At 38.6% G+C, this 288,358-nt stretch overlaps 11 protein-coding genes and 1 long non-coding RNA gene across 20 annotated transcripts; 7 read left to right on the forward strand and 5 right to left on the reverse strand.

Moving 5' to 3' along the window:
- Nucleotides 1-1,826: 1,826 nt before the first annotated feature.
- Nucleotides 1,827-12,557, reverse strand: fgfr4 (fibroblast growth factor receptor 4). 2 transcript variants are annotated; one of them, XM_057360815.1, is made up of 20 exons: nt 11,934-12,557; nt 10,815-10,978; nt 9,078-9,259; nt 8,857-8,995; nt 8,502-8,762; nt 8,323-8,412; nt 8,073-8,239; nt 7,835-7,958; nt 6,890-7,080; nt 6,564-6,702; nt 6,280-6,473; nt 6,029-6,174; nt 5,818-5,939; nt 5,614-5,724; nt 5,330-5,520; nt 4,600-4,722; nt 4,306-4,376; nt 3,932-4,069; nt 3,717-3,822; nt 1,827-3,587 (listed from the first exon to the last, which is right to left on the reverse strand). In XM_057360815.1, the coding sequence occupies exons 2-20, from the start codon at nt 10,885-10,887 to the stop codon at nt 3,411-3,413; spliced, it is 2,745 nt and encodes a 914-aa protein (XP_057216798.1). In that variant the 5' UTR covers nt 10,888-10,978; nt 11,934-12,557; the 3' UTR covers nt 1,827-3,410. The 2 variants fall into 2 exon arrangements, with proteins under 2 accessions (XP_057216798.1, XP_057216797.1); XM_057360814.1 differs by having other exon boundaries at nt 8,502-8,765.
- A 49,800-nt stretch (nt 12,558-62,357) lies between these two features.
- nsd1b (nuclear receptor binding SET domain protein 1b) lies at nt 62,358-82,813 on the forward strand. 5 transcript variants are annotated; one of them, XM_057360122.1, is made up of 24 exons: nt 62,358-62,709; nt 62,788-62,918; nt 63,436-63,969; nt 65,257-65,398; nt 65,493-65,683; nt 65,760-67,617; nt 67,701-67,813; nt 67,954-68,236; nt 68,494-68,594; nt 72,415-72,454; nt 72,987-73,159; nt 75,384-75,512; nt 75,587-75,710; nt 75,797-75,997; nt 77,024-77,203; nt 77,711-77,867; nt 78,387-78,592; nt 78,673-78,785; nt 78,863-79,132; nt 79,222-79,338; nt 80,632-80,773; nt 80,869-80,975; nt 81,433-81,631; nt 81,721-82,813. In XM_057360122.1, the coding sequence occupies exons 3-24, from the start codon at nt 63,631-63,633 to the stop codon at nt 82,206-82,208; spliced, it is 5,673 nt and encodes a 1,890-aa protein (XP_057216105.1). In that variant the 5' UTR covers nt 62,358-62,709; nt 62,788-62,918; nt 63,436-63,630; the 3' UTR covers nt 82,209-82,813. The 5 variants fall into 5 exon arrangements, with proteins under 5 accessions (XP_057216105.1, XP_057216104.1, XP_057216106.1 ...); XM_057360121.1 differs by having other exon boundaries at nt 62,358-62,663; XM_057360125.1 differs by having other exon boundaries at nt 62,359-62,663; nt 65,493-65,665.
- A 1,761-nt stretch (nt 82,814-84,574) lies between these two features.
- rab24 (RAB24, member RAS oncogene family) lies at nt 84,575-89,664 on the reverse strand. Its single transcript, XM_057360126.1, has 9 exons — nt 89,173-89,664; nt 88,766-88,909; nt 87,100-87,168; nt 86,944-87,022; nt 86,763-86,830; nt 86,583-86,682; nt 86,461-86,511; nt 86,294-86,353; nt 84,575-85,990 (listed from the first exon to the last, which is right to left on the reverse strand). Exons 2-9 carry the CDS (start codon nt 88,880-88,882, stop codon nt 85,926-85,928), a joined length of 609 nt encoding a protein of 202 aa, XP_057216109.1. The 5' UTR covers nt 88,883-88,909; nt 89,173-89,664; the 3' UTR covers nt 84,575-85,925.
- A 206-nt stretch (nt 89,665-89,870) lies between these two features.
- Nucleotides 89,871-96,623, forward strand: taf9 (TAF9 RNA polymerase II, TATA box binding protein (TBP)-associated factor). Its single transcript, XM_057360311.1, has 7 exons — nt 89,871-89,962; nt 90,362-90,443; nt 93,080-93,216; nt 93,334-93,468; nt 95,466-95,547; nt 95,921-96,025; nt 96,292-96,623. The coding sequence occupies exons 1-7, from the start codon at nt 89,927-89,929 to the stop codon at nt 96,453-96,455; spliced, it is 741 nt and encodes a 246-aa protein (XP_057216294.1). The 5' UTR covers nt 89,871-89,926; the 3' UTR covers nt 96,456-96,623.
- A 1,354-nt stretch (nt 96,624-97,977) lies between these two features.
- Nucleotides 97,978-130,179, forward strand: siah2l (seven in absentia homolog 2 (Drosophila)-like). Its single transcript, XM_057360018.1, has 2 exons — nt 97,978-98,531; nt 126,162-130,179. The coding sequence occupies exons 1-2, from the start codon at nt 98,103-98,105 to the stop codon at nt 126,711-126,713; spliced, it is 981 nt and encodes a 326-aa protein (XP_057216001.1). The 5' UTR covers nt 97,978-98,102; the 3' UTR covers nt 126,714-130,179.
- Nucleotides 130,180-130,390: 211 nt separating this feature from the next.
- Nucleotides 130,391-133,535, reverse strand: rbmx2 (RNA binding motif protein X-linked 2). The gene is made up of 6 exons (XM_057360017.1): nt 133,482-133,535; nt 132,765-132,880; nt 131,917-131,968; nt 131,663-131,792; nt 131,379-131,565; nt 130,391-131,058 (listed from the first exon to the last, which is right to left on the reverse strand). The coding sequence occupies exons 1-6, from the start codon at nt 133,484-133,486 to the stop codon at nt 130,544-130,546; spliced, it is 1,005 nt and encodes a 334-aa protein (XP_057216000.1). The 5' UTR covers nt 133,487-133,535; the 3' UTR covers nt 130,391-130,543.
- A 127-nt stretch (nt 133,536-133,662) lies between these two features.
- On the reverse strand, nt 133,663-139,152 carry LOC130569986 (glucose-dependent insulinotropic receptor). Its single transcript, XM_057360016.1, has one exon. It carries the CDS (start codon nt 138,455-138,457, stop codon nt 137,348-137,350), a length of 1,110 nt encoding a protein of 369 aa, XP_057215999.1. The 5' UTR covers nt 138,458-139,152; the 3' UTR covers nt 133,663-137,347.
- A 4,039-nt stretch (nt 139,153-143,191) lies between these two features.
- Nucleotides 143,192-155,156, forward strand: slc25a14 (solute carrier family 25 member 14). 3 transcript variants are annotated; one of them, XM_057360775.1, is made up of 9 exons: nt 143,192-143,541; nt 144,121-144,216; nt 144,945-145,083; nt 146,298-146,392; nt 148,076-148,161; nt 148,256-148,351; nt 152,098-152,222; nt 152,315-152,528; nt 152,896-155,156. In XM_057360775.1, exons 2-9 carry the CDS (start codon nt 144,153-144,155, stop codon nt 152,935-152,937), a joined length of 861 nt encoding a protein of 286 aa, XP_057216758.1. In that variant the 5' UTR covers nt 143,192-143,541; nt 144,121-144,152; the 3' UTR covers nt 152,938-155,156. The 3 variants fall into 3 exon arrangements, with proteins under 3 accessions (XP_057216758.1, XP_057216757.1, XP_057216756.1); XM_057360774.1 differs by having other exon boundaries at nt 143,193-143,541; nt 144,118-144,216; XM_057360773.1 differs by lacking the exon at nt 143,192-143,541 and having other exon boundaries at nt 143,977-144,216.
- A 3,415-nt stretch (nt 155,157-158,571) lies between these two features.
- pof1b (POF1B actin binding protein) lies at nt 158,572-177,282 on the forward strand. Its single transcript, XM_057360690.1, has 13 exons — nt 158,572-159,056; nt 159,854-159,925; nt 165,579-165,790; nt 169,650-169,683; nt 169,844-169,924; nt 171,140-171,232; nt 172,573-172,686; nt 172,794-172,946; nt 173,184-173,303; nt 173,429-173,560; nt 174,883-174,953; nt 175,278-175,392; nt 175,872-177,282. The coding sequence occupies exons 1-13, from the start codon at nt 158,688-158,690 to the stop codon at nt 175,875-175,877; spliced, it is 1,572 nt and encodes a 523-aa protein (XP_057216673.1). The 5' UTR covers nt 158,572-158,687; the 3' UTR covers nt 175,878-177,282.
- An 8,991-nt stretch (nt 177,283-186,273) lies between these two features.
- Nucleotides 186,274-195,557, forward strand: LOC130570702 (protein sprouty homolog 2). Of its 2 annotated transcripts, none has more exons than XM_057361097.1 (2): nt 186,274-186,350; nt 192,288-195,557. In XM_057361097.1, exon 2 carries the CDS (start codon nt 192,359-192,361, stop codon nt 193,208-193,210), a length of 852 nt encoding a protein of 283 aa, XP_057217080.1. In that variant the 5' UTR covers nt 186,274-186,350; nt 192,288-192,358; the 3' UTR covers nt 193,211-195,557. The 2 variants fall into 2 exon arrangements, with proteins under 2 accessions (XP_057217080.1, XP_057217079.1); XM_057361096.1 differs by lacking the exon at nt 186,274-186,350 and adding an exon at nt 187,182-187,719.
- Nucleotides 195,558-205,745: 10,188 nt separating this feature from the next.
- LOC130570605 (uncharacterized) lies at nt 205,746-207,497 on the forward strand. The gene is made up of 3 exons (XR_008964983.1): nt 205,746-205,839; nt 206,128-206,163; nt 206,610-207,497. It is a non-coding gene; the product is annotated as an uncharacterized LOC130570605 (long non-coding RNA).
- A 59,194-nt stretch (nt 207,498-266,691) lies between these two features.
- pou4f4 (POU class 4 homeobox 4) lies at nt 266,692-269,434 on the reverse strand. Its single transcript, XM_057360665.1, has 2 exons — nt 269,143-269,434; nt 266,692-268,680 (listed from the first exon to the last, which is right to left on the reverse strand). Exons 1-2 carry the CDS (start codon nt 269,260-269,262, stop codon nt 267,769-267,771), a joined length of 1,032 nt encoding a protein of 343 aa, XP_057216648.1. The 5' UTR covers nt 269,263-269,434; the 3' UTR covers nt 266,692-267,768.
- Between the last annotated feature and the right edge of the window lie 18,924 nt (nt 269,435-288,358).

Raw genomic sequence — 288,358 nt, forward strand, 5'->3', positions numbered from 1 at the left:
TGAGTATTGTATGATTTTGTTGTAGTTGTTTTACATTTCTTAGTTTTTTATTCTTTAAATGTTGGAATTTAATGACAGGTTCCATAATTTGGCAAACACTCGTATCTTAAGCAATTTACAGCGCATTTGAGGCACATATTATCAACTCATGTTCCCTGAGAATTGAAGCCATGACTTTTAAACTAAGCTACACAAACACATTGACAACAAAATATGAACATTTGTGAATCTGGACCACAAAACCAGTCTTAAGTAGCACGGCAACAATTTTACTAATAGCCAAAAATACATCGTATGGATCAAAAATATCGATTTTTCTTTTATGCCAAAAATCATTAGGATAGATCAAGTTCCATGAATATATTTTGGAAATTTCCTACCGTAAATATGTCAAAATTTTATTTATGTGAGTAATATGCTATGCTAAGGACTTGATTTAGACAACTTTAAAGGTGATTTTCACAATATTTAGATTTTTTTGCACCCTCAGATTTCAGATTTTCAAATAGTAGTATCTCGGCCAAATATAGTCCTAACAAACCATACATCAATTATAATTTATTCAGCTTTCAGATGATGTAAAAATAAAAAAATTGCCCCCTTGTTGTCCAGGGTCACGTGTTCTTTTTTCTCTCCAGGGCAAGCAAAACATTTTATACGAAAACTGCGGTGCGCACGCGGCACTCCGAAAAGTTGAACTATTTCCATCTCGATGCGGCGCCGACACGCTTAGAAAAATGTGCACGTCGCGACCGCGTCGCCCCCTATTTGCGTGTGCCTGCCGCGGTCATTTGAAGAGAAAGCAGCTCGCGTTTTCCGCGCGGTTTTAGACGCGAAATGTGAATCGGGCCTTAAGTGCTATATAGCACCATTTTTTTAAGAGTGTATGGAGACTGAATAACAATTATATTAAAGTCATCATCAGGAGAAACTAACTCCTTTTCTGTCTGTGGTAAACCATGCAAAACTAGCTCAAAATCACCACTGTTTACTTGATTTGTAACAAAAAAAGAATCCTTTCAATTTGCAAAGGCAAGTTTTTGCTCAGTAAAAGCAGAAGAGTGGTGGCAGAAAATAGCAGAACATATCATAAACATCAAGTTTGAAATGTCTGCTTGCTTAGATGATTTGACACTCTATACATTAAGCTTCAAAAACAAAATGACTGCCTCTGACTGCTTTTAAGACACAACATTGTATAATAAAGTTGTAAATAGTTCAGCCTGGGGCATGCAAAGTGTCATTTGGAAGCCTAGTATGGACCTTTGCCCTTTGACCAAACATGCAGGGCATGCAGAGATGAGAGACAGTCAGTCGTGATGGACAAACTCTTATCTATGCAACACCAGCTGGGCGAGACTGTCTCCACAGAGACACAGACACATTTTAGACTCAAATCATAGTTCTGCTCATCTCCTGATAATGATTTGTTACACATGGCAGATAAATCCGAGATGCAGATATGTCTAGACAGTCTGTTTCAAATGAAATACAAACAAATCCAATCATTTGGTGTGAACATTGCTGATTAGAGAGCTGATTTCAACTGTGCATATTATGTGAAAAGAAAAGAGCTTATACTGTATCTTCATGAAATATTTAATGGTCAATTAAGTAAATGTGTGATCGAAAATGTTAAATGAAAACATTCTTTACGCTAAACAAATGTTGTTTTAACTCATAACGTTGGTTATAAAATGTACACATTCAACCGATGGTTTTAAAATTAACTAGTGCTGGGTTGTTTCAACCAATGGTTGAATCAAATATGGGTGATGACATTCACATATTAATAGAAACAAGGCAGAAACCGTCAGTATTTTAAATTATACTTTATTTAATATAAAACAAACAATAAACAAATAAATTAGATATTTCTAAAATAATTCTCTTGAGGGGAAATTTATAATAACATCGTTCGATTGTTACATTGGAAATTACACAAATGGAATGTCGTGTGGTTTATAATTCTTTTGTCGTTGGTACACACACAATGTGCTTTTAGAGATGTAGAGGGGCCGTGTGAGGTCACGCACTGCCTACAAGAGTTTGCTTCTCATCTGGAGGTCAAACATTGGTGTAGCTGCCTAAAAAGGAGATTTTGAGCTCTAGTCTCTTACTAATCTCTAACAATTTCAGCCGTGTTCCAATCAGGGAAATCAGCTCGCATACTCCATTTGAATGCGCACCATTTGTCTCCAGAATGCGCCCGGGGGGATTTCTAGGAGCGTCCCTGGCTAAGAATGCAAAGTATCGGGTAAATTAACTTGAAAAAGCTATTGGCTTCTTATCAGCTTGTGGGATGAGGCTTTGCATTCCCCGAAGGACATGGCTGAATCTGTTTAGAAAGGCCAGCATTAGCATTTGTATATTAAAAGATAGTGCCGGATAAAGATGAGCAGCTGGAGCCATTAACATAATAAGGGGCTTTCTCATTTGCACACAGACTCAGAAAGCCCCCCAATCACCCCAGCCAGCAGTCACACACATCACAGATGCTTGAGACCATTGTCCACCTTGGCCTGCACCAGGACCTCGCAAACACACCGGGATGGTTAAAAGGTTACTGTGTTGAACAATGGAGGATTCAGCGTTTGAAATCAATCAATATCAAGGCATTTCACATTCAGTTAAGTCCTTTTCTTGGGTACAGTGCTGACAATGGAAGCACTGCTGGTCCCTGATGTCTCGGTTTGAATGGGGTTGCAATGAACGGCAAGGCATGAAATGAAGCGAACAACAGAAAGTTGAATGCTGGGAGGTTTGGCATACGATGAGCAGCGAAAAACAGCTATTGAGAACGTGTTGATACATTGTTCAGGGCCAGGGGTGGATTGAAAAGAGATTTACATAATTTCTTCACTTATGTAACACCTTCACTTTATATCATTTAGAATAATTTATAAAACATAATTGTCTTCTGTAAGGATATGTACATAAAATACTTTAAGATATTCACAGGAAATGCGAAAAGTCAGGCACTTTGCTGCCACTACAGCAATTTTTAACATGCGAGATCCTGAGATTTAAGACAGTTTTTTAAATAAAGAAATTGTAGAATAATCTTATATAGAGACAGATTTATATCCATCAATGCTATCCACTTTTTATATCAAAATAAATGTTCTCTTTAAAAAAATCTGGTGCTCCTATATGCCACTCGAATGTAACTTTGTACATGCAGCAGCGCCCACTGACTAGAAACGTTAAACGCGACAGCTCAATGACCGGACTCAGTCCTGTTTCTGCAGTGGAAATCTGATGAAGTTATCAATCGCCAAGTTTAATAGTGCCAAGCATTCTTGTAATGTTCTTAGGCAGAGCAACACAGGCAAAAATCCTTGTACCGCTTTTTATGCAAGTGTTTGTTGTAGTGTTATCCTATGCCCGCAAGTTAGTGTCGAAAAAGACTATCGGATCACAGGCTTCATGTCCATCCGAGAGCGCACGTCATGGTACCCGAGGAGGCACGGGTCGGTTGACAAAGCATCGTGGGTAAATACTGAATCGTTGTCTGAGGAGCAAGAGCTGGAAGTGTCTTCACAAGACGGTGAATATTGTTCGAACGGGGTGGATAGGTCCAGGTACTGCAAATACAAAAATACAAATGGATTAAAATTGTGTTTGAGGAAATACACAAACTGATAAAACGCGTAACTTGAATGCACTGGATAAAAGCCAAATGCGTAAATGTAATGTAATGGAAAGGACCTTACCTCATCTGAAATGGACACCAGCACTCTATCGAGCTCCTCCACCAGCTGTTTGAATGTCGGCCTTTGTGTCGGTACCGCATGCCAGCATTCTCTCATCTTCATGTAGCTGTCAAAGCAATTCAAACAAATTGTAAGTAATATTTAACATGAAATATTTTTAAAGCTTTTGTTTCGTAGGTTCCAGAAGTTGTCTTGGTAAACAAACTGATGCTTACAGCTCATGTGTGCAGTTGGAAGGTTTGTCCATTCGATGGCCTTCCTTCAGCAGCTTAAAAAGTTCCTCTACTGGTATTCCAGGGTACGGCGATCCCCCCAATGTGAAAATCTCCCACATGAGAACTCCAAAAGACCAACTGCGGAGACAAGGGATCAGCAATGTCAGCACACCATTTAGGATAACATGCTTGAACTATGCTAATTCAATCCTTTAGCTAAGACTGTTTTTAGTGATTGGAACTTATTTTAGTCATTACAAACATCCACCAGCATTAGGATTAAACTATACTAAACCAAGCATTTTGGGTAATCTGGCATTCCATCCCTGCTCGGCTGAATGTTTGGCATAGCTGCAATGATTAGCCAGACTTACACGTCGCTCTGGTGTGTGTAGACTCTGTCAAACAAGGCTTCTGGTGCCATCCATTTCACTGGCAAACGGCCCTGAAATTGAAAACAACAGGACGGTTAGCAGGACAGTTAGCTGCCACACAGGCTGAGCCAAAGAATTAACTTTTGAGCTTCAAAAATACGACCGCCCACTCTGTTGCCAATCAGCATGGGCGCATAAAATATCTGTCTTTAACATTAATGCATCGAACAGCGACAACACGTGAAGCATGTAGCCATGTTTGCTTTTATAAATGTTTAAAGCTTTGATACTCACATTGGTGGTCTTTTTGTAATAGTCAATTTGGTGGACTCCTCTCGCCAAACCAAAATCTGCAATTTTCATGACATTGTCTTCCGTCACGAGAACGTTTCTTGCTGCTAGATCTCTGTGAATGCACTGTGGGAAAAACGATCGTTGTTTAGTTGAAATAGCATTTACAATGTTTCTGTGTTAACACAAATGTAAAACATGTTCATATTTTGTAACCACAATGGATTACAATCACCAGATGTGACCTCAAACTGTTTCGGTCTTCGGGACTTCGGTCAACATGTAGAGAGCAATTTTTGCAGATGTTTTAAACAAGCCTAACTTGAAATAGACTCGGATTTCATAGGAAAAACAACACAGGGCTACTTTCTAAATGCATGTCATTAAGTTTATTTTGGTTTTTATTTTAAATAGAAGTGGTATTTGAGGATTGAAAAATAGGACGAAAAGGCCCCTAGTTTGTGGCCCTTAATGGAGGGGTTTCAGACGACTACATTCTTAGCAGGCCACAAAAAGCTAGTAATACGATCCTGTACACAGGCGGGTCTGAGCGCCTGCTTGCTAACAGATTTATGGCAGCGCTAAAAAGGACAAAGACCATAGAGGCCGGATGACCACAGCGGTAAACACAACACACTGCCACTCCACTGAGGAATGCTCGGCATCACGTATCAGACAAAGGGATGTGTTGATAAGATGAGGGGGTAGGCTCCTATCCCTGCAAGCAACTTACTCTTTTGGATGCAAGGTATTCCATGCCTCTTGCCACTTGGTAGGCGCAGGAAACCAAGTCTTTGAAGGTGAGCTGCTCTTCAGGAACCTTGGTCACATCAAAGGTGTAGTCCATGCCAGGAGGCCGACGGGCCCGAAGATATTCTCGTAGGCTACCCTTAGATGCGTATTCAACCAGCACGTAGAGTGGACCTGAATCAAAAATATTTTACGTTGAAATTAACTTTAAGAGGCGGATGAACTAAATCTCAGCACAGCTGTGAGATGGCACTGTGGATGACTTACCATCTTGTGTGCAGACGCCAAGAAGGTTTATAATGTTCTTATGTTTGTCCATCACCTTCATTAGCTCCATTTCAGAGATAAGGTCAGCGAGGTCTTTGTCAGTTGCATCATCTGTTTTGAAAATGACCAAGTCATACTTTTTAGTTTACGGTTAAGATTATGATTTTGTATAGAATATGATTTTGAACATATGCTCAAACTTACCTTTAAGCATTTTAACAGCTACTGTAGTCGCATGATCTGAATTCTCTTTGTTTATCCCATAAGCGTCTGCTCTCACCACCTGACCAAAGCAGCCCTCACCAAGTGGTTTGCCCAACGTCAAACTGTCAGGAGAAAATTAAAATAGTTTAGCACAATATAAATATTGTGCTAAAAAACATATTTTCAGACTTTGGTTGCTGCTATTACGTACTTCTCTCTCGGAAACTCCCAGTCAGGATCATAAGGCAGTTCAAACTCCATAACTCCAGCCAGCATTGGAGAACAACTGGAGGAAAGACGAGCTACCCTCATCAGCGAGGCACTTGACTTTCCAGAAGAATTGGACTCCAATGAATACTGTAACACGGTCCAAGACATACAGAATTAAGATCTGGAATGCACTGCTGAACGTTGTGCATTCAGGAAATTGGCATGAGGTTCGTTCAAGGGATGTTGTCTTACCTGTCTGCGTAAAGGAAATTTGGAGAGCTTCTGCACAGGAAGCGTATCGAAAGCCTCCTGACTAGGATGAACCTGCATGCGGCAGAGGACGACGATGACAATGGCCATCACCAGTGCCAGGAACCCAGAGGCATAGATGATTATGTCAGTGTACTTGGCTTCCATAAGGTCCATCTCCTTGGTCACCTCTTTCTCTGTGGATTAGACAAAATTATAAGTAACCAGAACATTGATTTAGGTGGTTCAAGCAATAATTTATGATTTGTGTGTCTATGCAAACTTACCCGAGAGGACAGTAAGCCAAGCAGACTGATGGGAGTAGCCAATAGAGTTTCCAGCCAAGCATGTGTATTCTCCAGCATCCTCCATTGTGATGTTGGTAAGATATAAGACTTCAACTTCAGACATGTTCAAGCTTCCTGTCTGAGAAGTTAGAAGAAAATGTCTTTAATGTTAATTTGCTCAGTTGGTTGATTCTAAGGGAACACACATCCTGATGAAATATAAACCCTAAGTGCACTAAAACCTTAAGTGCACCAAAAAGTATCCTCATTCTAAATACATGAACAGAGCATCCTGCAGTAAGACTTATGAAAGACAATAATAATACCTTCACTATCTTGACATACGGAATGCCATCTGGTCCATACCGGCTGCCATTCATCTCAATGTGCTTCAACCACTGGATGTGAGGTTGGGCATCACTGTAGACTTTACAAAGGAATTGGACATCTCCACCCACTACTGCGGTAATGTTCTTTGGTAGACCAGCTTGCAGAATTGGCCTGTGTGGAGAACGCTCTGAAAAAAGACAAGAAAGACTGTTTAATACATTAGCCATATTGACAAAGTCATATTCGTACATGTAATTCAAAAACTATAACTATAACTACATATGTCTTGTTGCAAGTCTTTGGCTTTTTGGCAATGAATGTTTACACTGGTGGAAATGTGATAACTACAGGGGTAAATGTGATATCTTGTTCATTAGCCTGGGGATACCTAAGCGGCACTTTCAAAGCTGACCAATCCTCACTAATTGGTTCTATTAAGAGATGTTTTAAGCCAGGCCCGTGTGTTGGGATGCTTTGAACTCAATGGGCTCTCTTCCCCCCATCTGCTAGGACTCAGCAATTGACCCTACGCCGGACTTCTAACAAGCAAGTCTGTCACAGGTCAGGTAGAAAATCGGTCTGGACGCCTCAGCCTACAGAGCTCCCAGGCACGTACCATGCAGGCCTATGCCAGCCCCCACCCTGCCCACTCCCGCTGGGATGATATTTATTGGCCTATTCCAGTGTGGATCTTAAATATTTGTTTAGACAACTTGAGCCTCGGGTGAACCCCGGCACCTGTGGTGCAGCCGTGAGCCCAGTGGCCGTCCCTGAGGTGCGTTTGGTGCCTGTCTCGCTATGTGCCGCCACTGAGCAGCTTGAACAGGAATTTACTGATTTGATGCTTATTGGCCCTGACACATGCTGAGCATGGCAGGCCTGTGATGGCTCCTTGTGGAGCTAGTCAGCTGTCTAGAGCATGCGAGCAGAAGCCCACTTACCCAATACGTCCAGGAGGTAGGTGTGAGCGATGGACCCGTATTTGTTCTCCACCACGCAGCTGTAGTTCCCACGGTCTGAGGGAACCACGCTCTCCATGACCAGGCTCCAGTGCTGATGTCGCAGCTATGATAAATGATAAGATGATACGATTATTTTCTGATATTTTTAAGTCACTGCAAAGTAATTGGTCTTTACACTACAAATGCATAAGAATGAATGACAAAACAAATCTCTCACCTTGATGCCTCCAATCCTGTGCTCTCCTCTGAACTCTCTGCCGTTCTTTAGCCAGCGAATGGTCGGGAGAGGGTTTCCTGTGGCGGGGCACCGGAATTTGACAGTGTTACCAGCCGGGACAGCATACAGCTTCTTCTCCATCCGTTGAGTGTGAGTCCAGTATGGTGCTAAAAGAGAAGAAAGAAATTAAGCCTATGGTTTTCTGGACTGCAACAGAAGTTGCCAACCTTGATGCATTATGAACACTAACCTCTGGAGATGTAAACCTGATCGTTTTCTGTTTCAGGATCAGCATCATCCAGACCATTGTCCTCATCATCATCTCCCGACCCAACAGCATCTGCAAAAGAGGACCTAGGTAATCAAGCTATCACATATTACCTCAAAAGCAGTGCTATTTTTAAAGAACTTTTATGTGGCAGAAAGTACCCGTCACTGTGATGGTGAAATTGCGCAGGGCTTCTTTGGTACCACGGAAAACACACACATACACTCCTGAATCTTCATAGGTTACGTCTGCGATCTCCATGACTGCTGCTCTTATTTGGATACGAGCACTGTGTTGGACCCTTGCACCACCCTTGAACCACTGTACGGCTCCGGGGCGACTTGTGTCACAGCGGAGTTTTAGTGCATCTCCAATCTCTAGAAGCAGATGTTCTGATGTTTCCTCAGTTGGCTCTTCGGTAACTTCTGGTAAAAACAAAAAGATTATTAATGGTAACCCCATTACACTAAAGTGAAGCTGTCATAGCACTTTGACATACAATAGTTGGATATCTACCTGATAAGACTTCCACCCAGGCAGAGCGAGAAGCTTGTCCGACCGAGTTTTCCGCCTTGCATACGTACTCTCCGGCATTTTCCGAGGAAACGTTCACTAAAGGAAGAATGTTGACTTTGGAGGTGTTTTCCAGAAGAGGCTGTAGGGGAAACAAAGCATTACTCCTTGTCTTCTGAAGACACAAATATCCATAACAACAAATCTTTAAATCACTTTCTCACCGTGAGCGCCGTGAGACGTGGTGATCCGTCAGGCCCTAGGCGATTGCTGTCCTTCTTGAACCACTGGAGACGTGTTGAGGCCGGCTGGTGGAGTTTACACACCAGCTTCACATGTCCTCCAACCATTACAGTGACATTCTCAGGAAATCCAGGCAGGATAATTGGCCGGGAAACTCTGATATCTGGCCAAACAGAAACAAGCAGACATTGCAGTATATCACGTCAGTTTTTGACAATAGGATTACTCTTGGGTTACTCTGCACATTTAATAAACACAACTATTTACCCGGAACATCGCTAATTGCTAACTACAGCCTTTCTCGGAACGATCAGCACTGTTTTGCAGCAAATGAGCCAAACGGAGCAACAAACAAAAGAGTGCAAATGAACACAATTCTCAGCGGAGAATGACCTTGCTTTGACTTCGCTGCAGTGTTGCTTGTGGCCCAGAGGTGAATGCGATAAGCATTCGAGTGAGGCACCCACCTCCCCACACCCCCCTCCAACCGAGCAATGTCACCTCCAGCACTGGAGCATAACATTCTTCCACCAATACACTAATGAACTTCACTGAATAAAACTAGGGCCTGGCCGCTATCTGAACCCGGAGAGGGTGTGAACGGTCAGCATGAAAATAATGGACAAGCTAAACAAAACACACAAACACATGTGTTTGCTAAAAATTGGATGAATGGTTGAACTTGCAAACTCTTGGTGAAAAGAAATGCTGATACTAGATCTTCAGGCCTGTGCATATTCAGTAGGGACAAAACTTATTTTTAGAACTTTCAAGGCCTTGTAGTACAGCATGTTACAAATGATTTCAGCACTTAAATTATTTCTGTCTTCTTTCTTTTCCTCTCTCCATTTCCACTAGGATCACACTTGCCTGGGTGGCTCTGACTATTAAAGTATTACAGTTCTCAATGATTTTAATTTCTTCTGGCAGGAATTTAGGTTGTAGCTCACACATGTTCAGAATAAGGTGCTTTTAATGAACACTTGCCCGGTCCTCACCAAGGTCTACTTTCCCCAATGTGCACCATGTGCTTCAGTTAAGCATATTTACTGGGATTAACATAAACAGAGTCGTGTAAATGCAGTGCCACATTAAGCTTATCACTGATACTTCCAAGACAGTGAATCCTTGTATGGGGCCTTTCACACACACAAAACAAGGAAACATTGGAAGGCAGGTCTGTGTCGAAATAGCTCCTGAAGATAATCAGTTGCCTACTTGGCAGGTACACAATCTAGACAATCCAGTGTTTGTGTAATATCAGAAGGAGCAATAGGAGACCCATCTTTCCCACCCCCCAGCAACCCACAATCCCTTGTTACTGGCATTGGGCCAGACAGATTTACACTTCCGAGCCTAAGGGCTTTGGCAGGATCAGGTAGCACTGTTTATGGCTCAAGAAAATACAGGCATTCTTTTTCACTCTAAACGATTACATCCTCTTCAACTTCCCCAGGACTCACAATCGACTTCAGCCCACTTATGCATGATGCCATGTCTTACAAAATCCTCATATTGAAAACAATCAATACAGTGGACTAATAATATGTATATTGTACTGGGAAAATTAAGTTGGCTTTAAGTTGACATTCTTTCTTTTTAAGATATTATTTAAAAACTATACATATAAAATTGCCAATGCAACATTAACATTGACATCAATGTTAAGACTGTAAACTCTTGGAAAGTTTGATTTATGTGAGAAAGTTGATCCATACCTTTCGTTATACTTCTTGCAAACACCAATTCCGTGAAGCAGATGGTAATGAAAATCTTAAAGATGCTCAACATCTTGCTGAAGTAATGTGTGCGTGTGTGCAGAAGACAGCTGGTCAGCTTCAAATGCTGACTCCAGGCATTGGCAACCCCAGGGTAGTCAAACCTGAGAAGAAAACAGCTGATTTACAATTCATTGTGAAAGATGTACGTTTACATAAATGCATAATGCATTGTACACCCCAGCCTTCCCACATTTGAAAATGAATGGCTTATTGTACACCTAAGTCATTGTTGGACATTGTCCACCTCCCCGAACGACATGAATATCTCTGAATGCGCAGTCATTAAGGACAGTTGTTTATCAATGGAACCTGTACAACGTGCTTCCAATGGCTCGTTTCTATACAAACACACGAATTGGGTCCGGAACACCTGACTAAAGAATGATCGTCCAAAAAAGCGAAGATATAAGTTGGACATTATTATTTTTAAATGCGTAACCGTAGACGCAATTCCTTTTTGTTTGTTTGTCTTTATTTTTTACGTTTTTATTTATCTACTTACTCCAGCTGCACTTTAAAAACGCTTATTTTGCTCAGCATGAAAAGTAAATAAGAGCAAACGTCAGGCTCTCTAGGTACGAGGAGCCACATGTGCTCTAAAAAAATACGAGAATTTCGCACCAGAGTGAGAGTTTGGTTAAGATAAATAAATCCATTTACAAGTGTGAAACCACTTGGTTTCCTTAATGAAACTAATTTAGTAACTCTAAACGGAGTCGGAAACACCTAGAGTCGCCTAATAGGCTATGGTATAAGAAATAGGCGGAAAACTGGATTTTAATTCAGTCACACAGTATTGCGCGAATGATTTATAACGTGGTGTTTTGTACTTAACTTAAGAAATGTTCAGAAAACAAGTGACATGTTCAGTTTAAATCATGCATATTAGGCAGATGTTTAATCGTATTAAGGGTGCCTGTTTTATTCTATCCTCAGAAATGCCCTTTTTTTATTAGTATTTAATCTATAAAAACAGACTAAAATTACCAGCATATGTTGAATGATTTGCATGCATCAATTATTACTCTTTTGTACTATATGCAAATAAATATTTACCTCTTTTCTTGTGGCCTTTGCCCTGTAATCGGTCAGTGGTTCGATAAGGCACCACCAAGCTTATTTCCCTTGAGTCCGGGTGACCCTTGAGACAGTCATGTGTGCAGTTTTCCTTACACAGAATGATTTATCCTTGAAAAACCAGTGAGCAACTTTAGGAAAAGTCTGAGTTACTCTTGTAAATCCAATATCATCTGTATCACAAGCGCAGGTCTCGGTCTTATTCTTTCCGATTCAAAGTCCAGCGCTAATTTCCTTTGATAGCCTCTCGCGCTGTGCTCGCGAGCGCTCTCGAGTCCAGAACCGCTATATATCCACTGACGATTCAAACACCGGAAAATCACACCTTGCCTCCGTTTCTCCTCAAAGTGTAAAATATCCTCAGCCTTAGAAACCATCGGATATGAGCGGCAGCAGACGCGCTGTGAAAACCGTCCCTCTGTCTACAGTTCACATCAGAAATGTGACAGTGGAGCGGATGGGATTTCTCAATGGGTTGTGCTCTGTCCCGTGCGCTGCTCCAGAATGACTCGCTCCACGCAGCTTAGGTGCGTTTAAAACTTAAGAGGCAAAAAAGTCTGCGTTTGGCAACTCTCTTGCTTACACTCTGGGGTTGAGCAAGCGTCTCACTGGCAGTGGGAGACAACAGCACTCTGAGGGGTAGGTTCACACAACAATGGGCTAAAACCAGAGGAGGAGGGGGGTGGAGGGGTTGCTAAACCCCCACCCACAAAAACAGCTCCCCAAGGGCAGACCCTAGATAGATAGATAGATAGATAGATAGATAGATAGATAGATAGATAGATAGATAGATAGATAGATAGATAGATTTTATTTAATAAATTATTTAGGCATAATAAATGCCAAACTATATGTATGATTAGGAATAAATCATAGGAAAAACATGATTAGGAAAAACAAATTAGGCCTAGAATGCCTTTGAAAAGTTCACGTGCTCTGTATTCAACGACTGTAAAGGACACCTTCCCCTAATTACATCATTACATCTTTTCCGCTAATCCGTTAGTGGTGACGTCACAATGCGGGGTAATTGATTTATTAGTCCTTAATGTCAAAAAGCACTTTTTAGAGACCCTTCTTGTCTGCTTTATAAGGCAAGACTAAACTGAAGAGACGTTTATTCAGAATAACAAGACCGACTTTTGTTTCTCGTGCGTTGACAGACATTTACTAATAGCGCATATTTAATATAATGGCCACAAAATCTGACGCTACCGCGACCGCGCAGGTGTTGTAATGAATTGGAGCCCGAGGGGTAGAGAGTGAAGCTTAAAGCACTTAGGAGAGGATCTGAGGAGAAGAGTTTGTTTGAAATGACCCCTGATTCTCTCATTCATCACCGGTCTCTGGCATAACGAGCCCCGCGGTCAGCTCTCTCTCTCTCTCTCTCTCTCTCTCTCTCTCTCTCTCTCTCTCTCTCACACACACACACACACACACACACACACACACGCACGCACGCACGCACTGGAGCGGTCTGACACATTTAATTTGACACACATCCACATGAGGACAATACTTGTGACTGACAGAAATCAAACGCTTGTTAAGTAGACAAAACATATTTTTAAGTCTATAAAAACTATATAACAGTTCTTTCAACATAAACAAAATATATGCTATAGAAATCATTCAAAGACCTTAAGTGACAGAGTAAATGATGGTCAAGAACAAGCATGCTGCTTAACACCACTGCCGTCCTCCAACTCTTTATTTACAAAAAAAGACAATGGCAAGTGTCTGCTCTTCTGCAACATGCTAGTGACCTAGACAAAGAAAAGAGAGAAATTGCATCATCTCATTTGCACTGTCCATTCCACTCCCTTTAATATAATAATACTCATCCATATAAACAGTAAAATTACAATGGTACTAAAAATCTATCTTGTCTCTTTGTGTGTCGTACAGTGTTTTGTTTCTCTCTGTCTCTCTCTCTCACTCTCACTCTCATTCTGCCTATTTATCTCTTATTCTTTCTAACCTGGCCTCCTCAAAAACTGCTGACATTCCCCTCAACAATGCCAGTTTTTCCCATCGTCCTCAGCTTCCGTCTCCATGGCCAGGAATTAATGCACACTGGAGCAACAATCGGCCCCTCTCCCAAATCCCACTGCCTGGTCTTTGTTGTAGCCTGCTGAATGTGAATGCCCCATTAAAGCCTATTATCTGGAGCTTCTCTGTTGCCCCGTCAAAAAAAAAAATCACTACCCAAAGCTTTGCCTGACCAGGCTAATAAGGTACACGTATGATTTGAATGTTTTGCACTCAAAATATATACCGTATAGAAAGCAAATAATTTTGATTATTGTCTTCTCTTCTTTCTGCTCACAAAGCAAACGGTTCGGATTTGACTCATAAGCGAATGATAAATGGAAGCTGTACAAGATTTCTGACTGCAAACTCACAGCCAAGAGGGCAGCATGTTGGGAATAACACCAAAAGACCTCAGCCATTAATAATTTGACATCACTCTCAACTATGTAAGGAATTCAAAATCTTCACCACATCTTCTCTAAGTTTCCCTCTAGTGAAAAGAGCCTCGCGTTTGCTTGAGGTGCAGCTCATGTGTATGTTGCTAGGATGTTATTGTGGCTGGTATTGATGTTTACGCTACACTATTCTGCTTGGTTGTTGGGGCTAATGGGATGCAGATGGGTCCAAAGTTCACTGCTGTTAGTGTGGTTAAGAAACAAGGTGCTTGAATCACAAGCAATTGTTTGTGCAAGAAACTAAAGCTATAAAGTTGTTGTTCTCTATTCAGTACTGGGTACTGTATAGTTATTTTATATTTGGTTTAAGCTTTAACAATCCTGGAAGCAATGAGAATGCAGTAACATATGACATGTGGCTATAAAAGCATATACATTCATCGGCCTGATTTGCCTTCCAAACCTTGCACACTGGTAGAGAAGTGCAATTACGACTTTTACGTACATTTTTATTATATATTTTACCATTTTGCACATTTCCCCCTTTAATCCCTCTAGTTACATTCTACACACAGTACAATACAATACAATAGTATATCACATATTTACAACTCTGTAAAAACGGTAATATGGGGCTCCAGAAAAATACCTTAAAATAACTTTTTTGTAAAGTAATATGAAAAGTTTTCATGTTATTTTACTTGTGAATTGCAGTCTATTTCTGTAATTTGACATTTTGTTACCGTATTTCAAAAATATGTGAAAATGCTGTACAATAAAACAGTAAAATTGATATTCACTTCATATTTCTGCATGTGTGTTTATATGAATGTGTATAATAAAGTTGTGGGTATGATATGATGTGTACATCATGCACAGTTTGTGTGGTTGTGCATGCAAATATGCATAGGCATATATCTATTCTGAACCAACGAATACTTTGCTTAGTCTACATGACCATCTCATTGATCTGTGCACTTTACTGATACTCTTATTCCCTTACCATAATTTATTTAACACAGAAAATGTGGGATTAATAAATCTTGTCAATATATAGTTTTACATTACTCATCAAACAACTTCAACTTGTTTTAACAAGCAACTTATAACTAGAAGTTTTACACACAATTTGGTTATACTTATTAAAAACACATTTTTAATAAGATTAATATAATAAAATGAAGGCAACCAATACATTCTGTGCAGTGCATATAAATAATGCCATAATTAATGTAATTTATTTATATAAAAGCATTTATACTTTGCGTAAGCCTAAAATGTATTTGTGTATTACAATACTATCCGTGCTTAAAGCACTATTTCATTGGCTCTAAACGTGTACTCTGCACAAAGACAATAAAATCCAACTTAATCTAATCTCATTTATGCATTTATACACCACCCGCCTATACAACAACATCTATATTCTTGTGCTTAGTTCTCTAGTGTAATGCAAACTATCCGCTGCACCTCTGATCCACATTCCCTTTACAAACGTGAGCTCGCATTTGCACGCTGGCAACAAGTCAACAGCAACATTCTTGTTGTCCTCCCCACTTTTCTCTTATCTGATTACATTAGTGATACGTCAGATGGCCTCATCCAACAGCGAGGCCCTTGGGTTCGAAAGTATTGATACGTGCATAACTATGCTAATGAGCACATCTCCAGATTCGCGTGATAGGAGACAGTGTTGGGAATAATTAGCCAGTGTCGTGGCTTAGCAACGGAGCATGTGAATGCAAGGTGGGGCTGGTCGCTCATTAACCGCAACACTTGTTGGTCCTGGCCTATTGTCTTGTGTTTGTGTTAATTATTAGCCGGAGTGGGCTAGACAATGGTGTGACAGAGGGGTCTACTTTGTAATGCTAGTTGACTTCTGCTGCCAAAACATTTTCGGTGAGGGTCCCACACCCAGCTGTTTTTATAGAGATGGATATCCCCGCAGCCACTGTTTTCCCCGGGTTCTTCTGTGGTTGGCTTTTTTCTTCCGGGCATTAGAGATGAGCACACTCCAGATGAACCTTCCTCGAACTCATTACTTTGATGAATCTGATTGAACGTGTGAATGATTTCTTAAAGCAGAGACACATGTGTTAATGAGGAGGGTGAAGGTGTCGTTGGTGAAGGTCACCTATAGTGTTTGCAAGCTGAGAAATTGGTTTCGAATTGCATCTTCTTATATTTCCTCTCCATCATAAAAAAATTCAGCTTTACACATACTATATATCTCATTCAAACTTTGTGGATAACTCTAGCCAGAGGTGTGCTGTTCTATGTGTTTCTATTTTTTTGTTTTCAATTTTATTCACTGATCATTTGCACCTTTTTGTTGGTTTTTTGATAAAGACTTCCTTCCTTGCTCATTTCATAAAGCATCATTCTAAGAATGCCGAGGTCATTGGTTTGTTGAGAATACAGATATTCATTGTAAATGAGAACTGGTTCTCAATTGACTTACCTGGTTAAATAAAGGTGTGTATATACAGTATATATATATATATATATATATATAAAGTGTTCCTGTAGCTCAAATGGTAAAGCATTGTGTCAGCAACACCAAAGTCATGGGTTTGATCCAAATTTTAACCTTAAGATGAAGACATCAACTTTTTACCAAAGGTTTTCACCATACTGATAGGTCAGATGTCAATATTTGGCGGTTTATATACCCATGTGAGGTCTCTCCTAAAGTTTTTAAAACATTTTTGTGTTTTTAAAGTGTAGTTTTCTATAGTCAGGTGAATGAACTTTCACACCCATAACGGTCCCTACTCTACTACTCTACTATTTAAATATAGTGGGCTAACTATTTTGTGTTCTATAAAGAGTCCTCCCTTCTCCATTTTTTGTGGATTTTTGCTTCTGGTTTGCACATTTCAATTCACAGAAATACTACAAAGTATGTTGTATCTCAAAAACGTGTGTCTTTTTTTGTCACATCTACAATGCATGGGTTTTTTTTCTTTTATAGAAAACTTGTGCGTAGACTGACATTTTTCTGATGTCTGGACTCTATCTAGTTTAGTAAAATATAAACAGACTGTTCAATATATAAGTAATAAATACTTTAGATTTCATGCTTTGACTGAAAATGTCACATCCATAATGCTGAAATTGCCCATATACTGTCCAAAAAACAAACAAATATAAAGTAAATGCAATGTTATTTGCTTTGAATAAGTGTGTCTACAAAATGCATAAATACAAATAAAATGTATAATGCACCTACCAAATGCATATAAAGCAAATGAATCAAAGCAAGATTCATCAATAGAAATAGAAATGTGTTCATTGATTTTTTCCTCTGCCACCGATCACAAAGAAAGAATCAGATTTGCTTATGTGGGTCTGAAGTACTGGATAGGTGAGTTAATGATTAGTTAAAACTCCAAATCTGCCAGAGTGAATTAGGTGAATGCGTCATTGTCTCATTAAAACAACAATCCATTGTCTGATTGTAACAGCCCTCGTCATGAGACAGTTCACATTCTCACTTCAGACACCAGACAAGAGTTTTTCACACTAGTGGAGGTGTCTATAGACACATAACCCTGACAAAACACACATATGTGTATATTTAAAAAAGATAATACACCTAAAAAAATGCTGGGTTATTGCAACCCATTGTTGGGTCAAAAATGGACAAACCCAGAAATGTTTATCACCCAACAATTGGTTAAACCAACCCAAGATACGTTCATTTATAACCCAACACTGTAGAAAATATTCCTATTTTCTGTAAGATGGAGAAACAGAAATATACCGTAAAAATAGTTTTCCTCTGTAAAATTACAGGATATAAGGATATATATTAAATTTTAATCCCTGTTTTTTTTTATAAATTTGTTGTCTTTTTCTGTATTTTTACAGTTTTTGACTGTATTTCAAAATAAACTGTAAAATAAAAGAAATATTGTTAAAAAAACGAAAACTTTCCGGTAGCTGGGGTGCCAGAAATAAACTGTAAAATAATGTGTTTTCCCTGTAACCCCCCCCCCCCCCGTATTTTTCTGTAATTTTATTCTGACAGTTCTGACAGTTTTCCAAAAATACATAAAGAAATTTGTAAAATACATTTCACATGGAAAATCTGTAAAAAAATAACTGGAAAATTCTGTAAATTATAGTTTTTTTTACAGTGAACGCTTGGGTTTGTCCATTCTTCACCCAACGTTGATATAACCCAACATTGTTTAGAGTGTAGGTACACATTCTTGTACATGTTTAATTTATGTTCCAGTAGCTCAGTTAGAGCCTTGTGTTCGCAGCACAAAGGTCATGGGTTCGGTTCCCATGGAACACACTTACCAAAAATGTGTAGCTTAAATGCTCTGGAAAAAAGCACATCGATGTAAATAAATAAATGTGAATGCATTCTGTTGAATACACAATTCCCAGCATTACCTAAGCAGAACAGTCCTTTGATAAACTTTGCACGTATGAAAAAATCAAGAGATTACGTTCCATATACAAACTGATCTGCGATGGACTCCAGTGTGGGTTTTGATTCACCCTGACAAGCTTTTCATCTCAAAGTCTTTCTTGTGAGGATTATGTCCCAATGCAAGTGATGTTATCTCCATGGAAACAAAACCATATTTGGAGGCGTATTGATTACAGTTGAAAACAGAATCAGAGCACCCGGGTGGTAACCCCAAAGTCCATGTTTCTGTTCATAAAGTTTGCGCTCGAGGGATCAAGACGTGCGCGAGGAGAAATAACACAGATGGAATTATAGGTAACCAGATCTTCTTAGATCTTATAAATCTCAAAGAAACTGGTGAAGGCATGTTTGCGGCTTCTTAGAAAAAAGTTTGTTGTTAACTTATATCAACACTAGCTAATGAATATTACCTCTGTGATGTGCTTTGAAAGAGAGCACGAATCTCCTCCTTCCAACAGCTCCTGACAAATTCCTGAGATTTCTTTTAATTAGGAATGTGTCTTATAAAGACATTAAGCCTCTGTTTGACATTGTCACATCATCCTTTGTTGTGGCCACCACCCCCTTGAGGGTCTGGCATTGTGGGGTTCAAAGGGTCGACATCCCCGGTTTAATTTAAGGAGTATGCAGAGTTCTTCTCCATGGGCTCCCTACTGTGGACTATCTCCAGAGGTAATCCAGTGGGATCAGCTCAAAGTTCTCTGCAGCTTATTATATCAGACCGCTGAAAAAAGTAGGAGCTGATTAAGAGCTTCTCATAGTTTCTGAGGCTTGCCGGTCATCGCTGAGCTTACCTCTCATTCTTTTCTCTCATGTGACACATTGTTGCGGGATAAAGTGAAGGGTTTCTTTCGAGGGCGGCTCATGTGTAAACAATAGGATGTGCTGAGATTAGACTTTAGTTCTTTAGTTTTTCTCTTTCAATTAAGATTTCGCTACTTCGAGCAGAATGACACAAGAAGTTTCAGTTTATGGTAGTTTTTACGTTTCAGAACATTGTTAGGCTTGACACGAAGCACATTCTTAAACCCTCTTAGCTATTAAAAAAGCACTGTAAAGCCAGACTTCACTGGGTTTATTGCTTTTATAAAACTGTAATTCCATATAAAGTCTCATAGAATAAGACAGCAACATACAGTGATGCAGTGTTTGGTGAAATTTTACAACGACTTCAAAACACAGCACAACCAATCAGAATCAAGGACCAGAACGAACCGCTTACATGGAACAAAAAAAGGACAGAACTCTGAAAGCACAGATGTGTACTAAAGAGTACGTTGATGACGTAAAATATAAATATATAAATCTCATTGGTTCTCACATGTGTCATGATGGAACACGCATGCGACAACTAGTTACGAAACACGCAAGAACCATTGAAATTTGAAGTCATCATATTTGAATTTAGGGCTCGGATCTGCTTGTTTACATAATTTCGCAAAATATGAGCAAAATATTAAACGTTTTGTTTCACCTTAGAAGACATTTATTAACTTAGTGGAGTTAAGATTACTTTAACAATCAGTGCTTTTCCACGATTAATCGCGATGAATCGCATCCAGAAGAAAAGTATATGGTCACATAACATATGTCTGTGTACTGTGCATATTAATTTTGTATTTATGCAAACATACACCTACATATAAATGTACATATTTAGGAAATATCTGTATATATTTATACATAATTTATATAATTATAATATATATAATTTAAATGATATAAAAAGCAGCTATTCATTTTTATATTCTTCTTAAATATTTACATGTATGTGTATGTGTTTATAAATACAAAATTAATATGCACAGTACACAGACGTATATTATGTACACTTCAACTTTTATTCTGGATGCGATTAATCGCGATTAATCATTGAACAGCCCTATTAATGATGGAACTTTTTATACATGTCAACACATTATTACTACACTAATTTAATGATTTAAAACAAATTATAAATAAAATGTTTGTTTGCTTGAAAAGTGTTGCTTATAAGTGAATGTTTTGCGAGATAGATCCTTATAATTCTAAGCAGAAAGTAGTTTTTTAGGATCAGTAGGTTTTGTCTGCATTTGACCTGTAACAAAAATCTCCATATACAAATTTGAGAGGAATTTGATATTATACATTTAAAATACATTTAGGGTTTCTGTCTTTTTCATGTTTGAAAGAGACTTGTTCCTAGCATTTTTGCTATAAGAAATGCAAAATCCTTTGAAGCTCAATATCTCAGAACTGCTCCGAAGAGTACAGATAGAACCTTATAATTCCAAGATGACAACGCATAGACATTTACCAAAAATAATCACACATAAATCATGAACTATTGTGCTGGTTTGTAAGAGGCAGTTATGGTTTGATTGTTGTCCCATGAGCACAGTTTATATCAATGAACAGCCCTCAGTGTTTGGGGAGCAGGCAACAGGTGTGCCTGCCGTGTGTATGTACGGATCACAGCCACACAATATTCTTCCTTACAAAAGCCCTCCCACCCGTGATCTACACCTGGCCTCAGGAAGCCACGGGTGGGTGCAGACAAGAAGACCCTCTTCACCAGGAGCCGTTAAAACCCTCTGGAGATTCCATATCTTGCTCTCATGACCCGAACGCTCAGCAGTGTGTCGCTCTTGAACTCATCTCCAGAAGAGAGAGAAGAAACGCTTCACAAAAGACAGATAGAATGGGATTGGGGGAGGGGGTTGAAGGTGTTGGTATGTTTGGATTTTGACATTTCAGTCACGGTTTGAGAAACAAAAGGATCTGCGCTCTAAATAGAGACAGGAGAGACCAGGTGGCACCTGGAGTGCAGCATCAGGGTTCTGCTCGACAGCACCAGAGAGACTGGACATCCAAAGCTGTAACGCTTCTCCTGAATGGATGCTTTTAATATTTCAACCGTTTGGAACGATGACTGTTTAGAGATTTCCTGTGCTTTTTTGGACTTAGGACTTTTATTTTATAAAACGAAAATCTTTTGGAGTTACCTTTATTCACTTTAGAAAGGAATACTGCAATTTAAATATAATAATTCCCACCCCTTTTAAAATGTTTTTACTGTATGTTATTTTTATTCACATCGAAAATTAATACATGAATTTACATACAATTTTTTTATTTCTTAATTTTTCCATGTATTTATCATTGGTTCTTGTGTTTTAACCGTTTTTTATGAAATGATAAACACGCCAAGCAAAAGATACAGTGTGAAAATCACGATATAATTTATTAATCTCAAGATATTTTCCATATTATTTTTTTCATCTTTTTTACCATGATTTTGAATTTTGCACAGTATGGAGTTGTGGTTTATTGTGCAAATGTCAATCAAATTTAAGAAAAATAATATTAAAATTAAGAAAATTACCAAAAGAGTATTTTTTGAGTTTACTTCTATAGCGAATATGCACATTACACACTTGTATTCCCAATAAATAACTGACAAAAAATATTTTACAGAATTTTACAGTTTTATTTGATAGAATTTTAACATATTTTTGAAATGCGGTAAAAAATCTCAAATTACAGAAACCTCAAATTTACAAGTTGTCTAGAGGGTATAAAATAACATGAAAAACTTTTTTTACTTTACAAAAATTTGGCATTTTTACGGTATATGTTTACCAAAAGGGAAAAAAAATCTTATTTGATACTGTTGTTTTTACTCTTGAATCATGCTTAGTTGATCTAAAAAACAGTCTAAAACAAGCTTTTATGCATTATTTAATGCGTAATCAAGTATTAATTGAAAATAAACAAACATTCTGTATAAACGTGTTAGGCCTCGACCGTCGATTCCCTCTCCCTGGAGATTTCCCGCAGTTTTGGGTGTCCACATCTGTGCCTGATTAGCACAACAAAGGAAGCCCAGCGCCTCTTGCATTAATGAGAGCTCCTTCAAGCCAGAGCTGAGGACTTCACTACAATACACTCCACAAATTACCACAGGCTCCTGGAGGAGACGCATTCATTTCAATGCCAGCTCCTGTTCTACAGTTTACCAAACCGAAATTACGCTTCAAAAACGCTTCGATAAACCTCAACCCTAAGAAATTCCTCTCGAAATCATAATATTGCTTTCTCCAATAGGCCCCTTTTCTTTTCTTGAGAAAAGATGTAGAATATAGGAATGTGTAAGTCCATGGTTGATGTTGGCAGCATTGTGTTTAGTATGTTCTCAGCTGCTCAGGGAAGAGCAAACATGGTTGACATTTGAGATGAGCAAACAGCGCTCGGACTCCTTCAGCTGTTTGTGTTTGAATGAAAGGTGAGGAATTGCGAGTGAAATTTCTGAAATAGTTATTTTAAGCATCTCGAGTGATTATACCTATGGCGGTCTTCAGTCACTTTTGGCAGATTTTTTTTCTTCGTTTTTCATCAGTTTGGTATGAAAAGTATGTGATTCAAAAGGCTAAATGTTCCTAAAAGAAAGAAAAAAACTTTTTTTAACTTCTGGCCGCCATATAAAATGAATGGAAAAATATTAATAGTATTATATTAAGTGGAAAAAAGATCATATTTTTGCATAAATATTACATAAAAACATAAAGTTCCATAAAACTTGAAATATCGAAGGAAAAATATTAATATTTCTTTACATTGATTGCACTGAAAAATAATCTATAAAAGTTTGATTTTAGGTGTCGGGTCACCTTTAACCAGTAGTGAGACCCCTAAACTAGATGCACTAGTGTTTTCTTTGGTTCTTGGTTCAATTAATCGATTGGGATTTTCCATGAGCTTTTCCCAAATGTTTACATCATTGAGAAGCTGTTAAACCATATACAATGACTATTTCCTTACAAGAAACAGCGAAACATCTTAATAAAATAACATTTGGTTACAATTATGCATTCGGCTTTTATCCCGAGAGACCTAGAGTGCATTGAATTGATACATTCTGTTTTTATCAGACCTGGATTGAACCCGTGAACATTTATTAAATGAACACACAATTAGTGTTTCTGCACAAAAAAACGGCAATATTAATACATATTTAAATATAATAGCTAAGTATTATAAGTCTTGATATTCATACTGATTATTAAGGTCATGTTCTTATTTTTGTATCATGGCTTAATTTAGGAACACCAACGATTCAGTTTCCAGACAGATAGATTATGGCATTGTAAATTGTCTTGAAACACCTTTGTGTTCCAATAACTTTTCTGCAATGCAGTGTTGAGCAGGGCAGTGTTGGCTTGCTCGCCGGGAGACTGCATTTATTCATTCATTTATTTATTAGATATTATTTATTATAATGATCTTGCTTGGTGTATAAACACCATGCACTGTGCTGTGTTTTACCTTTCTGTGTTTTCTAATTTGCTCCTGTAAAGCTGCTTTGGAACAATGCACATTGTGAAAAGTGCTATATAAATAAATTGAATAGAATATGTGTAAATATTACAGATGTGTCACTTCTATAACTCCACAGACGCACAATGGATGCAGTATCTTTTCTACTCCATATAAGCAGCAGAACACATGACACAAGTCAGTGTGAATATCTAGTGCAGGTGCCGAGTGCCGGACGGCGATTGCAAACCCAGCCTATCGTCAGAACAAGGTGCTAATGTTCTCCAACAACAAAACGATGATTCACGGCCTATCCACATAAATGGTCAATTAATGCTCCTGGCTGCTGGTGTTTATTGCCCTTCCTAAATGCACTGGGGCACCTGGAGGCTCCTTCTCCTCCCCCCGCTCACGAAATGAGAAACAGCGAAGGCTCTTTTGCTGATCTACCCAACGCGCACTGTGTGGTCCCAGATAGAGGGGAAAACGCCCGACTTTACGGGCCTCAGTAATCGCCAGGCGTTAAACTGAACAATTAGGTGCTGGCTATATATTGTCGCGTGGTTTACGGCTCTTCTCTGGCTGCCTTTAGCTCGCACAATATGGTTCCTGCCCCCTCTGGTATCGAGACACAGAGACACCCCTGAGCAAAGAGGAGAGGAAATTAAAGGTATATGTGCTAAGCCGCTTAGTGTACTGTGACAAGCTAAGCACGGTTAATGAGACATATCGGTGGCTTGTGGCTGGAAGGACAGGACATACAGTATCATTAGAAGAAGAGCTGTTCTTTTTGGGCATCATGGAGGTTAGGTAAAAAGTGGCGGACCTAGAGCAGAGTGACACCAGTCACAGAACTAAGATGTTGTCACGTTTTTAACATCTTTGCTGAAGGAGATAACGTATTTACAAACGCGCTCTGTCGAGCAGTTTGTCCGTTTAGGGCTACTGTAGAAACAACATGGCGAACTCCATGTAAGGGGACCCGTGGTGTATGTAGATAGAAACAGCTCATTCTAAGGTAATAAAAACATAACGCTTCATTATGGAAGGTCTTTTATACTCCTCTGAAGACATAGTTATGTATATTACATTGCATTTCTGTCAACTGATCCTCCAGAAAATTACACACTGGACCTTTAACTTGCGGTAAATCTCTGCAAAGAATCAATAACTATTGAGTAGTTTTAATATAATTTAATACAAATAAAATAAAATATGCAATAAAATATATTCATGTAAATTAAAGAGCAAACTGTTATATTACTAGCAACTAGCCAGACCGATAACCAAACCTAGACCGGAACATCTACACACCGAGAAGAACATTGATACTGTTCCCGTATTGTTTTAGTCATAATTGGCCTAGATTTCGGAAGTCACTCTGTAACATTTCATTTAAGAATAGTCCAAAAACCACAAGTATATTAAACACACACTTATATTCCTCCAACATATTTGCTCTGTTTCGTACGTTATTTTGTTTTAGGCCAATAGTGCACGCAGCTCGTGCCCCAGACTGCCAGAAGGTGAGAGTGTGTGTAATGTGTTGTCGACAGATCCGACAGGGCCACAGCTGTGGGCCGACCCCAGGGTCTCCTGAAAGGTGTCTGCAGCCGGATGCAGACCCTCTTCATCATACTGAAAAGGATGACCCCCCTGGCAGTACCACAGACCCGATGGAAAAATGTGTGCTTTGTGGAAGACACATTTACCATAGAGGATAATATTCATCCGTGCGATGGAGAACACTTGTCAATGAATGTCATTAGTAAGACTAGATATTTTTTAATGTACGGCAACTCTACAGCAAGGAAAGCTCATACAAGGCATACCTTGCAGAAATTCATGTCCCGTAGAGTCTTCAGACCAATAGCCTAAAAATATCTATCTGTGCAGTTGCGGCCAGTGAAAGCCGGCCTGAATGAACTGTAGCGGTCTGTGATCTCAGCTGAGCAGAAAACCATGTCATTTCCTTGAGCCGTGGGTTCGATCTTGTGTTGTTTTACATGTGCGCGGCTGTAAGTGATTCCAGGCGTTTGCGATGCACTGTGATGCTGTTTTAGAAATGCAAGTCAGGGTACAATGCACAAGAAGCCTTCAATTCAGCCACTAATTACACTGATTATCTGGAATTATGTCTATTAATTATTTGTGAAATAGCTTCGAACGGACGAATGGCACCACAGGCCGGTTTTGTTTGGAATGTACTAGAATGGCATGTCTCCCTGGTCCAATGCACTTTGGGGAAAGTGCCGTTTAAGTTATGGCAGCTGCTGTGTTTTGCATGGCAAATCTCAGCTTCCTGCTCATTGGCTGGATGGTGTGCTAACGCTCCCGTGTGATGACAGCAAATAAACGAAAAAGGTGCCTGGAAGGAGAAACCGGAGAGCGCTTGAGCTGTCAAATGCATTTGTACAAATGTTCATTTAAACACTTACAGACGTACCATAAATCTTATGCTCTGGTTGGTTTCGGACAACTCGTGTTGAATTTGAATAACTAATTGAGATGTTTCAAAGCGAAAGTGGCTCTGAAAATAACCGGTTTGAACACTTAAATCACACTTAAAGATTCATTCATGTCAAAAGATTGAACTATTGGCATCTGCAAACAAATGACAGCACAGTTTCACCAAAAACTAATTCCAAGTTCTCATCCATCTTTGCAGTAACCTCTAATTGTATTTAAAGTCATTTACTTTCAAGTTGACATGTGTGCATACTACCAAGTGTGCAAGCAGAGAAACCACAGATGAAGTTTATGACATTGACTATGCATGTATATCCAAATCATTTCTATCCTCATTTTCAATCCCGTGTATACTGTACGTATCTAAAACTTATAATATGTACTTCAGTCAAATATTTGGCTTGACGTGTCATTGTGCTATTCTCAAGAAAATGCCATTCAATTTAATATTTTATTATCTGGTGAAATGACATTTCAAAGTGTGACTTTAAGGGATAGTAAAAATAATTGTCACCATTAAGCCACAGACTTTGTTAGCAATATTTCGAGAAATGTCTTTATTTTGTGTCCATACAACGCCAATGGGGTCCAACGTTGTTTGGTTACCAACATCTTCAAAATATCTTCTTTTGTGTTCTGAACTATTCCTTTTACTGTCCAGAAACATGTTGGAGTTATATTTCTCTTAAACATGTCTGAGGCATTTGAAATGATAAAAAAAGAAAATATATTTACCTATATGTTACCGGTCAATGAACTAAATCATTTAACATGTTTAAGAAAATCTATGGAAATATGTGTTAATACTATATTACAATGTATTTTGAATAATACATAAGGAATTGAACTTTTCATTGAAAATATATCATTTGGTTCCAATATATGAAAATGTATTGTTAAATATATTGCGTTATATTTTCCAGTATATTCCCATATATTTTTATTTTGCTTCCCCCACAAAAGTCGCAATGCACTTTGGCTTTTCCAAGTACTTTTTGTTGACATTTTACACACCTGCAGAGCATATGCTAGCAATGCAACTATTTCATGTACTATTCCAAGCGTCGGTCAAAAGAATGCCTTTATGGTCGGAAGTCAAACAAATCAAGTGGGAATATCCAATAACCGACTTGGAATGGAAGTACTGAATGGAATGTAGCGTTACCACCAAATAGATCCAGAGGGATTGTACGTGTACCAAGTGCACTGTATGTGTCTGTTAAATAGCTACTTACATTTGAAAACCCTCAGTACATGTGTGACCTCATCTTAGTCCTGAGCATCACAAAAAGAAAGAGAGAGACACCGAACGAGCATTACCAATCCAAAGAGCGAGTCAGTGTCAGAATCCTGCAGTTGTGTTTGAGGGGCAGGTGGGGGTCCTTTCAGCTCAAACGGCCCTTGAAGGCGGTTGTTTGAATTCCCACTTCCTGTCTGTGTTTCTGTGACGGCAGGAGTGTATCCTGCACAGCACCTCGTTCTGCTCGGCTACACTCATCGCATTGAATGTGCTGTCGGTTTCCTTGTACACATTTACAGGACAAGACGTGGAACAGAGGTGGTTGTTTATATTTTAAAGTTACGTTAGTCAGGTTATAGCTTTTTTACCTGTAATATTTCAATAAATGAAATAAATAACGTGTCAAAAGGAGTAATAATTGATATCGTGTTCATTTACCGTGGTTCAAATTTCTAACAGGACTCTTAACACAGGTAATCTTATAGTCCACATTTTCTTTTTCGGATTAAAATAGGAGTTCAGCATTAAAGTATTGACATCATTTACTTGCCTTCATGTTGTTCCAAAACTGCGTGCATTTATTTCCTCTGGCGAACACAACATGACACGTTAGGCCTCGGTCACCACATACTTTTATTGTTTTTAAGTTTGCCATTCAAAATTTCTCTTTTTGTGTTCCACGGAAGAAGAAAGCCGCATGAACTTGGGACAAACCTGGCAAAATATTTGCTTTTCACTCTGTGGCCGATCTCCCCCTTTAATTTCCTTCGTACGCTTCATTTACATTTTCGTCAAAATGGAGCGGAACCTTATTTATGACTCAAGTCTTTAGCTGGCCGACCCAAAAACGTCACCCTGCATCCTGTTGTACAGACTCCGTGTATCTATTAAGGTTTAAGTCTAGACCCTGCTGTCCCTGCTCCATAGACTGAGAGGCACCACCAGTATCCACTTAAATTTATTGGACTCCCTTAAAACCACAAACTCAGTGTCGAGCTGCCGGTTGTCTGAGGCCCCTCTCTCAACACCCGTCCAGTGAAAGTCCTGTCTAATAACAAGATAAACGCGGGCCGTGGCAACGTCAGCAGGCAAACGACGTCGGATCCGGTCGATCCATTACAATGGACTGCTGTCCACTTCGGGAATCGGAGGGGTGTGTCTGGATATGAAGGCTGGGGTTGGTGCTGTTCATGCAGCCAGAGAACGGCCCCCAGGGAATATTTGGGGGCCGGGGGACAGACGGGCCGACTGCAGTCGCCTTCCACTTTTGAGGAAATGACCCCATGCTAAGTGCTGCCCGACGTAGTGGAGAGGTTGATGATAAAGTAATTGGTGAACTTAGAGACTAATACGACTGTTGAACGTTTACAAGCCGATCTAGAGTTGTGATAAGCGCAACCCAGACTGCTTACCTGCTTATCTTTATGTTGCGCAACCGGCGAAAAGAATCGAGTTTAACATCTGGAGAGTAGTGGTTGGGAACTGTTGGATGTTTTGTAAACATGGGCCAGCAAGTGTTTGGATGCAGAAGTTAAATAGTCATTAAACTTTTGGTTAAAGGGAAAGTTTACCTAAAAATGCCAAATCTGTTTTTATTTTTTAATCCTCGGGATGTATAAAACTCTGTTGACTCTGAAAATTTGAGCAGAACATCAGAGCTTCTGCCCTACATACAATGAAAGTAGATGCTGACCAGGGGCTCTCCGAAAAAAGACTAAACGCATTTTCAAACACCAGAAAAGTTTCTAAAGCCCTTTATTTAAGGAATTATTATTTCTTGAAAATGTTTTACATTTTTATGGGGAAGTATTCCTTTAAATGGTCACAAACGCCGTACACATTTAAAACATTAGGATGCACTTGGACCTTGAGCTCGTACACAACATATATTGAACAAGACAGAAGTTTCAACATCATCGCAGACGGTGAGTGATCATCCAGGAGTCATTCCGAGTGGATGACTCACACCGTAAAGCTTTTTTATCCAGGGTATTTCACAACGGAACTAGACTGTGGATTTGAGGTGTGAGCGCTTCCGAGAAAGCAAACCTCGCGTTCGTGTGCTGGCTAACAAAACAAACACGGAATCGGAAGGGAAAGCGAGAATTGCAAACATGCCTCTCTGCTCTTGTTCCGGAATTTTCTTGATTGCACAAAGAGGGATACATTTTTTCCATACATGTGCTTGCCAGAGGTGATAGCTCACATGCGTGTATTATCTTGATGCTGGTGTTAAAGAGGCGTAATAAAAACAGACTTGCATTTTAGCAGACGACACATAATGAAAACCTCACTGGCTGCACTTTGAACAACTTTTTATTCTCGCTTGTTGACTGAACAAAGCAGCCCGGACTCTTAGCAGAAACCAGGGTCATTCAGTCATTTATGAATCTGGAAGAAAATGAGTGTCACAAAAGTAGATATTTAAAACATGACACCACATCTGACAAATGTGGAGCCGCTCTATTTGCCTGACAGTTTTTACAGTTATTTTTCCTAAATGGCTTGTATAATATTTATGAATTTGGTAGATGCTCCAAAGTGTATACAGTGTGTCAGCGTGTGTGTTCCCTGGATATCAAACCCACGACCTTTGCACTTACACAACACTCCAACAACTGAGTTACAGGAAAACTACGTACTATAGCTGCAGCAAGACCAAAATGTAACGTAATAGTATATAGGCTAATATACGTATTTTATTATAGGTCACATCTGGACTTAATTTATAATAACTTATATAATCCCTAGTGAAAAATAAATGTACTAAAATGTATTTGAAATACATTTATTTCATGCTAAATATACTGCAAATCCAGTTATATCTAATGTACTTCATGAACATACACTGCGATTGTATTTGTGGTATACTAAATTGGTATACTTCAGTCTGCTAAATTGGAACAACTAATTTTGTACTTAATATACTTTAATTGTGCATAAATAGTGCTGAAGTCCAACTAAAGATACATTTAAGTGTATTTGATTGTGCTAAAGTGGAACTATTGCAAGTATGCTTCAGGTACACTTTAAATATCTTGCATTGAAAATCATAAAATCCTTATCAAAAGTGACATTAGAACACATGTTTATTTCAACACAGGCTTAATATGAAGAAATGTGCATTGTGTATAAATAGTTCTCCAAATAACGCTTAATTATAATTTTATATCAGTAAGTCATGTCAGTAAATATGCTAATGCATTTAACTATACATAGCATGAAATAAATGCATTTTAAATCAATTGTTTTTTACTAGGGATATTAAATATGTATATAATATGTTTTATGGGTGTATCATAACTTGCACTGTGTATATTAAGGTCTGAAGAAAAAGAACTTGTGCATCTGATCAATCATGTTTACATGTTATGCTTTTATTCAAAGTGACTTACAAATGAGAGCGTCTTTAAAGCAACACTTCACCCAAAAATAAAAATTCTGTCATCATTTACTCACCCTCGAGTTGTTCCAAATCTGTATAAATGTCTTTGTTCTGATGAATACAGAGAAATATATTTGGAAGAATAGTCAGTTCTTGGCCACCATTGACTACCATAGTAGAAAAAATGGCTTTATGAATTTCTTTGTTCTGTGGAACACAAAAGAAGATATTTTGAAGAATGTAGGAAAGCAAACAGTTCTGGGTCACTATTGACTACCGTTTTAATGTTTTGTACTGTGGTAGTTACCGAGAACTGTCTGATTACAAGCATTCTTCCAAATATCTTTCTCTGCGTTCATCAGAACAAAGAAATTTACACAGATTTTGAAGTAAAGGGTGAGTAGAGATGATGATTTTTATTTTGGGGTGTACTGTTCCTTTAACAACATAACATGATGGGATTTTAATGCATAATTTCAAATATATAATTTGAAAAAAAGGAAGTCACATATCTTGGATGGCATGAGGGTGAGTCAATTCTGAGTAAAATTTCATTTTTACCTGAACTATTCTTTTACGTTTTGCAGTTTTGCACCATTCACAATTTGTTTTAAAAAGTCTAAATATGGAATATAAAACGAATGTCTTCACAGGCAAAGCATTTTAACCCCAGACCACATCTAACATAAAAAGGTTTAATCTTTTTTTCCTGTCTGTAGCCTACATCAGAGACAGAACACAGAGCGTTTGGACCCCAGAATAAATCCCAGTCTACATGATGTGGTTGCTGCATGATTTTGAGTTCAACCAAACGTTCACTTATTTTTCTCATCTAACCGACTTGGAGGACAGCGACAGTGAGTTCAGGGAAGTGAAGCAGACCACAGAGAACTGCTCCTGTTTGACACTAATAAGCAGATACATTCTCCAATAAACGCTGCTGACATTTAAGAGCAGTGCCAGCTGTTTGTGGAATCCGTGTGGAGAATTAACCGGCCCGAAGATCCTTCCACACACGCACAAACTCACCAGGATCCGGCCGTGAATAGCCTGAACTAGCTCAGGTTCCACAACTTCCTGTCCTGTTCATCCGTCTAACCGAGGGCGAAGTAAGCCTTCAGACCCTCTCTTCCAGTAAAATTAGAGAATGATACAGGAATACCTTCTGATTTCACTTCATTCAAATGTCAACAGACTTGCAGGCCAACGGAAGGTCAAAAAGCACAACGTAATCCTTCCTGCAAGAGAACAAAGCATCAGAACGGGTTCTGGATAAGTTTCAGTGTGCGTCTGTGGTGAGCGCGTCTCCTGGTCGTCGTGCTCCGGGGGCTTGTGGTTACCGCGTTCTGCGAGAGAGACAGTCTGACGGTGACCCTGTACATGTGGCTCTGCAGAGCAAATACCTCCTGACCAGAAAATCAGTTCAACAGCAGCAGCCGCCAAGCGCTGGCTGTCTTAAAATTACTCTTGGATTCATTTTATCCTTCTTATTTATATAATCCATTTCCTTTCTGTTTATACTGTTTGGAACAACAACTGTACATCCCAATACACACTTAAAAATAAAGGTTGCTTAGGGTTTTATGAAGAACTTTTAACATCCACTTTCAGCTGCACTTAAGTTTCTTTATCACGGATAAAAGGTTCTACGTGATATAAAAAAGGTGAAAATGGTTCTTTAAGACGCTTTGACTAAATAGTATTTTTGGGGGAACCAAAATTGATTCTCCCGTAGCATCGCTGAGAAGAACCTTTTTGAGCACCTTCATTTATAAGAGTGTAGCTATAGTGTATCATACATGTAAATTAATGCAAACAATTCAACAAATTCAAGTTTTTAAATAGATTTTTACATTATTATTATGCAAAACTCCCTGTCACACTTTTGGGGCATTGTGAGTGGTTGCCAGGGTGTTGTGGTTGCTAGGGTGTCCGAAGTGATTTTTTCTTGTTGCAGTGTAGTTGTTAAAGCGTTTTATGGGCGATAAGATTTGTTTAAAACAGTTAAACCACACAATTCCTTTAAGAAGCCACTTGAGTTCAGGTCTCATTTATTTCTCCAGCAGAAATCTTGTGGTATGAGTTACACGGCTAATTTGAATACTTAAAAGGACAATTAACCTATAAAAATATTCTGTCAGCAATTATTCATCCCCGAGTGGTTCAAAACCCGTACATGCCTCTTTTTCTGTGGAACACAAAAGAAGATATTTTGAGAAGTGTCTCTGTGGTTTTGTGTCCACACAATGAAAGTCAATGAATGTTGTTTGGTTACCAACATTCTTCAACATATCTTTGTTTGCATTCTGCAAAAGAAAGAAGGTTATACAAGTTTAAAATGTCACGAGGGAGAGAAAATGATGAAAATGTTCATTTTTGGTTGAATTATCCCTTTAGGTTTGCTCATAGCAGGTCATTATAGTGCTCTAAAGCTTGCATCTGCTTCTCAAATATACATGCTGACTGTCTGGTCTGGCATTGGGTCATGTTGGTAAAACTGCTGGCGCTTGGAGACAACTACTTCAAATAAACAGATGATATGTCAGAGCTGGCAGATGTAAACAGTGGGGGACTAAAACGTCCAACCTGATCTCATGGGAAAAAGTAACTAGCCTACAATGTGAATCGTACAAAAATGTATGATTACTAGAAAAACAAAAAACAAAATGAAGCTCCACCCCTTAACATAATTGACAACTTAGACTGAACGAATTCACAGCCAATTTCAAAATTATTTTCATTTTTTCTGAATTAACTATTCATAAGTATGTTTGCGTAAAACGATCATTTTTGTTTTATTCTTTGAACTAATATTTTTACCGAATTTTAAACAAAAATATTGTTTCTACTTGCATTTATTTGCAGAAAATAAAAACTGTAGAAACAGGTAAAAAAACAGAAAATATGCTGTGTATTTTTTCAGACCTAAAATACTGCAAAAAGTTCATATTCACCTTTAAGCAATACAACAGTAATACTTCTACATGTATTTAGGAAAAGTTAAAAATATTTGTTTTGTGTGATAACCTGGATTTTTATCACAGTTTCCATGTATCTTGTCATGCTGTCAGTCTTTAACATTGCTGTTAGATGACTTTGTGTCACTCCTGAGTTTTGATTTTGGTCAAATTTAACAGACACTGGACTAGAATGACCACAATACATCTAGAAATGCTGATTAAGTTAAAATTTGGAATGATCTCTTAACGTGGCGCTAGCAATGCCAAGGACATGGGTTCGAACCCAGGGATTGCACATACTCAGATACAAATGTAAAATAAAATGCAATGTAAGTCGATAAAATGTAAATGTAAATGTGATACTGTGGTGTTGATTGATGTTAGTGACGCTGGCCGTCAGAAACTCTCAAACTCCAGTGTTGAGACGGTATATCAGATAACACGTACGGTAACATCTGAACCCTGAATTTCACCCAATTAAAACGACCTTGGTCTGTGTATAAAATGCCCTTGAGACCCTCATTAAAGAAAAATGAAGGAAAATTCTGGGGTTGGATTTCTGAATATGAGCGCCATTGACGTAGCCGAAGCGAAATTGCATGCAATTGAATCCCTTCTCCGCGATCTGTTGTCAAACAATTACAGACCTCAGATCCCGCAGAGAATGTTAATGAACATGTTAGCTGAAATTCTGATGTCACGAAATAAGTCATCAGCCCTTCCGCCGCACTCTAACTGCGACATTGGCGCGTTTTATAAACTGTGGTTTGTCTTAGATGGTTGGCAGGGCTGTGAAACGCAGTGTGAACGCGACACTTAAAGTGATTTATGGTCCACTTCTCCTTTGTTCCGGCAGCTGAGTTTCCACACAGTTAAGTGTCTCCCAGTGACCACAAAGTAAACCATTTTGTGTTTGACTATTCTTTATTGTGTTTTTCGTCTAAAGCTTGCCCACAAACTTTTGGTTTTGTCTTGTCTTTTCTGCTCATGTACGGACACAATAATGATCGTTCTCTGCTTGGTGAATCATTTATGAAGCTTTTCATTGTGAGTCTAAACGCAGTAAAAGAGATTCAGAATAAAGAAGTGCAGCAGATAAACCCCTCCCGTAACCACAGGGTGCTCTGAGGGCATGTCAATGACCTTCTAATGACAACAACCACACAAAATAATTGCATTTCCGTAATCGTCTCTGCAATCAGGATGAGGGGTAAATGTTATTTGCGGTGTTTTGATATCCTCTGGCCTGGCGACAGGAGGTTTGAGGCTGGAGTGACTCTTGTTGCTGGATCTTCATCGCTTCCCAACGGAACTTCTAGACCCCGCCAGACGCTAATGAAAACCTTCCCTCTCTCTGTTTAACAGCTTAGAGATAAAGAGCAGAACTTGAGAAGGACAGAAACAGCGCCAAACTTCCCATCTCGCCCTCTCGTAGAACCAGTGAAATGTGGTGCCATTGGCATTAACACCAATGCAATAATTACGTATGATCGCACCTTTTGACATAGATGAGCGAGCAGTCACATCTAGTTAAATCATTCAAGGGTGGGCTGTGAATGTTTTGGGTCGGTGTGGTAGTACAGACAGGTGATAATGAGGAAGCTGTTTGCTTTTACAGTAAGGCTTATATGGGGCGTCAGTGCGCCGTAGGGCCCCGGCGAGGACTCGGCGATGGGGCGGCAAGGGAGTGATTATGTTTTTAGAGAGCCAACGGGCAGATATGGGGGTTAGAGGCTAAAGAGAGGGGATTTATTTGGTCTGTAAATTACAGTAAAATGGCTTCCTTTCTCTACTCCTGAGCTCTCCCTGCTTCCTCTCACCCTCCCTAGATCCTCCACAAAGTCTTCATAGTTCCTGAACCTCAACCCCAGACTTTAGAAGGCAACAGAGACCAATGCACCAGGCTCAAAGGCGCCTTTGTGGCCAGGAATAGAGGGAGGGGAACGATGGATAGAAAGAGGAAGGTCATTTGCATTGTCAGATTATTGCGACATTACATTATTCAAACAGCTCGGTTTTGTCTGGGGTCGACACAATTCATAATCGACAAGTTGTGTCAGCTTCATGGATGTACTGCATGCACTCTTGCTACGGAAAAAAAGATCACTTTTAAAAACACATCCTGTGAGCGTCACCTTTACATTCATTAGCTGGACAATATTCCATTAGCTCGAGTAAATGGTGAATGTAAAACTGCACGAGGTGACATTAACTGCATCCGGACATTTATTTGCCCCAATAAATCTGAATATTCCAAAGTCTCCTGCCCGATTCCTGAATGTGCACATTATTTCAGCAACAACAGTAAAGTACTGTTTTACACTAATGCTCTGCTCTTCACTGGTGTAAATGGAGGTAACTAAAGGTAAAACTAGTCTGCATCTTAATCTTTCTTTAATAAATGAAGAGTTTCCTCAACGTTTTCCACTGGATATTCTGATGTTCAATGGTTTTACTGTACTGCAGAACTTGTGTGTCTGTGACATGTCCAACCTGGTCTCATAGGAAATACGTACCTTGCAGATCCACAAAACACGTACCATCAGGTAGATATTGCAACTCGGTATCACAATTTCCAACAACAGTAACGTTAGCAATACCATATTATATTATATTATATTGGGATGTAGTGATTTTGAATTTAATCAGACATCGTATTTTGTGTACGTTTATTATTTCGTTCAAACAATTAAGACGTATTTGAGCACGTAACCTGCCCCCGCCCCTAAACCAAACAGTTTGTATATTATACAATATAAAACACAACACGTAACAGGAAGATACGGCTACATAGGCTTTTTATTCCAAACGTTCCGAGGCCAAAGAACAGACCCGAAAGCGATCACCTTCTCCGTCCACGATAAAACTCTGATCCAGACCGGCTGTGCACCGTAACAGACGCTGCGTCCCAATTCGCATACTATGTACTAAAAGTATGTACTGTTTTTGTTATGGTAACGTATATACATTTTAGTGTGTAGCAAAACAATATGCACGCACTGGGACATACTAACAGGAAACGGTAGTGGCCGTTGTTGCCTAGACAACATTGTGGCCATTAACTGTCACAGACATCAAAATACAGCTCTTCTTTCCATTTAAGTATTTATTCATTTATTGTTGTGAAATGGCATTGGCTCGCGTGTGTCTTGTGACTGGTTGAGTCATTACGCTAGCTTTCGCTATGAAACGGCATTGGCTGTCCCGCTCCGATTGCGTCACGCGCTAAACTTTAGCATACACGTTAATACACGACTGGGTGTATTCCTGGAGCGCGATCGTCAGCGATTAAAACCTGCTGTGCTCACACAATGATATCGTACGTCTTTAGGAGACTCGAATCGCAATGCAACCTGTTTGTAATGCTTTTATAATGTTTTTGGTCAGTGTTTGCAATAAATATACCCGTGTCTGACTTATATTTCCTTGATGCTTGTTTATGTGGTTGGGAAGTGGGTAGGTTTAGGTTTAGGGTAGGAGTGGGGTTTGGTGCTCTAAAATATCTATTAAAGTACTAATTATTTGTACGTATTTTGTAGCGCTGCAAAAAGGTACAGAGGTACGTATTTCCTCTGAGACCAGGTTGGACATGTGCGTGCTGTGGGTCAGACAAGGTGTTCGAGGTTTAAATCACACCGCTACAAGACAGCAAATCACTCAAGCCATTTCTTGCAGCCGAGCGACTGGATACAAAGCTCAACTCAGGCCATCTCAGTTCAGAGCCAACGTCTGTGGGCAGTTTCTGTGTATTTAACGTGGACCCACCACTGAACGGGCCGGTAAGACTGATGGTCTGAGATGATATGTTGAAAGATCCAGAATGTGGCTTTAGTCTAGTGTAGACGTTGCCTTCTCAGAGCCCCAGCTGTGTGGTTTGCTGTAGGTAAGTGTTGCCAGCAAACATTTCAGCTATTTTTTTCTTGGCTCACCTAAAGACTCATAGTTTAACTACTTGAATACTTAAAGGCCCCCTTAAAATTGATTTGTACAAAAATAAAGTTACACTTCAAATGTCGGTCTGTATAGCATTAAGACGTTCGAGCAGTTAATTGGGAGCGTTTTAAGAAACAATTCATGTTCTGTTATTGTTGGCTTTGGGATGAAATACAGCACTCTCTCAATCCTCATAAAACATGGGTGGGACTCCAACAGTTCTCTATTCACAGTAAATAGGCTATTTTTGTCACTGTGTAAACTATAATCTGTAGCTCAGTGTGTTTTCGATGTCATTTGGAGCAACGTCTGGTTTCGCCCACAAAAACAAATTGAAGATCTGTCGAGTAGTTGTATAGTGTGGTGTTTTCACAATCCTAAAACAAATCCTACGTAATTTGCATCACTTTGGAGACATTTTTTACTTAAACATCAACTTATATATTTACTTATCATCAACTCTAGTGGCTGTCAAACAAACAATAAAAAAATTAAAAAACATTACTTAATTTATACATTACATTATGTAATTTGTTAATTTACAGTAAGACTCAAATTTTTCATCAGGATGATAATAGCTCAGACAAGCCATTATGTCACTAGGACAGTAGGATATGTGAATGTGGTAAGTGATCTTCTCCAGTACTACGTCGTGTTTTATCAAAGAGGGCATGTGTTCCTGTGATCTTCTACCCCTGGGGCATTATCATTGGTGTCCTGCTGCCCTCCCTCTGTTAGTGGCGTTTTATCAGGGCCGCTGGGGTTGGATGGGAGTCTGTGTGGGACGATTTGGCTCCAAGTCTTCGGCAGAGCTTTATCAAGATAGATAGTCCTTCAAAGGAGTGGATGAGATTTGAGAGAGCATGTAAGAGACAACAGAGACATCTCACCCTTATGGGAAACAAGTGAAATTGGTTTGATTATCAGTTGACATTTGGTGTCATTTCCTCTGCTATAAAGACCCTAATAAAATGAGTAACAGAGTCTCCCAAAATTTGTATATTAAGGTTGATGCTCATGTAGATTGAATTTAAATTGTTGGCTGGCAATGTTTGTGTGTGTGTGTGTGTGCGTGTGTGCGTGTGTGTGTGTGTGTGTGTGTGTGTGTGTGTGCGTGCGTGCGTGCGTGTGTGTGTGTGTGTGTGTATAATAAATAGTAAAGATTATAAAAAATTGTATTCTGTTTACATGAGAGATGAATTATTGGTTATGATGGCAAACACAGCCCAACTGATAAATCACATTTTATGCATTAAGTATAGAAATGGATTATTACTCACTATTTGTATACAATACCATAGTTTTTTTTATTATTTTCGCATGGTCTAAAAAAGGATAACATAATCAAATCTATACTCACAAAAATATGCAGGGTCACCTTTATTTTACGTTAACATATAATTAGATAAATTCAATATTTTTAATTATTAAAATATTTTATGTTATTTTATTTTAACATTTTATTTAACATTTTTATTTAAAATGTTATTTTAACATTTTATTTTAACGATTAAATTCATTTTATTTTGACATTTAATATTTTTTTATTTAAATGTTAAATTATAATGTAAATTTTGTTTGTTTTGTTTTATTTTTTAAGGAAATCTGCTAACATACTTTCAGTACTGGTGCAATCTATCTCTTCATTTTAATGGGTGACACAGGCCGGGCAGCGGGAGATTTAAGGGTCAGCGTGAAGCTGGCCAGATGGGCGGGAAAACTTATCACTGCGGCCGACCCGACAAGATAAAGTGCAGTATGTCCACTCACCTTCTTCCCTGTGGTAGACCCTCAGGGGGGCAGATAAGAGGGTCTTTGATGCATGGAATGGGGGAGGACACAAAGACAGAGGATAAGAAAGAGAGCACCTCTAATCTTTTAATTAAGTTTGCAGAAGCAAAATAGTCGGCCTATATCTGAGATGCTGTTATAGACGTTTCCTCACACTTACGCTTATACAACCATCAAATGTTTTAGCATAATTCTGTTAACTATGATCTTACGAATTAAGCTTTTTTCTTAATCACATTTTTAATGATAGCATCACCACACATTTGTCACTTATCTATAGCATCTGGATGCAGTGGCACCATTCAAGGTGTTCAGAATCTTGTATTAGGATCAAGTAAGATTCATTTAACCATTGTGAGACACACAAAACCACTGAGACATTTCTCAAAATATCTTCTTTTGTGAATAATAGATGTCAGACATTTTATTTTTGTGTGAACTATCCCTTTAAGTAAAGTGTTTTTCTCTCATTACATCATAACTTTGCATATGAGATGTGTTACATAAATAAACTTTCCCTGAAGAAACAATTATGTAAAATCGAACACCGTAAACACATTAGAGCCGAATTCCATGAAATATCAGGGTCACAGACTGTGTGTAGGCGAGGAGGTGTCAGGAGTAGATTTTTTACTGCAGCGCCACACCAGAGTGTCGCAGGCGACCGGCAGTCGGTCTGTCTCCGTCTCCCCGGCTCTTAATTAGAAACACAACTGCGAAATGGGCCGCTGTCGAACAAAGAATCAGTCAGAGCGCTGGAACCGCACTGATACAGTACAAAAAGTGCTATCTCAAGGCCTGGAAACAACCTTCACACTGCCCCAAAATGAGCTGTGACCTGGCCTTACAAGGTACCCGGAGTAGATAGGCCTTTGTTTTTATCTGCCAATGTCATTTCTATGGCAAAGGAGAACAGGATTAGGTTTTTTCGGACAGCGTTATCCATAGCAGTGGGATAGGATGTTAGATAAACAGGAGATGAGGTGGATAAAACAACATCAGGCAGGCGGTTTGGTTTAATGGGAGTTATACAAAGGAAGCTCTTATTTCCTTCGGTGGGTTTTGCTGTGGTCACTCAGAGACCTTATGATGAAAGACTTCCTAGCATCAGTCTCAGCTCTTGGGTTCACTGTATGACTGACGTTGTTTTAAAAGCAAAGCCAAAGTAAAGCAATATTGTTAAGGGAATTTTAAAATAGATAGAAATCATTCTTTCCAGAATTAGGTGTAATTGCTCAGAGGTTGCTCTGTTATTGCTCAGGAAATTGAATGGGGTTCTTAGCTATGTTTATCAGTTTTGTTTCTTTATCAGACATTACTTCTAAACGTTCTCTAGGATAAATATAAATGGAGCCAATAAATGAGGCTATTGTGTGTCATACGGTAGGAGAAATTGAATAATAGAATGATTGAAAATGATACGCATACAACTCTATTGACCGCTGGCAGAGGTGGGTAGAGTAGCCAAAATCTTTACTCAAGTAAAAGTACAAGTAACTAGAGAAATTGTTACTCAAGTAAAAGTAAAAGTCACTATTTTAAAATTTACTTGAGTAAAAGTAAAAAAGTATGCAATGAAAAAACTAAGTAGCTAGTTACTTAGTTACTTTGTATCTGATTATATAGGCCTACTACATCAAATTAATATTAACGCCAATATTTTAATATTACATTTTAATCAATATTTTTAATTATCATAAGCAGATATCTTTGCAATATACTAGAGAGACTAAAGAATAGACAAACACAGAAGAGACAAGCATTTCTGTAAATTCCATCTAGTCCTGATGTCAATGTAGTTTACACAACTTATTTAGAATAATAGACCACATCAAACTAAAGCATGAACTAAACTCAGAGCATTTCCTAAGATGATCTAGAGAACATCTGCAGTGCTCTCTTAAATGAAATACACATTTTTGAACAAAGCTCATGTTTTCTCGTGTTGTGTCACGTGTGTGTTGTGAAACGCTCTTACTTGTAAACAAACAGTAAACAGTGAACCACACTCCCATCAACACGTTTTCTTCCTTCTGTTCTTCAAATGTATATTTCTGCAAGCCCACGTCTGTGTCTGACAGGTAACGCGCATGTTGCTGTTGCTGTGTCTGACGAACAGGTCGCGCGGGTGCGCGCATATGGCGGGCATTTATCATTGCTGGCAAACAATATGACACATTTGCAGTTTTGATTGTATAGATATAGATTAATATCCACTTCATCCAACGCTCTTTGTGTTCTGCGTGTTCTTAAGTTTCGCGCTACGAGGATTGAGTAATCCTGCTTCAGATGATTCAGATCGTGCTGTGAACTGAACAAATCATTTGAACTGATTCATTAGCCTATTCAAATGGTTTTGCCCATTTTTCAATTAATGCTTTCAAAAGAATCGACTCAAAAGAATCGATCACTCGGGAATGCCCGTAAAAAGAGACGACAACCTTGAAATAAACAACGCGTTTTAAAAAGCATATTTTAAAATGAAGGAACGTCACGCAATGTAAGTTATGTAACGAAGTAAAAGTACAGATTTTCTATTAGAAATTTACTCAAGTAAGAGTAAAAGTACACACTTTTAATTTTACTTAAAAAGTACATATTTTCCAAAATGTTACTCAAGTAAATGCAACAAAGTAAATGTAGCGCATTACTACCCACCTCTGACCCCTGGAGAGTTGTTGGTTGGACGTTTTTCCTTCATTGTCAAGATTTGCATCACCTCAGTCAGTATACACTACTGTTCAAACGTTTAGAATCACTCATTCATACCTTATTAATATTTTTCCAGATTGGGGAATATAAAAAAAACTCATGGAAACAATAATGTGACAATGAAAATGATTTTGTGACTAAAACTGAAACAAATCAATGCTGTTATATTTTAGTGTCTTCAAAGTAGTATCAGCCAGATTCTTCTGGTCTCAGCCTGAGATGTTAGAAGTAGTTCACATCTATCCTGTTCTCTAATTGGCTGTATTTTCCTCATTATTTAGTCCAAATCATCCATTTCAAAACTTTTTTATTAAACAAATTGAGTTTTCTAATGAAAGAAAACTCACCATTATATTTTTGTCTACAAAAATAATGTCAAATATATAAGCAAATGCCTTCAGATCTAATCACACAACACATTTCAGTCAAGTGATCCCAAGTGTAGATGTGCTTAAAAACAGCTTTAGTTTGCCTGTGCTTTATAGTTTAATGTGTTTATTGTTTTATTGGAATTGCTTTCGTACATTGTCAGGCGAGTCTTGTAAATGTGTCATGATTTCCAAAGGTTGAACCTTTATAAACAACACGATTCACACACAAAACATTGACGCTACCACATTTTACGACCAGTGATGTTAAAGCAATAGTTCGCATTCAAAATTAAAATTCTTTGTCATTATTTACACGCCCTGCTGTCATTTCTATCCTGTGTGATTTTCTTTTTATTACATATTTTGAAAAATGTTGGTAACCAAAACCGTTGGTCCCCATTGACTTCTATTGTATGGACACAAAACCAATGCAAGTCAATGGGGACCAACGGTTTTCTTTTACCAACATATTTCAAAATATCTTCTTTTGTGTTCTGCAGAAGAAAGAAAATCATGCAGGTTTGAAATGACAAAAGGGCATGTAAAGAATGACAGAATTTCTATTTTGAAGGTGAGCTATCACTTTAACATGTCTTGCTTCAGTCCTGAATCACAATGCACGTAAATTTAACACAAATAGTTTTTGAAATACCTATTGTATCTCACATGCAATAACTTTTCCAGAGTACTTAAGTAAGCTTCTGCGCTGACCTGTTTTAGGTCACTGTCCTTGAAAGACATTACATGAATGTTAAACTGGCTGAAGAAGAGCTTCACGTCAGTCACAGAGATAAGTTCAAGAGGCAGGACATGTGTTAAGTACGAAGCACTTGTTGTATTTCCTGTTTGGCTACATCCTGTCTCGGACCAGATGATCTCACGTCGTTCCCCTTTAATGTCTGATCTCCTATCCTCGCCAGAACGTATTCAAATCCCCTCTTTCAACCCTTGACCAAGCTTTTGCCCACCCTGCCCCTCCTGAATCTGCACCACCCCCTCACCCATCTAAACAGGAAAAATAAACTTGACTCTTCAGATAGCTCAGTGTTCCTGTGGAGAATTGCCCCCCCCCCCGAATACGCTATCTCCACGTCTCTTGGTTGCTGAATTCTTCAGCCCCCTGATCAGTCTGAATGTTTACCCAGGTGTAGAAGTCAGATCTCCGCTGGGCTTCAGGGAGTTGATGCCCGGTTAATCTCTCACTTTCTCATTCATCCATCTTTCTATCCGTCCATCTCCCTCCTGGGCTGATGAGTCCAGAGAGATGCTCTCCTGTGACCTCTCTCTTATCTAGCGAAAGGGTCACATGAGAAAGGCCATTTGTGTGGAGATATCAAAGCTCCAGAATGTATCCTGATAAATACTAGCCTCATCTTTTACTTGAAGCTATGTTGAAAATGTATATAATGCTCTGCATCGGTGGTGGGGGATTGCATATCGACTGTATTATTTAGGCGTAAAAGAGATCATGTATGCATCCTATAGATACCATCTCAGAGAACCTTTCAATAATATGCCCAGGTCATGTTTCACCCCAAAATCCTAGAAAACAAATGTTGAATTAAAAACTAATATAAATTAAGCCTGACTTTCCGGATTCGTATTAGTGTAATGCAAAACCACTCAGTAACACAAAAGAAGAATGTGTTGTACTGCAATTTATGAAGAGGATTAAAAAAACATTTTCTTACTTAAGTTGTCTCTTTCTGAAGAACAATGACAATTACAGAAAAACTCAGAAAGTAAATGTCTGGACGCATGGAGGTAATGACAGAGTGGGAAGAAAATGTGCTTTAAATGTAACAATTAAAAATCTTAATGGTCCTTTAATGGAAAGTTCACTCAAAAATGAAAATTCTTTCATCATCTATTCACCCTCGTGTCAATCCAAACCTGTATGACTTTCTTTCTTCTGCAGAACACAAAAGAAGATATTTTGAAGAATGTTGATACCAAACAACACTGACCCCCATTCACTTTCATTGTATGGACACAAAATCACACTGTAAAAACTAGGATTTACTTAATTACATTTTTTGTGTTGTTTTTGCACACAATTTTTTAAAGTAATTTTTACCTTTAAAAAAACTGTGTGCAAAAACTTGTGCAAATCAACACAAAAATTAAGTAATTCCTACTAGTTGTTTTCTGCAGTGTGGTTTTGTGTGACATTTCTTAAAATATCTTCTTTTGCGAAGAGTCATATACAGGTTTTGAATGACATAAGGATGAAGAAATAATGACCGTTTTTTCTTTTTTCTTTTAAAATGCTTCATTTTTTCTTTTGATTTTGGTTAAATTTCACTAACTAACTTCATTTAACAAGGATTTTAACACATTAACCCATGTGTTACATGAACTTTTAGTCCATTCGTCTATCCGAATAACAACTTATAACATTATAGCCGAGTGTAATTCAGCAAACACAAGCTTTATGAAAGCTTTATTAACTCTCCAAGTGCCATTTTGTCTACCCCACTATTTTCCTGGAAAATGTTCCTGGAAAAACTTCTGGGATGGAGCCTGCTGATAGGGGACACTCTGTTCTGTCGTTGATTTCTGGGTACAGATGTATATATTGCGTAGGATTTTTTTTCTTTTATAAAGAAGACTTTTACCGAAATGCCCATAATGGGAAACTCCAGTGGGAGTGCGTGACCATAACTACATTTCTTAGTTCAATTTTCCTGGAAAAAATCAGATCCAACTTAAATCTGTTTCTGGGTAAAAAAAAGACGAATTTCATGTTGAAAAAGGAAACTACGATTAAACTGTAGCTAAAGCGGCATGTACCATGGGAAGAGAGGAAAAAAGATGTTTTGAGAATGTGACCGGATAGAGGTGAGAGGTTGAGGGTAACGGTGCACTTACGAAGCTCATCAATCCAGCATGTGTGGGTACATGCGTGTGTGTGCATCACTGCCCGGCAGGCTGGGAAACCTCAGCCTTCCCACACTCCCCCAAGACAACCAATGCTGGACACGACCAGTCGTGTAATCAAAGTCTATAGTGTGTGACCGTGGACAAATACACCCAGCGCTCCCATTCCAGATTATTAACTCATCAATCTGAGCTCTCAGCACGACACCTGATGTATCCACAGCTGGTTAAGGCAGTAATATCGCCAGCATTCCTGTGACCAGAGGAGGGAAATGTCAGTCGGTGATTCAAAGTCTGATCGTACTTTAGGCTTCCAAAAATGCGCCCACACCCCCATCGAGCACCTTTAATACATAACATTAGGAAATTTCTACCCCATAACACCCTTTTGAAGTTGATGCTATCGGTCCTTAAATGCGATTTCATCACAAATCTCTAGCATTTAACTGCCAAAGTATTGCAGAGCCCATGATGCATGTGATGTTCCAAACGCTTCCAAGCTATCCGCACAACTGATATATTTACCACGAGTGTAAAGTTCATCGCACAACTGCAGTTTTACATTAGTGAGGATGTCACGAGACGATGACGAACGTTCTCCATAACATCTAAACGCAATAACATCCATGCATAAATAAATGCACTCCTTGACGCAAATTAAAGAAAAATACGTCCAGCGCTGTACGGTGACACTGTGTATTGTGTTGGAAACGGGAGGTGTGCGTGTGTGTGTGTTTTTGGGGGGGTTTATTTAGCGGAAGTTTTTCCCGGGCCCGCAGTTCCGGCAGAAGGAAAAAGAAAGAAAACAGCCCTGTGTCTTGTTGCTGGACTGCAGCGGCGCATGAAACACATGGTCCCAATTTCACGGCTGTGGATGGAGGAGTGCGGGCGGATGCGGGGGCAGAAACAAGCATGCAATCTGCAGGCATTAATACCTCGGTAATAGTCACATTCGCTTAAAACCAGGAAGCTTTTTTTCTCCGACGCACACACATAATCTCTCTCGCTGTCTCTTTAGGTGACTGAGAGGCAGCAGACTACGCTAAACAAACAGAATGTTGAGAGACGGCCCGATGTCCTGTTTCCTGTTCTTGCTTCAGTCTTAATGAGCGCCGTTACAGTAAACCGGACGCGTGTTTAGGACTCGCATGTGTCTGGCCTGGCAGGCCAGGACAGGAAACAGCGAAGGGGCTCGTCAGTTTTCCAGTTTTCCCCGCACGGGCTGTTCCCGGGAACAACTTGAATTTCAAAACGTGCGGTTTCCAAGACCAGCATGTAATTACCGGACACGAAGCTGCTGTTACCCGTTCCTGCTTCGTCTTTTTTCGCCTTCAAGCAACCGCAGTGGCCGGCCTGCGCCTTGTGCGTAAAACTGGATTTAAAGAAGGTCAAATGACAGGATATGATAAGGGGTTTAGTGCCTGTGAGGCTTTTATTAAAATCCACGCCAGGTCTTTGAACCGTGTCTCAATTAGAATCCATCAATGATTCGCAAATGGACTCCAGGTCCTAATGGCTTCTGTGTAGGGTGATGAGAAGCATGTGGATGTTGGGACTTCTGGGTAGCTAAAAATTCAAACGCAACTGTGTGGAAGTAAACAACATGGAACTTTGTAGGATCAATGAAGACTGTTTACGCAGTGATAAGGTTAGATGTTTGTGTTTGTGTTCTAAGCATCCCTGCTGGATAAGAAGTCTTGAATCAGGTTTGCTGGTCATAGCAGGTCTAAGATGGTCTGAAGAGGGTCTATGTAGCCAACTGGTGACCTGTTGTTCTTTTTTCGGCAGAAACTTAAAACCAAGCAAAATTCTGTAGGAACTTATGGATATGAAAGTCACAAATACTGGTATTGTTAATGGAGTGGCTCAGATATGACGTATTTTTGTATGCAAACTCCAGAAGCAAGTTCGCATTTTAAGACTTCCGCCCCAAAGTCTACGGGTTTTTTTTTTATGGGTTTTTGGTAAATCGCCTGAAATAAGGTCTGTGGCTAACAAAACCTCGAAATATTACACAGAGCTATAACCCGCTTTTTAAACCTTTATTGTGTCTTTAAAACGGCGGTTGCAACAAGTTGCTAAAGTGACAACTTACTTTTGGCGGGGACGTTAAATCTCACAAATAATGCAACATGGGCACGAATGTCTAAAATCACCGTTGGGGATTCATTCACAGAGTAATTACTTACCAGGGAACACGTTTGAATAAAGTTTGAGAAAGTTGTCGGAGGTTTGATGGTGGTGACGTTGATATCGAGCGACCATAGTGTAGTCTGTTTATAGCCTCGTGTTAGCTTTTTACTTCTGGTGATTGTATTTAGCCATAAAAAGAGCAAATATTGTGTTCATCTGTAAAGATTATCTTGATAAACAAAACGTGTAAACATCATGAACATTTGTGAATCACAGATCTTATTTCTTGCGATCTTTCAAAAGTTTACTTGCGCTTACTTCCGGGTTAGCCTACAAAAATACGTCATCTCTGAGCCTCTCCAAACGTGATATTAAAAACCATGATGATCAATATTGTGTTGATGTGTCAAATATCATAATATCGTAAATAATTTAGCAAAGGTTTGAAATTTTGTCTTAAGAGCAACTACTTTCTCTCTCTCTCTCTCTCTCTCTCTCTGCCTCCTTATACTTTTTGAGTTTGTTTTATTGCTATTTAACTGATAGCATTATTTAATTAGTTTTGATAGATATTCAGATCATATTATTCGATTAAATTCTTTTGGCCACAATCATCGTGTAAAGAAAATCTGATATGTCTTTAGTATGTGAAGCAGGGCCAGGTCTGTGGGGACTGGAGGGCGGCAAAAATATCCCTCCATAAATAGTTGACAATTAAAATATTATTTGTATTATTTATTAAATAATGATCTGCTAATTTAATCACAGAACATTTTTAAAACATCAACTTTGATTGATTGCATGTCGAGCCAGAGTACTGGGCCTGGTGTAAAGCATAGACTTTGTGTCATTGATACATAATGGCAAACGTTATTAAAAATATTTCTTATAGACAGCAGTGAGATTTAATTGATAGAAAATATATTTTTCCTATTTCTCAGTATCCACCATATATATTTCTACTGAGAAAAAAGATCCTCAGACATCTCACAGTTTCAGAAGAGATCTCAACAATGTCACAAACTGAGCTCAGATTTGCCAAGTCTTCCATAAAAAGTCAATATTATTTATTTATATTATTTCAGTATGAAACGCATCAAATGTAAGCAAACTCAATTTTAAGAATTTTTAAGACAAACACCTGAGGCAAAAACGAATACTTGCTGAAATGAAAACCATTAAAAGCTATAAAAGAAGACTAAAATGCTGGACAGCAACCTCTGCTAGTATAGTGTAGCATATAAGTGAAGGCTCTGGTTTCAAAGTGGTCAAATAAGCTTGTCAAATGAGCCGCATGTGAGGTTTTGTTTGATCCCAGAGCATCACCACAAATATCAAAGCTAGTGCCAGCCCACCCATGCAATTTAGATTTACACAGCAAGACCACATGAAGTCTCATCTATAGTCCCATGAGGACTGGATATTATTGCCCAGGTCAAATGATTTCATCTGCAAAATATTTCATGATTAAATGTTATTTTCCTTAGAGGTGTGAAATCACGTGGCGCTTCCCCGCTTCGGGCAGGGTGATGGGCGAGGGCCAGCTTTCACATACGGAGCCCAGCAAGGAGACCCAGCATGGGGGTAATTAAAACAAACTGGCAGCGCTTTCACAGCCTCAGCCAAACAAACACCATTGACTCCGTCACTCCAGCGGACTCGGCATCAAGACAAGAAGTGGCAGTTGGGCCAGCGATGTTGAGAATTTGACTGTCAGAGAGACACCACACAGAATGTTTGCTTAAAGTTATCTCTTCACCTTGAGATGCGTTTGCACAACCTTCTGTTTCAGCATGAATCAGTTTTTGACACCCTAGCTGTTCCAGTGCTGGAGAAGGGAGACCCCCCTTGACCTATTCGCTGGTTAGGTTCAGCTGGCCGGTTGGCGTGTGGGGAGAGACAGGTTGGCAGAGAGACAGCGTGGCTGGCAGCAGAACTATCAGGGACAGTTTTGTCTAGGCTACATTTTCAGTAAGAAGAGAAAAGAACTAGTTTGAACAATTGCGTGGTGCAAAGGTGCGCACATTAGGACTATATATTAAAAAATGACATATATATATATATATATATATAATTATATAGTATATGTATTTCTCTTCATGTCATTCGAAACCAGCATATGTCTTTTTTTGTGGAACACAAAAGAAGACATTTTGAGAAATGTCTGTGGTTTTGTGGACATACAATGGAAGTCAATGGGGGCCAGTGTTGTTTGGTTACCAATATTCTTCAAATATCTTCTTTTGCGTTCTGCAGAAGGAATTTATTAACAATTCTAAACTAACAGATTAAAAATATCATATGAGATAAAAAATGTAATAAGCTAAACAACAATTATGAAAAATAACAATGGAGAATGCATCTTACTTTACTTTACTTTTGCTACAAATATTATCTTTATTTTTATTACAAGTAAGGTTATTAGAGTCAAACAATTCTAAACTAACAGAATAACAATAATGTATGAAATCAAAAATGTAATAAGCAACACTTATGAAAAATAACAACAATGTAAACCTATTTAAAATTTAGAATAAATCGGCTTAATTTGAGCTTTTTAAAAATATTTTATTTTTATATTTTATAACTTAATTTAGTTTTTTTGCCATTGTTTAACTACTAGTAAAAAATAAGGTTACTACAGTCAAACAATGATACATAATTCTTGTGGTTTCATAGTTTATGAATACTTGAAAAAAAGTAACTAACAACAAAACAGCAATTCACACACAGCTTCATTATCTTAGACCCTCCTTAGCCTAAAGCAAGACATAAACAGATAGAAGTCTACCAGTCTCCATCCATCCACACTAGCCTTCATTGTTTAGGCTCTGAGGGGCCATTAGGCTCCATGGAGGCCGTAAGAGAGGCTATTTCTCTGTGGATGGAGACGTGAATTGGTGGATGAGAGCTCTGAGAGGGCAGCAGTGTCCTGGGCAGCAGGCCTCGACTTTGATGGGGCCAAGTCAGGCCTTGGCCGCATACCTCGCATGTCTCCCTGGTTTCCCTCTACCACATTACTACCTCCAGTCAAAACAAACAAGCTGCTCCCGAAGGCCCAAACCCTACTCGAAAATAAAAGTCTTCCATTTTTAAAAGCAGGAACACATATTCTTTGTATTCATGCCCAAAACTAAAGTTGTTCCACATGTTCCTGTTCGAAACTCTTGTCACTTGTCCCATTTTGTAGTGGAGATGTCACAGATTCTCCTGAGAGGACACAAAGAGAAAGTTGGTGTCACAATAAAAGTGAAGGCCATAGAAATTTAACGTCCATTAAAAAGTTTACTAGATGTTTCCACAAAAAAACAACATTTCCTCCTACTCGAGTTATTATGCCAAGCTGAAACTGTGAGGCAAATTTCATTTAAAAGGAGGAGCTGAAATGGTTTTATTGGCCATCTGGAAAAAATGAATGTATTCACAACTTTGAAAAACAAACGAATTTCTCAGAGATTACTTAAACAGAAATGGTTTGCTTCACCATCGTGCAAACAAAAGTAACCGCATTGACACCAGTTTAAACCACAAACAAAAGAGTCAGAACAAGACAAACAATCATTAGCATAATGTTAAAAATGTGTAAAAGAATCGGTATCTTGTATTTTATATATACTGTATGTATATGGGGTTTTTTGCCTTTAAAAAAATGGCAAATTAAAAAAAGGCCTTTAATTTGAAAGGACAGCGGAGAACAGACAGGAAAGCATTGGATAGAGACAGGGGAGTGGGACCAGCAAAGGACGCTCGAGACGGGAATCGAAGTGCATTGGCATTATATGTCAGGACACTTAACACATGGCTATTTTTTTTGTTAACTAAATACAAAAGGCCAGGGCATAGGAAGTACAGTATTATCAATATTTTTGGTTAATGACTAATATTTGATTAATTTTAATTTTTTAAATATTAATATTTGGTTAATAATTTTGTGTAAATAAATATGATGTTGCATAATTTTATATTTCATTATTTAAATTATATATAGCCTAATTAATTAATTATATAATAATTAATATAAATTTATTTTGATTTAATTTGCACCCAGACTAAATTTCTCCACCGATATATTAATATTGAACAACATACTGGTGATGTTTCTTAACATTTTCTATATACAGAGCACAAAAGCATTGCATTTTCCTGTCCTCTTTTGATTGACAGGACATATCGGCCCTGAACATCGGCTGGTTTTTAAACTATTGGTTGATATAGCTGTTAGTGTGAAAATTTGATTTATCGACCAATACTGTATATTGGCCGTTATATTACTGCATCTCTAGTTTAATATTAGGAAAATGTCATGTTAGACACGTTTTCTTTTGAAGACTCAAATAGCAAATACTGTACATTCATCCCTAAAGTAATCCGAACGACTACAATAGATTAAAAAATGCCTTCTAAAGCAACCAACACTGGTTATGAGAGAAAAATATTTTAATTTTGACTTGTATGCAAACGCATATGAGTGCTAAATTTAAATATGACCAAATTTAATAGCTTCAAATGTGTGTCTTGTGTTGTTCTATAATGTTTTGCCAGTAGACACAGAGGAACCAATGAGAATTTACGATTTTAAGCCACCATATTTGAATCTGTTTTGGTTTCAAATTCAATAACTAAACTCAAAATATTAGGTGAATTGTATCTTTTAGATCCCACTGGAGTTACTTGTATTCATTTGATGATAAATGTACAAATTGGCACATTTTGAGTCCCTTAGGAAGATAAAATGAAAGCATATTAAAATTTAATTATTCATTTGTGTTTAAGGTGAGATGACATGAGGATGAGTGAATTATGAGTGAATTTTAATTTTTTTGTCTAAACTGCCGGCCTTTAAGCTCTGGGGCTGTTGTTCACTAAGAGGCAATGACTGTGGTTAAATACCCTCTGATTACTGCCTACAGCCCCTGAACGAGAATACAAGGGGTGGGGGGGGCAATGAACCATCCCTGTTTTTAATGGAGACAATGACCTGAAACAAACCTTATGAGTGACATGATGAACAGCCGTCACGACCAACAATCATAGTCCAAGGCTGTGAGTGCTGAGATTGACATTGCACTTTTGTGCAGGCCTAGAACCTGATCTTACCACCATAGGCCAAACCTTGACCAAAATAAGAGAAGTTGCAAAACTGTTCTCAGATCAGCAGAAAAAAAGGAAACTATATTATGGAGAGATGTTGAAAGACAGTAGTATTGGTGCTTTGGGCTAAACAGGACAGGACAAGAAAGTTTTTCCGTAAGCCATAGGCAAGGTTAAAGGGTGATGTGCCGTGTTCATTTTTGCCTACTCGGATGTCTAGAAAAAGGTTTAAATTTTCACCTTGAGGCTTGCGCACTTTTTGTTAAGCCATGTCTTTGTGAATCTAGCAAAATGAAAACTATCATTACTGCTAAGAATTATATAAAAAATAAAAACACCTGTGGCTAAAAAAATCCTGTAAAAAAAACAGCGGGGCGCCAGACATATTCCATAAAATTGATTGTAAAATTACATGTTTTTCCTGTAAATTTGAGGTCTTTTCTGTAATTTGACGGTTTGCTTACACATTAAGGCATGGTAATATTTGACATTTTACCGGCTTTTTATCTCCCTGTCTTATTCTACACGTCTCATTTTATCTCTTTCTTCCTGCATGGAAGCCCATCCGCCCTCCCCATTAAACAAATAAAGACATTTACATAAAACTAACATAATGAATTCTTGTTTCACTTCTGAGGTTTTTCAAGGCCCCTTTTTCTATTGTTTTTGTCCAACATTCTTTCCTCCTCCTGTCGGCCAGCTTCCTCTCCTATAGCCCTGTAAGGAACATCTATATTGTCTTTCTGTCGAAATCACGCACACACGGTCTCTTTGTCTCTCGGTCCATCAGGTTCAATTTTGAAGCAAGTGGTAGTGACATCACTGTCTCTCTCAGAAACACACACGCAAGCAAAGGCCCTGTCACACTCTAGTGATTCCACTCAACTCACTCCAATAAAACTGTCTAACACAGCTCACATATTAATCACTCATTCTGTGTGGGATTCAGGACTCAATCAGTGTCGTGGAAAGTCAACAAGTAGAAATTAATTACATTCATTAAGAGCCCATATAATATGACACTTAAACATTAGCTAGAGATTTCTATTCCTCCCCAGGTGCACAAAGTACACTTTATTTAAGTACACTTCCATAATTTTTTGCTTGAAGGAACAGTTCACCCAAAAATAAAAATTCTGTGATGATTTACCAAAATTTCTTAGTTCTGATGAACACAGAGAAAGATATTTGAAAGAATGCTTGTAACTAAACAGATCTTGGCCACCATTGACTATTATAGTAGGAAATCTGCTTTATAAATTTCTTTGTTCTGTTGAACACAAAGGAAGATATTTTGAAGAATGTAGGAAAGCAAATAGTTCTGGGGCACTTTTTTAAAAAGCAGTTTTTACTACCATTGTCATTTTTTCTACTATGGGAGTCAATAGTGCCCCAAGAACTGTTTGGTACAAGCATTCTTCCCAATATCTTCCTTTGTGTTCATCAGAACAAAGACATTCATACAGATATGAAACAACTCGAGGGTGAGTAAAGAATGACAACATTTTTTGGGGGGTGAGCTGTCCCTTTAATATACAAAAAATAAAGGGTTTTTTGTACTTCTATGGTGTCTCAAGATAGCAGTTGAGTACACTTAGATCTTCTTAGGTTCACCTTAAGAAGTACTAAAAACTATTTTTTGTGTGTTAAATACAAATTCAGTGTGTGAAAATAGAGCACTTTATGTACATAAAGTGTTTTAGTGCAATTTTTTACCTGGGTCATCATAAGTTTCTGTCCTTGTGCTGTAAGATTATCATTCACATCATTGTTTTGGAGAACAATAGGTGCAAAAAGTAATGACCTGGAAAATTAATGTGATACGTAGGTACATAAATATACAATACTTTGGACATTAACAATAAGTCTTAGTATTTTGAAAGTTGTCAAAAAAAATTCAGCACACGATGTACTTTTTGGAACATGGATGATCAGGTCAAGTTCTGTGCTTAAAGGGACAGTTCACCCCAAAAATGAAAATTCTTTTATCATTTATTCACCCTCACGTCATTTCAAACTTGAATGACTTCCTTTCTTCTGCAGAACACAAAAGAAGATATTTTGAATAATGTTGGTAGCTAAACAACATTGAACCTCGTTGACTTCCATTGTATGAACGCAAAATCACTGAGACATTTCTTAAAATATCTTATCTTGTGTTCAACAGAAGAAACAGTCACATACAGGTTTCGTATGAATAATTGATCACATAATTTGCATTTTGGGATGTATTTTTCTCTTTAGTGCAAAATGGGAAACACAATTTGAGAATACTAAGAAAACTTAAGATTCTTAAATTGTTCCTTAACCTTTTTCTACTTCTGACTTACAATTGTTATCTCTATATTATAATTTGCATTGGAAATATTGCATTAAATTTGAAAATAAAATGACACAGATGCATTTTTACTGGAGGTCTCAGAATATTAGACTTCACTGTATTTAGGTTTCGATTAAATCTATGCTTTTATTTCACTTCACTTTACAGTGCATCCTTTTCATAAACACCAATAATTGACATTTCTGATACATTATGTTACATCAAATGTAAAAGTATAAATCTTTTCGAAACGAAGAGTGGCAGGGAGGAGACTCTAAGCAACATCCCATTTTGTCCGGCCCCGGTCCACGCACAGCAGTGAGGAGGCCTATAAACCCTCTACTGTCTCATCAACAGCTATATGACAGGCCTCATCCAACAGAACTGAGATTCAGATTGACATCTCAATGAGGGGCCGGTGCCAGTCTTTTACAAGCGCCATTTCATGGCTGTGCTCTTTGTCCTCCCCCCACCCGCTCCACCCCACCGGGGTGAGACCGTCCCTTTCTTTATTTTGGATGAGCGAGAGCTCCAACGGGCAGAAACGGGGAGGGCCCCTCGTCATGCCCCACTGCCCTTCAATCGCCGTCTGAGTCATTGCCCACAAAAACTGCCTTGCTCCATATAGCCCACTTTTGCATATGAATGAGCGACGCATTGTCCAGCTTTAAATGCACATTAAACCTGTCTGGAAACAACCGAGAGGAGGCGCACGCTTTTTCCCCCACTTTAATAAACTAATTAATTGGACGTACGAGATTTAAGAGAGGAAGATGTCTTGGCGCTGTTTATTTCAGAGCTTCAGCGCCAAGGGTTTGAAGGAAGAGTATGTTTATAGTTCTGCCAGAAGAACGCCGCCGCGGTAGCTCAGTTCCTTTGTACGGAGGCCAAACGCAGACCTCTGGCTTTTGTCTTTAGAAGAGGGGTTGGACAGGCTCGTCCAGCCTGGCAGACTGTTGCCGAGACACCTTGGTTATCCTGCCCTGCGGGTCTGCCCTTTGCTCTGGCCTGGAGAACAGACACTAGGGATGGGCCGAGCTCTGACGAAGCAGGTCATCTGAGATCTGAGCGAGAGAGCAAAGTGCACGTCCAAATAAGAGTGATTAGAGATATCAATAGGCATTTCCATTGACATGCACCATTGACTTGCTCTGGTTGGCTTGTTTGTGAGGTATGTTCGTCCTTTTCAACCATGAGTTTGCGTGAATATAGTCTTGTTGAGTATTGTTGGTTAACTACATGGGCATTCTATTTGTTCTGTGTCTGAACATATCTGATATGGATAAAAGTATGGGACGCTCCCTTCTAACATGAATGAGCATATAATGACATTTAAGAGATTTGTGTGCTTTTGATTTTATAGGAACAGTTTTGGGCAGGTCCCTTTTCTATTTCAACATGACAATGACCCTGTGCACAAAGCCAGATTTAAAAAGAAATGATTGATTTAGTCTAGTGAGGAAGAACTTGACTGAGACCTGAACCCAGCAGAACACCTTTGAGTCAAACACTCAACACCCAAACCCATCAAATGACTTGTACACAGCGGTGCAGTCATTTCAGAACACAAGAAGGACCTTCCAAAACTGTTGCAACAAAGATGGAAACAATTTCTTTTTTATGGTATTGCATTAATATTTGGTTTAATTGGAATTATTTTTAATTGGAATAGAGATATTTATTTAGAAGGGGGCGTCACAATACTTTGTCCATAGAGTGTACAGCATATTGCGATGTAACTAATGCAGATGTGAAATCTTCTCACGACCAAAAAAGCACAACACATCCAAGCTTTGTAAATGAGAGGTTGTGAATTACACGCTTCTCCTTGACACGCACAATGACTCAGAAAGGGATACTCAGAAAGGCTTTAAGAGCAGGAAGGGAACGCTTGGCGATATAATCTTCATTTGCATACAAAGCTAAAAGAAGACCTTACTCTGGTCTCTTGGTTTTCAAGGACCTTTTCTCAAAGTTTGTGGTTTGGGTAAACTATAACGGCTAAGCAGTAACTGTCTAAATAACAGCCCGGGATGGAAATAAACAATAAAGATGGATTTTATGAGTCTCAGTGGTGTTGCATCCTACAAATTAGTCCTGCATTTTCACCACCTACAGTGCCACTCTAAAATCCAAAATGCACTGTCATGAGCCTTCAAGCAAACCGTGGCATGCCCCACTCCAGGCTTTGTGTTCTGGCTCACAAACCACCTGGCTCCATCCCACATGCAGGTTAGTGTCCCAAAGGGGGACTCCATCCCCAGGCACGAACAGCCGTCAGTTCCCCAGTGGGGTTTGTTTGTGCCGGGTCCGAGCAGAAGCTCTGTATTTCTGCTCACACAATGTCAACCCGCCGATTCGAGGCTGGGCCAAGATGCCCTTGGTGCTATGATAAGTAAGAAAGGAGCCCCGGGGCCTCCACGGTCGAGCTCCAGCTGCACATGAGGTTTTTCATCTTTCGTGCTTATTCTTTTAATTAGACACTCTGAGAATTAGCTCTCCTAGGGACACCTTCCCAAAAGCCGCCTTTTACATTTTTACACCCCGGCTCTGAGAGGTGGTGATCTGCATGCGAGCCCCAAGCTCATATACATAATCTTGCCACATACCTCCACCCCCCCAGCCTCATCTCAATAGTCCTCCCCTTCTTCACCCCACAGAGACTCAAAAGGAGCCCACACCTCCCATTTCCAGGAGCCTGTGGGCGCAGTGAGAAAATGAAGACCTCTGCGCCCCTCCAAATCCCCAGGAATTTCTCATTAAGAGCAGGTCCTGGGCTCCTGAGGCCCCCGGGGTCCCCCCTGAGACCCCCCACCTCCCCCGCACCCCTCGCTCCCTCAAGAAGTCGACCCTCTCGCCCGACAGAATGGACTACTCCAGTACACTTTGTGTCGGGCGGCTGTTTCCCTGTGCTTGTTATTCATCTAGCTCCCATTCTTCGGACACAAGAGGCTTTCCCCGCCAATGGCGCTTTGAAAGTCCTCAAGACTTCCTCTTCTTTTGACCGCATCTTTTATGTGCGTGCATGTGTGCGAGTCAGTGTCCATAATGAAAGACTCGGGCTCTGGATGGCGCGGAATGGGGGTAATTGAAATGGCATTTTTTTTATGGTCTCCCATGGCATGAACCAGGAGTCGAACCAGGGACGGTTGGGTGGTTTTGTGCCTTGTTTGGCATTCAGCTGCAGAGTTGTTTTACTGACGGATGAGTGCTTGGGTGATGAGAACAGAAGTGTGCTTTAACAGTCAGTGATGTTTTCATTTCACGGCGACGTACCATCACATGGGCCCTGCTCTTTAAACAGTGTGGACTATGCCATAAATTGATAAGGAGATTTTGCAACCCTGCATTCCAACTCTCTACCCAAAGCTCTGTTTTGGACACAAAAAAGTGAACAAATCTACAAATAAATATGAATATATGTAAATGGTTTGAATTCTTCAACAGTTGTACCCCATAAAATGATCATTCTGTGGTGGTCTCATTGGCCGTTGAACTTTATCTATAAAAGAACGATTGACTCCATCTAGTGGACAGAATTACTCTCGGTTTGTATCGGCCTGTGATAAAAGAGTGAAGACACACATGGTAGCAGTTTAGAAACAGCTCTAAATCATATCTCAACTCTGAGACGTAACCCATTCATGATTAGCTTAAGATGTCATTCGTCACAGTCGGTTGGGCCAAGTTAAGCATACAGAATACAATTTACTCATGCACATTAAGTAAAATTATAGGTCTAAAACATACCCTCGCCTGGGATGGCGAGGGTATGTTTTGGTCAGAAGTCAGAGTTTGGGTTTGCTGTTTACATTTCTCATTCAAGAAGTGAATAGCTTCATGGGTGACATTTAGTAAATCTACAATATCTGTGTAAACAAGACACAATAACATTTAAAACGGGACATTTATTGATTCCGGCAGCATTTCTAAAGTACTCAAAAAGCAATTCACATCATTTATACACTGAATTGTTTAAATATTCAAGAAATTTGTTCTTGAAGCATAATAAGGGGGATGTGAATTGTAGAGAAGGAGACAGATAGCAAGGAGAGAGCTGTCACAAATGAAGACAGCTGTCAGCTGGGATGGCGAGGGTCAAAGGTTAAGGAGGAAAACAACAGGGGTGGAGAGTGGAATCTCAAACAACAGGAAAAGACTTCCACACACAGACACACACATGCGGGCCCCCGGAACTCTTTTTGAGAGATGGTGACAAGCAGTCACCTTCAACACGTGAGCTGTTTTACGTTAGCATCTGAAGCACAGGATACCTCCTACATCAACTGTGTTATGGGGACACTCCATGGAGCCGGTCTCAGATGCAGCCCTAAACCCTTGTCATTCTCCATCACAGTCCACGCGCATCATATGACGTACGCTGCATAGACACCAATAAAGACTTTGCAAAAGGCAGCATCAGAAGCCCATTAATCCAGAAAGGACTACTGGGAAAATTACAATTTAAATGCATCTCAAATTTGTAAGGAAAAGTGGTGACACAATAACAAGTTGCATTATTTTTGGACACCATGTTAATTTATTTATGAATAAAGAAAATCAAACTGAGGATCACAAAATTGAACATGAATAATAAATATCGTGAAATGTTAATTGGATGGAAACGAAAATTTTGCACAATGATAAAAACATTCTGGACTTCATGACATGTACGAGTGAAGGACACAAGTCATTAAGTTCCCATCCACAGCATTATTTGGAGCATGAAGCAGGGCCCACACTGTGTAATTTGTATTTGTTGGGTTGTGCTGCCCCCTGTCGGGTGTATTTGATTCTTTTAATAAAAAGTAGGCTATAATTTCAGTACATAACACATTATGATTATTTTTATAATTTTATACACTGTAAAATATGTTATATTATATTTTACTTTCTCAAAATCAATAATAATACATGGCATACATGGCAAGATTTCTCATTAGGTATTGCTAAGCTATTTCCTAGGAACATTTTAACTAGCCAATTTACATTCCTCAAAGTATATTTTTTTCTGAAAAGAAAAAGGCTTTTTGAAACGTATATGTCAAAGTAAATTAGTCTACAAAATGATCAACATATAGGTGTACTCTAATCACCCAAGGCAAAAGCTCCACTGAGAGGTTGTTGAAGGGTAATAGGTCAACACAAAAACGAGTCACCACTAGAGGGCGTAAGTTTACTTAATATACTGAGTTATTATAGCAAAGATCAACATTAATAATAAGACGATTATTTAAAAAGAAAAATGCATTATTACTTATTGCAAACAATCAGTGAGTATAAGTGTGTTTTTAGCCAAGTACTTTAATTAATTCATTCATTTCAGCTTCAAAGTATCAATGCATTATAATCTGTAGAGTTGTAAAAATATGAATCTTTATTAATGAAAAGTTATTGTGGAACTTACTCCCAAATTACTTCTTATTTCCCAGCTATATAAAAAAAGTGTGGTTTGTCATCTAACATGCTTCATTGTTCGACATAAATTATTATGCAATGGTATGAAAATGTCAAGTAGCCTACAATTCTCAAGTGCAAGCACTCTGTATATCTATTCAACACAGCAGATCTAAAAAGCTATTACAGAGAAAGTTGAATAGAATTTCCAAGTAATTAAAATATTTGAATATTTATTTAACTTCATTATATGTTTATTGCTTTTAATATTTGAATATTTATTTAACTTCATTATATGTTTATTGCTTTTAATGCCTATTCGGGATTCTATAAGCTATATGCAACTCTATTTTATTCCTATCGGCGTAACGTTTTTTTAACGTTCTACAACTAAATAATATTCTGTTATAATATAACATTCTGTTATTGAAATGGTCAATCACTCTCTTTTTAACAAAGTACTGTGGATGAATAATTTAAAGAACACACATAAACTAGATTAGTAATTGGTAATGTTGTGAAACGTACATACAGTGTTTATTTGGTGTGTTTTCAGTCAGACAGGTGTGGCGCTGTTCAGACGCAGACAGCAGCAGGCCCACAGACAGCGCGCGCTGATACGCTCTCTCCTGTCTCGCGCTCTCTCTCTCCCTCACGACAATTTTTTTACACCTTTCGCATATTTCCTCTTATTGTGACAAAAAATAAAACACGTAAACAACGTCCCAAACGACAAGATGACAGTTCCCTATCTCCAAACACGCCCTCCCCCGAAAATATGCCTCACGGGAGTATTACTGTAAAAGCTTTTGAGTTGATACAGAATTTGAACAGGCATGTTGCTAAGCACCAGAGGCTATACATATATCGCTGTCACGTATGTAAACATGATCAAAAGCTGTCAAATATGCCCGCTCGTCGCATTAAAGCGCCTCGGTGTCACATTCACACCAGATTAAACTCTGCCGGTAAACACGGAGAGATGATGTCGATCTCCACCATTTTCTCTTTCATCAGAAATAACAAACGGCAGAGGAAGAAAACAAAAGCGCCATTTACACGCTGACACTTCAAAACGTCTTCACGACCAACGCACCTCGTATCTTTTTATATCTTACGTGTGATTTAATGAAGCGGAGAAGTGCGTCGTGTTGTGCCTTTGCTATGTGCGCACTGTAACCCAAAATCCTCTTAAAACATTTGCCAATGTGCCAGTATTTGTGCGCAGTATTGATGTTGGCCGAAAGCACGTCTACGGGTCTATACGAACTTCCTGTATAATAACTATAATGTAAAAATACGTCGTTGGGAAAATAATGCACAACTTATTGAGTGTATAAAGCCTTCAAATTGAAATTTAACACTTTGTGGCCTGTGCCAACAGCCGACTCCATCTTGAATGATATCAAGAGCTCTGAACCTGAAAAGAAAACGCGTATTTTCAATACGAAAACGAATGTTTCCTGGTTTGTGGTAATTGTTTGGGTATGTTTCATAACATTTAGAGGGTTTAAAACATGATAATGGACGAATTAGGGGTTATGATGTCAGCTCGCTGTGCACGTTGCAGCAAGTGAGAGGGGAATAAATACGAACGTGCTAACCCCGTCGGAGCGTTTTACGTAAACATTTAAGCGCTTTCTTATTACGCATAATTGTTTTTGGGATAAAGTATAAGCACAGGAGTTGAGGAGAGCTCCTCTCACACACACAGGGGGTTGGGTTGCCGTGCCGATTGGCTGCTGTTCATAGACACATACAGTCACGGGCTTGAAACAGAACCAGGGGCAGGTCGACAGCAAGGAAAGCACTGAAAAATCATTGAAAATGAAAAGTACAGCGTGCGTATCGTAGAGGTACGTTGTCATTGAGACGTCGCGCGCCGGATAGGTGCCTCTCTGTGTGAGTGTTACAATGCATGTGTTTGATCTATTTTTACATTAGAGGGGTAGAGTGATGATAGCATGAATATGTTCTCAGGTTCTCTGGCCTACTACTGCAGCTGCGGCTGGGATTTTCTTCATCCACTTTCACAATTTGAGAAAAGGGGTCATTTGGCGCGGACGAACGGTGAGTTTTTAATATGAATGACACTGCCCAACGTGTAAATGGTAAGATTTCATCGGCGTTGCCTTGAACTTGATCTTAAATGTGTTTTAAAACAACGAAGTGTTAAACAGTGGGCCAGTTTGAACTCGTGCTGATGTTTGTTTGAAATAATAACAATGCATTATAAATGAATAGCGCGCGTGCTTTTTGTTATCACAGGGGGCACGTCGCTGTCAGTTTCACATGCATGTCATTTGTGCATCGCATCATGTTGTACTTCATGTGAAATGAGTTGGGCAGAGTTCACTGCGCTCTATGTCATATGTGTGCGCATGTTATTACTGCCGCGCCATGTATGTTCGCATTGCCACCCTACCATACTGCCACTGCTTGAAGTGTTTTGTAGTATGCAGTGCGCTAGAATGTCATGAAAACAAAGCCGGCCGCCGCTTACCAATTGGTGGTTTTTGTTTGTGATACACGAGGCTAATTAGAGGCGCAGCGTCACTTATTTAACTTCCGTTATAGAAGCTATGCAATAATCCACAGGTTTTTATTACAAATGTGTATGTTTTTCAGAGAACGGAACACTATAATTTAGCCATGTGAGCTCACGCTTGGGGATGCTGCAGATTGTGGCACCTGCCCACAGGTGCCTGATGCATTTCTGGTCAGGGTTCGCCTGGTCGTGAACCACTTGTAGTCCTTTAAAAGCCACAAGGTTTACGAGACATGTGCAGATCGAGTTAGTCTGGCTCAGTGTGCCATTAGAAGATGGAAACCAGTTTGGCTGAGATTGACAGCTGCACGTCTCCGCCCAGTCCTGATTTCAGTCTGGATTCCTCCAGTCCCTTCGCAAACGGACTGCATTTTGATTCAATTTTGTTTGAAGATGAGGAAGAAGAGGATGCTATGGACACCGAGTTGGAGTCTCTGGTGGGAAGGGCCTCATGCGGCTCCAGAAAGGACCATACAACAAATACAAGTTCAAAGACAAAATTGGATGTCAAGCTTTGTCCAACTAGAAGCAAAAAATCAAAGGTTGCTGCAACCCTGGACCAAGAAGCCAACTTTGAAGACGTGTCTAAAAGTGATGGTGGGCTTTCCTCTCTTGTGAGTAGCCCTGCTGGGATTATAATGGCAAATTCTGGTTCCGTTAATTCACTCCCCCCACAACTCCCCCTCCAAATTACTACCACCACTATATCTCTAGCCATCTTTAAATATAGACTGCATAATTTATAAAAAATAATTTGGTATAAATTTGGTAATTTGGCTAAACAGTCAGTGACAAACGAAACAGGGTTATATGTTGAGTTTAGAATCAAGAGGCCAGTGATTTAACGCAGTGAAATTTAATTCATTAACAGTTTAATATGTTATTGAATGTGTTCTGTCTTGTAAAACAGGTCAAATTTGAGTGGAATTAGCTTTAAAATATCATAATATTTATTTATAATAAATTTATAATAGTATATTTTTTAAAAGCTTTATGCATTTCCAAAAAATCCAGACCAGCACAAAAACCTCTGCAGTAGGGCTGTCAAAAGATTAATCGCGATTAATAGCATCTAGAATAAATGTTTGTGTTTACATAATATACGTATGTGATATTATGTAACATGTAAACATTATTAAACATTTATATATCATTTAAATGATTGGTAAATATAAATAAATACATGTAAATATTTTCTAAATATGTATGTGTATGTATTTATAAATACAAAATTACTATGCACAGTACACAGACATATATTATGTAAACACAAACTCCAGATGCGATTAATCGCGGTAAATCGTTTGACAGCCCTACTCTGCAGCAAGTGAAATCCAATATGATACATTCGTAAATATAGAGACCAACCTTTAAACTCTTATCTCTTTTTGTTTTAGAGCCTAGAAGGGGAGTTAAGCTTTCTTGACTGACAAATTATGTTTTAAAAATAAAACATTTTAACATGAAACGGCATTAAACTTAATAAGTAAATAGTAAAATGGAAAAAAGTTTACATATTGAATTTCAGTGGCTCCAAAAAGTTTCAATGTCGCACAACACAAAAATACAAAATATTTATATATTTTATATTTGGATATAAAATATCACAAACCAATAATGGTGGAGATTTTCTCAAAATTAACTTTTTGAAATTTCCTTTATCCAAATGGTCCCAAAGTCAAGATTATATTAGTATTTTAATATCCCATTCTTCTATTTATGCCAATAATATAGTCATCCCATATTAATAATAATATACGTCATAGGTATTCTTAGAATGTGTTCTTCATTTAAATTATGTTCTTATGAATTGGATTGTTTTTTATCAAAAAATACTTTATTAACCATTATTAACCATTTTGTTTGCATTTTGAATTAATCTTAATTTCCTTTATGAACAGACAAAAAAGCAGAAAACCAAAACTCTGCCACCAGTGAAATATTTAGAGGGTGAAGTTATATGGTCAAAATTTAACCGTAGACCGTGGTGGCCATGTCAGGTGACTGTTGACCCAACCGAGGGAGTTTACCACAGAATTAAAGGTAAATACATGACACCACAAACATAAATCCTCATGTATTTACTATTTGTCAAAAAGTTCAATTCAGTTCAATGTTTTGTTTGATTGTATTTCAGAGCCACCAGTTAAGGCCAGTCGTCAGTATTTCCTCAAGACATTTGGGGAACCTGAAGAACGAGCATGGGTTGCCGAGCGATCTACTCATATATTTGTGGGTGGATATCAGTTTAACAATCTTCCTTTTGTCAAAGGAAGTGGACGACAGAAAGACGAGAACCGCAGATACTCTGTAATTTCTGAAGCACATGTTAAGTATCAGTTAAGAGGATATTTTGCTACCTTTAAACCTCCTGTGAAATTGTTACTCTATTGTTACTTTGCAGATACCCAAACGTTTTCTGAACTCTTGGAGTGCTAGCGTGGCTGAGGCTGAATCTCTGCTTCTAGAGAAGCCAAGGGTGACAACTCCCTGCTCAGAGCTCACCAAAAACATCTCTGATTTAACCACAATGGGCAAAGAAGAAATGGCGTCTTCGGTGGGATTAATTAACGTTAGCCCTGTCACCAACGGGGCAGTTCCCCAAATGACCAAAAACAACAAAAAGCAAAAAAAGTCATTATCAAAACCCGTCGTAAAAGATGAGGAATCGAATTATGAGAAGGACAAGGTTGTGGAAGCTTCTGACAATCCCTACTCTGACATTGATTCGGTTCCTCAGATCCGCAGGTGTCCCAAAAGCAGCGAACGAATATCAAAGCAAAGTGTTGCTAATTCACAGGCAAACTCAAATTCAAGTCAACATTCTGTTACAAATTATCTTGAAGTAAAGAAGAACGTTAAGAACCAGGGCGGCCTTTGGTTCAGCAAAGCAGGGAAGAGTCAAGTCAATGGGGCACTTGGTCGTGCGGGAATTAAATCCGTTAACTGCTCTTTTGGAAAGGTGTCTTGTAAAATTAAGATGCCAGATTCAGCAAGTGTGAAATCCAAGGACATCACAGGACTGGAGCATTTGTCTGTAGAAGCCAAGAAGGCCCTCGATAGGAGAGTGAAGTGCCTTCCTGCAAGCAGTCGTCTGATGACTAGAGCGCTGAAGGCGATGGAGGAGGCGGAGCACAAGAAGACACAGCTCTCCAACCATAGTCAAGGGTTGACCTCAAATGTCGAGGCACAGAATTCGTCTGATTTTACAGAAACTGAAATAACAGGTGCACAGGAGAAGACTGCAACTACACCAAGCCACGATCTCAAAATGGATTCAAAAATTGACACGCATGCTTTGTCATCTTCTGATCTAAGTCTGAAGGATGATGAACATTTAATGAAATCTGAAGATGAATCCTCTTGGATATCTCCATCAGTTTCAATGAAATTTAAACAAGAGAACCATGTTTCTGGTCTATCTGCAAGTTCCTCTGCATCATCTTTGCACTTAAAAATGGAAGATCTTGAAAACATGAAGGAAATAACCTTCAAGTCACTTGATAAAGATCATAGTGGCAAGTCTTTTAGGCCTGATGTAAACTATAAGTTTAGTACATTCTTAATGGTGCTCAAGGATATGCACGATAGCAGAGAACAAGAAGGAAAACCATTGATAATGGAACCCTTACCCAAAAACCATATTATTAAAGAGGAACCATCGTTGATTCCCACGAATGACATAAAATATGAGTCGGACACAATCAACACTATAGTTTCACAATGTAAACAAACCAAAAACTTCACAGCCAAACAGAAGAAGAGCAGGGGGAAATCTAGAAAAAAGAAGGCAATGGAGATCCTACAAGGTGGTATGGCTAACAGCGGTGTTATTTCTGAAAATCATCTCACTTCCACCGTTTCTAAAAATGCTCAGAGCAAAAGCAAAAAAGTTCAATTTCTGGAAAATATAAAGACACAAGCCAGAGCACCCAGTGTGGTCACAGTGATGACTCAAAATCCATTTGATAAAGTAATACCTGAGCACCGGCTTTCATCATCAGAACCAGACACCAAGTTTTCAGCCAATGTGCCCAAAAAACGCTGGCAGAAGTTCGACCAAGTCAGTGACAGAGAATTACATCTAGATGAAGGGAATCGTACGCAAGAGGCAGGACAATTAAGAGATGTGTCCTCAGAAAATTGTGACATCTTGATAGATGGCACAAACAAGTCAATTTCGGTAGAGCCTGGGAAGGAGAGTAACACAAATGCATCAGAAACTTCTCAAAGCAATAATCAAATAAACAAAATCCCCACAGGTAAGGGAATTCGTGGATAATGTCATCTATAGATAACATGTTGGTTTTCTTTACCTTCTTTAAACATATCGTGTTTTTCACAGAATGCAAACGTATTCGAAAACCTAGCAAAAGACTCATCGAATGGACAGAGGAGTATGATCAGTTCTTTTCCACTAAGAAAAGATCAAAAAAGAAACCTGAGTCATCTACTAAGGTAGTTAAATTTCTGCTACGCTAATGCTAAGTTGATGCTAAGCTAATGGACTTTCCACAGTTCAGTCTGGATGTTGGAAGGTTTTTTTATATTCTCTAACTCAGTATACCCTTCTGATGCGTTTTGTAAACTGCACATAGGTTGAAAAACACAACTGTAGTGATCCATTAGAGAAAGCACCAGGTGGAACCACACAGGAACCTCAAGCAAGAGAACAAGGTGTGTCACAATCCATGCCAGAAGTACAGACTCCTCCTCCAGAAGAGATGTCCAAAACCACATCCGCAATTGAAGACGCTCCACATGATGAGGCTCAGGTTTTGTCTATAGATACATTGACTCCACCTCCTGAAACAGCACCATCTCCATGTGCTGAAACTCATCATAAGGAACAGCTTCATTGTCAAAATGATTTGGCCATTGGTGAGTAGATGTGACTTTTGCCATCGGACCATTCAGTGTGCTTTATGAAAATGCCTTTTTCTTTACATTTCATAGGCATTATTACTGTATGTGATACTGTAATGGTATGATAAAGTTGTTGTATTTGGCCTACTGCTGACTGGCAACAGTGCTTATTTTATTTATTCATTGAATATCAATTATTTATGGCTAAAGAACATTTTTTAGAAATAGTCATGATAGTCAAATTATTCACTATTTTTCATCATTTTTAATAGGTGGGGGTGTGTGTCTAAGCACAAAAAGGAAAAGGAAGCCCACCAAAAAAATTCTGGAAAGTTCAATTGAGGCTGAACCAATTCTCATGCTTAAACGAAAGGTATTCACTCGATTAAAGGAACAGTTCACCCAAAAATGAAAATTCTGTCATCATTTTCTCACCCTCAGGTTGTTCCAAACCTGTATAAATGTCATTGTTCTGCTGAACACAAAGGAAGATATTTGGAATAATATCAGTAACCAAACAGATCTCACCCCCCATCGACTCCCATAGTATAAATGGGGGGTGAGATCTGTTTGGTTACTCACATTCTTCCTAATATCTTCCTTTGTGTTCAGCAGAACAATGACATTTATACAGGTTTGGAACAATCTGAGGTTGAGAAAATGATGACAGAGTTTTCATTTTTGGGTCACTCGATTTTAAACACTTCGTTCAGAGTCCTGTTCTTTTATTATAGAATCATAAATTTTTATTTCTTGTTCCTAAAAGACCAAAACAATTCAATATGACTATATCAATAAATGTCTTTCTTTTGCAACATCGATACGATCAATAGGAAATATGTTATTATATAAGTCTAGTTCAGGGGTTCCCAAACTTTTCAGCCCACGACCCCCAAAATAACAGTCCCAGTGACTTGAGACCCCACTAGCCTCGGAGGTGGTTAAACTATACAAGCGTTGCGTGCAACTGCGCACATGCACTTATTAGGTCTATCCAAACACGCGCATAGTGACAACACAAATGAACACATTCTAACATAATATTATTTTATAGTAATTTACTCATTAGGCCTACTTTATTTGTTGTTATACATAAACCATAGATTATTAGTACAGATGGTCAAATTTCAGTCAGTTAAATCAAGTCTCCTTGCACATTTGTTTTTAATGTTATTTACATTTACTTCGATTTTTGATCTTTGTAATTTGATTAGTAAACCTTCTCGGTTATTTCACAAAATTCTATATACAAAGGTTGCGCGCAATAGCGCACATATTTCCAAACACGATCATAATAACAACACAAAAGAACACAACATTCTAACATCCATAATATTATTTTATAGTAATTTACTCATTACTCATCAACATTAACGTCCTAATGAGATGGCTGGGCACAATGCTTGGAGTACAGCAAGTCCATTCTTGGTTTAATTTTGGAGACCGCAACTCGGAGATTACTCCACGTTCATTCGCGATCTGTATTTATTTTTAATGTACTTGAGTGCCGAGAAAGTCTTTCCGCACAAGTAGGTAGTGGGAAACGGAATCAGCACATCCATAGCGGCCTTGGATTACCGTGGGTATTCCCTCTCGACTGAAATCCAAAAATCAGCCACCGTCTTGGAATTAAATGCCGTCTTTAAGGTTCGGTCACTTGACAGTTCAACCAATGCGTCCTCCAGGTCAGATGTCAAACGATCTGCACTCGTTACAGTGAATGGTGATCTTATCCAGTCATATTGTTCTGGAGCTGTTTCCTCTGGGAAATACCTGTTAAAGTGTTCCAGGAGGGCTTGAAGGTGGGTATGATAGACTTCTTTACTATGTTAACACTCCATGAATTCGTCAAGCTCAGAAAACCTGTCAATCATGCCCAATTCAACTCGCTCGCTCCAGCGTTCAAGTTTTCTCTTGAATGTATGGATTTTATCATTAAGCGACATGACGCTGGTGTTTTCACCTTGCAATGACATATTAAGTCCATTTAGTTTTTCAAATATACAAGATAAATATGCAAGCCTTGTTAACCAGTTAGAATCAGCGAGCTGGGACCCATGCTCCGTCAGAAATAAGCAGTAATAATTTATGTAGTTGACCATTTTTATTGAGGTCTCAAGAACACTTTTAAGTTCTGGGTCAAGTGTTTTGCTCGCAAGTGCCTCTCTGTGTATAATACAATGCGTACATTTTACGTGAGGTGCCATTTGCAAGATTCTTGCTTTAAAGTCCCAGTGAAATAAAAAATGACAATTCTTATTTTTTCATTGAATATTGCAGCGTTTATAATAAATAGCTTATCAATGTGGGTCATTTTCTTTTTTAAATTCATGTACCCTCATTATCTTCAGTTAAAATCCGAAAATGCACTTCCGCCCTGAAATGACTATCCATCTCAAATGACATAAATTAGACGACTTGGGCGGAGCATCCGTTAACTCCTCCCCTTTTCACTCGGAAAAGTGTAAGAATACGGATGTAGTCGGAGCCGATAGCCTAGTGGGCGGTCCTTTCCCGAACCCACCCCCTCCTCGCTCCCTCTTCGCGTCCTGTCCTCTCTACCACTAAAAGCTGTACAATTCAAGCCAAAATGGCAAAAAACAAATCTTTAAAAAAAAAGAATACGGATGTAAAAACGATCGCTACTTCCGGTTCACTGGGACTTTAAGACCTTTTTTCCCCAGCATCGCTCTAGCACCATCTGTACACACACTGATGCACTCGCCCCAAGTCAGTCCCTCTTCTTTTAGTTTATTGTCAAGTTTTGTGAAAATGTCCTCGCCCGTGCATGTACCCTCCAGCGGGGTGCAAAACAGCATGTCCTCGTTACATTTTCCGTCAAAACTGTATCTTACAAATACAAGCAGCTGGGCAGAGTTTGATACAAACTGTTAAGCGTATTTCCCTTTCTTCACTCTGTCCACCAGCTGACACTTTATGTCATGGGCCATTTCGGAGATGCGCCAGACAATAGTCCCATTAGACAGCGGAACTGATTCTAGCTCACGGGCCAGTTTATCCCCATGCATAACCCGACTTATAGCTATAGCAGAGGGTTTGATAAGGATTTCCCCGATTGTGTGCATTTTTTTGCTTGTGCATTTAAATAAGCCACCTCATATGACGCTTGTTGAGCTTTGGGAGGGATTGTTGTTTGTTTAGTTAGGACTTTCTTTTGGCCTTGCAACTCTGAAAAAATCTACTGGTTTAGCAGCAAGAGAGGGATGCTTGGTTTTCAAGTGTAGTAGCATTTTTACAAGCTTTCATGTGCAAGCACTTCAGTGCAGACAACACATTGGGGATGTAGTACTTTGTTGATGATAACGCATGTGAATCCATACTGGATAAATTCCTCTCGGTACTTTCGACACTTGGAATAAGGCCTATTCGAGTGCTGATGGATGTCCTCTTTATGCAAACGGCTTCTTTTCGTACCTGAGGTCGATGGCCTTTTCCGCCCTCCTCCTCTAGCCTTTCTGCGTCATCTTTGGTCGATATTAACATTTCATTAAAAATAATAAAATAAATTTAAAGCCTAAAAATGAATCTGCGTGGATATAGCCTATGCAAATAACCACATAACCATGCGTTTGCTCGTTAATGTGACGTAGTCACCTCTGGGGTCACGATCGAGGGGAAGGAAATTCGAAAGGCTGATGGCTCTTTATTTGTGTTTTTATTTTGAACTTGACTAATATTTGTACATTTTATTACACTTATTGATAAAAATACTATTTCTAATCATTTTTAAAAATGATTTCTGGAAATCATCTCGCGACCCCGCCCTCGCGGCCTGACCCCTACTTTGGGAACCCCTGGTCTAGTTCACCTAAAATAAAAATTCTGTCATCATTTATTCACCCTCAAGTCATTCAGAACCTGCATATGACTTTCTTCTGTGGAACACAAAAGAAGATATTTTGAGAAACGTCTCGGTGATTTTGTGTCTATACAGTTGAAGTCAATAGGGACCGAGCTGTTTTTGGTTACCAACATTGTTTAAAATATCTTCTGTGTTCTACAGAAGAAAGAAAGTCATACAGTGTAAATGATGAAAGAATTGTCATTTTTCGGTAAACTATTCCTTTAAATATAAATAAAGTTTGGGCATATACAATATTTAATGATATATTAATGAATAAATGCCATATAAGAATATGAGAGAATCGAGCTAACGTCATTGTCATTCACAGGTGAAGTCACAGAAAACACCTGGACATGCTGCTAACTCAGGTTTGTCAAGCCTTTAAAACTGTTTATCATTTTATTGAAAATATTAGGGAGGGCATGTTATTTTAAAAACATAGCCGATAGTCAGAATGAGTTCCTAGCAGATTTAACAAGCATATAAGAATACATCTGCCCATCACGTACATGACACTCATCTGAAATGGAGTGCTTTAAGATTGAGACAGAGATGGTGCCACAAAGAAGTACACAACAGTAGACCTGCTATGTTCACATCTGTGCTTATCCTAAAACTTGAGAATGCAAAAAGGCTTTGGGTATCTTAACTAGTTGAACATTGTGCAGGCAACCCCAAGGTCATGGGATGTATTCCTAGGGAGGAAAGAAAAATAATAGATTTTGTGTGCTGTGCTTGATCATTTGACCAGTTTAATTCAGTCCCACAATTGTTATCTCATAAACCGATAAAAATCTCTATCATTCGGTAGCAAAAGTAAATTGTTGTTAAAGAAGGTTTTATTATAAAGATTTATTTAATATTTTTGTGTGCGTTGTTTGAATGTTTGTGTAAATAAAGGCGTGGGACAACAATCATCAAAAAGTAAGAACAAGCCGTCCGTCGAGTCCATCGACACACTGGCTGCCTCTATCCTTGAAAGTCCTGTGATGGAGACAGTCATTTCCCCGGCTGTGCCTCAGGCAGCTGACCCAGAATCAGTTGAAAATGACTCAGATGCTGTGAACTCACAGGTCAGTAAAATAATTCTTCCTAAACTTAGAGCTCTATTCACTTCTATTCACACCAAACTTAAAGTTTGACACTCAGACCTATGCATTCGCGTTCGCAATTCAATTCAGATTTGTTTATAGCGCTGTTTTACAATGTTTTTAAAGAGAAATTACAAGAAATTACAGAAAACAAACAAAAAATAATATATAGCATAACATATGAAATAGAATACATGGCATTATTGCAAATTTTATTGTCATCATAGACAATGTTGTCCTCAGAGCAAAACAAAGAGATATTTGACACATAGATTCAACTAATTCAGAAGTATAATTTGTGATTTATTATGTAATAAAAATAGACGCAGTGGTGTGTAACATCATATCCTGTTGCCAAAATTGGATGGTTCAAATAATTGTGTGTATGCTGAGAGCCTAGTGTACTGATACATGCAGTATTTAATTCACTCACTGGTCTCTTTATTTGATAATGCAAATATCTTAATGATTTTCGCACACAGCAGTCTCTAGAGTTTATACCGAGTGTCAGTTCTGTGGTCAGAGGAACCACCATCATCATCATCACCACCAGATGTGAACATGACAGAAATGCACCATTAACTGAAACAATACAGCCGCGGAAACAATAAGAGAGCATTCCAAAATGTTGTTGATGTATTGTGGCTATTCCAGTCCAGTGTCGGTTGAATTTTAACTAAATCAACCAACAGCAATGTGAAAGACTGACAGCATGACAATGACAAGACGCATGAAAACTGTGATAAAAATCCAGGTTATCACATGAAGTTTCCATGTAGAAATATTACTTTTGTATTGCTTAAAAATGTCTAAAAATATACAGAGCATCTTTCTGTTATTTTGACCTGTTTCTCCAGTTTTAGAATAGAAACAATATTTTTATTTGAAACTTGGTAGAAATATTGTTAGTAGTTCACAGAATGAAACAAAAATGATAATTTTACCCAAACACATACCTATAAATAGTGAATTCAGAAAAACTGAAATGTTTAAAATGCAATAGGGGCTGGCTGCAGCCGATGGGGCGAGTGGAAATACGTCACCTCCACTCGAAGCCCGAGCGGATTTACGTCACCTAATTTTGACCTCAACCCGGAAGTAATTATGAAACGGCGCTGTTTTAATGTCAATAAATACTTGTAATGTTTTAATGCTACAAAATTATTGTTTAGATGTTATTAAATATATTTAATGTTACTAAATCCAGACATTGCTTCCAGGTTTGTATTTAGAAAGTAAACATTCTAATAGTTAGCCGTGAACAACAAATGCATTATCAAATAAATAATTTTTTATAAAAATGAAAAAATGTGAACACAAATAATTTAGGAATTTTATATTTAAAGCAAAATAACATACCAAACAACCACAGTAAAATGTTGAATAATTTACACAAATTAAGTTTTAATTGTTTTGAGTAAAAAACACAAACTATATTTACAAAACACATCAACTGCAAGTAACAGTAAATAACGATCAGCGAACGTTCTTCTCCTTCTTCTTTCCTTTTCCTTTCCTTTTAATGGCAACCAACATGTTTAGGTGTATATCGCCACCTACGGTACCGGGGTGTGTAACATCAGGGTTTTCAGTACTTCGGTGGATTATATTAAAAAATCGGATTTTGTAAACCTGTATTTTAAAGACAGTCATGCAACATCAGCTAACATTGGCGAGACATCAATATTGATCTTCAAAAATATATAAATCCATTGCGTTTATTCATCCTTTTTGCGTAATTTCACAAAAAAGCCATATGCGTTGTGCTTGCATTCCACGTTAAGACAGCGTCAGTCTGCAAGTAGTGTAGGGATGCTGAGATAAAATTACCCGAGTTAAAGTTCGAACTTCGGAGAGCTCAGCGACGCCATTTTCCCCCTTCTTTATTATTGAGTGGAGGTGACGAATTTCCTGTTCGAGAGTGGTCGAACAATGGTCTCTTCATTTTTTCTGTGGCTAAACTTTGTAGTGGACAGACACAGAAGACGGCAGGTTAGCCCCTGCTGGCAGATTATTGAACTACACCGTATTGGACCACAAGGCATCTTACATTTTATAGTGTAATTGTTTTTTAATGACATAAAATATTTTATGTGACTTATCAGAACACCTCAAATGCAGTATTCATTACTTAAATACACAAAACGTAATGCAATAAAGTATACTTTAGACCTAAACTAATCTTATTATATGACATTTCATTCAGATGTTTGTACCCAATCATGGCTTGCCTTCTGAAACGGAAGGTCAATCGCAATCTGATGATCTCTCAGCCAATAAGAGCCCCTCTGGTGAAAAAGATGACGGCATCCTCTTCAAGGAACATGTGTGTCAGGTAGGTTTGTTTTCTGGGGTCACGTGTATTATTACTAATAAACAAAGTAAGTCGAATGGTCCTTTTTGTTGAAGGTGTGTGAGAAAAAGGGAGATTTGCTTTTGTGCGAGGGTCAATGCTGTGGGGCTTTTCACCTACAATGCACTGGGCTGAGCGAGACTCCAGGAGAGACATTTTTATGTCAGGAGTGCACAACTGGTGGGTCCCTACTTCATCATTTACTTGACAACACTTTGGGACGTTTTTGGTGTGTCTTGACGTTTATTTCATACATGTTTTGATAGGCATACATTCCTGCTTTTCCTGTAAGAGCTTAAGTGAGGATGTGAGGCGTTGCATGCTTCCTGAATGTGGGAAGTTTTATCACGGGGAGTGTGTGGCAAACCACGGCCCCACGGTGGCTCTGAACCGGGCCTTCCGCTGCCCTTTTCACGCGTGTCTGTCGTGTTATATTACCAACCCTACCAACCCATCCGCATCTAAAGGTTGGTATCTGAAGGTTTGTGCTGACATATTTGTCTCCATTAAATCTCGCACAGATTTAAAGGGACAGTTCAGCAATTCAGCAAAAATAAAAATTCTGCGTTCAAAACTTGTAAATGACTCTTTTTTTTCCCCCTGCGGTACACAAGGGAAGATATTTTGAGAAGTGTCTCAGTGGTTTTGTGTCTATACAGTGGAAGTCAATGGGTTCCATGTACTAGGGATGCACGATAAATTATCGGCCATATCGGTATCGGCATCGGCCTATAAATGGTCATTTTAATGTTATCGGTTTCGGCTGATAATAAAAATTTACGCCGCTATATTATAGCCGATAATTATTAATAATTTCCTTTGGTTGAACCACTTCAGCTGCACGCTGCTCACAGTTCAAATCCAGTACAGTTCTGTCTTTCTGTCATGATCATTCACTTACTGCTATTAGCAAAACATTGTTGATGTAGTATGTAGATATTTCTTAATATGTAAATTATAGGAACAAAAGCATATTGTTTAAAGCCGACTGCTGTCTGAATGCTTTCTGTCTTGAGACTTGTTAGACTTGGGGCTATTGAGAACCAATTGCTTGGTTGCTATGGGAGAACATCTAAAATGTATAAAATAAACAATATACCAGAAAGGTTTAAAAGTTAAAGAATCTTGAATTGGTGTAAAGTAGGCTTGGTACATGTTTTCAGGCGAAAAAATTTTTTTCAGTCTCAGAATATGTTATTTTAATATTTAGGTACTGTATATCGGCCAATATATCGGTTATCGGCTTTCAATGTTCAAGAATTATCGGTTATCGGCCAAAATGTACATATCGGTGCATCCCTAGTTCCATGTTGTTTGGTTACCAACATTCTTCAAAGATCTTCTTCTGTGTTCTCTAGAAGAAAGAAAGTCATACAGGTTTAAACTGACATGAGGGTAAATAAATGATGACAGAATTTTCATTTTTGGGTGAACTATCCCTTTAAGAGCATTCGGCATATTTATTCTGAATTTTGACATATTTTGTGTCGCAGGTCAGCTCACCTGCTGCATCAGGTGTCCCGCGGCGTATCACGCAGATGATCAGTGCATACCTGCTGGAAGTGTCACGCTGACCGACAGCAGTATTGTGTGTCCCAATCACTTCACACCACGCAAGGGCTGCCGCAACCACGAGCACGTCAACGTCAGCTGGTGCTTCGTCTGCTCTGAAGGTTTGAATCCAGCTGTGACAGGCAACCATTTCTCATCTAGAATTTTGTAGGTCTATAATAAATACAAAGGAATCGTTCAGACATGACGGTTGTTTCAAACATGTTTGACTTTATTTTTCATGGAAAACAAAAAGAAAAGAATTTGTATTATGAAGAAACTTCAACATTGATTGTAAAGCACAACTTCTTATTCAAAACGTTATCATTTGTTCATCCTCATGTTGTTCAAAACCTTTCATCTGTGGAACACAAAAGACTATATTTTGAAAAACGTTTTAGTGGTTTTGTGTTCATACCATGGAAGTCAATGGAGTACAGTGTTGTTTGGTTACCAACATTCTTCAAAATATCTTCTTTTGTGTTCTGCAAATGAAAGAATGTCATACAGGCCAAAAATGACATGAGCGTGAGTAAATGATGAAAGAATTTTTATTTTTGTCTGAACTATCCCTTTACAAGTCCATTTACAGAAACATTGTACATTTTTGGTCTCGCTTCTCTTCGCAGGTGGAAGTCTGCTGTGCTGTGAATCGTGTCCTGCTGCGTTCCACAAAGAATGCTTGAACATCGACATGCCAGAAGGCAGCTGGTACTGCAACGACTGTCGAGCCGGAAGAAAACCGCACTACAAGGAGGTCGTTTGGGTGAAAGTGGGCCGCTACAGGTCAGCACACGAAAAAACATTCTTGCAAACGTTTTTAATAATGACAAGAATTAGGGATGAAGCGATTCACGATACGATTTTTTCATGATTTTTTTTTACAAAATGAGTTGAGACAAATTAGAAATGAACAACTGCCTTTTTATTATTTCTCAAATGCTGCATGTGTCTTTGTAAAATAAAAATATATTTGATGTCATATAACAAAACTAAACAAAACTGCAATTTTGAAACAAATTCCAAATCAAATAAAAAACGAATAATACAAAAGTCTCTTTAATATAATCAAACTAAGCCTTTTTGCTTTTCTTTACTTGGATTTTTTTCCTTTTTAAAGAAACATCAGCATATCCATGTTTACAAAGTTTGCAGGAAACACAGCTGCCCCTGCTGTTCAAAACAAGTATTGCGATTCATTTAACCGACTTGAATGCTCACATATTATAATCGATTTTCAACCGGCTCACAGTGAATCATTACATCCCTAATAAGAATGCCATTATCCTTTCTTTGCTCTGTTAGGTGGTGGCCGGCAGAGGTCAGCCATCCAGAAAGAATTCCTGAGAATATCCAGCGCATGAGACATGATGTCGGAGAGTTCCCGGTCCTTTTCTTCGGCTCGAATGATTACCTATGGACCTACCAAGCTCGTGTTTTCCCTTATATGGAGGGCGATGCCAACAGTAAAGAGAAAATGGGAAAGGGAGTTGATTCTACATATAAGAAAGGTAAAACTGATTATATGTTTATGTATATCAGTGCTCATATGATGTTCAAAGCAAGTGAAATTTCTCAAACTGTGACTCAGCTTTGGACGAAGCCGCAAACAGGTTTAAAGAACTGCAGGCTGAGAAAGAACTACGACAGCTGCAGGAAGACAGACGAAAAGACAAGAAACCTCCACCATACAGACATATTAAGGTACCGGCCACAAGTGACAGTTAATGCCACCCGTACATGATTCAATAGCGAGAATCTAAACTAGGCCCATCCCACAGGTGAACAAACCAATCGGCAAGGTGCAGATCATCTCGGCAGACCTTTCGGAAATCCCACGATGCAACTGTAAAGCGACGGATGAGAACCCTTGCGGTATAGATTCAGAGTGCATCAACCGCATGCTGCTGTACGAGTGCCACCCGCTGGTGTGTCCCGCAGGTGAGCGCTGCCTGAACCAATGTTTCTCCAAACGCCAGTGCTGTCAGGTGGAGATCTTCAGGACGCTGTCTCGAGGCTGGGGGCTGCGATGCATGCACGATATTAAAAAGGTGCGTGCTGATATGTAAAAGTTTTGTTTTTAATGTCTGTTGGTTAGATAATCACTTGGTTTGTGACATTCTGTGTGATGATACTCAAGGGGGACTTTGTCAACGAGTATGTCGGAGAGGTGATAGATGAGGAGGAATGCCGTGCCCGGATTAAGCACGCTCAAGAGAACAATATTGGCAACTTTTATATGCTCACACTGGACAAGGTGAGTTTCTTAGACTTCTTTCTGTTACATGAGGACAGCTTAAAGGGGTCATATACGAAATACGTGTTTTTCTGTGTCTTTGGTGTGTTATAAGTTGCCCATGCATGTATTAATTAGACATGTACAATGCAAAAATTAAAGTGTCGGAACAAAAGATGCATTCTATCTAAAAGCGAATGCTCACCCAGACCTGCCTGAAACGCCTCGTGTAACCACACCCCCACAAATCTACATCAGTTCGTGGTATGAGTTGACTAAGACCGCCCAAATGTATACGCAAGTAAGGTGGGCGTACCTGTCAGTACAATTGCTTTGGAACCTGATGTTCCAAATATGGTGAGAGGCGTTACATTTCCATCACACGCTTGCAGTATTCGACCAATCACTACACACTGGTCAACTGGCCAATCATAGCACACCTTGCTTTTCAGAGAGATGAGCTTTTTAAAAAAAAGTTTCAGAGAGGCGGGGCAAAGAGGAGATACAAACATGCACGGTATTTGGAAATGAAGCATTTTTGAACCTTAAATCGTGTATAAACATTGCATTACATCTAAAACAAACGATAATATTCGTTTTAGCCGTGTCATATGACCCCTTTAAAGGAATAGTTCATGAAAAAATGAATATTCTCTCATAATTTATTCATCCACATACCTTTCCAGATGTATACTACTTCCTTTTTTCAGTTTAGCACAATTTATATATATAAAGCGGATCTGAGCTCTAATTTCAAATATGGCTACACGTCAATAACTTTTTAAATCTCAAAATCTCATTGGTTCTTGCGCGTCTCCTGATGAAATATCTTGACTTGAACAATGAGATATGAAGTTATCGCCAAATTTTCATTTGCATGAGGGTGAATTATGAATGAATTTTTTGTAAAACATTTGATAAAGGACGCACCAATATAGCTCCCAATTATCGGTATCGACCGATAGCCGACAGTGTGAAAAACTGCTTTTAGCGACCGATACCGATAATTGGGAAATATATTAGTGCATCTCTAATAAAAAAAATGTAATAGTTTAAAAACAGCCAATGATCAGGGTCGATGTATACTGTCAATCAAATGAGGACAAGAAAATACAATGAATTTGTGGTCTGTGTATAGAAAATGTTAAGAAACATCACCAGTTTGATGTTTAATATTAATAGTCATTATATGAATTAATAACATTCAGAAAGTTATTAAATATTAAGATATCGTCAGATATCGCTCTGAACAATCAGGTATCGGTGGTGAAATTAAGGATCAGTTCATCTCTACTTTTATGTTTATTCTGCTAGGATCGAATAATTGACGCCGGGCCAAAGGGAAATGAAGCCCGTTTCATGAATCACAGTTGCCAGCCGAACTGCGAGACCCAAAAATGGACGGTCAACGGAGACACCCGTGTTGGGCTTTTTGCTCTTACAGATATTCCTGCTGGTAAGTCGAATCACTTTTATTGAAAACACGTTTGGCTACAAGCTTGCATTTAATCTGGTCTGCCAAAAATGATGTTTTGATTTTTGTCTTTAAAGGCACAGAGTTAACTTTTAACTATAACCTTGAGTGTCTGGGCAATGGGAAGACGGTGTGTAAATGCGGTGCATCTAACTGCAGTGGATTCCTGGGAGTGAGACCAAAAGTAAGAGTCAAACCTCAGAGCTCTATGGGACAGGGTTGCCAGATCTGCATGACAAAATTAGCCGAATGGCCAATGAAAACTAGAAGAAAAACTGGCAACCCTAATATTTGTGACAAAAAGCGGAAATTAAAAATTCAGTCACTTAAAAATAGTTGACACTATATTGGTTGTAAAAAAATATATATTTTATTTGATTGTTTTACAAAAACATAATAGTTATTCTATCCCATGCATAATCTTTTAATAATAATTCAGTCATTCTTTCTGCATTGATAACTGGAGTTTAAAGGAGTAGTTCACTATAAAATTAAAATTTCATGATAATCATGATTTTCATGATTTATTTCTTCTGTCGAAAACAAATTGGGGCCTTTGAGGAAAGCTTTCTAGGGTTCTTATTCATATAATGCACCTAAACTACTCCTTTAACGGTTAATACATGATCTCTGTCTCTCAGAACAACCCCCCGTCAGACGATAAGGGCCGCAAACTAAAGAAGAAATCCCAAATGAAACGCAAATCCCAGGAAGTGATCAAGGAGCGAGAGGACGAGTGTTTCAGCTGTGGAGATGGAGGACAGATTGTGTCCTGCAAGAGGCCGGGCTGTCCAAAAGTTTACCACGCAGACTGCCTTAATCTCACCAAGAGACCTGCTGGTCAGTCTTCATTCACTGACATTTATTTATTAAACATCTGCAAATTTACCGAAAAAATCACTTTGATGTCACATGTTATTATGTTTCAGGGCGTTGGGAGTGTCCATGGCATCAGTGTGACTTGTGCGGTCAGGAGGCGGCCTCCTTCTGCGAGATGTGTCCCAGCTCATACTGCGTGGAACATCGGGACGGCATGTTATTCATATCCAAGCTGGACGGCCGCTTGTCATGCAGCGAACACGACCCCTGTGGCCCCCAGCCTCTGGAGCCCGGTGAGATCCGAGAATTCACCGCAGAAACCGTCACCACGTACCCCATAAACGCCATGAGAACGGCCAACAACAAATCCACACTCCCGAAAACTGCTCCTGATGTAGCCCCTCAGGTCCTCTGTGACCCCTCCAGCTGTCCGGTGAACATCTCTTTGAACTGTGCATATTCACCCATTTCTTCTTATGGAGAAGATAAAGAAGATCTGATGGAGGTAGAAGGAGATAGTGAGGGTGAGAAGAACATCAGTCAAGATATCGTGGAACAATTAGAAATGAAAGAGAAAACTGAGATTTTAAATATTTAATGAAACTTTGAAGGAGGAGTGCACTTAGGAGTTGATCTCTCGTCGCAGATTTTGAATAAAATGAGGTTGGATTTAACAATTGCACTTTGGAAGAAAAGATGAAAAACATTGCATGGATTTGAGCACTATATGAGTAAACAGAACCCACTTCATTGACTGTTACATCATCGCTGGGCATCAATGTGCACACTTCAAAAGTGAAGAGAATGAAAATACAGTATTGAAGTTCTTGAGGGAAAGGAATATATTAGTTCTGTAACATTTTATTTTACATAGAAAGTCATTTTTGTCTTTTTTTAAAGATGATGTCAAATAGAAAGAAGTATCTTTTATCAAAACACGCTTTTTTTTGTACATTTGCACTGTGAGTAAATGGAGACTTTTGAAAAGGTTAGGGTAATTTTTGCTTTGAAGAGTTTGAAGAGTAAATTGTTTAAAGATAATAGTTGATAAAGATTAAAACGGTAGTGTCTCAATCCAATTATTACATTTGATGTAATATTACATATAATAGTGCCATCTGTTAAATGACGGAAAGACTATTTGTTGAAGCACTTATGTAAAATCATTTCCTTGTTCTGCTAAACACGAAGGAAGGTATTTGGAAGAATGTCAGTAACCAAACAGATTTAATCTCCCATTCACTGCCATAGTAGAAAATAAATACTATGGGAGTTAATGGGGATGAGATCCGTTTGGTTACTGACATTCTTCCAAATATCTTCCTTTGCGTTTAGCCGAACAAATAAATGTATACAGGTTTGGAACAATCGGAGGATGAGTAAATGATGACAGAATTTTAATTTTTGGGTGAACTATCCCTTTAAGTGTACTTCTAATATATTTTAAAGAATTTCTAATGTTTCTTTAAATTAATTTTTAGCCAAATTGGCTTGTTATGACAGTTGTAATGGCCAAGATCGATATTCTTCTGTTTTGATTTTCTCAAGGAAATCTGTATGATACTAAAGTTGTTTCTGGCTGTATTCAATTCTGCTGTAAATATAAAGGTGAAGTGTCAAATTTAGCACCAAACAGTCCCCAAACACACCATCCCATCATTGTTTGAACAAAGTTGTTGTCCTGCCCCAAAATCACATTGTTGGATAAGCCAAAATGTAATACGTAGGCTGCTCAAACAAACAAGGAGTCAGAGCTTCAACTTTCTGCAAAAATACTTGTTTTTGCACTACACACTTCATATTTAAACCATTTAAGTTCATGTATCTTTAGATTTTGTGAATCGATTGGTCAGATAAGCAAAAAAAAACGTCACTGACTCACTTGGCTGTTCTATACTATTGTATATATTTTTATACCTTAGATATATAGGAGAAAGTGACATTGTATGAGGCAAGAGGTCAAATCTGACATGATGTTCAAGAATGTGAACTGACACTGGCCACATTATTATTGACAACAAGGCGAAGTCTTTTATAGTGATTTGTGAAGCTAATTTATATGAGGGATGATTTAGGATTGTTATGAAACAGGTCTGCTGGTGTTTCCTGAACTCTTCTATTGAACTGACCGAGTCTTCTCAATATTGAGCAGAACTGCAATCCTTTTTCTCTACTCGTGTACTAAATATATGGTTTTAACGCTGCTTTGAGTCACACCACGTTCCACTTCAGTTTATTTCAGACAGAATGTCATGCAAAATAGGGAAAATATCTGCTGCCTTGTTATTAAAGACTGTCATTGTGCTGTAGTGCTTTGTATAGAATAAACAGCATTACAAAATGTGTTCGCTACATTTACTGCTGTCTGTACCTGTCTGTACTTCACTGTTTCTTTGTTTTGCAGTCAAATGTAAGCAGAACTTGACGCCACATTTAAATTACAGAAAGGTGCGTTTCTGTCAGAACTGTCTGGGTCATGTTTTTTATATCATGACATGATTGTTAAAGGTACAGTTCACCCCAAAATGAAAATTCTTAAAATTCAGGTCATTCCAAAACTGCATGACTTTCTTCTTCTGCAGAACACAAAATTAAATATTTTGAAGAATGTTGGTAACTGAACAACAGTGGTACCCATGCATTTCTATTGTATGGACACAAAACTAATGCAAGTCAATGAGCACTGCCGTTGTTCTGTTACCAACATTCTTCAAAATATCTTCTTTTGCGTTCTGCAGAAGAATCAATAAAAAATCTAAATGCAGTTCATTCCCCTGATGGTGTCGACAGCTTTGGTAAGCTTATGTTGATGAGCCTAGCAAAAATGGATACAAGATTCCTAAATTTGATAATATGCATGTTATATATTGATAATTTACTGTATAAGTTTTTGATTCTTCCTCAGTTTGATGATATACAATACAAGCATGTGGTGCACAAGGATTTTCACATCGAATAAACTTGCCACAAAGCATTTATTGTGTAACTTGGTTTGGATATTTTAGGTGTGCTTCTTTTGTTGTACATTTATAATATACTTTAATTTGAGTCCTTTGAATAAATGGTAAATTAAATCATTTTTACAGTCCCCATTGATGTCACCTAAATGTCAACATAAAAACACAGGGGAAAAATCATTAAACCTCCGATATATTGCAAATTGTGTAAAAATGAAACGAATAAAAAAAATTGTCCAATAAGGAGGCCAGCTGAAATGGCGCAATATAAGAATCTCAGTTCACATTAGATGTACAGATTTTCACCAGAACAATATATTTAGCTACAGGCCTCTTAGAAGTAATACAGGCACAATATAAACCGATCAAACTAAGGCTGTATGTACAAACATGTTCACGTTTGACAATTTAGTGTCCCGTTGTACAATATCAAGTCAAATTAAATAATGAAAATAAAATAAAGGTGTAAACAATAACATCACATTCATCAAATGCTGCAGATCAGTTTGCTTTCAGCACGCAGCAAGACAAAGATCTTTGATGTCAAGAACTTCAAACACTTGATAACAGTAACAGTATGAAAACAGGATCTGGTGAAAGGTGCTTCTGACAGGCAGCGTTTATGCACAGACAATACACAAAACGCATTAGTATTTGAATGTTCCACATTAAGATACCTTTAAAATGTTGTAACATGGCTACATGTGACAAAGGGTCATTCCAGTCACCAATACAAGCATCTTTAATTTGGTTTTCCTCTTGGTTGTGTGCGCATTTCAGCTCTAGACCATATATATATTTATGAGAAAACTGTTCAATTGATGTCAGATCTGTAAAAACCTGAATGACTCTAGCTTAGCGTGGACAAATAAAACAAAACTGTTCATACATGGGTAGTGACAAACTTCTGTAAACATTATGATCCCCAGAAGACATGTAAAATGCAAACACTATAATTTATAAAAGGTGACAAATCACTCAAGGCATTGTTTGTAAAGCAGACTCCTTTAGATTGGCAATGACAAAGGCATATTTCCCTAAAGCTTGCAATGTGCCGCCATCTTCTGTTTTTGGTAAAATGGATTGCCATGCATTGTGGATACTTGCTTCAGTCAACATTCTCAGGTTCAAAAACAAGTGTTCTCGACAAGAAAGCGCATTCATCGCTTGAACACAAATATAGAAAAAGCATGTTATATATGAATAGTCTTCATATAGCCTGATTCGAACATAACGCACAGGAAAAAAATGAGAAACACAATCAGGCAGGATGATCCGGTTAATAGTTCAGTTGATATAAAAGTCTCCAGTCATTCCAAAATAGACATTATGATACAGCAGTTTTTTCCTGCTGTAGGTCAGTTACGGCAGCAGTTGGCAAAATAAGAGTCCTTCTTTTGTCCAAGGTCCACTCCTTTCTCCTCTGTGAGGACAAAAAAAATCAAGTTAAATTAAATTATTTTAAAAATTCTATTTTAATTTGAGTCTTTTTATAATACAGGAACACAGCACAGGCAAAAAGAGCAGCTAATCTGTATCCCTTTATCTTCACTACAGTAGACATCTGTTTGGATCTGTATTTTTGTACATATTGTCTGTTGTATATTAGATACACATCATGAAGTGGGAAGTACATTTAATGAGTGTTGGGAAACTATCAGCACGGAGTTATGAAAATGTCACAATGCACATATTGCACAATGGCTGTAATCTTCAAAATGCCCACCTTGCATGAACTCCAATGCGCAACTACTGAAGTCCTCAGCAACCTTCTGAAACACCTCATCTGTTTAAAAAAACGCAAGCGATTCCAGAAGTGAAACTTGTTATCCGATTTTGAGTCACACATTAGTAGCTCTCAGTAGAGCAGTCATGCTGAGGTGTATCACTTACCAACATTTTTTCCTGTTTTGCTGGAGGTCTCAAAATGTTGTGCACCTATGTCTGCAAAGAAAGGTTTTTATAGTTACTTTATTGCAACTGTTTTTGGAAGAGAAAAAATATCTTGTACTTGCCATCTGCAAAATCTTGTACATCATGGTAGTCCACTTGTCGTGAACTTCGGTCGGCCTCAATGAGATCAGCCTTAGTGCCACACAAATATATCTTGCAGTTCTGAGAATGAAATGTGGATGGGTGAATAAAAATAGAACTGATTCATCCATGTGTCATTTTCTGTAAGAAGCGTATTCTACCTCTTCACAGCTCTGTATCTCCTTCACCCAAAACCTGGCCCTTTCAAAACTGCTGCTGTCAGTCAAATCTAAAAACAAATATTAAAATACAGCCGATAAAGACATCCATTTTTTAAGTACATAAAATGTGCACAGACTGTGAACTATGTGCAATTTTCTGCATGAGAGAGAGAAGATATACCATAGCAGACAATAGCAGCACGGGCTCCTCTGTAGTAGATTCTGCTCATGGCCTCGTAACGCTCAGATCCAGCAGTGTCCTAAAATAAAAGCATGAGTTATCAATCTTCAATGATCATATGGAAGGGTGAGGCTTGCCTTTTCAGTAACAACTTACCCATATTCCCAGCGTAACCACCTTATCACCGACATTAAGGGCTTTGGCAACAAACGCAGCTCCTATAGTCTTGGGACAAAAACAAATCTGATCAACACATTTGGTTGAGCTGAACTGCGTCAGGTTATCAAAAGTGAATAAAATAACAAAATAACTTTTTAGTGAATCATGATTTGTTCGTGAAAATGTTTGTACACCGGTTTCACTCACAAATTTGTGCGTACGCATGCTAAGTGGATGAGACTCATTGTCCAGTCTGCCCCAAACTTAACATGTTTGATAAGAGTTATGCCCTGGAAGATGTGTTAAACATGTCAATATTAACCTACAGTATTGCGCCACAGACTGGCAGCAGGAAATCTGGTCGTGTAAATAAATGACTTTAAATAAATGTCTTTCTATAATATAACTCCCTATATGCACATTGTCCACCATTCGCTGTTCCTGAGGCCAACAGGTGGTGGTGGCACCGGGTTGCAGTGGCCCGATCATCGCTGCTTGCAGCTATAATTATTGTTATTATTATTCTTAAAACCTCTTAACTTTTAATTTGCTGGACCATAGCCGTAAGTATATTATATGTAATTATATCTTTTTTTAGCATGAAAACAGCTCATCTTCGAAATCTGACTCTGTATGTTACACAGTTAAGTAGGGCTGCAGCTATCGATTATTTTAGTAATCGAGTATTCTACTGATTTTTCCATCGATTAATCGGGTATTCGGATAATAAGTACTTTTTCTTTATTAAAGAGCAATAAAAATAAGACAGGTCTCTTAAAATGAACAACTAATTTGTTTCCTTTTTAGAAAATTAACATATTTATTGCTGAAATTGCATAAATTAATATCTGTGAAAACTAAACCCATTTAGTACATTCCATTGCCATATTACATTCAAAATGCATTATAGGCCTAATACAAATGTATAAATAAGAAACATGAATAAAAATAGAAAGAATAATTTCAAAGGTAAACAACTAACTTCAGCTTATGCATGATGCATGTAGTTTATCTAAATTAGTTTTAGTTTATTTTTTACTATTAAATAGTAATATATTTGTCCACATAAAAATAATGGGGTTAACCGGACTTTTATTTTGGCAGGTCGTCGGAAGATGCTTATTTTTTTAGTGCGTTAGCTTAACTCAGCAAAATGTTCTGAAATAAACTCTCAGAGCAACTCTGCAGATGAAGTTCATGTCCTCATAAAGTGCAGTTTATTCACTCAGACACGCAGAACAGACAGATGACATGTGTAAATAACATGATTCGGCATCCACTAATGTTAGTCCGAATCTAGTTTTATAGACTCAACGCAGCCGGAAAACAAGTTTCTCTCGCAAAATAGACTAAAACTAAGTAAAATAGCAGTTCACCATTTCAATAAGCTATCACTTATTTATCAGCATGAGAAATAGGTGTGAGCGTTTGAACAGACTAAAATGCGTGTGTCTCGCGGTGAATGCGGGAGACTTGAGAGCCCTGTAACATGAATCGAGTTTAGCGGGATGTGCGTCGCTAATAATGGTCCGTGGGGAAACGCAGTGCTCCGTGTGTACTGTAGTTAAATGGATTAAACGAGGCTTCGAGGCAACAAAATTTGCCTCGATGATTTCTTGTACTCGAGGAATCGTTTCAGCCCTACAGTTAAGAGTTTACTTACATTTTGATAAGGGCCCACAAGAAAGCGCCGGTGAACACATCTCTCCACCAGACTGGTTTTGCCCACGCTCTCCTTGCCAAGCATGACCACTTTCGCATCCACTCTCATGGCAGTCATGATTGTATGTGTGTGTAGAAAAATACACTATAGAAATGACAAAAACATTGGTTCATTAGGTTGACATTATTTGAACTTAAAAGTCAAATCTTAGTGAACATCTTTAATAAATTATGTATTAATGACAATGGTACTTTTAACAGTTTAAATATTTAATTGGTTACATGTAACAATCTCTACATTGCTAGCTTTTGCTAACACTCCAATCTATGTACAGCAAATAAAATATTATGTAAAACACTACATTTTACATTGTAGTGTTTTACAAAGTATTTACATTTTTCACTTACCTGAGGTCTTGGTGTATGTTGACTTTAGAGCTTAATAGTAACGTTAACTTTACAGACAGATTAGTACTGTAACTGGGTGGCTAAGGGTTCAGTTAGCAATCCACATGAAATCCATTGAGACACAAAATCTCTCAGTGGTCAAATTTAAGACGACGAATAAATACATACGCAGCTATACGCAATACACGTTATACTGTACAAAACTAAAATACGTGGCGGTTTGTTCAACCTTTTCCCACCCTGAACCGACAGAAGAGAGAAGGTTAGCGTTCAACATTACTACACGCAGCACAGCTAGTCATTACAAGCTCTGTGTTCCACATAAAATACGTGATAAAACGAGCGGGTAGATGTTAGATATTCGGTGAAATCGGAACCGTTGTGTGAAGACTCAACTGGAAAAACTAATGTGTGTTTTTATGTTTATATAGTGGAGGATATGACTTCAGGGAGACATTTTCTGTGTCTCAAAACCTAGCGAGCTAACTACTCTACGCGAGTACGTTTAAAAAACGCTGCTGATTGGCTACTTGAATCACATGGCGCTTTTGTGTTCCTCGTCATTATTGGTTGAATATGTGCACGTCGCACTATGATTGGTCATTTTGGTCCGTCAATCACGTTTTGCTCACGCAGAGTGGCTATGACGTTTCTGCCCCGCCTATCTGGAAAAAAATGCTGCCTAGGTAGGAAGCTCACTAGTTTTTGAGACATCCAGATTGTTTAGGGGAGGAGAATCGGTGCTCATGTGAAAATGGCGTCTCCGAAAACACTGCCTAAAGATGCACAGGTAAAAAAAGCCACATAAACGATTTTATAAGTCTAATGTGCGCTATTTTTTTATGTTAATTAATTGCAAATAAGGTATTACGCTTAACACGCAGTCATGTGGTTTATTTTATCCTGTTTATTACCTTTAGTATGCACACGCGCGCTAGCACGCTAACTCACTGCATTTTAATGGTTTCGTATTTGAATTGGCTTTTCTTTATCCGAGATTTTGCTTGTTGAATATTTACATGTCTTTATAGTTAAATTTTAATATCTCAAACTTTAAGACCAAAAATGTTAATTCTGCCGGTGTATTGTTACAAAATTGCCGTTTTACACTCATGGCATCATTTATTGGTTCATATTATTTGTATTGAACTGCTATTTTTACTTTCTTGTTTTCTTTTTTAAATTAAAGGTTATGGTCCAGATTCTTAAAGACATGGGAATCACTGAATATGAGCCCAGAGTCATCAATCAAATGCTGGAGTTTACATACAGTACGTAGTACTTCGGTTTATTGTGTGGATGCAATATTAATATATATACCAATATACACTGCTAGAAAAAATTAAGGGAACACCTAAATCACACTCTCAATGCACGAAATATTCAAGCTAAAACTCTTCAATTATATACTTTGCATATTGTTGTGAGAACAAAATAATGTGACAATGGTCAATGAAAGCCAAAATCATAAACGCATTCAGGGCAGGAATTACAGTAAAATCACTGTAAAAATAAATGAAAACACTGGCTGATTCAACTTGTTTGAATTTCATGATAGTAACTCATAATGTTCTCATAATGATGTCCTCCCAGACCTGGATCATAGCACAAGTGAGCTCCTGGATGGTCTATGGTGCTCAGTCTATGGTGCTACTTGACGGCTTCGGATACATGAGATCTAGGGCTGTCACTAACGACTGTTTTTATATCGACTAATTTATCAAATAATTGATTATTCTAAATGAATAATTTTTCATTTTGAAGGTTGATATTTAAATTACAAAGATAGCCGTTTTAAAGAAAAATATATACATTTGTAATTTATTGATAAATGCAGAATGACAAGCAGCAATGAGTTTTTTTATTTTTAAAAAAGGACAACAGCCATTTTAAGTTAAATATAAATTGTCAAAAGAAAATAATTAAAAGCTAACTGTTTGGGCTATTTAGTGCAAATGAACGAAACCTCATACAAATTACAACGGAACACAGCGGCGTCTAAATTAAATATAATTAACCAGTATATTTATGCATGCTGGAACTGCAAAAAAATCATTATATATTAGGCTAAAATATTGCATTTTCAGAAATTAACTACTCGTCGACATAGTCCTATTACTTATAATAGGTATTCACAACAATCCTTCATTATATCCTGAGTTTCTTAATCGAAAATATGTGTTTGAGTAAAAGGGTACAGAACAAAAAGCATTAAAAGCTCAAGCAAAGCGAGCGAAAACCCGTTAATAAAGCAGACTGGCCACAATACCTAATGTAGAGAACATACATGAACACTCGAGTTGCCGTATGATCATCATATGTATTGTTTTTCACATGCTTTGTAGAGTCAAATTCAATCATATATAAATGCGCTGAAGAAAGTCAAGGTGATGCGATCATGGGAAAACCTGTCAGATGTCGCACAGGGAGGTTTTCAGGAATATCCCAAAATAAAAATTAGGTCAAAATTTGGTTTTTGATAAAATGTTATTCTGTAACATCTTGTCTGTCATGTCTGAAAACATCTTGGCAAAATTTGCTTGTTTTTTGCTGAAAAATAGTGATTTATAGTGCCAAGTTGATGTTTAGGGCATGCCGGCAAAGGTGAAATAAATCGGCCACCTCTTTCCCTCCACAAGAAAACACTACAAAGACAGTTCACATATCAAAGTAACGTGTAGAATGAAGGTGTATGAATGCACATCTCCCGCTTGTCCTGTGTAAACTACAGCAAGTTTATTTATAAGTGAGAAGGCGGAGCTTGCCGTCTGAAGATGCGGGAGTTTACCCTGTTGGGCTGCTGCTTATGTGAGCCGCCTCCGTAACGCAAACGCGACACATACACGGGAAGATCAAAAGTTCAGAGATATGCTCATCATAAACAACGGAAAACTTGCTTCAGTACTTACTAAGTTGCCGTTTTCTTCAGGGTACAGCTAACTAGTCTCCTTTATAGTGATGCAGTGCTTTTAGCGCTCCCAACACAGCTCGCATTCTTTAAGTGTGCATTAATATAAAGATAATAAATAGTTTCTTACTTAATTTACAAATAATAATCACTCATTTAACTCTTAACCAAAATATTTAACCTTTATTGCATGCATGAACAAAAAGCGCATAACCTTGAAAAAACAAGGAAATGTGAACATCTTGGTTGCCTTGCGTTTGACAAAATGGGAATATAACTCCAAGCTTGCCCATCTATATCAGTAAATAGATCGACAGACTTGATGGTTCAGCAGAATATCCTGTCACGACTTAAAGAGTTTGTAAATGTGTGGTCTAGTGGTCTGGTGCAGTCATTAGGTGTGTGTGCTCTTTTCTGACGGACAAAGACGGGAATCGGCTCCGAAATTTATAAGGTAAAATAATATAAAACGACCAGTCGATCAAAAATATTGATGTCGACTAATTATCAGCGTCGACGCAGTCGATTATATCGACCAATCGCGACAGCCCTAATGAGATCCCAGAGGTTCTCAACTGGATTTAGGTCTGGGGAACGTGAGGGCAAGTCATTGGCATCAATTTCTTCATCCAGAAACAGCCTACAGACTCTGGTCACATGAGGTCGGTGAGGGCTCTGCCCTGCACCAGCATAAGATCTGATAATAGATCTGAGGATTTCTTCGCGATACTTTATAGCACCTGGAGGTCTGTGAGACCCTCTAAGGATGGTCCTCCCCACACCCACCGTTATGGTTGCCTCTTCAGTGTACCTGTTGTCACTTTAATTTGCACCAAAACAAGTAAAAATGCTTCAATCACTTATGCTTACTTACCGGCTTGACTGATATTCCTGAAGGTTAACTGACTTGGTGTTATGCTAGGATGATCAAGTGTTCCCTTAATTTTTTTGAGCAGTGTATATTCAACTTAACTACTGTCACCTATTTGTGTACTGTAGGATATGTAACAACTATTATTGAGGATGCAAAGATATACTCCACCCATGCCAAGAAGTCCACTGTGGATGCAGATGATATAAGGTTAGCTATTCAGTGTCGAGTGGATCAATCCTTCACGTCTCCACCACCACGAGATGTAAGTTTGTTTTGACGACTTGATACAAAGCTTCATTTCTTTCATTGACCTCTTGATGAAATGTAACACATTTGGGATGTCAGTTGCTCAACAGTGGGGTTTGGTCTGTCATTTCAGTTTCTGTTAGAGGTAGCAAGACAGAAGAATATAACTCCATTGCCTTTGATCAAGCCGTACACTGGTCCCAGGCTTCCTCCGGATCGCTACTGTCTGACCGCACCAAACTACAGGCTTAAGTCCTTACAGAAGAAGGTATTGCTGCTTTAAATGTCTTGGCGGTTCTAAACACACTGTTTAGTCAGTTTTATGGAGTATTCTGTGTCTAGAAAGTGATTCTTATCCCAGATTGAGGATACCTGACAATAAACTCTGAAGATGTGTGAATGGATAGCTATACACGCCTGAACAAAATCTTAATACCAGGGGAAACATTACAAGTATTCGCATTTCTCGCTGGTGGATCGTAACCAGGTTGTAAGTTCTGCTTTCAGAAAACAGAGAGTAGGCAATTTATTGAAAACTTAATTTATACTCAAACAGGCTGTTCATCAGCTGATCAAAATTTAAGACCATAGCCTTAAAGTTAAAATATGCACAAAAATATGTGGCTTTCATGTCATTGTTATTCAGGCAGTCACACTGTAATGATCTCCTGATTGTAAAGGCAAAAAGGCTTTCTGTCTTTGAACGTGGCAGGATTGTTGAGCTGCTCAAGCAAGGGATCTCGCAACGTGCCAGCGCTGCTGAGGTTGGACGCAGTTAGACAGTCATTGCAAATTTCTTAAAAGATCCTGAGAGTTATGGGACAAAAAAGTCAAGTGGTAGACCCCAAAAAAATTTCTCCTGCACTGAGTCGGAGGATCTGACGGGCTGTCCGTGAAGGCAAAGGGCGATCCTCAACCCAAATTAAGGCCCTTACTGATGCTGATGCTCGCGTCTGCGAGAGAAGGGCTTCAAGAACCAAAAACGTCTTCAAAAGCCACTTCTCTTTCCATGCCACAAACTTCCCCATTTGGAATTTGCAAGGGAGCACCAAACATGAGACATTGATAGGTGGAAAAAGTTTGGAAAATGAAATCTGCATCTCCATAAAGTTGGTCAGCAGCAGGAAGCATGAAGTGCTCTAAAACTTCCTGGTATACAGCTGCGTTGACCTTGGACCTCAGAACACACAGTGGACCAACACCAGCAGATGACATGGCACCCCAAACCATCACTGACTGTGGAAACTTTACACTGGACCTCAAGCAACGTGGATTCTGTGCCTCTCCTCTCTTCCTCCAGACTCTGGGACCCTGATTTCCAAAGGAAATGCAAAATTTACTTTCATCAGAGAACATAACTTTGGACCACTCAGCAGCAGTCCAGTCCTTTTTGTCTTTAGCCCAGGCGAGATGCTTCTGATGCTTCCTGCTGCTGACCAACTTTATGGAGATGCAGATTTCATTTTCCAACAGGACTTGGCACCTGCACACAGTGCCAAAGCTACCAGTACCTGGTTTAAGGACCATGGTATCCCTGTTCTTAATTGGCCAGCAAACTCGCCTGACCTTAACCCCATAGAAAATCTATGGGGTATTGTGAAGAGGAAGATGCGATATGCCAGACCCAACAATGCAGAACAGCTGAAGGTCACTATCAGAGCAACCTGGCCTCTCATAACACCTGAGCAGTGCCACAGACTGATCTACTCCATGCCACGCCGCATTGCTGCAGTAATTCAGGCAAAAGGAGCCCCAACTAAGTATTGAGTGCTGTATATGCTCATATTTTTCATTTTCATACTTTTCAGTTTGCCAAGATTTTTAAAAATCCTTTCTTTGTATTGGTCTTAAGTAATATTCTAATTTTCTGAGATACTGAATTTGGGATTTTCATTAGTTGTCAGTTATAATCATCAAATTAAAAGAAATAAACATTTGAAATATATCAGTCTGTGTGTAATGAATGAATATAATATACAAGTTTCACTTTTTGAATGGAATTAGTGAAATAAATCAACTTTTTGATGATATTCTTATTATATGACCAGCACCTGTATGTACGGTATATATAATAATGTACTGCATCTAAGCTCATTATCAGCGAATATCAATGATATTTGGAAGAGAGAATTTGGTACAGGGCAGACTACAAAAACATTAGGTGATGCCTTAGGCTTACTTCTGCTAATAAAATAAAATACCTGTTTATTATAAGGTAATCTGCATCATGTGTTAATGCTCCTATTTGCTCTTTCATTTGTCTAGGTGTCTTCATCTGCTGGCAGGATAACAGTACCACGGTTGAGTGTGGGGCCAGTGTCCAGTAGGCCAAGCACTCCAACACTTGGTCAGTTCAAGTGTTGTACATATAGGGGCGGTTTCCCGGACAGGGATTAGAATAAATCAGGACTAGGCCTTAGTTAAATTAGTACATTTAAGTAGTTTTTTCAAAGATGCCTTACAAATTAACATTACTTGTGTGCATTTTGAGACAAAACAGTGCCGCTAATATAGTTTAAGACATGTCAGTGCAAGCAGTTTTCAATTTAGACAGCTCTATTTTAGTCTAGGCCTGGACTTAAAACATGTATGGGAAATCACCTTATATTGTAAAAAAAATGTAGTGACATCAAGTATCCAAATACTTGTTCATAGAGTTTTAGTAATTTTTCATCTACATATGCAGAATCTATAAAGTGGATTTAAATGTCTTCTGACAGGTACACCCTCAGTGCAGACAGTGGGGACAAAGGTGGGCACGCCTGTGTCACTGACAGGCCAGCGCTTTACCGTTCAGATTCCACAGGCGGCTTCTGTTAAGTCTGGTAAGTGTCAATCTCAAAAGCATATGGGCAGAATAGTACATGTTACATGTCAGTCTGATTCAATTTTACAGTGTCAGATAGGGCTGCATGATATAGCAAAATGATCATACCGTAATATGCATATTGCAGTGGTTTGCAGTAACTGAATATTAATTAATTAATACCTTTTATATTTTAATTATGTATAGCCATCGTTTTAGCTTTAGGTTGATGCAGAAAGAATGTAAAACATATAATTAGCATGATTTTGTTTGTTTAATTCACAGCCACTCCAACCACTCCCACAGTTCAGAATGTCTTAATAAACCCCTCCCTCATCGGCTCCAAGAATATCCTCATCACTACCAATATGGTGTCCCAGAATTCATCTAGTGACTCTACCTCTCTGAAGAGGAAGCATGGAGATGAGGATGACTACGATGCTTTATGACCTGCTGTGTTTTCTTACTAGTAGAGGGTGTGATTTTGTAAATAAGCAGTCATCATTTCTGAGTAATTACTTCAGCAGCTGTGTCTTGTTTAGGTTATCACACAATAACAGTAATGCCATTGCCATTTATTATCCATTTTTGTATGTAAAAAATAATAAAAACGAATGACAAAAGTGTTTTGGTAAGTTTTTAAATCTAGAGCCATTCAAGAACCTTTTACACAATACACTGAAGTTAAGAACAGTAAAAAAGACTAATTACTTCCACATGTAAACAAAATGACATTAATGAAATGCCAGTAGAGGGAGCCGGTTAGACAAGAAAGCCCATGCACATTCATCCTAGGAATATTTATGCTCTTTCAGACAATAAAAGTGTTTGTTGTTGCTCTGGTGTACACTTATTCTTTACATACATGCTTTTACCTGACATTTAGAGAGGGTTTGGTGAACAGGACTAGCTGATATTCGATGTTTAGTACACTGCCCAACAACATGTTTAGAGAAAAGTATTTACCAGGAATTGAGCAGGTAACGGTGGTATAGATATTTTGTTCTCACTTTTATACCCATTTACTTTTGCGTTACAAAATAAATAAAAGAAAGGGCTTATACGGGTGGATGGACAGCGACTTAGATGCATACCAAATAATATTAGGTGGAAATCGTATTAATCATTGTTGACACCTTTCTGGATATTTTGTTCTGCAACTCTAAGTTTAACCTCTGAAGCAAGGTTTTACGTAACCATGAAGCTTACAATGTTATCCATATGCATTTTAAAGATTGGGCCTTAATTGACGATTATAATCATTTGAACATTAGTAACGTTTAAATAGGTTAACAATCATATTATATTAATAGAATGTTTAAGCACTTTCCATTTGGTGTGCATGCAGACACGAGCTGTTTGCTTATAAAATGTACTAAACATATACTTATCATTGGAGAAGACGAGACACTCTTGCCCGGATTCACAGACAAGGGGGCTAGTCCCCGATTAAAATGAAAGTTTGAGCTGTTTTAACTAAAAATAACTTGCCCTGACATAACTTAAAAAAGTGCCATTGTTTTGTCTCAAGATGCACACCAGTAATGTTTTTTTTTCTGAAGGCATCTTTATAAAAGCAACTCAAATATCCTAATTTAACTAAGGCGTAGTCCTGGTTTAGGCTAAACCTTGTCTGTGAAACCATGCTTTTGTGTTCCGTTTACTTTGTAATGCGTACATTTTTGTCTTCACTTTGTACCTCAGTTGCATTCTTTCATTATTTCTAGTTTGTAATTGTTTAAGGTGAAGAAAGCAACATAAATCATTCTTGGTGTATTACGTTTAAGGGGCAAAAGTCCAACTGTTCACTGTTGGCTCCTCACGGTTGTACTACATATCCCTAATGCTCTTGCGTGTATAACCGCGTCTCTTACGTAAACGTCTAGAGCGGCCCTTTCATTGGCTGATCAGAATGTCAATCAAAGCTACATCGCCCAATAGACTCCTCGCTTCCTCTCAAACTGTGGCGGCCATGTTGTATCCGCGGGGGATTGGAGAGCGTACGGAACAGAGTCTGGCTCCAGTCCGGAGTACACGGCGGGGTTCGCGGGCTTGAACTCGTGTGGGTTTCACAACACAGATTCACACTCCTCGTCATGAGCCGTCCGTCCTCTGCGGGTGGTGCGGCCGGAGGACTCGGAGCCGGTAAAGCAGGAGGAAGTAAGCATGGAGGCTCTGGAGGAACAACCGCCTCCTCCGCGGCTGCCGCCGCCGCTGCAGCAGCAGCAGCAGCCGCGGGGGTGTCCGGCTCTGTCGCGGGCTCCGGCTCGGTCACCGCGGCCGCTGTAGCCCTTCCAACGGCTACCCTACCGGGACAGTCAGCCGAGCTGACAGCGCTGTTTGAGTGTCCGGTGTGTTTCGACTATGTTCTGCCTCCGATACTGCAATGCCAGGCAGGGCACCTGGTTTGTAACCAGTGTCGCCAGAAGCTCAGCTGTTGCCCGACCTGTCGAGGCCCGCTCACACCGAGCATACGGAACCTGGCCATGGAAAAGGTAGCATCTACTCTGCCGTTTCCGTGTAAGGTAAGAACTCCCCCATAGCAACTATTTCACACCGGGATGAGGTACTCCTTCATGACAAACCGAAAGTTGCTGTCATGTTGTTTAATAGAGACGCAAGTGCAACATTGTACAGCAACTTTGTTGCGTGTTTCTCAGTCAGTGAATGATGAAAGCAACAGTGTTACAGGAATGATGACTGTCACAGTTAACGTTTCGTGTCATTCAACGCTGTATGATGATCGTAAGCAGTGAGTTGAGGAAGTGTCGCGTGTAACTAAAGCTCAGGTGCCACAGGTGTATATTACATCAAGCCAATGAGATTATTAGATCCTCCAATTTCATATCTTCAGCCTTCTTTCCCTTCATCGGTTGTCTTTTGGATTATATATAGACCGCATTATTAACTTACTGATAATTTTGATGCAAGTTAGTGTCCCACATAAAAGAATACTGGAGGATAGCATTTTCTATAGTAAACTGTAGTAAATTCATAGATATCAACCCTTGGCGTAAAAAATGCTTACTTTGAATTAGTATAAATGTCTAAAGATGAAAAATATCATTGCGTTGTCTTTAGTAAACTTTGAAAATGGGTCCCACAGACACGAACACCACAAGGGTTAATATTAAAGTTTACTACAATTATCATTTTACTATGGTTAATGCTAGATAATACCTAGTATACTGTATTAAATATACTATACTATAGTCTAAGTACTTATATGCTTTGTATACTATAGTAAATACTAAGTATTTTTTAATGTGGGTGGAGTTTATTTACTTGCTTTTAAAGGGGTCATATGACACGGCTAAAATGAATATTATGGTTTGTTTTAGATGTAATGCAATGTGTATACACGATTTAAGGTTCAAAAACGCTGTATTGTCCACATACTGTGCATGTTTGTATCTCCTCTTTGCCCCGCCTCTCTGAAACGCACAGATTTTTAACAAAGCTCATGGCTCTGAAAAGCGAGGTGTGCTATGATTGGCCAGTTAACCAGTGCGTAGTGATTGGTCGAATACAGCAAGCGTATGACGGAAATGTAACGCCTCTCACCATATTTGGAATATCAGGTTCCAACGCGATTGTACTGACAGGTACGCCAAACTTACTTGCGTATACATTTGGGCGGTCTTAGTCAATTCATACCACAAACTGACGTAGATTTGTGGGGGTGTGGTTACACGAGGCGTTTCAGGCAGGTCTGGGTGAGCATTCGCTTTTAGATAGAATGCATCTTTTGTTCCGACACTTCAATATTTGCATTTCACGTGTCTAATACATGCATGGGCAACTTATAACACACCAAAGACACAGAAAAACACGTATTCGCGGCATATGACCCCTTTAAATCAGTGATTCATTGATCATCATTTGTATTTGAAACCACTGTATTTACAAATTTTTAGCCTTCTTCTTATTAAAAACATTGGAAAACTGATTCAGTTCTTTTATTATTCTTTGAAACATAGTTTACAAGCACTGTTCTATATTTCTTACACTTTCTGGTAGTTTAGGGTTGAATCTTTTGCTCTAACTGGTCTGAAACATCACCACGATTACATCATCTGTACATTAAACTTGTATCCCCAATGTTATCACTGGTCTGTGAAAGTTGATCTGTACTCTTGTTTCTCGGGGTAATGTTTCCTCCTTACAGTGGCTGTAATCGGGACATGTCGACTGGAACGTGATGTAGTGCTGTCTTTAGAGGGTGAGTTCTGAAACGAGACCAGGCGTCAGTTGAAGAAAGTAGCCCTTAATGTTTGTAGTGAAAGCAAAGATGACTGTTGATACTGTTGTTTCAGGAAGTGAGAGGTTACTTTATGCGCTGTTCCAGTAGTTCACTTAAAACTGAACATTCTGACATCATTGACATCTGAAATCATGTTAAGAATGTTGAGTTGAGTTCTTCTGTAAAACACAAAACGGGACTTGCTGGCAACAACAAAAGCAAATGAAGACAAGCACATTGAGCTCCAAAATAACAAGTATCATTACAATTGTTCATACAGGTTGTGTACTGTATTTCAAATCTTCTGAAGCTACGTCATACTTTTATGATACTTTTTGGTGCCGTTTTGTCAAGGTTGGCATGAAAAGGATATTCTTACGAAATGTTTGCGTTTATTGTTGCTTTACATATCTATCTATCTATCTATCTATCTATCTATCTATCTATCTATCTATCTATCTATCTATCTATCTATCTATCTATCTATCTATCTATCTATCTATCTATCTATCTATCTATCTATCTATCTATCTATCTATCTATCTATCTATCTATCTATCTATCTATCTATCTATCTATCTATCTATCTATCTATCTATCTATCTATCTATCTATCTATATATATATATCAGGCCTCAGTTGTCATATGTTGGGAAAATTATTCGCAGCGTTTCGTATGCCATATTGAACCAGGGCTGCATTGGTACTAAGAATTATGATTCTGGGTGTCTGACTGATGCAAATCTTTGAAAAGTACATAACTAGGGATTTTTAAGGTCCTACTTTGGTTTATGGAGTGTCCAACAACAAGTTTATGTACATAGAAGGTGTATAAACACTATTATTTCGTAAATAAAAGCTAGTTACTTTTACCTTACTTCTTGACTGACTATCTAATGATTCGTTCTGCGATTAATCTGTCTAATCCCCTCCTTTCCACTAGCCTAGTCTGATGTGATTGGTCAGGTGGTATAGTCTGATGTGATTGGTCTACCGCGAATGAGGCTCACAAGCTACAGTGTTTGGGGGAGAAGAGTGAAGTTTTCGCGGGCAGTCCTAGGAAAACGTAAGCGGGGACTATATGTTGTGACGTAAATCCGTGGCGGTTCGCGAATCGGACTAGGGATGACTCGTTTGCGTGATTCAGAGTCGACTCCCTTTTTTCCAAGCCAATACATAAAATACTAATTACATACAAATGTTCGTGTCCAGTCAGTAACAATGACAGGTGCTTGTACACGCTATTTTGTAATCATTCATTTATTCACTTACAAGTAACTTTAAGCTGCTGTTAGGTCATGAAAGGATTAAGACGAAGAGAGACTTTTTTACCCACTTACTTAAAGTTAAGGTTTATCCAAAATGACGCTAGTCGCCATCGCTCTCTGAAGGAAAAAAGTCTGTAAACACCACACCACTGGTTTGTGTGCGCCTGTGTGTGTATGAGAGCCCGCGACGAGAGGCAGATGAATGACAGATGTACGCTTTGCAGAATCAGATCCAGAAACAACACCACAAACAACGTTAGAGATCACTGTGTTATTATAAAAAGTGCAAAAAGATTTTCAGTTCGTTTTGAAACTATGGCGAAACAAATTAGACTGTGGTGGGCCGTCATAGTCGTCTTGATTGTACACGCCCCTGGCTCATATGGCTCGGCTCCGCACCGCGAGTCTCCGCTGATCCCGCGGGTTTCCAGAATGGACGAGGCGTTTATGAGTAATGAATGGGAAACGTACGCGTCCTGATGAAAAGAAATGATTGGATGCTACCAACTCGACAAAAAGGGGAATTACAAACTGCCCTCATAGTAATCTTCATATTTTTCTGTCACTGGTATTAAAAATCCGTCAATGATGGAGAATTTTCGGTTAACGTGACCTCTGATCTCATGTTATGTACTCTTTAAAGTAGCAATGTGGAGATTTTAGCGGCATCTAGTGGTGAGGTTGTGAGGATTTCCAACCAACCCTCCTTTTCGAAGCACTATGGCGGATCTCACAGGACAAAGATGCCGTGCATTTTCTCTTCTTTGCTGAAGGAGATAATGTATTTACGAAATGCGCTCTGTAGAGCAGTTTGTCCGTTTAGGGCTACTGTAGAAACAACATGGCGAATTCCATGTAAGTGTATGTAGATAGAAATAGCTCATACTAAGGTAATAAAACATAACGCTTCATTATGTAAGGTCTTTATACACCTCTGAAGACATCGTTATGTACAGTATATTATACTGCTTTTTTGTCAATAGAGCCTCCTTAGTACTACACACAGCACCTTGAAGTTCAGGTGGCTTGTTGACAAATTCTATGCAAATGTTTATATAGCTTCTTTTTATATTAATGAACACATTTATTTCCTTCTAAAATGACATAAAATCATTATGTCCTACAGAATTATATTTTTAAGCAGGGTCTTGTCAATAAAACACCAAACCAACAATACTGTTTTGGTAACATTTTGTGATGTCTTGTAAAGCAGAAGTTGGTTAAGATTTTGCTATTTGTAAAAAAAATATTTATGTATCAGATAGGGTTGGGAATCGAAAATCAATTCCAATTTGGAATCGGAATCGATAAAATTGAAATGATTCCCAACCCTAGTATCAGACAGACTGATTCAAAGCAGTATAACCCATCTTGATTTTGTGTCTTGGCATTATTTTCGAGGCAGATTGTTATTGTACTTCACCACATGCAATTTAGACTATAAACTCGCAACCTAAATAAAGCTGTGACCTCCAGTATGTTACTGTGCGCACACCAGATTCATTAATAATGAATGTAATTTAACTTGTGGATTGATTCCAGAATTGTTGGAGACCGAATCGCAATGCAATCTGTGAATTGTTTTTTCCTCCCACCCCTGTTGCAGATGCTCTTGGCTTTGAATGTTTTGGTATTAACATAAACCATTGTTGGAAATAAAGCATTGTAATGGCCACATGGTTGGGTATAAAAATATGAATTGTTTGTTAGTAACGGTAAGTTTAGTTAAACAGGGATGCCAACTTGTCACCTTTCAGCGAAATTCGCCGTTTTGGATCCAAAATGGGTCATTATTGTGATTCGTGTAGAGCCGAAGAGTTTTTGAAAATGGGGGGTGAGGAGGGTCTGTGAGTCTTTGGACGATGTCGTGGTGAATGAAATTATGAGAATCATGTCCAGATGTTGTGGTAACGACAATGTCAAATCACTAGCCAGTTTGCGGCTTATGTTTTGAATGCTGCGCAGATTAGTGTTGCGCGGTAAACCGGTTCTGGAAATGTACCGGTACATGTTAGATTTCAATCAGTTCAATACCAGAATTTTGCTTGTTTCGGTACTTGAAACACTGCTGTTGCAAAGTTCACTGCTATGCGGCAGTATGCCACAGAACTGACGCAGAACCGGCAACATAGAAGAACAAGATGAATCGCTCTACAAGCACTTTTGCGACCATTTAAACTGAGAGTGATTTATTACAAATTCGGCTCTTTCTACTTTTGCTGAGAGATCTTTAGATTGTTTTACAGTAACGTATATTCTACATGCTGCGATGCATCTGTACACCCCATTCATACATCGCATATATAACGTGTTGTATATGTTCTTATACTGTCAAATACACACACTGTTATGTCAAAAACACAAAAGGTTCACATAAGCACAGTCCGTTGTGTTTTAAATGTATATCCGCATCAAAAAAGAGTTTGCCTTACTGTAAAGTGACAGTAACCTAATACATCTGTGTCACATATTAAAGAGAAAATGAAACTTTTGTAGCTTTATTTAGAGTCATTGCATATTTATTTTATACAGGGAAGACTGTGCAGTGTTTTATTTTTATTGATCATTCAGTTTTCATCTGGAATGCTACAGTTAAATAGACCTACTTGAAACATTTCATTGTTGTTCAAAATTAAATGGTTCATATTTGTGGGATTATGATGATAAGTCTATATAACCAAAGCATTTTTCAGTAATACAGTGTAAGTGTAAAAATAAAATGTTGCTATATAAAATATAAAAATAATATATAAAATATGCATTAAAGCAGTTACAGCAGTTTCATGCAGTCTTAATATTTTTTCAAATCATTTATTTTGGGGCTGGTTATTGATCACCTATGGTACTGATGTGGTACCGATATTACTGGTATTAGGTTCTGGTACCGTACCAAAGCCAAAATTTTGGTATCGAGCCAACACTAGTGCAGATTTGAGCGCACATACTCAACTCATGAATCAATATTAGATGTAGTCGAATTGCGCAGCATTTCTGACTTATTTCAACACCACCGTCACTAAGCAACAGGTAAAGGCACGCTGGTCTGTTTGCCTTGAAAGGAACGGAGCAGACCCAAGAAACATAATATGGGGAAAGTGAGTTAACACACTGACAACTGCTATCACCGTATTTACTGAGTAGCCCTGATGTGTAAAAGGAATCGTACTGGACAACTAACGTTAGTTGTCTGTCACGTCACCTGTCACTCCCCGTAACATTAAATGTGCTAATGAGTGCACGGAGCTGATGGCAAACTGCTTCGTAATGTTTTGCACAGCTATCTACACGAAAGCTGCGCTACAGTATAATGTGATAGTCTACATTCGTTCATAGATGCCACAATGCAATGCCAGATTTCGTGTACAACATACTGTTCATACCGAGTGTTGCATTTGGTTTTTAGTACAACATTGCAGATTGTATCACACCTAATTTTGTTGTTACAACGCAACCTGTTGTGTACATTTTTTTTATGTCACTATGGTTACAGACATGCTGTGCAAATAGTATACGAGTTTGACAGATCATTCATGTTTAGACTAGAGCTGTGACTGTAAGCCGTTGTGTGAACAGAGCATCTTGAAGTAAATGTGAAGAGTTAATTTGCAGAAACGGATAACTCAGATTTTTCATTTTCATTGTTCATTCCAAGTAATATCATTTAAACAGTTGTATTGTTTTGATTAAGTAATAATAACTCAAAAAATACAGATAAGAAACACCGTAAAACACTATAACACAATAAAAACATGATTTATGAAGATGAATAAAAACAGAGTTATCTGGTTTTGCAAATGATCTCTTCAAGTGGTTGTCTTTCCTAGACACTTTTAGCAGACCATGGACTATTCTGATTATGTGCACTGAATAATACGAAATACAAATTGTAATAATTATTGTAATAGTTATACTATGTATAACTATATATAAACTATGACTATATATACTGTATATTGTGTTGGGGGGCTCGCATCACTGACCACGTTTACATAGACATCAGTAATCAAATTATTTGCCTTACATTATTCTGAGTAAGCTAATATTATGATTAAGGTGTTTACATGAGTTGCTTTAAGAATATACCTTTCATGTTCCCGTTTTACATGTTACACTACATAGTTGGATTAATGGCATACGTCATTATGTCCCTAAGCGACGCCGTTCGACGTTCCCTCCATAATTTCATGCATCAACAAACAGTTCGTCTTCGCCATGGTACCACATACAGTTTTTGGTGTTTCATTTATTTTCTAGAATTGTTGGCATCTTTCTTGTTTCCCGTTCGGACCAAAAATGTGCTTTCTTGCTTAAAGCCATGTTGTTTGCCGTAAAACGAAACGGCTGTCCACTGCCGTGCGTGTGTGTAACCTGTCGCAAAGTGCCACGAAAGTTCTTACGCGCCGGTAATAGTGCGATTAAGCTGTGTACATGTCTATACCGCTCTTCGATAATGCGACTAAAATAGGAGTACTCCACCCGTCTTAATTCGATTTGTGTTTACTACGATTATGAGTTTAGACGGATTAAGCTAATCAAAAAGCTCTGTTTACATGGTCCATTCTTAATCAGAGTATTGTCTTAATCGTGTTAATATCGGATTATTATTGTCCATGTAAACGTGGTCACTGTCACCTTTTTTCACCCCGATGAGTTTGCATCCCTGGTTAAATTAGTTAAACCTAAGGTAGTTAATAAAAAGTCAAGAAGTCACAGACTAATGAATCAGTCAACATTACTGATTAGTTTTGTAATGCCTTCTTTAAAGGGGTCATATGGCGCTAATACGTGTTTTTCTGTGTCTTTGGTGTGTTATAAGTTGTCCATGCATGTATTAGACACGTAAAATTGCAAAAATTCAAGTGTCGGAACAAAAGATGCATTCTATCTAAAAGCGAATGTTCACCCAGACCTGCCTGAAACGCCTCGTGTAACCACACCCCCACAAATCTACATCAGTTCGTGGTATGAGTTGACTAAGACCTCCCAAATGTATACGCAAGTAAGGTGGGTGTACCTGTCAGTACAATTGCTTTGGAACCTGATGTTCCAAATATGGTAAGAGGCGTTACATTTCTATTACACGCTTGCAGTATTCGACCAATCACTACGCAGTTGTTAACTGGCCAATCATAGCACACCTCGCTTTTCAGAGCGATGAGCTTTGTAAAATATCCACACGTTTCAGAGAGGCGGGGCAAAGAGGAGATACAAACATGCACGGTATGTGGAAAATACAGCGTTTTTGGCGTAAATGGTGTATACACATTGTCATATGATCCCTTTAAGGTCTATTTTGTCTGTAGCACAAAATGTGTGCTTGTGAATTGTTAACTATAGTAATACTTCACTTTGCAAACAAAACATATTATAAAAATAATAATATTCAGTTGGTATTGGAATTTTGAACAGCCAGCACTGGATGTTCTTTCAGAGCTTCTCAGTTTTTACAGAACGTCTCCCTCTCAGGCCTGTTTCGGATCACTGTTAGCACACAACAGGTGTTATTCAAGAATTAATATTCTTGAGTTACACTTCTGAAACACAAACCACACTTCCACATTCCTTTACTACTCACAGAACCCTTCTAAAATGATTGATTTGGTTTATAAGAAGCGGTACGCTACAGGACAAGTGGAAAAGGAAATGGATGACTTGGATCTCAGCCGCCATATCTCCTCGGATGCCTTTAGTTGCGCACCTCATGTATGATGTCTGTTTGGAGCACAGCCTGCAGAGTCTGGCAGGAAAGGAGCAGTTCCTTTGAGTTGTCAAAAAACAGCTTTCCTCACACGCCAGGTTCTGGCAGCGGGCGGCTGTGTCCGGCTGGTGTTCGTAAACAGATTAGACATGGATACACTTAGTCCCCTTGGGCTGGGACCGTGTTTTGCTTGTTAGTTTATTTTGAGCCTGTTCTGTGGGTTTTTTAAAGACACAAGCTGCTGTCACTATGAATAGAGACGGATACAAAGCGAATTAGAGGCATGTAATGATCCCGCTACCAGTTTCACTCATCATAGCCTATTGAAAGAGGAGAGCACCCCGGTGTGGCGAATACCGGTGACAACTAGATGCTGCGCATGTACTGCAATGATTGCAACCTTGAGTGTAATACTTCCAAGCATCTGTTTAGTACACAACACAACAAACAAAGATTTGCTTGAAAAAACTGTTTATATAAAACAATAAATATATATATTTTGCGTAAATTATTATTATTATTACTACTACTACTACTACTTTTATTATTTTTATATATAATCGGCTGATGTATGGCCGGTATTTCCGTTTTTTTGTTTGTTTATCAACATCAATAAATCTTGCCGTTCAGCCTGCCATATAATGCATTAGTGCTTTGTTCTTTAAGATAAAAACAGACAGACAGTAAAATTATCAATTATCATTCATTTTCAACATGAAGTTGCATGACTGGACCTATAATATTGCTTTTAAATTTCTTTATATTTTTATTAAATATTTGCCGTGTTTAACTGTCCATTAACATAATATCATGTTTTGGGTTTGTAAGGCTACATTCTGCTTTCTCAGTATCACCCATTAAAAATACATAAGTTGACCTCTAAATACAGTGTTTTCTGAATATAATTTTTTTTGGAGTACTATGTCACCCCAACCTGATCTCACGGGAATTTGTAACTATTTTACGATATGGCTTATTCGTATGAAGGAGAATGATGGGAATCGTCCAAAAATATATGATAATTAGAAAAGTTGTACTGAAGATCTAGGGGTGTCACAATATTCCGGTATTGACAATAATCAGGATATTAAAAGAAACGATTGTCAAATCGTGTTAATTCTACACATCGTAATATCGTAAACTATTCAGCACCCATTAAAAATTTCACCATAACAGTTACCATACAAACTCTCTCTCTCTGCCTTCATACACTTTTATTTTAAATGTGGTCCATTGACCAACTAACAGACAAAACACAAAATAAAAAATGAATTTCACTGACGGCATCATTTTTTTAATAAACATTAATAAATATCTAGATAATATTGTTGTCGTGCAATAATTGTGTAGTGAAAATAGGATATCATGACAGCCCTATCCCACCCCTAAATATAATGTCACTGGTGCGAAAGCAAATTGTACTTCGTACAAATAAGGTTGTATGTATTCATACGAATTACATTAGTCACCTCATAAAATAGTTAAAAATTCCCATGAAATTGTGTTGCTGCAATACCCTGATGTATTAGGATTCAGTACTATGGTATTGCCAACTGATGACGTCAGTAAACCGTGGTACCACCACAGTTCTTTCTCTATACAGTGTTTATACAAAAAGCTTAAAATAATAAATGTTCTGTAAATGTTCTAATGAAGAGTTTGGTTCCAAAATGACAACTCCATTTTTAATGTTTTTCAAAAATCATGTTTTTTATTATGTTAGTTAGCTGTATTTCTTGAGTTATTATGGCTTGAATCAAAACAAACCAACTGCAGTTTGATTGATATTAATTGGAATGCACAATAAATAAAACATGATTTTCAAAAATATTTTAAAAACTGAGTTATCTCATTTTGGAACCAAACTCTTCATATATAAACAGACACAAGCATACAGTTTGTCATTAGACACGCACACAAATATGTCATACACATCACATAAATGCACACACACGCAGAAAACTCTCCAGGCTCTCGATGGCGATTAAAAAGAAACTATAAGATTAATGGGAAATCTGCAGCGTTTTCACACATGAGTTGCAGAGAGGTGGATCAAAAGACCATTTTACCGCCCATTGTTTCCTCCCCCTCCTGCGTAACATCCTTCATCGCGTCTCTGGAGGAATGAATGCGAGGGGCCCGTAATTAATTTCACAGATGAGTTGCTCACAGAGTGACTCGCTCGCCCCTTCGTGTGGCAGTGCCGATAAAGGACATGGTCAGCATATTGACATGTGAACTTCAGAGGACAATGTCTTTTATTGGAACGCAAAGAATGACAGAAATGAAAGAGTGACAGTATCTCTGGAGGGCTGAGGCATAAAGGATGACCCAAGTGACATGCTGAGGTTAATGCAGAATGCTTTTAATGCCTCGTGTACAGTCACCGAAGGTATATTGTAGGACCTGGTCATCTTCTCACTTCAAGGTTCCATTTGGTCGATAGAATGAAATTATTGTCTCCATTTTACCCAGCATGATTTCTCCTGCGTTTGTAGAGGACATTGCATATACTCATACAGAGGTTATAATCTAGAACATGGCTAAGATTATAATGTTAGTGGCTTGTGAACACCAGATTTTATGAGCAGCATATTGGAAGACAACAACAAAAATCATCAAAATTTAACCATCCATCATTTTTTAAAGGTGTCATGAATTAAGAAATCAATTTTAACCTGAGCTTTTGTTATATAAAAGCTCATCGTATTCAAACGAGCATCCTGTAAGTGTCAGAACTGAAGACGTCCTTGTAACTGAAATGACAACTTTTATTGACACCAGGCCCAGCGAACGCCAGGTCCTGGAATGCACCTATCGCTGATGTCATTGATAGGTTGAACACTGCCTCCACAGAAGAATATCAACGACTACTTCTCTGGCCCCGCCCACTAGTTCGCGAATGACTTAAGCCATGTACACAGTACACACTACTGCATTTGTGATGATTGACAAACTGGTAACCATAAAGATTTGTTTTGTCCGTCAGTTTAAACTAAACCGCTGATACCCGCTGTGTTGTGTTTATGCTCGAAAGGCTGCATCACACAGCGCTCTTTTGCAGTGTTGCCATGTTTGTTATTAATAAGCGCTTTATGCTTGTTGTTTGGTCTTGGATCAAAAAGCCTCGGCACTTAGGTCTTAATAATAATAATAGTCAGCTTCACATTTAGAGTTTTTTTGGTCTCATAAAATATTTAAACAATTTGCATTATAAGGTTTATTTTCGTCTTGTGTTTGTTTGCTTATTTTTTCTGTGAAGATCTGGCAACCCTGTCACTTTAGCGAAGGGCTCTCGAGAGCGGCTAGCCCCGTGTCATATGTGCAAAAGTGAGGACTTCTTTCACTGTTATTTTTATTTAGAGCGACCAAGCAACAAACATGCAACATATTGTGCAACGCCTGGTTGTGAAAGAACACAGTCCCTTCCTTCGGATTCCGATATTAGCAATGCGTAATTGAAGTTTATTTTTAAAGACTTTCCAGTTCACGTAGGTAAAACATTGAGCGTTTGTTCGCTTCATTTCACCGTGGATTCCTTTGTTAACAAGGCACATGTCGATGCCGGATTTGCAGAGAGACTGAGATTAAAAAGCTATGCTGTGCCATCAATATTGAATCCGACCAGAATCTTATGTGAGTAAAAATATATGTATGATGAGTCACTATTGCTTTGTTAGAGATCGCTTTATATGTCTTGATTATGTGTAACCTATGTGTCTAACCAAGTTTACAGAAGGCTCCAACTAAGCACATAGCTTGTCAAACAGACACACAGAAATGTACATCACAGGGCACACTGATGTCTTTTGTAACTGTTATCCAATCATAGCAGTGGGCGTTTACTTCCAAGCTGAATTCAATGCGGCCCCCGCCCATAAAAACCGAGTGTTTCTTGAGCTGGCCTCAAAATCATGGTAGAAAATATCCTATTACTTATTGGTTTTGATGTTTTTGAATGTAAAAACCACGTGAACGTCATAAGTAGACCTCAGACAACAGTATAAAATAATAAAAAAGCCCGTTCATGACACCTTTAAACGTTGAATTAGGAAAAATAACTACATATAAATGTATGTGTAAACAGGATTATTACGGTTTTGAAGTTTCAATAATATAATGTTTTAGGACTGTCGCGATATCAGATTTTTGCTTTGCAGTTATCAGGGCCAGATAAATCCTTGCTAATGAAATCGTTATATCTATTGGGATGTTTAATAATAATAATAATGGCATCAGTCAAATTTCTTTTTTTGTTTGTTTATTTAGTGTTTTGTCTTTTGTTTGGTCAATGAATCACCCTCTAAATACAAATGTAGAGAGTTGGAGAGGAATTGTTCCTTTAAGGCAAAACTATAAATGGGTGCTGAATAGTTTACGATATTACGATACGTGTGGAATGTTGATAATCGTGGTTTGTAATAATATGGTTATTGTCAATACCAGTATGTTGTGACACCCCTGTTTCGCTATGTAAATAAATGTTTGTTCAAGGGTACATTATTGATTTTAAGTAGCAACATTTATTGTCAAATGTCATTTTTGGATGTATTGCACATCAACTGTCGCAATGTTTGGCAGATAGGCAAAATTACATGCCAGTGCGCAAAAAATACCCACATTTGACTGGTTATACCCTGGTGTTTTTGTCTGACTGTTTCGTGCGTGTACCTCCCCCACTTCATTAGGCAACCCCAAAGTAATAGCACATTCTGTTAAAGACTCAAATTAAATTTCCTGTATAGACGCTTTAAATAAACGGAATTGTTTTTTACCACGCTGTGAGCAATATCGTTCTTGGTTCAATCGTAAAATGAGATTATCTCACGCACTGGAATGCAATGCTCTGCATGCACCCTTTTCTTGCAGCTTTGTTGCACTGTGAGTGAGTCTGTGGAAAACACTTTTGACCTCCAGTGTCAGCAACATTAAGGATTTGCCTCACGGACACATCGACGCGTCACCCTACAGTTCACTTGCACAGCGATGACGGACACAGTGATGCTCAACCACATGAACCTCGGGGCTGCCTCCCTGCTCGCTCAGGTTAATGATGTGACATCTGCCATGCATATGTCACATGTGGTTTTTACACAACTCTCCAATGGTTTAGTGGCTTGCTGGACACATGGAAAATGGTGCACTGTGGACGCTAAATGAGGTACAACGATTCACAGAAATAGCAATTAATCGTTGACAAGTTAATGGGTTAATTGAGCTCTTGATGGACATTGGGCCTTCATGCCTTTAGCAAAGTCAAAGATCTGAGTTTTGGCATTAGGATACGCTTTCAATAGAGCATTGGTTTACTGAGATAGATTCTTTGGTGGAAGCTGCTTAATTTTGTAGTGACAGCAAATGGATGGACAAAAATGATGACTTACGAAGCAGGTTTTGTGAATGTTGCTCCATTGGTTGAGCAATTGTTGCTGTGTCTAGTTGGTTGGGATGTTAAAAACCATGATGATTTGATAGCACCACAATGTTCAATAAAAGTGTAGTTGGCATAATTTTTAAAGATGCAATTCATAACTTGTGTTTCTATATCGCCATCTCTGTTTGAAACATAAAATTGCAGGTTACTTCACACAGGTTCAAGTGAAATGACAACATACTGACATTTGCTCCAAAATTTTACCCGCAAACGTATTGTATTAATATAGTACTTACCCATAACTGATTTTTGCATATTTTTACTAAAAAGTACAGAAAAAAATCTCAAGTGTATGTGGTAGTTTGAGTGCAAATACTCATTGGACGTTTTACTGAAATTTATTTAGTTTAACCTTCAGCCCTCATCGGTTAAGCCTTGTTTAATGTCCATTATAGTCGAGTCAATGAGCTCTTTAGCCAGCCGCAATTAATCCTTTACTGTGTGACCTTTCCTCAACCCAATAAACTAGTGAGCGCTTACATTAAGTCCATGGATAGGTTAAATAAGCTAAGTGAGGACCCAGCAGTCCTTTCTATAGATACATATATAGCTCAATCTCTTCTCTTCCAAGATCAGTACCTTTGCATGAATGAGGTGAAATAAAGTCGAGCGGGATTAATGGAACGGCTTAATTGTCTCAATTTCAATCACCCAGTGTTTGTATCTCAGCTTAACAGCTTTGTTCTGTCTCCAACCAGCTGCTTCCTCGGTCGCTCCTCGTTCACTTAAAGGAGCGTTTTAATCTGGGGCCATTTGGAGAAGTGAACGTTCTGTGAGGGACGGGCAGCTTGGACTATTGTGCCTGGACCGAATCACTCCCAGGAGGCTGAGCTGAAGGAGACAGTGCAGTTTGTCATACAATGGGACTTAAATTGAATGAAAGTATGATTGAACCTTGTTCCACCCAATTAAGATTTGAGGAATAGAGAGATATTGACAGTAGGATGTGCCACTAAAGATTTTGTTGGGAAATTAGATGTTGTATTTTGTGTGTCATACACCGGTTGGTTCTTTTTGTACCATTCTGTGTATGATAGAAATACAGAAAAACTACATTTTTACACAAAATGTGTGGCTTTTTTTACTAAAATTTGAAGGTGTGTCCCAAATTGCGCAATTATGAACTATTCTGACTGTGCCATTTTGTGGAAATACCGTATGTAGTAGTGTTCACATTGAAAATTCTTTAAAAAAAAGGAAGTGCACTTTATGTACCTCAATGATGCACTCATTTAACCAAAAAATATGAAGTGTGGAACGTTGGACACTCAGTGTCGCATTTTCGCTTATGGCGGAATTAAGATGGGGCAGGCAAAGTTCTCCTGCGGAGTGATTATGCTTCAGTCTGACTGTGGCTGCGGTCATGTTAGGCAAAACAGATTCAAATTACATCAGAAGAACAACGTCCAAATTGATTTTTATTGACGCACATTGTGTTATCGATTGATGACCTCGTCTGGAAAACCACTTAAACTTCTGGTTAGTGTAGACTATTTGCAAAATTTAAACACTGGTCCAGAAGCATTTCCTGTTTCAATTTTTGAAATCTCATAAACAAAATTCAATCTTAAAGGGTAACTCAGACCAAAAATGATAATTCTGCCATTAACTACTCACCCTCAAGTAGTTTAACATCTGTAGGACCTCCATTTTTCCCAAAAACGCAAATTAAGGAAGTTTTGGAAGCGTTCTTATACAGAGGTCTTTATAAACATCATGTATTCCAACTGATCAACCAGTTGGTAGAGTGTATGTATAGCGTAGTATGTCACTTGGGACACTACTTGAGGCTTTGAACATGACGCAGACCAAATTCAAACCCACTTTAGCACTACAGCTCAATGTGTCTAAAGCAAGATTATAGTTTTAAAAACAAAATAATGTTTTTGATATTTTAATGATGACCATGGTAGTCAGTAATTTAGTTGCGTTTGTCACATCATGTGTACAGGTAGTAGGCAGTCTTACAATATTGTGCATTTTCATTATGGTGATACATTGTATTATTGTGTATTGACACAAGTCTAGTTTGAAAATGGGTTCCGGAGACACGAACACTGCAACCCATTTTGTCCAATGTTTACTAAAAGAATTTTTTTGTTTTTTACCTCAGAAATTTATATTTGTTCATATTTGTTGTTTTTTCCACTCATATTATGATTTATCCTTTTTTTTGTACATTTTACCCCAAATAACAAATAGCATTTTTTTCCACAAATATTATTTAACAGTGGTAAATAAATGGCAAATATGAATCATATCTGATGTTTATGTTGCTTGCCATTGGGATAAAACATTGCACAAATACTCTACAGATGTTTATTTTATGTCTGTATTAAATTACAAAATTTACTAATATTTTTTATTAGTATTAAAAATATTTTTTATATTTTATTTAATATTTTTATTAATATTTTAAAAAACAAATAGTGCTGTGGGTTTAGAAGACTCGCGAACATTGGCTGAGTAACAACACAAACACACTACAAGGGTTAAAGGTATATAATGCAAAACATTACCACACAGAAGTATCCATTCTAATGGCTATTTATCGCCCTATAACTTATTCTATCTATTTGGCACGTTCTTCCTTCCCTTCATGGCGTTTCCATCATTTACATTTTACATTCCACCAACCCTAAAATTTCCGCGTTCCTCAGCCTTTACATTCTGCTCATGTCTGTGTAAGAGCTGGTGTATTCCCTCTAGTATGTGTGTCTCTGTGTGTGCGTGTATGCAGAAATAGGGGAGAGAGGAATGATTTTTGAGTGTGCACATACTGGCAGTCTGCCAATCTCATCCTATCATCGTCTCGCTTCGTTCTTTGAGTGCTCTGGGTTGGGGGGGGGGTGTAAATGATTGATTGACAGGTGGTCTGCTCTGTCGAGCTCTTCGGGGTATGGCTTTGACAGAAGTCGGCGCCTGTTGGAAGGCAAGTGATAAGGTTTGCTTTTTAGACAGCCCCTCAAGTCTGGATAGACTCTGTAACATCACAGCAACCCTGTGTATAAATACATACTGTATACAACAGGAATCCAAGTCCACTTATTTGATTGAACAAGCAAAAAACCAAGAATGATGCACTGGAACATTGCACTGTATTCATTTCACTTGCTTCTGTTTCAGTCAGTTTGATGTTGAAGTGGTTTGAGTTTGGTTCTTTTATAGGCGACTTGTATATGAACACTTTAAAGGAACAGTTCATCTAAAAATTCAGTCTGCGCAGTGCCGCATGGTCAAACAATAATGACAGATGTTGTAGAACACATATATAGCATAAATAGTGCATGCGTTTTAAGGTCTTGCTAGTTTTGATGTCGTCAATCGGTGAGTACTTAAACTTCTATTTCGCATCTTAATGTGCTTAAACTGTCAAATATACACTCATTTATGAAATCGTGACCCTAAGAATCGATTTCAATTAAATCGAATTATATCAGACTATTTTGCAACAAATGTACAATATATTATTGCTATACTCATACTTGAAAAAAATCGAGCTTTCCTGTAGCTCAGTGGTTAGAGCATGGCTCTAGCAACACCAAGGTCATGGGTTCAATCCCAGGGATTTCACATACTTGGAAAGAAAATGTATAGTATAATGCAATGCAAGTCGCTTTGGATAAAAGCGTCTGCCAAATGCATAAATGTAAATGTATCAGACTATTTTGCAACAAATGCACAATATATTTTTGCTATACTCATACTTGAAAGAACTTGAAATAAGTATTTTATTTTTTTCTATTTGTAGTTTGACTACATGCTTTGCAATGCTTTATGGGGCTGTTCCATTTTTATTCATTTTTTGCTTCACAGTTTGTATTGTTGTAATGTAAATTGTTGAAACATCCGGCAAATGGCAAATCACATGTGTATAAATGGCTTTTTTTGGTATGTATTTTATATCATTAAATGTTTCTTCTAGTGCATTTATAATGAAGGATTGCTGCAATTCCCTACGGAAAAATTTATAGTAAAAATATCTGGAATGTGGGTGGGCTCTGTCTCGCTCTATTGGCAACAGTGCTTGGGCAGAACACGTCTTCATTTGGAGACACAAGGCGTTGTTTGCTAATATGTTGTTGCACACCCTATTAAACATGAGAGCATGTTTGAATGTTTTTTTCTTGTGTCTATGCGACACCATAAGATTGAACATTTAACATATTTCCATTGAAATTGCAGTCACAACATTTGTGGAAATAATCGCTATGATTTATAATATGAAATGTCAGTTACTCTGTATTAATTTTGTTTACACAGCTATAGAAAAGCAATATCAAACTCCGCACTGGATCGAGCACTTTTGCTCGTGTGATATTGTTTAATCTTGCTGTTTGTATTTGACAGTGACACTGCACCAGCTGTAGCCCACGTAAAAAGAGAAGGTTGTCTTTGTTCAAGAAGAAGTTGTTTATTCAAGCCAGTTATGATGGATTCCTGTACCTGCATAATTCCTGGAATTACACAAGACTTTATCACGACCACACTTCCCTGCCAAATAAAACGCTTTATGCTGCGGTGCCAGATCAGTTCGATCTGTTTCTGTCTTCTCGCAGGGAACATTAAATTTAAACTGCAATCATGGGTCAATCTTGCATGCCCCATAAATCCACGAGAACCATCGCTTAATTGAATTGCCTAGTTTTGAGAACCCACCGTACGTCTCTTTCTTTTTCTCGCTCACTCCCTGTCTCAAGCTATACTTCATCTTTCATCATGGGCTCCAAATGGAAACACATCGGGCTCTTTAGCTGGAGGGGTGCACCCTGCCCCGGCTCTTTCCCCCATGTGTGCACGTGTTTATATGCATATGCACATGCATGTCACAGCAGCGCTGTAATGAAACGAGAGCGTGTGTGTCGGCCTCTCTCGTGCAGCCCTCTAATTGTAAGTGCCTGATTGTGCTGCCACTCATTGTCAGTCTAAAAATAGGCAGCCTTTTCCGCTGCGGGGAAGCTGAGAGATGTGTGTGTGTGTGTGTGTGTGTGTGAGGCCACTCACCTAGAAAGTGAAAGATGTTTAGAAAGGAGTGAGACAGATTCTCTCTGCCTGTGTATATGGGTGTAAATAAAACCTGGGGCGCTCACTGCTGAATCTGGACTTGAATGTGTCCAGGTTCATCTGAAAGCCTATTGAGAGAGGTCAAAAGGGGTGTGGAGAGAGGGAATGATGAAAGGGAAATGAAGGATGAAAAGCCATAGGATGCTGGAGCAGTGAGGAGAGCTCATAGGCATATGCATCAAAGCAGCCATGCTTCTGTAAAGATAATTTTACGCTTGGTGTGGCTGTTTAAACTCGAACAGTAATGATCACCTTTGGGTGATAGTGTTAGCAATATATTTAGTATATATGTACTTTGAGGTGACACATTGATGATAACCGTAATCTGTATTGACAATAACCACAATATTAAAACCTGTGGTCATCGATAATGTGTTAATAATACACATATTGTAATAGGGCTGCTCGATTATGACAAAATCATAATCCCGATTATTTTGGCCAATATTGAGATCCCGATTATTTAACACGATTACTCTTTACCTTTTAAAACAACATGGAAAAATGTAAAATCTTGCCTTTTAAATTGTGGATTCAACTGAAAAATAAATGTAAAGAAATAGCACAGCTGAACCACTGTAAAGGGGGTGTGCTTTATTGACGGTTATATAAATATTAATATATATAATACAGTGGATTTATACCACAAGAAAAGAGAGGATCCATGCAAAATAGAATGCGGCACAATAATTGTTTTACCTCGATTATTTTGTTTTGGTAGTTGTTGAAGGCCAAAATTGACAGTTACGATTAATTTTCGATTAATTGCACAGCCCTATATTGTAATATCGTAAATGCCCATGAGCCACAATGGTTGCAAACTCTCTCTCTCTGCCTCCTTACACTTGATTTTTTGACCAATTAATCACTCTCAAAATACAAGTAGCCTAATTTAAAAAACTCCATTTCTACCCAATTAAATGTTTTCTGGAAAAAATCTATTAATTATAAAAATGGCTAAATAAAAATAAATATCTTGGTTATTAGGTTTTTTTATGTATTTAATTGCAAATTTTGTCAAATTTGAAATTATTAGTCATCTTGAGGCCCCCTTGGAAGTCAGCTGGGCCCCCCCGTTATAAACTGGTATAAATGATGGTTTTACTAAAATTACAATAGTTTAACTAAGATTACTGTACCAAACCAATTTTTGTATAAAATAAACTATTTATTTACTTATTTTGATAGAAAATGTAGGGTATTCTCATCATAATTTTGAGTCATTTTCCCTCACGGCATGTTCATTCACCAGTGTACATTCACTCGTATACTGTATATTCATAAATCTGCCCTTCAAAGTACCGCAAGGGAATTAACATGCCCGAATCTAACATAAAACCTGTAGATTATGTCCTGCTTTTAGCCCCCAAATGAATGCGCTACAGGCACGAGAGAGAGAGAGAGAGAGAGAGAGAGAGAATGAGAGAGAGAGAGAATGAGAGAGAGAGAGAATGAGAGAGAGAGAGAATGAGAGAGAGAGAGAATGAGAGCAGAGGAATGGGGAGGTGAGAATCCCCTCACATATACACACACTCCTCCTCCTCCCCCTCCTCCCTCCCGTCGTGTGCAAGCGCGCTGCCACTGCTGCAGTCCAGAATGTTTTTCCGCGTCCGCAGCTCTGCTGAGTTGTCACCCACCGGAGCGCAGCAACAACAGAGAGAGAGAGAGAGAGAGAGAGAGAGAGAGGGAAAAAAGCCTGTTTGTTTTGCAGCGATCGCAGTGACTTGGACAGCCGTGTATCTGGGGCACATTGTGACAAGAGACTACGACAGCTCTCCTGATGACTGGGTTTTAAAGCTCTTTTATTGGAAGCTGGTCAATTTTAACCGGTTGCTGTGAATTGTAGATTCTGTGGCTATTTGTGTATCTGAGAGCTGTCCTACCCCGTTGGTTTCATCGGAGTTGACTGAGAACCTTGAAATGTGAACTGCGAGAAGCGTGTTTTTTGGACATCTGCATGGAATTTCAATGAACTGTGACAGTTTGTGTATGACTTGCGCATCGCAGTAGGATCCAGAGAAAGTCAACGAAGGGACTATGCTGTCCACCGTGCTTGTTTTGAATTGATATAGATTGTTTGGTTTTCAGTGTTGTTGTGTGTCTGTGTCTGTCAGGCGAGGGAGCTGCGACGTTCTGACGGGTCCTGGCGGTAGTCGCGTAGCTTGTTCACTATCGCTTGTGTCCTTCGGACAAACGGCATCTGTGTCAGAACTTGATGTAATTGAAGAGACATTGAACGTAATTACTCATCGCTGCCGTACTCCCTCGCACTTGTTCAAGAGCACTCTTGGGACTGATGTTTTGCTTGAGTGAGCTAGTACAGTGTGTTCAGTTTGCCTCCTCGGCTCTTAGTAGGTTACAATTCAGAAATAAACAATTTAGAATTATTAAATTACTTCGGCTTAAGACTTTAGCTAATAAGAATGCAAGGACTCTCAACATATCGTAATCACCAGGAAGTGAAATCTCTTTGTTTATATTGACTATTACTGTGGTATATTTTGGACACTGAAGCTAGAACCAGACTAGCCAGATTTTGTCAGCGATAGGGAACTATTATTGTAGGGTTGCATTCGAGGTGATGTTGTGCCCCGCTTCTTGTTTCCCGCTCCTGAGGGATTTATCCCAGTTACGGTGTCTGCTCAGTTGGCCGCGGCAACGAGGGGTTTGTGTCGCAGGCTCATCTCGACCGGTTTGTCACACCAAACCGCTTCCAGGGAGCAAGGTGAGTAGTACACCTGATTTTTTTAAGGTCTCCGAACGTTTAACAGTTCTTGTTTATTAAATAATTTACATTAATGGATTTTTTTATCCAAAGAGACTTACAGTGCATTCAACGTATAGATTTTATTAGTATGCGTTTTTCCATGGAAATTGAACTCGCAACCTTTCCCACAACTACCAATTGAGGAACACATACTTGTTTATAAGGCTGCACGATTAATCACATTTGAATCACGATGATTATTTCTGCCTCCTAACGATTATTTAAGCATAATCGTTGCTATATTAATGTGTTAATAGCAATCACAAAAAACATTATACATGTAATGATACGGTCAAACAAGAAAGGTGTAACTAATAAAGTAAAAACAGAATAATTGTGATTATTAATTGCGATTAAAACTGAGGAAAATCGTTGCGATTATCATTTGACTCATTATCGTGCAGCCCTGCTTGTGTACATGTTTAAATAGCTTTCCTGTAGCTCAGTGGTAAGAGCATTGCGTTAACAACGCAAGGTGGTGGCTTCGATCCCAGGGGATTGCACATACTTAGAAACAAAAATGTATAGGATAATGCAATGTAAGTCGCTTTGGATAAAAGCGTCTGCCAAATGCGTAAATGTAAATATGTTTCAGCTGACATACTATAGTGCAATACAACACTCTCAATTGCCGTGTCTGTCCAGCTCAATAGTAATTCTACTGTGTTCATACAGACACATTAGGCTAATTACGCCATAAAATGTCAATTGAATAGCTGAGCGAGAGACAGAGCCAGTTTCCCTCCCCTTAACCGAATTACTCCAGCCTTCACTGGACCAATTTCAGCTTTGAAACTTTTAACTAAATTGCTATTGATTTCTGAGTGGAAGAACGAGTGCCTGGGCTTCCATTTCAGTGGTATAGTGGGGTGCAACAGCTCGCCACTGATCAAGAGAAATCAGATTCCCCAGCACTGATGCACAGACTTTTCTCGCGACGTGCGAGAGGCCCCCGCAGACGCGGTTCTAATTATGACCCGGCCTCTTCCCGGCAGAGGTGAGGTCACACGCAGACATCGTACCTCATAAGTAGAGGCCAAGATGATGGCGATGATGGTTCTCCTGCCAAATTCATATGCGCTCTGTCCTTGAGGGATGCGAGAAAAGAGGGGCTGTAATGATGCCTTCTCACCCTTCCCGAGCTCCGTCTCGGGGGATCTGAGCTTGGAGACACCATCCTTTTCAACTGACACTTTAGTGATGGCAACTCAAGGTCCTCCTGCTTGTTAAGGAAGGAGAGATACAGTACGTAAGTCTGCATCTCTCATTCATTTGCTGTGAATTAGGTGTTCGGGAAACATCAATAGTTTCTTGAAATGGGGCTACCAGCTGTCTTGATTTGTAGGCGGACGCATCAGTCATTCGGTCAAAGGAAAGGTACCCGTGAACAGAATGGCACTTAAAGCACAATTTGTTAAATTTGTATCTGCCAAGTTAAGCATATTGCTTCGGGGGAATCCTTTGTTAATCTTGTCGGTCTACCTTGGACCTGGACTTGACGTACAAAGACAAAAAAGTCAAGATGAGGACAGGGGAAAAGGCCTTTAAACAAATTATTTAGTGTGGGTGAACTACATTTTAGTATGCAGTTTCTTGAAAGTAATAAAATTCCCACTATCAGATCTCCTGTTTACAGAAATTCAGCTCTCTGCCGTTTTGAAAATCGCAAATTTTTAGCCTGAGGCAAGACTTGAACCACGAATAATGCCTGAATAAAATGAATAATGGCCTGAATATCATTTCTTTACTGTCCCTTTCTGTGCTCAGGTTTATTTGATGTACATTTGTTTATTTAAACCCTATTTTAATTTCAACTGGCAACAAATTTAATTATTAGAATATCAAGATGTATCATCATTAATCTAAATGAGCACATCAAATGAGTTCCCCTCTCGGCTAAAATGCCAGGATATAATTTGCAACTTAAATGCGTAAAAAGAGTAAATAATTTAGCAGCTAAGCTCCCAGCCCGGGGATCTTGCGTCTCCACAGGGCTTGTTTGGCACAGCGTCAAGCGTGCACTAGAAAGGGTGCACTTCACTTCTTTCAGCGGGTCTCCTGAGCCATGTACGCTGGTACTAGATTGGAAGTTGTAATTAACATGAATGAGAGTGGTAGGCTGGTCGATTTAATTTTTAAGCCGGTGGCAGATTTGTTTGTTGGCTCTGTGCTCTTTTAATCTAAAATGGTTATTTTTAATTGCGAGCATATTTGCACTTGAGGTCTGCCGTCATTATCTCAATGTTCTGATGAGGTGTAAACATTTACAGCTCATATGTTTGTTTCAGGGACTCATGTGTAAAAGATATGTGATGGGGCTTATTTTCTAGAGTACGCCATAAAACGTTCACAAAATTTCAAGAATTAGCAAAGTCTGTTTACATACATGCAGAGTACATTAATTCAGATGCATTTAATTAGCAGTCGCTTTTATCCAGAGCAACAAGTGCATCTCGCCCCCCTAACAAATACTTCTTTAAACTCCACCTCTGTCCCAAAATGCCCATGTCTTCAGCTCCAACAGGCACTAGACAGCAGCTTTATCACCAGCGCACGGCCTTCAGGATTAGCCCTCAAAATCCTGTCATTCTCATTAAAAAGCTGGATAAGAGGATAACTGTCCGATTGGGAGGGTAGAGATGAGGTGCCGAAAAACCCTTAACACCTGCAGAAATCAGATTGTTTGACTTTGAAAGAAGCGCTGAAAAGTGAGGAAGGATTAGAGAAATTAATTTGATGGTATTTGGACACGGTCCACGTCCTAATGAAAAGACAGTTTTGAAAACCCGGTGTCACGCGGTTTAGGTGCGGTATAATGATTCTTTCTCCCAAGCTGCTGCTTAACGGCTTTTTACAATAAATGTCAGTGTCTTAATGCGGTTACAGCCTCTGGGGCCCTCTGGACCCCTGGATAACGACTGTCCCTCATTGATTTTTGCTAGGCAGCCGGTGACTTACCACTCCGATTAATAATTAATTTGGCAGATACTGCCAAGCACACCCATGGGGGGGGGCAAAACACCCATACCACCATAAGCTAACCTCAAAAATAGATGGTCTAGTAGCGCAAGGGTTTCATTGATGTAAATTTATAGGATTTACCTGGATTTTCTGGAAACTTCATGAACGGATCACTTCATAAAAGATTTTGAAGACCCATAATGTCATGGTCTTTGTTAGAATGTGTTTGATCAACTGTGTTGGGAAATATACACCCTACCATGTGACATGTGGTGGTATTATTACTCTTTGAGGGAAAAAAAATCATGCTAGAATAAACAACAGACTACTCATCTCATTCAAAACCTGTATATGACTCTTTCCTCTGTGGAACACAAAAGAAGATATTTTGAGAAAGTTTTGTATCTTTACAATGGAAGTCAATGGGGTCAATGTTTGGTTACCAACATCCTTCAAAATATCTTCTTTTGTGTTCTTTAGAAGAAAACCATACAGGTATGAAACGACATGAGGGTGAGTTAATGAAAGAATTTAGGACTGTGCGATTTGGGGAAAATATCTAATTGCGATATTTTTGACAGACATTGCGATTGCGATTTGATTTGCGATTTTAACTTTTCTAATTCAAGCTTCAATTCAATATTGTTGTGTGGAGCACAGTATGGGTATAGTTACCCTTAAAGAAAAAAAAAAAAAAACATTTAATTGTTTCCATTAAAACCATTACAAAATTAATTTTTGTAGTGTGCTTTGGGCATTATTCAAATAGGGCTTACTGTTGTTCAATTGGTTCCCAAGTTCCAGATTACATCACACCAATAGAATCCAAATACCAGTGTACACTATTATAGTTTCCATTAAAACAAATACAACTCCCATTGTAACCCTTAAATCCATAACATTTTCTATTGTGTTAGTGAATTATTAAAATAGTTCATAGTTTACATAGGCTGATTTATTATAGTTTAAGTATGTGGGATTTTTTAAGTAAAAAATGTGCTGAATGTTTAATTTCATCCAAGTGAAATTAGCAAAACAGTTAGATAGAATTTACATTTGTTTGAAACGCGGAGCTAGGTGTGAGTTTACACAGGGTGCGCGCGTGCGTAAAGCCTCGTCCATATTGCTAGATGCCCGAGCCGGACTCAAGTACTATAAACGTCATTACGAAACAGGCTGTGTATGCGCGTCAAGTTTAAACGGCTCGTCCGCGAGACGCGCAACGCGGGGCAGAGACGCGCGAGTATGACAGGCTGTGTGTGCGCGTCAAGTTTAAACGGCTCGTCCGCAAGACGCACAACGCGGGGAAGAGTCGCACGAGTATGACACAGGCTGTGTGTGCGGTCTTCTGAATTGGACGGTTCTTTAGTATTTATTTGCCTAATATGATCGATCTGACTCTGCAGATGCCATAATAACACACACTGTCTCTCTCCTGCCTTCTGTATGTTTGTTTTTTTAATGACGGACGTTTATGCAGTTGGCTGGGGCAGTGCTGATTAGGCATAACGGAGGTGCGCTCACTCAGTTGGTTAGCAAGAATGCCACTCAAAGCGGGCTTGGAACAGACGCGTTTCCTATTTTTCACATCGCTTCCACATCGCAGCCTCTTGCGATTAGCAAATCGCAACTTCTCACATCGCGATTGCGATTCGATTTCGATTAATCGTTCAGCCCTAAAAGAACTTCATTTTTGAGATGATCCCTATCGACTGTCCAGACATAGTTACCTTTCACTGTTTCCTTTGTTAGAGAAACAGAATATCTAATGCCTTTTTGAGCCTATTTGGGGTTTTCTTTCTTTATCATTTAAATCTTTAATTGTAAACCTTTATCCACAATTTGAGTTGAATACATCCTCTTTAATGCTGCTCAACGAAGCTGATGGTATTCTCTGGGGCATTTATAAGGTTATTGTGGGATTTCACCTTTTGTCGATGTAGGTATAACCCTGTAGGTCAGTCAGGGTGATAAATGTTGGTTTTCAGGTGCGAAATGAAAGTCATGCAGTGTGCACATTTCAGCAAAGTGAGCGGATTGGGGACATACATATTTGACCTTCCTTGATATTCCTTTCCTGGGATAATCAAAGAGAGAGCTTTGCTGTGTTATTCATCTTCTTGTGGCCTGATCCATACCACTCATTTTTCTTAGCTACATGGACACACACGTTGGGGGTGTGGGGCTTGCGTTACACACTGACACATGATTAGCAGAAATGTTGCTTGTATGGCAGGGACACATATGAATAGACTGATCAGTGTGTGTAATTTATGGATTTGCTTCGAATGACATTGATACATTGTGACACATGGCCTAGTTCCTGCTTTTCTTTTATCTGTACATTCTTCCCTGTCACCCGTACCCTTCACCTGCCCTCCTTAAATCCCCTTATCCTTTTTCCCTCCCCTTTCCCTTTTTCTCTCATCCCTCGCTATTTCTCTGCACACACTCATCTGTCTTGCCACAATGTCTCCCCCTTTCATTATTATTTTTGTTTTGTGTTTATTTGTTATGTGGTTTTATGTATTGACCAGGACTAGAAGAGATATTGTGTCTCAGTTGGACCTTCCTGGTTTATAAAAAAGCAACAGTAAATCTTCCTGTTTTTTCATTACTTACCCCCTGCACTCTTGATTTGACCAGTTTCGCTACTTAGTACAGATTATAAAACCAGCTCATTTGCACCCACGTCTTATCTTTTTCTTTTGTTTCCGCAGTATGCCTCGGCCGGATGTCTGCTGTCTCTCCACCACACCGAAAAGCCGGAGCACGAGGAGGTGTGCGAGTTCCGCCCGTACACCTGCCCCTGCCCGGGGGCCTCCTGCAAATGGCAGGGCTCCCTGGAGGCCGTCATGCCACATCTCATGCACGCCCACAAATCCATTACCACCTTACAGGGGGAGGACATTGTCTTTCTGGCCACAGACATCAACTTGCCGGGGGCTGTGGACTGGGTCATGATGCAGTCGTGCTTCGGCCACCACTTCATGCTGGTTTTAGAAAAGCAGGAAAAGTACGAAGGACATCAGCAGTTCTTCGCCATCGTGCTGCTCATTGGCACGAGAAAGCAGGCGGAGAACTTTGCTTACCGCCTCGAGTTGAACGGCAACCGCAGGCGGCTCACGTGGGAGGCCACGCCACGGTCCATTCACGATGGTGTGGCTGCGGCCATCATGAACAGTGACTGTCTCGTATTCGATACCTCTATCGCCCACTTGTTTGCCGACAACGGCAACCTGGGTATCAATGTCACAATCTCCATGTGCTGAGGTTGGTGTGTCATCTCAGAATATAGCTTTTCCAGCTATCGAAACCCTGGACAACTGCTGCTCCCGATCAGACAAGAAGGTTTGAAGTCAGCGGGTGGGAGATGTATACATTTTGTGTATATTTCTGTTCAAGACTCATCCGCTCGAACAACGCACACTGAAGTTTCACTTGTAGGTTAGCATGCTAGATGGATGACAGGAGTTTTTGAGTTTAAGAGAGGTGTGGCAAAGTGTGCAGGTGCTGGTGCAGTTCAGGTTTTCTGTTGGACGCTCCATGGACACCATGACCTGAACACTCATCACTGTCTGATCACACCCACAGCCGGTTTTGGCTGTGTACAACAGACTTGAAAGTTCTCCGTCATGCCCAAAACCACAAGATCTTGTGACAAGAAATCAGGATCATCTGATCCATCAGGCCTCAGAGATGGAGATGTGCAACTTGGGGCACAGTCTAAGCACGAGGGTGTAACATTTGTCTCGGAAGGTTCCCCCCAGATTGCCTGATGGCACCATGATAATTGTACATGGCAATGTAAATGGCAATCTTCTGGATTTCATGTTTGTCGAATATCGTTATGAAACAGTGCCCAGTGTGCGCGGTGGAAATAAAATTTACTTGCAAAAGGCCTGTATAGCCACCATGTTTAGAATCTGATCTCTTGATTTCTTATTTGAGCTTAGATCTTTTTATAAACGTCTTTGCTATCATTTGTGAAACTTGCAATATAGAGCTGGTTCAAATCTCAGTGAGCAAATCATTAGCTACATGACAGAACTACAGCCAACTTTTTCAAATCTTCTAATACCCATCATCTGGTCATTAATGCCACATCACAAATATGGTTATATTGTGTTTGATACTTGATTTGTTTGTTCCGTACCACTTTGGCTTTTAAGTGTATGTTGTCCCGTCACCAGTGACTGCATGTAAACAATGTTGTCTTGTTTAGTGTGTTTACTTTCTCTCTTTTTATCAGAGGTTGTAAATATACCAGCAAATCCGGTTTTGTTGATATTTGCTATTATTATGTCTCTTCCAATCTGATCGTTTAGTCTAGACTGAACTTTTGTTTATTCGAGTTCTTTTCAAAATCCACCAAGAAGCGAGCAATTGTTTACTCGCTCCTTTGGTCAGCAAACCCACAATGCCTTGTTTGTAAACTCCGTCTTTCAAGGTCTGCCTTCTTTCAGGACTTTGTCTCAAATTCAGGTCACAGTCCAAACCTCCAGTGTCTTGAAAGGACTCGAAAGAGACTTAAAGTGGTTTTAATGGGTTGGAAGGACATTACACACTCACCGGTCAACTTATTTGGCCCTGCTGGGGTTGTTGTAGGTACACTGTTTAACAGAAGTACATAACCAACAGAGTCTTCAATGAAATACCTCTGATGTCTGTGTGAGAACAGCAATGATATCCCTGAATACGGGTGGTTGCATGAAGAGATCCCAAGTTTGATGCACAACTTAACACCCTCAGCTCTTTCTCTGTCTGCGACTGAAATGTTTTATACACGTTATAGAGGAAATGTATTCTGCTTTGTTGACAAATTTGTACATGAAATGGACCCATTGAAAAATATATAAATGTTGAGCTCATGCGCTCTGGTCAGTGTCTATAGTCCACACTCTCTCGTCCCTCATGCTGGTGCTCTCCACATACAGCTGTCATGGCAACAAAATATGCTAATGAGAAATCTAGCTCATTCATTCCAAGCAGAAAATTCTTGTACTTTTATTGAATTCTCAAATTCAAATCATGTTTTGAAGCTTTTTACATTACCGTAATGAAATGGTAAATGGTTTTAGTCCACATGGATCATTCCACTTGAAATTTGTAGAAATAGTGTAAAATGAGTGGTGTAAAATGCACTTTCAGTGTGCTGTATGACAAAAGCAGACGTGTGCTAAACAGGATCGAGTAACGATTATAAAGTAACGACTATAAAGAGTAACGATTTTGTTTTGAAAGCAATCTGCAAAAAAAGGAACGAAATAACCAATGGAATTCAAAGGAAATACAGTAAAATACAATACATTCAGTTTTGATCTATTTATGACTACCCACTATGGCTGTGTGACAGACAAGATATTGTTTGTTAAAACAAAGCACCAACCATCTGTCCCTTAAACAGAAGTGAACTCAAAACTGAATAAATGCATGTTAATGAAGTGAGCAGGTGGTCTCCAGAGCCGTGTGCCGTGCCTCACAATCAAGCCATCAGGATCAATATTGTGTAGCACATCCTAATGAACTCATGAATACGAGTTATGAGAAACAACTTCCTGTAAGGACTAGAATACTTGTAGAATACGTGTGTGATGGTTAAGTGGTGAGCCTCATCCAGTATTTCCTGTGGCCACCCAATGTTGGTCCATTAACATGCATAACTCCCTAATAGAGTTCTTTCAAATTATGTTACGAAAGGACTGTGGTAATAAGATACTTTTTTGTAAAATATGGGTTTTAGAAAACATGGAACAATACAGTTTTTTACTAAAACCACAGCTATTGCAATAACATTTACTGTAATGTAGAAGACTTGGATATCTTAGCAAAATCTACCATTATTTTCTGTTTTAGATGGGGATTTTTAAACGATGATTTTACAGAGGACATTTAAAAAGTCATTTTATTTGTATAACTTCACTTTTTGGTTTATTTCGGTAAATACTGTGATAGTCAAGACACTAAAACCCAAAGATTGCTTTTAAAAAAAAGAACATTACACTGGCTAAATATCAATAAGACTGCTTACATTTACAGAAGACCGCTACATCCAAAGACCAGATGACGTAAGGGAGCTGTTTATATTTTAGACGCAGGTAATGTCCCATTAAGAACCGATGTGAACATCTGTATTTTTAATAGTGGAATCACAACATGGTTAATGACATCAGTCAAGGTTAAATTCAGTGCAAACAAAAATTTGACCTTTAACCTTAAGTATGGATGTGTAATGTCTGAAAAAGATTCCTGATTGGCCAATTATGGATCATTTAATTGGCAATGAAGTTAACAACTAAAGGCTATAACAGGTTTCCTAGGTGATCCCTTTTGTTCTAACTGTAAATAATGTTTTGCTAAAATCAATTATTTTAAAAATAACAAGAATAGCTCTGGTTTATGACTAATGAATTCTGTGTCTATTTATTCAGAGTATACCTGTGTAGTTCCGTTTCATCTTTTGCTTGTTTATTCAATATGTTGATGTGGCTATAGATTATTTGACATATTAGAAATGGAAAAATGCTGTTGTTTCCTGTCGAGCAGGTATAATTTGGTTTGATGTAAAAAAAATCTTTTTCTACTAAACATCTGTCCTTACCTAAATGTCTTTAATAGTTTTTCAACTGAGCTCTATAATGGTTGGTGTACTTTGATAGCATCATCTTGATTTTTTGGAAACGTTTTCAGTGTTCACTTTTTGGTCTTTGTACCATTTAAATTCAAATAAAGTTTATTTATTTGTCAATGAGTGTATTCCGTGTTAGTAAGTTAGTTAGTAAGGAAAAATATACAGTAAGCCGGTCATTATGACAAATACAACCTGACAAAATGAAGAGGAACGTGAAGCGGAGGTTGGCTTAAAATTTTAGTTAAGTTGCCCATTACAATGTAAATCTTTTTTTTTGTTGCATAAAATATTATAGATTAGAATGAAAGTATTCCAGAGAGCCATGTAATAAAAACACAATTAACATTTATTTACATTTTCTGAAGTACACTTACAAAAACAGTAATCTCCAATAAAACCGAGAGTGCAAAAAAAATCAATTTTGTATGCAAAACAAAACATTTCTTCCATTTGAATAAAAAAAGTTTAGTTTCATCTGTTTTCTCTTTCCCAACTATGATCTCTGTGTTTGGCAAACCCTCTGTCTCTATCCCTGTCTCTCTCTCTTTCCCGGTCTCGCTCTTTCTCCCTACCTCCATATCGTTCTCTCTCTCTATCACTGCCTCTTCCTCGATCCCTGTTGTCGCGCTGTTGTGTGTCTTCATGTCTTTTCCCCTCTCTGTTTCTGTCTGTCTGTCTGTCCCTGTCTCTCTCGCTCATCTGTCTGTCCCAGTCTCTCTCACCTGTCTGTCTGTCTCTCTCACTTCTCCTGTCATCTCCGTGTCTCTCTCTGAATCTCTCCACGTCAGTCGATCTGTCTTGTCCGGGTCTGTCCCTCTTATGCTCAGTCGGTCCTCTTACGACGTACTTCTCATACGCCACATCCTCCTTCTCTTTCTTAACTCTGGGAGGTGAAGACGTTTCAGTACGTGCTTCGTGTCTCTCCTCCTTTAGTGCCTTTTTCTTCTCTTTCTTCTCCTTCTTTTTCTTCTTCTTTTCTTTTTTATCTGAAGTAGTAAACAGGTTTTCCATTACAGTAAGAGGAATACGGTTCTATTAATTCAATTTTGATTTTCTATAGAACGTGTAACTTTTTAGTCCAAAAAGAGCATTTTTTAAGCTGCAAAAATGACCTGTTTTGAACATCTGCAACTTGGTTATGTCACACAAGCGAATACATGTGATAAACATAAACATATAATCATCCACAAGGTTAAAATCCAAATATGGTACTCTTTCTATCCGTGTGACACCAGCAAAAACATGGAAAGGAAAAATTTAAAATATATACAAAATTTAGTAATGAAAAGATAAAACCTATTTTTACCTTTTTTGGGCTTTTTCACAGGTACAGCGTGCTCTTCCTCAGACTCGGACTCAGAAGAAGGTGGTAGAGGTATTTTAGGAGCGCAGCCCTCCTCTCTCAATTGTTTTGTGATATCATCAATGTCATCTGTGTCTTTAGGTGGTCGATAATTTTTAACATGGTCTACACGTATGGTCCGGCCCTTAATCTATAAAGGACACCAAAAAAAGTAACAACATCTGACCTATTCAGATCCATTTTATCAGTGATCACACAATTTACTAAGAGATGAAAAAGCTCCTTACCTTGATCCCATTGAAGTTATCCACAGCCAGAATGGTGCTCCTTTGATCTTCATAGCACAGGAAGCAAAATCCTTTGGATTTGCCCGTCTTCTTATCTCGGACAAGGTTGATGTTGGCAATCTCCCCATACCTGAGATTCACAAAGTAGGATTAAAGCTACACTGGGAGAAAAGAAAAGAATGCTGACATCTTTGGCAAGAAAAACATGCACTTTTAAAATACAGAAAGAAAAAGTGGGTTAAAGGAGGACTTACTGAGAGAATACACAGATGATGTCTCCTTCTGTCAGCTCATATGGGAATCCACCTGCATGTGACCATATTTGCATGTTAAATATTTAATGCGACTTGCCAGCTTTACAGTACTAAATGGGTCAGTGTTTATTTTTACATAAATCATATTAAATTATTCTGTAAATCATGAAATTGCTTTTGGTTTGTCATAACATTTGAATAAACATCTGAGCTGATCATAAGCTATAGGTAAGGGAGATGAAAAACATTAATAAACAGCTATAAACGAACAACTAAAAATTACACAAGGTCAAATCAGTGTTGTACATTATGTCCCACTGTGGACTCCTAGAGAAATACTGAGATCATTGCATTGCATGAAGTGCATTGTGGGTAGTGAAATAGGTGACTGCTGCCACCACCTGGCAGAATGAAACCTCTATTTGGGTCTCTTTTATAGGGACAGATCACCCCAAAATAATGTTTCATCATTTATTTATTCTCATTTCATTTAAAACCTGTATGACTTTCTTTTATCTTCTGTATGACAAAGGGAGATATTTTGAGAAATGTCTCAGTCAATGGGTCTCAGTGTTGTTTGGGTTACCAACATTCTTAAAAATATCTTTTGTGTTCTCCAGAAAAAATAAAGCCACACAGGTTTGAAATGACACACATGGTGAGTATGTTTACTGAAATTTTGTTTTTGGGTGAACTATCCATTTATATGGAAGCCTAAAAAAAGCATCGTGAGCGTGTATGATAATGCCATGGTGCCTCTTAAGTTCTATTTTTTGGCAGTACACTTGTTTTTTTTTTTTTTAAACAATCAAAATGTTAAAGTTGGTGAATGCAATCCGGCTACTCACCGATGAAGATCCAGGCGCTGTCCTTATAGACCGAATGCCAGGACACAGCATCTTTGATTCCCAAGTCAGCTTCTCTTTCATTCAGTTCATTGATGAGCTTCACTTTGGTGAGAGGACTGTATTGAGCAGAGTCACAAATTCAGTTTCTAATGATGAAGGTAAAACGCTTGCCCACAGACATTATTTTCAGGGGACTAAGGATATATATTTTTCTAATCACTTTGTTTTCAAAATAATATGTCATATCAAATGCAACAACTTAATTTCATATAACATCATGTTTATAACTAGAAGTAGAATCGCAGCCCTGGTGAACTGTATTAACTCAGGTTTTTTATGTAGGTGCATTTTAGACAGACATCATGAATTTTCAACTTTTACAGTTCATTTTATTCTAGTAGGTTAATAATGAATGCTTTACGCTGTGTGACAAAAAAAAGAAACAAAGCACCGTATCGTGTTTGTATTATGCTTGTCATTTTTTGGTATTTGTTGGTGCTTTATAAACGTACTGTTTAACGTAACTGTACTACAGGAATGGTTAGCTTCCCATTGCTAAACCGATGCTAGTTGACTTTAGCGACAGACCTTTTAACGTTACCATTGATAATATACCTTGTATCTCTACGTCTCAGAAAACATTTATCCTAAAAATTAACGACAGCAAATATTGGGGTGTTTTGTTAATGAAGTGTAAACATTCAAAGCAATACTTACTTCATTGTGAGTAGTCTATCACACCGGAAAAATTTGAATCCGCCGACTGGTTTCCGCTGGTACTCTTCCGGTTTGAACGCGTAAGGCAATTGTGGGATTTGTAGTTTTCGTATAGACAACCTTAGCGGTAACCTTGAGCTTACAACTTAAAAACATGATTTAAAGCGATTGAAACTTTACAATGATTTCACAACTTAAGCACAATAATAATACATATTTTAGGCATGTTTTGATATTTAGATTCAAGTTTTATTGGCATAAATAAAAATGTATAGACCATAGATATAAATAACTAGATGCTGTCTTAGCATCTGTTTCTATGGGCCGCTATAGAGGGTATGCATTGACGTCACTTTCCCACGTGAACATGCCTGGGACACGCTCCCCTGGGTGGCAGACTTGCGTCCTTCCAAGATCGGACTTGGCAAGTTCGACTCAGAAGAATGAACTCCCGAAGACGCAAGTCCAGTTATTTTACAAATGGAACAGCAGCATACTTGACCTCATGCTTCAATCGGCGTCATTGCATATCTTTTTTTTATGTACATATTGATTTCACTAATTACTAATGTAATTAGCAAAACGTGTGTAATATGATATTATACAGCTGCCTCTTTTGTATTTTAAAACTATTAAATATTAATATGTGGTTCAGGCAATATTTGCCTACTCTGATTATATTAATTTCGTTTGAAATAAAATTGAATATCTAACAACGGACTCTTCTCGTTTTCAATTCAAATAAAAAAAGCGGGAAAGACGTTGGTGGGAAAGTGTTGGACGTTACGAGGAAAAATTAGACACAGAAAAAAAGGAAAGTGAAATAAGTAAAATAATCAATTAATCAATCAAAATGGAACCACTACAGCAACGCTATTGGCAGCAGTATATTTCAGGAGCACTTGCCGAGGTAGGGCTGGCCTCGGCAGGTACATAAGCGCCGACTACCCGGGATCTCCCACCTCCGAAATCGTCTGAAGAAATTTGAAAATAGTGGCTAACCTTATAATTCAACACCAGATTTGAAGTCTACACGATAATTTATCGCGATACCACCAAATCCTATTGAAATCAAGCTGGCTGCGATATGCAATGTGTCGATATTTTTTTAATGCGTAGCTTGTCTGTGAAGCACGGCTCTGGGATCAGCAGGAAATGCTGCTCGATCTAAAAGCAGTGCGCGTTTGAGTCGCTTATCATGTGCATTTGAAAAAGCAAACATGATCATTATAAATATACTTTATTATCATAAAAATACCTGATGAGACTTGAGTAACAGTGATAAAAAGATGTCCATAGGCATTTCCTAGATTCTAGAACGTGTTATGGTCTTCTTCTGCAGTGCGTATTTGGAGTTTCCGCACAAGAGCGCCCTCTGGCTTTCGGATGCAGCAGCATTTTCCCGTACTTCACTCAAAAGCTGTGCATAAATCACGTGATATTTATCGTCGGTTTATCGCGACAGCCCTACTAAACAACTATATTCTCGCCTCAAAAAACTACATTTCGTGACATAATAAGAATAGTATTTTCAAATGTATTACTTACAGTTGTGCGTTCTCTCTTCCGCCATTACGGAACGTCAGTTGGAGCGAACTGAATTCTGGGTTATGGCCCGTACCGCACAAGTCACCTCGCTATGCAACCTCGATAAAAGGGGCGGAGCAAGAACACATCCGGGGATTTGAACTGTACTTGGCTAGATGTGAACTTGGATTTGGAACAGTACTTGGGTCCACAAGGACACAAGTACAGACAAGGACGCATATTGAGCAACGGCCCTGGACTAAAACACGCAATTATTTGCTGAAATTACAAGCAGCTGGACTCAACGGTGATCCTTATGACTTCCCTGCGACTTACAAAGGAATCAGGTGTTCCTGGACACTGAAATGTTGCACGGAATTGCGTTTCCTGATATTGTAAGCAGTCATTTGGCTGAGTGTTTTGCCACCCACGGGGGCGCGCTCCGGCGTGCTCACGTGGTGTTCACGTGGTAAGGTGACGACACGTCCATACCCTCTATATCCCTCTACGCCGTAGCGTGCCATCCTGGGTGGCAAAACACTCACCAAAATGACTACCTACAAGGTCCAGGTTTCTTTGTTTCTCCTATTCTCCTCAGCCAATTTGCTGGGTGTTTTGCCACCCAGGGGAGCGTGTCCCAGGGAGTGTCCCGACATGTGCACATGGGAAAGTGACGTCAATGCATACCCTCTATACATAGGTCAGCCTCCATATTGGATAGGTGCGAGCCGGTCCGTTAACACTCAAAATCAAAGTGACTGTGTATGATTATGAAAACATATTTATTGTTGTACAGTATAAACTCAAACATTATATATGCTACACTAACACTTGACAACAACGAAAGGTTATCCCATTTTTCGGGAATTTAAATCCCTGTGGTTTCATGCGGCACAACTCCTTGTCCAGGCCCTGGTAATCTCAAGGTTGGACTACTGCAATGCTCTCCTTGCTGGTCTTCATGCAAAGGCTATCAAACCACTCCAGCTGGTTCAGAACGCAGCAGCACGCCTCGTCTTCCAACAGCCCAAAAGGGCTCAAGTGATGCCCCTTTTCATCTCTCTCCACTGGCTACCGGTTGAAGCCCGTATCAGATTCAAGTCACTAATGCTTGCCTACAGGACTATCACTGGATCTGCACCGGCATACTTTCACACACTCCTACACTCCTACACCCCATCAAGAAGCCTGCGTTCAGCAAACCAGCGGCGTCTTGTATTGCCTTCTCATAAGGGCAGTAAATCGCTTTCCCGCTCATTCTCCTTCACAACTCCTTCCTGGTGGAACAATCTTCCTAACTCGGTTCGGTCAACCACATCTCTCACAACATTCAAAAAACTACTTAAAATCCATCCCTTCTGTGAATACTTGACAGACAGTTGAAAAAAAATATTATAACCCTCTCTCTTTTTCTCAACATGTAGTGGTCTAGCTTTTGTTGAAACCAGTAACTTTGTATTAGCACCTACTGTATTATTGCTCCTGTATGACATATCGCTTATTGCTCCCTGAACTCTTTGTAGTCACTTTGGATAAAAGCGTCTGCTAAATGACTAAATGTACATCTTTCATAGCCATGGTTGTGCAGTGCAGGACACGTCTACGTGCCTGGAGCACTTGAATGCGGCATCTAGTTATTTATATCTGTGGGAAAGACGGTTTGACCGGACGCATGCGCCTGGCCCATAGTTAACTTCCGGTCTGTGTTTGGTTATGGTATAATAAATTATTTCATTTTTAATTTATAGTAATGTTAATTAATATTAATATTTTATTGTATATTACTACTATAAAAAATACTAAACAGTTATTGATTCTTTGCAGAGGTCTACCGGAAGTTAAGTTTGGGCCACATAACGATTGTTTACGTTGTTGCTGCCGAAGCCGTTTATGCACATAATCACACAAAAAATCTCCAATACAAAACAATATTATTAATAAAATATGAATTACTTTTTATATACATAAAAGTTCCACAGTGTTGAAAAGAGTTGCATGCAGTTATTATTAAATGAGACCTATGACTTACTGTTGATATACAGATAAAATCTTTAAGCACATATTGGATAATGCACATTGAGAGTATATATGAGTTTTATCTAATGCAGTTTTGTATTTTACAACTGATAGTAAAAAAAACAAGTGCAAATAGGAGAAGAACTAGGCTAAGTGCTTCGGTTATTTTGAATGTGTTGAGTGCAGGGAGAAAGAAGAGCAAACAGAGCCATCTGCTCTATTTCATGTGGAGATACTCTGGGCTCCAAATCCATTAAGGGACATAAAAGACCTCATACAGTTTCCAATGAGCTCTACCCTATTGGGAATATTTTTCCGGATGTTTAAGGTATTGTGTAGTTTAACTCGATGGGCAGCGTCTTGCCATGAAATTGTGTCTGAGTGGTGGTTATATGGTCTATGTGGCATCTGTCTGCCGTTTCCGAGCGTGTTTTGCAACACAGTCTAACTTTAGCGAAGATCTCACAAATCTGATTCCTCACCTCTTGTTGCCAGCAGGCATATACGAGCGGATTGATAAGGGAGTTTGAGAGTCCCAGCAGCCAGAGATGGTTCTCCAAAAAGTGATAAAGTTTACATTTCGGACATGAAACCTGCACAATACTGACCACAAAGAAAGGGCACCAGCAGAGCGTGAAGCAGCCAACCAGCATGGCCACAGTCCACAGGGCTTTTACGTGACCCCAGTAACGGCTGGGCGGCAGAAACCTCGAACCTGCTTGCCTGCTGCAGATGCGCTGCTGGTGCCCGCAGGCGATTTTCAAGATGTCCATGTAGAAATAAATGAAGACACAGAGTAGAGGGAAGAATAACAAGCAGAAGATCCCAATGATGCCCTGGGGCTCGATGACTGAGAAGAACGTGCAAACTCTGTCATAATCTTTTCGTTGCATTGGTTTCACAATGTATGGCAAGAAACCCACAGTAACAGAGATCATCCACAGGGGCACCAAAGACCCGACGACCATCTTCTTGCTCATTAGCTGTGAATATCGCAGTGGCATCTTTATGGCCACATAGCGGTCCAGCGAGATACAGAACATGGTGAGGATCGAGGCAGTGGAGGGTGCAATGATGAAGCACATGCGTAACAAACACTTGCCTTTACGCACGGAGGCCGTGAGGCCTTCAAGAGCATCGGCGGCAATGCCAGTAATAGCCACGCCCACTAGGATGTCAGCAATGGCTAGATATAGGACAAAGCACCAGCTCTGGCAGCTCTTCTTGTGGATGAGAAGGACCAGAGCAATGGCTACTAGAAGGTTGGTGGAGATGATCAAAACGGATCCCACGCTAAGAATATAGCCCATGGACACAAAAACATTTTCAGTCATGGCCGGGGTTGTAAGCATTAGACTCACTGTTGTCACTCTGTAGTTCTCCCTCATATTTTCCAAGGAAGTCTCTTGAGTCACGTTGAAAAGCTTCATCATTGCAACACATGTACTTTACTACTGTGATTCACATCAAAGTTACATTACTCTCAAGTCATTTTAAAGTTACGAATGTGAGTTTAAACAGATGAAGATACTGACGGTTTGAAGAAGAAGAAATGGGCTGGAGATTTTTGTTTGCTCCCATAGGGGAAAGTAAAATGTTGTCTCTGTTTTGCTGCCGTGGTTTCTTTTATCCGACCCTTGTTCTGTCTGGCTGTCTTCCAGGTTCCATCAATGCATCTCAAGAGCAAATTTCCTACTTTAGGAGAACGTCTGTGAGCACCCGATAAACTTTACTGTAATACAAAGACGTCGCTGATCATATGATCATCAATCTGAAGCGCTCATTTAACGAATTCCCAAAAAGAACTTGAGGCTGTATCTGTTTGAGCATTAACAGCGTTCTTTGTTTGAAACAGTGATGAGAAGCAGATGAAAGAAAATCATTCTCATCGTGAATATCCGAAAAATTCAGTGAACTGAAGAAAAAAGTCCAGAAGAAAAAATGTCCAGAACTAAGATGTCATTCTTGTTTTCAGTGTTTCTCAAGACATCTTCCTGTGCTGATTCGGTTGCATTAGTCTGAAGACAAAGCCCAGTTAGAAATAAAAAAGAGCTAAAGTGCTGTTTATGTCCATTTTGTTGGCTGTAATAGCTTCTTTCCACAGTTCATCAGTGGTATTCAACTATTGATCACTAACTTTCAACAAACTATAAAGAGGAAGAGAAACTGGGATAAAAAAAGAGAGAGAGTGGGTTGGGTTGATAGGTGGGCGGACTGCAGCATCATGTGATTACTCATAAGTGTAAAAACTTGTTCATGGGTGAGTTAATATTTACAATAAAATATAAACCTCTTAAATGAATATAGCAGCCAATATGTTTGTTCTTATTTCATAGATGTTGTATGAAGCAGTTATTTTGACTTTGAAGGGAAAGTGTGAAAAATAATGACCCCATCTAACACTTGTTGGTCGCCCAAAGCCCCACCCTAAACCATTGGCTGAAGGGATAGTTTACCTAAAAATGAAAATTCTTTCATTGTTTATTCACCCTCATGAGGTTCAAAACCGCTATATAACTCTTTATTCTGTAGAACACAAAGAAGATATTTTGAGAAATGTCCCAAATGTTTGAGAAATGGTTTTCTGTCCAAACAACGGAAGTAAATGGGGGCCAGTGTTGTTTAGTTACAAACATTCTTCAAGAAAGCCATTCAGGTTTGGAATGACATGCGGGTGAACCTATATAAATGTGTTGTGTATAGTGACCACTGTACATTATGATGGCAAAAAATAAGAAAAAATCATACTTTACCTTTAACCGCAATGATAAAGCCACCTCTTCAAAGCCTTACATTGGACTTAAAATCAACTGTTTTTAGTAACCCCCACACAGACCTAAGGAAAGATCTTTTTATGTCAGTGCTACATAATAAAGCGTGACACCCACCAGTCAACAATGTGTCAATGTTATTCATCCCTTTACTAGACTGTTCACTGCTATTCAAAGCAGCTTTTGGTCAGCAGTTGTTGTTCTGTTACACTACCCACATAGGCTCTTGGGTGGTGTTTGTGATGAAGTGCCCATCCCTCAACACATCTCTGCCCATCTTTACCTTGAGCAGGCTAAAGAAGGACGTTTTAAGAATCTGACCTCAGATTGTTTAGAGGACTGGACTGAAAATGTCTTTAAAGAGGAGACTACTTTCTATGCTGTTGTGCTGTGTGTATTGCATTGCATCACTGTTCTGCCTTCATCCAGACAGAAATAACTGTGCCTCACATGGTGGCCGGTAAGTTTTCATTTGGGTGTATTTAATTATGTTCGTTTTTTTATGAAACATATTGTTTTGTTAACCTAATAAATATAAATGAATGTTTTAACTTTAATCAAAATCTTCTACATATAAAAATCATGTTCATTTAAGAAACATAGGTTTTGTAACTTATACATATACAGCCGCAAAAAAAAGATTTCAAAATTATTTTCAGTTTTTCTGAAAATGTATCATTTATAGGTATACGTTTAGGTAAAATTATCATTTTTATTTAATTTTTTGAACTACTAACAATATTTCTCCCAAATTTCTAATAAAAAAATTGTTTCTACTTGCATTTATTTGAAGATAATGAAAACTAGAGAAACGGGTCAAAATATTTTTTCAGTCCTCAAATACTGCAAAGAAAACAAGTTGATATTCACTTATAAGAAAAACAACATTAACATTTGTACATGTATTTAGGAAAACTTTAAAATATATATGTGCCTAGATTTATCATAGTTTTTATGCCTTGTCATGCTGTTACTATTTCACATTGCTGTTGGATGACTTTGTCACTCCTGAGGTTTGATTTGGTTAAAATTCAACAAACACTGGACTGGAATGGCTCCAATACATCTAGAAATGCTAATTTGAAATTAAAATTTGTAATGGTCTCCTATATTTTTTCCCGCGGCTGTTTATGTAATGTTGACTAAACATACCTTCAATATTGCAACTGATTTACATTTTTTTATTTTAATCCAACATTTTATTTCAGTGTAGCATTTTCCTTTGTTTTGTGTAGGGAGGCATATGCCAGATTTAAGCATTAAATGTTTTTAAAGAAAACATCTAAGGCACAATAATGAACAACAAAGTAGTCAATCCATTGTGTAAGTAACTTGATTGACTTGAAATGTAGAAACTCATGAAGGCAGGCATTTTTGGAAGCCAACATTTCTTGTGTTTCTCTTTTACGTTACAGGAATGTGGTGTCAGTTGTTCAGCAGCTGTACCAGCGTGTGATGAGGCTCATACACACCACTTTGTGAGACTGCCTTGAAAAGGGAAGGTGAAACCACAACAATCATCTGCAGAATTATGAAGAGACAGATCAGTATTAAAAACATAAAACTATAAACATATGAGTGTGAGAACTTTAAGAAATATCCCCAACATCATTGTAAAATTAGCTTGTAACTTAATGTTTTACGTATATGGTTGCATTAAATAAAACCATTTGGATGTCAAGCCATTTGATTTGTGAAAGGTATTATTTTTATTTGATCTCTTTTCAGGTTAAATTGTTCCCTGCAAATGATGCTGATGTATCGTAGTGGGAAAACAGTCTCATGCAGGGGAGGAAAATGCCAAATGCAGTACCACATCAAAACCTAACCAATGATCATTATAACAGTATAAAGTTAACAACAGACACCATAAGAATAACAAGTGATTCTTTGGTTGAACAAAGAGGCATTGTTACGGATAAAAAAAAGAGTTTAACTTTATACTAAAGGTGATTTATATCATTTGGTATTGAAAAGTATGACTGAAAAACATCCAATGAAAAATGGAAAGTTTTTATTTGCTGTATAAAGCATGGCCTTTATAATTCTGAAGGTTAATTGCTATACAAGAGAAAGGAATATGTAAAAACTAACCAAACAAAACTAAGTTCACATTTCAGTTTGTGAGAAAGTATTTGAATAGTCAGTATTTTTTCTTCTGTATTTAATTTACATAGATCCTGTTTATGGGGATAAGAGTGCTAATGACTTTAATCTCATATATATTGTGATTCATAATGTGTAAAAAATAAATAAACTTGCTAAATATTGTGTACATGTCTTGCATTTTGTACATCTACTTTTTATATTTATTAAGTACGGCTGTCAGAATATGATATATTAAAAAATCCAAATAAAAAAAGTAGTTTAAAATGTGTATATGAAGGCTCAACCCTATTCAAATATTTAAAACTATCGATACTATTTTTTTACAATTTGTAAAATAAATATTACAGGTTGGGCTGTCGCTTCTATAATCTTTATCTTACCATAGTGTAACATGGTACTTGTAGTTAAACTATAGAAACCATACGTTTATAGTGACAATGGCCCTGTCCCAAATGGCGCACTTGCGGTCTCGTGGACTTAAATTGCGCGTTCTCGCCAAGTCTACGAGTCTGTAAGGTGTCCCATTTGTCTTTTTAGCGCTCAGAAGTCTGCTCGCGAGCGCCTCCTTTGTGCCCTCGACACGGTCTTCACCAAGCCCGCATTGACGCAGACTCCACTGAAGTCCTCTACCCAGGAATCCTTGCGAACGCCCAATCACAGAACGGATGGGAGGAGTGTCGTGGATGTCAGACATATACGTAAACATGACGGATACATTTTTAAATGTATGTTTTGATAAAATTCAAAATTAATTTATTAATTAGTTACTTATTCATATTATTGCTTATTTATTTTCTATTAAGCCAGATATTCAAGAATAAAAACGTTTAATGCAGTGCATTTTCTTACTTAAGGTAATAAGCATGTTTTGTTGTAGATTTATATCTAGTTGTCTCTGGACTCTGTAAAGCTGAACAACACAGATTCTGTATTATAGAGAAATATTAAATAACAACATATATGCATATTAAGAACACATTATGCAGATTAAGTAGGCTATAGTGTAAACAAATTAATAAATATACATTCATGACGTCATGACAAATGAATGCATTACAAACATAAGTATCTATTGCATAATGCTCGGGTGGCATATCAACATATGAAATACAAACATATGAAATACAGTACAATAAAAACCGGCAGCTCCAGTCCCAAATAACAACAATGGGACAACAAGTGGTCGACTTCACGCGGCGCTGCGCAGACTGATCAGCGAATGACAACAAAGTACCGCGAGAGTGATTAGAAAGCACCGCTTGCTCTTTCCGGCGTGATGTCCTCAAGTCTGTCCAAAAAGCACTCCCATGTACCCTTATGGACTCGTGCCTAGTGCCCTATAGGTCTGCACTTCCTGACGTCACCAAGTGTGGACTCGGAGGAGGTCCACAAGACCGGAGTGCGCCATTTGGGACAGGGCCAATAGTTGATATAAATCGTCTTTGAGAGCCTTGTAAACTTCCGGGAGGAAACTTCCGGTAGCGAGATGAGTTCCTGTTTGAACCACATGATGGGAAACTGAAAGCGCTGCCCTCGCTCTTTGAGTTTTGCTCAGAAAAGTACAACAATCCGACATGTGGTCGAAACGATGGAGTTAAAAATAAAGTAACAGAGGTGGCCGAAGCACCAGATCTCAGGTATGTGAATTCATAAGGCGATAGCGGCTGAAGCGTTGTGATAAATTAGTGTTCTACTTTATAATTGTAAGAGTAGATCTCCTCTAACTGGCTAACAGTTATAAGCCGTTAGATCTCTAGATGTACAAGACTGAACCAGATGCGGTGATTTCAGATGCTACATTTACGACATTGACTTATTTTATTCATATATGTGCAGGTGGTGCATATATCATGTTCGTTTTTAGTTTGAAACAGCCACCATAAAAGTTCAATGTGAAATGGTTGGAAGAAAATAGGCGACCCATTTCTTGCTGTCACTCAGCCTCCGTTCCGACGGAAATGGGTGGAACTGTATGTCACTTCAACCAACCTTGAGCTCGTATGAAATGATTGACACAGTTTCCGACCAATAGGTTTTCCGCAAATTTCCGATGGCGCTCGCAATGAATCTTTAATGCGGCTCGTCTTATTCCGGTGCACATTTGTCTATGCATCTCAAAGGACTCACAGTTATACAGACGGGCAGCGCTATGTTGTACAATGTGAGATTAAAAGATCTTATTTGTTACCATTTTGGGGTTTTGTTGTTCTTAGTAGGACTCCATCAAGTCGAAGGAGCCGCAACAGAAATGGCAAATCTGAACTGGAAGCCGTTCGTCTATGGGGGGATGGCCTCAATTGTCGCAGAATTCGGTGAGTCTGTGCACCTGCTATTTTCGCATCTTCGTCTATATTAAAAATAATTTCGGATATCATTAAAATAGTTGACAGTAAATCTATCGGAATTGACAGATACGTTTTAATGCACAAGTATTTTATGTCGGCATCAGATGTTACATTGTTGCGTTAATGTGAAAGTAATGCAGAATCTAACAAACCTTGTTGTTTTTACTAATAATTTATATTTTTATGTTAATATCAAGTTGCCATTTGGAAATGCATTGTCATATAGAGCTGTCCAAGCTTCCATTTTTAAAAACGTGCTCCCATTTATCTTTTATAAATCTTACATATTTAATGAATGTATGATTTTACTTAGTACTTTATGTCTCGCCAAAAAATGTCACTGGTATAGTGTTAAAAATGATCATAGTTATTATTAATAACATAGAGCTGTCCAACTTTTACACTAGCATATTTTAGACTCTGATTTTAGAACAGACTTTTGACCAGTTTTGGGGGTGTGGTAAAATAGCCTTAATTGTTAGAACATTGTATGTACAGTGTGACAAAACATACAGAACACGTCAAGCAACATTCCCCATCAGGCAGTGGGTCCTGTGCACAAAAACAAATGCACAACACAGGATTTGATGATATTAGATGACACTTCTGAACATAAGCAGGTCATTGCTAGGGTAACTTAACTACACCAATAAAGCATTCAAATGTTTAAAAAGCAATCTGCTTGAATTCTACAGGTACTTTCCCCATCGATCTTACAAAAACACGGCTTCAGGTTCAAGGGCAGACCCACTGTATGGAGGTCCGCTATAGGGGGATGTTCCACGCTTTGTTCAGGATCGGCCAGGAAGAGGGCATCCGGGCATTATACTCTGGGTGAGAGCTAATGATTTGCATGTTCTCACAAGAAAGGATTTTTGCTTGAGGGCTGCTAATATCAGGATCAAGTTTCCAGTTAAGGGGACATTTGTACAACTTGTGCTGTGGTTTCGGGGTGTTAAATAAAACTGATGGGTGTAATAAACTAAATATAGATGGTATTGAACACACATGATCTCCTTGGGTCTGTAAACGGGCTGAGTCAAGTGAAAGTGGCCCTCCGGCATGAATAGCATGGCTCAAGTTGAACTTGATGGTGGTTATTTGTGCATAAGAGAACATCTTGTTTTTCAATCTATCATCTCTTATATTAATGTGACAGTGTTTGGCAAGACATTTTGTAACTAGTTACTTGCTGTTGTTTTTTTGTCAGGTTAAAGCTTTTTAAAAAAGACCATCCCTTAAAAACTGAAGACAACTACAGTACATGTAACATACAAGAACATACTACACGCTTATCCAACTAATAAACTACACATTTATTGAAAATGGTTAAAATTTCTCAATTGTTAGGCACAAATTGTTTGCATGAATTTCATAATTATTTTCAAAATTTGCGAATTGTTTTTTGAAAATAGAGATGACAATGTTTTACAAAACGATGGCCAAAAGTTTTAATAAACAATGCATTAATGGTTAATCACTGGAGTTTCTTTTCTGTTGCCACAAATTTGTAAGCCACTTTGGATAAAAGCATCTGCTGAATGAATAAATGTAAATATTAACAGATTTACTTTTTAGTTATTTCTCGAAGGCCACAATTTATGTGATCTTATTTATTTCAATGTAATGGATTTTTTTATTTTTATCTTGTTTTTTTTTTTCAATGTATGCATTTATACTTTCATTTGCATTTATTCATCTGGCAGACTCTTGATGTAATTGATTTTATTGATTTTTAGCTTATTGATTTTTATGTATGCGTTTATACTTGATTTATTTGATCTATTTTAACTTTTTTCATTTTATTTGCCTTTTATTTTTTAATCAGTAAATACATTGTTAATTGGTTAACAAAGTTAATAAGTAATGCTGTTAAATAATTGTGATCTCAATATTGGCCAAATTAATCATGATTATAATTTGTGTCACAATCGAGCAGTCCTATTACGAAGTATGTATTTAATTTAATACTATACAGTTTTGGTTTCTACTCAACTCAAGTCTGCATACTTGCCAGTTATCTTAAAATGTTTTTCTGCATTTGTTAGGATATCACCTGCGCTCCTCCGGCAGGCTTCCTACGGGACGATCAAGATCGGTACATACAACACGCTAAAGAATCTGTTTGTCAGCCACCCTGAAGGTGCGTTTGCAGGATCTTTTCATCATACTGTTGCTTTTTTCTGTGCATCATTATTTGGTAAACAAATGCTTTGGGTGATAAATCACAGGCGGCGGCTCAGATGTTCCCCTTAACATCAAAAAGTTTTCACATATGAATTCGGTTGCACTACACTGGGTAACCCACAGTTAAATCCCATTTTAGCGAAAAGCAGTACCAATTTTTTGCAGGGTGGGGTCATACAGTAAGAATACTGATTTTCACTTACTGTATAGTATGGAAGTAGGTGATTTTGGACGTTGGGATTGAGATATAGATGGCTGTTTCAAGAGAATTTAACTTTATTTATCATAATCCAGTCATAATTAGGCTTGACACCTAAAATGAGATTTAGTAAAATGTTCCACTATAACAAAAATGAAGGCTAGCTATACCAATACCAGACATTTCCAAAACACAGTGTAACCACCATCACTAATGTGCGGTCCAAACAAAAGGTGCCAAACAGACAGGCAGACAGAGCATTACCTTATCTGGAGCTGGCGCCAATGGATTTTCATCTGACATGGAGCAGAATCATCTCTTCTCCACAAACAACATCTATATTACTTGAATTCCTGCCATAACCACTCAAAGAAAGGTCCTAGGCGAACCAGCAGTGGATTTTTTATTGTATTAAGCAGGCATTAAGTGTCCGGATGTCTTTTTTGCTGGTACTTTCACTATGAATGCTGTTTAAGGATGTAGCCACTGTTTTACAAATGGTTATTTTGATACAGACTTTACTTTGCCTGGTGTGGGGGTACCAATGCACGTCCATCTGCCAAAATGAACGGGCCACACTAACAGTTGGTCATATCAATCAAGGATTTACTGTTCTAAACTACATCCACATTTTCATTTTTCTCCTTGTCATAGCATTATCCATAGATCTAAGCAGAAAACTAATACTAATCTCGTCTGCATCCTTTTATATATGTTAGGGCCTTAATATTGTAGCTGTATACAGTAAAGACAAGGGGCCGGTTGCATAAACTGCTTAGACTAGTCTTGCAAGTTAGTCATCTCCTTTTTTTTCTTCAAGACTGGACATAATTTACATAAAGTTACATAAAAAGGTCGATTGGTCTTATGGAAATCTGAAAAGACTAATTAGTCCTAACTAAATGCTAGTCAGACACAGTCTTAACTTAGCGGCTAAGTTAGTTCATGCAACTGGCCCCAGGCGCTGATGTATTTAGCGGACTGGTCATCAGGTGTATAGGGACTTTTCCCGGTAGGCCGGGTCTAAACGTGGGCTGAAATGCGAAAGAATGGAAGGGGGACCCCGGAACAGACAGAGGGTCGCTCTTGACCAAGAAGTCCAGGGCTGTTTTTTAGTTCCAGTCCAGCCTGGATTTGGTCTGTTCTAAACATGTAGATCTAGATTTTCACAGTTAACTGTAAAATGTTAACTGTAAACTGTAAAAAAAAGTGGTCTTCAAAGTAAAACAAATGAATGTGGTTTTACCCAAACGTCTTTTTAAATCACAAAGTTTAGTTTATATGAAGTAAATTAATGTTTATTTTTGTTTTTGCAAAGTAAAGATTGAGGAATCTTGTTTTTACGCTACTCTGATTTTAACAGCTTTTGTTGTGTTGCTTATTTTCTAACGTTTTTCCTGTGCCTCTGATTCTAATGGCTGATGTTTTTGCTTTTTTCAGAAGAGACTATGGTGATAAATGTGTTCTGTGGGGTGGTGTCTGGAGTTCTGTCCTCGTCTTTGGCAAATCCCACTGATGTGCTGAAGGTAAATGGATAAATACATCGACGTGCCAAACCTTTTTAGTTATTGCTTTCACAACATGTTTGTTTTTCTCTGACATGCTGTTTATTTCCATCAGATTCGCATGCAGGCTCAAGGCAGTCTGTTACAGGGCAGTATGATGTCCAACTTCATCAACATTTACCAGACAGAGGGCACACGAGGATTGTGGAGGGTGAGTGCTCCTGTTCATACATCTAGTCCATGTGGGCTCATATGTGATTCATCTAGCTCGATTAAAATGGCCTTTTCAGAATTTGCATCCATTTGCATTTCAAATTCTTAAATCAAACCCAGACACCGCTTACAAAAGTTACAAAACCTAAGCCCTTTTCACACAGAGATCCTGGAAAATACACAGAAAATGTGTCCGGGAATTTGTCCTGGGATCGTTAGATTTTGTTCATTCACACTGCCAGGGATTTCTGAAATCTGTGATTGCGTTCACACACATCCCGTGAAGATCCCGTGAAGACACCTGATGTAATATACTGCAATGTAATGTTATGTGCGTCGTGAAAATAGGGTTGATCACGGTGAGGGATATTTCCCTGTGGTGTTTTTTTATGTGGCTAAATAGCACAATTTGTTATTATTACTGCCTTCCTTTATTTAGTGCCAAATAGACCTAAATAATCTCTTTTTTTTTGTTATTATTCTGTAGCATATATTGTTGCCTTTTTCAAATGACAAAGACGTCAATTTTAAAACAAATTCTTTTATTTATATTTTTTTATTGGTAAATGCAGAACAACGAAGAGGAATGAGGCAAAAGAACGCAAGGTAGGCTATAGCCCAATGAGACTAAGCTAAATATAAGCTAAATATAAAATGTCATATGAAAATAAATAAAAGCAAATTGTTCAGGCTTGTTCGGTGCAAATTTACACAACCTTAATGAAAAAATTCAATTCAATTTTATTTATATAACGCTTTTCACAATGTGCATTGTTCCAAAGCAGCTTTACAGGAGCAAATAGGAAAAACACAGAAAGGTAAAACACAGCGCAGTGCATGGTGTTTATAGACCAAGCAAGATCATTATAATAAATAATATCTAATAAATAAATAAATGCAGTCTCCCGGTGAGCAAGCCAACACTGCACTGCTGTGGCGAGGAACCCAAACTCCAATGATAAATAAATGGAGAAAAAAAAACCTCGGGAGAAACCAGGCTCAGCCGGGAGGGCCAGATCTCCTCTGACGTGCCATAGCTGCAATCAGTGACCCCGACCAAAGCCACCGAGCAACGTCCACGAAGAACAGGGAGAGCCCACGAGCCGCGACCCAGGAAGCCCCACCCGCCGAAACCGTGCAGGTCCAACCCGGTCCCATTCCGTGATCAACAACAGACAACAGAGGAACAACCAGGGAAAAATAGTAATGGCATAATTAACTTTATTCCTCTGTTGTCCGACATCGACCACAAAACAAGACCAACCAGACCAGACCCACACAGTCCCAACAATGAAACGCCCCGAACCACAACCAGCAAGCCCCCCCACTCCCTACAAACACCCACCCAGCAACCTCCAATCAAAGTCACTGAGTGCAGCCATAACTTCAAACTGCTGTCATGTGATGTAAGTTTAGCATTAAATACCAAGTATTGTAAATTTAGCATTAATGTGACAAGTAGTCCGTCTTTGCTCTCGGTTGGGGATGGAATTGTCTGAGCTGGGCCGGTCAGATGGTCACCTTTTTCTTGGGTGGTGATGGAATTGCCTTGGATGGAGCTGGGATGGTAAGTCAGTCCGTAGGCTCTCACAGGAGGATAGCACAGGATTTTCCGATGTAGCTGGCGTAATCTCTAGTTGTGGATGGGCATATGACGTTCATCTGGGCCTGGCGGAATCTCTCCCTACCTCGGGATGGGCATCCCAGTATTTTTGCAACATAGCCTAACTGCAATACAAAAGGCACGGTATAATAATTTTTCTGTAATATGATGTACAAAAATGTGAGTTAAAAACTAAGTTTATTGTTTTTTTAAACAAAGTTTGAGAAGTTTTTTAGCATTTAGATTTTGTAACCATTTCAGAATAAGCTCACGCAGATCGAATGAAAAACCTGTTAATAGGGCCTAAAGCAGGGGTCACCAACTAGTGGACTCCGGTCCGAATGCGGACCGCGAGATGCGTCTGTCCGGACCTCAAAGCCTTTTGACATAATAAATAAATGAACGCCTATGTCCTTTTCAAAAGTTGACGCTGAAAACCATGTTTTGCGAGATGAATGGGTTGAGAGATTTGCATTTATTCTTCATGCATCAAGATGCACGAGACCGGTTTGTCTCATTTGCTCGGAGTCTATTGCGGTTGTCAAAAGTGGAAACCTTAAACGGCATTATGAAACTAGACATAGACAATATGAAGAAACTTACCCGCAGCAGTCCGAGGTAAGGACACGGAAAATATATGAGCTCAAAGCCCAGTAGTAGCAATCTACACGGGTCCTCCCTCACTCACTTACCGCCCAACAACCTGCATATGAATGTTCACTAAGAATACAGTGGATCTTAGGAAAACATAACATGCCCTTTACTGATGGGGAAATCGTAAAAGAGCGCATGGATGCTGTGTGTGAAACACTTTTAGAAGGAAAATAAAGACATGAACTACAAACCCCCCTTTCAGCTGCAACAGCCACAAGAAGAGCTGAAATGTTATCAGAGGATGATCAGTCACAACTTGATGCTGCTATTTGTTAATCTCAGTTCAGCAGAAAACAACACTTTAGTTTTCTTTTAAAGTTGTTAATGTTGAAATGAATGTATGTTCAGTGCAGGTTTAGAGATTAGGGCATTTTGCACATTTTCCTTCATTATATTGTTGTCAGACATTGTTATGCCATTATACAGATATGAAAAATGTAATTGTCCGGACCTCGGCTGGTAAGGAGGGTTCGTTTACGTTTACTGAAGACTCCTGGCCTAAAGCATAATGCACATAATTCTATAAAAAACATAAATAAACGTTTAGGTCGGTATATGATCATAATGTTTATATTGTTTACAATCTTTTTGTTGAGAAAAACAAGCACATAAATGTTCGGGTGAAAGTTTGGAGTTAGTCTGTTAACAGCATGTCGAGCACGGAAGGTGCACACAGCCATGTTTTAAAGGTTGGCAAGCGATCAAGTTTATTGAAGCACTGTGTATTTTCCTGTTAATAGTTTTGATAAAAGTAATTGTGTTTAGAAGCAGTCGCAGACAACATTATTCTCGAATCTGACCTTAAGTCTGGTGATTAGGACTCTTGCATTCATCCATGATTTAGCTAAAGACAAATAGTAGGCCTATTTTTTAGCTTTCGATTTACTAACGAACAAAAATTACTTGCTTAACTATATTTGAAGAGTTTGGTTCCAAAATGGAAAACTCTGTTTTTTCAAAAATCATGTTTTTATTGTGTTAGTTAGCTGTATTTTTTTAATTATTATGGCTTAAACAAAACCAAACAACTACAGTTTGATTGATCACAGAGAAGGCACTTTGGCAATTTGTCTGTGAAAAGATTACCATTTTGATCATTTTCTGAAGTAAATAAAAATGTATATACTTTTTCAACTACAAATGCTTGCCTTGCACTAACTCTGCGATTTATGTTACAATACAATATCTGTTGGACCCAGTATATGTTTGTGCAATCGTGACTAATTCCATGTAGGGTCCCACGTTGTTCCTCAGAGGTTGACTGTTAGATTTATTGTTATAAACTGTGAGTCAGAGCTCCCTGTGTGGAGTGCTGTTTGTCATTCGCTGCCAATGTAGATTATCCCAGATCAGTCATGAGGTTCTTTGTTAGTTGATGCAGATGCCTGTGTAGGCATTGAGACAGCTCACTAGGTTACTGGGTCAACATACAGAAGTTACAGCGATCCAGCAGTGTGTGATCCTAAGATATTCGTGTGTTTTTACAGGGTGTCATTCCTACAGCACAAAGGGCGGCCATTGTGGTGGGTGTGGAGCTACCCGTCTATGACATCTCCAAGAAGCACTTGATTCATTCAGGCCTCATGGGAGACACTGTGTTAACACATTTCATGTAAGTCTCTGAAGACCAGTTTTGATCAGTTGTGTTTGAAAGATTTGACATTGACATCATGAGTAACAAAAATCCTTGTTTCTTCTACGTAGTTCCAGTTTCACGTGTGGTCTCGCAGGGGCACTGGCTTCCAACCCAGTGGATGTGGTAAGGACACGAATGATGAATCAGCGTGTTCTCGCAGGTAATCCGCTGTATAAAGGCACCTTAGACGGACTCATGCAGACCTGGAAAAATGAGGGCTTCTTTGCCCTCTACAAAGGTTTCTGGCCCAACTGGCTGCGTCTGGGGCCCTGGAACATCATTGTATCCTTTCAGGAAGCGAATATGTTTCTTAGTTTTCTGATGTTTGCATTGGCCAACCACTAGAGGTCAGTGCAATGCAAAATGAAGTTATATCAGTCATACACCAAGTATACATCAGTAATATTGACTTCTTGCATTCCAGAAACAATGAGTTTCTGAGTTATCCATAAACATTTACATTGTTACCTGAAGTTAGTACAGTATATCAGGCACTTTGATGTGATGTGTTGCATTAATCTCGGTACTTTCTCCTTACTTTTTGCCCAGTCACAAGCTTGATGTGTGTGTAAATAATATATATGGATAATGATTAAATAATGTATGGATAGCCCATAACAATCTGTACTGTCCTTGACTTGAGTTTCAGTTCTTCATGACTTTTGAACAGCTGAAGAAACTTTCATTGTAGCGGAAAGTCTGTGACGCTTCGCTGGACTGTGTGTTTGTGTGTGCGGGACTTCTGTCCTTCAGTGTCATTCATCTCTTCTACATCACTCGCCCACGAGTATGTTTATTTGAGAATTTGTGTACATGCTTGATGTATTTTAAGACACCCGTTTTGCACCCAAATTATTTATTTTTCACTCTTGGCAGCTTTTGTCAGCTCTGTGTTAGGTACAGTAATATATGCTTAGTGGTAAACTGGAAACCACCAGGCCTAATATTTTGAGATTGGCTTGGGAGACTGGCATCTGTTTGTGTGTAGTACTGACAGTTACTGAAGACTCACTGCTAGGTGGCGACGTAGAGCAATAGGTTAGTGCAAAACTGAATGCTGTTTCATGAAATATTTTTGGAATAGGCACTCCAAATTAGACGTAAAGGTGCTTAAATTATAAAGGTATTTATTGGCTTTAGCTTCAGTTAGAACAATGCCTTTTGGCTTTGTCCTAAACTACAGAAATGATAGAAATGATGCGTTTCAAATCTGCAGTGTAAGTGAAATACCAAAGGAAATACACAGTAGGTGATGTGAGATCATTATTTATAAACTTAAGCAGAACAAATATATGTGTAAATTGTTTAAAAACAATCAAATTGAATTTAAATTGAAAATGTTTGCAAAAATGGTTTAATGAATGTTTCAGTGCTGCCTGCGTTTCATGAATGAGGCCCGATGAGCACTTAACCTCTGAAATACATGTAAGAATTGGTCAAAAGTTTAGTTCATTTTTAATACGCACACAACTTGAAGCACCTGTGATATTGCACATAAGATATTTACAAGGTTTTAGGTTTTTTTTGCTGCGGTATCATTAATGCCATGTGCACGTATGTAGAGCGAGTGTGTATGTTTGTGTGTGTTTGTGTTCTAAGAAGCACATGCAAAATGTCAAATATTTTGACGGGCATCAAATTGTGTAAATACTGCAACTGTACAAAAGAAAGTAACTGATTTTTGATTGTTTTCAGTTTGTGGGGAAAGTTGAATTGCCAAAGTGTTCATGTATTAAACCAATACTGCACTGTTGTTTCTGCTCAGTTCTCAAAACGTGACAAACTATTATTGGGAAAGTACTGTTACAGATTTATCACTGTTTGTCATCATGCCTTGTTCTTGCTTTTATATGCCTTCGCCTGGTCTTTTTCTGCCTCCTGATGTGCTAGCCATGGATTTTATTTCAGGTATAATTTACAGTACTCTGTTGTTCATAACCTTTAACTTGCTCATAAGCAAACTGTACAGTAAACAAAGCAAGCGTTCTTGGGTTTTGCTTGCGTTATATTGGCAAACTTTTATATGACTTGAAGGGGTTCAGTTTAAAAGGTTTAATATATGAAATGCCTGGGTTCTTTGTGAGTTTCTCTGTTTGGGAGAACTGCCTTCTTTCTTAAAGTGTAGCTTTTTGCTAGATTGGTGGCTATGGCATGATGCATGATGTATTCCTCTTTGGAAGACTTATTCAATCCATGTTTGTGTAAGACCAGGAACCACATTAACCCATGTGTGCCAGTGTTTTTACTGCAATTTACTTTGTCGCCTCATTTCAATTGTGTCATCTCGCTGTTGTTTTTTTATTTTGCCATTTATTTTGTTTTGCTTGTTTTCAGAATTGTCTCTTAATTCAAAGGTTTATTTATTGGCGCTTTTTAATATTTTTCAAAATACGTCTTTCATATAAAGGTTCTTTCAGTTCATATTCATTTGGTTGAATAATGCAAGGCATGATGAATGTTTTGACTGCATGATGTCAAAAACCTGACATGGTCATTTTTTCTCATGTTTGCTATTTGATGCATTTAGAACTTTTTTGACAAACCAATTGACCATCTGATAAGTTAAAATTGAATGTTTTTAAATGTTTCACATAGAGAAAGTTTGGAAACTGGGTATTGGCAAAGCAACAATTCTAATCATGTAATGACTTCATGTCCTTGTTTGTTTGCTTTTTTTATGACAGCATTGCTGTTTATTTTGCTGGATTAGTTGTCTGCTTGCAATTGCCTTTGAATTTCTTTGTCTTTGAACTTTGGTAAAGGGTCTTTGGTGAACACAAGCATTATTTATTGTGGTCCGTTGCTTGAATAGACAATGAATTGTAAAAGAATGCCTTTTTGCTTAGTCTGATGTAACTGTGCACCCTGATAATAAAAATGATGTACACTGAATATTTGTTTTATTAGCTTTACCACCTGCTCAAAAAAACACAATCTGCTTGAAAATCAGAACAGACAGTTTCAGCGGCAACAACATGAACGTTATGTGGCTCAAACGAAACTTCCGGTTGACCCTCGCAAAGAATCTAGTAGTTTTGATATAATTTATTACAATTAATATACAGAAAAATATTAATATGATTTAATCATATAAATTATGTTAAAATAATAGCCACTATAGCCAAATCGATAACCAAACACAGAGCAAGTTAACTCTGGTCCTGGTGTGTGAGTCCGATGAAACCGTCTATATGCAAAAAAATAAAGTACGTTTCACATCACTGTACATCTATATAGTGCCTAACGGTCAATCAGCTGGGTGATGTTTCAAAACTATAACCTTGTTCGACTTGGATGCGGCGCCGCAGGATCCGACAGGCGGATGACATCAAAGTACCGCGAGAGCGATTCGAAACCAAACTATTTATGGTTTTTCGAATCGTTCTCGCGGTACTTTGATGTTACCCGCCTGTCGGATCTTGCGGCGCAGCATCAAGTCGAACAAGCCTAATAAGTTGCCTACAGTGTTGGGTGTAACTAGTTACTAAGTAATTAGTTACTGTAATTTAATTACTTTTCACTTGAGAAAGTAAAGTAAGGGATTACTCTTATTTTTTCTGTAATTTAATTACAGTTACTTTTGATGTAATTAAACAATACTTTGTGTAATATATTTGTGTGCAATAGTGGAATTAACATCAAAATTGAAAGTCTAACTTTAAAATCTGTGCTTTAATGTATAATTCTCACATTTGTAATACTTTGGTCAGTAAATAATACTACTTTATGTAGTTTATATTATTTAGTGAATTAATTAAAAGAGCCGTTTCATGTCTATCCTTGAATCACTTAACTAATCAAGGTTGATGTAGTATATAGGAAGTAATTAGTAATAAGTAACTAAATACTTTTTGCAGAGAGTAATTTGTACAGTAATCTAATTACACTATTGAATATGTAATTAGTAACTAGTAATTAATTACTTTTTCAGAGTAACTTGCCCAACACTGGTTGCCTACACATTCAGCATATGGGCACCTGGGGCCGGTTGCACCAGCTGTGCGTAAGTTACAACTTAGCCTAGTTACAACTTACGCTCTACTAAATATTTTGAGTTGCACCATTCAACTTAGTTGAAGCGTAACGTAACGTTACGTATAAACTATAAACTATATTTACGGAAGCCTGCCGTCAGGAGTAACTGTAGGAATAAATTAGCAGACTCACTGAACTAGCGCGCCTCCGTGTGTGTATCCATCTGCCTGTGTTCTGCATGTCAAAATAAAATCATCTTTTTTTATTTCATTGCTACTGTTGGCAGTCAAATGAAATCACGTATAACGTCATTTATTATGATTTTATTATGCTGTATTGTTTTTAATTAGCATTTGTTTATTAATCTTGTTTAATTTGAAATATTTAATACCTATTGTTATTCATAATTAGGTAAAGTTAGTATTAATTAAACTTAATTTTACCGTTATTATGTTATAGAAAATAAGATTAAATCAAAAACGTTTTGAAATTCACAACATTTCAACACAACTTTTCCTCACGCATTCAAAGGCTGCTGTTGGACTATTGAAAGTAAATGTCATATTATGCGACTACGCATTATTGCGTTATGGAGAGCTTACAAACTACTAGCTACACTTACATATTGTAATTTACCCTATTGATGAATAAAAATAATAAAAAAAGAACTACTAGCTACGTTCTGCCTTAAGACCAAATGGTGCCACCGAATAACATACAGATTTAGTTACAAAATACCTAATAGTTACTAAGCCTCTAGTGTGGACTTTACGTTCACATTTAAGAAAGAACTTACGAATGGCTGGTGCAACCCTACCCAGCACCACAGAATTTTGTTCATTAAACACCAACAAAAAGTTTTTAATTGTTTATTTGTATCACTGTCAAACAGTGTTTGACTAGGTAACAAATGTCATTTTTGACAAACCTTTAAGCAACGGAAATACCATGGTATATGATTATAGTAATTATTCAGTTGCACTTTATTGCAATCCTGTTTTACATGTGCATACTATATGCTTACTGCATAACTGTGTAATTACTAGGTACCCGTAGGGCTGTCACGATAATGAAATTTGGCTGACGATTAATTGTCTAATACATGGTTGCGATTATGACGATTAATTGTCTGTTTTAGAGCTTTGACTTTTAATTCTCATACATTTTTTATTCAGCTTTGAAACGACTATTGTTCTGAATATAAAGACTATGCTCTTTTTCTTGGAAATACATAGGAAAAAAATTGGGTCATCATACTTAAGGTTTAGGCTTTTACCTGTCAATAATAAAACCGCCAAATACTTGTAAATGAAGTAAATTGATCAGGAGTGAATTGAAGCCACCATTAAAATGCTATCAGTCATAGAAAAGCTTCTAGTCTGTTTTTTTCTCACTTGCAAGACTACAATAGACCAGACACAAAAACAGCTTCTTCCCTCAGGCCATCTACCTCTTGAACAGTTAAATGTTTTTACACACCCTGCAATTAATAACTCATAATTAAGTGCAATATTAATTATATCCTCCAGATAATACACTATCTATTTTTATACAACTTTTCCTGTAAATTATATTTCCTTCATTCTGCTGTATATAGCACATACCTTGTACTACAATAGTCTATTCTTATTTTTACTTGTACATATTTACATACATACATAGCTTTACACTCTCTATATCTTTATCTTATGTTTATTGTATTGTATTTCTTAATTTTTTATACCCATAGGCCCTGTTGTTGCTGTTTCTGTGTTCTGGATGCTCCTGTCACCAAAACAAATTCCTTGTATGTGCAAACATACTTGGCAATAAAGCTCTTTCTGATTCTTTCTTTTTCAATAAAAGTTTACTTCTATGTTAATGAGATTTTGGCAGACTGGTTTTCACACTGAAATAATATTAAATTGTACTGCAGGTTATTTTTATGGTATACGCTTTAGTTTTTTTTTTAAGTGATTGTGTTGTGGTGGTACATTTTACAAGTATTACCACGCTTTAGTTACAATTATATACAATAAAATATGCAGATGCACTACAGCTCCCCCTAGTGTCCTTAACCCTAACCCATTAGCCCAAGTACACCATTTTTTGTTGTTGGGTAAGTGCACGTACTGTAATAAAATGCACGCAAAAATCTTTTTTAACGATTGTATTAGAGAATTTATTCTGAGGGCAGCGTTTTTTGGGGGTACCACACAAATGCTGTCTAGGTAGGTGACAGACTTGTTTTTGACACACGGCTACGGCAGAAAACACTACGTCAGCAGACCGCGTCTTGTTGCTGTCAGACATTTGATCTGAGGGAGGTCTGTAGTGAGAGGTCCGCCTCCTCTCATTTAAACGCCTCCTCTCCGGGAGACTTTAGAAGTTAGGTTTCGGTGCGCATATCGAAACAACACCTTTGCTAACTCCACACAACCTATTTCTACATCCATATTATTTACACTTTAGTTTGCTACCGCAAGAATGAGTTTTCCGTACAGCCAAACCGTAACGACTCTTAAAACCATGAACGTCGCGGAGCCGACCTCACCGACCGTCTTGTCCTCTCCGGTCGGGATCAGCGAAGGTACGACGACTTACCGGGCGGTAAACTTCACGGGAGGTCAGCTGCAGCCAGTTCAGTACATTAACAGCGGGATGGAAGGGAGCGTGATGTACGGGGGCGCGCGTTACCTGGTACCCGTGCAACAGCACGCCGCGGAGCAGCAGGTTATGTACTTGAGTCAAGCGCCGCGCTACGTTCAACCGGTGTACCTCCAGAACGTGCAGAGCGTCCAGAACGTGCAGCCGCTGAACATCAGCAGCGTCGACACCGAAGTCTACAGACAAGTAGTGAGTAACATTTATATTAACGGAAATTGTAATGTATTGTTTTACATGTATACATATTTATATTTATAGATTAATGTGCAAGTTAACGTTACGATGTTTTGACTGAAGATAATGTTGTTTATGGAATTTTTATCACAAAGCTAAACAATGACCGTTTTTCCTCGTGCTTTTTAGGCATTAACGTTACGTCTATAATATATTTAGCAAAAACAATGCAACAGTGGCATTAAGTGTAATCCATTTGTACTACAAAATAAAAGTATCAATGCGTATAATATCAATTTATGCCAAATGTACCATTAAACAGGTCAATAGCTATTGTACAATGAAATATTAATGCACCAAAACATTAATGTACAGTATTTAGTTATATATGACACAATAAAATATGAGTAAATATGAATCAGAATAAAAGGTCTGTCATTATTTACTCAGTATTTCACAAAGTGTGTGCTGCTGTTTTCTAGAAACATCGAAGGAGAATATTACTTCCCACGTGAACTTTACTTTAGTATTTACTATAAGAAGCTGTAGTATGTTAGAGTAACTTTCGCACTTTATTAAAATATACTACAGAAGTATTAACTCGTTTATTGATAAACAAATAATTACTGTAGCACACTTTAATATTTACTATAGTAAGGTTAAAAACGCTACAGTATGAATTTTAATACGGCACTATAGTAAAATCAAGAGTACACAGCTGTTTTATTCAGACGGGTTGCACACATACAGTTAGTGGTCAAGATGTATTTTCTACATTTCTGATTCATTTGTGTTTCCTGTCCTGTATTCAGACAATAAATGGACAATCCTCATCTGTCGTCAGCCAGACCTCCAGTCCGGTCAAGAGCCCTGAACCTTCTGAGGTAACATTATAATATCAACAATGCACACATACAGTACAGACGCATTCGGTGCGAGCGACCCATGCAGTAACAGTTCAAGCTAGCATGCATGCATAGGGTTAGTGTGGCACAGCGCACAAACATACACACCCAGATGTATGACATCATGCTTTTACTAAGAAATACTGTAGACCACAAGCACTTCTCACCTATGTGTAAAACTGTTTTTCATGCTTGTGGCTTGCGCTGGGAGAACGAGCTTTAGTGTAAGCCAGGCTTCAGTGTGTGTCTGGTCGCACGCACATGCTAGCGTTATAATAATTTATGAGTTTGAGTGAAAGTACAGAACCTGCAGGGTTAAGGGTGTGTCTAACAGAAAGAATGGACTTGGTAATTCCCAGAGGAGACGCCCATTTGGGCCTGGCAATAGTTGCAATAATTTAGCAAAAAAAAAAGTGTTGGAGGGAGTGCCCTTAAATCGCAACTGTTAACTTTCAGACAGGTGGTTTGACTGGTGTATGTTGGAAATGTGTAAATGTGTGTATTACTAAAAGTATTAGTAATACACAGTGGTACGGTTCCTGTCGCTTAACTGGCAAGAGATGTCAAGGTCAGAGGTCATTCTGATTCTGTTTAAGTAATAAATGCATTAAACTTAAGAGATTATTTATTCAGGGTAATATAAATGTAGGACATTTCTATGGGTTTTATTCCTAAAAGCTCATCTGTATAGGGCACTGCCAGTTCTCTCCTGCAGTTTTAGCGCATGGGGGTGTAGCATCTTCCACACGCGGATGAATCATCAAGCTTTGATTCGGCCTCTCCTCAAGTTTGAAAAGCAAGGCTGTGATGTGGAGACCGTTGTCATTGTGAGGCTGTGCTTGTGGGCATGCTGGGACACGAGCTGGGAGGCCACAATCTGTGTGCAGTTTCGTACACAAATGTGGTTTAGTAATTATGCACTCGTCTTAAATTGCAGAATTGCGATGTGATGTCATCACGATGATGTCATTGTTCTGCGGTAACCAGAGTATGCATGATCATGAAAGCAATGTGAATGGATCTGGGATCATCAATTTTAAAAAGCAGATGCTAATTGATTGAGTGCAGCTTTTTTATGATACATTTGAAGTCTTTTTATGAGATTTAATTGTGTTGCTTCATAATACAGAGTTTAGGAAAATATGCTAAATATTCATGTACCGTAAAAGCAACTAATGTGAAGTAATCTTATTGGCTGCAGATTTGCACACAATCTAAATGCTCATTACTACTGAATTTGTATGAATCTTACTCATTTTAAAGGGATACTTCACCCAAAAATGAAAATTCTGTCATCATTTACTCACCTTCGAGTTGTTCCAAATCTGTATATATTTCTTTGTCCTGATGAACACAGAGAAAGATATTTGGAAGAATGCTTATAACCAGACAGATTTTGCCCCCCGTTGACTCCCATTTTTATTTTTGGGTGAAGTATCCCTTTAAACGTTTGGATAATGAATGTAAATAGACATGTGAACGATAGACTTGTGACCTGGACTAAACAACTTACCTCAGACGTAACTGTGGTGGACTGGCACTTGTAGAGAAATTTGTCATGAAAGTGTGAAATATGCATGTCAGACTCTGCGTTTGAGAGACCAGGATTTGTTGAATTTTAGGGTTGGTCGGTACAGCAGTAATTTCAGGGTTATACTAGGATGCATCAAAAAAATGTGTGCTCTTGAGCCACATTCATTGATATTGTTTAGTCATTAAAACAGAGAAAGTGTCCAAAAAAGGCCCTTCACTATATTTCATATATAATATTTGTTCCAGCAGTTTGCTAGAAAACATCCCAGATAAGAAAAAATGTACATAAAAATAATAATATGGCCTGTTACCTAATGAATTGCTTAAAATGATGCTGTTTTACAATGACCATATGAAAGCTGATCTCTTTTAACCAGTAGTTCTTAACCTGTTTATGGTCACGCCCCCCTGTAAACCATCTGGCGGCCCCCTTCGACCATTTGCGATCACGTTCCGTGGGTCCCCCTCCATCCGTCCATGCCCACGTAACAGTCTGGGAACTATTACCCCTGTTCATTCGCTGTCGCGGTTCTCTGAGCATTCGAGCTAGCTTTCTCCGTGCATTCACGACCATGTTCCACGGGTGGGGGGGACTGTAGAGCCCCCCCTTGCACCCCCCGGTTGAGAACCACAGTTTTAAACTATTTTTATGATAAGGTCAGAAATTTTGAGTCTCTCTTCAGCAGCTTCCTGTACCCAGAAAAACATTATGCCGTAGACCAGAGCATTGACCTGCTGTACTGACACTTAAACAGAGAAGCTTTTGGCTCACACGTTGACCTATTTTTGCAGACAGTGAGGTATTGTGGACCAAGCAATAGCCCAGAAAGGACATCACACAGGTTCAGTGAATGAATGTCTTTATACAATGTCTTCTCATAATCCTTGGGAATTTCCTCATCCGAAGGGACAGAGAAGACACAGCTGGTTGCTCAACTTTTTGTGGGATGAGGTTCCCCGTTTTTATTAGATGTTTTCGATAGATAGATAGATAGATAGATAGATAGATAGATAGATAGATAGATAGATAGATAGATAGATAGATAGATAGATAGATAGATAGATAGTACCTGTGTTTTAGCAGTGAAGAACCACATATTGAGTTACTCATCTGTGCTGTGGGAATGTTACTGTACAACTATGTGAAATTTGCATATAAGAGAGTTCAGGCCATTGGGAAATTTTGCTTGAAATCTTCTGTGCAGCCCATAACCCATATAACCACGTGATGCACAAAAACAAGTGCACACACTCTCTTGTTAATGCATATGTCAAAATTCAAAAATACAGTAATACTGTATTAGCTAGTTTTGCTGCTGGCAGTAAAACTGGAAGCGTTAAGCCCTAATGTGTCCTTGCTTGCCGCGTGCACTACCTGCTGCGACTTGTCAGATGGTAAAACTAACCAGTGTCCAAAGTACAGCTCGTGAACATTGATGGTTTCTTATCTTTCTAATCTTCTATACACACCCAGACACAATCTTTAATTCATGCAAAACTACCGTCATGCTGTGTTAATCCTGCTGGAAAAGATAGCAAGTTTGGTAACAGTAGAAACACTCGGCTCGGCCCTTTGTTGTTGCAACTTCAAACCGGTTTCAGTTTGAAGTCAACACACCCAGTTCACACTCATTGGTGCTTGTTCTGTCACAGAATGTGTGGAATGTTCTCAAGGTCTGTCACACCCACCTTAAAAAAAAACACACAGCACTTGTCTTTATGATAGTGCTCTCTAAGTTTACAAAAACATCTGCTGACACCTGCGAACTACAGGGCCAGTTTTTCATACTCGTAAAACCTTGCAAATGTTGCACTTATTTCACTGGGTGCATGGGACAGAACATGTCCATGCATTCATAAGCAACTTCAGAAGCCGCTAGCAACGCAAACGTCACTGGTTTAATTCCCAGGGAGCAAACACACTGGTAAAATATGGACTTTAGTTTGTGTACTGTAGTTTGCATTGGTTAAAACAACATTATCTCACAGAAAAAATGGAAAAAAGTGTCTGTTTTGGTTTGTATGATGTGAATTGTACAAAAATGTGCAATTATTAGAGAAAAGCAAGCATTGTATGAATGCATATGGGTAGTTGACAATACTGTACATGTGTTCTAATCTATGGCAGCAAAAATTAAAAAAATTAAAAACACTTAACAATGAAGCTAAATCTCTCTTATGCTATTTTATATTATAAATATAAATGGGTAGTTGTCAGACTTATATGCAAATTTGTCCTATGGTGAGACGGCGAAAATTTAGGAAAACAACCAACAATGAAGATAAGTCTCTCTTATACTGTTTTATATGATAAATATTAATAATATAAAACATATTAACAGTTTTTTTCTAAATTTGCTATGTCACACCATAGCATCTACCCAAATATTAATTATGTAAAATAATGTACTATTTTCCACATTTTTGCTGTCACACCATCAGACACATGTACAGTATATTCGCCAGAGCGCAAAATAGTTGCAGTGATATTCTGTCCATTTTGGTTGTTTTTGTACATTTTTTGGTTGTGGTGTGTCTTACCTTGGGTCATCTTGTGTTTTGACAACAGAATTCAGGAGAATTCACAGCCCTAACAGGGCCTTAGGCTGTGACATTGAGGTCAATGCGATAAAACCTGCCGAGAAAGCGTATTTGTTTTATCCAAAAAAATATATATATTCATTTAAGACTTTTTATTAATTCCATTAACATATTTTGCATCATTTAATGACAACCCACCCCACATCTGAATTCAACCAATAAGTGATTAAAATGTGTCACTTGAGTTAATGATTTAAAGTGTTGTGGGCGTTACTAACAATTAAATCTAGCTCCTGTATAAACCTGGATGAAACCGGACCGTGCAGGAATTCTCTTGATCTGATTGGCTGTCACAGATGAGTGGAATCCAGCTCAACCGCTTCAACACGCCCCCAGCTCTCAAACTTTAGCGCAGGACTGACAAAACTGTTCATCACTGTCTTGCTTCACTTCTACACTATCAATCAGTCTAACACCTTAGAAAACCATTGCGAATGCTGCTAGAATGCAAGGCCATCAGTCAATCTCAAACATTAGATAAACACAGCAATACAAGACAAAAAAGCCATGATAAGATTTATTAGCAATAACCAATATGATGATCAAATTGATAAACCTTTAAGAAAAAAGTTGTTTATACATTTGGATATAAGACGTTGTAATTTCTCTCATATTTTGACAAATGCAGATTTAATACATAGAAAGCAAAACTTTCTCTCAATCCTGATTAGATTACACTGTATAAAAAATGTTGGTTCAACTTTTATATAAATTACCTGGTTGCCTTAAAATTTTGAGTCAACTTAAGAATATGAGTCAACTCAACGAGAAATTCATTGAGCTAATCAATTTAAGTTAAATTAACTTAAAAGGTTAAGGCAACCATTTTATGTTGAACCAACAAAAACAACAACACTTTTTTACAGTGTACGAACAAATGAAGGGTATGGATAAATATGTTTTTATTTATATCTGAATTGATCGGTGTGATTGAAGAAATTCATTCTCAACTTCATTCACAATATCACAATGCACGCAGTGCAAAATCATGACCTTTTAAACTCTTCAGGATGGCTCATGACACGTAGCTTTGTGTGCTGCTTTTATAAGCTTTGTCAGAAAAGTCAGTCGGGAGTATCTCATCGAGAGGTGTGGTGTTCATCTTACTATTCGTCAAGGTGTGGACCAACTCATGTTTCATGTAGCATGCATTACAGTCTATATGTAGTTGAATTCATCACATGCTCAAACTCAAACCGACATACACAGAGGCAGACGTTATTCGCCTCTCTTGTTCCTCCGTTTGAACTAATATGGACGAAACACGTGCTGTTATGTAAGAGTCACATGTTTTGCACGCGTCAGGTAAGAGTAGTTGTAATCACGTGGCTGATTTGTTTACTCGGCTGGATAATACTGAACTGACTGGCTTGCATCTGATGAAACCTCATCTCACATTGCATGCGACACAAAGCTTTGAATAATTCATGTGAGATGCGAATTGGATTTGTGACCTACTGTGGAGTCACGCAAACACTTCCTGTCTTGCACTTTTCAGACCGAGCTGGTGGAGACCTCCAGCCACTACGAGGAGACCGTGGAGTATGATGGGAAGAGCAGCGTGAACACTCACGTGACTGAGTTCATTGAGGTGGAGCCGGTCGCCAAAATGGACAACCGCTTCTTTGGCGAGCTTCTTGCCGAGGTCTACCGCAAGAACATTGACATTCACACCTGCATCTCAGAGCATGTGTCCAAGATCCGGGGAAGGTGCAGGCTTTTTTGCTCTTTATTGAATATTTACCATGTAGCATGACTATACAGTACATAATACACTATACAGCCGTGGAAAAAATTAAGAGAGGATTCCACATTTTTTTATTCAGCATTTCATTTTCTAGATGTCTTGTGGTCATTTCAGTCCAGTGTCTGTTGAATTTCAACTAAATCAAACCTCAGGAGTGACACAAAGTCATCCAACAGCAATGTGAAAGACTGACAGCATGACAAGACACATAAAAACTGTGATGAAAATCAAGGTTAACACACAGAAAAACATTTTTTTTTTAAATTTTGCTAAATACATGTACAAATAGTACTGTTTTATTGCTTTAAATTAATCTGAACTCGTTTTCTTTGCAGTATTTTAGATCTGTTTCTCCAGTTTTTATTTTCTACAAATAAATGCAAATAGAAACAATGTTTTTATTAGAAATTTGGGAGAAATATTGTTAGTAGTTCACCAAATGAAACAAAAATGATTTTACCTAAACACATTTCTATAAATAGTAAATAAAAAAAAACGGAAAATAATTTTAAAATGGTTTATTTTTTCCGCGGCTGTATATTGAGTGTGCCTACGATGTGTTAAAAAATCAAATTTAGGACAGATTTTGGGGGAAAGACAAAGACTTGAATCTTGCAATGTTCCTCCATGCATTGACATAATTCCAATGAAACAGGAAGTATCGGGTAGCTCCTCCCCTTTTTAAAATAACTAGCATCACAGCCTGGCAAAACAACATTTGAAAGCTTGTGATTACTGGAGCACGTGGAAGGCTGTACGTTATGAATGCTTATACTGTATCTTCTCAATACGCATTTTGTCATTGTTTTTAAAAACCTCACCCAAAAATGAAAATCCTTCATAAAATTTTCACCCTCATGCATTTCAAACCTGTATGACTTTCTTACTTCTTCAGAACACAAAAGACAATATTTTAAAGAAGGTTGGTAACCAAACAACATTGGCCCCCATTGACTTCCATTGTATGAACACAAAACCACTGAGACATTTTTAAAACATCTTTTTTTTGTTCAACAGAAGAAAGAGTCACATACAGGTTCTGAATGACATGAGGGTGAATAAATCATACAAATGTAATTTTTGTGATCTTAGGTGAGCACACTAGCATATTTAAAGGAGAGGTTTCTTGCTACTTTTACACAAATGTAATATAAATCTTAGGGGTCCACAGAATGTGTCTGTGAAGTTTCACCTCAAAATACACCGCAGATCTTTTATTATACCATGCCCTAATTGCCCAGTTTTGCATGCGAGGAGAAACGTGCTGTTTTGGTGTGTGTCTCTAAGTGCAAATGAGCTGCTAGTCTCCGCCCCCTTTTCACAGAAAACTCAGCCAGGGCTTAGAGCCTGTGCTTCCATCGACAAAAGAAGGGTCACATAAAGCAAATGAGAAACGCTGTTTCCGTCTTTAAACACCAAACACATTGTTTTCTTAAAGCGAACAGACTCCTAACAAAGGCGTCATGTTTTCTACATGCGAAATTACACATGACAAACCGGTCGCGTGTTTACAGACCATACACACTGCTTTCTATAAGTGAAAGTACCCATGACAGACCCATCGCGTGTTTACAGACCATACACACTGCTTTCTATAAGTGAAGATACTCAAGACAAACGCATCGCGTGTTTACAGACCATACACACTGCTTTCTATAAGTGAAGATACTCAAGACAAACGCATCGCGTTTTCTCTAAGTGAAAGTAACGTTACACAGGACAATGCGTGTTTACAAGCCATACACATTGCTTTCTGTGAGTGAACGGACAAACGTTTCACAATGACGTTTTACCTACTTTTAAGTTGCCCTGACGTCTTACTTAAAAAGTAACGGTACTTACAATGTCTTTATTTGCAGCTTTGCCTCGTTCAGTCTGGTGGATTTCCATTGAAAACAAAATAAATCCACTGCTCTCCTGTCAGGCTGGGAACAGTGTTCTGTGCTGCTCTGTGCAGCCAACAACACAACACTTAGCATGCTTTGCTCTGCTTTGCTTACTTTTGCCATGGTGTCGGAACTAATTCACATATGTCGCTTGCGAAAACAAAAATGGCGGCAGCGCCATGGGTGGACACGTTCAGAAAAGGGGGTGGTAATATTATAATAAGAACGACTACCTACGTCAGAAAGCGAGCGAAATCTGAACGGCTCGTTTTCTCACAGGCTTGCAGAGATAGGCTCACGTAAACAACGTGACTGAGTTGGTAGATGCACCAGACACTAGGGTTGTCACGGTACCATAAACATGTCTTACGATACTATACCAGCTGAAGTATCTCGATACCAAGTAGTATCACGATGCTGTGCCATATGATTCAAATCTATACAAAAAACACAGATTTAGATTAAACATTTTGTATTTACTATAGTAAACTGTATTATACTTTGCACTAGAATATGTTGTTGTATTAACTGTAGTAATTGGATAAATTGTAGCAAATACATTTACATTTAGTCATTTGTAAATACTATAAATACTGTAGTATACTTAAATATTTACTATGATAAGACTCAAAAACACTAGTAACTATGAGTTTTAGTAGTTTACTGTAGTAAATACTAAAGTACACTAGATCATTTTTCACGTAGGAACTAATTCAAATGTTGGACAAATTTAATTGATACAGCAGTCTTTATAAAGGGAAATATTAGGCTTACTTTAAATGCAGAACTAAAACGGCCAGTAGGTGGCGTCAATTTTCGTTAGTTAGTGAGTTAGTGAATCATTTAACCAACTCGTTCAAATCGCCAATTTGAATCATTAACTCGTCCGAGACATTCAAAACACACATTCATTTGGGAGATAAACACCGCAAAAAGGCAGATGTAAGTGTTCAAATAAATATGAATGCGCATATGCAACATTACCTACGATACTACCGTTTCAAAAATAGAGAGGCATCGCGGGTATTTTGAAGCTTTAGCATCGCGATGCTACCGTAGCACCGGTACACCGTACAACCCTACCAGACACCCGATTATAGCACTTAAACATTGAAAAAGTCAGATTTTCATGAAATGTCCCCTTTAAGGCTAACACACTCATACTAAAAGCCACAAAACTTCAATTTCATGGGGACTTTAACTACCATCCTTCTAGAATATGTATAAAATGTTCCCAAACCTAGTGATAAACTTATGAAAGCATTATTTTGTGTCTTAGTTTGTCTGACGCAAGTCCAAAAACGGCAACAATTGATCAAATAATGATGAAATGATGTGGATGAACGCTATTACAAGGAACACATCCAGACATGAGGCGTAGCCTGGCGTTCGTTCAGTATTTTGAGCTGATTCAGGTGTCTGTGGGGAAGCAATGGTGTACTGTATGTCAGGTCATGGTAGGCTGTTTTTGGCATTACCCGGTGTGTAATTCCTTTAGCGGGAAACATCAGGTCCTATAACAATGCAGACACCACGTGCGATTGAACAATGCATTCAACAGGCACAATCCATCCTCGGTAACATCTCGCCGCGTGTCTTGATGGAGTTGCAGATAAGCCTAAACAGCCCAAAACCTGTCAACAGCTATCTAGATGACTGAAGGCCTGGGAAATATTGTGTGGGCAAAGCTATTCCGGTCTGCAAGATATCACTATCCAAACGCAAATCTGATCTGATGATGGACTGAGAACAATACAGGCACTTTCTCAAATGAGTCATTAGAGTGATGCATCTTGTCCAAAGCAATGTTCACTTTAGTGATTCATGTGTTAATAGATCTTCTGCCTAACATTGTGAGAACAGTAATAGTTTTAGACGCCTCTGCTTTAAGGCTGTTTCTCCATTTTGACTCATTAGTATTGTTCTGTTCCTACAGGAAACACCTTTTGGACCCCACCATTGACTACAAGGTAGGGAGTGGCGTGTTCTTAAGATCCTGTAGCGTCGACTGAAAGTGTTAATCTTGGGTTTTAGCCAAATTTGAAAGATCTCTCTCAAAAAATATCAAAGATGTGTGTCATAATTATATTGATAAACACGTGTATTCGTGTCCACGTGTGCGCCAAACAGGTGGAGAAAGAAGAAATAGAGGCTCTTATTCCCAAAGGAGTGTCCGAACTGACTAAGCAACAGATCCGCTACCTGCTGCAGGTGAGAGCGACACGGTCGCAGTATCTACTCCCACTCAGCCCCACCCGTCTCTGTGTACGCCCCACCCTCAGACAGGCACATTTATTATTTAGATTATAAACCTGCCCCTGAACACATGTCCCTGCAGGCTCTGCGGAGGCATATACTCATGTTGTTTATTTTACCAGGGAAGTGTGATTAACGCGGATGGGAATTTACAGGAAATGTTTGCATACATTTACAGGAAGTTGAACAAAACGGGTGGTTTAACACTATAGGAATGAAAGACGATGGGCAAAGTAAACTAGCAAGCGTATTTAAAAGAGGAACTTAATGCATTAAACAAATGGACTGCATTGAAAAAAGAGGTCTCAGAATGTGTCATGTCTAGCAAAATGTGTTTGTCTCTTCATATTTTTATGAGCAAATTTGAGCAAATTCAAAACTACAAAACATGAACAGATTATTTGTGATTTATTATTTTATTCTTATGAGAGGCCTAGTATAAATACGTGGTTAATAATATAATAAACGTTGAGAATTCAGTTCAATTCAAACTTTTTATAGTTTTTTTGTCTTTTTTTATAACGGTTACCATTTCGCATTGTTGAATGCAAAAGCTTTACATACACATAGAAACAGATGTAGAGAGATGCAATTATATAAAAAGAAATAAAACCGAATAAATGGAATTATTGCCGTTTTTCCTCAACACAATGTACATTGATAAAGCATTTGCAGTTTTGTAAGTTCAAATTTTGTAACGTTCTGTTCTGTTCGTAGTGCTAGAAAGTGCTGCATGTGTCAAATATATCGTATCAGTATAAAAATAAGTAGGTTTAACTGAGAATAAACTTGGGATAGTTCACCCAAAAATGAAAAGTTATTTAGTGTTTAAATTTCTTTGTTCTGTTGAACACAAAAGAAGATATTTTTAAGAATGTGGGAAACCAAACAGTTTTGGGGCACCATTGACTAGTTTTTATTCGTACTATAATAATCAATGGTGCCCCAGAACTGTTTGGTTATAAACATTCTTCCAGTTATCTTTCTTTGTGTTCAGCAAAACAACAACATTTAAACAGGTTTGAAACACACTGAGGGTGTTTGAATTTTTTTCATTTTTGGGTGAACTTACCCTTTAACACAAAGCCTTAAATCTCAAGTGTCCACTGTACATTTCTATAAATACTCTCTCTCTCTCTTTCCATCTATCTTTCCCTCTGTTCTATCTAGACTCGTTTGACTGCTGATAAGGCCATGCGCCTGTTGTTGACCACATTCAGCAGCCTGCGAGAAGAGCTGGTTCATCTGCAGGACGATCTGAGGGTACGAAATACATATTTAAAACCATCCAACGGCGTCCTGTCTTGTTCAAACAGTCCCAGTTTCCACTGGAGATACAATGGGGAAACATATCAGCTCTCATCCTGGGGGGCATGTGTTTGTTTTACAACCTAGCTTTGAGCTGACCTTGTGTTTTTGAAGGTGTGATGCCTGTATAAACAGATTCAAGGGTATGGTGTGACATCTACACCACAGCCCCCAGCCATTCAACATTATAATAGCGTGTATGTTTTGGGATTCCATGGTTGGCATGAAATTTCACAAGCGTCCTGACGTGTGACATGCTGTAAAAAAGAATTTAACAAGATTTTTCCGTTTTTTATAATTAGATAATAAATGCATATTTTACTTAGGATACACTATTGCACGTTCACATTAGTGTGAAAGTATACATCAAAAATTCAGCCTGTTTTGTTGGTAAATTCAATCAGCAAAGGACCGTTTTCTGTTTAACTTAAAGCCTTGAAGTGCCGCCACAAGGATGTTTTCAGCCGGTAAGGCAACAAATGCTGCCAAAAGTTGCGGCAGATTTATAGCAACTTCATCAACTGGGTTTGTCAAATGGTGCGGCCTGCAAGTCCTGTTCCACCTATCGCAAAATACTCAATAATAAACTAAAGTTGACTTATTTATTTATATTATAAATACTGCATATAAAGTATAGGATAAATATATAAATCTGTAAGTATTGTAGACCAAATATATAAAGCTGCAAGTATTGTATTCTGTCTAATAGATTGTACATTCAGTAGCCAAAGACAGAAATCTTCATTTGTAATTATTCGAGTGTTTTCTCATCAGATCGTGCATGATCAGACTCAGTTAAAGGCAAATTATCTATATTAAGGACAACCAATTTACTCATTTTACTCAATAATTATGTCTTATTCATTCAATTGGTCACTTTTGCCTATTTTTGCCAAACCTAAAAATGCTAGTTATTTACGTAGTTATGTTCGTTACGTGGGTTGAGGTTAAAATGAAGTCAAACTTTCACCGTACCAGCAAACTGTACCCAGCAGCTGAAATGAAAAAACATTATTATAAACTCACTGTTATGATTTGAGCTAAGGTAACATTTTTTTATGTACGTTCTTGCTCAGCTGATTTTTTTTTATTTTGAACCAAAAAAGTTACGGCTAGCAGCTTTATATGTTACTGAAAAACAATTAAAGCATATAAAAGAAATAATTGGTAGGTTTTCTGAACAAGCACAAGATCTTTTCGACACGCCTGCACAAACAGGTGTCACATTTGTCCCTTGACTATTATAAACCATGATCGATTTTAAATAAGTGATATATGTTCCGTGCGCTTTTCAGCGGTTGGAGAACGAGAAGGAGGAGCTGGAGAGAGATCTGAGCTTTAAAGCAGATCAGGGCATGCAGTATGACAAACTCCTGGAGACCGTCCGTGAGCACAACAGACAACTGCAGGTAGGGGACGACACTATAAAGCAAACTTGATGATCACTTTCCTGGTGTTAATGTATTAGCATGATACACTGTATTTTCTGCTGCAAAACAGTGTCTTTCTTTCTTAGGCGTCTCTAAAAGAGAGTAACAATGCTCAACGTTCACTAGAGACTCAGCTGATGATGTTCCAGAGCAAAGACCCCGGCAAAGACTTCCAGATCAAAGAACTGGAGGGCAGCAGGAAAGCACTCGAGCATGAGAATGAGCTCCTGAGGAAGAAGGTGGGCTGGAACTTTACATTTTGTAATTAAATCATTTGTGATAAGAAATTGTTACAGTATATTTTTGCGTGCTGTTGTTTTCTGTAAATCGATTCTGTAAATTGTTTCTACGTACAACTTTAGTTAAGCTTCTGTAAACAGGAAGCTAGAGATCATGCAATTGAAATCCATAGAATTGTAGACTTTAATTGTTTCGTCTTTATGTTCTCATGTGTTTGTCGGGTGTCTCTATCGCAGCTGGCAGGACAGTGCAGCAGTTCCACTGTTCAGATCAAAACACAGGAGATGACCAAACACTACGAACAGATGCTGAATGATCTCCGGGAGGAGAAGGAAAGAGAGCTCAAGAGCCTGCGGGTAATGAAAAAAAAAACTGTTTACGCTGTCCCAGCAAACAACATTTCAAACAATCCGTTGTTTGTTTTGCTCATTTTAAAACGCTTCGGACTAGAGTAATGTAGCCTTTGTGTGCGTTTTTTTAGTCTCAGATTATCAAGATCCAGACAGAGCGGACCATAACACACACCACTGACACCAGCGGCTTGGAGATGCGCATCAGAGAGCTTATTACCAGTCTGGAGAAGCATGAAACCACGATCAGACACCAGGAGGAGGTACGTTAACTACTAAGAGCACCAATTCCTTTGTCTTCAGTAACCCAAAAAAACAGCCATTCAAGCTCTAGAAACACCTCGGAGGCCTGCTGGAAAAATGTAAAAAAGAACACTTTCATTTTCATATTTCATATTTTTGCTACCATTACTGTACCATTTTGAAAAACGCCTGAGAAGCAGTTATTATAGTTTCGTGTCACTGTATTATAAGAAATTTCTTTAAAATACTGGTACACTGTTAACGTAGAGTGTAACTCGTTAATGTTTGTTAGTAAATAATATCATAAACTGCTAAGGTAAGGTTTCTTCGTAATGAAAATACGATTCTTTGTTCATTCATAATACCAAATGTAAATTGTTAAAACTTAAATTGTGAAAACGTAATAAATGTAGAACTTTAAAATGAACCAAGGTTAAGAATACGCATTACATTGCGCTCTAACTAATGTTAATAAATTAGACCTTATTATAAAATGCTTACCATAAACAGCTGTATTGTCCTTCTCCAATCTTTTAATGGGTCACTTTCAATACTGCACGTAAGATTCGAATGTTCCTGAATAATCGTGGTCTTCCGTTTATTTTAATATACTGTATACATAAACAATTATTCACTTCCCTATCACAGCAACACAGAGCAGACCTAATAAAACACGCATACATAATGCATGGCAGTGATCCAATGCACCCGCAAGTAAAACATCTGATATAATATATTTTACATTATTATTATTTTTATATTGTCAGCAGCACTAACGAGAAGACATTTTTTGTAATTTTCTGAAACAGAAAGTGTGGTGCAAGTCTGACGGGGAGATTAGGTGTTGTTTTTCCAGCACAACGTGCTCCCTTTACTGTTAGTTTATTTTATCGATGTAATGCAGGACCAAACCAGACAGACATTAACAATAAAATAAGACAGAGAACATCATCACTGGATTTATTATATGCAGTTCAGTAACGTTAGTTAAAATAAGCAAGTACCTGTCTCAGGTTGCTGTCCCATTAACAGTACAAACCTTAAATTTAGACAAGACCTGCAATACTAGACCCCCCTCTTAGCTGCGGGGTGTTTTTAAATTAAGATCTTAACTTTAAACAGGCGGTCATTTTTTACTTTATTTATACGAAGGCATTTAATCCATATACTCTTGTTAGACTTGGATACTGCTGTAACCGGAACATTGTTTACGTCGAACGATGCGGAAGTCAAAAACACGGAAGCGTGAAAAAGGCCTATTCACAGTAGAATGTGACTGATTAATTCTTCTTCACATTCCTAATGGAGCATTTCGTTCTGACCTTTGACCTTGCCCCCTCAGGAGATCAGACGACTCAAACAGCAGAAGAGCGACAGCTCCAGCAGCATTAGCAGAACCGTTGTTACCAAAAGGTGTGTATGAGATTTTCTTTCCGTGCACAATTTGGATGTTTTTTTTTCATCCTAAAACAAGATCTCGAGTTTTGAATTGCTAGTTTGACACATTCGCAGACAGGTGATGAATGACTATTGCAATAACATTTTTCCTCTAATAAAATTCTGCCAGTTTCCGAAAGTTTCAAAATTGTAGACACTTTGTACCTTTGCAGCACTTCTCATATTATTGCCGTGATGAATTGCTTCATCGTTTTTCTCACTGTTATCGCTTTGGATAAAAGTGTCTGCTAAATGCAATGAATAATCTGATATGTTCTCTGTTCTCTTAATGTGGAATAGATATGACACCCAGTACCCTATTCTGGGTCTGTTGAGTGATGATTACAAGTACTCCCCACCCATTAAAGAGGACAGGACCGTTGTCATCGAGACGACGGGACAGACAACCAAACGGGTAATCTGGACTGTAACATTAGGACTTTTTAGGGCAGGGGACATGTTTAATGTAAATCTATAATGTAAGGTATAATATAGAATCATAGATTTTAAAAAATCTGTTTTATCATATCTAAAATACACTTCTAAACTATTTCTGTTGCTGTGACGGCAAGATAAACAAAACTGAAAAATTGACAAGACTTTCTCAAGGATATATTAAATGTGTGCAGGGAACTTTGCGTGCAGTGTTTGCATATTACCTGCATTATTTTAGTTAACATGAGTGAACGTCTAATGCAGCATGCAAATGCCTCAAAGTTTTGCGAACTAGTCGCCATATTCCTAATTCACATAAAAGGGTGTGTTTGCATGAAACATAATGACAAACTGTATGGAAACAGAATAGCTCATGGTTAGTGAATAAGATGCACAGAATTCATTGTTGTTCTGTTTTGGCCTGAAATTCATCAATTTTAAACTGCATTTTTCTTACAGTACTGAACAGAAGGAAGACCTGCAAGTCCTCGTTCTCCCTCATTCCTTTCTTCTCTGCCTTCAAGCCGCCCCAGTCGCTCGCCTCAGTGCCTCCTAATGATGCTGCTGATGGCTCTGACATTTAGACTGTGGAATTTGGTAATGCCATTTGCATTCACAGCACACTCTTTAAAAGGACCAAAACAACATTTAAGGAAACAAGGCAAAGTCTTTCCAAAACATTTTCTTTTATCACAATATCAAATGGGTTGAATTTGATGCTTCTTTAAACTGCTGCTTACATTCCTTTTAAGAAAACACTGTAGCTTTATTGTTGCTTGTTTGTTGTTGGCAGAGGGTTGTATTATCACTTATGTTGCAGCAGCAGAACCTTTAGGCGCCTTTAGTCAACACTACTGAAATTCTGTATATATTTGGAGAGAAACGGTGTGCATGTATCATATACCTTTACTGGAATAAAACTAAGTATTGGCAGCAGTGTAAATGTTGGTTTACGGTCTTGTTCGTTTTCTTTTCATTCATTTAGTTTTTCCTCGTTATTTTTTGGTAATGTCAGAAAAGGGATGCACGTATGTTTCAGTGGTCGAACGATATCGATTTGTTTCAATGGCCTGTGCCGATATCTGTATAGCACTTTAGCATATTGCTGACATAGAAAGGAATGTAAAGGTAAAATTTCTGAAAGGAGGTCAGATGGACATTTTTTTCTTTTTTTTCCCACTCGTAATTCAGTCAAAAATCTGCTTAAACAGACACAAGAGGGCGCTAACACTGCTGTTATTTGGTCAAGAGGGTACAGTTTTATTGGCTGATACCTGTAGACCACTAATATGTCATGTAAGCTGGTGAGGGGTTTTACTAGTTTTAAAAGGTTAAAACTGCACAGGTTAATTGTGATTGGTGCAGAACAGTTGATCTGCCCATCTCCAGTGTTTTTCAGCTCTTTCTGTTTTACCATAACGTGCCTATATGGGAAATCATGGGTTCATTATGTTTCTTCATTACAGTGCAAATGTCAAAATTTCATTTTTGCTTAAGTTAGTGATGTGCAACCTAAGCGGGAACCACCCTCAGAGACAGAGCTATTTCTGATGTCATCCAGAGGTAAAAATGTAGCAATATTGGTAGCTTTAGCTTTATTGATACAAACCTTAATAATAGATAGAGAGTAAATATTTTTGTAGCATTTTGCTAGAGACTTTATTAAATACCTCAGTGTGACCATAGATTTATTCTCTGTTTTAAAAATATGTTTACCAATTGCAGTTTCTATTCAGATATGTTGGAGTGGCCCTTTAAATTCATAAACTTTATTGTTTAGTGTGGCATCTGCAGCATTAACACTGTTATGGATGGAGTTTTACATTTTATAACTGTATGTGCTTGAAATAAAAAAGTATTTTGACCCGTTGAGAGTGTTCATATATGTTGGTGTTCATTTATATATATACACACACACACACATATATATATATATATATATATACATGTATATTGAGTAGTATACACATATATATTATACAATATTTTAGGTACTACACCATAAAAGAATTCGTGAAGGACTTTAAATATACATACATATCTTTAAAAAAAAAAGTGAATATAAAATCTGGCAAGAAAAAGTAATAAATGAATTAAAAAAACTTAATATAAAAAGGGTCAAATTTCGGTGAAGCACCATGGCTTATACATATAAAAGTAAAAACATTTTTTTACAAAGTTTGAGAAATCAATATTATACAATAAACGCAATCCCAAAACAAAATGAATAGTTGTTTATTCAAACTGATGACAAAATGAGCATCATTTACGAAATGTGACAAATTATAGGCTACTTCGGATGACGTAATCAAGGCTCGTTTACCGCTTCTGTAGAACTTCCTGTTTCACTACACAAACGTTTCAACAAAATACAACCAACAGAATATTTATAACAAATATCTTTAAGATTTAATTATATATGTAAGATTAAAAAACATAATAATAAATAAATACTGAAACCTTACGTGCTTCTGGACCAGTGTTTACATCTTGCGAAATGGTGCGATCGACAGAATTCTTATTCTAATCACCAGAGGGCGCTAAATAGCAACGTTTTATTTCTTTGACAGGATTTCACCATGACGTTTTTGTGTCTAAACTGGCTTTTTGAGCTGTTCATGATTATTCATAAATTCTCGGTACAGAATGGGATATTAACATAAATTCTTCCTTTGAGTTAAGCAATAGTTGCAGAAATGCAAACATTTGTAATATTTGGGTTATATTTGAGCTGATCTTGCTGCATTTGGATACGTGCTTCAACTTGTAATGGCACAAATAAACATCAAATCAAAGTTAGCTCATGCAAAATGAACCAGATCCTATCCAAAATGATCGACTCACTCCACAGGCCGCACCAATGAATGAATTCCCCGAACGGCTCTGTCAAATGTCCATCACACATGACCGTGTCCCACAGCATCTACACAGACTTTAAGAACAGACATCAGCCCAGACTAATGACATTTCCTTCATTTACTTGGCTAGCTCTCTCCCATGATCCCACGGCCCTGCTGTACTGTACAGTACAGTGAGAGAGAGCACGGTCAGTAATGCAAAGGCATTGATTATGGCTGATAATTCAGAGCTTTGATGTGGATAATGCAGCCCATCTCTTCCTGCACTGGCTGTGCACTCCCAGCCCCTGGGGCCACAGAGGATATTGGGTTTACAGACACTCTCTCTCTCTCCCTCTCTCTGTTTCTCTCTACACTGTGTGTATGACTCAATTCTTCTCTCTTGTAGGCAGTTGTATGTGTTTGTTCCTTTTTACAAGATAAGATGACTGGGGCTATTATCACGTGGGGAAATTTTCTCAATGGTGTAGTCTGTGTAACTGTAAATAAGACTTTACGTAAGAAGTCCATTACACAAATGTGTTTAAATTATATTTGTATTCGTTTTTTTATTGAAATTCCTATTTCTACTATGCCTGTTACATTACTGACATAGGCTACATTTAGAAAACTGTACATACAGTATAATGCAGATTTTAACCCAAAGGTTGTACTTCAAGGGTTTGTTCAATAAATGTGAGGTTGGGGCAAGTTGTCACATACCTTTAATTTGTTTATTATCTACAGTCAGGCTCAAATTATTTTTTTGTTCTTTTTGTATGGAACAAATTACATTCCTTCTTAGGTGTGATACAAAATTGTATTTAACAAATGTAACAATTGTATTAATTATTAAACTAATGATTGATAAGAGGGGTGTTGGGTGTCTTCTCTGTCTGTTTGCAAGCCCATTTCCTCTCTTCCCTTTATGCTCGGTTGCTTTAGGATTGTGTGTACATGTACCTGCACTGTGCTGTCTTCTGTGTGTATGTATATGTGTGTCAGGATGTCTGTGTCTTGTGTAAATCATGTGTTCCATGATCGTTTTCCTCTGTTTCTCTTGTGTGTCTCCACTGTATTTATGTAGTTGTGTCTGTTTGTGTCTGGAATCCTCTGCATGGTTTTTTTTTCTCTGCCTGTTTTTCTCATTTCCCGCGGACACTGATTTATGTAAATAGGCACAAACTTGTTTAACAATAGTGAAATAGGAACCAACAATATTTTAATTCGGACTTTGGAATTACGATTTATTACTCATTTATTGATGATTTGTACAACTGATCGTATTAATAAATGTCTCTTTTGTCTCCACACAGTGATCTTACTGGATATCTGAACTTGACTAATGATGTTTTGGAAATGATGTTCAGCAAATAAGGGCCCAGAATATATTGTAACTTCTTCAGTATGGTTTAAAATTCATCTTAGCTTGAAACCTTAACAAGTTAAAAAGGGAACATACTACCCTAAAATATAAAATAATTGGTTTTGATTTATTTAGGATTTTTTTTGTTGCAACATAATTCCCATAGTTACTTTTTATTGTTATTCCATTGTTGAGTTTACTATTAATCTAAAACGAGGAAAAATATTATTAAAGAATAAGTAAGTGACCCTTAATTATTATACATTCTCCATCTGTCAAATGGACAAATGTAAATGTCGTAACTCTTATATAACAGTTAAATACAGCAGCATCCTTTAAACTCCAATGGTGGGAAACTGTGTTGAGATTTGAGTAAGTTTGTGGGCTTGCTATTAGGCTTCATCTCCTCTCTACTCAGCAAAGAGAGACAGTGATCTGACAGAAGTGCTTCCGCTCCAGGTTCATATTTCCTCACTCCTAGCTGCACTTCAATAATTAATATTCATAATTGCATATCATGTCAGCAGAACACCCTCAGCTTCCTCTGCAGAATGACTGATCCCATCACCAATATAATTTTCCATTGTCACATCAGCATAAATGAATAGCTTCGTTCTCCGTTGCATTCACGACCGATGACCAGCATCCTCCTGTCACAGGTTGTCAGTGGGTGGTCGCTTAATACAATTAAGTGTATTGTCACAAACATGAAAATAAGAGGCTGAGGAAAAAACTTTGGCAATGTTGTTGATATTCTGTGGTGGTCTGATTCATTCTGGGGACAGTGATATGACGTTCTTTTAAAGAAATAGTTCACCAAAAATGAAATTGTCGTCATTTACTTACCCTTTGTGGTATTTTGTCAATTTAGATTTTGAAGAAGTGGACCGGGATTTCCAAGGTCAGGGATTCACTGGAATCTGTTTGCAGAACTGAGAAACCATGGGAAGAGTTGACACCAAGCAGGTTGCGTTCTTATAAAAGGGTCACATGCTGATGAGCAGTTCCATTGAGATGAATGGCTATTGATGATTTTCCAAGTAAGTGTTTTTGTGTGTGTTTTGCCCTTTATGTTTGAATAAATTAAAATGCTTCTTATATACAGCCGCGGAAAAATTAAAAGACCATTTCAAAATGATTTTTTGTTATTCTGAATTTTCTATTTATAAGTATATGTTTATGTATAAATGATCTTTTTTTTTTCATTCTGTGCACAACTAACAATATTTCTCCCAAATATCAAATAAAAATCTTGTTTCTGTTTGCATTTATTTGCAGTAAATGAAAACTGGACGAACAGGTCAAAATAACAGAAAAGATGCTCTGTATTTTTTCAGATCTCAAATACTGCAAAGAAAACACATTCATATTCACTTTTAAGCAATACAACAGTACTATTTGTACATGTATTTAGGAAAAATTCAAAAATATATTTTTTATGTGATAACCTCGTTTTCATGTGTCTTGTCATGCTGTCAGTCACATTGTTGGATGACTTTACGTCACTCCTGAGGTTTGATTGTGTTGAAATTCAACAGACACTGGACTGGAATGACCACAATACATCTAGAAATGCTGATTCAATGAAAAAAAAATTCTGCGTCTGTATGTGCAATGTTGGGTCAGCTGTATATTCTTTATATTTAAGTTCGTACAAACCAGCTAACCAGCTAGACATTACAGTACAGAGAGACATGATGATTTTAATAAACCCCCAAACAGTGCCAAAGGAAATACATGTTTTTTCAATCTTATGGCTTAAATGCATGTAATGTAAACAAATATGAAAATCACATGTTCTCTCATTCTTAGTATTTTTATATGATGTTTCAGGTAAACTTTCTTTTAGTCCTGGCAGTGGAATTCTCAGTAGTAAACTCTCAGTGTATCTACTTCGTATGACCCGCCGACCCCCTTGTTCCTATGACTAGGGCCCCTGTCAAGGGTCATCGGAGTGGCCCCTCACCTTACTCTTGCCCCTCATACACACAAACTCCCCTTACACAGATACTTCTCTCTCCTCTCGCTCATTGGCTGTCACTTTCCTTCAGCCACTTGACCTTTCTTCCTCGGTGCTGTTGGAGTTTCTTAAGGAATCTGCTTGTCCGTCAAGTTGTGGTTTTGACGGGGGGGGGGGGGGCGTGGCCTGGCTAGACATTTCCTTTTCGTCTTCTGTTGCCTCTCAATCGCCAATCTTAAGCTTCCTGACCTCTCCAGGGGAAAGGTGACTAACCTCTTTCATTCGGTCTTATCTTTCCACTTGTTCCTTTTCTCTCCTCCGCCCGTCAGTCCACAGTTTATATTTGGTGTTTGTGTGTCTGCTTTGTAAATGCCTTTTGTTAGGCAGCACTGTATTTGTGGTTGGGGTTTGTCACCCGAAATTCGGTCATCATTCATTCACCCTCATGTGGTTGCAAACCCGTATGTGACTCTCTTTTCTGTGGAACACAAAAGAAGATAATTTGAGAAATGGAAGTCAATGGGGGCCAACGTTGTTTGGTTACAAACGTTCTTCGAAGTATCTTCAACATGGTTGAACTGACATGAAAATGATGACAGAATTTTCATTTTTACAAACAAATCTCTAACCCCAAGCCTACCTAAAACGTAACACTATTCATTTTCTGTCCTGCCTGCTCCGTTTTCCCCTTCTGGACGCAAATCTAGTTGGAGGTCCTGGTTTTTCGAAGTGCTTTCTCGAGTTATCATCCATCACGTCTTGTCTCTCATTTTATCTTAGCATTTCTTCCTCGGTTTTCTCTTTATCTGTTTATGAGACAGCGAACAGACACATGGCAGGTCTGCACTGTTTTAAAGATGTTCTTAAAAGGGCATGCTGGAAACTCTCTTTCTTGCTCTCCGGGTCTTCTGCCCTCCCTCTATCAGAGCTCAATCATACTTAATGCTGTCTTTCGATTCACTCCATCCATCTCTGTCATCCTCTCTCTCTCCCTCTCTCCTCACAGAGCCTTAGCTGATGCACTCCTGGCCATTAATAAAACTTTTATACATAGTCAGGAAGTGCATTTGCAGTGGGAGCGGCTGAAGGCTCTCAGGACGACAGGAAATGAGCCTCTGGCTGGCTGCCAGCTCGGCTATTCCGAGGGGCCGGTGGCTCGGCCGATTGTAGAACTCCGTTCACTTAATGGAATACGGATACTTTACCCCCAAACTATTAGCAACAATTATGGCGTGGCCCGGAGAGGGGACAGGGAACGTGTGTTTGTGCTGCAAGTTTGAGGGGGTGTTTTGGTGAGGGCGGATGTGTGTGTGTGTTCATATCCTCGTCCATGTACATGTAATGGGGTGATGATGTGTAAGTATCTCCATGTGCGTACAGGACCAGGCTGCGAGAGGGGGGAATGAGAGAGGGGCGGGCATTAGTTCTGATCGGATACAGATGGTGGTGTTTATGCAGCTCAGTGGTACAGGGCACGAGGATGAAGGGGCTCGACTAGTTGTTTGGAGGAATAAGCTCCGCTTGAGTGCCTGGGGTTAAGGCTGCTTTGAAAAAAACATACTTCAAGGAATGGGGCAGAATGGCTCACTCTGTTATCTGGGCTTTAGTTCAAGCGGTGCGGATGAGACGGGCTCAGGAGCGAGAGGTGTTTTGTAGCTCAATATAACAGCTCCATCTGCTGTGGTGCTTTGACACGGGGGCCATCTTTACCCTAAAACGTCATAACAGAACACACACGCATATTGACACAAACATTTGCAAAAGGGGCCGAATTCCAAACCAGGCCACAGTGAGAAGGGTCCTCTCGGATGAAAGTGAGCATCTGAATCTTTTTAGGACCCACCCTTAAAGAGCTAGACTGTACATACGACGGTCACTTCAAGACATCATGTAATATCATGCTTCGTATTGTCTGCTTCTTTCTGTCTTTTTCATATTTGTGTTTCAAAGAGGCAAATCTTTCCCTCTCATTTGCACACAGACAGGATACAGTGCCGGCAGAAATGAATGACTTTGTCAGCTGTGCCGGTCATTAACCAGGCCATTTAACATTGATCCTTCTATGGGCTAGGGACTCCTATCTCTCTCTCTCTCTCTCTCTCTCTCTCTCTCTCTCTCTCTCTCGCAGTATTATGGCTACCCATGGGTCTAGGCATAGGCAATGGTCTTTGGGTGGGAATGCAACCCTGTCAATGTTCCCATCCCAGCTACATACCGATAGAAGTCAGATGCATGTTAAATACAGAAAAGTAAGTCATTTAAGGTCATTTTTACTGTACTTCGTGTAATTTACTTAAAGCTCTTTTAGATCAAAAATAAACAGAACTTGTCAGGACAGTTACTAAGCAAGTGCATAAAAATCATTGTTACTTGATTCACAATAAGCTAGCGTATAATACAAATTTAAAAATTGTTGGTAAGATTTCATAAAAAAGTGTCATTTTATGTCATTTAACTTTAAAAGTATGTAAAGAAACCTGCAATTTTCTGTTTAAACAGAAATGGCGATAGAGAGGCAAGAAAAGTTACGGATTGCAGCTTTAAATGCTATTTAAATACCTTTTAAAGGTCCAGTGTATGAAATTTAGCGACATCTAGCGGCGAGGTTGCGAATTGCAACCAACGGCTCACTCCACCCCTTCCCCCTCTCTTTCAAAGCACTACCGTGACTTTCACAAGACAAAGATGTCGTCACGTTTTCACTTCTTTGCTGAAGGAGAAAACGTATTTATGAAACACGCTCTGTAGAGCAGTTTGTCCGTTTAGGGCTACTGTAGAAACAACATGACGAATTCCATGAAAGGGGACCCGCGGTGTATGTAGATAGAAATAGCTCATTCTAAGGTAATAAAAACATTGTGTAAGGTCTTTATACACTTCTGAAGACAGAGTTATGTATATTATACTGCATTTCTGTCAATAGGTTCTCCAAAAAATGACACACTGGACCTTTAATGAAATTTCTGAAAAACAACAAATTGGTTTTTCACTTGTTTTCCTCACCAGTTCTCATAAGATATTTTAATGTCACATGACAACGACAGTGTTTGCTTTTCTAACACATTGTTTTTCTTTCAACTCACAAGCTACTCATTAGCTTAAAGCAAATCAAATTGCATTCCCGCGCATTTTTCCCTTTACTGTTATTTAAAAGACCAGCGCAGTGCATTTCAATGTAAATTCACATTACTATAGTTATTCGTCCTTGTGTGATGTCACATCAGTCACCAAAACACAGTCCGTGACCTATAGCTACAGTTGAGAAAGTGCTGATGGTGTTATTCACCTTTGGTCAGCTAAGACTTTGAAATGTATAGTCATATTATGAATACATCATGAATGCTTTCAGCCGTCAGTTTCCTCCTTGATATAGGCTTTATTAAACTTCCAAGCTTGCACATAACCCAGTCTGTCTCACTTGCTTCCACGTAACAAAAAGTCAACCTCCAGGTTTCATTTTTACTGAGCTTTACTTTTATGGAGTAAGGGATAATTCACCCTGATGTTTTCATTCATGAAAAAAATTATTTACCCTGAATTTAATGGTATACAAAACCTGTATATAACTCTTTCTTCTGTGGAACACAAATGAAGTTATTTTGAGAAATGTCTCATTGGTTTTGTCTCCATACGATGGAAGTCAATAAAGGTCAATGGGGTCCAGTGTTGTTCGGTGACCAACGTTCTTCAAAATATCTTCTGTTGTGTTCTACAAAAGAAAGAAAGCCATACAGGCTTGGAATGACATGAGGGTGAGTAAATGTTAAAATACTTTTTATAACATAACTATGAATAAACAGAAAATGTTGGACCTATATACTCAGGTATACTGGGCATTTGGAGTTTAAATTAGCATTTTCTCACAGCACCCACACTTAAGCTTAAGTATAAATCTTACATTCACCCTCAAAGCACGTTATTCAGACGATAGAGAGAATGAGTTATAAAAATTACATTGTGCAGAGTTTGTAGATAAGCAGATCTGTTTTAGAGATTGATCTGTACTGTCATGCGTACTGTCAACCTCAGGTTGAGTGTTCAGCACAGAGAAACCTGATTCACTCTTCTCTCTCTGCACTGTTTGGCCATCCTAGCTATTTCCCTCGACAGGAAGCACCCCTCTTCCTGCCCCATTACACACACACACACACACGCACGCACGCACGCACGCACACACACACATGCACAAACAACACACACAGAGGCACATACACATAAAATGTGTCCTGTTACCTTGGAGATGCCTTCCATGTGCTATCAATAGTCTGACATGAACACATGAATATCCTGTGGATTTATGCTCTGTATTTCAAGTTCATTCATGTTATCCTTGCATTCACAGAAGTATTATACAGCTTGCATCATTGTAAACCATTACGGTAATTTAGTTTTTCTTCTTGATTTACTTTGGCACTTCATTCACGTCTGTTTACATTCGTTGATCATTTCACCGCAAGCTTTTTTCGCCGTTACGATAAGGGATCTTGTTGTTTGTTGGCAATGACCGAAATGAACTGGAAGGGAACATGGGCCGGGTTCCAAGCCGTCATGCACTCGATTGAGAAACTGAATTATTCACTGTTCTAGGATGTAACCTGCTCTAGGACAGCTGCTAGCTGGCGCAAACACATCAGAACGGGTCAGCGAGTTCCCAAATGTTGAGTCTGTATCCACACGAAGCTGTTAGAGTTAAAAAAAAGGGCACGTCATGAAGTGAGAGTAACGCTCGTGTATGTTCTGTTCGTGATCATCGACCATGAAGAGTTTCCTGAATGGTACGATTTTTTTTTATTTTAGCGTGTTTTCCAGTGAAGTGTATAAATGCCCACAAAAGAAGAAATTCGTGTGGGACTGTGAAACATTGTAAACTTCAATATGTTTTGTTAGATTTATGCTTAAAATATGACAAAACAGTTGTCCAGTGGGGTATAAAAATAATTTTGGTAATATTAATAGAAGTTCAAAGTTATAATATTCAGTTTTTGTTTACAAATGAGTTTATATTGCGCAGAAATACTGATTAGGATTTTTTTTGCAGCAGGGTATCAGGTTCTGTTTTTTATAAAAGGGATATATATGCCGGAGATAGATCAGCAAAAATGGACAAAGTTGTTGGTATTTCTTTGCAATGCTGACAGAGCTGTTCTCCTCATGGTTCCTATAACTGAAACATATTCCTCCATGATGTTCCTGCCTATTATCATGTTTCTCCTCTCTGTCCCTCATTGTTTTCATCACCTATCATATTGTCATATTGTTGACTCATATCTTTCTCCATTTCTCACTGTACTCTCTCTCTCTCTCTCTTTATCTCCTGTTCTCTTCCTCTCTCTCTCTCCATCTTGTTAGGCTTAGCTCAGGGAATCATATAGAACAGTTCCTGAGGGGGAGAAAATGAGAGATTGGGTTACAGCCCGATGATGCCACTTAGCCATTAACTATCTCGAGCAAAACCAAGTGCCCCCCCACCCCCCGCCCGTCCCGGCCCTCCCTCCTACCATTCATATCCAACCACCCCTCCTCCATTTCCCATCTCCCTCTCATTTCCCACCCTCCAACCCTATCTCTCTCTCTCTCTGTCACACACACACTGTGTGAGTGAGTGGATGATCGCACGAGCAGGAAGCTCTGACCATACACAGATAGAGAGAGAGAGAGAGACAGACAGTCCAAGAGAGAGACGATCCAGCACTCACACTTTCAGCTCAATACAGAGAGAAGACAAACTTACAGGGCCGCTTCTGCGCTCTCTTCACACTGTTATACTTCTGAAAGCCGACTCTTCTGAAAGTCGCTCGCGTTGCCCTCCGGGGACATTTTTTTTTCTTTTTCAAATAAATTGGGATATTTCGTGTGACATGTTGCCCTCGTTTCCACGAGAACCGCGGCTTTCCTCCCAGCGCTCTTTGAACGTGCAGTGCTCTGGCTGTTCCCTCATAAAGGCTGTTGGTGTTCTTCAGAGGTAATGACTGCGCGCTGAGGAACCAGGATTGCTTGCACGTGTGGGACACTCTTGTGAAGAAGCATTAGCAGGCGGAAGAGAGAAAACTGTTAAAGAAAACATAAAAGGAACGAAAGGGAAACAAGAAACAGACAAATAAATAAAAAAACACTGGCGCAAAATGGATCTGCCTCCGTTTAGGGGTAAGAGCTCAGTTTCTTTCAAGTTTGCTTTTGAAAAACTTATTTTGGAGATCTTGATGTTTTTTTGTTGTTGGATGAATCGTAATCTAGTTGAGATATAATGGGAGTAGAATATCATCCAAGGGAGAGACGAGGTCTGCGTGTCATGTGGTGCCCTAAACTCAAGTCCTACCCTGACCCAGCCGATGCACAGGGCTTCAGGCGTACAGCCATGGAATTGATTGTCCTCAAGGTCGGAGATGTCAATACTTCCCAGTTTGTGCTGGCAGTGGTTGATGGAGAGGTTGGAAGCAGAGTTGGAGAGAACGGTGCTTCACACACGTGCACTCGTAAAACACGGCGTACTGAAGTTTCGGTGTAATTTTAGTGCTTGGAATTGGTTTGAAAGTTGAAAGTTCGTAAAGTGTCGAGCTGCGAAGTGAATTTTGGGAATACGCTTTAAATAACAACCGGCTAAAATCGGCACAGTCAATCTTGTTAAAATTCGTTCAAAAGTTGCTTATAATGTAACGTGAAGCTATTGGTATTTAGGTTCAGTGTTTCCACGTTTTTTCCCCTCGCTAAATCCATTATCTTATATATTTTGCTATCTCTAATTCCCTTCCTCTTTTCGCTCCCCTTCTCTCACCCAAACTTGCTGGTCTGCAGTGTCTATTTCAGTCCTTCCTGGGGGTCGGATTCGGCACATCCGGAATCTCATACAGTTTATTGTCATTCAATCCCACTGTGTTCCCAGGGGGGCCGGAGTGGCAGATCCCAGGGTCCTGGTGCCTGACAACATCAAGTCCAGCCTGGCCCCTAGGAGCCTATATTAGCCCTCTGTGAGGCCCCCGGTCCCTGCCCCCCTGTGACTACCAACTAATCAACCCTCAGTCAGCAATTGCCAATCTGCCACTCTATCTGAGTCAGAGAGAGCAGAAATGGAAAATGGATATCTCTAATGACAGTCAGCCCGCAGGAAGTCAGAATAGCCTGATGGCTGGCTGCAGAACTGCTGAATGCTTATCAGTTGCAGCAGGGGTCAATGAAAACGACTGGAGGCTTTAAAATAGCACCACATCGTGATGTCATTGGCTTATATCCAATGAGCCCCCACCGGGCCGCATGGTACACCTGGCAGCCACACCCACCGATACGTCCATGCTGAGTGGTCGTGTCCATTCTAGTGTCCTTTTATGAAGTGACTGTTTTGCCTTTTCTCATCCCCCGGTTTTATCCTCCCAGTTTGGAGGTTTAGAGTTTCTCTCAGTCAGTGGTGTGTGGTGACTGTTATGAATAATATGCACTTCTCATCCTCTTCCTGCCCTGGATTGGATTACCCTGGCCAAGGATGTGTGCAAGGAGCCCCAGGGCAGAGCCGCGAGGCACAGCTCACTCAGCACTGATACTCCCAGAGCGCAGGGGCCGGTCTTCAGGTTACCCCTCATGGCAGGCAGGACTGAGTAAACAGGGCCCACTCTTGCCTCTTTTTCTCTCTCCAGCACTTGAGATGCAGCTGTCTCTTGCTCGCTTTGTACGCTCGGTTTGGTGGGTTCTTGTGTGTTTTAACCTAGGACAGGTGTTGGGATTCTGCTGTAATCTTGAACTCTCATGAAATTTTCTTTTGCGCTCAACGCACTTTTTTTCCTTGCAAATGTGAAATAGAATGATAGAATGATAACTATAAAATAATTAACACACTAACTTTATTAGCGTGCTTAGCGATGGACGAAAACGTTGTTTATTCATAACTCCAATTTTAGATTTTAGTTTCAGATGCACAAGCCCTTTAAATTAGAATAAATTTTGATTGGCTGTCAATGTTTTATCGTTCATCAGCTGAAATTGATCCCAGTGATATTGTTCCTCTGTTTAGTTATCATTATAGTTATGCTGTGAACTTCGCTATTTTCTTAAATTTGGAACAATTTCTAAAACTTAATAGCTATAGTTGTCATTATTGTCCTTGGTGTGTCCTTACAAAAACAAAAATACATAAGAAAATACTGGAAAATGTAATGCAAAATATGAAATAATACATTTCCATATATTGTTCTTGTAAGTTCTTATATTTTTAATATATAAAAGCAGAAATTCTTGTCTACATAATATATTGTAATATATTAATAATGCGTTATTCCATATATTTTCAAGTATATAAGTATTAAATGATTTTATATATTGACAGTTAATATAGGAAAATATGTTTTCTTTGCATAAAAGCTTGAATGATCGCTTTGAACAACAAAGTTGGACGGGTGCACTTTCATCTCGAAAATCAAGAGAAATACAAAAAAATACAAAAAAATACAAAAAGTTATAGTACTCTGTCTAAAGTAAAAAAGGCTACCACGTTTGTAGAGTTCAATACATGGTTTCCGCTTAAATGAAAAAACATTCTTTGAAAACTAGAAGATTGAGTCTTCAGATGTACGACCGGAAAACGTAGACCAGGAACCAATCCTTTGGATGAATGCTGGATTGCAGAACCAGATCCTGAACACTGCACCAGATCATCTTTGAAATTCTAAGAAAAAATGTTAGAGTCAATGTTAAAGTAATGAAGTTTAACCTTCCTGTTTCCATTGACATTCACAGTGACATCACCCAATTGAAATGAACGTGCACTCTAAATCTTAAACAGTTTTAGCAAGGTCCTTCCACATTTAGAGGTCATGAGCTCAAGATTGACTAATCCTGGACAACAATCAATATCCCAGTGTGCACTGTCACAATGCAAATGGACTTGGTCCTATTGAACATCCTTTAAACAAACACCCAGCAGCACTTTTGAGAGGCTTTTTAAGTAGCAGTTATCTACAGCGTTAGTCACGGTTAAGAGAAAACAATTGTGCAAGTTCCATCTTCGAGACATGATAAACCAGTCCCCGGTACGGCCTCGCCCTGGTGTGCGGTCTGGGGCACGTGGGGCTAAAGAGTGCTCTGGGACTGGGTAGGGAGTGGTAGAGTGCTCTTTGTTGGGGAGTTAAAGTGGTGGGGGATCTTCTGGGCTTCCTGATGTCAGCGCCTTGCCTGCTGTAGTGCTGGAGTGTGGCTTATCGATCCTCTGGCACCCTGGCTGCTGGCGTTGGGTGGGGTGAAAGCATGTGTGGGTGGTTGTTATATTGCTGCTTCTGCTCTGGTCTTCGAGTTTATGGCTTATTGTGCAAATGCACTAGCTTCATTGACTGTTTGCATAGACTCACAGACGGTTTTGTGTTAATGGGATGTGGCTTTCTAAACAGTCCGGGTCAGCATCTTTAAGAAAAAAGGGAATTTCATTGATAAAAGATAAGGAACTGAGTCTAACACCGATGATAATGTAAGCACAGTGGACAAGAAAGTGAAGTTTGGTTCTGTTTTTACACAAGAGCGCTGCAAGTCAGTGGAAAGTTCCAAATAAACTCCAGCGTAGCCGTGAGTGATAAATGCTCCCAAGTGCCGACACACTTGAGGAAAACCACATGGAGAAGACATGTGCAAATGCTCAAACAAATATGCAACCAAAAGTGCCTGACATGACACAGATGAGCTAACCCAAAACTTCCTCTCTGGCTTGCCTGCAGATGCGAGACTAAAAGTCCAATGTTGTTTTCGAAGTCAGGCCCCGAATAATGAGCTCATGGAAATGAACAGCAGACCCCTTTCAACAATTAGATGGACTGATAGGACCTGACTACAGATCTCTGCTGGGTTTGATGTAATTACTCTCCAGGACTTCTCTTTCCTCCTCCGTGTAATTTGCAAATGCATTTTGCGCTTCCGACCTGGGCCTCCTTATCTTGAGTTTTTATCTAGGCAGTGGGGGTGGGGATGGATGCTATCTTACCTTTTTTTTGCGAGAGCATTCAGAGCTCCTGCCAGGAATTCAGCTGACTGTGACTTGGGAGACTGGGAGCAGACGCTGCTTCTTCTAATCACCGCTCTCGTGTATGGATTTCCGTTTCTGGTTATGTCAGATGCGGCTCTTCTCCGCTAACCGATTTCTTCTGTGACTTGTTTTAAACAACATGTTTGTCCCAATCACACATAAACTTTTGGAACGATCTGAAATAGTTTACTTGTACGAGAGTCTAAATAAACAGAAAGTGTGTTCTCCGTGGAGGAAAAACAAAATCCATCTAATTCAGTGAAATCCAAGGTCTTGTTTGGTTTTGACATCCAATAATGCAAACAGCATGTTTCTCAATTCCAGGATGCTGATTCTTTCCATGCACATTCCAATAACCATACTGTTCCTGTTTATGGAGGATAAGGCTTAACAAAAGACGGGCTGCAGGGAGGGGCTGCAGCGAATTCCTCCAAGCTGCCGAGGAAGAGATACCTCAGGACACTGACACCGAGTCTTTTGGGTTCCCCAGTTTCTCACAATTCATTGCTGTCAAATTCTCTGCGCTAGTTCTCTTCCCTTGTGTCAACAGCTGTGTTCTCCAGATGCTAAATTGTAGTGTGATGTCATTGGCGTTATCTCTCCATCCTCTGTGTCTAATAATAACTGTTGCTTTAGCCATAGACTCATATGAATTTGTTTTGCAATTATGAGTTTGAACCCAATAATGACAGCTTTGTTTTTTCTTATCTTACTACAGGTTTATCCGATGTACCCTGATATTGGTCAGCCTTGCAGAACTGCCACTACCCTGGTGGCCCCGACGGAAAAATGGATCCAGTGACATCTTTTCGGTTGGACCCTGAAGGTCTGGATCTTCAGCAGGTCCCTGTGTTGTCCATTGACCAGATCCGTGCTATAAGGGCTAGCAATGACTATGTAGAGCGCCTGGTGGCACTAGAGCCTTCCACTCAAGTCGGCGTTTTCTATGCACACGACGAGCGACATCCTCCGATGTCTCGCAGTCAAAGTCAACATCAACATTCCCACCTGGCCCACCTGAGTCGCTCCAGCACTGTCAGCTCAATGTCCCGTGGCAGCGCTACTTCGGATCAAAGACTTCTTACAGGACTAACGTCATCTCATTCCGGTCTAGCATCCGTGGTGAGGTCTCAGCCCAAAGGTGACTTGAAACCGGACTCGCTAGGCAAAGGACTGGCTGACGGTGAGGACTTAGGCATGCACCTCTTCATCTGTGAACGCTGTGGCCATTGCAAATGCCAAGAGTGCTGTGCACCTCGTAGTTTGCCCTCGTGCTGGACCTGTGGACAGTGCTGCTTGTGCTCAGCTGAAAACGTCTTGGAGTACGGCACTTGCCTGTGCTGTGTGAAGGGTCTCTTCTACCACTGCTCGGCGGACAAGGAGGACAACTGTGCCGACCGCCCGTGCTCCTGCGCACCGGCTCACGCCTGCTCACGCTGGAGCGCTATGGCCTTTTTGGCTCTTTGCCTGCCATGCCTGTGCTGCTACCCACCTGCCAAGCTGTGCCTCACCCTATGCCAGCGTGGCTACGACCGCGCCACCCGTCCCGGCTGCCGCTGCAGCAACACCAACACTGTGTGCCGCAAGATCTCCGCCACCAACCCTGCGCCATTTCGCAAAACCCTGGAGAAGCCTGTATGACAGCCCATCTAGTATCTCTCCTGTGAGGAGACAGCTGTGGAATTCTGCTAAAATGACCTTCTCGAAACCAGTCAGGCCTCCCTGCATCGTGCCCATCATCATGTATCCGCCTTGCCCTTTTTTAGTCATTCTTCGTCTATTTATTTATTTATTAGACTTTCCTGGATAGGGTTGGGTAATGCAGACCATATGTAACAGATACAGGGAGTAAGCTATCAGAAAAAATGCAGAGCTTGTACTGGATAAAAAGGATCACGTACCTTTGCGCGTGTCTTCTTCAGCCTTATGGACAAACTGCAAGCAAGCTGGCTCACTACATGGATACAGGGCGTTGGTTACGTAGAAAAAAGAGCCTAACCAAAAATTCTGACTCGTGTATGTCAATTCTATTTGACGCCAAAAACGGGACCATTTCAAATCAGAATATTAAGCTCACCTATGAGGGATGTGTTTCAAGAGAGGCATAAAGAGAGACACTGTGTGTGTGTGTGTGTGTGTGTGCGTGTGTGTGTGTGTGTGTGTGTGCGTGTGTGTGCGTGTGTGTGCGTGTGTGTGCGTGAGTGAGTGCGTGTAAGGAAAGAAGGTGGAAAAAATGTGTGTACGTATGTGCATGTATGTGCAGTCTCAGGCCGGCATCTGTTGTCAGCAGAAGCCTCTCTTTTTATTTTTAGAGGAACTACTCTAAAAGATAAAGTGTCTGGTCAGGTTTCCAGCCCGGGGCAGCCTGACGCCAACCTCTCCCAGCCACTCTCTTACATCCTTACCTCTCCTTTTCTCCGCTGCCCATTGTGCTTACCAGCTGCAGAACGACGGCGATAGGATCCTTGACCTTTTCTGCGTCTAACCACGCTGTGGGACCAAACGTCATGTGACTGTCTGTCCACCTCGACGGTGCTCTCAGGATGGGAAACAAGCCATTATTTCAGAACAGTTTGGCCAGGATCACGTCAATGCAAAAGATGCTTTAGGTCAACATAAGACCCAGTCCTGAGCAGCAAAGTGAAGCCATTGTGGTTCCCTTTTTCTGCCGTACGTGGACCGCGAGCATCTCTGAGGACATTGGCCTTTTCCGGCCCTGAATGCTCCACAGGAAGTGAGGTTATTGTGTCATCGAACGGGAAGGATTGTATTGAGACAAGGGCTTAAACACCTGATCAGATGGAGGCAGAGTACCACACTTGCGAACAAGGCAAAACAGATGCACTGACAACCAAAACCGGAATGCATGATGAATGAAATCTGTTACAAGTGTGTGTGTTCTTCCCCACTAATGCACATCCTTGTGAGTTCCTTTGCTATATTTTTGTATGTACATAGAATTGTTATTGTATTTGTATTTTTATTCCATTTGTTTTAATCTGGTTATTATTACCGTTATTTTATATTACTGTTGGACATTAACCTTGTCAGAGGCCTGGCTAATACTTAAGACTAACCATAAAGCTGATTTTGTATTGTGGAGGAGAGGTTCCTTCGGGGTAACACTTGTTTTGCGTTGCAGAATTGTAAATACCCTTCAAAATTTCAGTAATTGGGTTCCTTTGGTTGCTTTCTATACCCCTGGTCACGAATTGCAGTTGCTCTGAGCAAAAACAATTCATTACAAAAATCAAAATCTGTGGCAAGCTTTAAAAGTTAGCGCCGATAGCAACGCACAGTGTAAAATAGTGAGACGGTTCCTCTCCTCCACAGTCGCATCTCAAGAGAACGGCTTCTCTATAGAGGGGTCGTGATGTGGCTATGGGTTTCAATGAGTAGGTACATGCAATTTACAGGAATGCCTAACTGGTGCTGTCCGCAGTCTGCGTTAACCACTAAAAATTCACCATGTTGTATTAGTAAGTATTGCTTTGGTACAGTTGGCATCTTGTAAATTGTAAGAGAATTAAAGAAGAATATATATATATATATATATATATACATATAAATATATATAAATCTATACAAATGAATATATTATATATATATATAAAATATATTATACATTTTACACTTTTTTGTTGCTGATATTATCGTAAAGCCACAGATATTTATTTAAATGGTTGCAAGAAAAGCTATGTATTTATTTCGGGGTGAATGATGGAAGGAATTCAATGAAAAGACCCATGTGATGATTTCAGCTTTTTTTCAGAGTGAAATGGTGGGTGTGGCCGTAGGGCCGTTGATAATAAATAAAAAAGTTTTCAAATAGTCTGCTTGTTCAAGACTTCTTTACATCCGTGAGAATTGTAATAATAAGAATTGTAACCCAGACTCTCGAATGTTTGACGTAACGTTTGCTTTACTTTATAGCTTTGCTGAACTATGCCAGCCTTTAAAGGCACCTTTGATATCCACAGCTGCAAATAAACTCAGATGCTGATTCTACGGTCTCACATGTGGTTGCATCTGGAGTTCTGTGGTATGTGATACCAGTGCGAGACGCGCTTCTATAGATGTCTGAAGAAGTTCTTAAGTGTGTAAGTGATCTGTTTAAAAGAAAATGCTGTGAAGCAGTGAGCATGTGCGTGAGTGCAGACACATGGATCTTGGTTTCAGTGCCGAGAGGTTCCGGTCTTTGTCTTTTTACTCCACTCCCCACAGTTCTGCCTGTTAGTCTCATAAATAAGTAATGAAGGCCAGTTTGTACTAATGGCCTTGGAAAAGAGGGACTAGAGATATATGTGTGTGAGTGTGTGTAAAAGGTGTGTGCTACCCCCTGTGCCTAAATCACAAAGTAGATAAGTGTACGACGCTCGCCACACAGCCACGCCTCGTTTTCCCAGAGCTTCAGAAGCATTAAGGCTGTACCCCAACATCTCTATACCCCCACCCTTACTCACAGCTTTGACGACACGAGAGGACACACCATGAATAATATAGATCCGGACAAGTGCAAACACTTCTATATCCATGTGTGTGCATTTAGACACATGTAAAGAAGGTCTGGTGGTCCCAGAAGGTGTGTGGGACAGCACATTTAACTGTACATTAAAAGTAATTTAACTCCATAAAAACCCCAAAGAATAATAAATAAATAATAAATAAAATCTTACACAAAAATAAATTCTGTCATCATTTTTTACATTGACATTTAGGCATACTTTTATCCAAAGTGACTTTCAGAAGTGATCCTCCATGACTTCTATTCAAGCACTTTTCCAGGTTTTTTGAAAGTCATGTGATAGCTTTGTGCAAGAAACAAGCCCAACCATAAAACTTTTTGCAAACAGCTGCATTTTTGCTCTTTTTTGAGCTTGAAAATCACAATATTGCAATCTCCAAATGTCTTCATTTGTGTTCAAAGTAGTATTCAAAGAGTATAAATGATGACAGAATTTGCATATAAAACTGTGGGAAACCAAACCGAGCACTGAATCACTGTGGCCAAAATAATTAAAAGTAAAAAAATAAATAAAAGATCAATTCGACATTATTGTTATTATTATTAAATAGATATCACGATAACATCTATTTAATAATAATAACAATAATGTTGAATTGATCTTTCATTTTGTTCATGAAGTATGCTTTAGTAACTGACTATCCAACATCATCTTATGGCAATTCGTACATTTTACACTGTGAATGATTCATGTTTTTTTTTACGATCTGCTTTTGCCCCAGTCACATGTTTATGGGAATTAGACATGGATCTTCATCCTTCCATATTTAAAAAAAATCGTACAATTCGCATTCTAATTTTCACACACTAATTGACGCAAAATCACCGTAAAAATAGCTTGCGATGACTGTCATTTCAAACGACTAGAATAATTAGAAAGTCACCATATTTGATTTGAAGATGATGTAAGTACATAAAGGTCTATGATATTAATTTGTGCATGACGGTTTCTAATCACACAAAACCGACTTTTGACCATTTAAAGTGGACATAAAACAGTGCGCATCGTGGGATAAAATCAGCACGCACTGGTTCCGTCGACAATCATAAAAGACCCTTTACCCGAGGAGAAAGTGACTCTGGAGGGATGCTCTTTGCTTTCTTAACCTTTAACCCAGCTAATAAAGAGCAAGAAGGGATGGGGTCGGTTGATCTTCTACCATCCTGACCCCATGCCCTCTGGAACCAGTGAATCCCCCTATGTGGTCCTTGTCCATCGTGGACAGGGACTGTTGAGGACACTCCAGGGGTCGGTCTCAAAGGTCCGGTGTGAGGAACGGAGCTATAGAGGCTGTCAGTCAGAGCTTCATGCATATGTCAATCACAATGCAGCGGGGTGTGAAAATGGACCTTTTTTAAGCCACCCTAATCCAAATGTAAAAGCACTCCACATAAAAGCACCAGCATTAGAGCTTACAAATCGCTTACATGATTGGCCAATATCAAAGGTCTGATAATAAAACCACTGCTTTTCCTGTTAGAATTGTTAGCATATGTGACCCTGGACCACAAAAGCAGTCATGAGGTTCAGTTTTTTAAATAAGCTTTCTGAATAAATAAGCTTTCGATTGATGTATGGTTTGTTAGGATATGACAATATTTGGCCGAGATACAATCTTTTGAAAATCTGGAATCTGAGGGTGCAAAAAATCAAAATATTGAGAAAATCATCTTTAAAGTTGTCTATCAGATGCGCTGTAGCAGGCCGTTGCTAAGAAGAAACAGGTTTGTTTTACAGCTCTCTATTGGCTTATCGCTGTAAAGACGTTGTGGAGAGTAGATGGACCTGGAAGCAGAAATTCTAAGCTTTACATACATACCAAACGTGAGTGGGTATTCCTGAAGAGCGGGCAGCAGCGAGTAAAGTTTGTAGGTGTGTTTCCGGTCATTTTTGTCAGCAATTTGGCTGTAATAAAAATGTTATGTACTTACTGTAGGAAGTGTGCAAAATGTCTTAAAGGAACATGATCGTTACTTAATATCCAGATTTTTGGTATAAAAGAAAAATCTATAATTTTGACCCGTATAATGTATTGTTGGCTATGGCTACAAATATACCTGTGCTACTTATGACTGGTTTTGTGGTCCAGGGTCATATGGAAACAAAATGCAGTTGAGAAATAACAAATAATGCAGGTTTGACGGTTTTAAGTAGCAATTAATAAATTACGGTTAAATCACTTTTTCACTGTTTTATCACTGCTTTGAACTGCAAACTAATAATAATAACAACAACAACAATAATAAAATGCATTTTAATTTAATTTCACAAAAACATATGCTGTTGTTCTTCTGAAACCTTGTATCTCCATATTTCGTGATTTTAATTTTTTTGTCCTAAATCATTATTATAAGTCATCCTTTATGTTTGTCACTGAGTTTTGCAAAAAACTTACAAAAAAAAATATTAAAAAAGTGCTTGTCAACTTTGACAAAATGTAATCGTTTGAAAGTGTTTTTCCATTTCCTGAAAACCAGCAAATCTGGACATCCAAGGTTTTGTGAGGACAGCGACGAAATCTAAGACTGGATCTCTTGTTATGTACCCGCTAATAAAATCTGAATTAATCTAAATTAACGTAATAGTTTACCCATATATGAAAATTCTTTCATAATTTACAAATTAATTCTCTCATAATATACAGATATTTTATGTTAAAAGGTTGTCATGTCTTGTTATGGGCAACATGGCAAATCTCCCTAAAAATCCAAATGATGTTAGTTGGTTATTATATAAATTATATAAATATATATTTTAATGTGAAACAATGCGTTACTGAGAGAAAACAATGTGAACGAACATAACAAAATAATAAATAAACATATTAGATCCATGCAAACATACAAATCACCGCTGGTGACTAAACAACACACAACCTGCTGTAGTCATTTGGATTACTTCAGTGATGGATGTATTTTTTGTGGGATATTGCTATGTTGACCCCATATATTTGTTATTATTTGTGTTTATCTGAAGAAAATAAGTTATACTCCATAACTCCATAGAGTCCATAATTAGAGAATTTTTACATTTTATATTATCACTATTCCTTTAAGTAAATGATATTTTGATTACTTGGCGGTTCCCAAAAGGTGAGACTGATGGCCGTACAGCTCATAGTCACTCTGTGGGTGCTGGAGCCTCAGAGGCTGGGGGAGCTGGAGCTGTTGACAGGTGGAGGTGTGATGGAGATGCAGGCGCCAGAGGGAGCTGAGAAGGGCTTGAAGAGGTCCGTAGCACCGGGGCAGAGCGGAGCCAGACCACAATGTCTAATAAGAAGGATTTGCAGCATCACTGTTTGTATATTCTCTTCATAACAAAGAGTGTGTTGTTGTTGTTATGAAAACAGTTATGTATCTTGTTTTTCAAAACATCTTTTCTTTAAACAAGACAACATTTTAAATGATTATTAATGTTAAAAGCTCAAGCCGCTTCAAAATGATGTACAACATGTTTTCTCCTCATTTCAGTCTGTTTATGAATGGGAATAGTCCAAGTAATTTTGTCCCAATTATAGACTGTCTAGACACGACTGAAGGCCACGGCCGTGATATGAAATTTTGTTGATGTGCCAAAGGCCGATCTGTGTTGTGGTGATTGGTTGGAGGCTGGTGTTGTTTATCTGTTTAAGTGTGTGAAGTGTGTTTTAAAAGAGGCTTGCGCAGATCTGCGTATCCTGCCGCTCTCATGTGGTCAATGGGATAGTGGGAAAGAGGAAATTTGGGAGAGATGAAAGATTTCCTCCCTGTTCCCACTGAACCATTTTCAACCCTGTGGGCATGCCATTCCAGAGAGTTTCTTCCCATCATCACATATTCTGTCGTGAAATAGCATTATTTTTGAAAGAGGTTTATCATATTGTGCTTAAACGGATAGTTCACCCAAAAATAAAAATTCTGTCATCATTTACTCACTCTCTTGTCATTTCAAACCTGTATGACTTTTTTATAATAAATAAGATATTTTGAAAAATGTCATTAACTGGACCCCATTCACTTGCATTGGTTTTGTGTCCGTACAATAAAAAGTGAATGGGGGCCTTTGCTGTTCTGTTACCAACTTTCTTCAAAATATCTTCTTTTGTGTTCTGTGGAAGAAAGAAAGCCAGAAAGTTTTAATATAATGGACTCCATTCACTTCTATCACTTTAAAGGGATAGTTCTCACAAAAATTAAAAAGGTGTCATCGTTTACTAACCCTTAAGTTGTTCCAAACCTGTATACATTTTGTTGTTCTGCTGAACACAGAGAAATAAGTTTGGAAGAATGATTGTAACCAAACAAGCAGTTTTGGGGCACCATTGACAACCATAGTAAAAAACACTACTACTATGGTAGTCAATGGTGACTCAGAACTGTTTGGTTACCAACATTCTTGAAAATATCTTCTTTTGTGCTTAACAGAACAAACAAGTTTATGCAGGTTTGCAATGATGACAGAATATGTATATTTGGGCGAACTATCCCTTAATTTTTTACAAAGTATATCTATCTATATTTTTTATATCTTTTTGTTTGTCAACATTTCAAATCACATTTTGAAGACATTTCTTGATAATATTAATATGCATTGTTTGATGTATAGTATTTTTTTAAACAGTGTTACAGTTCATGTGCATTTTAACATAAGGTGGTCACTGGTCACAAATACTGTATATATCAAGTTTATATGGTGAGCTGCGTACATGTGTGAACATAAATCCACTTCAAACGACTTTTGGCGCAAAAATGGCAAAAAGATTGAAAAGGTAAGATAGAAAAGTGTTTTTGTTATCACTTTTTAAATACATGAACATTATAGATATTAAACTGTAGTGTAGGTAAACCTTTTGTGGCCACTACATGTAGCTTACCCTGCATTGCCATTAGTCTAGTTTACAAATAAATGCAATTCTTTATTTTGTCATTCATAAAGTCAGAAACGTTGCGTAAGTGAATTGCAATGAAAGAGCTGGAACAGTGCTGAATGAAAGGAGAGCGCAGCGGATGGCTGATGTGCGGCGGGGGAGATGGAGGAGAGAGAGAGAGAGAGAGAGGCGGTGGGGGAGGAGAGGAGCGTTGCAGGCCTGCTGGGTGGCTGAGTGCAGACAGCTGGAGGAGGAGTTGATGGGAATGGTATCTGCAGGGTCAGGGGTGACTGGAGAGAGCTTTAGCACACTTCCGCTGACGGCCCCACGGCTCTCCAGTCTCTGGAATTCTGCTCCTCCAGCTCCCACTCAAGCGTGTGTGTGTGTGTGTGTGTGTGTGTGCGTGTGTGTGTGTGTGCGTGTGTGTGTGTGTGTTTGTTTCTCTCTGACTCTGTTTTACCTGTTTTTATTTGCCTACAACACAGTGATTTTTTTATTTTGGACTTACAATGGTATTAAAGTGGTTTTTGGGCATGCCACGCAGACCAACAAAGACTTTAAGAAGGATAACATGCATAACATGTTCATGGACATTTGTTTTTGTTTGCAAAAAGTGTGCAGCCACATGCAGGTGGCCATTTTGTTGTCAATAAAACCATAAGAGTGTACCTCTAAACCCATTTTCTTACATATTTTGAGAAGTGCTCGAAACGTCTCGCATTGTGACCTTAATAAGTCCTATGAAAAGGCTCAATTTGTTCTATTCTTTCGATATTTACAACTCCAAAACTCCTTCAGTCACTCTGAAATTGAAATTGACAACTCGCATTTTTGTGTAAATATCGTAGTGTTTTTTTTATAAATGAAATCATTTTTGGTAACACTTTACAAGGTGCAACTAGTTAACATTAGTAAATGCATTAGTTTACATTAGCTTCCAATGAACAATTTAGATTTTCAGCATTTATTAATCCTTGTTAATGTTAGTTCATGTCAATGCAGTTATTCATGTTAGTTCATGATGCATCATGGCGCATTTAATAATGGATTAGTAAATGCTGAAATGAACATGAATTAATATTAATAAATGCTGTAGAAGTATCGTTCATTGTAAGTTTATGTTAGCTAAGGCATAAACAAATTGTTTACAAATAGCACCTTATTGTAAAGTGTTACTATATCAAAGTCTTAAATCAAAAATGTCAACCTCGATCTCTCTTCTCTTCTGATGAGTAATGGCGTGAGGGCGGGGCTATCTCGATGGATGAAATGAAGTCCCGCTCTGCCTTTTTTTTCACAAATTTTTAGAAGCGAAATGTTTGATATTTTTAGAAGTTTCACATATACATCATGATAAGGAAAAGAAGACAATCGCTAGTTCAGTTTCATGCCGACTTTAAAGCAGATCATTTTTACCTTAGAAAACAGTGTTAGAAGACACTTAAAATAGAGATTCATTGGGTACCAAGAGTAAAATTGTACTACTCCGAAGTTGGTTTTTCAAAGCTCAGTTGCTCCGACAGAGTTCTCTGTTGTGTTTCCCTAAATTGCTTAGAAGAAATAAAAAGAGAAATAAATGTAACAAATGTAAATGTAGCTCTATAGGCAAATAATCTGGATTTGGGTAAATTTGATGAGAAATGTTTAAATTCATATTTGAGATCTTCAATAATATTGACTTTTGATTGCAAACTTGACAAATCTGAGATCAGTTTGTGACATTGTGACAGATCTCTTCGGAATCTCCAATAGAGACGTTTGTGAGTTTTCTCAGGAGAAATATCTGAGACACGTGAGACTTAAACAAAAAGTGATGTATTAAAAGAGTCTCATCTCATCTGTGATTTTTCTTATGTGTTTAGCCACAGTGTGTATTACCCAAATACCATGGTACAGGATAGTACTATGGTATATTCAGTGCCATCTGAAACCATCACGTCTAAGATGAATGTAAAGCACTCAAAGTCTGTCTCAGTGTTAAACTAGTTTTTTTTAGATCTATCCAACCCATAACTTTGATCTCTTAGTGCGTTCCTCAGCTCGCCATGGCCTACATGTACAGTATATTCCTGTGTGTGCTCCCACACAGTCAATCAATGGCGGTATGGATCTACTGCAGCAGCTGTAATATAGATCTGGTCTCGCTCGATCCATGCAGTCCTGTCATTTCAATAGCGGAAACGCTGAGGTCTTCTCTCTCTCCCGCTTGCCCGCGTATCGAGTGGCTGTTTTTCTCTGCGCTCTCTGATGGCCCTCGCTACAGCCGTGCAAAGAGGCCAAACTATGATGAGGATAATATCTGTTATTTGGCCTCAGCCAGGGAAGTGGCACACACAGCACTACCATTAAAGTGCGTGTGTGCGTGTGTGTGTGTGTGAGAGAGACAGATTAGAAAAGTTTGTATGCCCTCTAAGGACATAGACAGCATGTGTTGAACGCGATACATGCGTATTTCTGTAATATGAATCTCTCATCATCTCTGTGTGTGTGTTTCTCGCTTGCTTACAGCCCCCTTTCCGCCCAACACGCACACACATGAAATGAGCTATGCGAAATCTCCCTGCAGATGTTCTCGGCTGTGGTGATCCAATATCCTCTTGTGTTCATCTGGCTAAAAAAAGAGAGCTGTTTTACATTTCCCTTGGGGGCCGGAAGGGAACGATTCTCACAGCGATAGAGCTGACCTGGGTCCTTCAAGGGCTGTCCCACATTATTTTAGATGAAGTCTGTTTTCCTCTGAATTAGGAAGCGAGTCATTGACTGCCAGATATGGTGCGAGAAGAGAGGACAAAACTTAAATATGTTGTGATGTATAATCATAGCCTTACATCTCCATGTTTTCACGGTTTAAATACCCATGTGACGTCTCTCTTAAAGTTTTTAAAGCATTTTTTGTTATTAAAGCATAGTTTTCTATATTCAGGTTGGTAAGTGTATGTTGTCACACCTGTAACAGTCCACATTCCTTATAAATAGGAACGGGAAAATTAAAACTATTTTAATGTTCTATGAAGAGTCATCCCCTCTCCATTTGTTGGGTGTTATTGCTTCTGGTTTGTGCATTTCAATTCACAGAAATTCTGCAATGTTGGCTTTTTGTCACAACTCATGTATATTTATATATATTAAAAAACTGTGCTTAGAGTGATAGTTTTCTGATGTCTGGACTATCATCGGGGGTTTAGTAAAATATAAACAGATGATTCAATATATTGGTATTAAATTCTCTGGGAATTTATTTTTCAAGTTTTGACTGAAAATCTCACTTCCATAACTCTGGAATTGCCCACAATGTAAACAAAAAAAAACAGTTATTGCGCAAGTAAAGTTTATAAAGATAATTTATAAGAAGAGCTGTTGGGTACGATTTGGTGGGAGATGTCAGTTTGACTTCATTCAACTTCAACACACATAAGATAAGGATGTAAAGTACCTTTTCATTTGGTTTCAAACAGAGAAAACAACATAAAACCAAAACGTTACGGATTGCAGCCTCAGATTTTTTTCTCTGTAAAATTACTTAGTTTTCTCACAAGTGTCTCCTCTAGAGTTTCAGAAATCTCTGAATCTCTGATCAGATTTGCAACTATACTCACGTGTGCATCCAAAGTCAGATGTAGATAACTCCAAAAATTGTGTCAAAATCTTCAAAGACCAAAACGTGTTTGTTATGATATCCAGAGTACTTAAAATACTTAACACTCTTACTGTACAGTACGGCAGGAATTGGTGATATAATTTTTTTAAATGTTTGGGATGAAAATGAGTTGATTCCTAAAGGTCCAGTGTTTAAAATTTAGCGGCATCTAGGGGTGATGTTGCGAATTGCAACCAACGGCTCACTCCATCGCTTCATTTCGAAGCATACGGTGGCTCTCACAGAACTAAGATGTTGTTCTTGCTGAAGTCTGTAGAGCAGTTTGTCCCTTTAGGGCTACTGTAGAAACAACATGGTGAATTCCATGTAAGGGGACCCGTGGTGTATGTAGATAGAAACAGCTCATTCTAAGATAATAATAACATAACGTTTCATTATGTAAGGTCTACACCTCTGAACACATAATTATGTATATTATATTGCATTTCTGTCAAGATCCTCCAAATAAATTACACACTGGTCCTTTAAATGAAACATAGCCTAACTGAGACTTGGTGACACAAAAAATTGTATGGGCACCACAACATTTTTTCAATCAAATAAAATGATTGTTTAATATCACACATGGGTCATGTATATTACTGTCCAATCGCATATGTTATGTTATCCTGATAGATTGGAATGTGTGATAACATTCGAGATGTTGATGTATATGTTTGCCGCTGTACCAGCTGTGTGTGTGTGTCTAATCCTGGGTGGCTTGAAGCTGGAAACAGGAAACGCTGTTGCATTCCTTGCATTTTTCAAAATGCTGCAATTTGCTGAGCACATCATTTTGACCGGACATAACCACTGACCTGGGAGGTAAAAACAGTGACAAATCAAGGGCAGAGATATGCATGTGGGAAAGCAAGTACTAAAACACTATCTCTTCCAGTTGACTCCGATCAATCTATGTTTTACATTCATTCAGTAAACCTGCGCATGGAAACATTTCTCAGTCATCTGACAGATGGTTTCAACAGTATTCCAACTGAGATAAAGAAACACACACAATGTAATGCTTTTCCTATTATGAAAGGATGCATCACTTCCATTTCCGTAAAGGCTTTATTCACCACAGCCTGCATGATTACTCAGCTGTAACACCAGCAATAACTAGCAGCTTTGCTTTAATAAGCCTCATATGTGACTCAGAGTACGAGAGAGGAAGGCAAAGAATAGAAACATCAAGTCTTTCCGAATGGCGAGCGGATGAATGGGTGCCCAACTCAGACGGGAAGTCTCGGCCGCTGTGATGGTTAGTGCAGCCTTGATAATGTTTTCTTTGTCTTTGCACGTACATACAGTACAGTAACAGTAAGGCAGAGGCGGGGCCAGCGAGATGTTTAGCGAAGATGACATTCTAGCGAAATGAATTGTGAAATTTTGACCAGTCAATGAAGATTTGGAGGAATGTTTGTAACCAAACAGTTGTGGGGCACCATTGACTGCCATAGTAGTTTTTTTTAATCTATGGCAGTCAATGGTGCCCAATAACTGTTTGGTTACAAAGATTCCTCCAAATATCTTTCTTTGTGTTCAGCAGATCAAATAATATATACAGATTTGGAACAACTTGAGGGTGAGTAAATGATGACAGAATTTTCATTTTTATCCTTTAGCTTTCCGTAAAGAAACCACAGAATGTAAAATTGATACGTAGGTGTTGGTTGATGGCATTTGATGACCGAAAAAGCATTAACAAAAATAATGAAACGGAAATTTAATTAGAAAAACATACACAAACTGTATTATCATAATTGGCACATTGTTTATTAAATATATTACTGCTAAATCTCTCAAAGCCTGCGATGGAGATGACGGATTACAACTTTCAAAATGCCACCACATTCTGATTCGATGATTAACATCATCACCATTTTCAATTCTGGCAATTCTGATACTCATCTTGACTTTGCGGTCGCCGCGTAATTGACCTTTGATAACAGACTGACTCAGAGGGCCACATTCATGTAGTTTCGTTTCCTTTTCCCGCTTCTCGTCTTCTCCATTCTGGCTACTTCACAGCATTCAGGAAAACGAAACCCGCTGCCAAGCAGGAAGAACGTCAGTGGCCGAAAAAGTCATCGGGAGGAACTTGGAAAGAACACGTTTGATGTCAGCGCCAGCATATTTTTGGGCCCGTGCAGAACAAAGGGCCCTGGTATATTTAGCGACGGTCAGGAAGCAGGCCGAGAGAAGGGCCCGGGGGTTCAGCGGAGACCTCGTCCACTTTCCCACACTTGCGGAACGGAAACAGGCGATGACAACTACTCCACCAAGAGGCCCCAGGTCGCCCGTTAGGGGAGCCATTGAGCTCAGAGGAAGGAAAAGGTTATATAGACCCCCCCCATCAATATCCCAGCTTTCTAAGAGTGACCTGCAATAGCTTTTTTTTCTCGTGGCCTCATTTGCATATACACCCATATTCTGTACACAGCACAATACAGCCTTTATTTTTCACTAATTGGCCTGCAAGTATGACCTCACAAAGTCAAGTTTTCCGCATTTAGCAAATTGTTGCAGGCAAACACATGGCGCATCTCTGCATCGTTCTGGATACATCTGTGCTCTATCTACACATGGCCTGTGTTGTTTGATCCTGGCATGCACTCAAGCTTGGCATACTTTAGTGGCATGCTTATCCTAGACGCATTTCCTCCTCAGGAAACACAGTATTAGATTGCTGTTTTATTTATTTTGTTGATTCACACAGCTTGACTTCAGCATGCTCAAGGGATGATGAAGCCTGCTAAAGCATTTCCCGTTGCATTCGCTGTTGTTCTTGTTGACTGAACAGATCTTTTCCTAATCTTTTAGTTTCTGCTAATACTTACAGCTATTAATTTCGCCTGATGTGGGGTAGAGCTCCAGGCTGAAGTGAGATGCCCTATTATGTAAAATATCAATATTAAAGATGTGGCCTAAAATACACATTGATTGAGATCTCATTTCTTGAGGGCAGCATCTCTTTTCTTTTCCCACTACACAACACATATGACATAAAAAAAATGTTTTACACATTATTGAGGCATATTTGTTTATTTTACCTTTATGATACTGGGTGTGCATTGTTGCTGCCTTTTATTTTCATTATAATCAGTTTAATTAGGTATCATTTGAAATAGAATTGGCTGTTCAAGTCACTTGACTAGTGATAAATTGCTGTAACTTGCAAAAAGTTTAAAATGAATTTATAAAGTAATGTAACCACATATGTTGCCATGATGTTAGGCTATAAATCACATCCTTGTGCATTTTCACTGTTTTCAGCTGCTAACTCATAATGTTGGTAATTCCTGAAAATAGTAGGCGATTTTATACATTTTATAAATTAAAACTTTGGTTCCAAAATGAGATAACTCCATTTTTAAATTGTTCAAAAATCATGTTTTTTATTGTGCATTCCAATTAATATCAATCAAACTGCAGTTGGTTTGTTTTGATCTAAGCCATAATAACAAAACAAAACAAAAATACAGCTAACTAACGCAATAAAAACATGATAACATAATAAACATGATTTTGGAACCAAACTATTCAAATACTTATTTTATACATTACTTATTTTACACATACAATAGTATTTTATACATTAGCCTACACATTTTCTAAATCATTGCACCACAGCTTTTTTAAGTTTCTGAATTTTAAGAAAGATTTCAGGGCCTTCATAAATAAAAAATAAAATAACAGTAAAATAAATAATAACAAAGAATAACAAAAAATAAAAATAAACAAAAATAAAGTAATCAAACAAAATACGTTGCACTGTACTGGCAGTCCTGCGCTTCGAGGTCTGTATTAACTGTGTTTTGTCTCCATCTAGCGGCGGTACGTGTCATTACACGCGCTATACGTTTATTTTGTGTACACATTTACTTCACTTTTATATTCGCAGTATGAGGCACAGTTGTACTATTTCTGACTAATTTTATTCTTCTGGTGCCTGAGACACAGACACGTCTACTTAATTTAAGACAAATTACCGAAGGATACGAATATCAAATGCTCTTGTGGTATGTCCACTTGTAAACGGTAATACTGTGTTTTACTGACAGATGGCAGTGTTGCTATCAAACGTTTGCAGCATGCTAAACAGGCGGAAAATAGCTGGTAAGCATGTTATTTCTTTATTTATTTTAAGTCACATGCTTTAGTTTATTGGTCATGGTTTCTTAATATTTACAGTCACATCTTTGCGCCTTAAGTGTAACATATTTGAGCCTTAAGTGTAACATATTTAATATATGTTTGTCAACTGTTGCACGTGGTCCTATGCAATGGACGGATGGGATTGTGGATTGCTTAACAGATTGTTCTTGAATCGTTGAACTCAGAATAGGCTGTTTATGTTTATGGCACCTGCTTTTTTGAATATAAGTCCCTTGGAACATGTATAGTTAATGTTCTTGGATTGCGTTGGGCATGTGGACAAAGATGTTTTATAGTTGAGATGTTTCGTATGGATAAACATAAAGGGGGATTACAGTCCTTAAGGGATAATAGTATGCTTTATCGAATTAGACTGATACCTTTGAATAAATGAGAAAGTTGGTGGTTTAGCACATTGAGATTGTGTACATACATTTTAAGATTTTACGTATGTCTGGAGATTTCTGCAGTTTGTTGGATTCTTTTTATAAACATGATTAAAATGAATTAGTCTATGCATAATTGTTCTCTTTCAAAACATTGATATCTCATGATGATGTTGTGGTTGTACTCTTTCTACTTTTTTGGAGTAAGCGATATTGACCCAAAATGACCCTGCTAATTCACTAGAGAACCTTCTAAACTTATTTCCCAAATACCAATGTCTTATGTTAACCTTAAAGTCGGGTTGTGTCTTTGAAACAAATTACTTAAACTGACCTTATAGGCTGTTTACAAGCAAAATGCGAAAAACCTTGGAGATAAAGTAAATGCAGGCAAACGTAATAAAGAGGTGTCTAAAAGGCGATATCTGAGGGATTTATTTATTTTCTAATAGGGGGATGCTGGGTGTGAAAGGGTTTAGAGAGTGCAGTCATTGAAGTACTGATATAAAGTTCAAGGCCAATACATTTAGAAAGCACAAGTCTATTTTATTATTAATCATAAAAATGAATTTGATTTTTATTGGGGGGGGGGGTTGGAGACATAGTTGATTTTTCTTCTTTTTTCTTTTCTTATCCCCTCTATTTTTCAACAGATGTAGAAATGATTGAATTCCCAACAGATCTCATTATCCGAATCCTCCTGACGCCCAGGTAGGGCTTAAGGTCTTAAAGAAACGATTCAGACATGATTTGTATTAAAGCCAACAATCTCCCGCGCTCGAACATCAAATTACTGAGAACTTGCACAGAAAAGATGTGTGTTTGAGGGTCTTGTTTTTTTTATGCGCGTGTTGTGTGTATTTGGGGGGGTCACATTTTACAAAAATGTTATGGCTTTACATAAAGATGAAAAGTATATTGTGATGATTTATGTTGTTTTTTATGTGAAAGTTGCCTCGGGTTAGAGAGTTTTGATATGTACTACATTGTTAAAAATTATAACAGTTATTGGCTGATCATTGCCTTCAGCCTTTAACACGTGTAGCCTATAAGAGGAAATAACCAAAAAAGAGCAAAAAGCTTTAACATTGACAACGTAGAACAGGGTTCTACGGTAACAATTTTTTTAGGAGTGCCCCTTAATTTAAAAATTTAGGAGCACAGCCCAAAATTTAGGTGCACAGACAATTGAAGTTTTTTTTAAAGAAACATTAATTTGGCACCTTATAGCATGAAAAAATGATAAGCTAAGCTTACTGGTTATTCTTTGGTATATTATATCAAGGGGGCAGTCGAATGCCTGATTGTGATTGGCTGGCAAACATTCTGTGCATTGTTTTTCAGGAAGCGCACACCTATAAAGTACATGCATTACATACATTTCTTCATTTGGCAGACGCTTTTATCCAAAGCGACGTACAAGTAGGAGAGCATATAAACATTTTGTTAACAATAAACATTTTATCAGTAGTTCCAGATCTGTAGTTCCAGATATGTCAACCACGTTACAGTTTCATATCACTGCGTTACGTTTAACTGAATAACGTTATTATACTGTAGCCTACTGTCCACCACAGAATACAGACAAACCGAAACACGCAGGGAATCATTAAACTATATAAAATATGCATATGCCTAATTAATAACATTTGATTTGAGATTTACAAAGGATGAAATCAAATTGCACATTAGTCTTGTGTGAACTTTGTGTCTCGTCTTTGTTACAGCTAGCTCTCAACAGCAACAAAAGCGGGAGATCAGACGCAGCCCTTTAATAATTTTTTTCTGTAATAACTGTTTGTGGGCGGTCCGTCCTTTGGCTACTCCGCTTTTCGACTCCAGCTCTCACAGTATAGTTCCCGAACTGTCATTTGGGGAAGGTCACTTGGCTGTTGCGGTGCACTTAAAAACAGTTGATTTCTGTGGCTAAAAAATGTCACTCGTTCATTGGTTTACGCGTTTTTGTGCTTGGACACTGGATGCACAAGCAAGCGCGGAAGATGCACACATCTGGAGTCGCGACTCTGTCTTCCGCAAATATAATTCGAGCGTGAGCAACGGGAGAAAGTTGTGCATCCTGCATTTTCCATGAGTTTTAATAGCGTCTAAACAATATACACCTTGGTGGGGACATGTTCCACCCGCAAATTACGCCCATGCAACCAAACATTTATTTTATTTATTAGCACCAAAAGCAACATCATATGATATAACTAAAGAAAGCGTGTTAGGCTCAGCTGTCGAACGCCAGGCGATCGCTCAAAGAAACGCCACACAGAAACATTTATCCTGCTTCCAGCAAGTTATGCCAGACACACAACCCTCCAAACGACACCTGACGAAACACTAGCCAGGTTTCCATTACCCTTCAAAATGCGCAAATTGAAATAGCGCATTGAAAATACGCCCAATGGAAACACGTCAATTTTTCTCAAAAAACTCTCATGTATCGCAAAAGTTCTCACGCTCGTATCAGGTGTTTTTCAGGCAATACGATAATGGCATATTTCGCAAAACTGCAATGGAAACACTTTTGTAGTATTTACAAGTCACGTGGCGTATAAAAAGTCACATGACCATTCGCGGTATGTTTTGGCAGAACATTTGGAAAGATAGGATGTAAGGAATTCACATGAAGTATATGCTGGAAAACGAGTGCAGTATGGTGATATATTAGGAACAGTACGGTAATATGAACATATATATATATATATATATATATAAGGAAATATAGATTTCTCTTCACTCTTTCATAACAGTAGGTGGCACTATGCACTAAAGTTAATTTGCAACCTGCCATAAAACGTATAAAGAAGAAGTACGGCCAGAATGACTTATCGTGAGAAGAATCAAAATACACTTTAATCACATAACATAATTTAATGGAAACGCAGTCATTCCGCAATATTGTTTTAATCGACATTTAGAAAACATCGCTTAAATTTTGTGAAAATCTGTAATGGAAACCTGGCTACTCACACACACTCGCACAGCCACATTAGGACATCACCTCAGAACCGAAAGTAAAAAGCAAAGCACTAAATGGTGCGTAAGTGTATTTTTCTTCCTCATAATGGGAAACGTCGGTCAGTTGACAGCATGAAATGCAGCCGATCGCAGTGCATAATGTCACGTTATATAAATGGAGGTACATTTGGTAGTCCTGTTTTTTTTTTTTTTGATTGTATTTAAATGGGTAGGGAGTTTAGATCGGGACAGTCGCGCCAGTGCTCCCACATTTTTCACGGTCGCACAGACTAAGAGTCGCAAAATGGTCGCACTGTAGAGCCCTGTGTTAGTGATGCATATGCAGGCTGTGTAATGACTTAAATCTGGCCCCACGGGAGCCTCCGTCTCTATGATGGCCTATCAATGGTTTAGCTTAAACCTTACAAATCCGTGTTTGACTCTTTTCTGTTTGGCATAGCAGAACACATGCATGGGATTGTAAACAGACGTGACACCCAGCTTCCGACGATGTTCCGTGTTCAAGAGCACAGCTTGATCCATGTTGTCATACTGGTTGAGATTGGTGTCAGCGGCGGGAGAGGGCTAGCAAAAAGAAAGTGGCACAAACGAGAGATACGCTTTTTTGCCTTCTACTAACTTCAAATAATTGTCAGGAAAATTGATTCTGATAGTGGCTCTGCAAACATTGAAATTGTCAAAGGGAAAGACATGCCCGCCAGTGCCCCTCATTGAGCTCAGCTGAATAGACTTCCACCTGGGAGTGGCAGCCGCATTAATCGTTTATTGCTGTGACCGGTGGGCAAGTGAAGTTCTTTGATTCCTAATCCAATATTCTTAGCCCAGGCAGCACGCTCGGCCTCACCTTTCCCATTCTATCGGCTCCCCTAATTCTCACGTCTTCCATTCTTTGTTTCACCAAATAAAATGCTTTGAAGGGGAAAAAGATGGAGAGGGTGGAAAAGAGAGGAAGGATCGATGGCCCCTCTGAAAGATGCAGGGCCGAACAGGGCCCAGGCTGCATTGTGAGTGCGGCCCCTTGCCGATCGATAACGCAACTCGAAGTGAGATGGAGGCCGGGCTGAGAAATACCTGGTTGAACGAAGTGCAGCTAAAACTCTGGAGGAAAAGCAGGAATGTTGGCAATTGATGGACAGATTGATTGATAGATCATCTAAATTCAGATTTTGGTGAGGAAACAGGGGATGGCGCTGGATATAAATGGCAACGGTTGTGTAGCTTGTGGCAGTGTGTTTGATACGTTTGTGCTTATTTTAAATCCGTAATTAAAGGCAGATATTACATTGTCAGATGCAACGACTAAAGATTTGACCACCAGCACAGTGTAGCAACAGTCATGGGGTAGAATAATAATACCCGGAGCAAGAAGGCCGCCGGCCTAGTGGATTATGACTTCATCTATCGCTAATGAGGGAAAGACTGGTCTTTGTTCTTCTTCAAATCAATATACAGAACATAATAAGACCTGACTCTTTCAAAGCTTTTCGACAGGATCAGAGCAGCATGACTTTTATGAGGACAGACCCAAGCTGTTCCACATTATCTCACATAAGAAGGCACGAGGAGACCCACGGGAATTGAGGTTCTGTGCGCCTACAGTCATTTGGTGGGCACTAGTATGTGGACAAATTACAGCATAAAGATTCAATTACCCAGGAACCTTCAGAGACGCTTTAGCGCGTTGAACTCTAATGTAACATTTTTGCATTTATAGTTTAATGATCTCGGATTCTACTAGAAGCATTTTCTTTGTGTGTCACATTGCAGGCCACTCCGTTTCATCTTACAATGTACATTTGTCTTTGAATTATCATCTGCACCGCCTCGCATCGTTTAAACAAACACTCCTCTGTGCAACCCTGTCTGACTCTTCAATAGACCCATCAATGCTCCTCTATCTCTTGTGCACTGTTTCTTGATAACCCATTAATCTGGCCCGGCATTCCAGAGTCTGGGCAAACACCATCTCTTTATGGTAAACACTCTCCCCCTCCCTTGCCCAAATGGCTGGGCATGGGATCCCGGCACCGTGGGGTTAAATTCTTTCAGATCATGTACACATAATAGGCCTGGTTAATATTCATGACTGGGGCCAGGTACAGGGAAGGTTAAATTTGACTTACTTTTCAAAAGCGCATTACTAATGCATGACGCCAATAAGAATATTCAAAGAGGCCGGGTGACCAAAGGTTGATGAGATCCTTACCTCTTCGCTGACATTTTAAACACATTACCATGTGGCTGCCCTGCCTCTCAGTTGTGGGGAGAGAATAAATTGCTGGCTAATCATGGCTAACCCCCGGCCTGTCCGAGCACAGACCTGCATGATGATATTACTGGTGAATGGGCCACTTAAGGGTTATGTGGGCATGATTGTGGAATCCGAGCAGTTAGAGTGGAAGTAGAAATCTCTATAGTATAAATCTCTGTAGTGTTTCATTTCTTATGACGAGTGGTCTGATCAGCATTTCTTTAAGAGCTTTTATTGCTTGAAAAGTGGAAATTATGGATCAGACTTGATTATAAACAAAGGGGTCATTCCGTGTCAAATCACAAAACCAAATTTTGAATATTTCCCCGGCTCGAATTTTTGATTTTTTTTCTATTTATACAGAAGCAAGACCAACATCTGTAGTGATGTTAAAAAAATTATGAAATGCCACAGATGAATAGTTATTAAGTAATCAAGTAATTTGTAGAGGGAGGTAAAAATGTCAATTTTCACCTGAAATTCGGAGCCATATTAGAGGGGGTAAAAATGAGATGAGAAATATGCCGGCATCATCATTTTATTTTTACACAGAGATCAGTATATACATTAGTAAATCTGTTAATTTTAGCAATCCTTGATGCATTTTATGCCAATGGTGAAAGCTCAAAAATGAAGAAAGGGCACTTTTTGTGTTCTTTTTACAAAATGTGCATGCCTGTAACTCCAGAACTGTTGAAAGGACATCAAGGTATCTCTAAGTTCTTGTAAATGACCCACTTGTCTTTTGGGAACTAAATGTTTAAAGCCCTATAAGCTTCAGTCCTAGAGAAATGAGGATCTCAATGTGGCTTCATGAGAAAACTGTTAAAATGGACACATTTTCAGGCATCAAAAACTAATTGTGGGTCATTTTTTAAAAATCTGTCACTTCATTTCTTTTAAAGAAGAATGTCTTAAGAACAAATAATGTTGAAACTAGAAATGTATCTTTTTTCTTTCTATTAAAACAACTGCACTAAACATAACCATTCCAGTGTCCTTTTGGCACTGAGTTACAGTCAAAAATGATCGGGTTAAGGCACATTAACTTGCTCTGAATAGTTTATTTATAAGATTCTATATTTCTTTGAGTTATAGGGAAATTTTGATAAAAGGGATGTTGTTAATTATGGCCCGAGCGCAGATGATGTGACGAATTGCTCCGTTTGTTATAATCTTCAAAATGAAGATGCTCGAAAACTGATGAAAGTTTGCATACATGTCAAATGTGGTGAAAATTTACATTTTACATCAAATCTAGAATTGTCTTCAACATTTTAACCTTTGTTTTTAAATCTCTGCATAATCAAGCACCATTATATCTCTCTGAAGCAATCTCTTGTCACAGACTAAATAGGCCCCTGAGATCTAGTAATCTCTGTTCCTAGATCAAGGTTCCACTGTAGAGGTGATCAAGCCTTCACTGTCGCTGGTCCTGGTTTATGGAACAAATTACCAATGTCTGTTAGAGCTGCGCTCTCCCTACCAGTTTTTAAATGGCTGCTTAAAAAACACTTACTGTCTGTTGATTTTAACTAGCCGAGATAATCTGTATCTGTGCTTTTGTGTGCTTTTTCTAATTGTGTTTTTAGCTGTATTGTACAGCACTTTGGATCAACTGAGTGTTGTGTGAAAGTGATTTAGAAAGAAAGAAAGAAAGAAAGAAAGAAAGAAAGAAAGAAAGAAAGAAAGAAAGAAAGAAAGAAAGAAAGAAAGAAAGAAAGAAAGAAAGAAAGAAATTACCCACAATTTTGTTTTGTTTTGCTGTGCACAAAAAATGTATGTACTTTAAAAAAACAGTACATATTTAGGGCATACAATTTAATACAATTAATATACAATAAAAATAATATGAATTAATATTTATACAAATGAAATAAAATATAAAATAACCAAACACCAGAAGTTAACTTTGGGCCAGGCTTGTGTGTTCGATGAAATCGTCTATATGTACTGTGTGTCAATCGCTAGGCCACAGTTTTAAGTGAAGAATCGTTGCCTGATCGCTTCTGAAGGTGAATTAGGCCAAATTGGATACATCAAGCACAAGTGACATTTTTGTTTACTATATATTTCCTCTAGAGAGGTTGGCTGCTGAAAAAATGTCAAATAGTAAAATGCAGACAGCAGCAGTGACCGTAAAAGAAGTAGCCTCTCATGGCTTGTCGCAGGCTGGTCACCCGCAGGCATCTGACAGACAAAGTGATGTGTTAGATAACAAACAGAGGGCAAACTTTCATCTTTCATGCCTAATCAGCGTCAGCGGGAGCTGAAATGGAGCTGTCTGTCACCCTGAGGCACAACAGAGCTGCAGACGGGAGGTGAAGGAACAGCACCGGAGGCTTCAGGTGACACACATATTACCGGCACACACATGGTTTTGGCTCCAGTCATCGCGATGTTGTTTATGAGAAATGTCTCCGTGGTTTTGTGTCTATATAATGGAAGTCAATGGATGCCAGTGTTGTTTGGTTACCAACGTTCTTCAAAATATCTTCTTTTGTGTTCTGCAGAAGAAATAAAGTCACACAGGTCTGAAATCACATGAGGGTGGGTAAAATTGGGTCGTTCTTTAAACCACAAATACATACAGTATACAGTACAAATATAATTGGAGAAAAAAAACACCTTGTAGATGAAATGAAAGTTTTTAAATTCTAAACTTGCGCAAAGAAAAAAAAACCCTTTTTAAAGCGTTTCACAAAATGTGACGCACTCCTAAGAGTTCTGAAAGTTTACGATCTCTGGTTAAAGCTCATACTTTCTGATGCCACTTTTTTCTTTCTCATCATCTCTAATGATCAAAGTAAAGTTTGCAGGGTTATTAGGCGCAAAGCAGGGTTCGGCAAGGTGCAAGTTGGCCTCCCTTTTAACACGTCGACGCGTCTTTTATCGCCATCCCTCTTCGGCTGTTTGTCACTAAAGAGACTGACAGGCCAAGTCTTTAAGTCCTTAAAAAATTACTAGAAGATACATTTTTCATCACCTTTTGCTGTAAATGATCTTATCTTAGTCCTTCCAGACCTTACTCCCAATGGTTGTCTCCTCAGACCTGGGCCCTGGTTTGTTTCTAAACGGTGGTAAATGGTTCTTGGCACAAATAATGCATAAACAGATGTTTTGCCCAAGTAAGTTATCCTCTTAAAAGATTTAGAAGCCTCTCTCGTACTCACTTGGTTAATTCATCAATTTCTTATGATAGCAACAGTTCGGAGCAGCGCAAGTGTTTAAGTACCAATTAGGGGCTTGGTTCCCTTGGTCCTCTCTGCCACACCTCTTCTCCTCCCCAGTCTCCTCCTCCACCTCTTTTCCCCACGTTCCTACCTGTCCATCTACTCTCACACCTCTCTCTGCCCCCGTTGACCACCCATCCTATCGTCTACCCATCCATCAAACACCCTTCCATCTTTAAAGATGCGTTCTACTTAAATTATGAGGTTCTTCATATTTTCTTTATTAACTTTTTAATACCCTAAATAATTTATCCGAGATAATCACTGATCATAAGATCGAAATAAGAGCACATCAATCAAAAGGAGTTTTTTAAAAGCTCCCATTCCCTCGGCCAGGGACAGTGAGTGAACAACATGCCAAGCGATGGTGCCCTGAGCTGGCTTACCCCGATCTTAGATGAACCCACTGGACTTCCTATCAACGTAGTGTGAAACCTTAAACAGGACGTTCACTTTAGTCTTAACACACACACACATCATGCAGTAAGCAGGGCAGAAACAGATGGTGTTCGTCTCTCATGTCAGAAGATCTTGATTTGGTTCCCTCGAGGTGAAGCTTGACAGCCGTGTTTGGGTTTAAAATTAGCCTGTAAGCTGGTCATCACTTTCAATTCTGATGTCTTGCCATGTCTTGGATAGCGGTTTAGATTTGACTTGCTGGGAGTTTTCGTGATTAAGAGAAGGAGGTTCTTTTCTTGCTTGATGCTTCATGCCGAGGCCTGGACAGATATTCTGTAGTACCACATTCTTGTACAGTGGGGTGTCTTTTCATACAAGGCCGAGCCAAAGCCTAGACAACTCTGTCTCCTGAAGAAAGGACTGAAACAGATGGCAACATCCAAAGAAGCACTTGAGAGAAAGATCTTTTGGGACATAGTCTGAATTCATGAAGTTTTGCATTTGGGGCATGTGATATTCTAAGAAGGAATATTTCAGTCTATTCATTGATTTGTCTCATTTGTATGTGATGAATTACATTTTCAGACTTTCGGTTTTCTTTGTACCCAAACAAATTACGTTGAGTAGTCTTATTTCATTGTAAATACGTCGGTCTTGTTTTTAGCTATTGCACATTTCTGACATGCATTTCAAGGTTGTTGAAGCAATATCTTTACAAGGAATCTGCTGATTTGGCCTATTTAGCTGCAGCTAAACAGCTTCTGGATGGCTAAAGACAAATCCCACTTTACATAGACCCGTCTCTTTTTTAAAGGGAAGGTTCACCCAAAAACAAAAAAAATCTATTTTCATTTGTTCACCCTCATTTCGTTCAAAACCTGTATATTACTTTTTTCTGTAGGAAATTAAAAACAAAATATTTTGTGAAATGTCTCAGTGGTTTTGTGTCCATACAGTGGAAGTCAATGGGGCCAATGGTGTTGGTGTTGGGTTACCAATGTTTTTCAAAATATCTTCTGTGTTCTGCAGAAAAAAGAAAGTAATACAGGTTTGGAATGACATGGTGAAATAATTTAAATTTATTTCTTTAATGTAACAGTCTTTTTACATTTTTATCACAGCTGATTACCTGAGGGCACCAGTTTTCCATTTTTAGGCATTTAGTGACAATTCATGGGCATCATGTTATACTCATTTAGTCATCTGGAAGTTTCTCAGTTACAGGCCTGTGTCTCCCATCATGAGTTCTGTGCCCCTTTCTTAAAAACTTTGTCTTATATTTCTTTATAATTATTTCATTTTCCACTTGCTTTGATCTGAGTTGCATGCCAGGGGACACCATTTTTTCCACGTTGAAAGATGTTTTGGAACTTTTTCTGTTTTCTGTTTCACTACCCCCCACCTCCTTTTTCCTGAAAGGCAGGAGAAGAGGGGCTTTATTCTGATTTGACACCCCAAGTTGGGCATGTTTTCTTCTTTTTTTTTCTGATGTTTCACATCAGAATTGCACTCTGAAGAGAAGGAATAAAAGATCATCTTTGAGAGTCTCCCAAGATTCCCAGCGCCTTTTCAAGATGCGCTTCTCGGTTCATTTACTTGCCTTTCATGTGAAAAACTCTGTTTCATTATGGCAATTATCTACTTTATCTCCGCACCAATTATTGCATTAAAATAATCAGCCTTCTCGGCAGAGGAATCGTCTTTTTCGTCTTTCTCTAATTGATTTTTCTGGATAGCACTGTTTCTTTATTGCCGCGTATTGCGAGTACATTTGAGCACCGCCCGCGTACTCATTAACGCTAGCTTGTTAAACTTCAGGACTGTGGGTGTGTAGTGAATTCTCACTACTGCCAAATCGGCAGTCATGTTAAGTAATTTGTCAAACATGCCAGATAACGGACCATACCACAAAGCCGTGACAGAATCCTATCCTTTGTGGCTTGCGTCATGCTTTGTTTGAAAGGCATTCTGTCTTGAAAAGGAGAAATGAAGGAAAGACAAACAGAAAGAAAGACTGAAAATGTGATGTGTGTGTGTGTGTTGCATGCATGATTTATGAGGTCCGCGGAGAAAGGGAGCGTGGAGGATGAGAAACAGAGGAGGAGACGGCTTCAAAGGGGAGCGCTGTTGATTTTTCTGCTCCGTCCAGAGATCCGGGAGGTCGGGCGTGAGGGGAGCCCAGGGGAGAGGCTCCTTAGTGGTTCGTTCGGCTCTCGCACCCCCAGCCCCCACCGCCCTCCAATATCCAGAGATTCCAGCAACCCCCCCTGATCTGTGCCCCGCGGCAGCCAGGGTCAGCCTCTGGCTCCCTCTAATGAAGCCCCCGGCCCCCTCGCCTGCAGACTGAGTGGCATGTGTTCATTTCGCCTCTTTCTCGACACGTCCCTGTGCGTCTGCCGAAGCCCAGCACATCGAACCACACATACACACGTTCCAGGAGAAATGCACATATATACTCCAGCCACCCAATCTATTGATATATATATAAATCTGTCTAGCTAGCATCAGTGAAAATGTCTAATCATATGCGAGTTCAGGCAGCTGATGGTATAGATAATAACTAAGGAGATGATCGTGGGTACCCTCCCATTTTGGAATGAAACAACAGAATGACTTATTGATTCAGACATATTGGCACAGCAAAAACGTGTAAGTGTTGCCTTGCAGGCTAATGAATTCATTGTGACTTTTCTGCATGCTTGGAGTTGTCTCTTTGTGACTGCCATTGTATAGTAAAAGAACCAGGAATACCAGAATTTGTTACATCCCAGAAATGTGCTGAGATTTCCTAAAAAAGAAAGAATAAAAGCCTTGGGATCTTTATGATTCCCCCCGTATGTTTTGTGAAATGGCAACCCGTCTCCCTCCTCCTCTTCACTTCTGGGAGGTTTAGGGGTGGCTTAGCGGCTAATTCAATTAGCAGTGACATTAAATCTTGATTATTCCCCTGGCATGCGGTGGAAATATTTGCACAGTAGCGTTTATTTTTAAAACTAGAAAGCCTTTTTTCCACTGGTTTCTTTTCTGCCCAGCGAAGGTTGTACAGCGAAGGCTGTGTCTTTGGGGGGATCATCTTGAGGGCTGGAAGCTTTAACTTGCTGCTAATTACATTAATCTAAACACTTTCCAAGTCCCTCTGATGAGGCTAATTGTCTCTCCAGTTTCTCTCTGTCTTTTGCGATCACTGGGATGGCGACAGCGCTCGTGGAGGCTATCACCACAGGCAGAGATGTCTTTTACAGGGAATTCCAACTACCCGCTTTCCGCTGTCTGTCAGATGATGTCTCTTGGGGTTGGCATATGGCTGCGCATTTTGATAATCCTGTTGCTCTGTATGTGTCCTCTAGCGTTAGCCATTTGATATAGTCTAGATCTGTCGTTTATCCAGAAAGTTCAAACAATGATATTGTTGTTGTGGCCTACGGGTTGGATTAGCCTCGGTGATTGACGTGGAGCTTAAGTTCATGAGACGTGGATCTAATGTAGCTTTTGATGTAGCTTATGGTGTGAAAACAGAAGCATGCATAGGGTTGGGAATCATTTGAATTTTATCGATTCCGATTCCATTTCCGATTCTGGTTATCGATTTCAATTCATATCGATTCCCAGTTTCGATTCCACAGTTGAAGTAAAACATTTAGATATCAACCAGTATGGTCATTTAGCCTGCTTATTGACTTGTTTGGAAAAATATATATACTGTATATTTATCAGCACCGTTTTGTGTATATATACACATAGAACCATGTTTTTTCTGATTTATTACAATTTGTATTGCATAGCTGAACTACATCATGGTTAAACTGTAGTAACTATAATTGAACTATGGTTAATTTGTGGTTCCTGTGCTTTTAATGCAAATACTACAGTTAAACTATGCTTACTATGGTAAAAATATTGTTAATTTTCATAAGGGCTTTTATTGAGATATCAGCAGATCATGCAACGCGTGTACTTTTCTGAAAATATGCACACAGGAATTGATAAGAGGAATTCAATACCTACAGTATATCAGATACCTATTCCTTTTGTTTCCGATCCGATTCCTAGCCTTTCGATTGCGATTCCAAATTGGAATTGGTTTTCGATTGCCAACCCTAAGCATGAATATTGTGATTTTTACAGGTTTTTTCAAACAATATTTCACAGTTTTTAAGTCGGATCGATTTGGCTTTCAAATACTATTCACAGCAAAATAAACTGATGAAGTAACTGGTTTCTGGGCATTGCTCTGCCATTAACAGAAATGTGATTTAAAGGTATAGTTCACCCATAAATGAAAAATCTGTCATTTATTTACGCTCTTGACATTTCAAACCTGTGTGGCTTTCGTTCTTCTGCAGAACACAAAAGAAGATATTCTGAAGAATGTTGATATCCGAACAACGGTGGTACCCATTGACTTGGTTTTGTGTCCAGTTAATAGGTACCACCACCAATGTTGTTACCAACATTCTTCAAAATATCTTCTATTGTTTTATAGAGAAGAAAGTCATACAGGTTTAAAATGACAAGAGGGTGAGTAAATGATGACAGAATTTTCATTTTTGGGTGAACTATCCCTTTAATACACAAAACATCTCTATACCCCAATCTACACATCCCAATAATAATAATAATAACAATGCAGTATTTTCGCAGCCAGTAAGGGTTATTAGAACATGTTGGGTAAGTGATGTCCCATCAAAGGTTCAAAAGTCCTCCTAGATTTTCTTGGCCTTGGCCCCATTTATGTCACAAGCATTTTTCACTATGAGTCTATCAGTGCACTTTTGTGTGGACAGCAGCCAGTGACTTGGAAAACATAACCCTCCATTCATAATTTACAAGTATAGCATAGGACCAGTTCCATTAATGGTGTATTCTGGTACTGAGGTTCTGGACATAGAAGCATTTATAGAACGTGGACTTCTGGGAGCCCAGAGCGCTTTGTCTTTTTGTTTCTCCCAATGCCAGGAGTCTGAGGAAGGCTTCCAAGGGCACTTTGACTTTTTTGTGTGTTTTCACAGTCTATCTGATAAAGATTGATTGTGGTTCATGTATGTTTTCTATGGCCTTGATATTTAATGCAGGACCTGTTTGTGTCTAAAAACAATTGAGGTTCTGGGTAGATTGTAGTGTATGTCCTTTTTGAACGTATTTGTATCTGATGATTCAGCAGTGGTGTAAAGTATTGGAGTAAATGTATTTAGTTACTTTACTTAAGTATCTTTTTGGCTACTTTGTAGTTGTACTGAGTATTAAAGATATTAGCAACTTTTACTCTCTACTTAACTACATTTTTGAACAAGTATATGTACTCTTTACTCCACTACATTTGTAATGACTAATGCAATTACACATTACATTTTGCATGTCACCTATCTTATAATTAATATTGCCATTTACAGGGCAATGAAGGTACTACAATCTTGTGGATTTTGCCTTTATTTACAAAAACTTGTCAACATGGCTTCTTTATATGAATATGAGTGCAGTATCAGGTAGATGTCAATCGCTGGCGGTTTATACACGGTTAGCCCTTACCCGCTATTTCTACAGTAATATATTGGCAACACTGTTACCAGCTAGTTACTGTAAGTCACACATCTATAAAAGCTCTTATTTTTAAAACTAACTCTTCCTAAATGTGCTCTAAACATGTTTGCTCAAGATTTGACCATATGGTGGGACTATTGCCATGAAGTGATGTAAACCATTAAAAAGAATGTATAGTATTTCAATTTTCAAAAGTGCTCTCACACTATATAGACAAAATATTAACCTATAGAATGAGTCCGCCACAGAGAAATGAACAATCCATATATGAATCTCAACAATGGTGACAATCAACTGAACAGCTTCATGCTGCAATGCATGCTGGGTACATAGTACAAAACTCATTCATGATTGTTTGTCACCATTGATGAGGTTTGTATGTCAAGTGTCTAACTGTGTCTCAATTGCAAAGAAAGATTTTCTGACAGAGATCTTTCCATTATAACATGTAATCACTTTACCAAACATATCTTAATAAATCTTAAATGCTATATTATTATTTTTTAATGATTGGATTCTTTCAGATGTATCTTCAATTACTAAGGAAACATTACTAAAGTTGCGGTTCCTGTAAAGTCCCTTTCAGTGTTATTGTATAAGTGTAACTTTTAAAGCTACAAGAAAGTCAAAGAGTCCAACCAAAGCAAACACTGATCGCCATAATGTTGACTTAAAACATAATTGAACCACTATGAACTAGAGTTAAATCTCAATAAGATCTTACACAGATGACAGAAATAAAGTGAAAGTGGTGTCTGTAATATGTGAAGATGTTATTGATGTTTGTGTTTAATTCTCCTCTGATTAAATCTTGACAGATTTATTGTGTTCATCTGTTATTTACACTTGTTCATCTAAGACTATGTGACTTAAGTGCGTTAATAGATTCTTGACAGATTTATTGTGTTCATCTGTTATTTACACTTGTTCATCTAAGACTGTGTGACTTAAGTGCGTTAATAGATTCTTTAATAATGTATCTTCAAACAGCCATTGCAGTAGTTTACTGTAAAACACCTACAGTAACTAGCTGGCAACAGTGTTGCCAATATATTACTGTAGAAATGGCAGGTAAGGGCTAACCGTGTATGTGAAATGAGGACCTGACTGCAGCTGGCGATGAGGCCCAAACCAGCATGTCCAGTGCAAAAAGGCTTTGACTTTTTAATTCTACTTAACATTATTTTATTTATCCGTTATATTGAAGAGACCTTTTTGAAGGAGTTTGGTTTACTTATGAGCACTTGAGCTTAAATGACACTTGGGTGTTTGTAATGACGTAGGTTCGTGGTGTCGACCATGATTTGTTGCAATTTTGAGGTGTTCAGTCTTATTATGATTTAAGAAAATAAATTCAATTGCTCTCCTCACAAATAAACTGTTTCTAGTTTTTCACTGACGTGTCTCTTAAGTGTTGAGGACTAGTGCTGCTTTGAGCCTACATTCAGTATGAGTAAAATACTCAAGTACTGTTAAAATCAGATACTCTAAGACTTTTACTGAAGTCGTTTTGGAAATGGTGACTTGTAACTTGTAATGGAGTAATTTTCACTGCAAGGTATCTGTACTTTTACTTAAGTATGGTTTTCAGGTACTCTTTACACCTCTGGATGATTGTGTAGAAAGACTTCATTGGCCTCACACGTTGAGTTGCATGTGGAGATTGGGGTATGATGAGGCCCAGAGGGGCGAAGCGTCAGGACGTCTGCTTGCTTTCCGCTTAACTGAGTCTTACTTCTGCCCCTTTAGTGGGGATCCTAACCTTCCTGACAGAGACATGGCTTTCTCATCGATTCTCGCTCACTGACTCTCCCTGTGGTCTTGTCATTTAAAGCATAGATGTTATGAATGCTCAGCCCTGCGCTGTGTGCATGCGTGTATTCACGGAGTCATGATTTTGAATGCTTCAGTGGATCTGTATGTGTGCTTACTGGATGTGTGTAAAACACAATTCGATGGGGACCGTGAGGGGAATTTCTTTCTGTTTGTTTGGAACCTGCATCTCATCTTGTGAAGGTACACAGAAGCACAGGACCCCCCTTCGTTCGTTTTTTATTCTCCAAGTCTTGACAAAACATTGCTGTGGTTGAGGTAAAGCCTCCCTCGGCCCCTGTTTTGGCCCTGCTGAGCGTGCGGATGTTCATCATGCCCGCTTGTTTTTACGTGCCATTGGTCTGCTCATGTAAGAGGACAGTCTGGTAGCTTGTGCATCACTTAACAGGCTGTAACAGCAGGATGCCAGGTGCTGTCCTGACACGGCATGGCCCCCAGGTGAAACGCCTGTCCATCTGCACCTCCCTACAGTGCCACTTAGGATTTGCTGAGTTAAAGTAATTCCTCTTGCATCTTACCTCTCTGTTATGCTTCAGATGAGCAAGAAAAAAATCATTCAGATGACTTTCTTTCCATACACTTGGAACACATGAAACATGCCAATAAGACATGCTAAGATTTGTTTTCAACTTTACATTGAGATGTGTCTTTAAGTTTATAACTTTACTAACCACCTGGTTGTTAAAATACAGCGTGCTGTACCTTATTTGATTTGTTTTGCTCTGTTTTAAAACTGTTTAGTTACAGCTTTCCACTGCAAAGACCTTATTGCATCCCTTTACATAAATAATCTAATACCACAGCTTTATTATCCACGATAGAAACACTGGATTGAATAGAATGATAAAATGTAGATAACATGTAATTGTGGAGGTAGTACAAGTGTTTCTTTTTGGAAATCTTGTCAAACTGAATACGGTCCGAAAAGGTGTGACAAGGGAGGATAGTTTTTGGAACCTTTCCTCATTGCCTGTTTTAATATGACTAAATACGATAACCTGCTCTTCATAAAAAATGGATGGTACTTCATTCAACGGGACCACCGGGGCCCCGGGGAGCCCCGTAAGCGAAAAGAGGTTATGTATGGGGTCTGCTCGCCAAAATCACTGGCCGTAATTAATTTCCCCATAAATGAAATTTGGTTAAAAAGAAAAAAGTCCGAAGCGGGTGGTGGCGGGACAGAACGAGGGGGAGCCGAGACGTTCTTGCCCAATCATGTGGGAGAGTTTGTCAAGCAGGAGATTGCAGTCTAAAATATTAATCACCCTCCCTCCACCAAGAATGAGTGAGCCAGCTCCTAGAAGGGACACGACCTCTCAATATTTCATGAGCCAGCCCTGGCCCAGACGTGGGCCCCGCAACTGGGCTGCCTTCCCCTTTAACGCTACATGCATCAGCCGTCCCTTTAATGGACCCGGAGGTTGGGGCTGGCATGGGGTATGATGGGGTGTGTGTGTTGATGGGGATGACTAGGAAAAATGGGCAAAACACAACCCCTAAAACTGTACAACATTGACGAATGATAACAATGAGTTCGCTTTACGTTTTACTGAGGATAAAACTAGAGGTACTGTCACATTCAATGTCAGTATTAAGGAAAGAATAATTATGAAGCTGTGATAAATAGTCGATAAGTAACATGGACAGGGTTTCAGCTTTACTGAAATAAATGCATGTCTCTGCCCTATACTTAATATTTGTTGTTCGGTCTTATGCCTGCGGAATCCCCAGCTTGTATGCAAGATTTATGCCAACTAGAATATGAATTTACCCTGAATCTGAGCTTTGGCCTGGTGTAAAGCATCCAGTCAACCTTGGCTGTGTTTATGAGATACCCAATTTTTAAGAATGCAACAGACAACAAAGGATAAACTACACCAGTGGTTCTCAACTCTGGCCCGCGAGATCCATTTTCCTGCCGAGTTTAGCCCCAACTCTGATAAAACACCTGAAGAAGCTAATCAGCGACTTCAGGAACAGACGCGCTCAACTTAATGTGGGGCTGCGCAGATTGTTTGGCACATCGCATTAAAGTACCGCGAGAGTGATTCCAATGCGTACGGAGCAATCTGCACTTGAATTGCTATCGCGGTATTTAAATGTCATACGCTGATAGATTTTATATCAGAGTTGGGGCTAAACTCGGCAGGAAAATGGATCTCGCGGGCCAGAGTTGAGAACCACTGAACTACACCATCCTCAGTGGAGACAAATGAACCTGTGCTTTACTAAGATCTTAAGTGTTAGGCCATGGCATCAGATATTTGCAACATCTCTTAAAGAGATAGTTCACCCAAAAATGAACATTGTGTCATGAAGTACTCTCTCTCTTGTTGTTCCAAACACTATGCATTTGTTTGTTTTGATAAACACAGAGAAAGATATTTGGAAGAATGCAGTTCTTACAAACAGTTCTTAGGCCTCATTGACTACCATAGTCTGAACAATTACAATGGTAGTCAAAAGTGCCCCAGAAATGTTTGCTGTCCTACATTCTTCAAAATATCTTCTTTTGTGTTCAACAGAACAAAATAATTTATACAGATTTGGAACAACTCGAAGGTGAGTAAATGATGACAGAATTTCTATTTTTGGGTAAACTATCCCATTAAATTCCCATAGATGGCCAAAGTAAAAAAAAGATCTTCAAGCAAATGTTAGGCCTGAGATAAAGGTAGAGGCAAAGGACCGTTCAGAAACGACATGTCTGTGATGTAGCTAGTATGATTACCTCAAAACATTATTTAACATCTTTAACCTCAATTTCTTGAGCTTCAGTTGTTGCTGACACTAAAACATTCAGAGAGATCAGGATATGGAAGGTTTTCGTTGTGGTCAATAGACTGAACCAATAAAGGAAATCTAAATGCAGTGAAGGCTTACAGCATCCTAGCGATCGCTAGCATGTGGCAAGTATTTGCATATCCCAAACCACCTTCGAGTGGTTGTTGATTTTTAAGTGATAGTTCACCCAAAAATGTAAATTCTGTCATCATTTACTCACCCTCTTGTCATTTCAAACCTGTATGACTTTCTTCCGCAGAACACAAAAGAAGATATTTTGAAGAATGTTTTCAACCGGCACCCATTCACTTGCACTGGTTTTGTGTCCATACAATAGAAGTGAGGAGGTGCCGGTGTCCTGAAATTTCATCCTACCGGTCAGGTTTGTCCTACCAAGCATGCGCACATCAATGTTACGTAATTGTTTGCACTGTGAAATCATCCTACCTGTTTATTTTATGCTGCTGCAACAATCTGATATTTATCCGGTATTTTCATTGTTAAATCATTCTACAGATTTATTTAATACTGGTAGGACAATTTGATTGACAATTAGGATAATCTGACAGGGTATTTACGCTGTAAACTCATTCTATGTGTTTATTTTAAACTGGTAGGACAATCTGACAGGGCATTTTGCATTGTAAAGTCATCCTACCAGTTTATTTTGTAGATATAGTTTCAGATTATTTTTGTGCTGCGGTAGGAAAATCTGATAAGGTAGGACAATTCGACAGAACACCGGCACTGTTTAGTTACCAACGTTCTTCAAAATATCTTTTTGTGTTTTGCGGTAGAAAGAAAGTCATAAAGGTTCGAAAATCTCTTTAATTCTATACCATAGTGATAAAGAACATTAGTCAGGGTTACCCACCAGAAATATATTTTTACACTAACTAAATGGGGCAATTTAGTCATGAAGAATGCTAATGCTCATCCTCACTCAGTCCAAGTTGTGGGTGATCGGATCAGCCTTTGAGAATATTGTGGACTAACATAGGTTTAGATCTGGTACTAAATGATGCAAAGAATATTCAGCACATCAGTGTAGGTAAATATGGTTCATAGTCCAGATCATTGCAGTCAATGCCCGCTAGATGACCCTTCCTGCATTGGAGTTTTGTACCTTGAACACCACTGGGTGCTAATTCCTGACCTTTGAACTTTTGGAATATTGTGTGTGTGTCTGGACTTTTTAATAATTGATGTGTGTGCATCATCCTGCCATGGGAGTTGGGTCACACCCCCAGTAGGCCTGGTTTCACACGCACACCACTATTGATTTTGTTAACTGAGACAATTCAGGCCAAGTGAGGGGCACAAACACTGACACTGGGCCGGCTTTCTCAAGACACACTGGGTGTGAATGTTTCATTCAGTATTTGCCTCTTTTTGTAGCATCATATTACATTTTTTTCACCCATTGCGATTTCTTTATATTCTTTATAAGTTTATATATTAGATAGAGGGACAGGTGGTAATTGGTGTAGATGGTAATAGGCAGAGGTGGGTAGAGTAGCCAAAATCTTTACTCAAGTAAAAGTACAAGTAACTATTTAAAAAATGACTTGAGTTAAAGTAAACATGCAATGAAAAAACTACTCAAGTAGCTAGTTAATAGTTACTTTGTATCTGATTATAAAAAATAATATTAATGCCAATATTGTAATATGATATTTTAATCAATATTTTTAATTATTGTCATAAGAAGATATCTTTGCGATATACACACAGAGACTAAAAAGAATAGACAAACACAGAAGAGATGAGCATTTCTGTAAATTTCAACTATATCAGCTACAACTTATTTAGAATAATAGACCATGTCAAACTAAAGTGAACCTGCAGAGTTTTGCGTTTACAATGAATTTAACTAAACACAGAGCATTTCCTAAGATGATCTAGAACATCTGCAGTGCTTTCTTATATGAAATACAAACTGATTTTAGACTAAACTAATGTTTTCTCATGTTGTGTCACGTGTGTTGTGAAAATCTCTTTTTAAAAAAGTGAACCACACGCCCATCAACAAGTTTTCTTCCTTCTGTTCTTCAAGTGTATATTTCTGCAAGCCCACGTCTCTGTGTCTTACAGGTTGCGCGCATGTTGCTGTGTCTGACGAACAGGTCGCGCGGGTGTGCGCATATGGCGGGCATTTATCATTGCTGGCAAACAATATGACACATTTGCAGTTTTGATGGGATAGATATAGATTCAAATCCACTTCATCCAACGCTCTTTGTGTTCTGCGTGTTCTTAAGTTCCCCACTACGAGGTGTGAGTAACCCACTGCTTCAGATGATTCAGATCGCTGAACAAATCATTTGAACTGATTCGTGAACCTATTCAGACGGTTTTGCCCATTGTTCATTTAAAGCTTTCAAAAGAATGCCCCAGTAAAAAGAGACGCATTTTATAATGCATATTTTAAAATGAAGGAACGAAGGAATGTCACGCAGTGTATCGAAAGAAAAAGTACAGGGTTTTCAATTAGAAATATACTCAAAAGTACCCACTTTTAATTTGACTTTAAAAATAGAAGTTTTCCAAAATGTTACTCAAGTAAATGTAACAAAGTAAATGTAGCACGTTACAACCCACCTCAGGAACGTTTTGGGTTCACTTGATGTAAAGGTGTATCAGTTGCATCTGCCATGCGCTCATTTGCCAACCCCTGAATTTGCATAAACAAACAATCAATCGCATGGGCAGTAACACATTAAACAAAAAAAGCAGAACTGAAATCTGAAGTTCATATTTTTGTAAAATCTTTTTCCGGGTGCTGTTTTTTAGCAGTAAGATTATCGTTCCAGGTTGATGAATTTAAATGATCAATTTAAATCATGTGGCATGTAAACAGTGCATTATATACTTCCGCAATGAAATCCATGTGCGTGTTATGCAGATGATATTGGATGTATGTTTTTCACAAAAGTTTCATTCTTACTGTTGTGCAAGTCTGACTGCTCGAGTGCTCAATAATCTCACAGCAATTTTATTTTTGTAAAAAAAAACATTTTTATACTGCTGTAGGCTTTATAATGTGTAAATTGGCACAATTATTATGTTTAAATATTGGAAACGCTGATTATTTCTCTGGAAGGGTTAAGACCTTTCAGAGTTAAAAGCATTTTACACATAGTTAGTTCAGTTTCCCAGGCAGCATGATTGCCTGTCAGGACAGATTCTGTTTTGTACATTTTAGATTTCGCTGTCTACATAACATACAAGCTATGGTTCAGATGTTTTTCTGGGTCAGTTCTGCTCCCACTGGTAAGGCCGACCCTCCTCGTTCCTCCATGAGATTCCCTCCCTGTCCGCCCCAGGTGCCCCTGGCATGGTCTTTACTCTGTTTTGTCCGTTAAGTACAACTTCAAATATTGATGAGTGTGTGTAGGTCAGGAGGTGGTGCATGCATGGAGTTACTGTTGACCAGTGAGGTTTAGCAACCCCCTGAAACTGCTCGCCTACTGTACAAAGTGTTCAGATGTAGAGACATCACAGGACAGTGTAGCCATCAGTATGTATGTATGTATAAAAAATGTTTTAACACCATAACCATGTGCTGGACTGGTCTGACGTGAGCTGGTATTAAAGAGATAGTTCACAAATTTTGTCATCATTTACTCTCCCTCAGGTTGTTCTAAACCTGTATGAATGTATTTGTTCTGCTGAACACAAAGGAAGATGTTTGGAAGAATGCTTGTAATCAAACAAATCTCATTCCCCATCTACTGCCATAGAAGGGAAAATAAATACTATGGGAGTCTGGATGGGTTTGATTTGTTGCAGTTTACAATTTGTGTTGAATTTTGGAGAAGCTACATACATTTAAAGGAATAGTTAACCCAAACATGACATTTTGTGAAAGATTATTTAATCGCTCTCATGCCTTCCCAAATTATATCATTCTCCAATAGATGTAATAGATGTTCTTCATTTAACATGAACATAAATAAATGTCTCTGTTTTTGTACGTTTAGGGACATAACATGTTTAGGAATGTTTTAACCTTCATGCAAGTAAAAGTAATCTAAATGACTTTAGTGCTTTAGTGTCTTTCGAAACGAAACAGTAGATATGTTTTAGCATCATATTTTGTATTTACAATATTTTTTCATCCATTGTGACTTGGGAAAGTAAAAAAACGTTGCTTTTTAGCAAAACTGAAACCAAACACATATTTATGCTAAAATGAAATATGGCGGCATGTTGATAATTCACGATAATTTTCAAGGTGAATGTTTTTATATTGTTGGTATTGGGTTAGTTTAAAGGCAATTTGGTTTAAAAGTAATTATTTGTTCAGTTTATTTCATTCACTTGAAGCTGTTTATGACAGTAAACATGTTTTGTTGCGTAAACACCTGCAGAATTTGAAGAAGGGTGTGTAAACATGACCTTTTTTATGTTAGTATATCATTCAAAACACTGAAGTTTTCAATTTGAAAACTAAACGTTATTCCTGTTTTTTATCTTTCTGGACATCTCCCAGACCTACAACAAAAAAGTTACGAAGTAGCAGTTGGCTTGGAGATAAAAATCAGTTTTAAGTGGGAGCGGTTACTGTGATTAAGTGATATGCCCGAGGTAAACACATTCACGCGGTTACCCGAACAGTTTACTGACTGTTTTCTTGCAACAAACCCAGTGTGAGGAAGAAAAAGCCACATTTCTGATCAGACTTGCATGTTTAAAATTCAGAACCGTGCTGATTGACAGCCTCGCATGTGGCTATTAAAGAGGGTTCGAGGTGCCACCCGACGGAGTGTGAAATTACACCTGTTCATGTGCTCTTTCCTATCTGCATGAGTCGGAAATCACATTCAAAATTATATTAAGATTCCTCCTTAAGAATCAGTGACATGTGAAGGTCGGGTGAGGGACGAGGCTCGACATTTGTTTGGAAGGTCGGTTATCAAATAAGTGTTTCTTTCCATTTATATGATATAAAATAAACACTTGCTCAATCTTGGTATTTTTATCCACATTTTAGCATAATAATAAACTCACCATAATGATGAAAAGCATCCAAAAGAAATCGCAGATAAATTAAAAAAACGGTTTATTCTAGTGTCAAAATCGTACATTTACTGGCTTTTTATCTGCCAGCATCTTGAAGTCTTACCAACCTGATCTCACACGAACTTCTAACTATTTTACGAGCTGGCTAATTCGATAAATGCGTACGATGTGAATCGTACAAAAAATACGATTATTAGAAAAATTCATACTGAAGCCCCTCCTCTAACCACACCCCTAGATCTAACGTCATTGGTGCAAAAGCAAATCGTACTAAAATGTATGAATAAGTTCGTACAAATTCATATTAATAAGCCACCTTGTAAAATAGTTACGAAATCAGTTGAGTTGTTGGTCTTTCCCTGGGAAGCTTTTTAAACATAATTTTCATCTGGGCCCTTATTGGCTGTTTCTCTTTATTATTTTGTCAAAATCATCCATTAAAATAAATGAAACAACAAAATGAAACAATTGTTGCAAAGAAATTTTGAGACACTTGATCAAAAATAAAAAAATAAAGTGTACAGCTAAATTAATGGGTTCAGTTCATTTTTATTTTGGCAAATCTAATCTTTCATAAATTTATAACAGCTCAATATTTGATCAGTTACGCGTAATCTTGCATTTGTCATCACTCTTTCTCAAACAGTTGTTTTAAGGAAGGTGTTTACGTGATTATGTTATCCAGACCGTCTGCGTGGCATTTTCTCATCGCAGCTGAGGAGCCGTGCATGGGTCCGGCTGCTCGACTCTCGTGTGTTTTTACTTTAATTTGTCTGTGCTGTTTGTTGAGTGGTCCAGTGGAGCGCATGGTGACAGATGATGTGAATTATTCATTTCAGTCTTCCTGTTGCTGAGTGTAGCAGACCTTGTTGTTCTTCTCTCTCCACCCATCAGCCTCTCTCCTTCACTCCACCTGCCCTTTGCGCATTCACCACCTCCAGACTGAGTGGAGAGAGATAAAGATTCGCGATGGGTTCGGTTCTGTTCACCAAATCCAGGCTTTTGTATTCTACTCGGTTCTCTGCACCAACTACCACAGAGTTGAATATAACCTTCTTTGTTGGACTAGTAGATCATCTACTGTAAAAACTTCAAAGATGGGCGAAGATGGAACATGACATTATTGACTTTTATAGCAAACAGACAGTGTGTATTTCTGTGGTTTAGTCATCCTCAGATTATATAGTCTAAATAATATATACAAAGTATAAAAGATATAAATTCCAGAACAGAATTGTTGACTGCACACACATGTGAAGGTCCCGGTCCACCACATCCCAACGGTGATCTAGTGGATTTGGATCTGGTGGCCATTGGAGTGCACTGTACACTGGACATGTATGTGTCATCAGTTGGTGTGTGCGTGCTTATGTGTGTGTGTTTTGACACTGTGCATTATTGTATTCAAAGTAGTGATTAGGAAATGTGAGTAACCTGAGGATACTGTTTGATGGATAGGAAATGGGAATATATATTACTTTTTAGTTATATATTTTTTTGTGTGTAAAGTGCCAGCCTGATTTTGCAGGAAATTGTAATATTTTACAATAAGTGTGCTATTTGAATTAATATGTATAAAGTAAATCATACACAAACACTATTAGTAAAAAGCAACAATAAAGCCCCACCTCTGGCCCTAAACTTGACTGTCACTGATGCAAATAAAGATCATATCAAAACGTACAAATGAGATTCGAAACAAACTAGCCACCTCATAAAATATATATTTTACGTAATAGTTTGTATTAGGGTTGCATGGTGTACCTATGTTACACAATGCCACTCTTTTGTATTAAACAGTAATGTTGCATATGCCTATTCAAGTTTATTTGAAAACTAGCTAAAGCATTTTCAATGGCCCTTTTGAGTGCATTCGCCTTTCTGTTGTGCTTCTTAAAGGTGGGGTGGTTGATTTGGAAAGGTGCTAACTTTAGCCTGCTAGCTCTGAAATTATAATCCCACCCTCTATGAGGTTCGCCGTCCAAAGCCACGCCTCCTTCAAACACATGAATGTATTTTGTCGGTTGTCGGTTCTGTCGGTTGTCGGTTCTGCAGGAAAGTTTGATTGTCCGCCATTCTCCCTACATTGGCACAGCGGACGTGAGCGCGCTGCGACGCTGATGACGTATGATGTCTGTGTGAACAGGGTGCGCAGTGGTATGCAGAATACGTTGGCTGAAAATGTACACATGACCAGTCACAGCGTTCGGCCAGAACGTTTTGATTGGGCAAACGTTTTTTGGTCCTACGCCTTTCACAGATGATAAATAATTATAAAAATATTATTTGACCACTATAGTTCTTGATTGCTATCAGGATGTTAAGAGATTTCCAACCAAGATAACAAAAAATGTTTCTGGACAGGATCACCCACCCCGCCTTTAAAGGGACAGTTCACCCAAAAATAAAAATTCTGTCATTATTTACTCACCCTTGAGTTGTTCCAAATGTGTATAAATGGCTTTGTTCTGACGAACACAGAGTAAGATATGTGGAAGAATGCTTGTAAGCAAACAGATCTTGGCCACCATTGACTACCATAGGAAAAATTACAATGGTAGTTAAAAGTGCCCCAGAACTGTTTGCTTACATTCTTTTTTTTGTGTTCAACAGAACAAAGGAATTTATAAGCAATTTCTCCTACTGTGGCCTGAGTCACAAGCATTCTTTCAAATATCTTCCTCTGTGTTCATCAGAACAAAGACATTTATACACATTTGAAACAACTTGACGGTGAGTATTTTTCATTTTTGGGTAAACTGTTCCTTTAAGGAAAATGCTGTTTCCTTAAAGGCGGGGTGTCCGATTTCTCTTAGCCGTTGTTGATGTTCAAATCACCAAAACAAACACCCCTACCCCCATCTTTCGCTTTTGTCAGCGCTCGGCTCGGCTAATGTCCGTCCTGTGCACTGTGCACCTTACTGCTGATTGGCTACAAGGTTGTTTTGGTACTCGGCCCGACTCAGTTGTCTAAAGCCTAATTCGGAAATCCGTTACCCCGCCTTTAAGATGAATTTGTGTCTAATGATTTGGGCAAGTCATGTTTCAGTGAGTCATTCAAATAGACACGTGATTCAAATCAGCCGTTTTGAACGAATCAGTTGAATGATTCAGTGCTGCCTTAGTTTCACATTAAAACAGTATTTCTGGATAGATTGCTGTTTGGTGACCAATCGCAGATTGGGGAGTGTTCAGTAGCAATTGTTGGAAACTGACATATATTTGCAGCTCCATTGAGTGATGCTAGAGGTGAAGAATTCCAGCAAATAGTTCAACTTCAATCTTTATTTATCGCCTATGAAAAATAATGGTCAACCTGGAAACAGTAAATAACCTTTTAGAGCATTTCAGTATGTTATCCTATATGCTTGAAAGTAGATCTTTTGCAGCCCAAACTTCCTTAATTTAGCCTCTTTCTCTAAACTCCGCCACTGAGTCCAGGCCATTAGTAGAGACTGTTAAGTATTCTTATAAAGCTCATAGCTGCTGTCACATGTGTCAGGGGCCACTTTTTGCCTGATGGATCGGTGCAACAGACCCCATGAGTCGAGGTGATGGCATCCATAGTAGCAGATGGGGAAAAAAGAAACAATTACCTTGCTACAAAAACGTTAAACCTCATCAATATTTCAGCTCGCTTCTCGTCGTACAAGACTGTTGTTCCTCTTCGCTGGCTGAAAATACTTTCTTCCTGGGCCGCTTTTTACCTGAAGAGCATCCAGCTCCCGTGCCACAGCGCACTCGAGACAGGAGGGCAGTGGAGTGAGAAAGTGGACGTACTCATTGGCTAGTCTTTCCTAATAACCCCCCACCGCCTCCCCAGCCCAGGTCCCACATCACATCACATGAAAGCTCCTCATTTTGGTGGTAATTAGCTTATTGTTAATTCATGAGGCCATTCAGCTGTATGGTTGTCCCTTTCTATCCACAGACCCTGTCTGCCCGTTTCTCCCCACCTCGGTCACACCATCTAGTCGCCCGTCCTGCATGCCCCACACAGGCACACTTCCACATTTTTGGGCTCTGAGGCACATTGATTTCTCCATTAAGCAGCACTCTGAAGCCACTGCCTCCCCTCATGGATTCTGGCCTCTCCTCCTATTTGACTCGCCCTCGGCCGGTCTTCAGGGACCCGCTGAGAGACAAAATTGCTGTCAACACTCTGATTCACGTCACATCTCCAAGTGCTCCAGAACTGATCTACAGTGTGCTGAACACTATAAAAGACAGGTTATGCACAGCACCACCTGCTGGATGGGTGGAAAATGGGGGGGCTGTTCAACGATTAATTGCGATTAATCAAATCCAAAATAAACGTTTGCATATTTATTTGTTATTTATAAAACATACATGTATATATTTAGGAAATATTTGCATGTGTTACATAAACATTTATTCATTTTTATATTTTATACATTTCTTAATTTTACACAGTAAAAAAAATCAGTTTTTACAGATTTTCACGTTTAATGTAAAAAACTGTACTTTTACTGTTTTTTCTTGTATTTTCTTGTATTTTTTAAATACGGTCAAAACCGTAAACTTACAGAAAAAGACCACAAATTTATAAGAAAAACAGGGAAAGCATGTAATTTTACAGGGGAAAAATACAGCTTATTTCTGGCACCCCAGCTGCCAGAAAAATCTGTTTTTTACAGGATGGTTTTTGTGTGCGTATGTGTATCTTACTCATTAACAAGCTTGGAAATAAAAAATAAAACATTGAAATATTTTTAGGTTTCCGTAATGAACTGTTAACAGCTGCTACAAATATGACTGCTTACAAATTCTCAGATACATTTCTCTCTTCCTGCAGACAAACAAAACATTGATCTCAAACACATCCAATACCATTAACTTTAAACGTGAGTAGTAACATCAATAGTCATTTTTATTTTATTTTGAGGCATATATGGGGGGTGGGGTTATGAATAAAAATAGCTAATTTGTCGTAAAGTTTATCTTTACCCCATTTATTTGGGGTGGGGGTGAAACTGGGGCCCACAGGCTTTAATAGATTTTTGCTGAGGCATATTTTCCACGTGCCGAGCCTGTGGGCCATCTCACTGTATCAGGGCATGACTCTAATGACAGCAACAGGCACGTGCAACAGCCCATCCAGACTGAGGGAAAATCAATACACACAAAGTATGGGTTTAGGTAAGGAGAAACATTCTCAGATATGTATCCCGGTGCAATATTATTTCTCCTCCTTCCTCTTTTTTCCCCTGTAAGAGTGATCATAAAATTGTGTGCCCTCTTTACAGTATTGATCAGTCAATAAAGAGCTTCTCCGACCAAATGCTGAGTACATTATCAGGTCATAAGTACATCTTAGCAGAAATAAAAGCTTTCTACACAGAGGCTGGGTGCACATGCCGTTTTTAAAAAGTCAAGATCATGGGTTTAGTGTAGTCTGTATTTCGGTGCACAAAACCTCAAAAATGGTTTGGTTTGGTAAAAATGTTTAAACATCCGACAGGCTTAGGATTTCCTTTAATAGTAGGGGTGGGTGAATAAAATCTATTCACATATGAATCGCGAATCAGTCCTCTAGCGATTCTTATCGATTCACAGATTTCCAAAAATCGATTTTCTAGTTAAAATAACAATTGGCGATGTTGTCGGAAGAAAAAAGGCGGAACTTTTTTGCGAGAGCGGTGCGGACAGTCGAGAGACCGCACACCTTAAACTCAGCAACAGCGGCTGTGTCTCGTTTCGGAAGGCTGCGTCCTCCGGAGGTCTCATTTAAAGCCTGTTACGTCATCGAGGCTGTCTCGTTTCATAAAAGCAGGTAGGACACTCTGTAGGCACCCTTCTAATGCGACCTACTTTAACGAGAATTCGGAGGACACATGAGGTGTATCCTTAGTTGCTAGAGATAACCCACAATTCTTTGCGTCGGCCAATGTCTGTTAAATAAACGTGTGTTGCATAAACGGCAGCAGCTGCACATTCAATCAAATATGTGGTGTTTAAATGTGAACGGTTTGTAATTTGTGTCAAGTTTTTTGAATCTTAGCAGGCATATGTAGTAAATAGGTTTACAAGTGTTTAGTGATTTTTTAACGTTTTAAAACAGTAAGGCAATTTTTTTACATTTGTTTAATTCTTTTGGCATTGTTTAGGGTAGAAAGTAACCAACTTTTTACCTCGTAAAATCATGTAGAAATCATTTTAATTAATTTGATAGGTGTTCGAGTGCAAAGTGTTGTCATAGCAACGTGGTACTTTCTGTTTCCTTTTCTGCCAGTATGTCCTCCTAGGAAGGACATCTCGTTTAATTCTAAGTGAGAATCCTCCGTATACCGCATCCTTTAGAGGATGATACCTCTGGAGGACACAAGGACGCAGCCTTACAAAACGAGACACAGCTAGCGATGGCGGGGCTAAAAGAAACACCCCGTCCCATTTTTAGCGAGGGCAAGTTTTTGGAAATACTTTGGATTTTATCAACTCTATGGTAAGAAGGAGCTTGACAAGACGTATGCAATATACAAGCTTTGTAAAGCGAAGGTGGAGTAATTTGAGAACACTAAACGTAAAGACTCGCATCGAATGCCATCATTCCAGCAAAATGGAATAAAATCTAACCTCTTCACTGGCGCAGCCCTTTTTGAGCCTACACGTGAAAACCCACTGCACTAAAATGGCTGTAACTCATGAATTCTTTTTTGAAAGGAGAAAATTAGCAGATTATTGCTAAAAAAATAAATCACAAAAAAATGTAAGTGATTTTGCTATGTTTATTGTAATAAAAAAACTATAAAAGCTTTGTTTTTCTTTTATAAAAAAATAATTTAAGCCCCAAAATGTCATAAATCAAAGTCTCAAGGATCACCTATTGTTGTATCAAGTTTGGTCTTGATACATCAAATTTTGATGTGTCTGTGAGTTTTTTTAGCTCCAATGTTGCAAAAATCCACTAGGGGGCCATATGCTTTCCATTGGTTTTAACACTTGAAATTTGACCACAACAGACACTGAGATGCTTTTTTTTAGTTTTCCAATTAACAGACACAATGAAAATATACAACAATACATTTGTAATGAAACTATACTGTGAGAAGGGAAAGGACATAAACATTTTTAAACCCACTCTTTAAAAAAAAGAAACAATTACTCTTCCTACACACATTATTCTATAAAACGGTGATGAAATATGTTTTCTAGAGACTTTCCAACGATATAATGTTTGTCACAATAAGATAAGAATTCACATGCAAAATCTTTAAGTAAATCAGGGGATACGGGACGGCGCCAGTTAAGGGGCTAAACATATATCACATCTAATTTTGAGAAAGAATCGTTATTAAAAATCGTGAATCGATTTTTAATCGACTTGTGACCCCAAGAATCGATATGAATCGAATCGTGAAGTACCAAAAGATTCCCACCCCTAATAAACAGTTAATGAACTAACAAATGAAAAGGGCAATTTGGCGTTATGGTTGTGACATTCTGAGTCCAAACTTGAAATAAATGATCTATTTATGTATTGATCCATCTGTTTATATTTGACTAAATCACTGTTGATGGAGTCCAGGCATCAGAAAAAATATCAGTCTATGCGCAAATTTTCTATTTAAAAAAAGGTAAAAAAACATGCCTTATGAAATTGACATAAAAGTATACAGTTTTTGTGATATTTGAATTAAAATGCACAAACCAGGAGCAATAATACCTGACAAATGAAGAAGGGATGGCTCTTTATAGAACATAAAATAGTTATGTGCCAATTTTTGAGGAATATGGACCCGTTATGGATGTGACAATTCTAAATGCGACACTTATCTGAACAGCGAAAATTTTTACTTAAAGGGGTCATATGGCACGAATACATGTTTTTCTGTGTCTTTGGTGTGTTATAAGTTGCCCATGCATGTAGTAGACACGTAAAACTGCAAAAATTAAATTGTCGAAACAAAAGATGCATTCTATCTAAAAGCGAATGCTCACCCAGACCTGCCTGAAACGCCTCGTGTAACCACACCCCCACAAATCTACGTCAGTTTGTGGTATGATTTGACTAAGACCGTCCAAATGTATACGCAAGTAAGGTGGGCGTACCTGTCAGTACAATTGCTTTAGAACCTGATGTTCCAAATATGGTAAGAGGCGTTACATTTCCGTCACACGCTTGCAGTATTCGACCAATCACTACGCACTGGTTAACTGGCCAATCATAGCACACCTCGCTTTTCAGAGCCATGAGCTTTGTAAAAAATCTGCACGTTTCAGAGATGCGGGGCAAAGAGGAGATACAAACATGCACGGTATGTGGAAAATACAGCGTTTTTGAACCTTAAATCGTGTATACACATCGGCATTACATCTAAAACAAACGATAATATTCGTTTTAGCCGTGTCATATGACCCCTTTAAAATTGTTGTGCGTTCCAAGTAATATTAATCAACTGCAGTTATGTTGATTTGATTAAGTAATAAAAAAAACAGCTAACTAATACAATAAAACATGATAACACAATAAAAAACATGATTCCACAATAAAAAAACATGATTCATGAAAATGAATAAAAACAGAGTTATCTGTTTTTACAAAAATATATAATTGAATTTGGTTGTATTTCAGACCAAACGTCACAGAAAACAGTTTTTTACTTAGTAAATAAGGCAAAAATTCTTAATGTGGCACATCATTGATCCTTGGTTGAACATTGATGAATAGCATGCATAATTGAATATTACATTCAGAACATAATGCCCGTCTTCAAAGAGAATCTATGCGCTTAAGTGGTGCGAAACCGATAAGTCTTATTGAGCTTTGATAGAGATGTTCTTCAGGTTAGCCAAAGGGCCCTCATCTCCGATTGGGACCCCTGCACGGCTTTTTTACACAGTTCACTTAGCAGATGGAGAGGAGGAGACAGTGTTCCACTTTAAGGAGGTGCTTATTTGCATGGCTGACACACTGGGATCACCTTCAAAGCCGCTGGTAATGAGACGGCTTGACTTGAGGAGGGAGGCCGGACGCTGCACGCTGTGCAGGGGACGACCAGCGAATGCTCTGAATTATAAATGAGCTTTCTGCACCAGAAATGTGACAGTTAGCTTTAATTCTCCGTTTAGCTGGAATGGGCTTAGACAAGGCTGTGCTAACAAATCAATAGATTCCAGCTGCAAGTGCTCAGTGATTCTCTGAGCTAGACTTTGAGACATGGAACACCCGCTCTGATTTGTGTTTGTGTAACAGAGAATGTGCTCAGTTTGTATTTTCAGTTTAGAAGTTTAAGAGGTAGGCACTCCATACCATGAATATGGATTTTTCAGAGCATACCCCCCCCCAGAGGCTCTTCCCCGGTCGGTACTGGGGCTGAACTTCAGATGATCCTGTGTCAGAAAAAAGAGAAACGCAAGTGATTTGGGTGATTAGTAGATCCCGATCCTGTAGCTCACTTAGCTACGCAAAGGTCACAGGTTCGATCCCAGGGACCACACATACTCCTAAAATGATGCATAAATGTAAATGCATAAGTGAAATAAGACATTGACTTCTACAGTATACTGTAGTTTTTACTGTAGTTTTACCATACTGCACATAACTTCTGTTTGTTGTAAACTTGAAATCTACATGACAAAGCCCGACTTAAAGAATCCAAATGTCATCTGAACGCTCCCTACTGTATGTGCTGTGTGTTTGCTTTTATTGAAGGGTGTATACATTTTTCACAATGTGGACAGACACTGCCGAGTGCTGCCAACACTGTGTTTACATAATAGTACCACACTGAGCAGCTTGCTCTTATTATGTTGTACTTGTATGTACAAATAGCAGTGTAGAATAATTTGTAAGGATTAATACAAAACTGTTAGTTCTTACAACGAAGAGTGTGCAGTGTATTTTTATCGCATTTAATTCTTAGCGCTAATCCTAATTTTAACATCTTTTAAAGCAACAACGAGAATGTATTCGATATAGTGATTATTAGCTTACGAGTTAATGAATACCCAGTGGAGTCCTGAATTTAACTTGCGTTATAAATATTAAAATGTATGTGAATGTTGCAAAAATATTCGTCTGCCAGAGTTTTAGCAGTGCTAACAGCTAATGTTTAGCATTACAATGTTTGTCAGCTCACCAGATAAATGTGATAAGCGAGGCCACAGATTTTAGGCAGGTTGAGGCAGGTCAGTCGACATAATTGCTAAAGGAAAGACTTCATTAAAAAGTGTTGCACGTTATACAGATTTTTTATGGTATTTGTTTAGTAAGGGATAATGTACAGGCAGCCAGTTGTTATCGCAGAAATAAGCCCTGACAGTGTGATCAGACTGAAGGGGCTTAATTCACGATAACAGCCGGCTGCTTGTACATTATCCCGCTTATTACACGGCTACTTGCCACATGAGAAAAAAAACTGGACATGACATGTGAATTTGAAATATTTAATTAGCTCATTTTAACCGAATGCAGACCTTCCATGAGGAAAAGCCGTTTACTTTCGGTTTTAGGGTAAGAAACGATGTTCAAATGTCACGAACAGGCAATTTGGTATAATCATTTGTAAATATAATGTCATATATGTTATTAAAGGACATATTTATATTTAATTTGTCAAATAAACCTGTCAAAATGATTTGCTGCATCTGGGTTACCATGTGTTATTAGTTTTTAGCGGTTGTTATCTGGGAATAACGAACCTGCAAATTTTGCGACTGGCCAATCAGAATCAAGTGTTCCAATGAGCCGTGTAATAACATACAGCAACATGAACTAACAATGAGCAATGTAGAATTTCAGAATTTAATCATCTTTGTTAATAATAGTTAATACTTACAATTCATGTCAACAGTTGGGCAATTGCATGCAAATGTCGACCTTAAGATAAACACATTTACCAAATGTTTTCATCATGCTGATAAGTCCGGTGTCAATATTTGATGGTTTAAATGCCCATGTCAAGTCTCAAAGTTTTCAACGTTTTTTGTGTTTTTAAACCATGATTATACATAGTCAGGTAAGTATTTTGTCACATCCATAACGGTCCATATTCCTCAAATGGGCACATGAAAGTTCAAATAAAATAACTATTTTATGTTCTATGAAGAGCCATCCCTTCTCCCTTTGTTGGGTGTTGTTGCTTTTGGTTTGTGCAATTAAATTCACAGAAATCCTACAAAGTATATTGTCTCTCAAAAAGGTGCATCCTTTTTTGTCACATCCATAACACATGAATTATTTCTCCTTTTTTTAAAAACAGTAAACTAGTGCATAAACTGATATTTTCCTTATGTCTGGACTCTATGATTCAGTTTACTGATAATAAATACATTTTCTGAGATGTATAGTTTAAGTTTGAGTGAAAATGTCACATCCATAACCCTTCCGTTGCTCAGTTACATGTTTTGATTTTGAACAAATAAAACTAAAATGAATAAATGCTGTAAAAGTGTTGTGTGAGGTCATGTCAACTAATTTATTACCTGCTAATGGCAACAAATCCAAACTTATTGTAAAGATTTAGCTTTTTTTATATACATAAACTTTACTTTACTTTACACCGGACGCGACAGGTGCGGCACGACATGACAACCTGATTGTTCTCAATGGGTTTGTCGTGTCGCGGCAAAACATCAAGTGTGTACAAAATTAAAAATTACAATGGGTTCTAATGCGTTTCTAATTTATTTTGTCGTGTCGCGTCGGTCATGTCTGGTGTAGACACGGTGATGCGCATCAAGTTAAGGAATGTAATTTTGGATGTGCTGTCATTACGTGGTTCATTTCAGTCTGTGGTCACAGACTACTGCGCCCTGCTTTATCTAGTTATTTGTTCACAGTCTTTCTAGAACAACTTGAAACCCTATTCGTTTTAGTAAGGTGTAAATAGGCCAAACATTCTTCATAGTTAGACATGCAAAGGCTTTTCTCCGACCTTGGCTTCATCAACGGGGCTTGTGGGTTGTGTGGTAGGGAAGAAAAAACTTCATCAAATCTCCAAAGACTTGTGTGAAATTCAAATGCGCTCCTGCAAGAGAGATGAAGCGGACTGCCTTTCACAGAGATGAGTGATGCGGCACCCGGAGCTCTGATGGGACGCAGATCGATCCCTGCAAACCTTGTCTTTATGAAAAGCTCATGAGAAGAAAAAGTTTTAAAAAACACGCTCTAATAAACATCTCTTTAACTTAGCTTGCTTACAACAAACCTTCCCTTTGCCTCAGAAAAAAGATGCTCATGTGATCAATTATGGATGGGCTGTCTCCTACCCCTGGAGTTGGCGAACACATTAGGTAATGCAGGAGCTCAATTTAACTAGATGGGCTTGTTAATGTGTCCCGCTGGGAAAGGCCGACGGTTCCTTTGAGTTTCCTCTGGAGCGGAGAGAGAAAATAATGTTTAGAGATTGTAAATAAGAGAGCGCTTTGAGTTGGCACGGGAGGGTCACCCTTCCGTGTTTGAGTCAAGGACTTTGGTTGTACTCTTGGAAAGAAGCTGTTTTAGAGATTGCCCAGCGGTCTTCTCACTTAGCTCTTCCAATGGAGATTTCAATTAACAGCATCAGTGTTCTAGTTTTCCCATCCATGTTCAAGTGGGTGATTCTCACAAAATCTTGGTTTCAAAGATGTCAAACAAGATTTTTTTAAAAGATACTTGCATCAACAAGTTTGCTTTTTAATCATTAAAAACAAGATTTGACATGTTTAAAGGCATTATTTGAAAACTTTTACTGACAATTTAACATGTTTTGAAAAAAAATTCAAACGAAAAATCTCATTACCATAATAACCCTATGAAACTTTCAATACCATAGTATGTTTTGCGAACAAAGAGAAGCCATGATGCCTAAGCAAGTTTTTACTCACCATACATCATTAACGGTGAATAAAGTATATTTCTATAGAAATTATATTTATAAATTCTATTATATTATGATGTTTATCTATTATAAATGTAACTTTTTTTTAAAATGTGGAAAACTACATGTAACGGTAATGATAATCATATTAACATAATATGACAAGAAAATATTAAACTAAAACTATGTGTAACCTGCCCATTAAAAATATTATAAAGAACATCCAACCCAGTCTCAAAGCAGTTTGTGGAATAGGCATGAAATTTGGAATCTATCGATTCATGTTCATGGACACGAATTTCCCCCTTTTTTCGTGTCCCTCATCATGACTTTTAATACACAGACCGCGTGTGTATGTACATTTATATATTTATAACTTGAAATCAAAAGAAGTCTTACATATTTTAGGTGATGGCTAACCAACACCTCACCCCAAACCCTAAAATCACAGCCGAAAAGGCTAATTTGGCTGAAAACGCGAGTTCCAGGTGGCAAAGCAAGATAAATGGCTACTCTAACACCGCCCCTAAACCTTACGTCACAGGGGCAAAAAGTCAAATAATTACAAAACATACGAATGAAATATAGGAAACCGGAATGAGCCACCTTGTAAAATAGGTATGAAGCCGATCAGATTACGTTGATATATATTTATAGATGTGAGAGATACCGCATATTAAAATACTTTAGACTGCATGCCGTGCTAACTGACATGAAAAAAGGGGGAAATTCGTGTCACGAACACAAATTAATAGATTACAGTTTTTGACATTGTCGTGAATTCCCTTTCTTTTTCCCGCTATTTCTTCACTTTTATTATTCTTATTATATTTTTGTTATAATATTGTATTATTCTTGTTATCATGAATATTCAACATACATATAATGCACTCAGACATAGCTGGACATATTGCAGTAATGAGATTTTCAGCAGAAAATGCAATAAAATACAACGACAATTAATGATTCTTTGTGCGACGTTTAACACATTTTTTTTAATGAATTATTTCCTTTTTCCTGCATGTATGTTTTATATATAAAATCATCACTGCCATCGTGTTTTATTGTTTTCGTGAGAATGACCAAAGATTTATTTATTGTTTCACTTGGACTAAGCAGCAAGTAGCCACCGCAGGGTCTATTAATAATGCAAAATGTGTGCTTACTGTTTGTGATATATTAAATCAAACATGGCTGCAAGGTAATTGTTGTGTGTTACGCTGAAGACATTCTAGCAGAACTCCAAACCAGATCTCGTATTCTCTTAGAGTGTCTTTTCTACATCATATTGATCTTTTTGTTTTACGACAGTGTGAGATAAAGGTTTAGCTGTCGACTCAAAGTGGTGACCTACAGTACACTTGCAGTGTTCAGCATTAAAAAATGTCTGATGTCTTTCCTGTGCCTGCGCTTCATGATTGGCCTTTGCCGAGAATCTAAAAGCACCTCAATTAATGGGCCTGATGGAATGAGAGCACCGCTCGTGAGTTCACTTAAATGCAGACTCCAGCTCGGGTCCGTGCCCTCGGCTCTAATGCGTGCCCCGCTGCTCTTTGAGTGACACGTCATATATGCAAAAGAAGAGAACGAGATTGGGACAGTGGAAGCTGGTCTAGGCTTTTAATGGGACCGGTTCCTCGGGAGCCGGACCTGAGTGGTAATTGCCGCCTGATGGAGGAGAGGTGGCAGGTGTGGCTGTCATCCCCAATCAAGTCCTCGTGCTCAAAACCCATGATCCTTCAGCAACTGTAAAAGAATAGAAGGAAAATAGAGCGATCCCTCTGTCATCCGGTCCATTTCCTCTCACCCCTCCTTTGCTTTTCCCTCGACTCTGTCCTCACCTTTCTCTTCTCTACCTAGCCTGCGCTCTTTCACCCTTTCCACACCTGTCGACTCGATTATGGAAATTAGCGTTTGTGACGGACCCCTAAAAAGCAGATTAGTAAGAGGAAAGCCTTTTTATTGTGACATGGCTATTCCGCTGGGGGACCAGAGGGTGGAATTTGCACATCATTTGGAGAGGGTCCATTATGTTTGCTGATTCTGGTAGAGAGGAGAGGCGGGTTGTGAATGTTTTAGGACTTTTTTATTCCTGACGGGGCGGGACAAGGGTTGAATGTGGAACTCTGCAACAGGACGTCCCATGTGTCGCCATCAGCATCTCAAATCAGTGCAATAGGATGTTTGTTTATATTTCTTATAAGATGGTCCAGCAAGTATAAAATGCATGTTTGGTAACAGAAAAGCTGATCTGCTTCAGTTTTGTTTTGAGCTTTAGCTACAAATTTTATGGGAATGCAAAAACAGTAGGCACCAGTGTCCAATGTACCGTGTTTAACACGGTACATTTTAAACTTCATATTCGACCTTTGATGATTTTTACGGTTTGTAATCTACTTAAGCTCAAGCTATACTTGTACAGGCAAAATAATGACAAGATAAAGCTGAAGTCTTGGGTGATGGTACTATTGTGTGAAGCTTTAATTTTTCACAATGACTTGATTTATTAAAACGCACTCCATCCCATTTAGCTGACAATGTATTAATATTGTAACTGCTGTACTGTAAGTCAGACTACATTTCACTCTAATGTGTTCTAGTATTTGGAAGTTGTTTAACCCAGGGTTATTCAAGGACATCACCTTGGCCTTTTTCCCACATCATTTTCAGCATCTGAACAGCAGTGGTCTGGGTTCTGGCTCTCTTCTGCATCCGCTGGTGGCTTTGTGAAGCCGGCGCTCGGCAGGAGGGCTCTGATCCACTGGTCACTGCATACTGTGCATCAAACACACAGTTTAACTCTGACCTCACCAGGCTGCTGAGTAAATGCTGATGTCACGTCAAAATAAATAGTCAGTGTAGTCATACTCGGTCGAAAAGTAATGAGTAATAAAAATATTTAAAAAGTAATAAAAATATTAAATAATGTTGCTAATTTTCAACATCCATGTAAAAACCTGTCTAGTGTTTAGTATACCTTATGTTTAATGTACAAGTTTTGACAATTAACATGATTGCAACCCAAACATGCACACTAGAAATTCTGTTTATTTTTATGATTCATATATAAGAGAATTATTTTGACAGGCATAAACCTGTACTTTTGGCTTTGTGTCCTGTTGAATCTCTTTCCTTCACACTGTCACAGGATCAGTCCTGAGGGGTTTGGATGTCGGATTAGCCAGGCTGCTCATGTCTGGTGCTTCGGTGAGCTACATGTGGAGTAAAGAGAGCATTGTGTAGAATATTTTATTCTTCTGCTGAGAAAGCCAGAAGGTCAATATTTCAAGGCTTTGAAGATATGGAGATGGTGCTGCCTTTTCTGGATTTGGTAAAGTTGTTGGTATGTTACTTGAAAATTTAATGCACTGTTTCAACTTAAACTATACTGTAAAAAATAGTTGAGTTTTCATTTTATTATCTAATGGTATTTGTTCAGGAAAATATAACGATTTGGGAAGATTTGGGAATCACACTGCAAGCAAATTACACGCATAACTTGAAATATTGGTGGTATAGTCCAAGTATTGGAAATAGTCAAAATTGATGCCACAACACACGGTTTTCAAAAAAATTGCTTTGAATTTTACTAAGAATATGTTGTGTTCAGCTGCGAATAAGTGGCGTAAGGGTAAAAAACACACTTCAAACTCATGTTTTTTTTTACTTTTTTCAGTAGGTCAATGAAAGGGGGTAAGCAGCCCTCAGAAAATATTGATTTTTAACTTCACAATTGTTACTGGATTCTTTTTACAGATATTAATGAAAGAGCAAAAATTAATATATACAATTTACAAAATAAATACATTGGTTAAATGTTTGTAAGAATTACAAATTCAGCCTAAGTTTATCTGTTATTTTATTTTATTTTTAGTTAGTTTGGGACCCAATTTTGGGTTGTACAGTAGATATTGATCATTTTTTAAACATTTATTGATGATTTATTAATAACTTTACAATAAGGTCTCATTCATTAACATTAGATAACATGCTAACATTAACTAACAATTAGTCACAGAACTAATATTTGTTCATGTTTATTAAGACATACAGTATATGTTTGTATATTGTTGATTCATGTTAGTTGATTGTGCATTGACTAACTTTAACAAAAACAACTTTGATATGAAATATGTGTTAGTAAATTTTAGTTCATGTTAACTAAAAAATATTTAGTAAAGTGAAAAAAGTATAAAAAGGAGTTTAATGATTGAGCTTTATTAATGGAGCCAACACTCCATTTCTTTTTTTTTACACAAATTGTAATGACGTTTAATGACATTTAATGACGTTTTATCTTATAATATATTATAATAGTTTATCCAACATACAGCCGCGGAAAAAATTATGAGACCACTGCAAATTTTCATTTCAAATCAGCATTTCTAGATGTATTGTGGCCATTCAGTCCAGTGTTTGTTGAATTTCAAACCTCAAGACTGACATTTCACATTGCTGTTGGATGACTATACTGACAGCATGACAAGACATATGAAAACTGTAATACAATCAAGGTGATCACATGAAAAAATATTTTTGAACTTTTTCACAATACAGAAATATTAATGTTGTATTGCTTAAAAGTGAATATGAACTTGTTTTCTTAGCCGTATTTGAGGTCTGAAAAAATACAGAGCATCTTTTCTGTTATTTTGACCTGTTTCTCCAGTTTTCATTTTCTGCAAATAAATAAAAGAATAAATAAAAGAAACAATATTTTTAACATTTGGTAGAAATATTGTTTCACAGAATGAAAAAAAAGATAATTTAGTACATTTTAAAATCAGAAAAACAGTCTCTGAAATGGTCTCTTAATTTTTTCTGCGGCTGCATATAATAGTTGAAAATCATATGTCTAATAACATAATGTATGTTCCTTATGCCTACATGTGAAAAGTTATAAAAGTTTTTTTCAGTGAAGTGAACCGGGAAAGTTAACACAATTTCGTCTGTATCCTGAACGCATTTCCACAGATGAGCTAAAGTTTAATGGATGAATCATAAATCCCATGAAAGAGCATTAGGAGCAAGGCGAGGTGGGAGGGGGGAGAGCAGCGACACGGCAGCTAATTTGCTGACATGAGGGCGACGGGGAGGTTGGCCTCTGATAATATTGTTTCTTGATGGAGCAGCACAAGCCGTGAGAGGAACAAAAGTAACTGTGCCCCACAAATCCTGTAGCCAATTAGTCTGTATCAATAATTAATAGGCATTGTCTGTATGGGCCACAGCAGATTGAGTTTCTCTGTGCCTGCCTAGATTGTTATGACAAGTAGTGACTACATAATGATATTAGCGATTAATAATTCAGCGCAAGCAGTGTTGCTTCAGGTGACGGGGCTGGTCGGGCCTTCTCTGCGGACCACACAGTTGTAGGGTGGTCAAAAAGTCTACGGGTGTGTGTGTTTGTGTTTTTTTCTAGATGTGAATGGACAAAGCAAACCAGTGAACGGGCATAGAATGAAAACGAAATATTGTCAGTGTTCACATAAAACAAGCACTTCAAAATGTGAAAAAGTGCAGTGATAATATTGGTTTGTAATGTTGCGTTCCTGACCAGAAAGCCCATGCTAATGGCTTCTGTACATCAGACAGTCCACTGGGGGAATCTGGGACCTGCCTTGCTGAACCCACTTATGTGCTCCACTGTCAATGTGACAGATTGGTCTATGGTTGGCGTCCCAATGGTCCAGCTCCACATCTGGACAGTTTTGGCCGTTTCTGAGTAAAAAAAAATGCTTTAAGTGCTCGAAAAGGTTCCAAAAGTGATAGCTCTTAGATCAGTTTTGTTTTGTATGATAGTTGAGTCTTTCAGATGAAGCGTCTGGAGAACTGGATGGGGAGCTCTTAAAAGAGCACTGTAAAACTTTGCTGTAGTTTTGCAGCAGGTTTGCCAGTAACTTACTATAGATTTAATTACTTTCCTATCGTACTGTTTTCAATTTGAGTTAAACTTTTACTTTACCCAAAATTAAAACACTTTGAGTTTTGAGATTCAAAATGAGTCTCACTACTGGCAATAGTACAGCAACACAGCAAAAAATGACATTCTTTCTAAGCATTTTTGTCTTGTTTTCAATCTTGTAAAAATATTTAAATCTTCTTTAACAACATTGACAACTAGCGGTTGAGCTTGGTATCAAAGTATAAATTCAAAATATTGGCGAGACAAGTTTGGCCAAGTAACGGTTCTTCTCGGTTTCTTTTGATTGTTATCAGAAATAATCTACAAGCAAGCTATTGTTTGTGAATGTTTACCAGAAGTTGGGGTCACAAAAGTGCGCATGCACAGTAACGTTTGTTTATGTTGTTCAGATGAATCCGTCTTTTCAGGTTTTTTTTTGTGGTTCTGAAAGTGCAAGCCAAAAGTTTTTGCTTGACCAATTGGACTTGACTCATTTAGCATCAAAATGGGAAAAAGACAAATTAAAAAGAAATTTGGTTCTTTTTTAAATTCCCTTTTGTCGGGATTTAACTTGGCTCTCTCCTCGCTGAAGTGGTTTGTTCGCCTACAGTTTATTTCCTTAATAAATTAATCACTTCCTCTGATGTGCGTGTGAGGGGCTCTGATATTGTCTGATTGACGTTTAACCCTCTCCATTATTACACAGGGGGTGATCAATAAATAAATGAGTCATCAATGTGAATTAATTGCTTGGTGATGCATTATTCATCTGCAGAGTTCATCTGTGAAGAGAGGAGATCCCCAGTGCTGTTTATGAAGTTCAGAGAAGTGCCTGGCAAGTTGAAATGTTTCTGTACACAAGTTATGAGTAGACTTCTTCTCTTCAGGTACTGTGTAGCTGAACTGGTCAGGCATGCAGAAATTGAAATGTTTTCTTTGCTTGTTGCAGTATTTTCATTAGGTAGCATTTACATACTTGGTTTCATACTGTGAGTTGTGTAGTGTGGTCGCATAAAATGGCATATAGTCTGGGTGCCTAGGTGATTAGGGTTGTGTTGTTTTACTTTTGTTGATGCTTTTGAAGAGTCACTTGATGGAATACTAAAATTTTGGACCGAGGCGGAGACCTGGGAGTCCGCGGCGAGACCGGAGCGACTGATGACCAAGGAGTAGTCGACGGGAGGGAGAAGGCCAACAGAGCCGACGGGACGGAGCGACGAGGCGTAGCAGGAGGAGCAGAGTCCTTAGGCGAAGGCGGCTCGCCGACCGACCCAGACGGATCCGGAGGGAGGAGGGAGCCAGGCCGAGCCAGTGGACGACCGGACGAAGATGCAGACGAGGGAGGATGAGGCTGAGGGGACGTCACGGGGTCGATGGGCCGAGGTGGAGTCTGGGGTTCAGAGGCTGAGGACGGAGACCGAGGATCTTTCTGCCATGCAGCTGATGCTGACTGGTAGACCCATGGCGATCCCTCACCACCGATGGATGGCTGAGGGTGAGACGAGGGGCTGCCAGGATGTAGCTGCTGCCATGGTGCTGTAGGCTTGGGACGAGGAGGTTGGAGAGGGAGGGTGGGTGGGAGTTCCGGTCTTCTTGTGGTTTCTAGGGACATGTGTGCGGCCCAGACACACCATAACGCGACTTCCAGAATCGGAAGCGCCAGGGGTAGAGAAACTACCTCTGTAGAGGTAGCAGGGCAATCAGGCAGTAAGCAAGGTGCTTCCCAATCTACCCACGAGTCCAGTAGATTCTCCTCTTTAGCGGGCTCTGGCGGCTTTTGAAGGCTGGGCGGGACCGGCTCACGGATCTCTGGCAGTCCCGACGGGTCCAGCTCGGAACGGGCTTGGAAGCCGAGCGGGAACGGCTCGGAACAGGCTTCGAAGTCTAGCTGGATCGGTTCAGAACTGGCTGGAGAGGCGTGGCGGCGTCCTCGCCGTTTTCTACGGCGATGGGGTTTTGCGGAGGAGTGCGGAGCGGATATCGAGCGAGTCGGAGCTGATCCCCCTCTCTCTACTGGTTCTGGATGACGACCGCTCAAGTCCTCCTCGGCGTCCCCAACGCGGAAGTTTGAGCCCATCACTTGGAGGACCTGGTTAATGAAGTCCTCCAGCGAGGAATCTTCCACGAAGGGGAGCACGAGAAGGGCGAGCAGATCATCATCCAGACCAGACAGAAATATATTTTTCAAAAAAGGATCGCTCCAACTCACCCGATAGCTCAACTCCACAAATTCCTCCGCGTACCATTCCAGAGATCGTCCAGCCTGTCGCATCTCCCGTATAGCCATATCTGCCTCGAGGACATCGGCTAGTCCTGGTGGAAGCGTTGGCATCTTGAATTTTTAAGTCCAGTATTCTATCACGGTATGCGCATGGAACAGATCAAACGAGCAGATAATCAGAAGGATTTCTTTAATCCAAAACGAACACAGGCAAAACACAACACCAAAACATACAATACTGGACACTGAAACAACCAAAGAAGAGAACTTATATAACACAGATAATGAGACATAAACAGGTGACCTGGATAAACTAATAATGTTCAATGATGGGGATCAGGTGAGATGGTGAAAAGGATTATGGGAAGTGTAGTCCAGTTGTAAGTGAGGGCAGACGGTGGATTGTGACAATTATATACATGTGTGTAAGAATAAATAAGTGTTAGTATTAAATAAATATGGGAACCGTGTTTACATCTTGTGAAATTGTCTGTACGTCCTCTAAACATTCTGTAAATCTTCAAACAGGTCTTGAAAATTTTAATTTATTATTTTTTTAATTTTTTTAGTTCATTTCTGCATATTTCATGTTTATATTTATAGTTAAAATATTACTGCAGTTATGTTTTTCTTTTAAACTTTAATTTAAATACTTTAACCAATCAGAATTTAATTGGAATTTAAAAGGCATTCTCAATTCTGCTGAAAACAAAAAAGAAACAACTTTTTAATGATATTGTAGTGTCGCTTGCATCACTTGTTTAGATAATCATTTCACATTATCATAATATTAGCATTATATTAGATATTACACATCATATTTGGAGGATTAGCTAGCCCTAGCAGTGTCTGCTAACATTACCAACTATGAACTTGCATCATACGTAGCTTGTGTCAGAAGTTTGTATACTTGAAATTTGAAGTTAAAAACTGTCGTAAATGTGACTTTTGCATCATTATGTCATAAATAATCATGTCTTCAGAATAGGCTTTTAGCAAACAACATAGTTTTGCCTTGTTAACTCAACAGAACCCACCTAAATAATGATGTCTGTGTGTCCGAACACCAAAGTTAAGTCCTCCCAAATTCTAGCGTTCATCGTTTGCTAAATGTATTATATCCGTTTAGGCACAGAATGGTTACTTAGGCCTCCCACTACTTTCCTGATACTGAGCGATTATTGCATAACGCAATGAAGGCGTATTGCCAACACGTACAACCTACATGCCAGAAACATCAGACTGCACCGCTTCTCCCGCTGTTGTTGATTTCGTTTGACTCATTCAGCAAGTGTATTTACTCCCTCCGAAGCGAACCGGGAAGAGAAATGATCCAGACGTGCTGTGCTCCAGTCGCCTCTAATTGCCGAGGATCTCTCCCACCACCACTGGCTTTCTTCTGTCCCGAGTAGAGAAAAAAACACTTCGTTTGTAGCTCACTGTTCAGCTTTTATCTATATTTTAAGCCACACACAAGGTGTAGAGTTGAGCTGGAGCTTGTTACAGGGGCCTGCAGCTGCATAATTCATGAGTGGGAGCTGGTTGCAGCAGCAGCTACATAAAAGATCTTTCTTTCAACGGCAGGACAGTAGCAGCTACCTGTCCGTGCTGCTGGCTCGTGTCGCGGAACATGCAGGAGGATCAATACGCATTTGTGTGACACAAATCTCTAGGTCGCTGTTTATGACGCCAAAAATACTTCCTTGTTGGCAGCGGGCTTCCATCACCAACATGAAGACGAAAACTAACATGTCCTTCTTTAAACTCATCTGTGAAGCCAGTTATGGATTTTTCTGATGCTTTAGCCATCCCACGTAGCATACTATGTTTGGCGATTGGTAGCTCAGGTTGGTACTGTAGTTGCTTAATTTATGTCAGTATAGAGCCAGGGTTCACTTTATTAGCCATTGGCATCCAGCCTGTTAAAGAACACCCCAGTCTGCAAGACTCAAACTCCCTTCCACTAGATTGCAGAGGATGGTGGATAAGGCAAGATTAAAAAATCATGTCAGGAGAAAAGACTTGATGTGCAGGCGGAGGCATAAAACCGCATACGGAAGGCGGCAGCTTCAAATTGGACAGCAGTCTCTGCTGTAGCTTTACAAAATGCATGAATCCACTGAAGACCCGAGATCAACCCCTCCAACCCCCCTCCCCACCCGTCTGCCTATCTTGGTTTCTCTTTTTGGGCAAAGCCGCTGAACAGCAGCAATGGTTCTGATGAAGGGCTTTGGAGGAGCATCTCTGGGAGCATAAGAGTGACTGATCACGGAGATAGAGAAGAGGGTATGAGGGTAGAGGTTGGACAGAACCGGGGGTATGAGATCTAAAGGCGCGTGCAAGTCGGACTGAAGTGTGCAGAGCTTCAGCGAATAGACTCTGGCTATGATTATATGGAGAGGGGGGGATCTTTTAAAAGCCTTCGTTCTCCACCAGTGAAATGATTACCAGTATGTGAAAACAAGGCTGGCTTCAGGCTAGCCACCCAGGAGAGTGCTCAGCCTCAGGGCGATTTCAGAAGAAAGTAACTCAGGAGAAATAATAGGACTGGGAGTACAAGGGAAGGTAAAGGGAATTTTTATTGGGTTCACTCATAGTCTTGGTTCCTCTCAAACCTCCACGACTCGCACGCTCACCACCTTTTCTGTGGCTTGCAGTCCTTTGGGCGGCCTCTCTTTATTCTCCTCTCCTGTACACCCTGTCCTCACAGATGCATCTTGACCGTTGGTGTGAAGTAAAAGGCTTCACAGGACCAGAGACACTCCCTCTTACCTTGCTTTGCCCGTTCACCCGATCTTAGACCCGCAGGGTTTCTGTTCCAGTTTTTCTACAGGACTGGTGTTTATTCAACAGGCCATACAAATAAGATATGTAAAGACTGTTCTCTGTGGTCTTCTCACCACAACACGTTCAGTTATGCTAGATTCATTATATTACCTTAAACGTTGTGCCGGAAACCATAAATGTTGTGTAAATTTCTTTGGGTTTTATTGAATTTGAATAAGCATTTTGTCTGAAGGATCACTCAGGCAGAGAGACCTTAAATATTTACTGGAATCATAGCTGACTCCCAGCAAATATAAATCTTGCATAACATCATGAAGCAGGAAGAAATCTCTTCTACCCCTCATTTTCTGAATGAGTTCTGTTCGTCTTTGACATAATACATGCAGATATTTGTTGTAAGAAAAAACATAATAATGCAGATTTAACCACAGATTTAACCACATAATTTTTAAATGCGATGACGTGTAAAACATGTCTACGGTATGGTACATTTGTGACTTCCAACTGGCGTTTCCACAGGTTTTATCTGTAAGTTTAAAGTGGCTGCTTTCTTTTGGCTGTTCGTGAACTGTATTGCCCACACACACACACACACACACACTTAAACTTGTATAGTTGCACCAGCTCTGACTGATATGAGTTTTGACATGTCAAAGGCAAGGCAGGGTGTTAGCCTGTTGCATCCGGGAGAACATGCTAATAGTGAGATGCATTCATGCAGTCAAGGGTCTGTGATGATAAAAAGCATGTGTGTTTTTCAGCAGCCCCATCTCATGGCCTAGGAACGGTACAACTCATACAGACAATTCCTTGCTCTCTCAAAAACGTTTCTGGTTTCCTAGGTCAGTCTAAAGTTAACTTGGTACGTTTAAAACAAAAGTGACTGTAGAAGAATAGTGTTTAGGTATAAACTTATGAGAAATATAAAAATTTAAATTTAGTTATTATAGCACATTCCACATAAATGTAATTCAAAGTGGTTTACATAGAAATTATTTACAGAAAATAAGTAAAAGTTGAAAAAGTTTAAAAGGGAAAATTACATTTAAAGCTGAGGCTACATAAAATAACAATAAAAAATGTGTATTAAAAAAGAAGACAGTGCAGTTAATGTGAAGTTAGGGCACAAATGTTGTTGTTAAAGTTCACCTAAAAATAAAAATGTCAGTGTTGGTTTTGTTTCCATACAATGGAAGTCAAAGGGAGACAGCGTTGCTAGGTTAAAGTGATACTTCACCCAAAAATGAAAATTTTGTGATCATTTACTCACCTTCGATTACTTCCAAATCTGTATACATGACTTTGTTCTGCTGAACACAGAGAAAGATATTTGGAAGAATGCTTATAACCAAACAGATCTTGCTCCCCCATTGACTCCCATATAAGGAAAATTCTGTTGAACACAAAAGAAGATATTTTGAAGAATGTAGGACAGCAAACAGTTCTGGGGCATTTTTGACTACCATTGTATTTTTTCCTACTATGGTAGTCAATGGGGAGCAAAATATGTCTGGTTTCAAGCATTCTTCCAAATATCTTTCGCTGTGTTCATCAGAACAAAGAAATGTATACAGATTTGGAACAACTCGAAGGTGAGTAAATAAAGACAGAAATTTCATTTTTGGGTGAAGTATCCCCTTAACAACATTTATCACAATATATTATTTTGTGTTTTGCAGAAGAAAGTCATAAAGGTTTGGGAAGACATGGGTGGTGGTGAGTAAGAGAATGATAAATACGATTTTTTCTTTTTTGGTAACCAAAATTAAATGTTTTGCATAAATACTCTATTGTTGTCTTATTATCTTTCAAACGTATCTATGCTCAGATTTTTCAACATAAACCATCTTTTTAACATGTTCTTCACATTTGCTGCAATAGCGTTGACTCAACATTTGCCAACTATGAGGAGTCCATCTATCAATACTGTCACAGAGCATTAGATCTCCTTCGTTTGATTCCATTAGAGCACTCATGAATATGCTAGTGTCAAGCTAATAAAATCCATGAATATTAAATTCACTATAATACGCACCCTCTGCTCTGGTAGGCTAATGGTCCAGAAATCGCCGGTGTTAATGTAAAGGCAATGCGACCAGCGGTATTCCTTTAGGTTTAATTAAGACCATAGCTTACTTGAATCTGTCGTCCAGGTGCTGAAATAAATAAATGTATTGGTCATCATAAAACCATGTTTATTATTTGTTGCTGTGCAGTAACGCACACGGTTAGCCTGTAAAATCGCCAGTGTTAAAAAAAGTCAAATGAACACTCACAGTGTATCCACACTCTCAAAATGTGCATTATATAAACACTGTGAGAGTTAATTTGACCCTTTTAACACTGGCGATTTTGCTGTGTGTATACGCCTTTTTAAATTAAAAGACGTTCTCTAAAAATTGACATGAAAGGATTTGCTCTATCCTCCTCCTCGTACCAACACATGCTGCGTTTCGTTTAACATTAAAACGATGGTTGCTTAAACGTCTGCAAGTTATTTTGGAGCTGAATTACAATTAGCGCGTGCTAAAGGTAATTCGAATTGGTTTTATATATTTACTCCTCTTAACAGATTCACAATAAATGTGGAATGACAAATCAACGCTCCATTTCAACACAGTTTTATTAAATAGGCAATGGAAGATGTGGAGGATTGTTCAGCAAGCGTTTTCTCTGTATCGTGCATGTTAGGCAATTCCGTATGCCTAATCCTGTATTTTCAAAGGTGTGAATTTTATTAGTGCGCACAAAATCCTGGAGAGGGGTGAAGAGGGCTGTTTAAATTTTAATGCCAAACCAAACAGACTTTCGCACTCTCTGTGGTCTCAACAGGTCGTTGAGTAAATCTCCGGTGGCTATCCAAGCAAATACACTTACTGAAATGAACTGAATCCTGCCCAAAGACTGCGCGTGTTTTAGGGTGCGCATTTCAGATTTCATATATGTGACCCTGGATCACAAAACCAGTCTTAAGTAGCACGGGAACATTTTTAGTAAAAGACAAAAATACATTGTGTGGGTCAAAATTATCGATTTTTCTTTTATGCCAAAAATCATTAGGATATTAAGTAAAGATCATGTTCCATGAAGATATTTTGTAAATTTTCTACCTTAAATATATAAAAACTTTATTTTTGTGAGTGGATGGTCTGCCACAGTACCCCTGATTAACAACTTCAAAGGCAATTTTCTCAATGTTTTGATTTTTTTTCGCTCTCAGATTCCTGAGTTTTAAACGGTTGTATCTCAGCCAGATATTGTCCTATTCTGACAACTCGTATATCTATAGAAAGTTTATTTATTCAGCTTTCAGATTATGTAAAAATCTCAATTTCGAAAAATTGACCCATAAGACATGGTTTTGTTGTGGACGACAAAACCGGTCTTAAGGGTCAATTTTTCGAAATTGAGATTTTTACATCATCTGAAAGCTGAAGAAATAAGCTTTCTATTGATATATGGTTTGTTAGGATAGGACAATATCTGGCGGAACAACAACTATTTACAAAGCTGGAATCTGAGGGTGCAAAACAATCTAAACATTGAGAAAATCGCCTTTGAAGTTGTTAATCTGAGGCACTGTGGCAGGCCATCCACTCACAAAAATAAAGTTTTTATACATATACAGTAGGAAATTTACAAAATATCTTCATGGAACATGATCTTTACTTAATATCCTAATGATTTTTGGCAAAAAGAAAAATTGTTAATTTTTACCCATACCATGTATTTTTGCCGATTACTAAGAATGTTCTCTTGCTACTTAAGACTGGTTTTGTTGTCCAGTGTCACATATGGCCTAATTCTCATTTTGTAAACACTGAGCAAATTCTGACGTATAGGCTACTACTACATGCGAAGTGTGGCCTTTATATAATCTGATGTCCATCCATGGTATTGTACATAAATTGTACAAACCATAAATCAGTTGCGGGCACATCCTCTCCAAACATGCTCAGAGCTCGAGTAATTACAGGGAACGTCAAATCCTTTAGTCACAGCTGATATTCATTAATAGATAGCGTGCTCATTAATATATCCGACTGTTGATGCACTTATTAGCGCTCATCAATTCATTATTCATGACCTGAGTGAATACAAAGAGAGCGAGTTTCTGCATGGGACAACGCGGCCAGCATTTACAACCGTCCTTCCGCAGATCTATTTCTTCTGCAAACAAGTTCCCAGTAATACCGGCGACGCCAAATCGAGACGAAACTCCCGTGACTCGGTTCGTTATTATTGTGAACAGTCCGCACACCGACGGGTTTAGGCACATACTGGACCCACAATGCCGCGGGTGAAATGTGAAATCGTTGTGGAACGCTTGTTGGTAATTCTGTTAACAAAAGGTATCCTTAGAATGAATTAAATATTTATCGGTTCTATGAATAACAATTGGTTAGGGACGAACGACTGTGTTTACTCTGTATGGCACATGGACTGCGCCTTTCTGTTTGAAGAATTGAATGGGTGATGCGCGCTACTGTCTAAAGGGAGGAGTAAAGTTTGAATTGATGGTAGGCTAGCTGTTGTAAAACTTGCGTGTGGTTGCGTTGCATAATTAGGACACGATTTTATACTTGTTTATTCAAATATCCACAGTTGTTTGCTTTTACTGTCTGTGTTTGTGTTTTGGTATTATCCCTATCCAATGACCTACGCGTATTTCGATGATTGCTTGGCAGTGTTACATATTTATTGGGTATGTCAAGCGCATACACAATGTTTTGGACATGTAATGTAATGGAGAATTATGACATACATTTATGATCAACATATAAATATTTTCATTACCGAAACCAATGCTTTTAAACGTTGTTCATCTCTTATCTCCAGAGCACCCACTTTAAACGTTTGCTCTCAAATTTGTGTTGCTGTAGCAGTCGTGTTTTTATTTATCATTTTCCATCTGTGAAGGTGTTAACTCGCTGTTAATTACTTACACAAACCATCCAAAACTGGAGCGAGTAAGGCTGGCGGAGGATGAAAACACTGGTTAAGCAAATTGGTATTTAAATGTACTCGCTGGCCTTTCATGCCTTGCATTATTTATTGCCGATACAAAAAATGTTGCACTTCAAGCCTTGGGTTTACAGCAGGCGGACATGAGGCCTGTCTACAGGGAAGAGCAGAAATGTAGGGCAGAATATTGTGGTCTGTATATATACAGACACGAATATTTTCCCCTCACGCCTCGTCGCACTGTAAAGACTGATCACGGATGTTTATCCTACACACGCTATTGACTTTTAGCAGATTTAGTTAGTTTATGTCCTTAAAATATTAGTATCTCTTGGTCGGAAACTCCTGATGGTGTTGACTAGAGTTCGCTTGTGTGTCTCTTATAAATAAACTGTAATTTTGAAATGCGTTCTTGAACTGCATTCTCAAAAATGTCCATCGTCAGTGTATTTAATTTCATTAATTTTGTACCTCAGCTAAACGAATATGTTTAAGTGTGCAGTTACTAACGGGATTTTATTTTGTAGTACCGGACCATGCTAGGGTATCTTGTCAGTTTAGAATAAATTATGTATGGAACATGATTAGAAGCTTATACACATTTCTTTGAACACATTTGCTTTGAATTTAATGGGAGAAACTCATTTTATCTATTTTAATTTGCATATGAAGTGGAATATTTTCATTGGCATGGGCCTATAGATCTAATCACTGATGCCTTTTTGATTTATTGACGTTCGGTAATAGAACAGTAAAGCGCAAAATAATGCAGAACAGCGATTTACTTTTTCTGTTTCTTTACCCATATTTTAATTTTAATATTTGTTATTTGCTCCTTTCACTTGATATATTCTAAATATAGAATTTTATAACTGATAATGCCTACTTGCTCCCTTCTATTTGTGTTTTTCTTTAGGCCTGAATTTTTTTCTGATACTTTCAAACGTACTGACGGTACGTATAGTATTTTTGTGCTGAAATACGGTAACTAAAACACGCATGTATTCGATAGAAAGACGTGTTATCCTGACGTAATTAATATGGGAGCTGTCCGTGGTCCTGAATGGAAAAAAATGCTGAACGAGCAGTAAAGTCAGTCAAGATAACTATGCAACTTACCGACCAATGTAAATAATTAATAAAGCACGTTGTGTTTTTAACAGAATAACATGTTTTAATATCTGTTTTTTTATTCATGACGATTTTAGCGAGACTGTAAAGATTTAGCAAAGACGTAGACCTATCAATCAATTGCCCAATGAGAAAATGCAGAAATGCTAAACGTTATTTTGATAGTTCAATTGTAATAAATTAGGGAAAATATCGTTGTTTAGGTCGTGGTTTTCGTTACCTAACCCGCTTCACAGTGTATTGGAATGATCAAGATCTTCAGTGGTGAAACATCCTGCACAGAAGGGTTCCGCATATATCGTCATTAAAAAAACATGCTTCCCACGCGCCTTAACTCTTGAGCACTCGTAATGCAGACGGTCGAATTTTAGAGTTCTCATGAACGTCTCCATCATGGGTTACTGTGGATGAAAACATAGGTGTTAACAACTAAAGACTTTAATTAGATTTTTTAATACTAATTTGACGAATGGATAGCTTAGTCATAACTCTATTTTTTTGCGTGCCGGATAAAACATAAAAACGCAACAGATTTAAGGATGATGTAAAGATTTTATGGATTTAAATGTGTTGACTAAATTGATTGATTCTGTATTTTATAAATGCACATTTTATAATTAATTTTAAGTCCTTTTATAATTTTTATCCTGACAAATCAAAAGTCATCGAGCTATGTCTCATATTTCACTTTATGCCCCAAGGGATGAATAGAGTATCCCCTATTAAATGTGTTTGAGCTATAATTGTCTTTGACTTACTGGAGCTGACACCTCCAATATAGATTAATGTAAAAGAAGAACACTTTACTTTGTCCATTTTAATTTAAATATAATTTACAGTAGCAATAATGTTATTTAATATTAATATTACTTTGTTAACGGTAGATATTTATTACAAAATGATTTACAAGCAGTTTCGCTAAACAATTACATATTAATTTGAATTTTGTTCATTTGTATTTCTACGCACTCTACTTTAATTGCACCGAAACAAAATCTGTGTTAAATGTGAGCAATATTTTAACTATGCTTTATTTTTAATTGGGATTAACTAACAATTAATTGATCATTTATTTTGGTCATGCACAGCAGTTCAAGGACAATGATTAAATTACCTGAGACATTAGATACTGTTTATTACTTTCCCTTGATTGTTTTGATGGTCTGTCAGTCCGTTTGTCTTGGTGTTAAATATTCAGACATCTCTCTTTTGATGAGCCCCTCTGGTTCAGCCATTCATTAGGCTTATTAAGAAAACAAGAATCTTAATTACAACACGCATGTTCTAATTATTGTCGAATATGCATAATTCCAGTCAACCTGTGGCATTCTCGAATACATTTATAGATTAAATTACGCAGTAGGCTATATTTAAAATTTTAGTCAAATCGCACCTTGTTCATTGGCCATCGCTTTGATTTATTAATTTAGCAGACTCTTTTACATATTTAGCATCTTATACATTTTATCAGTGTGTGTGTGTTCTATGGGAATCGAATCCACAACCTTTGCGCTGCTAACGCAATATTCAGTTCATTACCGGAGTACAAATCCACAGGAACTGGCGAAACAAAACCAGTCCAGCAACTGTTAAGAGCTCTCGACGTAAGCACTCTGATATCTTGAGCGCTGTATTGGCCTCATATATTAACTCGGTTGATAAATATTGCATTGTAGGCCTACTGATTTAGAGCTTCCAGTGCGGGAGGTGTGATCTGACCGTCAAGCAAATAGAAACATGGAGAGCGCGCACACGCGCGCGGGGAGGGAAGTTTGTTTACTCGCTGGTCGCGCTCGCAGTCGTGCTAAAAGATAGAGAGTGTAAGTCTGTTAAATAAATGAAACATTAGTGCAGTAATTCTCGATTTTTTTGTTAGCGCTCGTGTACTACTCTTTTCGACCAAACAATGGACCGAGCCGGTGGATCAGGCTTTGTTGCTGCAATGTTTGTGAGGAAAGAGGGAGCCATAGTCATGTACCAGAGAGCTGATTCTCCAAGGCCCTCTGTCGAGCTGCACTCAAGACTCTGGCTTCATTAAAATTTTATACGCAGCGCTTGGCCAAGGTCTATTTATGAAAATGCGCTTTCCGCTCCACGGAAAACACAAGAATGTAAGAAACCATGGGGAAGAATGTAAATCTAAGAGTGGAATTATACACACTTACACGGTTTTCTCCCTCCAAATGCTTTTAACAAAATAAAGTAGCCAGTGCCACACTGAAAATATGGCATCTCGTTTGACGTCTATATGTTTGGTGGATTCCACGGCTGATGAATTATGCAGATGGTTTGGTGAGAGCTATGCAAATCCTCAATTGTGGGCATGCGTCGCAGACATTTCAGTTTACTCTTTTGCACGTTTCAAGGAAAAGATTACTCCTGCAAAAAATAACTGTTTAGTCTGTAGGATTTGTATGTCTTTCTTAAGGGTAAACGGTTTTGGGAAATTTGTACTGAATGCATGTTTACAACACTAAAACTGTTGCATTCGACATTTAGCTCAAATATAGATCAAATGGCAGTTTTTGTCAATGCGCCTTGAAATCCCGTTGGTGAGTCTCATAATATTGTTGTCAAGATAATTCTCACTTTTGTGTATTATGCGGTTTTAAAGTCCCAAACAAGTTTTCACTGACTTAAGACTGTAACTGCATAGGCGGAACACATCAGATTTACGTAACACACATCTTGAAACACAAAAGGAAACGATAATCTTTTGCCATTATTAAAATCAATCAATTGACGAATAACGTCAAGAGGAAAGGAAAGGACCACATGCACCACCTGCGAAGTTCAATGTGAACGAACTTGTAATAGGCTATAATAAGGCTTTGTTGGATTCTAAATCCAAAATCCACCATTTTATTTAGCATTTGTCAATCACTTTTTTGTTTATTTAAAGTATATTTATTTATTTTGTTTGAAGATGTTTTGTCGTTAATAAGACTATTATTATTTATAAATAATCACAAATGACAATCAGTTGTTTTGTTTTTTTTTCCAGTGTGTTAGACTTTATAAGAGCTGACTTTTAAAGGGACTCGATTTGAAAATGATTTATTTTGGGGATAATGAATTACTAACCTCCACGGAGGAAACGACGAAGGCTCTTGTTGTACAACATGAACCATTTGTTCAGCAATAGGATATCTTCCTCTTAACAAACACTTGCAAAAATCAATAGTATCATAACACTTCATATTTATTATTCATTAATAACGAGTTTTACAGGCTCAAAACCACCTGCTGAACAGCAGAGAGAGCGCGCAAATACTTAGTATCTTAGTAAATTAGTAATTTTGTTCCTATCTTACAGCGACGACATCCCACACATAAAAATATCACATCGGCAACATTGATAACATTTAGAATCTCCCCATTTATTTTTATTGTTCTCCTAACTCTTGCAATAAATTAAATGTAATAATATAATTAATTTTTCGTTGTTATGAATAACTAGGCATACTCAGTAATAATAATAATAACAATAACAGAAGAACATAATTTTGAGTTTTGTCGCAGACCTGAAAACACGTGCAGTTATTTTAAGAAGTGGTATTTTCTCATCGCAAGTGTTTTCTTTTATATCTTCTGACAGACAAAATTAATTCTTCCATTAAACAATAATCAATACCCAGAATAATAAAGGAAGTTTAGGGACACACCACTCACTGCAGTAGCTGAGGTAAGACGTGCATGGTTTATTGAAATTTCTGTCGCGTACACAGACACAGTTAAGCACACTTTCACAAATGAAACGTGGTATTCAGAATAAATTAAGATCAAATAAATAAGTAAACGACAAAATCAGTAGAAATATAAATAGGCCAAACAAATAACAAATCGGAATCGTATCTACAAAGTGCAATGAATCTCTGAGTATGCAATGAAATGTTCCCATCTACAAACTTAGTGACTAATAATAATAAAATACTAATAATATAAATTAAAATAACAAGTGTAGACATACTGTAGAAGGGGCTATCACAACATAATTATTTGAAATAATTTGATTGTCAAAGCATCGTTGAAGTGAAATTAAAGACACACGACGTTTCGTGTTTTCTTTCTAATCTTACCAAAAATGTGTAAAAATGAAAACTATAAAAGTTGTTTTTATGCCCTATTTCCAAAATGACTATGAATGTGTCAAGACGTCAGGAATCATGAGGTAGACACAGAAAATTATACTAAGTCCGTGTGTACGTGCGTTCGTCTGTGCGCGTGTTCTGTCTTATTGCAATACATCAAAATGAAGGGAAAGTTTCAACTGAACACTTAACGCCCTGTAAACCATGCGATGGATCACAGCAGAACCTTCATGATTTTCTTCTGAAGCATATAGAATAACACTAAGGTTTCTAGAATGGGAATTTTTGCACAACAGCGTTTTTTTATCTTTTATCAATAAAAAACAAATTTTTGATGCGTTCTTCACACGAAGAGGTGCGGTGTATTCACAGATATGTACACAGATGAATATAAAAGAGTTATTTTCAGTTAAGAGAATAATCATCATTATTCAATTCTCGTTTTGTACAATAATTGCAACGTTAAGTTGGTGATTTTTCCTCTCGTGCTCGATTTTCCAAAACGTTTGTCGTCACGTCTTCTCCTTTAACCGTTGTTCCTTGACAAACTGTTGGAACACTATCGGTCTCCACGATGTTCACACCCAGCTCCCGTTCCTCTCGAAGAGTTTGTTCGCCCTGTTCAAGGTTGAGTCTCTCTGATGGTTGAGTTTATTTAAATACAATATTCTGGCCTAGTGTGTCGCAGAAAACTTCATCCTTTTCTGCTTTTGCCTTTGATTACAAAACCACACCCGGACCACGTTCTTTTTCAGGTCCAGTTTCTCGGCAATGGCAGCTATTTTCTCCGACGAGGGCCTGGGCTGGACGGCAAAGTAAGCCTCGAGCGAGCGCTTCTCCGGAGCGGCGATTGAAGTGCGTTTTCTCTTTTTGTCCCCGCCGTTGAAAATCTCCGGCTTGGCCATTTTCTCTCTCTGCGCCCTCTCCGCCTCCTCTAACCACGCTTCGAGGATGGGTTTGAGGGCCACCATGTTATTGTGAGACAAAGTGAGGGACTCGAATCGACAGATAGTACTCTGACTCAGGCATCCCACCCCAGGTATTTTAAGATTGGCTAAAGCCGAGCCCACGTCTGCCTGAGTGACCCCGAGTTTGATCCGCCTCTGCTTGAAGCGCTCGGCGAAAGACTCCAGCTCCCTCGGATCGGGCTCGGAGTCTACACCGCCGCCAAGGGAGGTGTGAGACCCCAGACCGTGGGGGTGCATGTTCATACTTTGGTGGTGATGCTGCATGTGGTTTATTGCCGACATGTGCGAGTGCGAGTGCGGGTGGGAAGCGCTGGAACAAACGTCAGTGCCCGGCATGCCTCCGATGGAGATGCCAGGGGTGAGGTGCTCGAGCAGGTCGCCCTCCAGGCCCTGTGTCGACTGGTGATGGGGATGATGGTGGTGATGAGAGGTCAGCACGGACGGGTGATGAAGGTGCCCAGAGGAGGACGTGGGTGTGCAGGTCATGCTCGTCATGGTGTGGTAAGTGGCATCTGGTTTGTACGGATGGCTCTTTTGAGCGACGATGTCCACGGCTGCTAGCGCCTCGGCTCTCTGGAGCAGGGTCTCATCAAAGCCGGCGAAAATATTACCCTGAAGCTGAACAAAGGAGGGCAAGCGTAAGTATCAATGCTAAAATCTAGTCTCTAAAAACTAATTTTATGCACGATTATTTATAACCAAACCAAGGAGTCGATTTCTATGTGCGTTATAATACATCAAAAAAGCAAAACTCTTTACAAGTCATTTGAATATCAAGTCTTTTTACAGTTTATCCAAAGCAGCATTAAAATGGATATTCAAACAACACCTTTCGTGCGTTGCCAGGTCTCTTTTGTCGTTCCATGTCAGATGATTGCAATAAAAAATACCAGCGTGATGCCAACTAGGTGACAATTTATTAAATAAATGAGATTTATTCCAGCGAAACTTCAATGAAAATGACAATAAACTGACGCACTCGGATTTTTCACGTTGGAAAAAGTTTTGTCAATGCAAACGACTGCGGCCGGTGATAATAAATCGCACAAATATTGAATTATTAAAAAATATTGAACTTACCGAGTGTGTGGGCAGACATGCTCTCCGGATGGCCTCCGAGCTGGAATGCAGAGGTGTGTATTTCGGTTCGTGTAAAATTGGATGCATACTAAAAGGCTGTTTGCTATTCATGGACATCATGATGGCAGAGGGGAGAGAGGGGTCGTTTCTCGTCTTCCTCGTTTATCTCCGTTTGACCCCAATGCAATATCAGCCTCGGACCGAAGTGCAGACACGGAAGGATAAAAAGTGAAAAAATATGCCCGGGAACTCTTCTTTCCTGGCTGAGCTGCAGCCAGTCGCGAGCTGTCAATGTCTGTGATACAGTAGGAATTTACGCAGGGACCTAAAATATAACGCCGTCCTCTATTGCCCCGCCCAGACAGGTACAGACACCGCCCACCTACTCTGACAGTACCCTCAAATGTTATTGGTAAGCGTGGGGTCTGAACACGCCTCTAGGGTTTGGTGTCTCATTCCTTATCTAGTGCTGTGGAGTGGAGGGGGCGTGGCCTTCGATGTGAAACTCTCATGGTGTGTTTTCATTGGTGCTGTGATTTTGACAGCTTGAGTGAGATTGGTTGTATTGAAGTCCGTGTTTTCTCCAAGCGCATGCGCATTTAAATATCTCTCACCTCAACAATGAATTATTATGAATCCTTATAAATAATGACTTGTGTAAATATCCAAATATTTGTTATATGATTTTAAAATGGTACTTTTTAGAGATGTTTGTGACTTGGTATATTAAGTAATGATTACTGTGCTCTTCTGTGTGAATCAAGCGATTTCTTTTTCCCCACATGACAAGCCTTAACAATTTAGTACATGAATAAATTATTGTTCATTTACTTTGTGGTATGCACCACAATGTGGATTCCCAAACAGAGCATGATCAGGCTGGAAAGATAACAGCACATGTACAATTAAATATTGATAAAAAAACAGGTCAAACAAACGAGAGCCCTCAATCAAATACCTCATCTGAAAAATTAAACGCTGGCACTGTAGTTGACCGTCCATTTGCATGAATGAATGAAAGAATTCAACACACATTGTGGTTAATCAAAAGACGCAATGCTTCCAGAAGATAAACACTCGGTTCAGTGAATACATCACATTATCGTTCAAGCAGACAAGCTGCCAACTTAAGAACTTCATCGCTGGAACTATTTGATCAGTGCCTCTTCGAAGTGGGTTGTGTGTTGAGCAGGTATTGTTTGGTAGTGTGTACAACCTGTTCTGGGTTGCCTTAGAGCCCACATATCTATCACCCTAATTGATGCTGAAACCCCAGACACGTACAATAAAGGCTCACAATGGGAGAAGGAGTCTCTGCGAGTGTGACTCAGAAACCTGAGAGGCAGACGCGGATAGCAACATCGTCCCCTCGTGTCTTGCTCTCCAGCAAGGCCTTGGCACCCGCTCATCAAATATGCATCAATGCTGCCATCTCTCCCTCAGCAACCGCTGCCACTGGGGACTCTGAATGCTGAGGGGCGGACAGATAGGCACAACGAAAGAGACAGAACAGAGAATGAAGAAGTCTGAAAAAGAGAAGACGGCTCAAAGTTAGTCAGAAAACGACATACAGCCTGTACTTGTTGAATCTATTGAGTTGTTCCAAGACCTGTCTACGTCCCTCTATTCCTGTCATCCGTTCCTTCTCTCACAGGCTGTTTGCATTGAGCTGTAGTCATTTTCCTGATGAGTTTTCTGCAAACAAGCCTGGGGAAGTGCTTGATTATTGCTAATGGAACATTTTCCTCAATGAATATTAATGCTGGAATGGGGAATTGGTTGTATTGGCTGTTAGGATTCCAGCTATGTTGGATTGGTTGTGGAGTTGAGGCTGTTTTTTCTGTCATCATTCACAGAAAATGTTATTTTGCACAAATCTGTCGGACTGTTTTTGTAGATTTATACTTGTTCCAGGTTCAGTTCAGTTACGTACACTTTTAAAAAGGTGCTAAAACAGCGATGCCATAGAAGATCCATTTTTGGTTCCCCAAAGAACCTTTATTTAAAGTGGGGGTATATACTGGTATTGACAATAACTGTGAAATTAACCACCACAATTATTAATATTGTTTTAATATTACACGTGATAATATCGTAAATGATGTAGTACCCATTTAAAATGTTGCTTTAAGAGCCACAATGGTTGCAAACTCTCCCTGCCTTATTATAATCATATTTCGAGTGTGATTCATTGCCTAAAAGAGCGGAAACACGAAATAATCAAAATTAAAAATGAATGCATTTATTGATTATTTTCTAAAACAGTTTCAATAGGAATTGTGATAATATGGTCATCGTGAATTCTATTGGCCACGATAATCATATCGTAAAAATCTGATATTGTGACAACCCTAATTCAAAGGTTTTTAAAAGAAAACATTTCTTTACCTTTCTCCTCTTTATAGACCACCTCACAAGATGTAAACACCAGCCCAGAATCACTTCCGGTTTTTTTGTTTAGTGTTTTTAACATCTTAAATATATTATAAAATCTACAAAAAATTCGTTTAACGTTTTGATTTGGTCATAAATGTTCTTTTGGTTGTATTTTGTTCAAATGTCTTTGTAGTGTTAAAGAAACTGAAACAGGAAGTTCTTCTGGACCAGCATTGGACCAGCTTTGTTTACGTTTTGCGAAGTGCATAGTTACATGAAGAACTTTTCCTGCAGTGGGTTCAAGGAACATTTTTGGAACCTTTATTTTGGAACCCTTGCTTTATTTTTCATTTTGTAGTTTTCATAAATAGTTCACAACATTTCTTCCAACAAATAACAAATTTTAGGAATCCACTTCAGGCTGTTCATCCCCCAGCTCTTATATATATTTTTCTTATCTTCTATATTTAAATGGTTACTCACACTTAGTACCCATGTGTTCTGTTTCTGTTGCCCATCTGGCTTTTATTGTACACAGACCATCTGAATACAGTCGTACTGCGTGTTTGCGTGGGTGTATGGGCATCATGAGAGTTTGGGTGCGGTGCAGTAGCTCTGACAAGAGGGTGAAAGCAAGACATCTCCAAGTAAATATTTCTGGTACGTTAAGCAAATGGACAAACTCATTGTACACATGAGCACTCAGCCCCCCCTTTGCTTTTCTTTATTCCATACTCACCCATGCCTCCCCGATTTTATGATTTGTGAATTATTGATAGCGTGTAAAATCTAACATTGTAGATATGTGACCATTCACCATATCAGCGGGTTCGCATTGTGGGGTTGCCAAAGGGAAGGGGTGTCTAAGCATGCACTTTAATGTAATTGCCTTTAGGGTGCCTGGTAAATATTTCATTGTCTGCCAGCACAAATTAAAGGTACAAAGTTATAGAAATGGGGCGATTCCTCCAAAGCTCTGCTGGTCATTTGGCTTTTTAAGTTCACTTGGCGACCCGAGAACCAAAGTTCTGGTCAGCATAGTCCAGGTTTACAAAATGGGGCTTGGGTGCATGATACACACCTGGGAAATGAATGCTATTGTGTTTAGAGAAACTACAAGCAGGCATGTTCCTCAGACAGCTGTGTGCGGTGGTTGTAAGAGTTTGATGTTTTAGCTCCCGTTCACTCAGGCTGAAAGTGATTTCGGTGGAATGAAAAGGAAAAGAGGGGTGGGTGGGGAGACTCGTACATTGCCAGTCAGAGAGGAAAGTAAGCAGAAAGATGGGATAGAATGTGAACAGGAAAACTTCATTACCTGTTGGGGCTGTGGCCAAAAAGACATTAAATATGAATGGCGGTCGACACAGATGGTAAGCTGACCTGGATGGGATGTGAAGCATTGGTGGGAAGATTAGTATCTTTTCTGTTAGGCCTACGCACTTAGAGAACAAATTGACAGGTTTGTTTTTTTCTACAGGGAATTCTGTCTTTTTAAGTTAAATCGGACAATTACATTTCTTTTTTTAAAGAGCCAAACACTCTGCCTCCCTTAAATACTGTAGCACTTGTATTTGGTACACACTAGTGTTTTTGTGTACCCATTTAGTTTCTTCTCCAGTTCCCACATATCATCACCGATCTACACCCTTCACTTTGCACCCGTCGTTCTTTTTGTACCATTTCGCTGTTACCTGCCATTTGCCATACAAGCGGGATGGGTCTCACTACAGTAAGTCTGGAAAAGCATGGATCAATAGATTAACTGAGTGGTTATGAATTATGCAGAAGAGCCCTACAGCAGTTGGACGTAAAGAGCTTGTGCTCTCGAATTGGCGTGTAAAAGCTAAGTACAAGCCTGTTTACTTGTTCTCCAGCATGCTGGGTACTGTGCTGCGAGAGCCCCCCCTTCCTCGAGACCCCCGGGACGTAAATCAGGTAAAAATAATGGGATGGTATTGACAGGTATAATTTCAAAGCAGAATTCAAAAGTTAGAAAAGCATTTTTATTTGAGTTATTAGGTCCACCTGGGATTCATTAGTTTGTGTATTGTTGTAAAAACTAGTTAGCTGGTAGGGTTGAACAGATGAAGAGCAAGACGACTACAGTCTTGTTAAAGTTTGCTCGGTGTCGTACAGCTCTCAAACCTCTGAGGGACAGATACAACAACAGCATTAGCCTGATGTTCCCCAGCGCTTGCCATTTTACATCTACATTTGCATACAATCAAACTTGCCATCATTTGTGTGTCTTTTTTTGTTCTACAAGAACTGACAACAGTAAAACAAAGAAAGAAAAAAAACAAACATGCAAAATGTTGTAATATATGATGATGAACTGATGAGGGCATATTCATGATATGTAAATTTCAGTGTAGCTTTAGCCTACAATACTTCAGTAAAAAAAGAAAAAAAAGATTTTTATAGTACCACTTCGGTGCCTCAGGGATTTGTTTCGACTTTATGTACACCAGCGACTATTTTCCAGAGAACAGACGTGACATATTGAGACAGAAGTGTAACTGTCAGCCACTCGTTCGGAGGCCAAATAAGAAGCTGTAAAAAAGAGGAAGAGGGCCAGAAACTGAAACATTTGTCTTGGATCTCCTTTCTTCTTTATTTATTGAAATATTAATATTGTTGCTTCTGGCCAAGTGTGTTTATGCTGCTCGGAGCGTTGACCGAAATGCAAACTGATGCTCTCTCATTGATTTTTCTTTCATTGTGGGTTTATTTGTCTAAGTAGAGGCGAACAGTCACCCTAGCACCCTCCCGTTCTCTTGTTCCCGCTGGTTCCTTTAAGTCCTGGCCCATTGCTTTTCTTCATGTGCCCTTTTCGTGTTCTTTAAATAGAGGCGTTTTAACTCTCCAGGCTCGAATTGTCAGACACTTCAAAGGATGACTGTGTTAATTGTTGTTTTGTTTGGTGCTGGATGTAGTGGAGCGTGTGTAGGAGGTGGTGCAGACATGCTGGAGTGTTGACAGTGTAAAAAAATAAAGAGAATGAGGGAGATAAAGTGTTTTTAACATGTAACCTTCCGACTGGAGGAATTTGAGATGATATCCCAGGGTTAAGGTCAGAGTCAGGATCCAACAACTTCAGGATTATCCAACCTCCTTATGTATTAAAGGAATAGTTCACCCCAAAATGAAAATTCTGTCATCATTTACTCCCCCTCTTGTCATTTCAAACCTGAATGATTTTCTTTCTTACGCGGAACACAAAAGAAGAAACTTTGAAGAATGTTGGTAACCGAACAACGGAGGCACCCATTCACTTGCATGGTTTTGTGTCCGTACAATAGAAGTTAATGGTTACCGCCATTGTTCGGTTACCAACATTCTTCAAAATATCTTCTTTTGTGTTCTGCAGACTTTGGGTACCTTTTCTCCGTTAGACAACGCAGATGTCTAATCGTCCGAGTCCACATGTAGTCTCACTCTAGGGGTACTGGTGAGGGTATTTGCAAGTGGCCGAATAAGCGCCACAACACACTGTGGAACACCGAAGAGCAGGTTTCCGATGCCTCCAGGGACCCGTGGGGCTTTGAATTGGGAAGGAGTGCTCGGGACCCCAGCTGGCGCGGGACGGGGTGCCATTGTGCTCCCAAACCCTCCTCCTCACAGTGCTAACAGGATTAGGCTACAAGGAGCACCCACTCTTCAGAACCCCAGGCTGTACCTCACATGTCCTGTCTGATCCGGGGCTCTAAGGATCCTTTCGTCAAGCTTTATATACCAAAAATCTGTCCCAATGGGAGACATTGAGACTCCGTTTTTGAAACTGGACTGAAAAGAGCACCGCGTCTAAGTTAAGGCAATATACAGCCACGGAAAAAATGAAGAGACCACTCCGGTTTTGGCTTTAATCTGCATTTCTCCATGTATTGTGGCCATTCCAGTCCAGTGTATGTTGAATTTTAACAGAAACAAACCCCAGGAATGACGTAAAATCACACAACAGCAAAGACTGAGAGAATGCAAAGACATATTAAAGATGTGAAAAAATTAATTCATTTTTGAACTGATCCTAAAATGTAAAGCATCATTATTGGGTTGTTTAAACAACGAATATGAACGTGTTTTCTATGCAGTATTCCAGATCTGCAAACATTGCATCTTTTTTGTCATTTTGACCAGTGGTCTCTCAATTTCTGATCACTAATCCAAGGTTGGTGCAGATCCAGAATCACATGACAAAAGGGACACGCTCAAATGTCCTGACCTCATTGTTCAACATCCTCCCAAACAGCCACACTGCAAAGTCTCTCCATGTTCCTTTGCAACGTCCGCCTTCACACTCTAGATGTCTTTTCAACTTTCACTCTTCAACCCAAAATCTAGCCCAATAAATGTATAATTGGCCTTCCTCTACACCTTTTAGTTTCTTTGCTCCATTAAACACGGTTAGCTCCGATTGATGTCAGTAAGAGCGACAATGTCTGTTGATCCCGTATAAATGCAGCGGTAGTCCTGCTCAGCGTTTGTACCTGACAGTGCAGCAGGGCGCTGCTCTCATTACCACAACAATGAAATAATTATGAATGCCGCTGCGAGACTTCATCAGAGGAATATCTATTGTATTATTTATTCAGTCCCCTGGTTCAGGGAGAACACATATAAACTTCCAGCCATGCTCTTCCCCATGCACACACTCTTCTGTCTGCCTTTCAAAGCAGCGGCTTGCTCCCGCTGCCGTTTCTTGTTCTGTCTCCAGGCCCTGGGATGCTTTGCTTGGACGTTGAATCTGATTTGCAGCTATGGCTGACCCCAGTGCTCTCCAAGGATTATTCCAGTTTGCACAGCACCAGTTGGAGGACATTCATTCATCGGTAAGCGCTCAATACTCTGATGGTTTCAGGGCTGCAAGCATTTACTCGATGTGGAACCGGCTGCCTTCGTATGGCAAGCCAAACCACAGGCCCAGTCCAGCTTGGAGACGGATGCCTGGAGAATAAGGTCTATTAGAGAGAGCAACAACACCACAGGGCTGCCACGCTTATGCACATCAGGTGAGTGTAGCTTTCTAGTTTGCTCTAAAAGCTTTTGTGAGAGGGTGTGAATTGACGTCTCATCTTGCACGTGGTGATGTTTTTAACTCATGCAACAAAGGTACGTTTGGTTGTTTTGCCGTCGCTTCTGTTCTGTGGGATGAGGTTGCATGGGCATGGTTGCGAGCACACAACGCAGAGCATCATAAATAATGCAGCGCCTGCTTGGCAACGCCATATCTGATGCTTGGCAACATCGTGGCGCTGGGAGATGGGGAAAGTTGGTGCGGAGGGCGGAGTCAGGCAGGTGCTCTGCTTCTCTTTCTCATCTTTCTCATCCATTTATTCGATCCTGCGCCTCCTGCTCACTCGGCTGCAACAGGGGAGGTCTTTGTTATTTTACTATGTGACGCATCGCACGTGATGGGTTGGCCAACATGCTCCCAGTCCAAACAACAGATCAACTTCCTGTTGTGGTTTTATTGACATTGCATTGAAAACATATGATTCAGTCTATCATGTATATCTGTTTTAGGACACATGACCAACAAATTATATTATATTAAACAAAATGTTTCAGCCAAATTTATTAAATACATTTTTATTATATTATGTACTAAAACATTATATTTAAAAAAATGTAAGTTTCTCACAGAAGTTGTATAAAGATTGCAGAGTAAAATTGTGTAAAAAAATCAGAATAAATGATTTGTGTCATATGTCTCAACATGTCATGTATGAGTGATAGAATTAATTTCGTGTTTTCTGTCAGTGTGTTCTTGCAGTTTGTCAGGATTGAAATGTGTGGTCTTCTACCTCCCAAACCCCGCAGCTTTGGGCCAGGGCCCTTGCGCTGTGGTCCGTTTTCAGGAACCATCAGCCCGTCGGGCCAAGGTGTGCAGCTGAAACATTAATAACTTACCACCTTCCCTGATTTGTTCATGTAAATTATTAACCATCAGCTCATTATCAATTATTTAAATATCAGACTTTGTTCTTTTTTCCCATGCTCTCATTCACAGAAAGAATCGGAGTCCCTTGCTTTTTTAAATCATTTTTTTAGTAAGGAAGGTGGAACTTGTCTATAGTTCTGTTCTGTTGTTTCCACCTCCTAAAACATGATTAATACTTTATGGTGAGATGGCAGATATGGCACTGGAGTTAGTAATGCTCCCGGGGCAGAAATGTGGCCCTGTTCAACAGCTTAATGAATTCAAGCACAATACCTGCTGAATAAGCTATGGATGACATTACTTATAACTTTACAAACCACTTTAAAAGTCGGAGTGATCAGTGGAGTTCTGAAATGAAAATACATTATGCCATATTAATCTGTAAATTATTTGTTGACTTTTTACATTTATTAAAACATATAATACTGTAAATTAAATATTTGATTAATTTAATCAAATAAATCGCTGCTGTCTTTCTGAAACCTTGTATCTCCATATTTCATGATTTTATTTTTTGTCATAAATCATTATTATTTGTCACTCTTTAGGTTTGTCACTGGGTTTCGCAAATATCTAACCAATAAAAATTATTACAAAGTGCTTGTCAACTTTGATAACACAGTATTTAATCATTTAAAAAGTACAGTGTTTTTTCCTGAAAAACAGCTAATTTGGACATACAAGGTTTCAGAAGGACAGTGACAAAATTAAATAATATATTATTTAAAAAATAGTTGGAAAGTTGTTTGAAACTGGATTGTCAGTTTTAATACTTCAAATAAATGTGATTTTTTTTAAACGTTAATTGTTAAAAATCTATCGTCACTGTGAAGATGAAACCTTGTATATCCAAATTCATAGAGTTTCACTAAGTGGAAAAAAACACTGTGATTTTTAAATCATTAAATGTTATGTTTACAAAGTTTACTAACACCTTGGTTGGTTAGATATTTGCAAAACCCAGTGACAAACTGAGGGTCACTAATAATAATGATTTATGACAAATAAATAAAAATCTTTCGGAAGACATCGACGATATGTATAAAACACTATGGCCCCGTTTCACAGACACGGCTTAGCTTAATCCAGGACTATGCCTTAGTTGAATTAAGCTATTTATGTCGTTTTTATAAAAATGCCTTAGAAGAATATATTACTGGTGTGCATCTTGAGACAAAACAATGGCACTGATATATTTTAAGATATTTCTTTACAAGTTTTATTCAGTTAAGACAGGTCACACATTCTTTTTAGTCTGGTACTAGCCTTAAGCCTTGTCTGTGAAACCAGGCCTTTATATAACATTATTTGTAACTTAAAATTCAATATGACCTATAACCACATGAAGAAATTCTTAAAATTCTCTCCACGTTTATCGTTAAAAAACAAATTTTTCTCCACGTTTAATGTTAAAAAAGTTATTTTATGGAATTTTACAGATTTCCATGTATTTTCCAAAATACAGGTAAAAAAACGTAAAATCACAGGAAAATGCAGCAAATTTATAACAAAAACAGCGAAAACATGTAAAACTGTTATTTTACAGTTTATTTCTGGTGCCTCAGCTGCTGGGGTTTTTTAACAGGATTTTTTGTGGTGTAAATTATCCTGCCTTTCTCATTTCTATATACAAAACAAGAAAACATCTACTGTTTTTCAGTAGATGTTGTGAAGTGTGTATCTGCACTTGTGTTTCAAAGGTCGGAGGCATTTTGTTCCCGCTATGCCACCCTACCTGCTTTTCTTGTTACTCTTCTTCTGTGGAATTCTCTGCATTTGTCATAGGACAGAACATTGCTGTCGGCCAGTGCTGTCAAAATCAGCTGTGGTGGAAGTTTGTGCGCGCGGTTAAGTGATGTTGTATCACTTCTTTCGGCGCTCGTGCCAATTTGATGTGTTTCTGATGTCGGGAGATGCTTCATGTATTTTGCATGACGTTTGATGTTTCCTGTGATGGTGCTTTTTAGATGGAGACCGACACTGGGGTATAACAAACCGCAAATTTTTTCTCATTATATCTCAAGATGGAGGGAGAAGAACAAAATAGAAGTTTTGTATCACACCCCACTCTCTATCATTCTCTGTCTGTCTGTCTGTCTGCACTTCCTCTCTCTCTACTCCTATCCCTCTGCATTAAGAGCTGCCCGGGGGCATGCGAGCGGGACTGGGGGAGGGAGGGTCGTTTAAGAGCTGTCATTTAAATAAGCGTTTATAGAGAGAGGAAGAGAGCTGGGGGAGGAGAATCATAGGCAGGGAAGGCAAAGAGAGAGAGAGAGAGATGAAGAGTGAGTTTGAATGGGGAGGGGGAAGAAGGGGTGGGGAAGAGTCACTTTAATGTGTCTCTGATCTCTCGCACCAGTCCACAGCTGCTGCAGCAGCAGGCTGCCCTGCTCGGCCATATGTTGCCTGCGCTGCTCCAATTATCCTCCCTGGAGCAAGGGCCCACTCGCAGCCTGTGTGGTTGGCCCGCCGGGGTCGGCTACTGTTTCAGCACAGCTCTCACTGCTGTCATTGCGCTCGCACCCGGAGCAGCAACCTGCCCCCCACTAACCGAACTGCACACACACATCGCTCTGTCTTTCTCTCACACGCCATCAGTTGATTTTTTTACATGCAGAAATTAAGTTTACAGCCGATGTGAATATTAATGTGTGTGACCGGAAGCATCATGTCAACTCAGAGTTTTGAAGGCAACCTCTATATACTAAAATTATTTTCAGTTTTTCTGAATTTACAATGTATATGTGTTTATAGGTAAAATCATTTTTGTTTAATTCTGTAAACTACTAACAATATTTCTCCCAATTTTCAAATAAAAATATTGCTTCTGTTTGCATTTATTTGCAGAAAATGTAAACTGGAGAAACAGGTCAAAATAACAGTATAGATGCCCTGTTTTTTTTCAGATCTCAAAAACTGCAAAGAAAACAAGTTCATATTCATTTTTAAGCAATGCAGCAGTAATATTAGTTCATGTACTGTATTTAGGAAAGCTTTTTTTTGTTTGAAATTCAACAAACACTGGACTGGAATGGCCACAATACGTCTAGAAATCACAATTTATCTTAATGTTTTCCGCAGCTGTTTATAATATCATGGCCATTTGTAACTATTTTGAAGTGTTTTTACTTATGAATTTGTATGATCTCATGTATAAGTATATTTAAGTGCAAACCGTTTTCGCAAATAATGAATTTGCCTGGTGAAATAGTTACAAATTCCTGTGAGATCAGGCTGGTGTTTGCCTACATACAGTACATACACTATTTGTGTTTCTTGAAAATATGCGGTGTGTGGTAGTACCATAATGGTAATGCTACAAAATGGACAAAGTATTCAACTTTTAATGTATTTAATGGGCAAAATGATTTGGCAAAAATGTAAAGTACATCATATCATGGAATATGGGTTTGATTCAAATAAAAAATGCATAGAAAAACTATCAACAAATTGTTGATCCTGTCATGTTATAATTTTCAGTAGTCATTTTCCTGGGCTGCAGCTATGCAACATGAATACAAAGCGAAGACAATTTTAGATTTCAAATGCAACCTCTAGACTTTTTGACTTTTTTATTGAGTGGAGGAGGAGTTTTTCCACAACCTCTCAAAGCTGTCTTTTCAGTGCAGAAAAATGTATATGAAGTAGAAGACATGATGTTTAACTGAGATAATAAGGTTCAGTATGCTGTTGGAGACTATACTAGCGTCCTAAATATACTAGATATGAATTGTGAATTGTTTTGACTTCATAAAGCACGTAATTATGCGGTATGATGAAAACAATAAGGGTTCAAGTGTAACATTACAATAGAGTTTGCTTGACATGAAATCACGGATGACCTGGATTCTAAAGAAGTTCAAGAATTTTCACAAGAAGCTAAAAACTAACTAAAAGTTTTAAGGCAAAACAGAGTTGTGTATTTTCTCAGTAAGACCCTGTGCCTTGTGAAAGAAGCTGGATGAATCAAAATGAACATGCTTTCAGCAAAATCCTGTCATTTCAAACCAGTATGCGTTTCTTTCTTCTACAGAACACAAGAGAAGATATTTTAAAGAACGTTGGTAACCAAATAACATTGGACCCCATTCACTTCCTTTGTATGGACACAAAACCACTGAGACATTTCTCAAAATATTCTTTTGTATCCACAGAAGAAAGAGTCATACACATGTTTTAATGTCATGAGGGTGAATAAATAATAACATGATTTTTTGTAACCTATCCCTTTAAAGCAGCAATTGAGATTTACTGTTAAGGGGATCAGAACAGAAAATATGAGTGACACATATTGCTTGTGGAGGAGGTTGAAGGTTGTATCATACCACGGATATTCCCAAACAGCCAAACCTACCACAGGGGCTGATCCACACCCTTAACCTGCTCTCTGGGCAACTGGTCTCTCCAACAACTCACACCCCTTCATGAATCTGTTTACTGAACTTTCCACCCGTGAAATATTTATTAGAGAAGGAAGCAGGGTTGAACTCTGGAACGAGAGAGATGTGGAATAGACGCCCGCGTTACACGATAAGGTGTAGAGTTTCTGTTGTGTGTTACTTTCTAGACTTCTTTCTGTTATATGTCGGTAGTTAAAAAGACATGCTTGGTTGTAGCCTGAGACGTTTCTGTATATTTCTGCGCTGGGTGGCTATCAGTCAGAAGTAATAATGCTGTATAGAAGTTGAACAGAAAACTTGAAACACGTATAAAGCTTTGGAGTCGGTGGTGTCATAACTTCTCTCTGTGATGTGTCCGTCACTACTTTATGTCTGTCTGAGGTCACGGGGTCACGGAGAGCACCATGTGCCGAAATTTAAGATGTACGACTGCAAATGGGGTCATAGGTCAAAGGACACAAGAACAATGTCACACACAGAGTCGTCTTTAAAGCTATTCCTTTATTTAGTTTTTTCACGCTATTTTTTTATTTTTTGACACCAGAGCAAAATCTGCAAAGCTTGTTTTTCCTGCCAAAAAACAACATCGCATCCTCACAGCGATGCATTGGACAAAAGAATAGGAAGTAAGCCAAGCTGGATCCTCATGAATCTTTAACCGGGAGTTTGTTTTGTCTTATGAATGTAATTAATGCATAATTAATATTTAAAGATTGCCTCATTTATCAAATTTAACCACTTTACCCACTCACCACAACAGAGTTGACTCATAAAACTCAGAGAATAAACAGCCGCGAAAGACGGTTTGGAGTCTGTGAAGACAAGCAGAGCAGAAGAGGAATGAGGCTGGGTCTTAATTAGCGGCAGGTTTCTTTTATTGAATGCCGATTCCCCTGGACCTTCAGGAAACAGGTCAGTAGACCAGCGTTCTGTTCTGCTCCGAGTCTGACGCAGGAAGAGCCAGAATCAAGTCTCCGGTGGCCCTCTTGTTCCGTCCCCCTTTGACAATACTGAGAACAGTGACACATTTATTGTCCCCTTTCACATGTGGCTCTTGCATAATGATAGAAGGAAAAAATGTGTTACTATAATTATAATTACTGCTATTAGTAGTAGTATTAATTCTACATAATGTTAAGAACATTCTGCAAAAATATTAATAAATTGGTAGTTTTCGTAGTGTAATTTTAACACACTGTAACATGTTTCATTTTTTTGTCTATATAGTTTCATAAGCAACCCCTAACTTTATCTTGTTAAAAATCAGCAAACCTGTAGTCAATGTTGTAAACCGTAAATAAAAATCCTGTAAAAAGGGAAATTTTCTGGCAGCTGGAAACGCATTTGTGGTCTTTTTCTGTAATTTTACAGTTCTTGATCATATTTTCAGAAATAAACTGTAAAAAAATCCTGTCAAAAAACAGGCAGCTTGGGCACCAGAAACAAACCATAAAATAACAGTTTTTCCTGTAAAATTACGTTATTTTTTTCGTAAATTTGCAGTCTTTTTTGTAATTTGACTTTTTTTGACCATATTTCAAAAATACATGAAAAATCTGTACCAAAAAAAACTGTAAAATTAAAGTTTTTTTACATTATTCGTGGAAAATCAGTAAAAAAAACTAGAAATTACAGCTTATTTTCCTTATCTTACCCTGATTAACAACGGTACGTTAATAATTATGATTTATATGCTGATCTGTTACGTATGTTTTCAGGCAATGTCAGTTTGATGTCATTTGAACCCATGTAAAGAAAACTATGTAAAGAAACCTTGAATTTGCTGAAACCTATCTGAAACCTTCTATCTCCATATTCCGTGTTTTTTTGCCATAAATCATTATCATTAGTCACCCTTTATGTTTGTCACTGGGTTTTGCAAATATCTAATGAATAAAATGTAATAAAAAGTGTGTATCAACTTTGACAACACAGTATTGAATTATTTACAAGGTTTTTCCATTTCATAAAAATAGCGAATTCGGACATCTGAGGCTTTAGCAACGAATTTTGTGTTTCAAAGTAAGATGATGTTATAAAGGGAAAAGTTACAGAATATGGATTGAAAGAAAATTCATTAAATGACTTCACATTTTTCACTTACAGTACACATTATTTCTACCAAATTACAGATTTTGCATTATAGCCAATATATATTTGCATATTTAAATTAGGTTTAGATCACTGAACGTGACACAAGACTGTCTGTAAGCAGTTGCCTTATACCTTACACAAAACACTCCCTGTGAAGTCAATGACTGACTGGTCAGCAGAGCAGAAAAGCAGCTGACTCGGTTTGGGACGCAGGCCATTTTGACCTCATAGTGAATCATCTGATGTTCTTCTCTCAATCCTTCTCTTCTGGTCACTAGAGACCATCGTGAGGGTCCTTCCATCAGGCTGGCTAAAGTGGGGATTAAGTAGAGCATTTCTCCCTGTCAATATATAATCGTTGAATTTAGCTGAACTGACATGGATCTGTTTCCTGAGCGGGTGAGGGATTGTGCTGATCTATCAAAGACTGTGATGCACCAAAACACAGATTTATGCCCATCTTCCGTCACCGCTGTCGCTCTTTTTTTCTGTGTTTGGATGTCTGGGGAGTTGCGCTGTGCGGCGGCGTGCTCTCTCATGTAATGATCAGTGACAATAAACTTATGCTGGAATTGAATAAGATCACTGAATTCCCAGGCGTGGGGGGGGGGGTGGCATGTTGGGGTGCTCGGGTGTGACCCAGTTTACCAGTTTATCTGAATGAACATGATGGAAGGTGTCAAGAGCGGTTTTCGAGTTTGTGATACAAATGTGCAGTTTTTACCTTCTGCTTGATCTGATGACTTTCTGATTGGATTTTTTTTATCACCTAATGTCCATATAAAGTAGTTTTTGGTAAAACCTACAATTCAACATAAACTATGTACATATAGCAGTTTAATAAAATAAAATAAAACAAAATAAAAAATATGTATGTATAAAATGAAACAAAACGAAAGAAAGAAAGACTGAAAGAAAGAAATCAAAAGCCTCGCACACCTATACTGCAGGTTCTCTGAACTAATGGAGACGCGGGCTAATGGGTTAATTTCATTCCGCTAGGCAGCACACTCCGTCTTGTTGCTAACAATTAGCTGGGAATGGAGTTGTTAATTTTTAATGATGAGCAAGGTAAAGAGAGAAAACAGAGGAAAAGCCTTCTGCACTTAGCAGAGCTGCCAGAGGCTAATTTGACGTTCGCTGTGTGCTCTCTGTATATCCCATCATGCATTTCACCAGCTTGCCTGACCACAAAACATTAAAAATAGGTGTTGTACGTGTGATTTTATTATTATTTTCATCTCTTGTTTGTGGTTTACTGCAGGGTGATGTCAGAATGAATTATGCCATGAGCTGAAATAATTGAAAGGAAAGTTCACCCAATTATAAGAGTTATTTCATGATTTAAGGTCTGTTCACACCAAGACGAGAACTATGGATAACAATAACAAAATTACATTAGCATCTATAAAAACATTACAGATGATAATGTTGTAAAGCTCACACACTGCAGTTTTGGTGAATTTGGTGACAATTTATAATTCCAATGACGTCATTCCTTTTTAGCATCCACTATTATCCTACATTAAATTTGTTTTATTTTTTTGTAAATATCTTAATAGTTATTGTTGTCAAGGCAGGTGTGAACAGACCTTTACTTAATGTCAGGTTGTTTAAGCGATAGTTCACCCAAACATGAAACTTCCGTTATCATTTACTCACCCTCAAGTTGTTCCAAATCTGTATAAAACTCTTTGTTCTGTTGAACACAAAAAAGATATTTTGAAGAATGTGGGAAACTAAACAGTTCTGTGTCACCACTGACTACCATAGTAGTTTACTTATGGAAGTCAATAGTGCCCCAGAACTGTTTGCTTACAAACATTCTTCCAAATATCTTCATTCTTTGTGTTGAGCAGAACAACGAAACCTACACATGTTTGGAACAACTTGATGATGGAATTTTCATTTTTGGGTGGACTATCCTTTAAGGGATTCCTTTAAGGTCCCTTATCCCTTTAAGGTCAATTTCTTGTTCTACTAATGCAAAATAGACCCATAGTATCTTATCAGTATTTGGTTCACTGATCATTTTCTCAGCACTCAGGTTGGTTTTGGTGAAGAAAAACAACCCAATATTGAGGCAGTTTCATGAAAACATTGTTGTGGCGGCCATGACATCTCATGCTGTAACCTTTCTGGAGTTGCCACAGTATAAAATGGCAATAAATACAAAAAGATTGTATTGCTCTTAACTAGAAATGTAAAGAGTTTCTGATTTGTTGATGCACTTACAAATATAAATGTGTGTTTCATACAATACAATATATGATAGATATCACAAATATGGATTAATCGTCTCCTTTAGGAATTTCAGTTTATTACTGCACACCTAAGAAGCATGTACTCATCCTCTCATTGCTGACATATCAATGTAACATTTTCCTTTCTAATGGTCGCTATCTCCTTTCATTGGAATCTATCTCTCTCAAGAACTCAGTATTCTTGATTTGTGTTACATCCACAGTGATGCTCAAGCCCCTTCACTCACTGGTACATTAAAATGTTTGTTATTGTAGATATCAGCACTTCAGAGACCATTAAGAGGGAAGCACTGACAGAAGCAGCTGGACCAGAGAGACACTCATTTCTCCATCCTCTCTGTTGATTCATGAAACATGTGTGCCGGAGTAAGTTTACTTTTACTGTCCATTTTCCTTTATAAAGTTTAGAAAAAGATCATGCAACTGAAAAGACCAGGGGGAACCTTGATATTTAATAACACCATTAGAGTCATCTTTATTTGTGCAAAGATTATTATGCACATGTCAAACATCATGTGTGATGGCAACTTTAAAATGACTGCATCTGGCGATTCAGTAGGCTGAATACATCAAAAATGGTTTTGTGAAGCATTTCATTCATCAAATTAAATAGATAAAAACATTTGAATTTGCAGATATGTTGGAATATGTCTTAAAGGGATAGTTCTTAAAGGCATTGTCAAGGCATTGTCAACCAAGGTAGTAAGCTTACTGGCATTAAGCAGACTGGGTTATCTGATAGTTTTGAACGGTTTCTCTTACAGAAAGCTAAAGCTATTATTGAAGATTGTACTCATCCACTGTTCCATGAGTTTAAAATGCTTTCTTCTGATACACGTTATAGTATGCCTAAACTTAAAAGCAATCGGTATAGAAACTCTTTTATTCCTACTGCTGTAACGCTTTTAAATTTGTGAGATGTTAGAATGTTGTGGTTGTTTTTTTCTGTTTTATTTGTTTGTGTGTTTTTGTATGTTTACAAACTCTATGCTGCATCGAAAATCGCCCTTTGGGATTATAATAAACTTTGAACCTTGAACCTTGAGTTCACCCAAACATTTCACTCTGTAGTTGTTCCAAATCCAAGTTTCTTTGTTTGGTTGAACACAGTGAAAGATATTTGGACGAATGCTTGTAACCAAACAGTTCTTGTCCACCATTGACTACTATAGTAGGAAAAATGACAATGGTAGACAAATGATGCCATAGAACCTTTTTTTTCTAAATGGTTCCATGGAGAACTTTTAACATCTGAAGGTGTTTTGTGGCAAAAAATGTTCTCTTGACATACTGTAAATGTCACCATGAATAAGCATTTAACTCTTTTACACTTTATTAAAAACGTGTTCCCTGGTGTGTAACTACTCCATGAATCTGTATTTGAGATTTGTACCCATGTTGCATTGCATTATTTGCATATTTACAACTTTTGTTAACCACAGACCTCATTTCAGGCATTTAACCAAAAACCCATTGACTTCAGGACAATGAAGCTGGAAGTGCTAAAATGCTAACTCGCTTCCATGTTTTGCATACAAAAATACGTCATCTCTACACAACACGCACATAACACTGACATCGAGCACTATTTAAATTAACCAGTAAACAAACAGTGACTTTATAGTTTAGTCTAAATAATTCATGCCGCCAACTTACTGTACAGAGTGAGATGTCACTAAAATCTCACCGATCACAAATATCTGTTGATAGGAGATACTGACAACGTACTGAACCATCACCAGCTCACACAATACAACAGATATTTAACAAATGTCAGCGTGCATAACACACCGATAACTCTCCTGCTTTCTCCTGCACACACACCCAGGCCATTGTCGATCAGAGGCTGTTGAAGTGTTTACAGACAGACAGGGCAGATGAATAAGTGATAGTACTGATGTATAATAAATGGCACAGCTTCGTTACACATTCTCACAATCAGGAGGGCATTCCAGAGGGCAGCTGGAGATGGACGCTGCGCTAACATCATCAACACGCGCCCTAACAAGTGATCCGCTAGCTGTTTAAATGCCCGCGGTCGGGCCTAGAAACCTTGTTGTTGTTACCAGAGGGTTTTGGACTGTTTGAAAAGGTAATAGCATACTTTCTAAATATGTTGCCCATGAAGCAGATAGTATAGT

Source organism: Triplophysa rosa, linkage group LG19, assembly GCF_024868665.1.
Source record: "Triplophysa rosa linkage group LG19, Trosa_1v2, whole genome shotgun sequence".
Lineage (NCBI taxonomy): Eukaryota > Metazoa > Chordata > Actinopteri > Cypriniformes > Nemacheilidae > Triplophysa > Triplophysa rosa.

Excerpts from the sequence above, each read along its gene's own strand:
- pou4f4 (XM_057360665.1), bottom strand. The coding sequence starts at position 269,262 with ATGATGTCCATGAATAGCAAACAGCCTTTTAGTATGCATCCAATTTTA. Across the intron at positions 268,681-269,142 it reads CATGTCTGCCCACACACTCG|CTTCAGGGTAATATTTTCGC; the intron begins GTAAGTTCAATA and ends TCCTTTGTTCAG.
- LOC130570702 (XM_057361097.1), top strand. The coding sequence starts at position 192,359 with ATGGATCCAGTGACATCTTTTCGGTTGGACCCTGAAGGTCTGGATCTT.
- slc25a14 (XM_057360773.1), top strand. The coding sequence starts at position 144,012 with ATGCATCTCAAAGGACTCACAGTTATACAGACGGGCAGCGCTATGTTG. Across the intron at positions 148,162-148,255 it reads ATCCCACTGATGTGCTGAAG|ATTCGCATGCAGGCTCAAGG; the intron begins GTAAATGGATAA and ends TATTTCCATCAG. Across the intron at positions 148,352-152,097 it reads GCACACGAGGATTGTGGAGG|GGTGTCATTCCTACAGCACA; the intron begins GTGAGTGCTCCT and ends GTGTTTTTACAG.
- nsd1b (XM_057360122.1), top strand. The coding sequence starts at position 63,631 with ATGGAAACCAGTTTGGCTGAGATTGACAGCTGCACGTCTCCGCCCAGT. Across the intron at positions 72,455-72,986 it reads TGGACATGCTGCTAACTCAG|GCGTGGGACAACAATCATCA; the intron begins GTTTGTCAAGCC and ends GTGTAAATAAAG. Across the intron at positions 75,711-75,796 it reads ATGTCAGGAGTGCACAACTG|GCATACATTCCTGCTTTTCC; the intron begins GTGGGTCCCTAC and ends ATGTTTTGATAG.
- fgfr4 (XM_057360814.1), bottom strand. The coding sequence starts at position 10,887 with ATGTTGAGCATCTTTAAGATTTTCATTACCATCTGCTTCACGGAATTG. Across the intron at positions 9,260-10,814 it reads TGCAAGAAGTATAACGAAAG|ATATCAGAGTTTCCCGGCCA; the intron begins GTATGGATCAAC and ends CTGTTTGGCCAG. Across the intron at positions 3,588-3,716 it reads TGGTGTCCATTTCAGATGAG|TACCTGGACCTATCCACCCC; the intron begins GTAAGGTCCTTT and ends TTGTATTTGCAG.
- rbmx2 (XM_057360017.1), bottom strand. Across the intron at positions 131,566-131,662 it reads ATAACTTCAATGGGATCAAG|ATTAAGGGCCGGACCATACG; the intron begins GTAAGGAGCTTT and ends TGTCCTTTATAG. Across the intron at positions 131,059-131,378 it reads TGTGAAAAAGCCCAAAAAAG|ATAAAAAAGAAAAGAAGAAG; the intron begins GTAAAAATAGGT and ends TTACTACTTCAG.
- pof1b (XM_057360690.1), top strand. The coding sequence starts at position 158,688 with ATGAGTTTTCCGTACAGCCAAACCGTAACGACTCTTAAAACCATGAAC. Across the intron at positions 169,925-171,139 it reads AGATCCGCTACCTGCTGCAG|ACTCGTTTGACTGCTGATAA; the intron begins GTGAGAGCGACA and ends TGTTCTATCTAG. Across the intron at positions 173,304-173,428 it reads GAGAGCTCAAGAGCCTGCGG|TCTCAGATTATCAAGATCCA; the intron begins GTAATGAAAAAA and ends GCGTTTTTTTAG.
- siah2l (XM_057360018.1), top strand. The coding sequence starts at position 98,103 with ATGAGCCGTCCGTCCTCTGCGGGTGGTGCGGCCGGAGGACTCGGAGCC. Across the intron at positions 98,532-126,161 it reads CTCTGCCGTTTCCGTGTAAG|TATGCCTCGGCCGGATGTCT; the intron begins GTAAGAACTCCC and ends TTGTTTCCGCAG.
- LOC130569986 (XM_057360016.1), bottom strand. The coding sequence starts at position 138,457 with ATGATGAAGCTTTTCAACGTGACTCAAGAGACTTCCTTGGAAAATATG.
- rab24 (XM_057360126.1), bottom strand. The coding sequence starts at position 88,882 with ATGACTGCCATGAGAGTGGATGCGAAAGTGGTCATGCTTGGCAAGGAG. Across the intron at positions 87,169-88,765 it reads TTGTGGGCCCTTATCAAAAT|ACTATAGGAGCTGCGTTTGT; the intron begins GTAAGTAAACTC and ends TTTTGTCCCAAG. Across the intron at positions 86,683-86,762 it reads AGATACAGAGCTGTGAAGAG|AACTGCAAGATATATTTGTG; the intron begins GTAGAATACGCT and ends TTTCATTCTCAG.
- taf9 (XM_057360311.1), top strand. The coding sequence starts at position 89,927 with ATGGCGTCTCCGAAAACACTGCCTAAAGATGCACAG. Across the intron at positions 93,217-93,333 it reads CGTCTCCACCACCACGAGAT|TTTCTGTTAGAGGTAGCAAG; the intron begins GTAAGTTTGTTT and ends CTGTCATTTCAG. Across the intron at positions 93,469-95,465 it reads TTAAGTCCTTACAGAAGAAG|GTGTCTTCATCTGCTGGCAG; the intron begins GTATTGCTGCTT and ends TCATTTGTCTAG.